This window comes from Sus scrofa, chromosome X (genome assembly GCF_054392235.1).
Source record: "Sus scrofa isolate SSC_HxYL_T2T_F1_AM1 chromosome X, Sscrofa_HxYL_maternal_Yorkshire_Landrace_v2.0, whole genome shotgun sequence".
Lineage (NCBI taxonomy): Eukaryota > Metazoa > Chordata > Mammalia > Artiodactyla > Suidae > Sus > Sus scrofa.
In genome coordinates, this window is record NC_139401.1 from 39,377,683 (window position 1) to 39,648,572 (window position 270,890).

Below are 270,890 nucleotides of genomic sequence, written 5' to 3' on the forward strand. Positions count from 1 at the left end.
GCATGTGAAGAGACAGGATCATTTCAGGGCCCTCGTTTGTTTGTTTTTTTAAGATACACAATGATTTGACATTGCTTTTGGTTTATGATTCCGTAAATTCTAAAGTCAGATCGATATATTCTAAGAGCATTCAGAGATGTGAAGCTTTCATCCCTTTCCTTGGCTCCTCCAGATGCATCGAATGCTTGTCCTCCATGTTTCACCACCTAGGGTGGCTGATGTGGCTATAGCTGCCACAACCACATTGCAGCCAGGAGGGAAGACAGGACCGAGGGTGTGCCCTTGACCTTTAGAGACACCTTCAGAAGAACATTTCTGCTCTGCACCCTTAGTGAGCAGTATGAGTGAATCTGTACCTAGGAGGCCACTGCAGCCAGTATGATGTCACTTCTCTCCTCAGATCTTATCTCCTCTACACCCAGTGGGATACGGTCTCTACCTGTGTGCCCTCTGTCCCCACGGTGGGCGGGGAGGGGGGCTTCTACACCTGTGGCACCTGCTCTTCACCCCCAGGGAGTTGAGTTCCCCGACTTCTGGAATGTCCCAGGCCAAGGGCAGCTCATCACTATCCTGGGTGCATTGCAGGATAGGACTTCAAATCAGATTCTAACCGCCCTGAAATCCTCCCGTCTGCTTAGATTAACAGTGACCATAAATTGCCCTAAAAGTTATCTATAGGGGACTGACCATCAACACCACTTACATAAAACAAAACAAAAACAAAAACAAAAACAAAAAAAACCATTCGTGACCATAGTAATGTTTTAGGAATACATAGGACACGAGGTACTTCAATTGCCTCCTTTCCTCAACAGGTTTATTGCCTTTTAAGAAAATTTTTGTAAAATATAAATACAAAGGCAGAGAATTTACTTACAAAGTTAAAACACAGATTTCAAACATAAACACACAATTCAGAAAATTTTAGTTTTATGTACAATTTCAAGCAACCTCAACATATTATGTTAGTTTTCAATATTTTACAGGGTACAGAAAAAAATAGCTCAAAGTCTTCTTTAAATAAGAGCATAAAATGTTTAAACATATAAACAATCCGGTTTGATGCGTGAAAACTAATTTCACAGCTTTTAAATTAGGATATAAAAGTTTCATACAATTAGTTGTTGTGTGTGGATATGGTTTGAATTTATATTACATACTGCTGGATTATATCCAGTAGCATCTACCTGGCCCGAGCAGGTACTCTGTAAACAAAACATAAAGTTACGACATTGCCAAGTGCCTTCACCGAATTCACTCCCCCAAACCAACCACACGGTTCTGACCACACTCTATAAACAGTCGCGGCCTCTGTCATCAGAGCTTTGTACGAAATTAAGTCAAAGTGTGGAGCTCCTTTTCCTCATTTTTTTTTCCTTAAAAAAGAAAAGAAACAAATGTTCCGAGTAAAAACAAACATATCCCAAAGCATGTGTGCATTGAAAAGTAAAGAAACATTATAACAACTTCATAAAAACTGACTTAAAAGTTTAAAAAGAAAAAAACATGTTTCTAAGTCCTTCCGACTGGAGTCATTTCTCTTATATAAAGAAGAGATATTTTCATATGTAATAGTGTCCTTTCTTTACAGAAATAGTTGTATTATGACACATATGCACAGGGATTAACACTATGACACACTGTACACGGCGGGCCCGGCCAGCTCACCAGCAGTCCTGTGGGTTCATGTCGTTGGGCTGGATCCACTCCAGGGTTGAGCCCAGCAGAGTCTGAAGCTCGTTTGTGAACTCCACCAGGTCTAAGAGCTCCTTGCTTTCAGGGTTAAAGGCTTCCAGGTCTTTGGAGCAAGAGAATAAGAGGCTTGCTGACACTTGCCGGTAGAACTCGGCCTCCGCGATGGTGACAATCTCCATGTTTGGGAAATTGCAGCGGAATATGCGGGAGGACATTTTCAGTCTCTTTAGCACGTCTGAAAGCAACAGCCAGTTCCGAGGCCTGCACGAGAGAAGGGACAGCGGTTCGAGTTTCTGGCCAAGGTAAAAGTGCTTCTTCAACGCCCCACTACCCGTCTCCTGGTGCCAACAAGGGCCAGTTACTTCCGCTCTGATGGATCTATTTCCATTTCTAGCGGCGGCGACTCTGGACTCCTCTGGGCGCACTGAGCGTCCACCTAGTGAGGCTTCACCAATGTACTGTTTGTTTGTTTTGTCCTTTGAGGGCCGCACCCGCGGCCTGTGCAAGTCCCCAGGCTAAGGGTGCAACCAGAGCCGCCCCTGCCTACGCCACAGCCACACCGGATCCTTAACCCACCGAGCGACCCGGGATTGAACCCACGTCCTCATGGATGCTAGTCAGGTTCATTTCCGCTGAACCGCCACGGGAACTCCGAGGATCAGCCGATTTAGACAAAAGCGGGAGCCACCGTTCTGAACGAGGCGCCCCAGCGCCGCCCGGGGCTGATGGAATCGTGCCCGGGAAAGGCTTGCTCAACGCCACCCTGCCCAGGACCCACGCGGCGGGAGGTGTCGGCACTGCCGGCCCCCCCGCAGAACTTTCCTTTCCCTTCCCACACCTGCAGCCCCCCCTCAAGCCTCTGGGAGGAACGCTTTCGAGAAGCAAGGCCCTGTCCCCCTCGGCCCTGTCGCGCTTTACGACTTCTATGACTGACAGAACGTCACCGTGAAGGGGACACGTTCACAGCCTCGGAGCCTCGTTGAGCGCCCGGGTCAACACACAGCCCAACAGGGTCTCCTGTCCTGTTTACTCTGAAGGACTGGTCGCAGGGGCACAGGGGCCCGACCACGGGGCCGAGACTGGATCGAACCAAATCTGACGACACGCAAGATCCCAGGGGCCATAAAATGCTGTCCCCAATCTTACAGAGGGTGCATCAGTACCGGCCAGTGGACCTCACGGGCCCTGGAAGGACCCCTACGCGGCCCTTTGGGGCGGCCGCTGAGGAGGGACCCTTCTCTGACAGTTTAGTGACCCAGTGTGTAATTCCAGCCACTGACTTCGTCCTTTGGGCTCTGGGGGCCTGTTCTGACGAGGGCAGTCATACCGTGCCAGGTACCCCCACCTTTTCTAGAAAGGTGGGAGACTGGTGGACACCTGGTGAGGAATTCACTCCCCCGCCCCCTCACCTGCCAAAGGGACTTTCTAACCCCTGTCACCCCAAGAGCGGCTTGGCTGCTTCTCAACCACACCGCGACCCCGCTCACCCCTGAGCGACGGACACCTGGACGTTGTAACACGGTAAGAGGGGGCTCTCTGCGAACTCAAACTCGAACATGTCGCTGTAGGTCTCATCGTCTTCGTCCTGGTCCTCGGGGCCCGGGGGGTTTGCTAAAACATCGTATCCACTTTCATCATCTGGTTCTGACAGAGGCCAAACGAGAGAGAGGGCAAGGGTGAGCCGGAGCCAGCTTCCAGCTGTTCCCCCCAAAGGACCCCTGAAAAATCCCTTCCCCACGGGCCCCGCTTCCGGCGCCCTCACTGCCAGCCCTCGGCCCCACCAAGAGGAACGGTCTGTCACGCAGGCACGTCCCGCTGGACTGAAACAACGCTGCTGCTCACCACACACAGAGCTGCCGTAGAACTCCCAGGAGCCAGTGGGGTCATCGTCGTCGCGACCCTGCAGGTCATTTAAATAATCTGGAGCGAGGGCGAGAAACGAGAGAACACCTGCTGGTGAGAATCCAATGCTGGCGGAGCTCGGGAACATCAGGCACATCTCACGCTGGGGCTGGCATGTCACCTGCCCGACAAGGCCCTCTGCACGCATCTCCAAGGATGGGGCTAAAACCTACAGACGCGCTCACCCGCCCTCCCGAGGGACAGCCCCCCTCGCCGCCCTGGCCTGCGAGTCAAAAGCAAGCCTGGCAAGCCCAGAATTTTCCAGCCTCTCCTGCAAAACTAAAGTATGCATCTCCTTCCTTGAGAGACTAACTTCGCTGCTTTTCACAGGAGGTGTGACACCCGGGAGACCGGGGCCGGGGGCCAATTCTGGGGCTGCAGGTGTGTGACGCCGCCACCTAGGTGCCCGAATAAGACCGTTTCCTCGACTCCGTCGTACCTGTTAAGAACTTTTCCATGAGTTCGCTGTGGGTCATTTTCATGATGGTTCTACCTGAGTACGTAGCCAAAGTGGGGTCAGCACCATAGGAGAGGAGCAAACGGACAATTTCCAAGTGATCGTTCTCGACGGCGTCGTGGAGGGGCCTAGGAGAGGCACAGGGGTCAAACCTGTGTACACGATGCCTTGCCTCGCCAGACGGAGCGGCAAACCCGGGTGTGCACACGCCAAGCCTCGCAGGTGCCATAGTTCACCAGGGAGGTAGGTGCCTGTCGGTCACTGCCAGGCACTCTGACTGGCCAGTGATCAAGGGGTTAATCACTCTATTGGGGTTTTTTGGGCACGTTCCAGGGCCGCACTCACGGGATATGGAGGTTCCCAGGCTACGAGTCCAATCAGAGCTACAGCTGTCGGCCTACACCACAGCCACAGCCACAGCCGCATCGGATCTGAGCCGCGTCTGCGACCTACCCCACAGCTCACGGCAGCGCCGGATCCTGAACCCCACTGAGTGAGGCCAGGGATCCGACAGCAATCTCATGCTCCTAGTCAGATTCGTTGCGGCAACGGGAACTCCTAGTCACTCTATTGTGACTTCAACACTTTCTTTAGTTAATGCTTTTCAGGGCAGCTGAAGGGACTATCTCAGGTCTAGTTCTCAAATGCAACTTTTTTTTTTTTTCTTTTTTAGGGTCACACCTGCGGCATAGGGAATTTCCTAGGCCGGGGGTCGAATCGGAGCTGCAGCTGCCAGCCTACGCCACAGCTCACAGCGACGCCAGGTCCTTAACCCACTGAGCCACAACAGGAACTCCCTGCAAATCTACCTTAATCCAGGACCTAAGGAGGAACTCAAGCCAGGATGAAACCGTTTCCAATGAACTTTAAATAGTGACAGGCTGTAAGAAGGCAACTTAATCGGGGTGGGCGGGGGGGGGGGGGAAATCCTAGCATCACATAAAAGTAACTGTCATAGCATGTTAAAAAAAAAAAAAAAAAAAGTGAGGTTCCTAAAAGAAACTAAGGGCCAAGTGGAACCTCTCCTGAAACTTGATCAATGATCAACCCTCTGGGGCAGAAGCAGTCACCGGGGCGAGTTCTCAGGAGGGTACAGAGTTCGCCTGTCTGTGTCCGCCAGGGTCGGGAACACTGCCCGCAGTCCCATCTGGAGAGAATGCCATTGGGAAACCATGAACCACCAAATATCTTTCAGTTTTGTTAGTTTTATGACTGTCAGGAAAGCCCTCGTGCCCCGCCGCCCTGTAGCATCCTCAGCACACAACCAGGAAGACACTGGGGCTGACTCAGACCTGGGCCTCTGGCCAATAAACTGAGGTCAAGGGCAGAGTGAAGGCCAGGCCTGGGGATGTGGGCGGACACGGTGGCTCCTACGGAGCCAGTGGCCATTGGCCCTGTCTGTACTCCTGGGACTTTCAACTCGTATAAACACTCTGTGATCTAACAGATGCTGGTGAAGAGTCCAGGGTCTTAAAAGGCAACACCCCTGATTATTCCTACAAGTTCAACCCTTTCGGGGACTCCTGTCCAGGAGAGTATTATAGAGTTTTAAAGGTCTACGTAAATTTGCCAGAAAGATCTGTTCAATTCCAGTCTAGAGGACTCTGCCATCAAGGGGCTGACCTGGCGTTCACTCCCCATCTTTCCTTCTGGGGCTTCCCATGCACTCTGAGAACCACCCCCTGTGCCCAGCAGGGCCAGGCCGAGGGCAAGACCCACCACTGACCTGGTTCCGTCCTGGGCACTGCAGTTGACATCAGCGCCATATTCAAGGAGGTGTCGGACTATGTTGAGCCATCCCCTAGCACAGGCCTCGTGCAGGGCACAGTAACCCGCGTTGTCGCGATGGTTCACATCACAAATCTTGTTCTCCAGGCAGTATAAGACCACCTCCTGTGGGGAGAGGGGAGGGGACGCCATCAGACCAGCACACAGTGACCCTTGAAAAGGCGACTTTTGCATAGCTCGGCAACGCCCACTTTCAAAGGCACATATCCTTGGATCCAAGAGCCCAAGTATGTGTGGCGCAGGCAGGAGGCGGGTGTCTTGGTGAGGGGCAAGGGTGTGTGTGAAGGGCTCGGTGATGTAGAGAGCGTCGTCTGGGGCTCCGCTGCCCCACCGGCCTGGCCCTCGGCAAGTTACCCTTGAACTTCTCGAAGCTTCCATGGGGTGGCGGAGAGCATGCATTCAGATAGTGACAAACGCCCTCAGCCCAGGGGCTGGTGTGGCCAGTACAGAGGAACTGCAGCCGCTAACATCTTAGATGACACATCGCTGAGTACAGAGCACTCACTGGATGAGTCTGCTCGGCAGTGAATGACGGCACAAGTTTAGATAAAAGTGCGGAAGACCGATGCTTAAAGAGATAGCAAATCGCCAGCCAACATTCCTTACCCCCCATCCCCCCAGTAAGAGCCCAAATCAGATCCTGGGCCTCAAAATGCTACTGTTTGCATGTTAGGTAGAGTTCAAGAGAAGCCCTTTCTTTCTTTCCTTCCTTTCTTTTTTGTTTTTTAGGGCCACACCCACGGCATACGGAGGTTCCCAGGCTAGGGGTCTAAATGGAGCTACAGCTGCCAGCCTACACCACAGCCACAGCAATGCCAGATCCGAGCCCGTGTCTGCGAACAACACCGCAGCTCATGGTCACGCCGGATCCTGAACCCACTGAGCTACGCCAAGGATCGAACTCTGCATCCTCAAGGATCCTAGTCAGGTTCGTTACCGCTGAGCCACAGTGGGAACTCCAGAAGCTCGCTCTATTCATATGCATCCTCAAGGAAGGACACAGATGCCTCAAATAACCCCATCCTCTATTTTGCCTCCCTCCCCCCCACTGAGGGTAGTAGAATCAATCGAATATTTTCATATTTGCTCAAGCGAATGCCAGGGATCTGCTACACCACCTACCGTGACCTACACGTTTCAAGAACCAAATAAAACAGTCGCCCTTCCCCCTCTCCCAGAAGGTATTCTGTGTCAACAGTCTGCATCAGAATCACTGTTATTCATCTTACTTCTTTGGCGTGTTAAAATATTAATATGAACGGTTCCCAGTAAGCAGAGCCATAATTTATTCAATGTTTTATTACCTTGATTAAGAAAGTTTTCAAACATAGAGAGCCATTTGCCATCAGAAGACATGTTATGCTGTTTCTCTCCGAGGCATGCCCAGCGGAGAGCTGTCAGGCTCTGCAGAGCCTGGGGGTGGCCCAACACATGGTCCACTTGGTGGTGGCGGGCGGGGGGGGTCACATAGGCTTCCTGTGACAATTTTTTTTTTTTGCTTTTTAGGGCCGTACCTGCGGCACATGGAAGTTCCCAGGCTAGGGGTCTAATCAGAGCTGTAGCCGCCGGCCTTCGCCAGAGCCACAGCAACGTGGGATCCAAGCCATGTCTGGGACCTACACCACAGCCCACGGCAATGCCGGATCCTTAACCCACTTTTCTATGAATTGAATAAATCATGTGCCTAGTTGGATTCATTTTCGCTGGGCCACAACAGGATCTCCACCTTGTGACAAGTCTTAAGGGTCATTCTAACCACCCCCTAGACATGAGATGGCTACTGGGAAACCTTTTATGCACTGTGGGGGAAATGCCCATCAAAGGTGACCATTCATTGGGGGCCGACTAGAACATTCTATTTGTTCACCCTATCAACTAATGCGGCATGCTGGTAAACCTGGCCATCAGTGCCCTGTTCCTTCAGGCCCCCGCGGCAGCGCCCTTCCAAAGCAAGAGGAGGAAGAGAGGAGGCACGTCCCCAATGCCTTTCTTCCTGCAGATCCTAACCTGCCAGAAAGCCCACAAGCCTCTGGGCTCCCAGGCCACCTGCCCTGCGCCCTGGTATCCAGGATACCGCATGAAGCTGCTGCTCTTTCAGCAGGCCCTCACGAGCCGGACTCGAGTGGACGCTGCCAGCTAATGAGTTGTGTGCCCCAGCCAGGGTGAGGCCCCGTCACGTGGCTCTGGGATCAGGTCTGAACGCCACCAACTGCTATGCACGGATCAATCGACCGAGGCCCCAGCGGCCCGCCTGGTGTCCTACCGAGCCAGCGTTTATTTGCTCTGACAATTCTGGCCTTCCCCTTCATCGCCACGAGGGCTGATTCGAGGGCACGGAGAAATGAAAGGCCGTCAAAGCTGACGGCTAAGTCAACTCGTCCTGGAAGATGGCAGCCTAGCCGTCCTACCTCAACCCGTGCTGTGACCGCTATTTACACAGTGAGGATGTCTTTTGTCCTCCCCCAGGAACCCAGGAAGTATCAGGAGGGCAAGGCAGTACTGTTTTCATGCGACACGTGGGGAGGCCCAGAGAGGTTAGACCCCCAAGTTCAATTAACACGAAGTACCAGACCTTGAACTCAGGTCGTTGGTCCCTGGTCAGCCGGGCAGATTCGAAAGGGCCAAGACGGCCCCAGCTAGAGGGATGGCATGCACCTGTGACGAGCACTCCTCAGGCCTTCTCTGCTGGGTCACGTGGGCTTAACTGCACCCTCCTAGCTGGGAGGGGGGGATGGCCTCCACACGGATGGCAACCGCTGTCACCAGCAGTTAGAAAGGTTACGGGACCGGGCAGGTCTGTCCACCTAACACATTTCTTGGTTTCTCTTCTCTGCTGGAGAGGGGAGTGATGGCAGGGTAGCCCGCCCGGTTCCCAAACAAAATCAAACTGTTGTTGCTGGATGACTCTCTGTCAAGCGGCTATAAGCCGAGTGCCATTAACCACAAAATATAACCATAAAGGCCATAAACCCGACATTGTTAATTAATTAAATGCCTCATTAACTTTTTAAAAAACATGATTTATTCAATTCATAGAAAATTTAACCATCCCACTACACGCACAAGCATGTGGTTGCACACGGGCGTTTTAGCGCGAGAAGCAGAAGCCTTTCTAACCCGGAGGGAAAGCTCTGGGGTCTCTGGCCACGCAAGTGATCTGAAGCCAGAGCGTTTCTCCCCCTCCAGAACCAGATGAACACGACCTAAAGCTCAGCCAGCCTTTCCGCTGCACATGGTGACTTTAGAGCTGAGCAGAAAATAACAGCGGTGAAGACCAAACTTCAGGAAAACCCTCCCAAACGGTGCGTTCAAGCCACACCTCTATTGGGTAAAGCAAACTGTCCTTCAATTTTAAAAGGTTTAAACTGCCACATCTCCCAACTGGGCCTTCATCCCAACATTTAAAACTCTGCCTGAGGAAATCCCAGCAAGTTGGGTTCCAAGTGGAAAGCGTTCATCTAGTAGTCAAAACGCCCAGCCTCAAAAACCCGTGATCAGTGCAATTTACAGACTGAAATTTACATTTGAAGGGGGAAAAAAAAAGTCTGCCTAAAAACATTCCCAGGTGGCCTCGAGAAGTATGGATCAAGTGGCCCTTGGTCCTGGCCTCAGATCCACCAAACCCGGAATGGAAACGTCCTTGGAGGACCAGCGAGGGTCTTCTTGAGGGCTCTGGTCCCAAAGGGAGACTGCTGGAAATGATGCCAAGTTCAAAGGTGGGGCTAGGAGCCCTGCTCTCCACAGCAGGTGCCAGCAGGCCGCCACCGCCCGCCCCCCCCCCCCGCCCCGCCCACGCTCCTCTCATCTCCAGCGTTTGCTGGAAGCAGGGGTCTATTTTCTCAACCACAAGGCCTGGCGTGTGTGGGGGGGGGCGTGCACTTAGTGCCACGTGCAACATCTACCCCGTCCTCCCAGGTGCTGCTGCTCTCAGCTCTTGGGAAACCCGCTGGGTGTCCCTTGCATTTCATCTGCAAATAACTGCCCTGACTACCAGAAAGTTCTCTCTAGCTTATCGAAGAGATCTGAGATGTGTAGACGCAAACAACGGCTCGTTCGACCAACAACCGAAAACACTCCCCAAACGAAGCAAAGCCCTGGTCCTTCCAACTTCCCTCCCACGGTCATGCCTTGGGGGGGCAGGCTCAGGGCACAACGGCCCCGGGGGGGCCCCGGGGCATGGAGCTGGCTGGAGGTGTGGGAGCCAGGGCTTCAGGCCAGCATGAGTCCTGCCACCCGGGTGCTCGTCCACACCTCCACACTCAGCCTGCTGAGCCACATTTTACTGTCACCATTCAACTCCCAGAGGGCTGATGCCAGCATAAAAAAATGCCTTTGCCCTGTGGGCTATTACATCACAATTTCAACTGACAAGTGCGGTGGGGGAGCTGCACAGGGCAGAGGGAGTCATCTATCTCGCGGAGGTTTTGAACTGTAAAAGGGCAATTCCAATGCGAGCCGGTCTTGGTGGGGAGCGCGGTGGGGGAGGGGGAGGCTTTGGAGCCAGACTGCCGCGATCGCTACCTGCACCAATCTCAGTGGACCCCCCTGCGGCTCAGGCCCAGTTTCCTCCTCTGACAGTGGGCTAGTGCTGGTTACATGAAGAGGTTACAAGGGCGAAGGAGTTCCTGTGGATGTGGCGGGCTTAGAAAGATAGGGGCCATCTTTCTATCTGCATTGCTCTAGCAACACCGGCTATCCTCATCATCGGCCGTGCTGGGTCGGGATAGGGCGGTGGGGACCGCGAGTTCTGTCCAAAGCTGTCCCCCGCCCCCGCCATCAGCCCAGGGTCCCCTACCCACTCAGAAAGAGACTGCTCAGGTCTGCCCCACCCCCACCCTGCACAACTTCCCGCCAGGCCGCTGCCCCACAGGGGCCACACTTGGTGGCAAACAGCGCAGGCAACCCCCAGTGGAGCTAGCAGCTTCTCTCCCCCTTGCTAGTCGGAATCCAAATGGGCTCATTAAAAAATTCCCCCAGTCGCCAAGCCCTGGGTTAGGCCAGATTTTACATCGGAGACAGGAGAGGCAGACTGGAGGCTGCGGAAGCGGCCTACCTGCCTGAACGCCACCCGAACATCAGAGGCTGTTCTCTGCACACCGCGACTGAACAAGCCACGAAAGAGCTGGCAGTGCGAACGGGACGAAACGTCTTGCTGGAGCACCCGGCCCAGCCCCCCACGTGGAGGGGCCAGGCTTGGACACCCCCGCATCAAAGAGGGGGGATCCGGAATCCAGGGCAGCCACGAGGATGCTTACCTCGTAGCCCAGCCGGGCGGCCCGCTGCAGGAGGGTCTCGCCTGCGTTCTTATTGACAATGAGTCTCCGCGCTTCGGGTGGCATCGGGCGCGACTGGGTGGTCTCTGGAGGCGAGCTGGAGCATGGCAGCTGTGAGGACTGGGAAGCTGGGAGCAATTGCTGCAAACGGTCCACGGGCTTCTGGTCCTGCTTGGCTGGTGACAGGTCATAGTCTGAACTGGGCTCCGGCCGCTTTCGGAATCTCCGGACGGTCACCTATCATGAAGGCAGGAGGCGCACACGTTCCAGGCTGTCCTTCGGCCACCCGCCGCTCCCCCTGCTCTTTTAGGGGGGGGAGGGAGGGGTGGCATTTTTTTCTACTTGGAAACTTCCCCACCACCCAGGAGACAGGTCCCAGGACGGGGCAGTGACATTTAGGGGAGGAGTTCAGCAAAAGGAAAGCTTTGTCCCTAGAAGCGGAGAAGCAGGCAGGCGGGATATGCTGGCACAGGCTGGGGGGGGGGGGGGGCGGGGGCGGGTGCCAGGGGCAAGAGGTACCTTGCCATCAGTATTCTCCACGTAGTAGTCCCCTGTCAGCGGCAAGCCCCGCCTGGGCTCCTGAGGGATCAAATGCTTGGTTTTGCACAGTCGCTTCCCGGATGGTTTCTCGCTGTTGTCGGTGTATTTCTGCAGCTGGGAGGTAGCCTGGCAATCCTCTTCTTCGTCCGTGCACAGCACATCTGTCTTCTGGCTTTCTTTAATTTTCTGCTGTTTGGCAGGCAGCCTCGAGGCTGGCGTGCAGCTTGGCTGAGTCTGCTTTTTGCCGCTTGCATTGGTGGATGAAAGGCTCTTCATGGGCGGAGAACCGGAGAACACAGGCAAGCCTAAATCGAGGGGGGCGGGGGGAGGCGGGGGGAGAAGAAGCAGGCGTTACACGGTTGTAGCCGGTGTGGAAAGAAAAGCCCATTGTTAGCACTGATCACTGGAGCGGCTTCAGTTTTTAAAGATATACCAATTATGTTTTCAAGGCATTAATATTTTAATTATCCTACATTCAAACGGCAAATAGGTTAACCCACGAAATGCCAAATGGCAAGTTGCTTCAAAGGGCCCGGACGAGAGGGAGGGGGGCAGAAGCCAGCCGTTCCTGCTCTCCCGCTCCCACCCATGAGGGGACCTGGGGCCCCGGGGACAGCCTGAGGCTGGAATGAGGGTGCTGGCAAGTCACCCAAGACTTCCCCTTCCTGCCCAGTCATAGGCTGGGTGCGGAGCAAGCCCAGGAAGTTGAGCTCCGTCTGCACTGTGCATTCCAGAAGGAAGTGCGGAGGCTGAAAAGGACCTCACGAGACAACTCCCCCTCCACTTGCCACAGCCCAAGCTACTCAGGCAACTTCCAGGGCCCTTTCCCCCAGAGGGCGCGTGAGCCCCCTACCCCCCAGGAGAGGCCCCCCGTGTTACCTTGCTCATTGTCACTGGATTTCAGGGACTCCTCCAACCAGCTTCTGTTGCCTTTGGCCTCTGCCCTTTTCCTGCCAGGCTTCTCTTCAGAGATGTTATTGCCCTGGGCGGTGACCTCAGGCTGAACTGCCTGGGTCACTTCCTTCCTGCCTTGCCGGCCAGGTTTGCTCTCTGCTGCCGACACCTGCTGCTCCCACCGTTCTCTAAGGTGCAGCAAGTGGCGTTGTTTTTTGGGATGGAGCCCTGTTAATTCAATGCACACCTTCAGGTTGGTCAGCTCACTATAATGTGGGTCTTCTAAGTGGTTAGAGGAACTGTTTGTCATTTCCCTCTCAGGCCAGTCATCTAATGGAAAAATAACTACAAATTAATCAAAAAGCCCCCTGGGGGGGGGAACAAACTCTCTTACACATCACTAATGGGGGTGGGGGAGGGGAGGGGGGTGGTCACTGTCTCTGCTGGAGCTGGTCACCAAGTCTCGGGAGGGGGTCTATGAGTCTTTGGCCATCGTTGGGCTGGAGCTCCTGCACCTGGCTGCGGGGGCGGGGAGATGGGAGCAGCTTCCCCCAGGGCTCCAGGGTGGGACTGGAACCCTCCGCTGCTCGGACCCAGGACTTCCCAAGTGCCCTGTGGGGCCCCGAAGCCGAGCCGAGCTCACCTTTGGAGACCCGTCTCCGCTTGGCTTTCAGCAGAGGGTCTTCTGGGAGCTCTTCCACAGGGGTCTCAGGGTGGCTGCTGTCACCTGAGACCTTGCGCTTTCTGTCCATCCGGAGGGTGGGGCTGTGCGGCGTGTCCGGGGCCGCCTGGTCGGCGGGGGGCTCGCTCGCGGGCTGCCTGTCCACGAAGTACTTTTCCACGGGAAGATCTTTGTCATCGGGGGCTTCGAAGGGGTCGTGTTTGCTACCAGCACTATACTCGCCTGTGGGGGCAGAGAGCGCGGGAAAGGAAGGCACAAGGGTCACCAGGAGCAGGCAGGTGACCCCCAAGGCCCAAGGTGATCTGCTACCAACAGACCCTCCTTTGCGGCCGGGGGCCTCCCACGTTGGAAGCACAAAACCCTCAGAGAGCCCACGTCCCGCAGGAAGGACGGCCGAAGGCAGGCAGCGAAGGGAGCGGCGAGTAAGGCGTCAGGCGGGCACGCTCCCAACTTCTCCCCTCGTCCCCGTTCACAGCCGGGGCGGGGGAGAATCAGGGTGAGGCAGCAAGCTCGCCCCCCTGGAAGCACGTCACGCGAGAACTCCCTGGCCACCCCCTCCCAGCCGGTCAACTTTGATGGTACTGTGGTCCCCGTCCCGGGCCAGATCCCACCAAGCCAGGGCTGAGCTCAAAATCTCTATGAAAAGAGTTGCTGAGGGCATTATTTTGAAATAAAGAAGGGCTGATGTAAAAAGAGCCCAAAGAGCCCCCAAATGCCACCTACACGGAGGAGAGTGCCACTGTCCGCTCGGGTCAGCAGGGCAGGGAGGGGGAAGGAAGAGGGTAGGCAGGGGAGCTGGGAGACTAAGGGGAGGAGCCTGGCAAAGCCAACGGCAAGGCTTCTTCCCTGGTGTGCACACAAGGGGCAGGGGGGAGGAACTCAACCTGATGGCTACAAGTCCCCCTGTCTGCTTTCCGCACCTGTGGGGCGGGGGGGGGGGGGGGGGGGCAGAGCCCTGTAACGGGGCGGGGGGGGGGCTCCTATTTCCTGTCTAGGAAGAAGGCACACCCACGGGAATGCCAGTCACCCCACCTGGCACTCCTCCAAGCCTTCCTTCCCACGCAAGCATCTAAGGACATTCCGAAGACGGGCCCGCCCCCTTCATCAGGTGCTAAACTGCTCACGCCACAGCTCTGCCTGGGGCTGCTTCTACTCCCTGGGGGCTTTTCCTCCAAAGCATCCTCACGCCTCACTTTGTTCTAGTCTAAGAAAATAGCTTGGACTGCTTTGCTGGTCACGTTTTTTCCCAGCACACGAACAATTCCAGAATGATCGCTATGAGGTTCACGGTTAAGGTGTTTCCCTAAGACAAGCCTGCCCTTTACCCGGGGCTCTGAGTTTGTGTTTTTCAGTAACACCAGCCCGTTTTCCTGGGTGGAAGCATGAGCACACAGCCCTCACGTGCTGGTCCCCAGTCCACTTCAAATATCACTCTCACGTCCGCCCAGTTGGCTGATCCCCTGATCAGCCTTTCTTGGGGGCATTCCCAGCATTTGATGGCAGTCAGTCTGGGGATGAACTTCAGCCTGGCCTTGGCCAGCCTGTGCTCTCAATGGCAGAAGGAATCCATTCACCCTTTCTCCAAGGGCATCCCAAGGTGGGACAGATCCCTGTCTACTAGTGCCAAGGAATGGTGGGATCGCCCCAACCCCGCAGGGCTCTGCTCTCATGGCAGCAAACCCTTGGCTTGGGCTTACGGGTGGCGCAGCCCAGGCAACCCCAGGCCCAGTGAAGAGGGCGAGCTGGGACTCTCACTCTGGCTGCCCTTAACCCCTCTGGCAGGCACGGCGCCGCTTTACAACTTGGCCCCCTTCAGCTGTCAAGCCTCCTGGGGGCGGGGGCACTTTATAAACACGGGCCAGGCTCAGCACAGGGAGAGACTGGAGAAACCAAAGGACGCCAAGACTTTCAGGCCAGCTTGAATTTCAGCCCCGAAATGTATGACATGCTAAGAGGTGAGCCCTCTTGGCTACACCACTGGACTGCTCTGGTCCAATCCACGTTCCTAGAAGCGACGTGGGAGGGGATCCGAGTAAAAATGTAAAGGCTATCCCAAGCACCGCCATGTCCGATGTTCAAGTTCATTTTTACAGTGTGTCCTCCCTCCCCCACTTGAGGCCCCAGCCCAGTGGTTTGAAAGCAGAGGTAACCCAGTAATGTCAGCAATGCCTTCCGGGTCCCGATCAGGACAGACTGGGCAGTGTGGGCCCTGCCCGGGATGAGCTGCCACCTCCGCCCACACCTGAGATGTCCCCAGTCGTATTTCTTTTTTTTTTTTTGGCTGTGCCCACGGCACGAGGAAATTTCCGGGCCAGGGATCCAACCTGTGCCACAGCAGTGACAACACCGGCCCCTTCACCACTAGGCCGCCAGGCAACTCCCCAATCACATTAAAAGAACCTGCCCACCCCCAGTGTTTGTGATTCTACTTCCCACATGTTACATTCCGACTGACCCTGTATCTCTAAGAGTCTCAATCCCTCTCAAGAGGCACCTTGCTCAGGGGGGGTTTCCGCCTGAATTTTCACCCTCATGGCAAACTTCCCAACAGTGAAATTAGTTTATATCGCACCCACCCGACCCTTTGCCACAGAAGGCCGGCATCTTGTGCCTTTAGAAAACCACCTGGAAGAACTGCGGTGACTGCCTCGGGTGCTGGCAAGCAGGGACGGACGAGGGAGCCTCTCCCCTCTGCTTGTGGAAGAGCAAGAGCAGCCCTACCAGAAACGACCCTTCCCATCTGGTCAAAGCACCACGCAAGGGCCTGCCATTCCCGCTCAGCGGGGGCTTGTCCTGCCCTTCCTTTCCGATGGTCCCCTCCGGCTTGTCCTCAGGGACCCCATGGTGTAATGTCAGAGATTCCTCATACTGAATTATCAGGAATCCTCCACTGTTCAAGTCGGAGGTTCACCGAACTCACCCGCCCGCAAAGAGCTTAGCTGCTTTCTTCCCCATTAACTAGGTCCGTCCACCCCCTTCTCCAACCCCCAAGCTTTTTAGGGCAAAGATCCCAATTCCCCCGAGTCAGGTCCCCGTCCCTCCCTTTCAGGGCTTTACACTGGGGTGACCTTATCAGGCCAGTAAGAATCCTGAAGGACACCCGCCCTGACTGCCCAAGAGACCCACGGCCACCAGCCATGGGGGTAGAGACTCTGCGTTACCTGGAGCTTCTCAATGACTCTGTTCTAACCACGAGCCACAGGATCATTCTTGAGGGCAAAGGGGATGGGGAGACACATTAGATACACAGGGATCCTTCAATCCCACTGCTACTTTCGGCCCTTCTAAAAGCCAGAAGCCATGCGCCCTTGGTCGTCCCCCAGTCTAAGCAGAGGTGAAGGTGGCTGTATTGTTTGAGGTTCAACACTTGCTCTCTGCTGCATGATCATGTGACTTACAGCACATATATCCCATAACTCATCATAGTTATGCCATAGCATCACCTCACAGAAGCATCACCATAGCAACATTTAGAAGTCACCGTGGCAACAGAGCACACCCTCCCGCCACTGTTGAGCTATGCCCAGTGAGACTTCAACAAAGTGGGTGGGTTCTGAGGGGTTGGAGGGCGCCCCCAAGACCGAAATGCCCAGCTCTGCAGGTTAACTATGGCACCTCCAGTAAAGGCTAACCTCGTTAAAACTTACACCCTCTACAGAAGCGGCACAGGCAATCTCGGTTCCAAATGAAAGTAGTTTACAAACATGTAGGAGCTTAGCCGCAAAAGTTTCCTGAGCTAAGAAGTTTCATGAAGCCCCTTGACTGAGGTTTCCTCTAGTTCCTGGCCAGGCATTGCCACTGAGTCTGTCCAGCCACGTGGCTGGTGAGGGAGATGGTCATGCCAGGTTCGAGAAGAAAGGGACCCAATGCCTCCTTGTCCCACCCCATCTTCAAATGCCACTGAGCGTCCCTAGTAATGAACTTCCAAGTTTGAAGTTATCTCCTAACTCTTTAGTGAGATTTCAAAATAAAAATTTAACTCAACCACCCCTATGTTCATAAAGAAGAAATGAAAATCCTGACTCTTGCGTTTTCAAGTTAACTCACTTTTCTTAAGCAAGTCCCCCACCCCCGGCCCCTTTTTGGTCTTTTTTAGGGCCGCACCTGTGGCATGTGGAGGTTCCCAGGCTAGGGGTCCAATCGGAGCTGCAGCTGCCGGTCTACACCACAGCCACAGCCGCGCGGGATCAGAGCTGTGTCTGCGACCTACACCACCAGCTCATGGCAATGCCAGATCCTTAACCCACTGAGCGAGGCCAGGGATCAAACCTGCAACCACATGGTTCCTAGTCGGATTCGTTTCCATTGTGCCATGATGGGAACTCCCTTAAACAAGCCCGCTGCAAAAAGATGCACCCATGCCAGGGCAACCGAGGCTGTTCATACAGCACCCACGGACTTATATGCTCCTGGTGCCTCCAGGGGTAGAGGGCTGTCTCAGAAGGAGGAAGACATCCTGTACCCTCTTCGTGGCTTCTGCCTGCCCTAAATCCTCTCCCCAGCTCCCATGTGCTCACGGCTCGGCTCTTGGCCACACTGACACCCGTGAGAAGAACCTGAGCCCACAAGGGCTCAAGACACCACGGTCCAGGGACAGGAAGGCCTATCAATTTCCATCTAAACGGACGGAACACCTGCCGCGCCCTGGATGAGGAGGCGGCAGTAAGCACAATGGTTCCTGGAGGGAACCCTTCTTGACCAAGTCTCCAGAAATCTGGCCATGGTGACCCATCTCCTTCACTGACCCAATCTTTCAAAAGGGGTCCCCACCTTCCCCAACCTTTCTCCTGTCCTCCTTTGGTGGTGATTCATGGCTCAGTGGGCCGTGTCCTGAGTGCTTCAGGAAGGGACCCGTCAGTCTGAGCTGGGGGGTGGGGTGGGGGTGGGAGTAGTGGGGGGAGGGGGCTTCCTGGATCATCTGGGGCTCAGGCCCCGCTCCCCATCAGCCACACTGAGTTCTCATCTCTCGGTTGGGCACAGACGTCTCTGGGAAGGCGGCTGGGGTGAGCTCACTGAGATGTGAAGGGCAGCGGCGGCCACCCCGGGTCTGGCCACGTTACCGGAAAGAAGGGCAAGAAGCCTCATCACCGTCCACCCAGAACAAAGAGGGCTTCTCTCTCGAAGGCAACCCCCTTCCTCTGAGAAGCGCCATCCCGTGAACTTGGCCTTCCCTGCTTCTGCCAGATCTCTCGGAGAAAGGCCCCCACGAGCAGGAATTATGAGGCAACTCAGGAGCAGAGCTGCGCGTGGCTGTGAGCACCCACAAGGAGGGAGGGAGGCTTTCTAGTAGCTTCACTCAAGAGCAGCCCGGACCTTCCATGTCCCCATCCTGATCGCCGCCCCCGGGAGGAGGGGGGGGGAATCATTTACCTCAGGCGCCCGCCTAGGGTAAGGCTGCCACTGTCGAGCGACAGAAACGCCCTTCCATGGGACCAACGGAGAACCAGTCCCAGTGTGGCTCCCCCAGAACCCCCCGGGCCACAGGCCTGTCCGACCCCAGAGACGAGCTGTGCTCGAAGCCCACTCTCCCTGACCACAGATCTTCCCAGAATGCAGCAGGCGCCCACAGCCCAAGTGCGCAGGGAAACCAAGCCTCCAGCAGCCGAGCGCACAGCCCTCTCAGAAGCGCCCACCGTCTCGGATGGTCCCTGGCTCGGGACTTTGCACCCACTGCACCCTCCTCCTCCTCCTCCTCCTCGACGCTCTAATTCACCATCACCCTGATGAGGTGTCCGGAGCCCCGAGTGGGCTGCGGGCCACAAGCGTTTCAGAAAACAGGAGAAAGACCTGCTCCCCTTGCTGCCGACACAAATCATCAGCCCAGGAAGTCTCGGGAGCAAATCCCAAGGTCAACCACGGTGGGGGAGCAGCCGCCGGGATGGCGGCGGCGTGTGGCTTGAGCAAAGCGCTGGCTTCCTCGCCCATGTGGCCTCTCACACACAAAACACACCCTCTGTCTGGTGGGAAGAACGCCCTCGTTTATCCCACGCCCCGGGAGCGTGTTGTCAACTCCTAACGATGGCAAACAAGCCTGCCACGGAAAATAATTATGCTCATCTTTCTGGTGCCTTCATCAGCCTTCATCCCATGTTAACGAACGAAAAACGGCTGCCTTTGCAAGAAACACGTACTCTCCGTTCCCCGCCAGAGGACACGGTCACCATGGAGGGCCGGTCCGGCTCTGGCTGGAAGGGTCATTTCACTGCTACCAAAAACCCATGTGGGTACCTGCTGCGCTCGAGGTCTCGCACTGCCATTCGCGCGGCTCCGTTGTATGAGACGGTTACTCACTACAGGAGCAGCCTTCCTCTGGAAAAGGAGCTGCGTCCCAGGACATAATCCTTCATAGGTGCCTCACTCCTGGATGCCGCAAGGGCCAAAAGGGCCATCGGCCCCCGCTGCACGGCTGAAGGAGGGCGCCGGACGGCCGGCTTCTCTGAACAGCCACCACCTGGCTGTCGGGCCTCGGGCCATCGGAGGTGTACTGCCCCCTCCTCCTCCTCCTCTCACCTCCCTCGGTGCGGGGAGCAGAACCACCCCGTCCCCACGGCCCGAGTACCCACAAGCAAGCGGCCTGGGTTCACTTACATCTCTCGCTGTCGTTCTGGTCAGCAATGGCCTCCTCCAGGGCGACCGACTTTGGCTTTTTGTCCTGACTTCCTTTCAACCTCTCCCAGTCAGCGGGGCTGAATTTGCACACCTCGGAGTCTTTGGTTGCGGGGTGGCCGCCTTCTCGTTCTTTCATCTCCAACTCGGAGAAGCGCATCATTGCACGCTAGAAAGAGAACGGAGACGGAAAAAAAAAAAAGAACACACCTTACCATCAAAGCTATTTCATGGGCCTTACCTTAAAGGAAAGTATTTGCAAAGAAAAATTTGCCCAAAACCAACCACAATTTATGATACAACCGAGATATTTTAAAATTTAACGATAAAAATGTAAGAGTGTCTATATGTGAGTAGTCACTTTACGAATAAAGCCGTATGTATGTAGAGATATGTGCGGCGTGTATGTATAGCCATACATACACCGTGGCATAGAGACAGACATTCTCTTTTGAAGGTAAATAAAACAAAACAAAAACAACGCAAAGAAAGCAAAACAAAAACACAACAGAAAAGAAAACAAATGCACAATGAATAAAAGACGACCATGGCCCACAAACTTCCCTTTGTATATTTGGAAATGAAATTTAACTCAAAAGGTTTATGTAAGATTCTAGTAATAAAAATTTGAAGAACTGACCTCACAGTAAGCAGCGGGTAGACATAAAATACTGTCCTCTTGTAATCCTTCCATCTATGTAATTAAAATGGGCACTCAATGGATCATTTAGATAACTTCATCCATTTTTATAAGCATAAACCAATTTTTTTTCTTAACATTGCAAAACAATTTGGCTTTATTTATCTTTTAATTAAAAGTAAAATATCTTAAGGAAACTCCTATACAACAACTATCATTTGCTAGCAAGTTAAATACATACTCTATTCCTTTAAGCGAGTTTCTCTCTCTCTCTCTCTCTCTCTCTCTCTCTCTTTTTGGTGAAAAAAAATTGCACGAATCCCACAGACACGCGGCTGCCACACACCTCCACCAAGTATCACGTAAGGCATCCTAAGCAGCGCTTTTAGGTATATTTGTTAACGTACAGTAACGGCAGAGAAATCAAAGCAACTGATAGGTAAACGTCATGCAGTCTTTTAGTCATCCTTCGTGATAATTCAAACTTCCGTTATCAGCAAGAGTGACGCTCTCTTAAAAAAATCTACGAGAATAACTTAAAGCATCCACTTATGTTCCCTTACTGGACGCATTTCAAACATTTCAATTACCATAAGGTTCGTTAACCAAATCTGCCAGGTGCTCTGCCCTATCACACCCCGCCCTCCTCCCACCCCAGTCCTCTTCACACGTTTAAAATAAAATTAAAAAAAAAAAAAAAAAACCAAAACAACAACAAAAAAAAAACAACTGACAACTGGTCAAGTTCCTGGAACGCGGGTGGGGGCCGCTCACCTGCAATGCCCGCTGCTCCCGGCTGAGCTGACTGGAGTCTGCGTACAGTTCGGTGGTGACACACTTGAACCGGTCGCCCACGTAACCCGCAGAGTTGGCGATTCTCTTTGCCAGCTTAGATGGCTTCGGTTTCAGAACTTTGCCATCGTTGGACTCTGCCTCGTCAGCTCCATCTTTGGTATAGGCTGGGGTGACGTCCACACTCGGTGGGGCACCGCCCACGCAAAACGGTTTGGGATCCTCTTGCGTTTTCCCGAAAGTGACAGCAGGGCCGTCGCTCCCCAGGGTTGGCTCCAGGAATGACGTCGAGACCGGCATGGCCAGGTTCTCCTTGTTGGTTCCTGCTGGCACATTCTCCTTGCTTATGTTGAAGGGCGACTGGCCCGGAGCCTGTTTGAAGATGTAGGGGTCGCTGAAGTCACTGATGCGCCCCAGCTCCTCCCTCAGGGAGATGAAATCGCGGTGTGGCTGCAGGGCCGGGTCAGCCGGGGGCTTGCTGGGCTCGGCGCTCTGGCCCACGCTCTCAGCCGTGAAGCCGGGCTTGGACCCGCTGGCGTCGGTTTTCGCCTCTGGCGGCTCTTCCCGAAGGAGGTCGACGTAGACGAGCTTGTCGCTCTTGACGACGGGTTTCCCCTGATTCCAGCTGGGGCTGGGCTTGAGGTTCTTCTCGGCGGGGACTTCCGGATGTAACTTGGTGCCGCTCGCTTCCAGCATCTCGGAAAACCGGTTCCGGAGGGCGGGGTCCTCGTAGCGGGCCCTCTCGTGGGACCGGGACCTCCTCTCGGGCTTCTCCTCTTTAGTGATCTCTATGGGCGTGTGAGGTAGCAACATGGGATGCACCATGCCCAACCCCAGCGCGTCCTGGTAGGTCACGAACTCCGGCCGGCCCGTGGGCAGCCCGTAGGGCAGCCCAGGCTTTGGGGTGAGGTGCCCGGGAAAGAGACTGCCGTTGGGCAACAACACTGGGTGAGGGTAGACGGGGCCTTTGCTGTGTAGGGAGAGGGGGCTTATAGCAATGCCCTCAGGCGCTGGGTAAGGGAGGTAACTCCGGGGGTAGGGGATCGGTGGGGACCTGAACGCCTCGTTTGGAGATAGAAATATGGAGCTTGGCGGGAGGCCGTTCTCGTTGGCTTTGAAGCTCGGCTCCGGGTTGCTGGCTTTGGCGCCCTTGCTGCCAGTGCCGCCGCCGCCACCACCGCTGCCGCCGCCACCGCTGCCGCTGCCGCCGTGCTTGGCAGGCGTGGTCGGGGGCTGGCCCACGTGCTGGATGACAGACGGCATGGTGTCCACGGAGCTCCTGCTGCTGGCCTTGCTGCCGTCCGCATTGGCATTGGGGGCTGGTGACGCGGAGGCCGGGCGGCCGGCGCTCGACACCGACGCCGACACGTTGGTGACCACAGTGTCTGCGGCACCCATGCGGGGACACGAAGAACTGCGCTGCTGCGGGATGGCCCAGTCCAAGGCCTTGTTTTTCAGTGGCAGGCCCTTGCCGCCGTTCTCTTCGTTAGGACTTGGCCCGGGCACCACCCAGGACGAGGGAGCCGTGCTGATGATCTCGGATCTGTAGAGAGCACAGCCGTTCCCCGGAGGAGAGAGAGTTTCTTTCGGAATCTCACTCCCGGGGAGCACGAGGCCACTTGCAGCTCTGCTGTGAACCAGGACCGTGGGGGCCAGCTTTTTCATGTGGTCAGCTTTGGAAGCGTCGACATCCACCACTTTAGAAGACAAGTCCAGCGGCTTGTCCGTGACGTCTTTGGTAACCGTCTGCTTCTCCAACAGGGGCGGCGAGCTGCCATCTTTTCGGTCTTGACCCGCTGTTTTCCGGGTGTGCCCGGGAACCGGCTGGGCGCTTTCGGCTCCTTCGGGAGCCTTCGGGTACTTGCTGCTGCTGCAGAGCCGGGCCGCAGGGAACTCGCTGCTGACCGTCATGTATGGCTTCGACAGGGCGACGGAGGGCGAGGTGGAGATCCTGGCGTAGTGCTTGTGGAATTCGGAGTAGGTGTCTGCGGCGGGCTGGGAGGGCAGGTGGACTCGGGGCGAAGGCCGAGGCGAGGGGGGCAACAGGAGGGCCGTGTCCCCCGGCAGGCCGCTGGTGACCGCCTTGGCGGAGGGCACCCTAGGCTGCTTACTGTTCTGGATGTGGGGATACGCGTGGGAATCGACCGGGGTGCCGGCACTGACGCCCATCTTCCAGGGCAGGCTCTTGTCTGCACAGTGGACCAGAGGTGGGATGGCGGGGGAGGCCGAAGGCGTCGAGAGCCTCATGGGCGAAGCCAGGGACGAGGGGATGTGGGGGCTGACGTAGTGAGGTGGCGGCAGGTAGAGAAATCGCTCCCCGTTGGTGCAGACCGGAGAATACAGCGGCTGGGCCAGGCCGTAGGACTGCTGAGGTAGCAAGGCCTTGTACATGTTCAGGGAATACTTATTTGGCGAGTCAAGGAAAGGGTAGATGGCTGGCGTGGCACCCTCCATGTAGGGATTGACCCAGGGCAGCCGCAGGTAACTAGCACCATTGATGTTGAGAGGGCTCTGTTTGTCGCTGGCAGGCCTGTCCAAGCCCAGCGCTTCTGCCGTGGGGACAGCGCTTTTTTGTATTCCGGGTGGCGTTTTGTAAATAGCACTGAAGCCATTCGGGGGTTTTCCGGAGACAGCGGAGGCCTCCACTGCCTCAGGGGTCGTGGGTTTGAACTGCATCTCTGGGTTTCTTTCGGCAGAAAACCCCAGCCCGCCGAGAGTGGTCGTGGCAGCCTCCCGACCTTTCTCTGAGCCCAGTCCACACAAGCTAGAATAGACGATGTTTCCGGGGACACGCAGCCCTTCCCGGATCAGGCCGGTGCGGTCCATGCTCAGCGCTGCCAGGCCATCGATCCGATGGGCCGTGGTCGCATCCACCTTTTGAGGGAGAAGAACATGGGTGTTACCAAGGAGAAGCCCAGACCCGAGAGAAACCGCAGACTAGCTCAGTAGGGCACCCGCCTCAACATCTGAGCAGAAAAAGTTAAAAAAAAGAAAGGCTTGGAGTTCCCATTATGGCTCAGTGGGTTAAGAACCCAACTAGTATCCACGAGGATTCGGGTTCGATCCCTGGCCCCGCTCAGTGGATTAAGGATCCGGCGTGGCCGTGAGCTGTGGTGTAGGTCGTAGGCATGGCTCCGATTCACGACCCCTAGAGCCTGGGAAGCTCCATATGCTGCGAGGGCAGCCCTCGAAAAAGAAGGAAAAAAAGAAGGGTCTGTGGCCTCCCAACCCCCACATCCATTACCCCTCCACTGCCTGTCTTCTCACCTTTGCTCAACTAGTATTCTGAAAGCACCGAAAACGTGGATTCCTTTAGATTTGAGGCCCCTGCATTAATTCAGTCATCCATTAACTCTGGAAAATCCACCGTCTCAGCAGAAATTCTTTGCTGCCACTGAGGCGACACCAACTCCCACTACTCTCAGCACCACCCTCTCGGGGGACAGAACTGACACTCGCCCTCCCGGGGGCCTGTCTGGTGGGGGCAGGGCGGTGCTCACTGTGTCTTCCCGGATGTTGGGAGGCATTATTTAACAACAGAAAACAATTTTCAAGGGGACAGGGAGGAACAGAGGAGGTGAGCTGTCTCATTTCTAAATCAATAAAGAGGCCATGGGTCAAACTGTCGTAGTGTCTTTTGACTTCCTCTCCCCGGTGTCTGGAGCCAGCTCTGTTTCTTATTTCACTGGGCAGGTAAACCCTAAGGGGTCTGCTTGGAAGCTGGAAATGCATCCACCGGGGAGCACTGATGTGGCAACGTAGCCGCATAGAAGAAAGGGCGGCACGTATTCTCTCTCCCCCCCCCGCCGTCGCCAGGGGACGAGGACATGAACGGCCAAGAAAAGGGAGCCAGGAAGAAATTGGGTGAGGCCTCATCTTGTGGCCTAGGCTTTCTACTCAGCCTGGCCCTTGAAACACTCCGCCCCACCCCAAAAGGCCCTTTAATGGTATGCAGATGAATGCACGATTGATTACAGATCACTGATATTCAGATAGCACATCAACAGAAGCCATTAATCTCTTACCACGTTGTGGTTCAAGGGATTTTCTTCCCTTAGTTCCAGTCTGGCCTTTGAAGCGTCACCATCATTTACGGGAATTTTCCTATTTAAAAGGACACATCAACTTCATGAAAGCATTCCTCACTTAACCCATCTTTCACAGACTGCTCCAGAACAGACCAGTTTCTAATAACTCCATTTTTCCAATTGCCCTTAAAAAAAACCAAAAACCAAAAAACAACCCACCTCCTCCCCAGTGGCCCATATTGACAGTTGTCCCTGAAAGGCGATTCAACTGGACCGTGAACAACAAAGGAAAGACAGGGTTAACAGCGCAAGTTCCCGGGTGGTGCAGTGGGTTAAGGATCTGGCTTTGTCACTGCTGTGGCTCGGGTGGCAACTACAGCATGTGTTCCATCCCTGGCCCAGGAAGTTCCACGTGCGGTTCCAGGTGTGGCCCCAAAACCAAAAACAAAACCAGGGCAACCAGGATGGGAGATCACTGACAAACACATCCCTGAGTTGGGTAAGCCAGAAATTCGGCACGAGCCCTTCTCCTTCCCGATCTTCTCTAGGGAGGATGGACAGGGCCGTCTGGGCTCTGCTGTCCTACCAGACCCTTATAGGCTGTACCTGAAGACAGACATCAAGTAGTACAATGGCGAAAGCCAAACGGGGGACCTCGAGGCAGGGGTCTGCGGGCTGGCCTCATCAATCCCTCTGGGTTACCCATGGAGACAGGCTTTCAAAACTTTTCCCCAAACAAAGTTAGGCACCATGTCCTATGGAAACTGGTTTCCATGGTGATGATGAAGCCATATTTGACTGCCTTTATCAAAATGATGGGGGATACACACTAATATCATACAAATGTCAGCTGCTCCAGGCTCCAGGGGAAGCCGCACATCTGTGCCAGGCTGCTGCGGCTGCCCTGGGACTTGTTATCAGAGAGCATCGATAAAGAAAGTGCCTGGTGCCAACTTCCAAATCCCCAGGATAAAACCGCTGACAAGCAGCAGAGGAAAGTTTCATCATTACCCCAAAGAGCAGCTTCAATTATCTACTGCTTAGCTGCCTCTACCCCACACTCCAAAACTACTGATTAGGAAGCCTAACAGAGCTGTCGGCTGACTGAGACCCGGAGCCAATGGCCTTGCCGAACCGGCGGCAGAGGACACAGAGGAACCCTGGGCTTACAGGAAGTGAAGGGTGGCTATCCCCCATTTATTACTGAGCAAACTATTTGTTTTAAAAGCACATCGAATGCCGATCCACCTGGGCCCACACTCCTGACATTTAGAGTTAAAGCAGCATATAGACTGGGATTAATTCGCCTTCATAAATATGAAATAATAAATTAAGGACGAAAGTGCACTGAAAGGCCGCTTTAGGGGCTAATCTCTTAAAGGGCGGCAATGCTTCGCTGAGCCGGGGTGCCTGTTAAAACTGTAAATCAAGGGCCGCCAGCTAGGCGGGAGCTCTCCCCCCTGCCCCCGCCCCCCAGGGTTCACTCTGGCTTCGAGGAGGCGGCGAGGGGGGGCTCTGCTGGGGACCCGCCCTCTCCCCAGGCCCCAGCCAGCCAGGCGCATTCACCTGTCCTCGCTGATCCCACACATGCGGACCCTCTCGCTGTTCATCCAGCTGTGAACGTTCCCATACAGGGGGGTTGCTGAAAGCATGTCGTCTTCTTGGTTGGCAGCTTTTCTTCTTCAAGCGTCTAGTCTGCTTAGAAAAAAAAAAAAAAAAAAAAAAAATCCCAGGAGGTTGAATAAAAAAGCCAAACGAGGAAAGGAGAGAAACCCTCCTTCTAGGCAGCTCACACAGAACGCAGCCCCTGCTCCACGTCTGCACGGCCGGCCAGTTGGCCGGCTGGGAGCAGAGGAAGGCACCTGACCCAGAGGTTCAAGGAGGGAGATGGAACTTCGCTGGCACGAGACAATGGGGACGACACTGGGGGGACGGGGAGAGGGTTCCAGCGCCACAGGCCACTCCATCCCGGGCACAGCACCCATCACCCATCACCCCCCACCCCCGCCCCAGGCCTGCAGTCCTCCCTTCCCTTGCCCAGCCTTTTCAGAACACACTGGGACTGGAAGCAGATGGTGCTGGATCCCAGGGAGCCCCACACGGATTCTTCTTAAGGCTGGAAGCACCGGGGACAGGAGGGTGGCATACAAGGCACACGGCAGTCCCGTGTGGCGGCCCAAACTACGACTCAGCTCCAGGGACTCAGCTCCAGGGCTGGATTTCCGGGGCTGTGGTGTGTGCGACCTAACAAATCGAGGGTTAAAAGGCAGTGGGCTGGTGAGCCACCCCACCCGAGCTCTAGATTAGATTAAGCCCCAAACCCGGGTGGTTTTGCCTGGGTGGTTTGGCCTGGGAGCTACCGAGGGAGGTGGCTGAGTAATTCAATGACGCCCGCTCGCTGGGGACAAGAAATCATTAGCGAGCGCAGAAGTCTTAGCAGCCCGGGCTGCTGGGCTGCGAGCCGCTGGCACGCGGGCAACGGGCAAAAGCCACCCATTTTCCAGCAAGCAGGAGAAGGAGGGGGGGGAGGCTGCCGAGGCAGAAGGGAGAACCCCGCCGCCCCCCCCACCTTCTCTGCCCACCACCCCCACCCACATCACATTCTAGTTTGCTGCATGAGTGAAGGGTCAGGACAAGCTGCATTTTATTAACAGGATTATCACGGCGCGTGATTTATCCTCGTGCAGGATTTTAATTGCTCTTTGGAGGTTGAGCCGTTTCTTTTGACTGCGCTTCAGCCCATATCCTGCTGTTAAATGCTGGGTTAATAAGTAGGGGAGCCTTTAATGCCTGGGACCGATGGCCCCCGGCTATTCCCCTGATCGCTGGCGGACTCCCTTGTCCAGGGGCCCGGCCACGGCCTCTTTACATGGGACCCAATCCCCGCGTGCGAAACCTCTGGTGTGCAGATCATTGGGGGAACTTTCCTTTCTCTTCCCTCACACACCCACCCACACAGTTTCCGAAAGCCCAAATGTTCCCTAAGTCGACACATTTCCTTTGTTAGCAGTAAAAAATATGCAAATGCTTGCTTTTACACTTTAGCAAACGGAGCTGACTGCCAGGTCGGTTGGGTGGAAGCCACCGGGTCCGGGGACTCTTTTTGCTGAGCGTGACTAGGGGTGGGGGTGGGGGTAGGGGTGGGGGGTGGGGGAGCACCTGGGAGACCTGAATCCCAGAGCCAGGCCACCCTTCGGCACTTCTTTGTCCTAACGCGGGCTTTTGTCCACCGGCACCCCCCATCGGCCCCTATACATAGAACACCGTCTGTTAATCAAGAGGCCACACTCGCAGACACACGGCGCATACTTGGAGCTCAACAATGAGGCTAGAGGAGAGGCAGAGGCACATATCGCTCGGGTCGTGTCCGGCCTGGTGGCATTCTGAAGAAGCTCTCTCTAGGAAGTGTCCCTTTCTTCAGACAGATCAGGGCATTTCCAATGAGCTGGCCACTGTGCCGCAAAAAGACGGGTTCGGGTGTCAAGGAAGGTTCTGTGGGGGCTCAGGGGCTGTCCTTCCGTGTTCAGGATGTACACATCAGGTCGGGAGGCGGCCACCGCCAGCACTGTGGGGCTGACCAGAGGGCAGAGTCAACAGAGCGACGCCTCCCTAACTCCGACCGCCCCTTCGAACAAAAACAAGTTGTCCAGGGAGGCCTCATCTAGAAGGCAGAGCAAAAGGGCAGGAGTGCCCCACGTCATCCCAGAGTCCGGGGCCATGAGGAAGTTGGGACGTTTCACCCCAAGCCAAAGGGTCACCCCCATCGAACCCCTAAGAAAAGGATGAGGGAAGAAGTGTGTGCCCTCAGAACCCCAATCTTCTGGGGGTCCCCAATCTTCTGGGGCCCAGTCTTCAAACCTCAAACAAGCTGCTTCCCAGAAGCCTCCTCTAGTTGTCACCTTGGGGCAAGGACCTCTGAGCATCTGACTGAGGAGGTAGGAAGGCCGCCACCCAAGCACCCTCCTGGGCCCTCTCCCCACCAGAAAGGCCGGCAGCTCCCTGCCCTTGAAAGGGCTTTTCTCTCAAAAGGGTGGCCAGGACTTAGTGGACGAGTGAAGGCAGTTTAGAGACACCTAGGACCACAGGGTGCTTTCAAAGCCTGTCCCCTCCTCCAGGGCTTGTCCGATAGGGATTTCAATATTAATGCTGTGCAGAAAAATGACACCCGGGGTCAGAATGAAGTGTTCTTTCGTGCGCAGGCTCGGATGGAGGGTTTGAGGCCCAGAGCCTGGTTGGGTATCGTGTGGGTGGGGGCAAGGGACAGGGCCGGCCGTGACCAAGCAAGGCGGGGGGGGGCGAGGCAGCGTTGGATCCTGCTGACTGCACACACCCACACCCACACCCACACACACATACACACACTCTTATAATCTTTAGCTGCCCCATGAACTTTTTGTGAACTGTTTAAAAGTGGAGGTCTGTTGAACAAACAGCGGCGCCACTGCCAGCCATAATTTCATTGCAACGAGCTAAAGACTTTTAACTCTTCAGGTTCCTGGCCAAGATGGTGCTGAGCGGAAAGGGCCGAGGGGCCAGGGCCCTGCCTGGCAGGAGGCCCTTCTCCAGAGGGACAGCCCAAACCCCGGGGCAGAGGCCATACCGCTTACACCCCACTATCATCAAAGAATGGGGACCCCCCCCACCTCTCCTGGATGTCAGACGAACTAAGGGGATCTTGGGGGTCAGGCACACAGAGGCGGTCATACAGCCACACTCACCCCACCCACCCCGCGGGTGAAATCGTTCACTGTTTGGCTGGGGAAGTAGCTCGGGTCTTTTTTGACCTCCAAGGGAAAGTTCTTCAAAAGTGACTCCCTGACCCCTGGCTGTGGGTCACGGTGAAGAGGGCAAATGACGTGATGTAGATGACAAACAGAGCAGGCGCTCTGCTGCTCTGTGCAAGAGGCTCGGCTGCCCTTCTTTCTCCTCCACACCCCCCACCTTTTCCTCCACGCGCAGGCGAGGCTTCTGCAAGTGCCAAGATGTGTGAAGTCAGTCATGAAAGGCACTTTACAAGCACCAACCTGTTTCCAAGTGCGAGCTGCTAAGCTACACCTTCGCTCTGGGTTTTAACCCTTTTTTCCGGTAGCGGAGAGAAGCGGACAAGGATGCGGGCTGGGGATGAAGAGGGAAGGTGGCCGAGAGAAGGGGTCGGCTGGGGAGATGGAGGAAGTGTCTGGTTTCTGAAGAACAGATCGGGAATCGTGGAGGCCGCCCGCTGAACACCCAGTTCTGGGAGAGACCTGCCTTGCAAAACGCGGACACCCGGAACGGGGCTCCCGTTTTCGGTCAGGCCGGAACTGCAAGCGCAGGAGAGCCTGGGTCTCCCTCGACAGACCTGGGCAGTCAGCTGCTCTGGAAGCCAAGAGTTATGATCAGCATCCGAGCTTGGCCAGGACACTGGGGAGAAGAGCCTGATTGGCAGAAAGAGGTCAGAGGGACCAAGATTAGGAGCTGTCACCTCAACCCGGGCATCCCTGACAGGGGGCACCTTGGCCCTCTGGGAAAAGACACGAGGGGGCACTCAGGCCCCGAGCTGCCCCCACCACCGTTCTGCCACCTCCTGCCATTATGGCCTGAGGGAAAGGGGAGATCTTTTTTTATTTAAGGGCGAGTTCTCTTGGCAGACTACAAATAGGTTGCGAAGGAAGGAGCAGTGGCCACGAGAGGCTGGCCTGCGTGCAGGGACGGGAGGCAGCACCAGGCCACTCTTGGCACCTCTCCTTTCTCTCCACCCCAGCCCCTCCTGGCACCGGGTCACTTTCCGCTGCCTCCGCCCTTGAGGGGGCGGATGGATGGCTTCAAGTCTGCGCAGCCCGCTTGTCGAGCGGCACTGTCAAAATGGAAAGCAGCACCACCAGACCATCCCGACTCCAGGCAAACACTACCGAACGCTGCCCTCCCTAGGGCTCCCCCCTGCCCACCAGGCACTTATCCAGTTAGCGGCCAAGAAGGCTGGGATGGCCTTTGGGGAGCTTCTGGCTCAGCACGCAGAGCGGGCATCAGAGATCCTAGCCAGGGTGCCCCCGGGGGCCAGGGTCCTCTGAAGGCGGGGGACCTCTTGGGGGAAGGGGTCTCCCTCACCGCATAGCTGGGTCTCCGTGGAGGACGTGCGAGAACGTGCTGCCACAGCCTCCCAGCTCTCACCCTCATCCACGGCGTATCTCTGGGCAGGTGGCCGAACCTCTTCAACCTTGGTCCCCTCATCTGTAAATATTTGGCACCGCATTTTCCAGAGGATTAAACTGCACTATGGACTTGAGTTCTGCCTGGCAATCGCTGTGCAGGCCCCGTCTAACTCCATTAAACGGCTTCTGACTCCTCTGAACACACTGTAACAAACAAACCGAGAACAGCGGCAGAGTTTCTTTGTGGCACTGGGAAGGCTGAGGCAGGAGCACAGTGGGGGCCAGGGAGGGGTGACCTTCAGCCAAGTGTGTGGCTTTCATGGAAGCCCAAAGCTCACCACCTGGGAGCCCTTCCTGGGGCTGTTCCAGACACAGGCTGAGTCCGGCACAGGCACTTCCCTACTGGTGTCAAGGAAGGGAGGAGTGAAGAAGTTCCTATTTTAGGACGGGGGTGGGGTGGGGGGGGGAAGTGTCCAGGTGTGCAGGGCATGGGGGCAGATCCTCCTGAGATGCTTTTCCCGGTGTTGTGTGTGTGGGGGGGAACGGACGGACACGACAGACTCCAAGGCTGCCCCCCAGGTTCGGGGTGGGGCTGAAAGAGGTCAGCTAGCTGGGTCCTCCAGTCCAGCATGGGTGCTGAAGCGCGCGGGGCTGGGCGGGGTGTGTGTGTGTGTGTGTGTGTGTGTGTGTGTGTGTGACCCAGGCTGCCCAGGCGCTATTGCTTGGCACACTTCTCCAAGTCTTGGCCATCGCTTCCCCGGGTGTCCCCACCCACGCCCCAAGTTTTGCATTAGTAACAGACAGAGCTGCGGAGCAGGAGTGGAAGGGAGGGTGTGAGAGCAGAGGAAATTCGCGCCGCTGGCCCTGACCTTTCGAGCAACCAGAACCTTCCCAGCCTCCTCCCAGGGCGCCGGGATAGAGCAAGCGAGCCACTCTGGTCGGTTTGGTCGGTTGGTCGGGAGTGAACTTGGCCGGAGGCGGTTGAGTGGGGGAGGGGGCCTCAGACCTGAGCGAGATCGGTTGGCAACAAAGGGATTTCTCTGCCACCACACACACCCGTGCGTCTACCGGCTCTTCCGCGAGGTCCCTGCGTGGGCCGCCCCGCCCCCGCGCGCGCGCGCACGCAGCCCCGCCCCCGCCGCGCGCCCCCGCCACACCTTCCAGGAACTCCAGCTCGCCATCCTCGACCCCGGTTCACCCCTCCCGCGACTCCTCTGGGCTCCCTCTTCCCGGGCGCTCGCCACTGTATCTGACAAAAAGCAACTTTGGGTGGGCGCCGGGAGAACCCAGGACGTGGGGCCAGAGCCCACCAGGGGAATGAGCAGACCCTAGACACCCCTCCCCGCCACCGTCCTGGGCTCCCTTCAGCCCAGCTGGGGTGTTGCTCTCTCCGTGGACGTCTCCCCAGCCACAGATGTAAGCCAAGTGTAGCCAACTGTAAAAGGGGGCTGGAGGCTGGGGGCTTGGGGAGGGGGAGGCACGAGCAAGGATGGACCGGGAGAGCTGCTGCCAAGAGAGGGCGGCCCGCCTGGTACCCCCCCCACCTTCCCACAGGCAGAGCCACGCCTCCCCCCAGGTCAGGGACCAACCTCAGACACTTCCCCTTCTCCCCTGTCGCCATGCCTCGGCTTTTTGTTCCTTTCACTTTCTTTCACGCTTGTGCCACACACAACCACGTGTGTATGCAAGAGGGGGGGCCCCATTTGGAAGCTGGTGTCCCTCAACAGGAGGCACCCCAGGATAGGAAACCTAGGCTGAATGCAATTCATCACCCCACTCTTCGTCTCTTCCCTGCCCTCCCCCGCTTGGGCCTGGTCCCTGCAGGGCTGGGTTCCCACTTGCAGTCTACACAACCTGGGGGCAAAACCAGAATAAACGATCCATATACCACAAACTCTAGAGGGAGGTGTCACTGCGCTGCAGTCTCCACCAGGGCTTTGTAGGAATAAAGAGCACTTGCTGCACGCCCCCCTCCCCCCGCCCCCCACAAGGAACAAGCTATACCATAAGGCTATTAACAGCAACCATCAGTACACACAGGAAGCACAAAGGAAGTTTTTACAAATGAGAGATGCCTAAAACACAGGGTCCTGCAATCTGCTGATTGTGTGCTGCCTGGGAGTCCTGGGAAGGTTGGGGATGAGGGTCAGGGGAGGACAGGGGCTCCCACTTTCTTTACAAGGAACAATAGGAACCCCATGTCTGCTACTCAGCCTTGGAACTGGGAACACCCCAAACAAAGCTGTGAGAAAACTGCGGTAGACATGGGGGCCCGTGAATTTTTGTAGCTGTTCAGAGCTTAATTACTCCTCCTTGATCCGTGGGACTAGACACGACACCGCCAAGGTTAAAATGCCCCGAACAGCGCCGAGCAGATGTGAGCGAGCTGGCAGACGCGCAAATGAGGCCTGCCTCGGAGCACGATAACAAGTGACTAATACATTGCATATCGTTGAAAGAAAATTATTTTTCTCTAATTTGCATTTGCTTGGGAAAAAAAAAAAAAAGCCAACCAGAGTCCCTCCTCACAAGCACAAGTCTAATCCTGGAAATACAGCCCGGCTGCTTTAAGAGAGCTGGAAGGAGGGAAAGACTGCCAGTGTTTTGGCGTTGCAGGCTTGTTTATCTTTCCGCCTTTCCTCCAAGGCGAAACTCGTTTTGCAAGCAACATTCCTACAGAAAATGGCACACGTCATAAAAAGAGACCAATTTATAGAACTGGCACCGAAGTTCATGTATCATTCCAGAAGCATCTCCCAGCTCCCCACTAGGGAACCCAACTAGATGCAGAAGTCCACATTAAAACTCAGAATGGGTAGACCTGGGCAGTTGGGGTGGGAGTGGGGGGGATGGACTCGAATTTGCAGACATCCTGCAGGCTGTACACCCAGGAGCCAAAGTCACATTGAAGGGCAGGATACAGAATGAAGTCAACTCTAAATGATCCTCCAAAGCCCCAGGGTCGGGGCTGGAGGGCTTCAACCTTGAGATGGGGGGGGGGGGGTTGCAGCCAGCTTGCCCCAGGACAGACCAGGGGCTGGCCCATCTCCCTGGCCATCCTGAGCCCGCCTGCTTGGGCCCGCCAGCCATGCATCTCCGGGACCTGCCTAGCAAGGGCTTGCAGCCACCCACCAACTGTTCTCCCTCCCACCCTGGCGCCTCCCCGCAGTGCCTGGCAGAGGACCAGGAACTCAGAGAAGGCCTGTGGCTGTGGGCATCTAGTTGGATTAAGTCACAGAGTGGGTGGCGCTGCGGGCAGACCTCAAGACAGCACCGTTGGTCCTGCAGCTGAAGGTAAGTGAGGCTAGGGCGGGAAGGCAAAGGGAGGTGGGTATGGAAAGCCAGCCCGCGCCCCTCCCCCGCTTCGGGTCCGAACCTACGCCGTCGGGTTTCCAATCCAGGAAGCAGGGCCGCGCGCACAGAACACAGCGGTCGCCTGGCTCTCGAACTTGTCTGAATAACAGGGCCGTTTCAGAGGAAGAACAACGGCCTTCAGAGGCTCTGCAATTTCCAGAAAGCCTTCAGTTAATAATACATTCTTTCCAACGAGCTTGCTTTAGGGCTGAAAGTTATTTGCCCAAATCTTAACAACCCGATCACAAGCCACGGAGGACCCAGGTCCGGAGCTCCCGGCCAAACTCCTCCAGACAGTTGACACTCATGACCCTGTGGGCCTCCGCCTGCCACCTCTGCCTCAGAGTTCCCTAAACCACAACACACCAGCCAGCACCCGCGTCCAGCTGATGCCGGGAGCCATAAAGATGTGTGTCGCGGGGTGGGGGTGCTGCCGAGAGCTGGCGGCCTCGCGGTCGAGGACGCCCCGGCCAGAAAGTGGCGGCCACCTCGGCAGCTCTCCGCGGGCCTGCATAGTGCGCGCTTTGTGTGAGCGCCGAGGAGGCACAGCGCTGCTCGTGCACCAACAGCTGTCACATTATTTGCACTCGCTGTAAACAGCCTTCACATTCCCCCCTTACCACATAGTTAAAGCCAGACTAACAATCCACAGTTAGAGATCAAACCAACAACAGCAGCATTGTGTCTGCCTTCGCTGCCTTCGCACCAAGCCCGGCAGCTGGCAGGTTTCTCCGGAACAAGGGACCCCCCCCTCCTCCCCCCACCCCTCCAGGCTCCAGCCAAGGCTGGCCAAGGCAGCAGTGCGTGTGTCGCTGCTGATTGTTAAAGCAAGAGAACACAGCCATTTCGCGCAGAGGCTTCAGGGCGCTTCGGCAGCTCTCTCCCAGAGTTTCCCCCTCCCCTGGCCGGGTGGGAGCCCCGGGGCCGGCAGCCCCCCTCCCCCATTTCCTCGGCCGGGAAGGCAGGTTGTCCAGGAGCCTCGGGGGGCGCGCGGGGGGGGGGGTTTGCTCTGCCTGGCAAAGCCTGGGCCGGCCTGCCCTGGGCTTCCTCCCAGCCCGCTCTGCCAGGTCCCAGGGGCCAGGCAGCTCGTCACTTTCGGCGGCCCCACGCCTCCCGGGTTTCGGAAAATTGTCCGACTCCCAGAATCCTTACTGGTCGCCCCACTGATCAAAATGTCTCCTTTATGATTTTTGGTTAAGTCGAACATTTCCATAATCGTCATTATTAGCGCAAATTACACGCCTAATCGGTCCTTAAATAGATTTTAATTAAATAATCATACAAGGCTCATTTTATGACTTAAGAAAGGCATTACTTTTCGTTATAAACTTTCCACCAGGCTATAGAATAACGCCAGCAGACAAATACTTATTCTTTGAAGAGCACCAAGAACGGATGGGCAGAGCATCGTGAGAGCGGACCCTGCTTCACACCTTCTGGAATCGAAGCGGAGCCTAGACAGGCCACCTCGGCACAACTTGCTCCTGGGAAGGGAGAGGGGCCTTCTTCCTCCAAGGCCCGGCTCTCGTCTTTTCTTGGGGGCCAGGAGAAAGAAACCCCGAATGCTCCTTTTCCTTGCCCGTCTGAAGAGACCTCGCCAGAGACCACTCCTCATCGCCCCCATCTGTTTTCCACCCCTCGGTCGGCCGAGAGCCCTGGTGGAAAGCAGGCAGGCTGTGCTCGTTAAACGCTGTGTAAAATGCTGTTAATAAAATAATAAATACAAAGGATGGAGGCTGCTGGTTCCATGGGTGTTTTGACTGGAAATGCCTTGGCACTTGTCATGTGTTTATGGGAGGGCAGACAACTCTAGGATTTACATAGTTTGGACATTTCTGTACTTCATTTATTCTTTCCTAAATGACGTAGGCCTAGAGCTATTTCAAGTTTGCATTTGTACAGAACTGTTAAATGCCTAAGAGTTTCTCCAATTAAACCAAGTTTTAAATCAGACCCATGGCTGGAACGCACTCTCTGACTCCTCTCACTCCACCCAGCCCTCACTCGGGCCTCTGGGGCTGGAGAAAACAAACAGACCCTTACCGACAATCCCCCGGCTGTGCTCGCCCCACCTTCACCCCCCCACACACACTCCAGGGGCACCTAGGGCAAAGGTTAAGGTGTCTTCAGATTACAGGCAGGGCCCTGGCTACACACACTGGAAATCACTGCAGTTGGGCACATCCTGGCCAGAGTCTAACCTCTAAAATAGTGAGCTAAGACGGGGGGAAACTGCTGGCCTGGTAAAACCCACTGTTCACAAAACAATGTCAGCAAAGGCTGGAAGGCATTCTTTAGAGAGGGACCAGGGATTCATGCCTACTGAAGCTCTTTCAGCACAAAGGCTTTTAGGGGAAGAAGGGAAAAGGGGGGGGGTGGAGGAGAGAAAGGGAGGGCTCCTGTTTCAGAGCCGGCATCCCCAGAGAGTCAAGAACCAAGTGTAGCTTCAATCAAACGCTGACTTCCCCTCTGGGAGTCGAATAGGAAACCTGATCACAGTAGCTTACTACCGGCCTGGATCCATACAGGTCTGGTTTTCTTCTCATGCTAGTAATTTTTTTAAATACGTATCGATATAAAAGAAGCAATCCCTGGCAGACTTTATTGAAAACCACACTGAGACCTCATAACATCCGGACTTAATCCCTATCAAACAAACCACAGCACCTCTGGCCTCTGCAGCAGGCCAGACCCTCTCACCTCTTCCCACCAGGTCTCTCCCCTCCAGCCGCTGCTGTTTCCTCCCCCGAAAGAGCGAGGAGAGGACTTGCCAAAGAGCACCTAGAAACGGGTTCTGGAATCAATTCCTAACCATATAAATGATCCCACTTAGGGGGAGGAAAAAAAAAAAGATCCAAGCCTTTTCATATGGAATCCTTTAAAACCCAGAAGGCAAAGAACTGTAACAAAGGGAAAGAGGAACCCACGGAGGCAGACCCCAGGAGTATCCTCAGGAATCCCCTTGGAGGGGAACTTAACCTGCACGTCGGTCCCCAGACACGAGCCTAAGCAGGTCTGGGGGCGGGGGTCCTCAGAGGGTCTCCGGGGCAGCAGGGAAAGGAGGAGCAACCGAGAGGAACCTGACCAGTCATTCAAAGCAATTACGAATCCTCGGGGCCTACTATGTGCCAAGTATTCTTCTTTGATCCTAAAGGTGGGTAATTATTCCCAGTCTTACAAATGAAGAAACTTACTGAGGCTCAGAGGCCATAAATAACTTGCCCCCAAGGTCACACAGCTAGTAAAAAAAAAAAAAAAAAAAAAGGGCCATGGTCAAACTCAGTCCTGGAGTTTCGGAGAGGAGCCAATTATTGGTCAGATTGTGCCATTCGGAATCCCCGAGAAGTTCGGGAGGCTTCCTTAGCTCTTGTAGTCACGTGCAGGGTAAAAGGAGAGCGGTTAACGCCTTTGGAGCTCGTCCACAAGGAGCCTGGAACCCAGTCAGTTTCTCCTGGACCCAGGAACTCTTGGTCCACACAAAGTCTTTCAAGATTTCCGACACCCTACACATCTCCCTGCACCGAAACACCCTGGTGTGAGGCCAGGGATCCCAATGAGGCTCTACTTTCCCTTCCTCCAGGAGCCCAGATTGGGCCAGGGTAGGTGGGTGCTGCTCTTAGGTCTCTGCAAAAAGTGCTGATTCCTGAAACCAGAACTAGGCTTGCCACCCCAGTTTTGCCACATACAGCAATAAATAAAATTACCTAGAGAGTGCAAAAGCCCTTTGGAAAGAGCACCTACGCCTTATCTTTCCTAAGACTCCGAACGAAAAACCCAGAGACCAAAGTGGGCTGGGGGAGGAAATAGAGATGGAAGCGGCTTGCAAGACGCCGGACCCTCCTGGACCCTCAGGGGTCCGGCGGAAAAGCCAAGTCTCAAGACAAGTTGGGGGCTGGGAGAGCTCTCCTTTCCCTCCTCCCCTTCTCTCAGGCAGCGCTCAAAACCTTCTCCCAGCCCCATCCCCAATTTCCTGGTCTGCCCCAGGCTTTCAGATGCTCCGGGAACTACCCACACCCCGAAGTCACAGGCTCCACACCCAGGGCCATCTCCAATTCGGCTGGCTGGGAAGGGGAACGGGCAGGAGCCCGGGACACTCAGCCGCCCAAGCGGGCTTCCCAGCCTCAGGCGGGTGGCTCCTCCAAAGGCCGAGGCTCCGGATGTGTGAAATGGCTCCGGGAGCGCCTGGGGCGGGCAAGGGCCTGGGCTGCAGAAGGGATCCGGGCGATGGCGGCGCCGGGTCCTCACCCGGCCAGCCAGCCGAACACGCCCCGGCGGCCCGGCCGCCCCTGGCTCCCAGCCAGTGGCTTTCTCTCTTTTTTAAACTTTCCGGCCTTGGCGATCACCGCCGATCCGGGCAAGGTTTCCAGCCCCCGCCTTCCCTCCCCACCGCAAGCTCCGTGCAGGCCCTTCCAACCTCTGGGGAGGCGCCCTCCGTCCTCCTCCTCCCACCCCGGCCGCCTGCCACCGGGCACTGAGAGTCCGTGGCCCCGACACCCCCCCCCCCCGCGCGCGCGCGCGCACACACACACACACACACACACACACACACAGAGACACAGGCCACCTGGAGCGAGCCGCTTCCCGAACTGATCGCCGTCCGGCCGAGTCTGGGGCTGCTGCTCCTCCGGGGAGGAACTCCCGCAGCCCCCAACTGTCCAGGCCTGCCCGTCGGGCGCACGCAGAAACACCCCCCCTACTCACGCTCTCTCCGAAGACTTGCCGTGGGGGGCGGGGGGGAGAGGGGTTAAGGTCTATTTTATTTTTTTTCTTAAAACTTAACCCTTCAGTTGCAAGAGGTTTTGGTGTCCTTGACACTATTGCGAGCGATCGGGTAGAACAATAGAAATGGGGGGGTGCCGGAAATGGTGCAGGAAGACCCCTATAACCCTATAAACCTCTCCTCCCTCTTGCAGTTACTATTAGCATTAAAAGACCCCGGTGCCTTCAATGCAATAGTGCCACTTTATAACTTTGTCCCGCTGGGTCCCCATACCCTAAACAGCCCCCCCATTTTGAAATCACCAAGGCAAAGATCGCTCCCAAACGTGTGACCTCCCAAAGCTCTCACCTGCTCAGCCTCTGGCACCCCGACCTGACTCACCCCCATCCCCCCCCAGTAGTTCCTCTGGTTTGCACCTAGACAATAAATTTAGTTTAATTTAGCTTCCGGTCTTTAATTTTAGCAGGTCTCCTTTTTGCATGCAAATCAATATGGCAATTACCATCTAAAAGCTCGCCCAGCCCCGGGTCAATGTAAATTGATCATTGTCCGCCTTCCACAAAATAACACCGGGAGTCTGTGGTGCATAATGAGATTATACTGGAAACTGTCTTTTAGATCACAAATTATATTTTATGCTGTCAGGATCTTCTCCTAGCGGACTTCCCTGCTAGTCTAATCACGGGCGCCGAGCCCCTGGGTGCTGACGGGCTGGGGTTGGCCTGTCCCTGGGTGCCGAGGGGGATGGTTGGTCTGGAGGACATGGCTCTATGAAATAATCCAAAGAGCAGACCCCCACCCCCTTCCCATCTGCGAGACCCTGGATTGAGGGCAGGTGTGGATGAGCCTGCACTGGGAAAGGGGCCTTCTACAGAGACGTTGCGGAAAAGCATCGCTCACTGAGTCCCATCCAACAAACACGGCTATCCCTTCCGGAAAAACGCATTGGGGGCAACCAGCGAAAGCCGTCGGGCTGTGCTGGAGGTTGGTGGATGTCCCCAGCCCAAGTGCTGGGGGCGAAGGCGGCTTGGCCATCGAAGGGGTGGCCTGAGGAGGCCATCCACGCCTGCCCCGGCTGCCTCTCCACCCGGCCGCTGCCACCTAGGCCCCGGCAGCGCAGCCAGCCTTGCAAACAGACGGAATCCCGCCGGCCGTACACTCTGGTGAAGCAGCCGGGGTCAGCCGAGGCTTCCCCTCCCCAGACTGGCTGGGCCCGTGAACGGTGTGAGCAGGCGAGGAGGCCTCCGAGCCAGGAGCAGGAGAAGGTCCTTTCTCGCCGACAGCACAGCTCTCCCGCCCCTCGGCGGCCCCCGGGGCACGGGTGTGACCCCGGAGCCTAACAAAGGGCCTACAGAGCTCCTTTCGGCCTCGGGCTGGCGGGGGAGGGGTGGGGCCGGCGGGGAGCGGAGAAGGCTCGGGCCCCGGTGGACCCGCCGCACAGGGCCTGGTCGGCCGGGTCCAGTGCCCTCGAGGAAACCACCGAGGTGATGTTGTCAGGGCCTCCCGGGCGCTCCCAAGGACCATCCTGGGGTTCAAGCGGCTCGGCAGCCGACCAGCCTCCTGCCCAGCCCCGCGGCCCGGCCCTGCCCCGCCCGACCCTGCGAGGGCTCCACCCGAGTGCGGTCTTCCCAATAAAAGCTGGAATTCCCGGCTGGGCTCAGACAAAGAGGGACCGCGGCAAATCAACGCCGCGGGCAAACCAAACCCTAGTCCCGTTTACGTGCGCGTCTGGGGTCACAGAGGCGCCTGCTAATCCACCTAACTGCAGGCCGTCCCCGCATGGTCTCCTCCAAGCAAAAAAGAACAGAAAGCGAGCACACCTCCCCCTGATTCCGCCCAGAGGCCGAACTTCGCACTTCTTTCCGTCTTTATCAGTTTACTAGGCCCTGTGCCACCTTAGCAAACAGGACGGAGAGGGCGCAGCAGCGTCCTTTCCTCCCGATCCAGGGTGGAAAGCTCCTCTTTTTCCTCCACCATCCATCCTCCCAAGGTCAAGAACTCCAAATCTCTAAGCAATCCTCCTACCTACTGAAGATATACCCTCTTCGCCCCTCGAGGCAGGAAGAAACTAACCAGAAGTGATCTTAGGAACTGAGGGCCAACCACCCTCAGCTAGGTGTCTTTGTCCTCAGTTTCCCTCTAGCCAAAGACAGACGCGTCCCCTGTGAGTGAGTGTGCGAACGTGGTGGCGTGGCCCACGCTTGCGTGCCCCCGTCTTCTCACTAGGCAGGAGAGTCTCCGTCAGGCATTGAGGAGTTTTTGTCATTCAGCCTGTGTATCTAAGCATGGACGCATACATATGAATGCTTTTTGTGTTTCCAAGTGACCCTCTTCACACCTTTAAATGGGCTTTTGTCTCTGGAGCGAACTTACAGAAATTCTGCCCCAGTTTCTAGCTCACCAAAAGTCTGGGATTTTCTCCTACAATCTCGCTCTAGGTCTCAGTATTTGCATTATCCATGTTTACATTCCTCTCGGCCAGTTCTTTATCTCTTCTGTATCTCTTGTTCCATGTGGGCATCAGAGCCCGTGTCTTGATTTGTCTCAGCACATGTCATTCAGGCGCACATCTTAATCTGTGCATTCCTGTCTAACACACACACACCTCCCTACGACTTGCATTCTTGCTTTGCCTATGTGGCTCATTCCCAGGCCAGCCCTATATGGGTTTGCAGTTTAAATGTAACTAGAGGCTCCCCTACGACTACAAACCCTAAAAGGGAGAGAAAGGGGAAGGAGAGAGCAGTGTGAGTAATCGTTTATTTATATATAGGGTAACCTACCCACCAATTCCAACCTCTGGAAAGAACTAAACCAGCGTCTGAGAGCTGTATGAAATTTGTAGACCGATTCAAATGTTGACCCCGTCCACGTATGGGTCTACGCACGCTGGGTCTTGTACGCATCACTGTCCAGCTCCTGTTTGGAGGCTATCTCCCTGCACACATCTGATTCAAACTCTCCACAAGTTCATGGTTAAAGGTGTGTCTGTCTACACAGACAACTTCGCTCTCTCCCGATGCAAACCTGGACACACTGGCCTGCCTTTTCAGGCTTGGGTCTTTCCTCTGCAGCAGTCTCAGTCAGAGGCCCCAGTCGACTAAAGCTCTGAGCAGACCTTCCCATACCCGACAGCTGGGGATACTGAGGTCTTCCTCTGCATCTCCCAAACTCCGTCTTAGGTCAGGGTGCCCACTGTGTGTTCACACCTCCCCCACGGAGAAGTACCAGATCAAATTAGATCATTTAGCAGCTGCATTAGGTTAGTCGAAGAATCGAGCCCATTGCACCAGGATGCGAGCGTGCATACACTGAGCAGAGAAAGGAAAACCCTGGGAGGCCCAGACTCCCGCCCCCTCCACCCTGGGGGCTACTTTGCCTCCAGGAATTTCTAGTAGGCGCCCCACCCCCACCGCACGCCTTACACTCTCCCCTTCGCCTTTAAAGGGTTAAGAGAAACCCTCGCAGCCTTCCCTCCACCCAGGTCGCTGGGCCCGCAGGCTGGCTCGCCCACTCGCGGCTCACGGGAGTCTGCCGCCGCCTCCGCGGCCCGCCCCCCCCTCCCGTCCTTCAGCCGGGAGGGAGCCTGCATGCCTGTCTAGACCGATCTATCACAGGCACACCAACAACACCCGCGAGAGCGCCGAGACCCTGCCCAGGTCCCCCTGCCCGCACGGTTCCCGGCGGACCGAACCCTGGAGCGTGACCGCGCCTGCGGGGTGGGGGCGGGAGCCTGCCGGCGCGGGCCGCCCCGAGCGCTCCGCGGGTCCGCCCCGGCCCCGGCCCCCAGCGCTCCCGCCAGCCCGGCTGCCGGGGCACAGTCACAGCTCTGCGCGCTGGGCAGTCCTATTTTTATCTTGTCTAATCCCAAACTGGGCGGGGAGCACAGGCGTCGTGCTTAGAGAACAAGAGATAGGCGAGGGAGGCGGGGAGGAGCAGCCAGGCAGCGACGCGAGCGGGAGCGAGTTAAAGACACAGTCGAGGCGACCGAGAGCAGGAAGAAAGAGCGGGCTGCGCGGGCCTCGAGACGCCGCACGCAACGCGCCGCCCGGCGAAGTTACACTCGCATCCCCGCCGCCCCCCGCCGCCGGTCCCTCCCCACTTCCCAGCGGCGCTCTCCGCAGCCCGGGCCGCCGGGCCCCGGCCAGTGCGGGAGGCAGAGGCCCGGCCGGCCCTGCAAAGGGCTGGAGAGAATCGCTAATGAGCTGTGCGGCCCATTGATCCGGAGAGCACTTCCTAATTAACTCTCAGTCACCTACTGGTGACAGCGCCTCAGAGGACAGCGCTGGGGCCGTCCGAGCCCCAGCCTCGACCTGCCCGCCGAGAGCCTGGCGCCCTAACTCCGCGCGCTCCCTTCTACCCCAGGCAATCCCGGTGAGTGGCAGCGTAAACCCGCACACTTAAGGCCAGCCTCGGATTAAACCTGGACGGCATATTAATCAGCGCCGCCTCCTCCCCTTCCTGCACGCGGTGAAATCATGCCCAAAATAAACACGAAAACCAACACGGCAAAGCCAGACCAGATAACAAATCGGGGGTGGAGTGGGAAGGGTCGAGAAGCAAACGTATTCTCCAAGTCTCCACGTACAGAAGTCTCGGAGGCCGACAATTAAAATGCCTTCCACACAAGCAATTCTGTTGGCAAAACCGAATCCACCACCTCGTAAGGATTGATTTCGGCCCGAGGTGTCCGTTTCCAGTGCCACAGGAAGTGTCAGATGGCTAGAAATACCCGTCTGTCTACGTTTACCACCCACCAGCTTCTGGGGTGGGCCATTTCCTCCTTGTTTTTATTCCCAGGCCATTTTAAGGATTTTTCTCCAAGAGGCTACCCCTAGGACCAAATGCCACTACCCCTCCTCTGGCCTTCTCTCAAAAAAAGAAGAAAAAAAAAAAACCTGTTAAAAACTGAGTTGTCTAGTCTAGACACAGGAGGCTAGTTTCTTTTTAAGGTTTGTTTTTAAATACACATAACCCTCCCCCCTCCTTCGCTCTTCCATTCTCCCAACCCCCACCCTTCAGACGCCGGCAGCGCGCGCCCTCGCGCGCGGGCACTCACAGCCTCTAGCTGGAGATCGCGGACTTTCTGGAAAAGATTCATTAACAGCAAATTAAGCCTCGCCCGGCCTCGGCCTACACGCGGCCAGACTCAGCCGTCTCAGGGACCCGGGGACGTGCCCACCCGAGAGTGCAGACGGCGGAAAGCCCGCCGGGACCACGCGTGCCTCTAGCCGCCCTACTCCGCACCCGGCGCCCCAGGGTTTGCTTGGTAAACAGCAGGCGCACGTCGCCGCCGCCCCGAGCCCCCGAGTTGGCGGAGGCTCTGCAGCGCAGCCGCCCGCCTGCTCCCGGAGCGGGCTCCGCGGCGCGGCGGCGCCTCGCCCGAGGATCGCGCCCGGGTGCGCAAGTTCCTCTTCGCCCTCAGCCTCTGTGCCGCACGCCCTGAGTGGGACCAACTTCCTCCGGCCGCAGACTCTCACACGCCCTACAGGGCTCCCCACCCGACTCTCCGCTGCCCAGAAGAGGACCCAGGTCTCGCCCCCCCCCCCCGCGGCGCCCTCGCCCTCCCTTCCCGCCGCCGCCTCCGCACTTGCACGATCTACCCCCACCCCTGGAGGCTCACAACTTAAAACCAACCCGGCGACATCGTGGGGCGGGGGTCGCAGGTTAAAATTTTAAAAGAACATTTACAAAACAAAGCGTCTGACCTGGCGGGCGAGCGGACGGGCCGAGTCGGAACCCCTCGTTCCGCTTGATTTCCTAGTAGTTTTTTTTTTTTTTTTTTAATCCACGTGATTCGCGCTTTGGGGCAAGCCAAAAAAAAAAAAAAAAAAAAAAAAACCGGGACTCCCCTCCCGAGTTGCGCGGCGGCGGCGGCGGCGGCGGCGGCAGGTCGAGCTCCGCTCGGCCCGGGGCGCCCGCCACACACACCCTCGCGCACGCACACGCCGTCGTTCCACTAGCAGGAACAAGCGGCCCCCGGAGAGGCGAGACGAGGCGGCGGCGGCTGGGGGTTTTTACAGTTCTTTCCCGAGTCGAAAAAGAAAGCAGACGGGAACCCGCCGCCCTCCCCTTCCTGCTCGCGAGCTAACGCCGAGCCGAGCTTCCCAGCTTCCAGCCCAGCTCCCCCCCCACCCCGCCCTCCCGCGCCCTACTCCCGGCGCTCAGCGACGACCGCGCTCCCGCGCACACAGGCACATACACTGGCTGCAAACTTCCACTCCGCGAACTCCTCGCTCTCTTACCAGCCCCCCGGGAGGCAGCAGGCCCCCCGCCGCGCCCCTCCCTCCCCGGAGCCCACGCGGGGCCGCTTAGGTTGGCTGCATTTTTAATAACTTATAACTAGGAAATAAAAACGAAAGCGAGCAAAGCAGCCAAAGGGAAGCGCGAGGCGCAGCTTCGCAGGGTAGCGAGAGTCCAAGGAGCCACCGCCGCGGGCGGGGGCCCCGAGGGAGGGGGCCGACTGCAGCCCCGCTGCCCGCACGCCCGACAGCCCGCGCAACCTCCCCGGGGAAAGGTGTTCCGGGCACTGACCTGAAATCCCCTGCCGGGGAGTACGCAGGGAGCCTGCGATCTGGCGCTTTGAAGTTTCTCCCCGGAGCAGAGTCGAGACGACGAGGAGGAGCGAGGGGCGGTTGGGTGTTTAGGGAGGGGTTGCGGGGTTGGAGGAAAGTGGGGTGACGACGTAGGCGACAGAAGGAGCCGGGCTGGGGAAGCGCGGCGAGCAGCAAAGTTTGCCGTCTCCGGCTGCCCGCAGCCCGCTCGCGGCGCCGCGCTCGCTCGCCTCCCTCGCCGTCTGCTGCCAGCCGGCTGCCCTCGGGGTCGGCCCCGCCGAGGGGTGGGCTCTGGGCCGGGTGGGGGCGGGGCGGGGCGGGCTCAAAGCCTCCGGGCAGGTGGCGACAGCCCCGCGCGATCCTCCGGGCTCCGGCGGCTGGGCCGGGCTCGGCCGGGCTCAGCAGCTCCCGCGCCGCCGCTGCTGCCGCCCGCGCTCGGGCAGGAGCCCCAGCGCCATGTTGACGGATCGCCGCGAGCGCCCGCTCGGGCTGAGTGTGTGAGGGTGAGTGAGTGTGTGTGTGTGTGTGTGTGTGTGAGAGAGAGAGAGAGAGAGCGAGAGAGAGAGAGTGTGTTGGCCAAGTCGTCCCTGCGCGGCGACAGCGCGGCTTGGGCTCCCCGCCCGGCGGCTCGCGGGCTCCCCCTCCGCCGCCGCCTGCCTCGCTCCCGCTCTCGGTCGCAGTCTGGGCTTCGGCGCGTCTCCCCCGCAGCCGCCGAGCTCGGCCCGCGTTCAGCGAGGAGCGAAGCTCTGCCTCACCTTGCCGCTGGGAGCCCAGGCTCCGTCTGCCGCCGCACGCCGCGATCCCAACGCGTCCCCCCTCCGCGGTTCCCTCCTCTTCCTCCTCCCCCTCCCTCCGCCCTCCCGCCCGCCCTCCCTTCCTCCCTCCCTCCCAGCAGCCGCCTCCCCTCCCCCCGCAGGCGCAGCGCTCGGGCGACAGCCGCCCGCCCGCCGCCGCCTCCAGCTCTCGCAAGTTTGAGCTCCCCCAGCCTCCGCTCGCCCTCCGCTGCGGCGCCTCGGCGGTGGGGTTTCGGAGGGGTGATTCCCAGGAAAGGTTTACCCTAGTTTCCCCAGCTGTCAACGATTCCCGGCGCGTTTCGCCTCTCTGGGTCGGAACCCTGGACCACTTGGGTGGCGCCCCCCTCGCCCCTTGCCCTCCCCTCCCCCGCTCGGACCGAGTTGGCTGCGCACACCCCGCCCGGGCGCGCGTCCTGGACGAGCCAGAGACCGACTCGGGCGGTGGCGGCGGCGCGGGCGGCCCCCTGATCCCGAGCCGAGGGGATGGGGGCGGCTCTCCCAGCCGCGCGCCGAGACTCCCCTCGCTACCCAGAAGGCCAGTGGAGGACCGCAATTACCATAAAGCGCCTCGCACTCCGCTCAGCCAAAGCTGTCAAACCCCAGCGGCAGCCGCCGCTGCCTCCTCTCGCCGCCAGCGCTGCGCTCTCCCAGTCGCGCGTCCCCTCCGAGACCGAGCAGAGCCTGGCGAGTGCGCGTCGGTGCCCATCCTCACACCGGGCCGCCCCTTCCTCCTGGAGGAGCGCTTTCTCATGTCGGTGTCAGGAGCTACCTGAAAACACTATCCTGGGCAACGGTGGCCGTTGCGCCCGAACTCCGCGCCCGAGTTCCCCGGACATTTCAATTGTGTGGGAATTGTTTGGAGAGGCGGGGGATGGAGGCGGCAGCCCGTGGGGCATCAGGAGGCGGCGGTGGGGGCGGCAAGGGAGCGGAGATCCGCCAGAATTTTTCCCTGTTCTCGGGCATTTCACAGTATGCATCTCAGATGGAGGGTCTGTCCTGGCCCCTCACCCCTGCCTCGGGAGATTATCTCCCGCGTTTTATTTTCCTTGGCAGGGAGCAACTTTTGGCTTACACCGTTCGCCCCATAAATTTCCACTCGGTAACGTCGTGCTGATCTGTGCTCGGCGGCGGCGTACAGCCTGCGCCCGCAGCAGTTCAATTCAATTGACACGTATTGAGCTTCTCCAGCGCACCCGGCGCGGCGCTGGGCGCGGGGGTAGGGTGGGGGCAGGCCGGGGGGAGGGGGAAGCGGAGAGGCGAGGTTCCGGCCTCCCCGGAGCGCAAAGCCTCTGGGGCGAGCCGAGAAGACCCCGTTCTTCTGGCGGACGGGAAGAGGTGGGAGTGGGGGAGGGGTGTTGCGGCCTAACCGCACCCAGACCGCGGGGCCCGGACAACACGGCAAAAGGTGACCCCACTCGGTTGCTGGATAGGGTCTTTTTATGCTGAGGGGGGCGCGGTGGGGGGAGTCTCTTTCTGCCTAAGGACAAGATGGTGCAGGCTCGATGAGAACATCAATCCGAAATGGAGGTGGCTTGTAAATCCACACGGAAAGTTTTAAAATATCCTGGAGTGTCTCCATGCCAAAAATAATCAAAAGCATCTCAAGTTGATTACCAAGTCAAGGTCAAGGCCAAAATCGGCTCTAGCTAGCAGATTCCTTTAAAAAATTAGACTTAATGCTGACTGCGGGACTGGTGCTGGGTGCGATTTTATTTATTCTGTTTTAGTTCTCAGTACATAGTTATAAAAACAGCCCTTTTCAAAGCAGAAGTGAAACATCTCTACCGTTTGAAACCCGAAACTTCGGGCAGAATTAAATCTTCATGCTCCAGAGCTGCTTATAACAACTGATGCAAAAGACAGGCGGGCAAGTGCCCCTGCGAGCAGTCCCCAGCCCTGCTGGGCCTCTATGGCTTCCAGGACCCGCGCCTGCCTAATGGAATGTACGCCTTTTTCTTCCCAGTCTTCCTGGAGGTGGATGTCTCTGAAAGCTAACCCACACATTTTTTTAATCTCCGGTAACAAGCAGAAAGACACCTGGACTATTATGCTGTAAAGCTATTTTTTATAAAGACATTTTAGGGCCAGACATTAAAAGTTATTAGACTGAACGCATGCGAGTTACAGACACAGCTGGAGAAAAGGCCTCTGGTTGTGTGTTGTAGCAACATTCTTTTTGAAGCGACTCCTTTTATTCAAAACAAGTCTAAAATAACCGGGAAGGTTGAAGTTGGGTATTTGTGGAGACACTCTCTGAACGCAGTTCCAAGCGAGGAGGCTGCTGTGCCACTGTGGGCCGCGCGGGAGAGCTGGCCTGGGCGAGTGCGGAGCTGTGCCAGGCTCTTCCGGCTCAGTTAGGCCGCCGCAGAGACCCTGGCCCCATGCCCAGCCACCTTCTCTCCCCTTCCCAGGCCTCCCCAACTCTTCCCCCCCACCCCCCCAGGCACGGGCTTTTGCCGGAGTTAAGAGTTGCATGTAACCATCCAGAACTTTCGGAAAATCCAGGAACCAAGTGAAAACACGGAGCCTGCTGCCTCTCCGGGTCCTGTGGCCTCCCGGGGCTGCTGACAAAGGGGCCTGTTTGTCTAACTTTAAAAGTCCTAGAGTTAAAATGAATTGGGGAGGAGGGCGGTGCTGTAAATTCGAAGGGGCCTACAGGAGGGCTGACTGTGGGAGAAATTTGATGCTGGAGACAAACAGACCAGTAAATTCGCCTTTGACGTAATTTGCAGCATTCACACACACACACACACACACACACACACACACACACACACACCCCCTTTCAAGGAGTCTTGCCTCTTTGGTATCCTGGTGCAGGGCTGGGGGGATTAAAGGGTTTCTCTTCCATCTCCGAGGGATATATTTTCCAACTCTGTGGGATTTAAAAAATATCTTATTAAGGGAGTCCTAAGAGGCCCGAATGTGTGCTGGGAAGAGGGGAGGGGCGGTTCATGACTCCCTGGGAATTAAAATGGGAATTTTTCCCCGAGGTGTTCTAAGGCGGAGGAGATGTAGGGAGTTTACACCTATTGGTCCAGTTAGTTGGAATTGTTCCAGGGAGAAGTAGGAAGCCCTCGAATGGCAGTTCCACCTTGTGTCCCTACTCAGGAAGGGGCTCCGGAAGCTGGGGACACCTCAGAGCCTGCAGCACGTGCAGGCCTTCTCCTGCGCCCTCCTCCCTTGCCCTTCTGTGCGTCCCCCAGGAGCTGACCTGGGGGTCGGGCCGCTACACTCCACACTCAGCAAGGGGAGGATTTCAATGCAAGCAGAGGTGGAGGCGGCAGAGAGAGCCTGCATGCGAGGGCAAGGACGGGGAGGCCGCCCAGACGGCAGGACAGAAAGGCAGGCGAGGTGCTTCGGAAAGGCTGAGCTGCAGGCTCACCCCTCTCCCACCTTCCTCTTGTCCCCTGGCTCAGGTCTCCCAGTTGTAACCTGGGGCTCCCTGGCTCTCTTCTGCAAAGGATTCTATCCAGCCTCTGCAACGGAATCAGCAGGTTGGCGCTTCTTCGGGGAGCAGGCCTGGAGGCCGGTCACCCTTTTCTGGTGGGGTTGACATTGTAGGCCTGTCAGGTCCCCTTCCACACCCTCAACCACTGCCCAGGCCTAGGGGAAAGGCCATGCATTCCCTGGTGAGGGTCTTACCTGGTATTTGGGAGACCCGGGACCCCAACATGATGTGCGGGGTTCGACTGTGACATATGTGCGGAACTAAATCATAAAGCTCCGTAGCCACCACCCCCTCCCCCCGGCGCCCCCATGGTGCTCTTCAGAGGCTGTTCTCACAGCTCTGATGCCAGTTACTGGAATAGGTGGGATTTGGGTGATTAGAGAGAATGTATTTTTACTTTACATTGTGTGAGCTAGCCTGTTGATGCTGGGGGTTTTTTGTTTTTGTGTTTTTTAGGGTGTTTGTTTTTTAGGGCCACACCCATGGCATATGGAGGTTCCCAGGCTAGGGGTCGAATCAGAACCGTAGCTGCAGGCCTACACCACAGCCCCAGCAAAGCAGGATCTGAGCCGAGTCTGTGACCTACACCACAGCTCATGGCAACACTGGATCCTTCACCCACTGAGCAAGGCCGGGAATCGAACCCGCAACCTCGTGGTTCCTAGTCGGATTCATTTCTGCTGCACCACAACGGGAACTCCTGATGCTGCTAACTGTTTTTAAAAACACACCAATACTCACACTAACAGTCTTCCCTGGTCACTTTGGAAAAGAACTCTAGGCTTACCCAGTGGCACTCAGGGATCCACCGGCCCATCCCCCAAGCACAAGGCATCCTTGTCCCAGGGATTTCAGTTGTCTGGAAACATCTAAAGGTAGCTGTTTTCCCTGGCGGGAGACTGCTAGACTTAGGGGTCGCCGGGTTGAAGATGGCTGCTCTTTCTGCCTCGTCTTTGAAGGGTCATTGAGCCTTGGTGGGAGGAGGGTCCAGAAGGCAGGCCTAACGTGGTAGTGGTAACAACCTCTCAGAATTTCTGGTCTGGGCTCCATCTGATCTCAAGCTCTGATCAGGCACTGTGGCTGACACAGAGGGGTGTCAGCTGAATGAGCATAAATACTGGCGGCTTGGGGACTCTTCCCTCTTGAGCCCCAACCTGGCTCCAATTTAAGAGCCCTCAAAGCCCCGGCGGCTGGGCTGGATGCTCCCGCAAATAAACTCGGACCACGTCCTGCTTATTTAGCCAGGCTGGCTGCAGCTCGCATTTTACCAGGCCGTGGGCAGTGAGTGGGTCCTGTGGGGAGCGGGATGGAGAACACCAAGGCCCGGCCGGCCCCAGGCATTTTGTATCCAGCTCCCCTTCCGGGCGGCCGGGCGGCTGCGGGACCCCTGCAGACACACACCCTTCGGGACTGGAGGGATCTGGAAGGCTCCGCCAGCTCCTTGCTGGTGGGGGGGGGGGGGGAAGCAAGAAGGGAGTATGGCCCAGCAGATGCAAACGCGACGCTGATCTGTCCCTAAAAATCTCTGAGGCCCCCACGAAGTCGGGCGCGGAGACGAGTGGTGCTGGGCGGTTGCCTCGGCAAGGTCAGCCAGGGGCAAAGCTTGAGGCTAGCGCCGGGCTGGAGATTCCAAACGGCCTAATCCGAGGCACACGCCCCCCCCCCACCTCCTCCTCCCACCCCCCGCCCCGGCTGGCTCCCATTCCCCCTCCGGGGCCACTCTGCTCTGCCTTCTTCCCCATCCCCCCTCATCCCCGCGTCCCCAGCACGTTAGCAGCCGCGCAGCCCCCGGCCGCGAGTGCGGGGGTGGGGCGGGGGGCGCAGGGTGGTTTGTGTTGCGAGGCTTGACAGAACCTTCTGTGTGCGGCGGAGGGAGGAGGCTAATGCATAATGCACAGCGCCTGGAAGCCCGGCCATTAGCGGCCTGTCGGTGACACAGACAAACGACTGAGAGGGAGGAGATCCAGCTCGCTCTGGAGTTTAAATATACCAGCGTGGAGGGGAAACGCCATGATTTAAAAGTGTGTGTTTGCAGACACTCGCATATATTTTAATGATTTCCAGCAGGCCATGGGTCCCAGCCTTGCATCCCCCTCCCCAAAAGAGGGACATGTACAGAGGAGGGGGGCTGATGAAGGCAGCGTGAAAGGCCTCAGCCAGAGACCCACCGCCAGCTTTTGAGGGACGCAGGGGAGGAGAGGTTGGGAAATGCAGCTCGGAGAAAGAGAGGCCTAGGGAAGCCACACAACCCAAGGCTATCCCCAGATTTTTTTTTTTTTTTTAATCTGGTCATTGATCTTTCCACCCCGGACTGGACCTTCTGTGTTGTACTAGAAAGGCCTGGGGGAAAGAATAAACCCTGGTAGCCTGGCTTCCCCCACCCCACCCCACCCCACCCCAGTGCGCCCACATTTTTGAATCGTCCCTTTCCACTGACAATCCAGAGACCTCCTTCCTCCCCGTTTAACACACCAGTGTTTTTTAGCAATTAAGGCGAGAAGGGGGTGGGGATAAAGATAAGCCAATTTTTTTTTCCGCCATGCAAGTGTGAAAGATAAGATAACGCTAAGCTGAGGCAAAGCGGCTGCTTACAACCTCCCCTCAGCGATCTTGATCGGTCACTTCTTATCTCGCAAAAATGCTCCTTTCGAAAACTGCATCAAAAAAAAAAAAAAGAAAGAAAAGAAAAAGGCTGAAGGAAAGCATTTTCATTTGGAAGTGACATTTAAAACCCACCTCCTCTACACCAGCAAACCCCTCCCCATCCGTGGGGCTCCCCAGTAAAAGTAGCACCTCCACTACAGGGTTTCAGGCTTTCTTGTGGAGGAGGGGGGCAGGATTACTAGTGTAATTAGGCCGAATAAAGGCGGGGATGCTAGAGTTCCTGTCGTGGCTCAGTGGTTAACGGATCTGACTAGCATCCAGGAGGAGGCAGGTTCGATCCCGAGCCTCGCTCAGTGGGTTAAGGATCCGGCGTTGCCGTGAGCTGTGGTGTAGGTGGCAGACGCGGCTCGATCCAGCTGCTGTGGCTGTGGTGTAGGCCGGCGGCTACAGCTCGGATTAGATCCTTGGCCTGGGAACGTCCATATGCCGCGGGTGTGGCTCTAAAAAGCAAAAAATAGTAAAAATATAATAAAAAGCAGGGATGCGTGATGAGGGTTGATCCTGCATCCAACCGCAAGCTGGCATCTGGGTTTTCCTTCCCCGAGTTCCTGATCCGTGTTTGTGTTTCTCCACCTCGCTGGTGTGTTGAAACTAAACAGGTAGTTATATTTGAGAGGATCACATAACTATGGCAACACGAAGTTGCTGTTAATGCAAAATAATAAGAAACTCTGCTGATTCTTACGGGCCCCTTTATAAAGGAAGGAAAAGGCGTCACATGCGCCCCGGAACCCGAGAACTCTCAGGCGAACCGGACTCTCGGGGAGTCATAAAATCCTTTTCTCCGAACAAAAATCTCGAAGGGGTTTCCGGAAGACTTTGTATTTGTTGAGGGAGCTTTCGGTATTGAACTCCAGGCCCGCAGGGCGGCCTGTAAATTCCCCCTAGCCCAGCCGCTGGCCCCGGATCGCACCCATCAAGGCGGGCGGCCCAGGCCGAGTTGATGAGACTCTGCGCCCACCTCCGGCTTAGAGCTCCCCCCACCCCCCCATCCCGGATTCGCACCTCGGCTCAGGGCGCACCCCGAGTCTGCCCCCTCCGGTCTAGGCTGCACGACCTAAAGCCCGGGGCCAGCCGCGGCCGGATAGTCCCCGGGGAGCCGAAACCGCCGAGCGGGGAAACCCCTCCTCTCGCCCTTCCCCGAAAAGCCTGGCCGCGGCGTAGGCGCCGAGCGAGCGGGCATCCGCTGACAGCCGGGCCTCACGTAAGGCCCACACGCGTCCCATTAGTCAGCCTGAGTTCCCCTCGGGCGAGCCGTCTGGCGCGGCCCCAAGGCCAGGCGCGGGCGGGGAGGGGCTGCGGGGCCGCGGCGAGCTGGGAGCGGGGCGGGGGCGCGGGCTCTGCGGGGCCCGGCCGGGCTCGGTTCCGCGTTCCTGGGACCGCGGGTAAGCTGAGCCGGCCGCTCCCTGGCTGGCGCCGAGGCGCCGAGCTGCGCTTCACGTGCCCGCCATATCAGCCGCGGCGGCGGCGGCGGCGGCGGCGAGGAGCGGGGGCAGGGAGGCGCGCCGCAGCTCCTGCGGGGTCTCGGGCCCCCACCTCCCCCCCCCTCCCCGCGGGGAGAGGGGGGAGCGGGTCGGGACCACCCCGCAGCCTCCATCCCCGCGCCAGCCGAGAGCGGCGCTGCCAGACACCGAGAGGCTCGTAGGGCGCCGCTCCGAAAGCTGCGCGGCGGCGGTAACCAGGGGAGGGTGCTCCTCGCGGCCGCCCCGGGAACTTCCCAGCCGCCCCGCCGCCGCGGCCGCCGCAGTCACCGGGACCGGAAGCCCTTGCGCCGCCCCAAGTGGCCTCCGCTGCCCCCCCCCCCCGCCCCGCGCCCCGGGCTGCTCCAGACGAGGGCTGGCCGCGCGTCACCTCGATCCCTCCAGGTCCCAGGCGGCCGCCCTCGTCCTGGGGCATCCCCATTTAAGCCCGGAGGACCCTTTTCGCGGTCCAGCGAGACCTCCCTCTATTACCGCCATCAGCGCGGCTCCCCCCGCAGCTGGGACGGGAGGGGCGCGGAGCCGCCACTCCGGCCGGGCAGGAACACCTGCTCCCGGGCCCTGCAGCTGGGCGCGTGGTGCCGGGAGAGACTGCCTACTGTTGTGTGCAGAGATCGCGGAGCAGAAAATGGGGCTCCGACGCTCAGGGCCAGGCGCAGCCGCGCCTCGGTCGCCCCCATCTCCCACCCTCTCTGTACGATCAAGCCCGAAGCTTGGGGACTCAGGTCTCCCCGAGGGTCGAAGGGCTGCCACCCCTGGGGTCCGGCTTCTGCCTGGTCTTAAGAGGTGGTTCGCAAGACAGATGGGGCAAAACCTGTTTTGGGAGCCTGCCCGGTGTCCGCCCCCGCTCTCCAAACCAGACACACTCATCTCCCCTTGGCCCCCACTCTAGCCTCCGGCGGGGGACGAGAGTAGGTCATGGCGGCACCGGTACGGGGTTCGGACTTTGCCACTCCGCGTGGGGAGGGCTACTGGACCCTCCCCATCTCCTCCGTGCCCCGAGGAGGTCGGGCGGCCGAGATGACCTGCGCTGCTGGCCCGGCCTCACTCCCCCCTCCCCCGTCCCGCCCTCCCCGGCGCTCCTGGCCCTGGGCCCGGCCGGGGAAGGCGTTGTTTTGCCAGCGGGAGCCGAGCGAGTGCGCAGAGAAAAGCCTCCCTGCTCTAATGAGAGTGCACACAGCGCTGCAGCGAGGAGGATGATTACCCGGCGGGCGGGGGGGCGCGGGCCCGGGCCGCGGGCGGCGTGTGCGGCGGCCCCGCGGGCCCGGAGTCCCCGCCTGTCTGGCTGCTAATCGCACGCTTTCTGCTGTTAGGGAGGCAGGCGGGAGCCGGCGGCCGAGCCCAGCTCCGGCGACTCGGCGGGTGACACGGAAACATGGCGCAGCGCCCCTCCCCCGCCCGCCCTCCCCGCGCTCCCGCCTCCCGCCTCGCACTTCCTCCCGCCCGCGCGGCTTTTGCAGTTCTAATGCTCTGCTGTCCGCCCGGCACCATTACGCTAGCAGCCGCTTCTCGGCCGCCCCGCGCGTCTCTTTCCCCTTTGTTTTCGGGGTCTATAGAAAACGTTTGCTTTTGTCCCGAGCTCTCGTGAAACCAAACTTGTGGTGGCAACGGAAGGCGGTGCGGGCGGGGGAGGGGCCCGGGGATTTTGGCAACAGCCGACCAGAGCGTGGTGGAAACTTCTCTCGCTGGGTTCCCCGCCACCCCGCCTTCCACCCTCCACCCTCCACCCTCCCCTCAAACACAGGCCAGTCGGCCTGCCGAAGCTTCCCCCCCTTCTCCCCCGAGAGGCCTCAGCGCTCCAGGAAGGAGGTCTGGGTTAGAGGCACTGTGGTGACCAGGGGTGAAGCGCCTAGGGTGCGTGTCTGTGGGCCTCTAGGTTTTGGTACTCGGTGACGCCGCTCCTTGAAGCCCTGCCCGACTTGCTTCTCCCTCCCTTTGGTCATTCGGGGCTTTGTATCAGCCTGTGGAGAAGGAAAGGGAGGGAAGAGAAGAGAGTGGTTCACGTGTGTGGGTTTTATACGAAGGGTTTGTTGGAATCGCTCACCTCCAACTGTATAGCCTCCTTTATAGGGTGAAAAGGCGGAACGTGGGCCCCAGGGGGGGGAAGGGTCAGAAATCTAGGCCTGGAAGCTGGATCCTACTCTACTGGTCGGCTCAGCTACACTCAGTCCCGCAAGCAGGGTGGGGGGACCCTGCAGAGTGGGGGCAGGCCGAGAGAGCCAGGTCCCTCGATGCAGGAGATGCCAAACCTCCCTCCCACGGGTGAGAGCGCAGGTCCCCCTGGCGCGCTCCCCAGCCCAGAGCGCACGCCATGGCTCCGCAATGGAGCTGCTCAGGCGGCAATTTTTTAAGCCTGCAATTAAGCGAGGCGTCGCCGTGTCCTCTGCTAGTGTCGATCCTGTCAGTCGCACATGGCCTTGGTGCTTCGGTCCGAGGCCCCGCGATTAGTCACAGGCTCGCTTCGCTCCTTTCCCTAATCCGCCTCTGCAGGCAGCCTGGGGACGCGGCCGACTTGGCGGGGCTGGCAGAGAGCCACTGTGCGCGGGGCGGGCCGCCTGGCCAGTACCAGCCCCGCTGCGCCCAAGCCGGCGCGGGCCCCGGGGTGCTGGCTTGGGACTTCCTCCCCCTTCGCAGCCCCCAGGCTGGGGCGACGGCGCCCCTCCTCCTCTCGCCCCACTCCCGGGCCTGCGAGATCTATTTGTGTGGTGTCATTTGCATAAAAATAGGACAAGTGTTTCAGTGCGTTCGAACGCGGGAGGCGAAATCCTTATTGATGTGTCTGTGTGGAGCCCTCGGTTGTCGGAGCGGTTTGATTTAGGGTGTTTGTGTTGCCTTCTGCGAGAAATGAGAGGAAATCCTGCGCAACGCCTAGAGCGGCCGGCGCCCTACAGAGCATCCCCCTCTGCACGGCCTGGAACGGTCCACCGCCTGGACCCCGGCGAGCCGAGTCCACAGCGAGCAGGTTGAGGGCCAGGCGGGCGACCCATTATGACTCATAAAACCGGGCGGCCTAATCACCAGCTGCCAACCCGTTTACGTGTGGCGCTTCCCAATGCTCCCTTCGCCGGGCCCGGGCCTCCAGCAGGTTCGCCCTGGACAAGGCTAGAGCCGCTCAGTGGGGGCTAATCGAGTGGCCGCCCGTTCCCGTCGGCAGCTCGGCTTCCCTTCCCGGGCGAACCCCGCTCTCCCGGCCTTTGCGCTGCTCGCCAGCAACTCCTCAGCTTCGACAAATAGCTGGGAGGGCGCCGGCCGCGCGGAGCCAGTAAATCAATCATTAACTCCCCGGCGAGGCCTGGCCAGGGGAGGGAGCGGCGGCCAGAGCCGAGTCTGCGGGGCGAGCGCGAGGCCCCCACCCTGGGTCGGGAACCGTCCACGCTCCAGGGGACAGGGTGCGTGAAAGTGGGTCCCCTCAGGGCCTCAAGAGCCCCTCCAGAAGCCTCCGCCTGCCGGGCCTTTCAAGCCCGCACCTCGCCTCGCCTGGCAGGTCGGGTTACTGTGCGGCCCCCGGGCAGGCTGGAACATTAACGAGCCGCCCCGGGCCTCGGGGCCTGCTCTCCCCAGGAGAGCCTGCCGCACTTGGGCAGGCTTCTCTGATCCGGTCGGGCTCCTCCAGACTCCGGCTTGCCAAGCCAAACCGATCGCGCCCCTGTCGACTAGTCTCCCTACGGCGCCCTCCCCACGGAGCACACCGTGGGGCGGCACGCAGGGGGTTAAAAGCTCCGGTTCGCACTGGCTCCTCGGCAGCGCTGAGGAAACGCTGATCAAAGTGCTTACGGGGAAAGAAACACACACGCGCGCTCGGGCCTGGGTAGAAGAAGGGCGACTGGAGAGACGGCGAGGGAGCCGCCTGCTTCGACCCGCTTCCCACACTCCTGGGAGCGCGGCGGCGGCCCGCGCGATTCTCTCCTCGGAGCTCGGCGCGGCGGGGCCGGGAGGACGGCAGGGAGGGGGAGGAACAAGGGGGCGGGAGGCGAGCCCGGGCTGCGCGCCAAGAGGCCCGGAGCCGCAGATTAGTCACTGCTCGGCTGGGCGCTCACGGGTGCGCCCGGGAACCGGGAGGGCAGGCGTCGGCCCCGCTCCGCCGGGCTCCCGGGGGGCTCGGCGCCGCGGCGCGGGTGCCCCCGCCCCCACCCCCGCGCACGCCCGGCGCGCCTGGATGGACTCCCGGGGGCTCGCGCTGCGGAGATCCACTTGTCAGTTCAAGGGCAGGACAGAAACTCTGCAAGCGGAGTCTTGCGAACAGGAAATTTCTCATTGACAAGGTGCTGCCCCTCCCCCACGCCGGGCTTCAAAACAAAACAAAAACCCGGCGCGAGCGACCAAGGCACCCAGCCTGGGCCCGCCGCGGCCTGCGCTGCTCCGCCGCTTCGGCGACCCCCGCGGGTCGGCCCCGGCCAGGAGAGTGGAGAGCTCGCCGAGCCCCGGGCCCCGAGCGCTGGCGGCCGCCAACAAACAGGCCTGGAAGGCGGGCTGGGCTCGGGCCCCGCCGAGGGCTCCCAGCTGCCACCTCCGGGGCCCGGGCAGGGGCGGCCGCGGAGACCGGGAGGCTCCGCGCCTTCTCGGCTTCTGAGCCTGGCCGAACGCCTTTCGCGAAGCCGGGGGCCGCCGGGTCAGCGGCTCCCCGGAGGCGCGTGGGGGGCGGGGAGGCCGCGCGGCGCCGCCGACTCGGTGAATCCCGCTGCGGGGACCCGGGAGGGCGGCGAGCTCGGCCTGGCAAAGTTCCTGTAGAAACTCCATGTTTAGCAACTCCGGCGGCGTTGCGGGAGGAGGGGGAGAGGAGGGCGCGCGGGGTGTGCCGGGGCGGCCGGCACCCGCCTTTCACTCCGGGGGAGGGAGTCCGGCGCCCCCCCCCCAGCCCAAGGCGAAGTCTGGGGGGCGGGGACGGCCGGGTCCCGGGCGCGTTCTTTTGTGTCTGCCCCTCTCTTTCCTCCACATTCTGAAAGGAAATGTCTAAACCCGTTTCATTTATTGCATGCAGCCAGAAGAAGAAGGCTTCCTTTTTAGGGACCCTGATATTCAGGGTAATTTCGTATTTGACACATGTAAATACTTAGTACTCTCAGGTAAGGTCAAATTATTTATCATCTTAATTTATATTTCAATAGGCCTACAATTTAGAGGCGCGAAATGCCTCCTTATGAATCATTATGGTCTATTAGGGGAAGTAATGTATAAACAGCACTATTTGGGAGGGAATCACTTATGTTGACATTTAAATGGCTCTTCAATAGTTAAAAAGAGAGAGAGAGAGACATTCGAGTGCCTTTGATTAAATATACAATTTACACGACCATCAGCAAAGCCATCAGGAATATAAATTCTTCTTGGGATTTTTATTTATTTATTCCCGCTTTTTAAAAAAGCCTTCTAGGGCAGGCATGCCATTTAATCCCTATGGGAAAACCCACAAATTTCAGGCAAAATATCATTTTCCTCTCCCCCAGCTAATGGTTTATCAGAAACCCAGGGAATCACTGGAAATGTGAGCAAACTCCACCAGCAGGCACCCCAGTGGGATGTTTGTAGATCTTTGTACCTCAGTAACAGAATCAACCACTTTCTAGCAATGTTGCAACTGATTTGGGCAACATAGTAGCTTCCCTGCTGGAGTGGAACCTTCCTGAAGGCCTGTGCCTATCCATTCAACCTGCTGTTCCCATAGCACTCAGCACAGGGCCTCGTACCATTTTAAGACATCCTCCTACACCTGCTAAAATATCACTGGCAGAGGCTCTTCCTGGCTGCCTCCCTCCCCCACCCCCATGCACTCTTTATTGAATTACCCTGTTCTATTCATTCCCTTGAAGCATCTCCCGTCTTTAGAATGCCCTTCCTTGACCCTACCTCTCCTTCTCCAGCTCCCTATTTATCTGTTCTCCAGCACAGCTGTACTTCTCAAAAGAGGCGTCTACATCCATGTAGTATTTCCATTTCCTTACCTTGTCTGCACTCTAAAAATCAGTTTTGTTTTGTTTTGTTTTGTTTTTAAAGGGCCGTACCTGCGGCATAGGGAGGTTCCCAGGCTAGGGGTCGAATCAGAGCTGTAGCTGCCAGCCTACACCACAGCCACAGCAACGCAGGACCGAGCCGCGTCTGCCACCTACACCACAGCTCACGGCAACGCCGGATCCTTAACCCACTGAGCGAGGCCAGGGATGGAACCTGCGTCCTCATGGAATCTGCTAGTCAGATTCCCTTCCCCTGAGCCACAACGGGAACTCCAAAATCAGCTAGTTTTGATATCCTTCTAAGATACGGGGATAAACTGCAGCTTTGTTTGTAACAGCGGAAGGTTAGAAACCACCTAAATGTCCAGCAGTGATAGGTATGGTCCAGGCATACAACAGGAATCTTCTGTAGCTATTTAAAACTAAAGAAGAACTGCTTTGTAGCATTGATGAGGAAAAAGCCCTAAAGTCTACTGTTACTGAAAAACAACACACCGGATGTAGAGCATGTTACAATTTGAGTATGTTACAGTTTGTGTAAAAAACAAGTAGGGGGGATACAGACACATATTTGTAGGTGCATGAAACATTTCAACTCTGCTGGGGAGCACCCCCCCCCACACTTTATCTTCAGAAATGGAAACACACCACAGCACAAGTCCTTCCTTACTTCACCTATGAAACTGCTACATCTTACTGATCACTTTCTGTTTCAGCACTTGGAGATGGGCTCTGTCTTTGCCAAGGCTCCTGGAACTGCACTATATAGATACAGCATTTAGGAGTCCCCACCATGGCTCAGTGGTAACGAACCCGACTAATATCCATGAGGACTGGGGTTCGATCCCTGGCTTTGCTCAGTGCGTTAGGGATCTGGCACTGCTGTGGCTGTGGTGCAGGCTGGCAGCTGCAGCTCTAGTTCAATCCCTAGACTGGGAACTTCCATATGCCATGGGTGCAGCCCTAAAAAAGACAAAAAAAAAAAAAAAAAAAAAAAAAAAAAAAAAAGAGTTCCTGGCGTGGCGTAGCGGAAACAAATCCAACTAGGAACCATGAGGTTGCAGGTTCGATCCCTGGCCTCGCTCAGTGGATTAAGGACCCGGTGTTGCCGTGAGCTGTGGTGTAGGTGGCAGACGCGGCTCAGATCCTGCATTGTTGTGGCTGTGGTGTAGGCCGGCGGCTGCAGCTCTGATTGGACCCCTAGCCTGGGAACGTCCATATGCCGTGGGTTTGGCCATAAAAAAATAAAAAAAAAAAAAAAAGATACACCATTGATCACACTCTTCAATCCACACTCTTCAGCATCCACCCTCCCCTGGCTATTTTGCAGAAAGGACTCAAGATCACCTTCACCTCCTTGTTGCTGGAGAAGGGGGTGGGGCGTGGGGGTTCAGGCCTTCCTAAGCCTTGGAAGCACTAGACACCCGCCCCTGACCACACCCTTCTTGAACGGCTCTTGGGGTCCCAGATGTCACACACACATGGTTTTCATCCTGCCTCTGAGCCTCTTTCTGGACTCTATCTTCTCCAAGCTCTGCTAGTTGCCTGGGGCCTGGATCCCCCCTCCCCCTACCCCCACCCCCACCCCCAGCTCATCCAGGCCTGTGGCTTTAAGTACCACCTACTTGCTGATGACCCTTGAAGTGGGTTTTCCAGTGCCAGCCCCCATATCAAACTGCAGACCTGACATCTCGGTTTGGCAGCCTGCGACCAGCTTCATGATCGCAGTGGCTAATGTGTGCAGAGCGTTGGCCCCACTCTTCTAAGGGCTTTATGTAAATTAAGTATTAATCTTTACAACTACCCTCTGAGGCAGGTAGATTATTATGCACTTTTTTTTTTTTTTTTTTTTTTTTGTCTTTTTGTCCTTTTCAGGGCCGCACCTGCGGCATATGGAGGTTCCCAGGCTAGGGGTCGAATCGGAGCTACAGCTGCCGGCCTACACCACAGCCCCAGCCACACAGGATCCAAGCCGCGTCTGCGACCTACACCACAGTTCACGGCAATGCCGGATCCTTCACCCACTGAGCGAGGCCAGGGGTCGAACCCGACACCTCAGGGTTCCTAGTCGGATTCGTTTCCAATTATGCACATTTTACAGATGAGGAAGCTCAGGCAGAGAGGTCGCAGCACATTCCCCAAGTCACTGGGAAAATGGTGCCGCTCAGATTCAAACCCAGGTAAATCCGATCTCAGACGACGCACTCTTCACCACTCTGCTCCTTAGCATGCCTAGAACTGAATTCTTTTTAAAAATATCAGTTAATCTACAGCTGTTCTGGGGGGGCATTTACTAAATGTCAGGCCCTGTAATAGGAACTGGGGAGACAGGGGTAAGCAAGACAAACCATCCCTTAAAAAAGGGACCAGCTCAGAGTTCCCTTTGAGGCTTAGCAATTAACGAACCTGACTAGTATCCGTGAGGACAAGGGTCCGATCCCTGGCCTCGCTCAGTGGGTTAAGGATCTGGTGTTGCTGGGGCTGTGGTGTAGGCCGGCATCACAGCTCCGATTTGACCCCTAGCCTGGGAACCTCCATATGCCGCGGATGCGGCCCTAAAAAGACCAAAAAAAGGGACCAGCTCTTCCCTTGGAACCTGCCCTTGGTCCCAGCTCCCTTCTTTATCACAGAAAATGCCTCAGCCACTGAAGTGCTTAAAGCAGAACCCGGGGGATGGGAGGGAAGGGGCCATCCAGACCTGTTCGCTTCCTCTCCCACCTGCTGGCAAGACTGAATCTACTCCCAAAAGTTCTATCTAGTGAGTCTGCTCTTCCCACTCTCCCAAATCTGCCTGGACCAGGGCACCACCTTCTTGCCTGGATCAGCATACAGGTTTATTAGTCCCGCTAGTCTCTGGGCTGCCACTCTCAGCCCCTCCAACCCATCCTCCAAGTGGCAGCTACAAAGGTTTTTTGGTTTGTTTGTTTTTTGTCTCTTTGCCTTTTCTAGGGCTGCACCCGCAGCATATGGAGGTTTCCAGGCTAGCGGTTGAATCGGAGCTGTAGCTGCCGGCCTACACCACAGCCACAGCCAACTTGGGATCCGAGCTGAGTCTGCGACCTACACCACAGCTCACGGCAACGCTGGATCCTTAACCCACTGAGCAAGGCCAGGAATCGAACCTGCAACCTCATGGTTCCTAGTTGGATTCGTTAACCACTGAACCACGACGGGAACTCCTACAAAGGTCTTTTGATTAAAAAAAAAAAAAGTTGCATATCACAACCCCAGTAGTTTCCACTGCACTTGGGACAAAACCCAAACTCTTGGAGTTCCCTGGTGGCTCAGTGGGTTGAGGATCTGGTGTTGTCACTACTGTGGCGAGGGTTCAATCCCTGGCCCCAGAACATCCACATGCCACAGTCGTGGCCAAAAAACCAAAACCAAACAAACAAAAACAAAACCCCAAACTCTTTAACAAGGCTTATCATCCCTGCCACCTCGTGGCTTGCCACTGTCTACCTCACCCTTTGACGGCCAGCACACAGGCTGTTGGTGGCCCCATAATAGGCTTTGAGTGTTCCTCCCTGGACTGTCATCTCCCCAAGACCATATGCTCTGTAAGGACAGGACCCACCATCACCGTATACGAAGTTGGTGTTGTATAAACGTGATGTGCTCGTGATGTTGTTCAAGATACACTCGTGGCACAGTGTCTGGCACATATAGATACATAAATAAATAAATCAATCAAACTTGATAGGAGTTCCCGCTGTGGCACAATGGAATTGGCAGCATCTCAGGAGCCCCGGGACGTAGGTTCGATCCCCAGCCCGGCACACTGGGTAAAGGATCTGGCATTGCCGCAGCTGTAGCTTAGGTGGCAACTGTGGCTCAGATCTGATCCCTGGCCCGGGAACTCCATAAGTCTCTGGGCAGCCAAAAAAAAAAAGGAAAAAAGAAAAAAAAAAACTTGATAAATAGTAAATGAATCGCTGCATGCCTAATACATTTTTGTGAACTCTGATCAATAGTCTGTATCACAGCCAGAGGAGACACGAGTTCAAGAGGGCAAGACAATGGTGGGCAAATGCTTCAGGAAAAGGGGGGAGGCACGGGCTTGCACAGAGTGGCTCTGTAGTTCTGGGGACAATCGAGATGGAAGAATGACACGGGAGGAGTCGTTATCCCCCGTTGCGGCTCAGGACCGAGTGGGATGCAAGGATACAGGTCCTTGTCAGAGAAGACAGGGTTCCTGGGTGCGCTGGCTGGGGGCGGGGCTCCGTCGTCCTCTCCTTGCTAAGGGCCACCAAATGTCAGCCCCAGGAGGTGAGAGAGGGATCGCCTAGCCACGAGCAGGATAGAGCCCACACCAGAAGCTCCTTCCTTTGCCTACTGCCAACCACTCGGTCCTGACTTGGTGGCAAAAGATCGAGACCTCCGTTCTTCTCGAGATCCTGAGACTCCGCAAGAGTGACCTTGGGCAGGTGGAGTTCTTCCCTCAATTCCACACCATGTGACTCTGAAAAGTAACTGTTATTTTGATGCCTTTGATAGCAAAGCCAGTCCTTTTAAAGGATGAATAATTCTTCCACAATAAAAATAGCTACTGCTTACTGAGGCCCTTGCTGCTTTCAGTTACTTTATTAGGGACACTTCCCAGTTACCACACGTAAGCCCCCCCCAAAAAAAAAAATAATCCAATGGCCAGGTATTACGATTCACATTTTACAGCTGAGGAAACAAGCTCACAATTGCTCTCCCCAAATAGACAGCTAATCTAGCTGAGTTTGGCAACAGAGATTCTAGCCGACTCCAAACCCGGGCTCTTTCCGGTAAAGTATATTGTCTCCCACGCATAGGCACGGTCCCCCCAAATCTTAAACTCTTTCTGGGATCAGATCCTACATAGCTTCTCCAATCCTGTCCTTCTGGGGTCATCTTGACAGGTCGCCAACTGCAATCACTATCATAAAAGGAGTCTGTTTCTTTCTAGGACCAGCAGGTCTCAGCTGCTTGGTTCACCATGGGAACCTAAGAATGCATCCCCTGAATGCAGAGTTGCCTTCCTCCCAGGTAAGCGTTGCAAACGTGTGGGGCCAAGTTCAAGGGAAGGACTTCCTCCGCGGAACAAGTAGATGGTCTAGGTCTGCATGGAAAGTTTCTGTGCCTTCACCGGCACTCCGTGATGGCTCAGCATCTGGCCAGATCACAAACCACCTTGCCCTTCCGACTTCTGGGCCATGTTTCCCCCAGCTTTGGGCTTTGAGGAAGATTCCTCCGCTTTTACCATGAGGAGAGCTACAACAGGCAAGAGAGGGCTTTGGAAGAACCTACTGTACAGCCCTTCTGAAGCGCCTGAGTTTGGGAAAGAGGAGGGCCACTAGCCCTTTTCAGCTCTTGGAAGAAGCTAGGATTTATTAAGGGCTCGCTATTCACCAGGCACAGTTCTGGTCATTTTATATGCGTAACTAATCTCATTTCATACCGAAAATCACCCCAAAGTGAAGGTACTGTTATTACCCCCATTTCACAGATGAGGAAACTGAGGCTTGCCTCCTTGCCTGGACACTCAGCACCCGATTCCTAGAGCCTAAACTTTGATCCAAACAGCCTTTCTGACTCTCCAGGCGCCCGTGGTCAATGTCATTACTCTGCCTAGTTCCACAGGCACGTCGCAGTGGGTGCTTTATTCAGATCTAATGGAAATGGTCTTTGCTGTACCCCGGCATGCCAAAGAGATGCCCTCCCCCCGAGGGCACAACAGGTGGGACTGTGTCCCCTAGGTCCCTCTGAGATGCCACTTGTGTTCCGGAGCTTCCCAAGACGCAGGCGGTTCAGGGCGAGCGGAAGCCCTGGGGTGATCCCCCGGACCGAGTGGGGGGACCCCTGCCCGGCTCTCCTTGACAAAGCACGCTGGTCAGTCGATGGATGCCCTCAATGCCAGTGGCTGCGCAGGGACCTTCCTGACCTGCTCGCTGGCACAGAGAGCGCGGAGGAGGAAAGATCAATCTCCAAGATAATTTAGGTTCTGTCTTTCTTCAAACCAGCCTCTGTCCTCTGCTCTGGCTCTGACGACGGTGATTAATGTAATGTGCCACCGACTTTTTCCTCTGTCCGGCTTCTCCCTGGCTCTGGGGTTTATTTTACAGCCATTGCCAGAGTTTCTCCTCAGCGGAGAGTAAATACTCTGAGATTGGAGCACAGCCCTTGGTGTTACTCAGACGGCGTCCCAGGCGGCAGGTGGCACCGGGCCATTCCTGGAAGAGGTGACGCCACTGTTTAGGGTTCAATGCTAACCCACCACCTCCACCAACGGAAGCCTAATCTCTTAATTATTCTGAAAATACCAAAACTAAAGATTGCAGGGAAGGCAATTAATAGGATTCGTACGGTCTAGTCCTCATTTGTAATTATATATTATTATTTTTCTCCCTACTTTGTTCCCATAATGATTTAAGGCTGCTTCCAAGGATACACAAAACCCAGCAAAGATAAATAGAAGACGTGGAACGTGAATTATAATGTCAGGCCCGCTCACAACCTCTGCGCCCCGCTCCACATAATAGGCCCGAATTCATAACGCCGTTCAAAAATGAGGTAATTCTGCTCTTTTGGTGGCAACACTGGGCTCTTTGTAAAGCAGGGGGTGGAACGCGGTCATGAACGGACCGGGGAGGGCACGAGAGATCCCTTCGCTAAGGCGGCTCCCTCGGCGTGTGACCTTGGGCAAGTCACTCTCCCTCTGTGGACTGTGGGTTCTGAGGTCCTCAAATGTCTCCGCCCATCCCTGAGGCCTCCTCGGGCCCCCCTGCCCCCCGAGTCGTCACCTTCGTGCAGGCAGACGCTAACACTGCCCGGCTGGCATGAGGCCCCCTCGGAAGTGGTATTAGAGACATGGGTTTCCAGGAACCTCTCTCTCTCTCTCTCTCTCTCTCTCTCTCTCACACACACACACACACACACACACACACACACACACACACACACGCCTTCCCAGCCCCTGGGACACTAGAACTTGCCTCCTCCTCCAAGGCAAGGAGCCCCTTCCAATCTTTAGCTAAGGAGACACTTCCAGGAGCGCGGCAGCCTGGAGGGTGGCCTTCCAGAGGCAAGGAGTCCCACAGGCCAGACCTGCTCTCTTGCCCTCCCTGGGGTGTGAGCCACTCTGCTCCCTCCTCTTGCAGTTCAAGTCCCTCTGAGAACCCGGCCCTCTAGATCCAGTCTCAGCTCCACTCCCTCGTAACCCCCACTGCCCCTCTGCTCATCCCTTGCAGCAACGAACACGATGCTTAGCATGTCCTTTGCACGAAACACCCCGTGTAGTCCTCTCCTCCACCCAAAGTCTCCATCACGCCTCTCCTGCCTCTGTGAGCGCTTTTCCAAGTGTTTCTGGAAGGATTCCACAGGCCAGAGGGGCTCTGGAGGCGCAGCTCTCCTCACTAGGCCTCCAGCTTGAGATGTTGGGAGGAGCAGTTTTAAAATGTGAGCCCACCTCAAAAGAACATGCACAATAAGATTCGATTTACATCAAGGTTTTTTTGTTTTGTTTTGTTTTTGAGGGCCGAATCTGCGGCATATGGAGGTTCCCAGGCTAGGGGTCGAATTGGGGCTGCTGCTATCAGCCTACACCACAGCCACAGCAACGCCAGATCCGAGCCTCCTCTGCGACCTACACCCCAGCTCACGGCAAGGCCGGATCCTTAACCCACTGAGCAAGGGCAGGGACCGAACCTGCAACCTCTTGGTTCCTAGTCGGATTCGTTAACCACTGCGCCATGATGGGAACTCCTACATCAAGTTTTAAAGCCAGTCTAAGGTGTCAGAAGTCAGGGTAGGGACTGTGGAGGAAGGGGGATAAGGGGGAGGGGCATGCCCCTTGGGGGGCACAACAGGGACTTCTGGGGGATGGGCTGGAAATAGGTGGTATCTTGATCTGGATGCCAGCTACAGGGGTGTGCCCAGCTTGTAAAGATTCATCAAGTTGTATATTTAGGATTTATACACGTGTCTGTGTGCTGCACTTCAGTAGAATCCTAACAAAATAAAAAATACAAAAAAAAAAATTGCAGTTCCATGGTGGCTCAGTGGGTGAAGGCTATGGCATTGTCACTGCTGTGGCTCTGGCCCCAGAATTTCTGCATACCACAGGTGTGGCCAAAAATAATCAGCTCCCACTGTGGTGCAATGGGATCGACGGTACCTCTAGAGCGCTGGGACCCTGGGACACAGGTTCAATCCCTGGTCTGGCACGGTGGGTTAAGTTCCAGCGTTGCCACAGCTGGGGTGTAGGTTGCAACTGTGGCTCAGATCTGATCCCTGGCCTGGGAGCTCCATATGCCACAGGGCGGCCAAAACAAGGAAAAAAAAATTTGTATATATATAAAAGAGGAGTTCCTGAGGTAGTGCAGGGGGTTAAGAATCTGACTTTAGGAGTTCCCGTCGTGGCGCAGTGGTTAACGAATCCGACTAGGAACCATGAGGTTGCGGGTTCGGTCCTTGCCCTTGCTCAGTGGGTTAACGATCCGGCGTTGCCGTGAGCTGGGGTGTAGGTTGCAGACGCGGCTCGGATCCCGCGTTGCTGTGGCTCTGGCGTAGGCCGGTGGCTACAGCTCCGATTAGACCCCTAGCCTGGGAACCTCCATATGCTGCGGGAGCGGCCCAAGAAATAGCAAAAAGACCAAAAAAAAAAAAAAAAAAAAAATTCTGACTTTAGCAGGTCAGGTCATTTCGAGGGCGTGGGTTTGATCCCCGGCCCAGATCATTGGATTAAAGGATCCAGCATTGCCACAGCTGCAGCATAGTTTGCAGATGCATCTCAGATTCAATCCCTGGCCCAGGATAGGTCATGGGTGTGGCTATTTAAAAAAAAAAAAAAGTAAAGAAACTGAGGAAGAATAAGGCTTATAATTGAATGCAAGCTCTGGGCAGGAGACCTGGCTACAGGAGAGTGGGGGTCCCCAAGTGGAGTGTGGGTGGGAGGGGAGGGCAGTAAGGTTGTTCTAGAGACAGCCAGGAATCACCGTTTAAAATCACAGGAACAGAGGAATTTCCGTTGTGGTATAGCAGAAATGAATCGGACTAGGAACCATGAGGTTGTGGGTTCGATCCCTGGCCTCGCTCAGTGGGTTAAGGATCCAGCGCTGACGTGAGCTCTGTTGTTGCAGATGCGGCTCAGATCCCTTGTTGCTGTGGCTGTGGCGTAGGCCGGCACCCGCAGCTCCAATTCAACCCCTAGTCTGGGAACTTCCAGATGCTGGTGTGGCCCTAAAAAGCAAAAAAAATTTAAAAATTAAAAAAAAAAAATCGCAGAAACAAACTTTCTGCTCCACCATAGAAGTGAGTCGAGAAAACGATGCACCAGGCAGATGAGTCATGTTTGGGGTGAGAATTGACAGTGCAGCTTCACCGGAGCAGAAAGTAGGCAGCATTAGCAGGTGTCCACTCCCCTTGATCCCGCCTTTCCTGCCACCTTCCTCTCCTCTGCAGGAACTTCCTTCCATCCAAACCGAACTTTCCATTGTCCCCTAAACAGGTGAGCCTTTCCCCATTGTTGCCCATGAATGGTCTCCTCCACGAACCTTTCCCCCTTCCTTCCTCTTAACCCCGCTTCTTCTCCCTGGTCCCCACCAACCACCTGGTCATAACAGCCAGCTAGGCCCAGAATGCTGTCCAGGGACCTGAGAGTCACCTCTGACTGCCCCGACCACCTCACCCCTCTAACCTGACCCATCTCCAAATCCCGCTTTCTTTCCACCTCGAGTCAACCGTTCCCTCGACATCCAGAGCCTGCCTCGCACAATCTCTTGCCTAAGTCCTGGCAGTGACCTCCTGACTGGTCCCCCTCCCCACTCCTGCCCTTCTGCCATCCATTTCCAGCACAGCAGCCAACAGCAACGACCATCCCCACACATACTGACTGCTATTGGGCACCAGGTAACCTTCTGGGCACTCAGCACACTCTGGGGAGCAAAGTGGATGCCGGTCCTGAGGTGCTTCTATTCCAGCAGGAGGGAGATGGATGATAGACAATGAATTCCTCCGACACTAGAGTGATACTCACCATGGAAAGAAAAGTGGGAGCAGGGAAGGGCCAGCGGGAGGGCGGGGGCGGGGAGAAGGTTGCAGGATTCAGGGGTAGCTAGGGGAACCCTCTTTGAGAAGGTGAGATGTGAGCAAAGACTCAAAGGAGGTGAGGCAGTGAGCCAAGAGGATTTCCAGAGGTAGAGAGTTGCAGGTGGAGGCAGAGCCAGTGCAAAGGCCCTGTGGCAGGAGAGTGCCACGTGTAAGGAACAACCAGGATTCCAGGGTGGCCAGAGTGTAAAGCAGGAGGATGGTACCCCCACAGCTTTCACTATCAAGATGAAGAGGAAAACCCTTGGCCAGCCCGCCAGGCCCGGCCCTTCAGATCTTTGCTCTAGGCTTCTGTTTCCAGCCCCTTCCCACATCTGGGCTGTCCCGGGAGCCTGCCCGGATCCACCTTCTCTCCACCCCCCTTTGCTAGTCATCGAGCGCTCTGCCCACACAGCATTTCCTCCAAGACACGTTCCCCCAGCGGGGTTAGGCCCCCAGCTTCAGCCTCTCAAAGCACCCGGCCTTCCCCGACACCGCAGGCCTCATCAGTTCATGGCGATCTCTCATGAGGTCTGTAATTAGTTCACTCGGTTCATCGCATCTCGGACAGGTGTTTACTCTGTGCCAAGCACTGTCCTGGGTGCCAGGGCACCGTGGAGGACAGGACTGACAGGGTCCCTGTCCTAAGGGAGACGGACCATAAACACAAAGCAAATAGGGAAGGTAACTTCAGACGATGAGACGTGCTGCAGATGAAACAGGGCGGCATGGCTCCAAGGGGCAAGGACGGCCAGGGAGGCTTCATCTGAGGCCTGACTTCTGAGCTGGGGGTGGAGGGCGGTGGGCCGATCTATGGGGACGGGGGGCGCTCCAGGCAGCTGAAGGCCAAGTGCACAGGTGCAGCGAATTACGCCTGCCCTTGAACTATTGGAGCAGGAGAAGGATGGCCTGGGTGGCTGGAGCCGAAGGGGCCCGTTTCTCCAGCTAGAAGGGCCATCCCACAAGGCCCAAGACCCCTTGTGTTTCCTCTGTGGCTGCCTCCTCTGGGGCTCGCTCACTTCTCCCCTACGCCCAAACCTCAGAACCTTCGCTTGAGCTCTTTAGATGGTTGGCTCGGGGCCAGGCAACCCCTTGAAATGGTGCAAAAATGGTGGCCTCCGTGCCTGTGTCCATTTTCCTGGGGGCGCGTGCATCCAAGTCCAGAGGCTCTGAGACCTGACCCTCAACAACATTTATGAAACAGTGACTCGAACCCCTGGCTTTGCAGCGGCAGATGCGCAAACTGAGGTTTAGAGGACAGCATCCCCGGCTTCCCGTCAGGCCGCCAGATGCCAGGCCATGCGATCCACCCGATCTGTCCGTGAGAAGCCAGGGTGGGCCCTTTCCCGGGCACTTGCAGCCTCACAGCCTCAAGCGACTGGCTCCCCGGCGGCCCCTTCCTTTTGGTTGTTCTTGCTTTAATCTCCCCCCTCCTCAGATTATGCAGTCCTGAGTGCAAGATGAGCTTGTTGGAATTTTTTTTTTAAGAACATTCCTTTCTTTGTTCCTGTTTTTATGGCCACACCCGCGGCATATGGACGTTCCCAGGCTAGGAGTCGAATCGGAGCTGCAGCTGCCAGCCACAGCCCCACCAGCGCCAAAGCACACCTGCAACCTACACCACAGCTTGCCGCAACGCCAGATCCTTAACCCACTGAGTGAGGCCAGGGATCGAACCTGCATCCTCATGGATACGAGTCGGCTTTCTTAACCCGCTGAGCCGCAGCGGGAACTCCTCTCCCTCTCTCTCTCTCTTTTTTCCTTTTAATTGGCCACCCGGAGGCAAGTGGAGTTCCCTGACCAGGGAATCAGATCCAAGTCACAGTTGCGAGCTACACTGCCGCTGTGGCAACACCAGGTCCTTAACCCGCTGCCCTGGGCCAGGGATCAAACCTGCGTCCCAGCGCTCCCAAGATGCCGCCGATGCCATTGCACACTTCCAACTGAGGGGCCCCATGAGCACCACCAGCTACCCAGTCAGCTCCTTCCTCTTCCACCCAAAGGACCACGGAAGCCACCACGTGGGGCGTTAACTGGCTTGTGGTCAGGCCTGTGGCTGGATATTCTCAGCAGCCTTCGGCCGGCTCTCCCCAGAATCGCAACTCCCCTGTCACCAAGGCTTAGATCCCTCCCGGCCAGGGCAGGGAAGCTCTCTGTTTCCAAGCAGACAGGTCAGAGCCCGAAGCGAAGTGAAGTGTGCTTGCTTCTGAGGCCCACAGCCCAGCCGTCACACTTGGCCAGCCGCTGCCCACGGTTGCCGGGGCCTGACGAGCAGCCGGGCTGTCGGGAGAAGGTGTTCTGACAGCAGAAGCGCTCAGCTCGGCAGGAGCTCTTGGCCACAGCCGAGCGGTTAGTGCGGTTGACCTCTCTCCTGGGCCCAGGGGCCACTCTGAGGCTGGGGACTCTCAGACACTGGCTGATCCTCCTTTCCCCAGGTCGAAGGCGTCCACTGCGGGTCAAACAACTCTTATTCACTTATTTATTTATTTAGCTGTGCCCGAGACCTGTGGAAGTTCCCGGGCCAGGGATCAAACCCTTGTCACAGCAGCAACCAGAGCCACAACAGTGGAAACTCTGGTCCTTAACTTGCTGAGCCAGCAGGGTACTCTAAGCAGCAATCTTTAAAAAAAAAGGGGGGGGGGAGGTCCTGGGGATCAGAAATCCCCATTTTTGGCTCTTTCCTGAAATTCCTCAGTGAAGTCCCCTTCTGGATGAACCCAGGACTCCCACTCTAGAGGGGACCTCACATCGGGCCTGCCCGCTCCCAAGCTGTGTGGGCAGTGGTGGGGTGGGGATGGGGCAGGGTGAGAGGGGGACTTGGGGACCCTCCAGCAGGGCAGCGTGCACGGGGAGGGCAGCGGAGAGTCAGGAGCGGAGCTCCCGTCACGTAAGCGCCGGGGTGTGTGTGTGCGTGGGTGTGAGTGTGAAGGTTTCTGCACGTTTACCCTCCGTTCGCGGGGGGTGTTCAGAAGCAGAACTCAGGGCACCTTCCTGCAGGATTGCTGCTCTGGCCACGGCTGGTGGCTTTGTCAGCCTTTTCTGGTGGCTGCCACCACCTCCTCGTCCCTGAGCTGCGCCGTGTGCTCCATCGGAGCTGCAAATAATCCAGGACTTGCCCTCTCCCAAGGCCGCACCCTTTCTCCCGGGTTGCTTCCACACGTTCTCATTTCTCTTGGCGTGGCTGGGGCTGCACATGCGGCTGTTGTCTTCACTTGTCTGGCTCCTGAAGTGCAGGGGCGCAGCCAGGGAGGAGAGGCGGCCTGAGGCGCAGGACAGCTCCCCTGGTGTGTGTGGGTCGGGGGAGGGGAGTCGGGGTGGGGGGAGGCAGAGATGCTTCCTCGACCCCAGCATCACTGCTCCACAGCAGATAAAATTCAGGTTCACTCTCAGAACCCCGGGTCTGTGAGGGTGCCCCGGGGTGAGCAAGGGCAGCTGCGGAATGGATTTAGAGGGAGGCCAGGGGCCTCGGAGGAGAGAGTGAGCAGCAGATCAACCACACTTTAATAAAGAAGAAGGAGGAGGAGAGAGAAGACGGGCAAGAGGAAGTGGAAGAAAAAGAAAAACACAGAAAAAGTAAGGTGACAGTTTCTTTTCTTTTGTCTTTTTAGGGCCGCACTCTCGGCATATGGAGGTTCCCAGGCTAGGGGTCGAATCAGAGCTGTAGCCACCAGCCTACACCACAGCTCACTGCAACGCTGGATCCTTAACCCATGGAGCGAGGCCAGGGATCTCGTGTCCTCACGGATGTTAGTTGGGTTTGTCACTGCTGAGCCACAAGGGGAACTCCGGGCAATAACTTCTTTAAAAGCGGGGGGGGGGGGGGCACCAGAGAAGCTGACAGGAAAACATTCCAAACCCCCACTGGGCTCTTGGTGACTTTGGGATTTGAGGACTGGGGGAATTGTTGAGCTGGGGGTTAAGGGGGCGATGACGATTCTGTAATCAGCTCTGTTTACAGAAGCTTATTAACCACCCCCTGTGTATGTCAGCATTATGGGAAGGAGACTGCCCTGAGAAAGACAAGTATCAGGCCAGATTTAAGATGAAGGGGTTGGTGTGGGGAGGGGATGGGGCTTGGGGTGCTAAAGGCAAGTGGGGCCAGCCTGGCTTGTCCTGTCCTGGGAGGCTGCCACACCATCCACTCAAGGCCAGGGGAGCCAGTGACACAGGCGCGTGAGGTCCCTGGCACCTGCTGTGCTCCCGGCAGGGATGCATGAGGGACAGCGGCCCTGGGGAAGATACATGTTTGCTGAAGAGAACGAGTCTGGAGGGTTTAAGCGCCTGGAGTTGGCGTTTTTCCTCACTAACCTCACATGGGCAGGTAATAAAGACAGCAGAGAAAGAAATACTGGCAGCTGGCATGTTTGAGCACTCACTGCGGTCGGGCACTGTAAGGTCTCGTGCAGTAGACGAAAGATGGCCACAACGTCTTTGTAACTCCTCCCACTGAAAGGGTGTGTTATGGGCTGAATTGTGTCCCCCCCCTCCACATTTAGTGATCCCAACCTGTAGTGGTTCAGAATGTGACTGTGTTAGGAGTTAGGGTCTTTTTTTTTTTTTTGCCACACCCGTGGCATATGGAAGTTCCCGGGCCAGGGACTGAATCCCAGCCACCACTGTGACCTATGCTGCAGCTGTGGCAATGCTAGATCCTTAACCCGCTGTGCTGGGGATTGAACCTGTGCCTCCACAGCAACCTGAGCTGCTGCAGTTGGATTCTTAACCCATTGTGCCACAGCAGGAACTGCTAGAATTAGGGTCTTTAAAGAGGTAATTAAGTTAAAACATGTCATCATTAAAAACGAGGTCACGCGGGTGGCCCCTAATCCAAACTGACTGGTCCTTATAAGAAGAGGAGATATGGGAGTTCCCTGTGGCTCAGCGGTTCAGACCCTGACATAGTGTCTGTGAGGTTGGGGGTTCGATCCCTGGCCCCGCTCCGTGGGTTAAGGATCCCACGTTGCCGCAAGGTTGCAGATGCGGCTCGGATCCTGAGTTGCTGTGGCTGTGGTGTAGGCCGGCAACTGCAGCTCTGATTTGACCCCTAGCCTAGGAACTTGCATATACCGCAGGTGTGGCAAAAGAAGAGGAGAGATGGACACAGACACACACAGAGGGAAGACCACTGAAGCCATAGTTAGAAGGTGGCCACCTACGAGCCAAGGAGACAGGCCTTAGAAGAATCCACCCTGCCAACCCTTGAGCTTAGATTTCCAGCCTCCCCAACTGTGAGGCAGTACATTTCGGTGGTTTCAGGCACTGCAGTGCTTTGTTATGGCAGCCCTAGCAGACTAACACAGGTTGGAAGCTATGTCCCCTCTCTAGAGGCTGGGCTGGCCTGGTGACTCGCTCTAACCAAAAGAATGCAGCAGAAGTGAGACTACGTGACTTCTGAGGCAAGGCCTTAAGAGACCTGCTTCATCCTCTGAGGCAGTACTGAAAATGCCACATAAGGAGGCCAGGCTTGTGTATTAAAGGACTCAAGGTGACAGGGTAAAGAGCTACCATTCACCCCTCAGCTGAGAGCAGGCAGTAACTGGCAGACTGTGCACGAGGCCGTCTTGGGTCTCCCCTGAGGTGAGTGAGCTGCGTGAATGAGCCCAGCCAACCCACTCGACAGTGAGGAAGAAGAAACTGTTATCTTAAGCCATTACATTTTGGGGTTTGTTACCCAGCAGTAACTGACCAATACATCTCATTGAGACATCCTGTAGAAAGGTTTCCATCCAAAAGTTTAAGGAGAATGTTCTCGTAAGGATTGGGCAAAGCCCTCCATTAAATGGGAAAAACCTTTATCTGAAACTCTTCACTCAGCTACCTCTGGGTTGACCCCGCACTGTGTCTGCACCTGCTGTTTCTAATTCGGGGGGCACAGCATGGGGTACCTCTGAGGAAGTCAAGGAGGCAGGCAGAGCTTTCTCTGAGTTATCAAGGGAGGGGAAAGATCTCCATTCTTTAGCCACCGACAACAATCGGCTGCCTACCCAGGTCAAATCCCCGATGTCGTTTAACCAAACAGCTTCTGGATACGCAGCCATAGAATCACTCTGGAAATAGCCACCATTTATTAAGCACCTATTAAGTGCTAGGTGCATACTTAATGCATTCCCATAATGGAAGTATGGTCAAAACAAGTCACTAACCACAGTTGCTACCCTCTCGTTGCCGAGGAAACTGAGTCTCAGGGAGGTTAAGGAGCTCTCCTGAAGTCACAAAGCTGATGCCCCGGACCTGCATATGGGTGGTGTTTCCTCTCTCCCCCCCCACCCTACCCCCACCCCCAGGCTTGATGCTTAAGGAGAGTGAGGGTTTTTCCCTGACTGAATAGAAATAGGAGGAACCGGAGTTCCCGTCGTGGCGCAGTGGTTAACGAATCCGACTAGGAACCGTGAGGTTGCGGGTTCGGTCCCTGCCCCTGCTCAGTGGGTTAACGATCCGGCGTTGCCGTGAGCTGTGGTGTAGGTTGCAGACATGGCTCGGATCCCGCGTTGCTGTGGCTCTGGCGTAGGCCGGTGGCAACAGCTCCGATTCGACCCCTAGCCTGGGAACCTCCATATGCCGCGGGAGCGGCCCAAAGAAATAGCAAAAAGACAAAAAAAAAAAAAAAAAAAAAAAAAAAAAAAAAAAAAAAAAAAAAAAAAAAAAAAAAAGAAATAGGAGGAACCAGTCTATAAGGAGGAGGCGGGCCAGGCTTGTAAGGGAGAAGCAGGGTGGAGCCATCTGGAAAAGCCCCAGGGAGCAGGCGAGGCAGTCCAGGGCAGTCTGGACGCGGAGGAGCTGGGAGGCCTTGGGGTTGTGGGGGCGGGGAGCTCTCCTTACTTGGGGGGCAGGAAGGGGCTTCGGGAACACACCCCCATAGCAGGCGGCCTGCCACCACCCTCCCTTGGGGCTCCTGCTGGAAGACTCCACCCCCCTGGGGCAAGGCCCCAGGCTCCCCTCACTCCTAACCCCCGGGGCGCCTGGGGTGGGGAGGGCTGCCAAGTCCTTAATCTGCACCCCTTCATTTTTGCCTCATGGCAACACTTCAAAGTGGGCACCTCACTCTCCCCGTTGTACAGATGGGGAAACAGAGGCCTGGAGCCGTGAGAAGATGAGCAGCCTGCAGCATGACCTCCCCTGGCCTCTGAGACCTGCCCGGCTGCGGACTCCTGACTACTCACACCCGTGTGTCATTCACTGGGGCACGTGGTGTGTGTCCACCCATCTGCTCTCCTTGGCTGGCATCACGGGGGCCTGTGGGCCGTTTCCCGCCCTCAGCACAGTGTCGGCCACATAGGAGGAGCCTAAGGATGTGAGCTCTGGTGGCTAAACTGTGGCCGGGCTTGGCAGCTCCGAGCGGGCTCTGAACAGCACGGTGGCCCGATGTGAGGCGAGTGGTGCTGATGAGGGAGCTGAGGGAGCCCCAGAAGGAAAAAGCAAGCAGCCCAGAGGGAGCAGCGCCCGAAGACCACCCAACACAGGCCCCACTGCGACAGGGATCAAGGGTCAGTCACCTTCCCAACCAACAGTTCATCGGAGCAGACGCATGACGGCCCCTCCCTCTCCTGTCCGGCCTTCCCAGGGGAGCCTGGGGGACAGATCTTAGACACTCTGGCACCAACGGGAGCCCAGCCTCCCTTTTCATGGTGACTTATCCAGAGGCACCCTTGTTTTGTTTGTTTGTTTGTTTGGGATAAAAGACACACATTCCTGGGTTTTGTTTGTTTGCTTGTTTCTTAGGACAGAGGCACCCTTGAATGCAGCTCTGGAAAGCAAGCCACCCCCCACTTTCCCCTGGGACCCGAGGGTCTTCCTTGGACTTCTCAGCTCCCCGCCTCTCTCCAGAACTGGGGTGAGGCAAGCCAGGGCAGAGACGGGGACCCACTTCTGAACAGGAGGAGGGAGAACCACACCCACAAGAGCCCCTCTCTGCCTGCCTTCTACTCAGCTGCTGTCCCAACACAGACGGGCCTCCCCAGGGCCCCGCACCAGGGCATTCATTTGTCCTGAAGACATGGTGTCCTCAGCTGGGCATTCCCTTCGGGAGCCCAAGAAGCTGCCAGTTGAGCCCAGGCACGGGGTCAGGGCTGATACGGGGTCTCTGGGAACCACGGGAGACCTTGTGTACCCAACACCCACCAGTGGGGAACCGCAAAGGGCCCCGCTGCTGCCCTGAACGGACCGTCCCAAGGGTCTGAAAGTGACTAGAAACCGAGAAAGACCGTCCCTTCGCTCCATCCAGACAGCCCCGTAGACACGAAAAAATGCAACTGGAAATCTGGCACCTGGCACCGACTGCGCCATGGGAGCTCCTGGGCCTCAAACCAGAAGAGGAATTCACCTTTGTCCGCAGGTGTTCAAAGGCGTCGTCTCACGGAATCCTTATCACACCTCCACGAGATACCGAGGCAGCCGTACACACGTGTGTGGGTTATTTGACGCTCTTCCCACCAAGGGGTGGGGAAGTGCGGGTGGGCTCAGGACCGCTTTGAACACCACAGGAGTGATGCTGTGAGACTTTGAAGACCGAGTCAGAAAAAGGCCAGGCGGCTTCCTCCTGGCCCTCTTGGGGCATCTATTCTGAGATGAGTCAAAAAGAAGGCAACGGCCATGGCTGGGTAGATGCCCCGGTTGACAGCACAGCTGAGCTCCCAGACAATGGAGACAGTCCCCTGACAGCCCTGTGGGCGCGCCGTCCTGGACCTCCTTCAGATGGCTGCAGGCCAGGTTGATTTGGACGGTAACTCCCGACGAGAACCACTCAGCTGAGCCCCTTCCCAGAATCGGGACCAAAATAAAACAGATTTGCGAGAGGTGAGGTAATTTGTTGATAAATGACCAACACACCTGGGGTCACTGGCTGTACCAAAGCCAGACCCGCAGTGAGGTTCTTACTTCAAAGAAGGGGGGGTGGAGGAACTGGTCTATCGTCACACACCCAGTAAGTGGAAGAGTGAAGACTTCAAACTTGGAGTTCCCATCAGGGCTCAGTGCTTAACGAACCTGACCAGTATCCATGAGGACGCAAGTTCGATCCCTGGCCTCACTCAGTGGGTTAAAGATCCGGCGTGGCCGTGAGCTGCGGTGTAGGTTGCAGACTCGGCTCGGATCCCGCGTGGCTGTGGCTGTGGGGTAGGTCGGTGGCTACAGCTCCGATGAGACCCCTAGCCTGGGAACCCCCATGTGCCGCAGGTGCGGCCCTAAAAAGACAAAAACAGAGACTCAAACTCTGTGTCTCCAAATCCAAAACGTTTTATCGCAGCCCTTCGTCACCGTGTCCCCGACCGTGTCTCACTTCCTAGAAGAGGACATTCTGTACAGAAGCAACTCATCTTCAAATCTCGAGGTGCGGCAGCGGTGGCCGTGGTGAGGGTTAAAGCTAGAGATGCCAGGCCCCACCACAGGCCTTGTGAGTCAGGCCAGGCCCCCTGCATTCACTGCCGACACTCCAGGGGACACTGGGGCAGTCAGTGGGTCAACCAACCAGTGGGCCCCGCGGCTCGGCCAGGTTCTCATAGACAATTAAGAGGGGGCCAGCAAGCTTTTCTTCCAAACATACTCAGGGTCAGGAAATCACTCGCCCGTACGTGCTCATCTGATGAAATCGAGACTTTCTTGATCCTATCAAGTGAGAAGTCTTTTCCAGCCCCACACGCCTAAGAGACAGAGCCTAACGGGCGTGTTAGCAATCAATAAGCGTGTCATGGGCAAATGGTGTGTGAGAACACCTTGCAAGACAGGCTGGGCCTTGCCCTCTAAGGACGTACAGCTGAGCTGTGGAGATAAGGCGTAACGGAGCAGAGATTCCCCTTGTGGCTCCTTGGCGTACAAACCCGACTAGGATCCATGAGGATGAGGGATCCCCGGCGTCGCTCAGTGGGTTAAGGATCGGGCGTTGCCCTGAGCTGTGGTGTAGTCGCAGATGCAGCTCGGATCCCGCGTGGCTGTGGCTGTGGCTGTGGTGTAGGCCGGCGGCTACAGCTCCGATTCGACCCCTAGCCTGGGAACCTCCATGTGCCGCAGGTGCAGCCATGCAAAGAAAAAAAAAGAAAAAGATGTAACCGAGCAACCAGAGGATCCGTTTTATGGCTGTGACAATAGACACAAAGGCCACTGGGAGCATTGCACTGAAATGTAGTCTGGGAGGGCTCCGTGGAGGAGGTGTGCCTGGAGCTGGGTGAACAAGATTACTCCAGGTCGGGGGCCCAGGGACTGAGGCTCCCTCAGAGGGCAGAGCGGCTAGGAGGGCCTGGCGGGGGGGGGGGGGGGCAGAGGGAAGCCTGGGCAGCCTGGTGGGTGTGCTCATGGTGTATGGAAGGCAGTGTAGAGCGGGACCAGATTGGTGGTGGTTGGGGGCAGGGGGACAGGTTTGAGGCTTGATACAGATTTTTATTTTCTGTTTCCAAAAGGCTATCTGTCATTAATGACCAAGGACCACATTTCAGCTTTTCCTGACAAGTAAGAAAACCACACACTTTTTTTTTTTTTTTTTTTTTTTGCCATGCCTGTGGCATGTGGAAGTTCCCAGGCCAGGGATGGAACTGGGGCCATAGCAGCAACCCAAGCCACTGCAGGGACACTGCTAGATCCCTAACCTGCTGTGCCACAAGGGAACTCCCCAAACCACGTGCCTGTATTTCCCAGGGCATCGGCTAACATTTTCCCCAGGATGATTTTACAGGAGACACTTGGGAGAATTTTCAAGGGAGAAGAATGCTTTGTTTCTGCCCTGTAGGAGCCTGAAATCTCACAGGGTCCACCAGAAAATTCCACGTGCTGACGGGAAGTCTCCCACTCAGCTATGGGCCTACAAACTGGCAGGACCACTTTGGAAAACTTTCGGCACTTTAAAGCCGAACACAGGCCCAGCGACTCAGCTTGTGGGTAGGCAGACACCCAGCAGAACTTGTGTCCATCTGTTCAGCAGAGGGCATGTACATAAGTGTTCACAGCAGCGCGGTTAGAAATAGCCCCGGGAGTTCCTGCTGTGGTGAAGTTGGTTAATGACCTGACTTACATCTGCGGCATTGCTGTTTGATCCCCAGAACGGCGCTGTGGGTTAAGGATCTGGCTGTGGCAAAGGTTGCAACTGCAGTTCAGTCTTTGTGACTGGGGAACTTCCTTCTACATGCCACGGGTGCGCCCAAAAAAAAAGGCGGCCGGGGGCCGGGGGGGGGAGTTCCCGTTGTGGCTCAGCAGAAATGAATCTGATTAGCATCCATGGGGACGCAGGTTCGATCCCTGGCCTTGCTCAGTGGGTTAAGGATCTGGCGTTGCCATGAGCTGTGTTGGAGGTTGCAGGTGCAGCTCAGATTCCGTGTTGCTGTGGCTGTGGTAGAGGCTACAGCTACAATTCGACCCCTAGCCTAGGAACCTCCATATGCCACAGGTGCAGCCCTAAAAAAGACCAAAAAAAAAAAAAAAAAAAGCCCCAAAGCCAAACTTCCTCAATGCCCATCGACAGTAGAACAGTAGAGAAATAAAAGGTGGTATATTCCCACAGTGGAATACTACACAGCCAAGAGAAGGAATGAACCACCCAGCACACAGTATGGATGGTTCTAAGGAAAATGTGGAGCAAAAGGAGCCAAACACACAAAAAGCTCATACTGTAGATTCTGTTTCTACAAAGTACCAAATCAGGCTACACCAGTCATGCTACTGGAAGTTAGGTTAGCAGTCATCTCTGGGGCTATAGAACTTGGAAGGGGGCACGATATGATGCCTGGCGTGCAGCTCATGTTTCCGGATCTGGGCGTGTTCATCACGCCTGATGCTAGTGATAGGTGTGCTTTTCTGTACAGCTCTTTTGTGTCCATAAAAAGTAAATTGTCATCGTCGTCGTCGTCGTCATTATCTAACGGGGAATGAAGGCAGAAGGCACAGAAGGGCCTCTGGGACAGAGCGGTGAAGAGATTTACAATGAGAGTGACAAAGAAACAAAGCTGAGGGATGTGGCAAGTTCAAGACGGACCCGGTTAAATCAAGCCAAGTTGGCAGCGAAATCAGAGACCAAGCTGCAGGTTCAGGACCGCCCGACACACTCCATGGTGGCGGCTGGTCTAAGAGGCGGTTACATCCCGCTGCTCCCCCTTCCGGATCTGGGCTGGGATGTGAGAGAAGATGCATCACCTCACACACCTTTGGAGACAGGAGGCGGAATTTCCCCCAACGAAGTGATGGTCTGAACCCTCCTAGGGACCCCCCACTCAAGGTCTGTCCCAACGCTCCATCCTCTCCGCTTACATGATGGAAAATCTTGATGCCGCCGCCCTGAATGTTTCTACGGTGGATTCCTTTGATTGGAATCACTTTGGACAAAGGCGATTAGACTCCATTAGCTGTCGGAATCAATTGAACAGTGAGCTTTCCTTCCTAAAGGGAAGGGCCAGGTTCCAGTACTTGGCTGAAGGCAGAGCCCTGGAGGAATTCACTGAAGGGAGGCCCGGTTTTAAACAGCATCACTTTATGCAGAGACATTAGGCATCTCTCCCACATTATTCAAGGGTGGCATGAGAAAGGCAGGGCAGGACCGGGCAGGGGGGAGGAGCGCTAAGAAAGAGCTGGAATCTTCAACCTACTTCCAGATACAATCAATGTACAAAGCCATGTCCTTGGACAGCCAGTGGGACCCGCTGAATGTTCCTGACCTTCCTGGGTCTTACTCCAGATCGATGGCACTCCAAGACATGCTCCGAGGCCAGCAAGAACCACTGCTGGGTCTGGGGTCTTCTCTGGTCTTTCCCGCTCCCCCCCCCACCCCCGCCCCATCCTTGCCTGAGGCCCAGGCAGGAAGACGGGTGTCCATCATGGCCACCCTCTCTCTCAGCCTTGCAGTGGCCTGCGGTCCATCTCCCCAGGCCTCCTGAGGTTGGCAGCCGTGATCCAGAGCCCTCTGGCCCCATAACGAACCACCTCGGGGATGCTAACATGTAATTATTACATGGATTTCTTTCATCTGAAACAGAAGATTCCAGCGAAGACAGTTATATCGTTTCATATATGTATTTGTATATATAAATGTCACAGCTAGAGATACACGGTTTTGGTTTGAACCATCTGTTTCACATTGCATGACTATTCCCAAATCTTCGCCCGCCCTGTGTCCACGCCATTTGCCATGTGACTTTATTCATCGTTCGAGAGGTGGAGGGGACCTCTCCATCCCATCCCTGTCAGGTCCCTACTGTCCTTTGGCCAATGGCATGAAAGCAGAAAGGACAGGGTACGAGTGTCGAGACTAGGACTTGTGTCATAGCGTTTCTACTCTACCCGTGTGCACTTCTGCTGTCACCATGAGACCATGTCCCAGGGAGCCCGCTTGTCCCCAGCAGAGCGGACCCAAACCCACACGTGGACTCAAGCCCAGTTGGGCGTCTAGAACAGCGAACCACAGGTGATCTACAGACAGGGATGGGAGAAATGAATGCTACTAAGTGTGGCGGGTAGTAGTTTGTTATACGGCATTACCATGGTATGTGCTGACCGATACACCACTTTATTCCATCATCCCAAGACCCGTAAAACACAATCTACCATCTAAAAACACACTCCATCCCTCTCTCTCCCCTTATCATTTTTAATTCTTTATCACAACCTGAAATGTTATACACATATATAGATATTTTCTTTGCTCATGTATTTATTCTCTTTTTCTCTCCAGTAAAACAAAGTTTTGAGTTAATTTAGTCACGTCCATGGCACGTGGACATTTCCAGGCCGGGGATCAAACCCACACCACAGCAGTAACCAGAGCCACAGCAGTGATAACCCCAGGTCCTCAACCCACTGAGCCACCGGGGAACTCCCCAGACGAAGTTTTACGATGGCCAAGATACTGTTTTGTTCCCTACCAGAAAAGCCCAAAGCCCTGGTAGGGGCATGGTGGGTGTTAAATAATTACATGCGGAATGGATGTCTCTTATCTAATTTATGTTCCTCTGCACAACTCAACAACTTGATGACAGGCGAAGCTGAGGAAGAAGAAAACATTTTGTGGAGAAGAAAAAATGCTAACAGGAGACCTCGGTATATTGTCCTGAGGAAGGATGAGTGATTTTTCTTTTTTTTTTTTTTTTCCCTAAGGAGCCATTCCTGGTGGCTAGGGCCCTCAGAAGCCACAGCAGATCTCCAGAACTATGACAAGTCAGCAGGTGGCCTGGCCAGTGCCACCCAATGTAACCGGGATGCAGCTAAATGTCTGTAACCCGTCTCAGGGGCTGTCCTCAGCCTTAGGAGGTTTCTGTGTGTCAGTTCACTGGGGGGAACTTCAAAGGGACTGATGTGGCTTCCAAGAGCCGTCAGAACGTTTGACTCCCTGGCACTGTGCCAGCATCACACGTTAATTAAATTATATGGCAGAAACACCACAATGTCAAGGTCAGATATTACAGCCGTCAAAGCCTAACATTAGGCGCAGTATTTTATAGCACAGAGCAAAGTATACCTTTAAACAAATTTCTTTATCTTTCCTATGTCCTCTCTTGCCTCCGGCTCTTTAGTCATCCACCATTCGACGGTGCCCACATGAAGACCCTCTCTGGCTTGTCAGATGGTCAGACGGGGGTGGGGGGAGTGGGTGAGGGGGGGTTTCTGGGGTCACACCCACTTGCTCCATCTGATCCTCCACTCAGGCCCAAAATGGGCATTTGTGAGCCAGGAACTCCCTGAGGGAGAAGGATGTATTCCTCCTGGCTTTGGCCCGAAAGTAAATGCTGGTTCTTCCTTTGAAGATGGTTCTATCTGCAGGACAACAACTCACCAGGCTAGAAAGTGGGGAGGGAAAAAAAAAAAAAAGACCTTCCCTCCAAATGTCTTTTTCATAAGCACAGCTAGAGGAGTTCCCACTGTGGCTCAGCAGGTTAAGAACCCGACATAAGTGTCCGTGAGGATGTGGATTCCATCCCTGGCCTCGCTCATTGGGTTAAGACTCCGGCGTGGCTGTGGCTGTGGTGTAGGCCAGCAACTGTAGCTCCGATTCCACCCCTAGCCCCGAACTTCCATATGCCGCAGGTGCGGCCTTAAAAAGAAAATAATATAATAATAAAAATAAGCAGGGCTAGAAACTCTCCCTGAGCGTGGAAACTGTCCATAGGAAGTCCCCGGCTCTGAGCTGAGCTGAGCAAGGGCAGTTCTCTCAGGCGGAGGATTAGGAGGCCACATTCCGGGGTTCCTCCGGCCTCCCTTGGTTACCGGTGACAACTGGGAGGCCATGAACTTGGGGCCAAATGACTCACGTGCAGTCGCCGAAGCCAAGTTGATACCGAATGTGTTTGTCTCCCCAGTACCTATTAAGCACCTCTACATGCCAGGCACTATTCTACATGCTTTGTCTCCATCAATGGACTTGATTCTGCCCACATTAGGAAATCTGTTGTTTTGTCACTCTCCATTCTAGAGACGGGGTCAAAGTGTAGGCGGGGACAGTAACTGCCTAAGGCCACGCAGCCCCGTCGAGTGGCAGAGCCAGGTTTGAAAGGAAGTGGGGCAGTCTGGCTGCACCCTCCCAGCTACTATGTAGTCTTGGCTATTGAAACCAACAAGCCTCCCACGAACTAGGCGCACTGATAGGGTGCTGGGGGCTGTGGAGGCAGGACCTCGTACACGCAATGTCTCCACTAGGGCCAAGTATTCCTAGGTAACATTTTTGGGTAAAGTTAAATGAATTCAGATCTTTGAAAGGGTTTTGAAGTCTTTCCAAGGGTAGGCGTGTTGAATGAATAGAGCACGTTTGAAAACCTGCCTGCCTATATGGATGTTCATTGTGGTGTTCTTTCCATTTTTTTTCTGTGGGGTTGGGATATTTTTTTCAAAATAAAATTTAAAAAAAAAATTTTTTTTTAAAAAGACATAGCCATGGAGCTCCCTGGCAGCTCAGCAGGTTAAGGAGCCAGTGTTGTCCCTGCTGTGGCACGTGTTCAGTCGCTGGCCAGGGGACTTCTGCATGCCACAGGCATGGCAAAAAAAAAAAAAAGAAAAAAAAAAAGAAAGCAAAAGCAAAAGCAAAAGCAAAAGCATTAGCTTTAATAGACGATCTTGGGATGGGTAAACAAGAAACTCGGAGCAGTGATTGCCCGCAGAGAGGCAAACTGGGTGTCTAAGGAGCGGAGTGGGGCAGGAGAGGTGCCCCCTTGATGTCCTTAGAATTTTGTGCCACAGGCTGGTGTTACCCACAGCATCTGCTGCTAACACGACATCCTTTGGGCAGAACCTGGGGGAAGAAAACCCAGAACTCCCGGTTCCCAAGTCCCCGTCCAGCAGGCGGCTGCGCATGTCGGGGAGTCACTGGTTATCCAGCTGTAAGTGGAAAGGGGACAGAAACACTCCGTCCCCCCTTTGGCTTGAAAAAAGTCAGCTTGAGGAGGAAATTCGAGGGGAACTGTCTCTCCCGGCCTTAGTGTGAGCACAGAGGCTTTCAGCCGCGTGAGGCTGATGTCTCTCCGGGAGACTGTCAGTTCTCGGAGGAGGGGCCCCGGGGCCTGGGGGCCTGGGGCGTCCCCTGATCACCCCTCAACAGCTGCAAGCACGGGGCCCCGTAGACCAGAGGGGCTCTAAGGGATGCTCGTTGAATGAATGTCACCTGCGGTCAAGGGCTACCTGGCCCGATGCTCTCCCTGTGATATGTGTGGCCACCTCTTGGGGCCTGGATGTCACACGTGTCAGTGTCTCCCCAGCCTGGACACGCACAGAACCGGATGAGATTTTTACGCTGCACAGGGGTAAACAGGGACCGAGTGTTCACAACGGCCCAACTTGGCGCTGAAGCGATCCGTCGGGGGACTTGCCCAGCCCTCACCCCCACCCCGCCAGACCTGCCAGGCCGCCCCGAGGGGCTGGTCCACTGGCAACCCCCTTACTCTTGGCGAGCTCCGGAGCTCACCACCCAGACGGGGAGAGGGCAGAATGAGGGGGCTGCTAAGGGGCAGCAGCGGTTTCCTGGGGTTCGGACTGGGTGTGGGGGTGTGCCCTGGCCTGGGGGGCGATGCGGGCTTGAACGGTGGGCTGGACGGGGCGGGCTGCCAGCTCTGGCTGGCCCACAGCCAGGAAGTCTGACTGAACTTGGGCCAGCCCTGTTGGCCCACAGACTGTAAGCTGAACGGCTCCAGCGCTCCCTGGCCTTTGTCTTCGCTTCCCCACCGCTCTCCCTTAGTGTTTAGGAATGTGCTTTGAAGGTTCCAGCGTGTTTCGCCTCGGCTTAGGGAAACCCAGAGCAGAGGCTGGGCCGAGGCCAGATGGCTGCAGGGAGGGCACCTGTGATCACACTGTGGGCGCCCCCGGGGGCAGGTGGAATCCGGGGAGGGGGGGACAGCGGGGGAGGGACTGCAGTCAGCCCCCCCCCGCCCCCCCGCCCCCCTGGGGTCTCTGCTGGGAGACTCCAGTTTCCAGAGCTAGACCTTGGAGAGTCTCAGGTTTGTTTTGTTAAGGGCAGCGGTATTCCCTTACCAGCTCCCCCAGAGAGCCTACATTTGTCCAGCAGCTTTGGGGGGGTGGGTAAGCTACACTCTTGTATTTGTCCGGGGCCAGGGAGAGCGCAGCAAACAGGGCTCCAGCTAGAAAAGGTGCCTCGTGGATTCGCATGAGACTCACTTTCCTGGCCTGCCTTGGGAAACAGGGTCAGCCCCTCCAGGGCTGAGTGAAGGGCCCGGGCCAGATGGCCTCTCTTGCATCTCCAGCTCCGGAGTGAGTGTCTCACGTCCAGGCTGTGCTCCCCCCCCCGCCCCGTAAACCTAGCTGTGGGCTGTGTTTCCCAGGGGGGCCCGCCCGCCATCCTTTAGGGCCTGTACTACCCCCTACTCACCCGCTCATGCCTGCTCATGAAGGCCCAGCCTACATGTAATTTGCACACAGCAAGTGTTTAATAACTGCTAAATGACACAAATACCAGGCCCCTTCCCGGACCAAAAGCACCCTGGGTCTCTCACTAACCAGAAGTCGCTCTCCTCCTTTGATTCCCAAAGCACGGAGCTCTGGGTCTTTTGCCACTGATGTGTCACCCTGAGCTAGCACTGTCACCCTCTGAATGGATTTTCTTAGCAGGACGAAAGAGGGGCTCAATCAAAACCCCCCAGCAGCCCTTGCTCTCTGAGATCTGCACACACACTCCCGTGTGCCTGGCTGTCGATTTAAGCCCAGGTGGGACTACTTCCCATCTCTTCCCGAGCTCAGGTCTTTTTTTTAAAGGCCGTACCCGTGGCATATGGAGGTTCCCAGGCTAAGGGTCGAATCGGAGCTACAGCTGCCGGCCTACACCACAGCTGCAGCCATAGCCACAGCCATGCAGGATCTGAGCTGCATCTGCGACCTACACCACAGCTCACAGCAACGCCGGATCCTTAACCCACTGAGCGCCGCCAGGGATCAAACCCGCAACCTCATGGTTCCTAGTCAGATTCGTTTCCGCTGCGCCACAACGGGAACTCCCCAAGCTCAGGTCTTGGTGGGGTCCCTGGCCTTCGGCCAAGGATGCTTCCCCTGCTTTTCCACAGTCCATTTAGCTTCACTACACATGCCTGGTCCTTGGGCTCCTCACACGTCTGCTCCTTTCTGTCCGCACAGCCATTTATACAGCTCCAGCTCCGGCGTGCGACGGGGCCGTGGCACATGAGCAATAACTCCAATGCCACAAGGGCACCCGAGTCATTTTTCTGCAGCTAGCACTGTCTGTTTGGAGCCATGGAAGACCTCCCTCCTGCCTGGTGCTGACACAGGCCCTGTTTAGTTATGTGAGGGCTCTGGATTTTTTTTTTTTTTTTCCCTTCCTCATTTCCATTTCTCCTTGATTTCAGCACAAGAGTTAAATGTGCGCTCCGAGGCTCTGCTGAGGATAAACAGAAAGTGTGATCAGAGGGATTCCTTCCTGTCTCTCAGAAGATTCACTTTCTCTGCCCAGGTAATGACCACTCCCCCCCCCCCCGCCCCTTCCTCTCAGCCTCCATATATTTAGTGTATGTTGCCCTGGATAGAGTTTAATTAGGCACCAACGCACCCGGGGGCAAGGACCAAGGACCCCTCTCAGGTTGAGCAAATGGGGCCCAGCGCTGGTGCAGGAACCTGCAGCCAGGCTCCCCCCCAACCCCCACCCCCCGGGCTGATAAGTGATGGGCTGCCAGCAGGTAGAGGAGGCTGTCCGTTCTCAGCTAATGATCGCCTTAGGCGCCAAGTGATGGAAAATCCAGGCGGGCCGGCGAGCTGCAGGGCGCAGCCAGGGACAATTGTATGGACCAGTTTAACAGGGCTGGGGGGAGGGATGGCAGAGGGAATGCCGTGTGTGTGTGTGTGTGTGTGTGTGTGTGTGTGTGTGTGTGTGTGTGTCCGTCCCCTGGTCTCTTTTCTGTTCCCTCCCTGCTGCCTTCTCCTCGTTCTTGCTCTCGCTTTCGGTTTTCTGTTCTGTTTCTAGCCCACGCGAGTTGAAATTAGAAAGGTCTTTGCATTCATTTATTTGTTTTAATAAAGACAGCATTTTTAAGCGGCATATTTGCAGCAATTGAGTGCGAAACTAAACACCAAGCCAACTAAATGTGTTAGGGGGAAATGAAAAGTCAGTTTACAAGAAACATATAATTAACACGTTCTCTGACTTTCCCTAAGCCTTTGTCTGGCTGAGGACAAGACAGAGGAATCATCATCAACTTTAATAAAATGAAGGACGGCATCGAGGCAGAAGGGGGACGCAAAAGTTTGGAGTGGGAGACAATCCTCGCGAGGGGATCCTTGGGTTATGATAAATAGGTTTCAAAAATGCATCTTTTGTTGCCTTATTTTTCGTCAACAGCCATTTTCTCCCGCTAACTACAAAGGCTCCAGAAGGCTCTAGTTTGTATTGTACCTGTTAACAGCGACTGAAGCTGAGACCTGGAGGGGGGAGGGGGAGGTGGTACAAGGAACCGGCAGGAGATGCGTGGGAGTTTCCGGAGGCTGATCTACCCAGGCTAATGGAAATTACTATTGCACAACATCAGAGCCTTCACGTGGCCTGACTTCCAATAAACGGTTCCCCTCCTCACCCCTTGGAGAAAGTGAAATAAGACATTAGACTTTCAATAATCTCATATGGTGATGATCAATCAAAACCCAGAGGAGAAGGCCAATTTATAGAAATTGTATCTGCTTCACTGGGCTGCTGGAACCAGGGAGCTGATAAGAACACTGGGTTCGCCTTTGATGTATTGAAGTTGCCCCCAAATGACAAATGCCAAAAAAAACCAAACCAAACCAAAACAAAAAAACCCACAAAAAACCCACCACTGCCTGTACACATGGGGGCTTTTCAAGGGAGAGGGTGCTCGCGAGAGGCCGGAACGAGGCAGCTCACTATTGCGAAGCACATGTAGAGGCCACATAAAAAAGACTTATTTTTATTATCTTGTGGCTATTTTAAGTCTGCGTTTCCATCCTTCCTGTTTGTATTATCGCCAATGAAGTTTATTTGGTGAATTAACTTTTAATGGATCCTCTACTTTGTTCTTCAAAGTTGGCTTCTAGAACTTGGGCCTTTTTAGCCAGGACCCCTCTGCCTTTGTGACCAGCTCCCCCCCCCCCCCAATCCCAATCCTGGAGGTGAAGGGCTCAGCCTCTGTTAACTCCTTGCCTGCTGGTGTCTTTTCTCTGTAGCTACTAATCACCTCCTTTTGATCATTGCCAAGTTCTCAGGTTGAAGGAAGGAGAAAGGACCTCTTGACCATTCTGGCTGGCTTTCCACATGAGCCTGAAAATGTCTACAAATTTGAAACATCTGCCGGGCTGCTTTGGTCTGATTGCTAAAATATGCCGACCTCAAGCCCCCTCCCCCCCGCCCCTTTTAATCTGTTTCATATTCACAAATTAAGCATTTAGTCTGGGTAATAAATCAGGGCGGTTTACGAGGCTCACACGAGACAAACAAGCGAGTAGGGCGCAACACAAGCCCCTGGAAGCGGCGTGCGCGGAGCTGCCAGGAGTCGGGAGCTCCACGCGCTCGAACGCGGAGAGCAGCCCTGGCGCGCCCTGACACGCCGCCAGCACCCACACTTTGGCCGGTCCCAGCGCGGGCGGAGCGGAGGGGTGCAGGAGAGCAGCCCCAGCCCAGGTCCACACCCCTGCAACCTTCTGCGCGAACCCGCGGCGCCCGGCCCGCCCCGGCTCTGGGCAACTCGGCGCCCCCGCCCCGCCAGGGAGGGGCTACTGGCAAAGGCGACAGCCACAAGCGGCACACACCCTGTGGTGGGCCCATTAGGCTTCTCCCAGCCGAGAAGCCGAGAAGGCTGGATGCCCCCTCCCCCACCTCTTCCATCCGGCTGGGCTCGGCCTGAGAGATCCCAGGCCCATACTCGCGAGCCATAGGAAGGGTTCCCCTCCACATCCACGTGTGACCTCCACTAAGCCTGGGCGCTAGGCACAACTCCCCCCGCCCCATCTCTCCGCGTTGCCTCCTCCCAGGCTTCGGTCCCAGCAGCCACAAAGCTACTTTCAGATTCGGGGGGTGGCTGCGGGGGAAGGGCTCTTCTTTAGAGTGGATCGAGGCTTAAGAGAGGCACCGGGAGGGGACCGAAGGCACAAACAAGGCCCAGGGCCCCGCTGCAGAGACCCCTGTCCGGGCTTTAGGGACCACCTAAACTCAGGGGCCTTCGACCTGTGCCCTTCCCGCCCTCCCCTGTGCATCAGCGAGAAGCGGACCAGGACCGGGGGTCTTGAGCCAGTCCCAGTGTAGGACCTCGGGAGACCCTGAAGGGGAAAGTGGCTCCAGGTCACCCCGTCCGAGCCTGTTCTCTGTGGCCGTGCCACGCTCAAGTTCCCTATCGACTGGCGTTCTCGACGCTGTCGTGGGACGCGGCCGCAGGGGCGAAGGGCGGGAAATCGGGAAGCCGGAACCTGCAGCCCACCCCAGACCAGGGCGGGGGAGGTATAGGAACAATTCCCCCATCTCGCAACGCAGTACACCCTTCGCCCTTCCTCTCTTCTCCTAGCACACATTCCGACTGCGAAAGCCATTACCGCCGGCGCGCGAGAGACTTTTTAAATATTTACAGCCCGCTCTCCGCACGGTAGCCTGATCCATCTTGTGGGCGCGGAGGCGGGGCGCGGGGCTCCGCTCCGGGGAAGGTGCGGAGCCGGGGCGGGGGGAGGGGGGGCGCCAGCCGCCTCCCCCCCGCGGCCACCGGAGCTCCCCATCTAGCTCCCCCCGCCGGGTGGGGAGGGGGCTGGAGACTGCGCGCAGCGCGCCCGGGGCCCTGCCGGGGCCTGAGCAGGCGGGGGGCAGCGTCCGGGAGGAGGGAGGGCTGGGAGGCTGATTTAAAGGTTCTCACCGGGAAGCGAGCGAGGCACAGACCTGAGAGCCGCCGCGCGGTGAAATCCGAGGAGCTCTCTTGGCGAGGAGGGGCTGTCAGAGGCCATTTATCTCTCGCCAGAGTGGAGGCTCGGCTCCCACACCGCCCGCGAGTAACAATGGCAGCGATCAGCAGCTCTGCACGCGCTTCAGTGCATGAATGGATTGCGGAAGATGCCTGCGCTCCTCTCCTCTCTGGCGGCTCTAGGAGCGCCCCCTCCCCGCCCGCCGCCCCCGCCCCGCCAGCCTCCTCCAGCCAGAGAGCGCGCGGTGCGCCTCGGGGTTCGCGAGTCCGGCCCTGCGGCGCGGTCACTCTCACCCCCGACCCCTCGCCGCCCTCTCCCCTGCCGCCGTTCCCAGGGCCTTGGCACCTTGCCACCGAGTGTCATTAGGGGCTGAAACTTGACACAAGCCTTCCCGACGCAGACACCCCCGCCAGCCCCCTTCCTCCTTCGCTCCCCTCGCGGCAAGTTTACTTTCAAGGAGTTGGACGGCGTTTCCGCCTCAAAAGGCCGGCAGTGTGCGGGCCCCAGGGGGAAGGGCGGGATCGGAAGGATGTCCTCACCTGCCCCGCGGCCTAGGGTGTTCGCAGGCCCCCGGCTGGCCCCCAGCCCGAGCGCCCGAGGCCCGCGGCCCCGCCTCCCCCTTTGTGGCGGCTAACCCACCAAGACTGCCTGCGATCTGCACAGGCACACGCACTCCGGGCACCCCTACCCGGACCCACACGTCCAGCCACCTTTCGGGCCAGCGACACAGCCGTGTACTCAAATTCTCAGAGGCTCGAGAATTTGGAGAACGCCACAGACGGCGCGAGGTCGGTCGCAGAAGTGGTCTCCTTTAACTCTGCAAAGCAGGTCTCATAAAAGTGCCCCTCCAGTTGCTGCCTGGGGCTGAGAGCAATGGGGAGCGAAGTAAGGGATACTCTGAGCCCTCTTGGGTTTGCTTTGGGGGAGCCAAACCAGAACCTCGGGATGGGATGTTTCGGTCTTGGAGGTTGCCCAGACTCGGATGCCGCAGCCTGGGGCGGGGGAGGGGGCGCCAGGGGTGGGCGCGCGCAGCGATCCAAAGGCAGTGCCAAGTAGCCCGAGAGAGGTGGCCGAAGTGAGCCCGGGTTGAGGGTTGAGGGTTACGGCCACACACGTGCGCAAACAGCGAGGCAGCGTAAAAGCTGAGACGCACTCGGAGAGGCAAAGCGCGACTGGCCGACCCAGGAGATTGGCGAGGGCAGGCGAGAAGCTGGCAGCGAGACAAAGCGAGAGGAGAGAGCCAGGGAGGCTCAGCCGCAGACCCGGAAACGCAGGCAGCAGCAGACGCCCGAGCCCCGACGCGGAGGCGTGCGCAGCCAGGCCCTGCCTGGCATCCCCCGGTTTGCGCGCCCAGGGACGCTGACGCCGACTCCTGGCGGGGCCTACTGCCAGAGCTTTACTCGGTTGGGCCTGAGCGGCCTCGGCGAGTCAGCTTGGGGCCTTCCCAGCACATGGTGGGATCCATGGAGTGGGCTTAACTGATAGGGACCCCTCTGGTCTCCGGCCCCTCCCTGAGCCTCGGATAAAGGTATGGGCTGGAGGAACTCGGCACTTTCTCAGGACCAGAGGACAGCCCTCGTGTCTCCACCCTGAGGGCCTCTGGCGACTGTTTATCTGACTTGGAGGCGCTGGAAGGCCGCCACCCTCGACCGAATTGACATTCCAGCTTCCCCATCGCAAGACCCTGACAGCAGAGCCCACGCCCTGACTTTGCAACGATCAGGACTCAAGACTGGACGCCCCGCAAGGAGGAACAGTGTCCTGTGAGATGAGGTCCCCAGCCTCCAGTTCTCCGCCTCTGGCTCCCTCCCACCACCCACACCGGGCCCAGCCGCTCCAGCCCACCGGGCCAGCAGCGCCCCCTACTCACTGATACTCCCCCTCCCCCAGCTTCTGCCCCGCTGGCTCCGCAGCCCCGGGCAGCAGCCGCAGCCGCCGCGGAGCGCGCCTCTCCTCCCTGGAATGAAGCTGAGCGCTTTGCTGCGGCTGTTGGCTTTGCGGCACATTCGCTGTACCAACCCCCACCACACACACACACACACACACACACACACACACACACACACACACACGAGTCGTTCTCGCCCTTCCTGTCTCCCTGCTGGGCGTCCTCGAAATCTGCCTAGCCTGAGTGCAGAGCCCGGGCAGAGCTGGAGCCTGGGAGACCCAGCAGACGTGGCCAAGGGAGAGGACGAGAGGGTCCGTAGTGGAGGAGGGGGCGCATGCCTGAAAGAAAAAGAAGCCAGCCTGGAGCCACAGCCTGCAGGCGAGGGGGAGTATAAAGCGAAGGCCAGCGCTAATCCCTCCGCCTGCCTATGTGGGGCCTGACAGTTTACAAAAGCCTTTCCCCTGAATATTATCTCATTTGCACCAGCCTCACCACCAGGCTGTGAGGGAGGTAGGGCAGATAGCATTACCCCCAGCGGCAGAGGCGGGAGATGGGGCCCAGAGAGGTTAAGAGAGGTCTGCAGCAAGGTCGCAGAGCTGAGTGGTGGGGGAGGCCCCAGGCCCGGGGTTTCCTGCTCCCAAGTTCACTTTCCTGTTCAATAGCTCCCTGTGGGTGTGTGGGTGTGTGTGTGTGTGTCTGGGGGAATATCTGTGCGGAGGGGAAGGGGGCTGGCTGGACAGGAATGAACAGTCCAGTTAGGGAAGTCCAGGAAGGAAGGACACAGCCCCACACCTCTTCCTCTACCCAGGTCTCACCCAACAGCCCCCGCTTTGCTCTTTCCGTAGCAGCCGGCGAGCCGGCCCCCAGCCCGCCTGCGCCTGCCCGGGGGTGAGCTGTCGGTGCCTGGCTGTGCCTTCAGCAGCAGCTATTCCAGAGGTCTCGTATCTTTGGGAGGCCCCGCTCTGCTTGTCTGCTCAGCTCTCCTCTCTGCCTGTCATCCCCGCCCCCAGCCTCGGCTGCAGGATGCCTTGCGTCCAACTGTGGTTTCCGGGCAATAAAACAACTATTAAAGTCTCAGGCACGGCTGGTGATTTGCATCACATCCTCTCGTGCATGGATTCAATATTTAATACACAATATTGAATACGGATATTAAAAATCAATAGCTGAGGACCCCTGGGGAGGCGGCACAGTGAGATCCTGCTTTGGGAACACAACCAGATCCTCTAAAAAGACGGGAACGGCAAGTTCAGCCAAGCTGAGCCCAGCGCCAGGGGAAGTGAGGGGCAGTGGCTGCCTCTTGGCTTCCTGATACGCTTAACTCACCATCCCTAAGTCAAGCTAGGGATGGCCGAAGGAATGCTGTGCCCCCAGGCTTTACTAGCTGGGAAGTGGGGCGGGAGGGTTTGTTTCCAAGCAAGCTACCAGGTGGACAGAGCCACCCTTTTTGTTGCCATTTGCACTTCGGTTTGGTTCTGGGCGGCGTCCTGTGGGCCAGCACTCCACACCTCCCACCATGAGGCTCCTTCCCAGGGCCTCGTGACATCCATCACCATAGGCCCCATGGGGAGCTTTTGGCATAAGCTTTCAGGGGAGATGGACTGGGAATTCCAATGGCTCAGAATATTCTTTGCACAGTTAAAGAAGTGTGAATGCCTGGTACTAGCCTGGACACCACCAGCCTTCAAGACAGAAACCCTCCACCTTGTGACTTGCCAAAGGGCCTGGAGATGGTTGGGTGGTGACAGGCAAGGGGACGGCGAGGAGAAAGAGGCTGGGACGTTGAAGGACCCCCGCTCCAGAACCAGAGAATCCAGATTGTCTGTTAAACAGCCAGAAGAGAGAGCTGCCGGGACGCATAATTATCTTTTCGGCCCGAAGAGGAACACACAAATTACTCTCTTCTTTATCAAAACACAGAAACACGCTTTCCCTTACACAGAAACAAGGTTCTCACAGACTGATAGGGAAGGGGTGAAGAATAAACATTTTTGAGAGGATTCCTTTTTTTCCCACTACAGAAAGAGGAGAAAAACTAACACTGGGAGACACACTTAGGTTATCTGATTGGAAAGGCCTGGAGATTTTTAGATGCCACAAAGAACTAGGTGAACTTGACTTACTGAAGTGCCATTTTAGGCCCCAACTTATAGCACGAGTCTTATAGAGTCCCCTTTTATCATAGCCTAAATCAATATGGATTGAGTTGGAAATCTTGCTCTGGTTATAAATAGAGAGGACAGACACCTCAGGAAAACCCCAAAGTGGCAATTTGGGTAAAAGTTAGAAGGGAAGGAAAGAAGTGTTAGAAAATGACAGTTAATGAGCCAGTGGCCTGGCCTCTTTGTTCCCTAACAGTTGTCAGAGAAACCATCAAAGGGAGGGAACAGGGGCCCTTCTCAGAACCGGCACAGGAAAAAGCTGACGCTCTCTGGCTGCTACAGAGCCCCTCGGTGGTAGCTCACAGACCCGGCCCCCTGGGAGATTGCCTGTGTGTATTTATTCGTTTCCGGGCTGGGGGCGGTGGTGGGGGTGCAGCCACTGACAACATTGGGCCCTGGGCCTGTGACACCCTCTAGCAAAAGTTGTACCCAGAGGAAAAGGCGTCCTCAGGCAGATGTCGGATATACAGCAACTGCTCCAGCACCGTCTTTAGGCACTACCGGGGCTCTGGGCCTCCTCCAGACCCAAAGAGACCTGATAGTTTGCGGACCCCACAGATTGCACCTAGCAGGAACTCGTGAGGTGTGTATGAGAGAGCCAGCCAAGGGAGAAGGCTGGGGGGACCCAAGGGCCCAGGAGGGCCTCCCGATACAAGCTTAGAGCTGAGCCCGCTGGGAGGAGATGCACTGCCAGAACCCACTGAGGCCGACACCTCCCCGCTGGACCCACCTGGTCCTCCCAATCACGATGGGAAGTGGCCTTGTCCCCTTGCGCTAGACCCAAGGTGTAGGGGACCTCTGCGCCATGGCATGAAGAGCCTACACATCAAGTCCCACATTTGGAGATTTGGGGGCAGGAGGGGGTGGTATCCACCGGCCTCCAACGCTCCACCCTTCCGAACGCTTTCCTGGAATCAACTGAAGCTGCTAGCGGAGTTGTTCCTGAAGCCCCTCTAGGATGTCACCACCTCCTGGTACAGGACAGCGGGGACGATGGCTCTCTGCTGATAGGATCCCCTGGATAGTAGCTACACTCACCAAAACACGGGGCTTCGGATTCTGGCCCGAAGCCTCCCAGTTCCCATGAGACTCTATCTCCCCTCCCATGCCCCACAGAAACACACCCCCAAAGTGCCGGGGTGAACCCCGAGCTTGAGGCCAGGGTCAGTGGAGGGACGGCCCCCACCACCAACAAGTTGCCCGTAGAGATAACAGCTGTGGGAGGGGGAGGGGAGCCGCAAGCAGCCACGACTGAACGGTCGCGATCTAGAAAATTCAACAAGAGGCCGCCGCGGTGGCGGCGGCGGCGGCGGCTCCAATTAGCTGAGCCAACTGGGAAGGCAGAGAGCGAGGCGGCGGCCCCGCCGATCGTGCCCGGGGCGAGCAGGCGGGCGGGGGCGCGGGGGCCTCGGAGCTGCCCGGGCGGCCCTCGCCCGGCCCCTCCCGCGGGCTCTCGGAGCGCGCCTGGTGTTTACACACTGTCCTTCCGACACGGGATCAAGTTTCAGACCGCGCTGGAGGCGCCGGGGGCCGGCCACAGGCCCAGGAGAGGGGAAGAACTGGAGCGGGATCTAAGGCTGCGCTGCGCGGACAAGGCTTAGCGCGCGTGGGCACAGCTAGTGCAGTGGTCCCCTCGGGGGTGGGGTTGAGGGGAAGCCCATCGGGCAGGGTGGGCAGGGGCAGCTGTCCCGGAGGGAGAAGCATCTCCGAGTTGCAAGAGTGGTGTGCTGTGCTCGCTCCGGCGGGAGAACTTACCCCTGGCGGGGGAAAGGGCTGCCCAGAACCCTGGCGCAAAACCTGCTCTGAGCGCCCCTAGTGAGCTCTTCACTCCCCCCCGCCCCCCCCCCGCGCCCCGGATCCTTTGATACACCACGGGATTCAGACCATTGTTGGAGAGGAGGGGGTGACGGTCTGTGGGCTAGAAAGAGCAACGAGCGATCGGAGACTTCGAGCTTCCCCGCGCGCCCTGGCCCCGGGGCTGCCGAGGCCTCGGGCCGAGTGCCGGAGGGCTCGCGGCTCCGCGCCTCCTCTGAGCTGGCAGCCCGCGGGTGCCCCACGCTGTCAGGCGGCAGCGGCTGAGCTTCCAGCAGCACGGGCACACTGTAAACAGCTGCGTGCGCGCCCTCCCCGCCCGGGCTGGGAACCTCACCCAAACACCCTGTCGCCTTCTCTCCGGCTCCCGGCAGAGGCTGAGGGGGGTGGGGTGGGGCGGCGCGGGGGGCGAGGCCTTTGAAGCCCAGCCTGGGGAGAGAGGGCCCCCACCCCACGCCCGGGGCCCGGGAGCGAGCGTTCTGAACCTGCAGGGGTGCGGGGTGCTGCGGGGAGGGGAAGGAGTCAGCGCCTGCCCCCTCCCCACTGAATGTCTGCTTTGTTCCGGAAAACAAGGGAAGCATTAGGCTGCTGCCCCCGGGGAAACACAAAACTTCTTTTTGAATCTCGGGAAGGGCGGTTGACTGCGCTACGGGGCTCCTAAGACAGACCGAGGAGGGGAAAAGCTGAGAGGGCGGGCAGAGACAGGGCGACTCCGGAGGGAGGACGACCGACGGAGTTGCGGGGGGGCGGGGGAGCCACTCAGGGTGACCGGGCGGGAGACCCGGGAACCCGACTCGGCGCGAAGGTGCCGCGCGAGTTCCAGCGAGCAGCCGCCCGGCCAAGTGGCGCCGGCCCAGCCCGCGGCCGTGCCAGCTTCCTGCCCTGCCCAGGACCGCGGAGCAGTCGGGGACGCCGCCGCAGGCTGACCCGGAATCGCAGAAGGACAGCGGGGGTGGGGGCGCAAAGCTACAAGTAAACCCCTACTAGAACTTTCTGCACTGCCCCCCCCCCACTAAAGTGAGCCCGGACCCCAGGCCTGTGGGGCGTCGGCTCCGGGCTTTCAGTCTTGGAGGAAAGAGGGGGCAAAGGCCCAGGGAGCTCCCCTGAGCGGAAGATGGGGGGGACAGTCTGAAGTGTCTTTGGTCTCATTTGATGACCGCTAATCCGATCGGCTCCCAGACCCGCTGTGCCTTTGCGAGAGGGCGGGTCACTTCTGCCCTGGCCGGTGCGAGCGGGCGAGGGGACAAGCGAAAGCAGACACAGAGCTCGCTCGCTCGCTCTCCAGCTCCCTGTCCTCCCCGGCTACTACCCCTCACTTGGCCCTTCCCCGCACCTAAGGAAGGGGAGGGCACCCAAGCTCTGCCCCACCCTCCTTGGGGCGCTCCCCTCCGCCTCGGAAGCTCAGACCGACAGCGAGGGTTTTCCCCCTTTCCCTTGGGCTCGCTGGGTTTCCAACTTCCTTTAAACCTCCCTCCTCGCTCCGAAAAGCCCCGAGGAAAGGAGCCGAGAGGAAGCACGCCGCTAGTGTGCGAAATGAAGACCATGTGTGAGGACGGCGGCATCAGAGTGCAGCCGCCGCGGGCTGGGGGTGGGGTGGGGTGGCGAAGGCCCCCGCGCGGCCAGAGGCTTGGGGCGGCAGCAGCCAGCGCCTCAGCTCGGCGTTGGGGATGCGGAGACGCAGCGAGAAGCATCGAAGAGGCTGGGCTGGCCTCGTGGCGGGAGGCAGGGAGGGGGGGTGCAGGGGCGCGGAAGGGGGGCTGCCGCGCCATGGGGGGTGGGGGGCGGGGACGCAGCCCCGGCTTCCTGGGCCGCAGCTGCGACCGAGGGCGCAAGAGCAGATCATGCTCGGCGGCGGCGGCGGCGGCGGCGGCGGCGGCGGCGGCTCGGGCCCGCCGCGCTCGCAGCTGAGAATCAACAAAGGGAGGCGGCGGGCGAGCGGGGGAGGGGCGCCTCCGAGCGTTCGCTGGCTGCTGTGGAATAATAAAAAATAATTAATAATGATAATAAGAGAAAAATCCCCGGGCTTTCATGGCTCTGGGTTTCCGTGTGGCTGCAGCGGGAAGCGCGCTGTCCTTGAGGCGGCCTCTCTCGCCTGGTCTGCCCGCCCCTCCCCCTCCCTCGCCCCCTCCCCTCCCCGGGAACCGGGAAGAGAAAGGTCTGCAGCTGACAAATATTATCCATTCTCCCCATCGATCGCGGAGTGTACAGATGTGAGCGCTTGATGTGCCCGCGGAGCGGCGGATCCTCCCTGCTCGCTCGCTCTCGCCCAGGCTCCGCTCGCCGCCCCCCTCCTCCCCCTTTGTTCTCCTCCCCTTTCCCTCTCTTTAAATAGATTTCAGGGCGCTGCCTGTTGGAGAGCAGCTGGCGATCTCTCCCGAGAGAGGGAGCGAGCGCAGCCCGAGGTGCCCTGTCACCAGCCTCCCCTCCCCCACCTCGCTTACCCAGTGCGGGCCCACCCTCCACCTTTCTCCAGTTCCCAAAACAGAAAACACCGGGAACACCCACGTCCACTGCACCGAGAGTCTCTCCGAGCTCTTGGACTCCTCGCGCTGTCCCCTGTGTCCGTGTCTGTGTGCGGGAGAGGGAGGGGGCGCAGGGAGGGGGCTCGGAGACTTGCCGGAAGAGCCGAGGGTCGGGATCTTTCCTCGGCAGCAGCAGGGACGCAGCCCCGGTCACGCTGAGAGGGGACAGTTTACCCATTAGGGAAAGTCGGCGGAGGCGGCCCTTTTATTCCTCTTTTGCAGATGGCAGATTAAGCCAGCAGCGTCCGGTCTCAAAGGGGCCGGCCGCTCGGCTAAGGGTTAACCCGTCGGCCGGTAATCGCGGACACACGCGCGCGCGCGCGCACACACACACACACACACACACACACACACACACAGAGTCACACACACGCGCGCGCGGCGCGCCCTCCCCGCCCGCCGGAGCGCCCGCCACAGCCCGCAGTGCGCCCGGGGCTGGAAGGAGGGGGGACTCGGGGGGGAGGGGCGGGGCGGGCTTAACCAGGCCGCTCGACTGAGCCGAGGCCACCTCGCCGTCTGTCACTTAAATGATTGTCCTCCGCTCCGCTCGGTGCGGTCAGTACGGGCTGTTAACAGGCAGTTGCAATCAGTTTCCGAAAGGTCAGCCAAGGTCCTCCGGCTCTCGCAGACGGAAGGCATTACGAAACCGCTTTTGTATCTGCAGGCACTTTAGAAAAAGAGGCGAGGAGGGGCGCACCGCAGCGCGGCGATGCTGCGAGCCCCGGGAGAGGGGCGGGGGCCGTGGGGCGGGGGAGCTCGGCCCGCCCCCCACCATGGCCTGGACCGGGCGGCGGGGAAACCACACGGGGAGTGACCCAGACCCTCTTGGTTACGATGGGGAAGCCGGAAGGAAGAGGGGGGGCAGGCGGCAAGAGAAGGAGGAATGGGAGGAAGTGGGAGAGGCGTCCTGGCCCCCCTCCTCGCCCGGCCTTCGGCCCACACCAGGACCCGGACGGGGGCTGGCGGCCCTGGGTGCTGGAAGACCCCACTCGGACTCTCAGGTCCTCCTGTCTCTGGAAAGTGGGGCGGGGAGGGAATGAGAGACCCTCGCAGAGCAAGCAAGTCCCCGCGCGGTGTCTGAAGACGCTGCTGCTGCCGCCGCTAGAAGTCGTCCATCAGCAACCAGTCCAACCTGCCAGTGATAATGTGCGATCAACACCAAATCACCCCCGCCAGGCGCGATCCATCATCGCTGCGCGCCGCGGGGCCGCGTGAGGCTCACTCGGGGCTTGGGCGGGGGGGCGGGGGTGCGGAACAGAAGGCTGTCGCCCTGCGCACTTGGGCTCTCGGCGCACCTAGCTGCCCCTCCCGGAGGTCTGCACCCGGCGTTCATAACTCTCCAAGTTCCCCAGCCGCAAAGCACAGACACGGTGGCTCCGAGTTCCTCGCGCAGGTCACTTAGGAGCCAGCACGCCCTACTATCCCGGTCACACCCTACAAAGCCGTCCCTTCCTCGGATCTGCCCTGCCCGTCCCCTCCCCCTCCTTCGAGAAAGCCTGGCTGGCGGGAAATTAATATTTAATATCGTGAAATTGATTAAAGGGCTGGAAGCCGGCAATGGGGTGGGGGGAAGGGTAGGGGCGTAATTAAAGATCTGAGAGTCGTGGCCGCTCCTCGTGTGCTGCAGCCGCACAGGGCCTTTGTGAGGCCGTGGCGGAGCTGCGCTGGGCTGAGCCCAGCAGTCTCGGGGCGGTGGCCGGTGCTGCCCAGGATCCCGCCGGCGCCCGAGGGCGGAGGGCAGAGGCCGCTCTGCCGGGCGGGCTGTCCCGGAGGTAGCGAGTTAACCTTAGCGCACCTGAGGCTGCGCAGAGAGCCGCCTTCCCTTGCCTGCCAGTATCATAGGCTCATCTCGGCCGCAGGAGACTGAGGGTCGGGTGCTGCAGCTTTTCACTGCTAGTTCAGTGCAGAAGCTCCTTACTCGCCTAGGGGCTCTGGAAGGTGCATCCCCCTTGCAACTCCAAGGTCCCCAGCGCAGCCTCGCCCGGGCCCCATCGCAAGCCTCTCATGCATCCCTTCGAGAGAAGGGGAGTCAGGCAGGCTCCTCCAGTTCTGTAATTGGGGGATCCGCAGGCCGAGGCTGCTCAGAGCTCCCGTTGGTTCTCTCTCGTCCAGGCCCCACCCCGGGCTGCTCACACTTGGGGCAGCTTAACTCGTTCAGCTGCACTGCAGATGGGGCCTGCCGCTCGAGGCGGCGGTCTCCAGGGAGTCGTCACCGAACCAGCTCGGCCGGCCGCCTGTCGCACCATTTATGGTTACTGCGCCTCCCGGAAAGGGCACGGGGGGCTGGACAGGGCTGCGGGTGGGTGCGCCCAGGCCACTCAAGCTGGCGCTACTAGAGGAATTCGGATAGCAGTAACCCGTTGGCGCGGCTACCGTTCAGAAATCAGATAGTTGGCTCCTCGGCAGGATGACCCCCAGCTTGTGCAGGCCTGACTCCAAAGGACCGCTTTGAAGTTTTGCTCGTATACAATTTTTTTTTTTTTTTTTGTGAAGCCATTTGTCTGAAAAGTACCAACAAGTGTGCCGAGGGGAGGAAAAAAACCACACACAAACACAACAAGCGGCATCCTTGGCCCTAATCAGTTAGGGGAGGGCAGGAGGCCCCACCAGGCACCAGGCCCTCTAGAAGGAAGGTCAGGACCAGGGAGGATTAGGCCCAGTCTTGGGTTTATTGCTGTACTTGAACAAAGCACCGGGGGCTGCCTAAACTGAGGCAAGAGAGAGGTAATTAATAGAGGAGCTGAAGAAGCAAAGAAAGGCTGGTGTGGCTGCTGCCTGGGTGGGTGGAGAAGCAGAAGTGCTTCTCCATGAGAATAACAAGCTGGTGCAAACGTTATGCAGAATGACTTTATTTCACCAAAACAAAACCAAAAAGTTCACATTCAGCTTCTCACGCTGAGCTGATAAGCCACATGCAAACTTTGGATGGAACCTTGAACCAGTGGGAGGTGTCAGCCCGCAGTTTACACAGGGCAATGGGAAGCTTTTCCGAGTACTTCTCCCATTCCTACCTTTGTGATTCTACCTGCATCAGCTACTCCCTAGAGTGGCCTTTCTGACCTCCCAACCTGAGCCCGAGGCGAGATCACTCAGAATGCACCGCATTCATCAATGCCATTTCTGGTAAATTGGACCTCAGGTTTTGGAGTGTCCTAAGAGGGAGGCAGCCTACACAGTGCGCATACCGATGTCACAGCAAATGTGATGGGCGGCACACATTCTGTAGCCTTTCCTAGATAATATTATGGACTTCCCAACCAGATGCACCCGAGTTTCCAAGACATTCTGGATTTCTAGAGCTCTGGGCCCTGCATCTTAACAGGGCACGCCCCGCGACCTGCAGTCACGGGTATTGCGTGTGCAGCTGTGCACCAAACGTGTCCCACGGCTTGCCCGCGAGCTGCCGGGGTGGGAGGAAATGGCCTGGGTGTGAGGCCCGCGCCGGGTGCTGCCCATTGGTTCTCTGTCCACCGTTTCTAGACCGGCAGCCGTCCTTCGCGCAGCCCTCATCTCAGCCAGGGCCAGCCCGCCAACCCGAGGCAGGGGGAGTTGGGCGACAGCGCATCCCTTCAGGGCCCGTCCAGGTAGGGCGCCGGGAAGGGAGCCTGTCTGGGGAAGGGGCAGGCCTGGGTCCCCGGGGGTCCCGTGGGCCCCGGAGGAGCGGCCTTCCCGCTGGGGGCCCCGGCCACGCACGCCGGCTCCCGGGGGCTGCGCCCGCCTCTCCCCCGGGCGCGGGCTGCACGCCGGCCGCCATCTTGGCGCGGGCGGCGCTGCCCCCGGCGGTGGGACCGCAGAGCCGCAGGCCGGCCCGAGGCGGCCTCGCGGGCCTTCCCGGCGCCCCTCGGCGCAGCGGGTCACGGCTGACCCCTGGCCCGGGGCGGCCGTGCCTGGTCAAAGCGCGGCCCGTAGTCGCCCCTGGCCGCTAGGCCGGCGCGGATTTGAATCCCTGGAAACGACCTCGTGTTCCCGGGCTCCTGCAACGGGCCACGCGTTGTCACCGCTCCCGCGCCCAGCGGCCCAGCGGCCTGTCACGCAGCTGGGAGTTTGGGCTGCTGTCCTCCCCGGGGGCGAGGCCCGCGGCACTGCCCCCGCCGCCGTTCGGGGGTCTCTGAGTCGCTTTGGGGGGCAGGAGAGGATGTTAAAGTTACCCCTCTTTAAGGGAAGTGGATTGGAGAAGACTGTACTTAGCCCCTGTGCCACATGCGTTCATGGAGAGCTTGCGAAGGGCAAGGCACTGGGTTAGGTCCTAGGGGAATCCAAAAGGACAGAAGTGATTTTTTAAAAAAGACACCCTTGGCCCTCAAGTAATTTACAATCTAGGTGGGAAGACAGACTTATAAATGACTAACTCAACACAAATAAAAGGCAACGTGGAATGAATGTAAACAAAGAGCTCGAATCCTGCAGTAAGTGGTCTGGGGAAAGGCCAATTAATTATTTTAAAAATAACCCTTACTTCTAAAAATGTAGAATCAATTCGGGGAGGGGAGGATAAGAATTTGCCAACACGGAATAGTTCCAGGGTTCCAGGGAATAACAGTCATCACTTCTGAAAGGTTGATGTTTAGGAAAAACGGCGAAAGTTTATTTAAACTAAGCGAAATACCAAGATTCAGGAACTTTGGATTCATTTCTCAGCTCCTGACATAAGTGGGGTGGTAGAGATGCAATTTTCCATCCAAACACAATACCACCACCTCCCCTCTCCCCACCTTTGGAGCCAGTAAAACTCCCATCACACTTCATAAAAAGAAGGGTTTTAGAAAATAAAACTAAATGGGAGATTAGAAACTTCTAAAAAGGTTTCAGACTTCAAAATGGGAATAATAGTTCCCGTCATGGCTCAGTGGTTAACAAACCCGACTAGCATCCATGAGAATGCGGGTTCGATCCCTGGCCTCCCTCAGTGGGTTAAGGATCCGGCGTTGCCATGAGCTGTGGTCTAGGTGGCAGATGCGGCTCAGATCCTGCATTGCTGCGGCTGTGGTATAGGCCACCACAGTTCCAACTGGACCCCTAGCCTGGGAACCTCCATATGCCGTGGGAGCGGCCCTAAAAAGACAAAAAAAAAGGGGGGGGGTAATAAAAAAAAAAAAAACCCACACAAAACAAAAAAGATGAGCCTGTTTGCAGATGGTCTCCAAGATGTGAACGTGGAGAAAACTGTCCCGAGCTGATTCGTTCAGAGATTGCAGAGTGTGGGAAAATTAGTCATAGGTCAAAGAAAATTAAGCAAATTAAAAAAATGAGGCAATTATTAACTCCAGGGGGAAAAAAAATTGACAAGAAAGGAAATGTAATCACTGAAGCTCATTTGCCTCAGCAATAAACAATACATATGTGGTCACAAAGTAAACACTGGGTATGAATTTAATAAGAAATTATGATACTGTTCCATTGTGAGAGGGGGGGATGGGGAAATATGATGCCGAGAACTCAAATCCTCCTCTACCATACCAGGAGGCCAGCACACGATGTTATTATGGATTCTTTAGGAGGAAGCCACTCTCTGTATTACTTCGAAATATGATGGCATCTACCAGAAGAAACAGGCAGGACAGGGGCGGGGGGGGGGGGTGGTTATCCACAGGGGATTGCTATTTTGTATCAAGTCTTTACCTACTAGTTGGCTTCATAAACTTCCGGCAAATGGTCCTTTGTGAAAAATACACATTCAGGTCTTAAAAGTAAAAGCGCACACAGATTTAGAATAAAACTCTGAGAACCCCCCAAACAGTCACAACGAGGTGACTAATGTCCTTTGAAACTATCTCCCTTCAACACAGTCAGCTCCAATTACCCAAAGTGTGGAAAGAAACAGGGAGGGAGGCCAATGCATTTGGCGCTGCTGGCCTGTACGTTCCTAATTATAAGGGAAGAGTGATCAGCGCAATCTGCCGTCTTCAGGAGAGACGCCCTTTAGAGCTTTACTGTGAAAATACCTTCCCAAGTATTAATGGAATTCCAAACACCAATACCGTCTGCTATAGAAATGAACTAGAGTCGGAGTTCCCTTCGTGGCACAGTGGAAACAGATCCGACTAGGAACCATGAGGTTGCGGGTTCGATCCCAGGCCTTGGTCAGAGGGTTAAGGATCTGGCGTGGCCGTGAGCTGTGGTGTAGGTTGCAGATGCGGCTCGGATCCCGAGTTGCTCTGGCTGTGGCATCGGCCAGTGGCTACAGCTCTGATTGGACCCCTAGCCTGGGAACCTCCATGTGCCACGGGCGCGGCCCTAAAAAGCAAAAAAAAAGAAAAAAAGAAATTAACTAGAGTAAGCTTTTGGGGGAGGGCTAATTGAGAAGGCTTCCAAAGACTTTCCTCTGGGAGCCTACTGCTGGCACCAGAAACTTCCCTCTTTGGAGTTAACTTTGACTAGGAATTGCTTTCTCCAAAGACCCTCTACTCTTAAATGCAAATTGTCTTGGTCCATTACACGTCAGTGTGAATTTAAGTTCACAGGTAACCTGTTAGGATGTCCAACTCTATTGCACCATGTGTTAGGGCCTTGCACTCAAACACACATAAAGGCCCGCAGTTAACAACACCCCCGAAAGGCTTCACATTCAAAACCAAAGAAAACATTCCCCTCCCAACACAAAAAAGCCCACCTTGCTGGCTAAATAAGACTGATAGGTAGGATGACACCCCTGTCTTTTTTTTTTTTTTTTTTAAATTTCAAATCAAGCCGAGGAGGGACCCAGTAAGTCAGTAATTTGTGAACACTGGACCCTGTGGAAGAGAAGGGACACAACAAAGGGCCAGTAAACCTGCTGGGTCAACACTGGCCTGGTCTGCAGCCTGAGGCTGGTCTACTCTGCTTCCAAGATGCCCTTTTGACCCCCGTCCTGCCCTGTGTCACCATCTCTTTTCTTCTTGATCAGGGAGAAAATCTGTTTCTCCTCTGCCCCGAAAACAGACCTGCCACTAGCCTACTTGGTGACTTTGTGAGCCCTGAAGAAAGGTGCCTCTGGGCCTGAATTCCAGTCCTCATGCCCTGTCTCAGTGGGAATCTTTGTGCAGTGCACAAACTACACAACCTGATGTGGCGGCCCTGTGCCAGAAGCCAGCTTCTTTCGGGGGCCACCTTGAATGTTGCTCCTTCTGACCCACAGGGTTCCTGCTGCATCTGGATTTCTTTGGCTTCCAGCCACAGCCAGACCAGCTTTTCAGCCCTGCAGACTTGAATCACCTGAAGAGGGGCTGGGGTGAACCAGGTACATCCTGGGAGGTTGGGGGTGAGGTCAGGAAAGGGGTGGGTACATCGGAGTTCACCCAGGAGTTCTCCAGTAAATCTGGGACTTTGATATTAATTGAGATCTAAAAACGTGAGCATCCTGCCCCAAAGCCTTGCTTTGAAAAAAAAAAAAAAAAAAAAAAAAAAACCCTCATGAGCAAAAAGGAAAGCAGGCCAGAAGGTGTACATGCCTTTTGGAATCGCAAAAAACGGGAAAAGGATTAGCTTTCCGATTTAGGGAAGGTGTGTCACATTAAGGGAGCCAGAGAAAAGAATAACGGCCAATTCCGCAGCAAAACAAAATCGTGTTTTTCCACTACGTTTCTATCTGTCTCCGAGTGGAGCCACAATGAAATAGCAGATCAAATAGCAGATCAAAGGCAGAGGCAAATACAATTATGTTGCCTGTGAAACCCCTAGCATGAAATTAGAAGTCAAACTCTCCATTCAGGGGTGAGAGACAAGGATAATGGGAACCTGGGGCCCTGGAGATGTACCCGCGCCTTTCAGCCACCACACTGTCCATGCTGGATGTTTAAAACCACACCTGGGGGGAGGGGACAAATATTAAGTATTAGAGTGATTTATTATTCAGGTATTCGTCTTTTCCACACTGACGTTAGCAAATGCACGAGCTGCATTCCCGGCTCTGGACCACGGAAAGCTAATCTGTACGTCGGGGGGGAAAATAGGTGACCGGCAAGCAAAGAGTGAAACAAGCAAGCGGTGAAGGGTTAACCCGGATCCCCCAAGATGGCGGCTGAAGGACGGTGGCGGGTGGCCGGCGGCGGGTGGCAGGTGGTGGGCGGCGGGTGGCCCCGTCCTGCCGCTCACCTGCCTCCCCTTCCTACGCCCACGAGCCCAGAACCCCACCGATCCCACCCACCAACTCTTCCTCAGTCCTTCCCGCACTTCACGTGCGCGCGGAGAGAGCTGTCCTTTGATGCCGTCTCTTTTTCATAAAATCCATATTTGCTTTATGGCTCGATTTCTTTTACCCTGGCCTAATTTTAGCTCTCCGCCTCCCCCTCGCCCCCCACAGAATGTATGCAGCCTCTTGAGGGTACAAGCTCCTATTATAACGTAGACTCTTCTGTTTAGAGCCAGTGCTAATTAAGCTTAGTCCTCAAGAGTACCCGGCATGGCTTTCTTTTTTCCCCCCTCCAGTGACTCTAAGTTCTTTGACACCCCTCGCAGTGAGGGGTAGGGTCTGGGTTCCCTCGGCCTCTTGAATCTGGGTGGGCCTGTGTCTCATCGTAGGCTGTGGACTATGGGAGAAATGACACCGCACGATTCCCGAGGGTGGCCTGGAAGAGGTAACACTGGCGAGCTTGGTTTTGGAGCCTTGAGCTGCAGCTCTTTAACTTCAGGTCCTACTCCCCTTAAGCCACCATACTCTGAGGAAGCCCAAGCCCCATGGGGTCCCTAAACCTGTGCTGTGGAACACATCTGAGGTCCCAGTCAGCAGCGGGACAGGTCGGGAAGGCGGCCTCTGGGTGCTTCCAGCCCCCAGTGGCTGAGTCTTTCCCCCAAATGCTGAACCCGCCGAATCCACGCGCAGCATTCAATTGCTTCTGCACTGGCCCCCTTGCAGCTGGCAACCTCTGATCCTCCCTTCCATGCTAGTAAGTAGGGCCGGTCAGTTTTATAACATGTGGCTAAATCCATAGAAGGCGGCGAGCTGGATTAAGACCAGAAGTGTGGGAGTTCCCGTTGTGGCTCAGTGGTAAGGAACCCGACTAGGCTCCGTGAGGAAGCAGGTTCAATCCCTGGCCTCGCTCAGTGGGTTAAGGATCCGGTGTGGCCGTGAGCTGTGGTGTAGGTTGCAGATGCGGCTCGGATCCGGCGTTGCTGTGGCTGTGGTGTAGGCAGGCAGCTGTAGCTGTAACTCCTAGTCTGGGAACCTCCCTATGCTGCAGGTGCGGGCCTAAAAAGCAAAATAATATTAAAAATAAAAACTAAAAACAGAAGTGTGGAGGGCAGGACATCTTTCATTATGACCCAGATCCTCTACCTTGGATGATACAACATCTCGTTCTTTCTAGAATCCCTGGAGGATGGACAGTAACCTGCCTTCTCCAATCTGATCTCACATTTCCCCTAAAGGACCTGGTTGAAAGGACCCAATTTGTTGTTCCTTCCTGACCTACAAGGGAGCCAGTTCACTGGGCAGGAGAGAAGGACCACACATTTCTACCTCTACCAGGGCATCTTTTTTTTTTTTTTTTTTTTTTTTTTTGCCACACCCAAGGATGCATAAGTTCCTGGGCCAGGGATGGAACCCTCACCACAGCAGTGACAACACCAGATCCTTAACCCACTGAGCCACCAGGGAACTCCTCTACCGGGCTAGCTTTGCTCTTTCTTTTTTCCTCCCCTCCCTTTTTTCACTCTTTCCTTCTCCTTCCCAACATTTTTCTTGCCTCTTCTTCTTCTTTTGTCTTTTTGCCTTTTCTAGGGCTGCACCCACAGCATATGGAGGTTCCCAGGCTAGGGGTCTAATCGGAGCTGTAGCCACTGGCCTACACCACAGCTCATGGCAACGCCGGATCCTTAACCCACTGAGCAAGGGCAGGGATCGAACCCGCAACCTCATGGTTCCTAGTCAGATTCGTTAGCCACTGTGCCATGATGGGAACTCCTCTCGCCTCTTCTTTAAGTTTCTCAGGTAGGGGATGACGGGGGCGGGGGGGAATGGAAGGAGGGTCCACTTCATTTTCTTCCCAATTCCTCCACAAATCCCACTTCTCATTCCCTGACCCTCAAGTGGATGTGTCACAGGCCACATGAATGCAACACTGAGTCACCTTTGCTAGGCCTCCCCCACAGGATCGCTCAGCAGTGCCCTTGGCCTCTCCCACCCCCCCTTTCTCCTTCCCTGAGGCAGATCCTCCCAGTCTCCTGCTGCCAGGGCCCCCCACTGACCCTAACCCACGGCCTGCCCTCCTGGGGAAGTGCTGAGCTGGGGGGTGCAAGACATCTGGCCTGGGGAGGGGAAGATGGGGGGCCAGGTCCTAACCCCTTCCCTGCCCCCAACGCGCACACGTGCGCGCACACACACACACACACACACACACACACACGTAATAAGCTTAGCAGCCAAGGAGCAGGAAAAAAGAACAAGCCGCCTGCGAAGTGGAGAAAAACAGGCCAAATTGTGTGGGGGGTGGGGGGTGAGAGGTGGGGAACGACTGAAAAAGCCAGAATGGGCCAAGCTCAAGCCGCAAAGGGAAGTAGGCCACACCCTCCCTGCCCTGCCAAATGCCAAGGGGTGAACTTGTCAAAGATGAAATACAGCCATGAAACAGGAGCAGAGGTCAAGCCCAAGGGCCAGTTCTCCCCCAGACCACAGAAAGCCAGTACCAGCTGGGATTATCTGCCAGCCACTCATCTCAAGTGGCCTGGCCCTCAGGGCACAGGCTGGGCTCAGCCACAATTCAACCCTGCAGAGGAGCTAGCGCCCGAGAGCCTGGGACCTGCCCCTTGCCCCGAGCCTGAGTCCAAAGGCTGGCACGGTTCCCCAGCTCACAGCTTTGGGGCTCCCTGCCAGCTGGACAGTGGGGTCCTGCGGCTCTAATTCACCAGGCTACTGGAACACAGAGCTTTAGAGACAATTCTCTCTGCTGACCCAAATCCCAGGCCAGTGAGATCTGTGCCCAGCGAGGGCCTTGCATGAACCTTCCTTCCTGTGCTTCAAAGGATATCAGCTCAAACCCTCCATCACCCCTTCAAGAACAAGGGCACACCGTTTATATTCATATCTTTTTATTACCTTCTTGGTGCTTTACCTGCAGTTACTTCACCAAATCTTTCCCCAACCTGCTGAGGGGGCATTCTCATGCCCTTTTCCTAAAGAAACTGAGGCTCAGAAAGTTTACGCTACGGGCAGAGCTCCCACCATTTTTTTTTTTTTTTTTTTTTTTGCTTTTTAGGGCCACATTCCCGGCATATGGGGGTTGCCAGGCTAGGGGTCCCACTGGAGCTGTAGCCACCGGCCTACGCCACAGCCACACCGGATCCTTAACCTACTGAGCGAGGCCAGGGATCGAACCCACAACCTCATGGTTCCTAGTCGGATTCGTTCCCACTGCACCACCATGGGAACTCTTCTTTTGGCTTTTTTCTTTCTAGGGCCAAGCCCATGGCATACAGAAGTTCCCAGGCTATGGGTCCAATCGGAGCTGTAGCCGATGGCCTACATCACAGCCACAGCAACACGGGATGCGCGAGCCGCATCTATGACCTACCCTGCAGCTCACTGCAACGCTGAATCCTTAACCCACTGAGCGAGGCCAGGGATCAAACCCGTGTCCTCATGGATGCTAGTCAGGTTCGTTACTGCTGAGCCACGATAGGAACTCCCCATCGTAAGCCCAGATGTGTCTTGCTCCAGAGCTTTCCCCACACCTGTGATCTCCCAAACATTTTGATCAGTATTTTGTGCCAACCTGCGCCAGGCTTGTGAAGATACACGACAGTCTCTGCTCTTGGGGAGTTTGTAGTCTAGTAGGGGAGACAGAAACACTACAATAAGGTAGAATGGGGCTCTGAATGTGGGATGGTTCAAGTACTGGGGACCCTTCTGAATGTCTTGATCTTTACCTCACCTCTACTTTCTTAGATCCTCTGGTTTCTTTTCACAAGGCCACTCTGCTGTTTGTTCTATGGCTGCACCCGCAGCATATGGAAACTCCCAGGCCAGGGACTGAATCTGAGCCAAAGTTGTGACCCCAGCCTTAGCTGCAGCAAGGCAATGCTGGATCCTTTAACCCATTGTGCTGGCCTGGGGATCGAACCCACACCTCCGTGGTGACCCAAGCTTATGCAGCCAGATTTTTTTTTTTTTTTGCTTTTTAAGGCTGCACTTGCGGCATATGGAGGTTCCCAGGCTAGGGGTCCAATAGGAGCTATGGCTGCTGGCCTACACCACAGCCACAGCAACACGGGATCCCAGCCTCGTCTGCGACCTACACCACAGCTCATGGCAACGCCGGATCCTTAACCCACTGAGCGAGGCCAGGGATCAAACTGGGATCCTCACCGATACTAGCTGGATTCATTTGCGCTGCACCACGACGGGAACTCCCAGCAGCCAGGTTCTTAACCCACTGCACCGTGGTGGGAACTCCAAGGTCACTCCTCTTATCCTTCCTTAGGTACTAGCCACTGGCTTCCCTTCTAAGCCTGATTCTTTTCTCCTATCAACCTCCTATCAACAGGATGGCAGGGATCCTGGCATCCTACTTGCCCGGAGAGGGCTGCCTTGGTTCAGCAGATGTCCTTGGCCTCTGGGGCCCCTCTGGGAGAAGCTAGACCCTGCAGCCCCAGGCTTCTTCAGTTGGGACATGGGCACAGGGGCCTGGACACTGAGCAGGCTGGTAGGCCCTAGCAAGGCTTTTATTGAAGCCTGTTAAAGGGCTTCGGGCTTCCTCTGATGAAAGGCGCTTAAGTGCATCTGGTTTTGATTACAGGGGAGGAGAAAGCCAGGCGGTCTCTCGGGGGTTGGACCAGTCATCTGGCTCTGCCTTCCTCCAGGCGGAGCAGACTGCTGGTGAGGCCAGGAGGCCAGGTGTGGGGGGCAGGCAGGAAGCAGAGCCGTACAAAACCCTCCAACTCTCCGAGGCTCCTGACCCCAGCCCCTGGCTCTACCAGGCGGGGCTCCCAGAAACAGCATGGTGCTCAGAGATGTCAGGCTCCTTTGAGAAAGTCAAGTTTAGAGTGACTGCTGCCCACAACAGCTCTTCACTGGTTTCCAGCTCCTCATCTCCCCAATATCCCCCTAAGAACCCCTGACCCTCCAACAGCCTTCCTGCCTGTTCTCCCTAAGGCAAAGTTGAAATAGGCGTCTGCCTCGAGGGTTTCCGCAAGTGATGAAAACTAAGGAAATGCAGACTTTTAAAAGTTAAAAAACCCTTCATGTTTTCTTTCTCCTTCTTGACCAGCCAGTATCGTTCCCTATAAAGCAGACATCGTTAAGGCGTCCACGTCACTGTAACTGACAACTCCGCTGAATTAGAGGGAGAGATCAGTATTAAAGTAAGGTGGCTGTCCTGGGCTGTCACCAGGGAGTCCCAAGCCACTCTGTGCCCTGCACCTGTCCCTGCGGGGGATTTCACCGTGGGCACCCAAAGCTCTTGGGGGATGGGCTGGGTTAAACACAGCACGCGGTTGGAGAAACGAAAATCCATTTTCTTATTCCCGCCCTGATTTAATCCTGCTGCGTGTTATTATTGTCGAGTCTCTTCGCACCAGCGTTTCTAAAAAGAAAACCCGTGGGTCTGCGCGGCCCTTCGCCGCCTGCTCGGCTTTTATTGTGCACGCAGCCTGCTCTGTCTGCGTGGATCCAGCACGTCGTGTCGTGACCGCCTCGCAGGCGCGCACGGACACCCTCAGATTGGCATTTTGATAAGAGCTGGGCGCATTGTCTCAGCTGCGAGACACACACAACACGCACACAATGCAGGGCTACAGACCCCTGGCCAACCCTCCTCGCAACCCGTAATTAGAGATGACCTTTGCGAAAGGCAATTAAAATATGGTAATGATCGATGTGCTCGCCCCTTTTCAAAGAGGAAAATACACAGGTGTCGGCTTCGGGAGGCTCCACCTGGCCCGGTCAGGAGGCCTCCTCCGGCTTATGAATGAACTCTTTTTCTCCCGGGAAGCTTCGATTCTCTGCTACCTTCGCGAGCGCTGGCTCCCCTCCTCCCCTCCCCTCCCCCACCAGTGCTCAGGCAGCCAGGAGCCTGCTGGCGGCGGCGGGGCTTTGTCATCGGAACGCACACACAGACACGCACACGCGCGCACCCGGCCACCACGGGACCGCGGCGGCCGCTGCGCCTTGTCCTTCCTCGCTGCGCTCCCCTCCCCGCCCCCTCTTTTTAAGAGCTGCTCCAGATCCTTTCTTCTGTCTTTTATGTGTGCGGTCCTTTTAATCCAGGAGCTCGGGAAGCGGTTTAGGGGGCCTCCCGCGGGGCGCAGGACGGCAGGGCTCAGGTCGCGCGCGGAGAGGACGCGTGGGCAGCTGGGCTTTGTTCTGCCCCTTGCCGGGGTCCCGGGGCGGAAAAGCCTCTGCGGCGCTGGGGCCCACCGGTGCATCGGCGGGCTAACACCAGCACCTCCCCACCCCCCACCAAAACTGGAACGTGAAATCCTCTCCGGAGGTCACTCCGCACTTGGTCCGGGTGGGGCGCATCGCCCTGGGGAGGGTCTCCTGGTCCACAAGTGGCTCTCCCCCTACAGACAAATGTGCAGCGTCATTATGGTGGCTCCTGTTGCTCGAGGCCCCTGGGGTGCTCCCTGGGCCGGACGAGAGAAGGGCCCAGGGGCTGGGGCTCCCCGGGGAGCTGCCCGGAGGAGACGCCGCGTCGGTCCCTCCGGCCTCTGCCGGCTGCCTTCCCGGACCGCGAGCACAGAGCCAGGGCGGCCTCTCGCCTTTCATTACCGGGCCTACGAAAGCAGCAGCCCAGGCAAATATGTAGCTATTAAAATTAATCGCCCTGCGTTGTCAGCTGAACATAATGCAAATTATTTATGGGCTGTCTGCGCAATATTTATCATCGTGCAGGCTCCAGGCGCTTCGTGCCTCCCGGCCTCCCCCGCCCGCCCCGGCCCACTCAGGGCGAAGCTGCGAGCAGGCTGCAGCGGCCAGGGGGCTCTGGGCACCCAAATGGGGTTCCAAGGGCGAGGCCGCGCACTAGCCTGCCTTACGTTACAGGTTGAGAGCCTCACTTTGGTGTCTGGCACGCATTCCACATTTGTTGGAGGCCTACTACGTGCAAAATTAGGAGGTCTGCGAAATTAGGAGTAAAAGAGGGAAAAAAAAAAACATTTGAAGAAATTGGAACCAAGAAGACAAGCTCGGGCTGGAGGGGCATTGCAGTTGGAGGCTCCTCGGCTGCCCAAGTGGATTTTCGGTGGCCCAAGCCTGTTCTCCAACTCGCAAAACCCTTGTTTGTGGAAGCTGGAAACGCACACAGCGAAACCCAGAGCATCGGAGGTGCCCGACGGATTCGAGTACAATACCGTCGACTGGAACAGGAATTCAGTGTCCTTAAAACTTGTTTGCAGATCGCAGATAACAGATTAACTGCTAATTGTCGAAATCAGCCAACCATTTAGTTTATCACTGCTGGGGGCCCCTTGGTATTCGCTGCACTTTTTATATGTAAAAACTGCCTTGGTACCTCCTAAACGGCTTTTGTGTGGCTTTTGTTTCTCTTTCAAATACGGTGTTTTAAAAAACAGCAGCAACAGCCACCCCACCCCCTCTCCAACCAAGCCTTCTCTCTCGCTTTCTCTCTTTTTTTTAAACAACAACAACAACAACCCAGGATGAGAAATAATCTATAGGACAATCCCCCCCTACTGGTCGGTGCTGGCGTTAGGGCTTTTTACGCAGATCGAGTCGCCCTGGGCTGCAGAGGTAAACAGGCTTTCTGCACCGTTGCTAAATGAATCACGAGGGGAAGAACGGAGACTGTGGGGCGGGGGAGGCCTTGGGATCCGGGCTGGGTGCCAACGGAGGGGAGGGCGCAGCTTGAGGGGTAGTGGGGTGGAGGCAAGTAGACCCTGCCCGGAGGCCTCGGGGCCAGGGAGGGGAGAGAAAGGTCGGTGGGCGGTCCAGCCAGAGGCCCCCGCTTGCAATCTGCGAGGCGGAGTGAAAGCGCAGCCTGGGCCTCTATCCCCCGCGCGCCTGGGCGCCACCTGGGGCCGGTCACGCTGCGTGAGTCCATCTGCGGGGAAGGAGGTCACCCGGCGACCCCTCCCACACACAGTTTTAGCAGCTCTGAGCCTTCGGGATGGAGAGGCTGGCCTAGGTCTTTCTTCTGATGTTCATTTTAAGCAAATTATTGCCCTTGGTCACTGTCCCCACCCTAAACGCCAACGTCACCTCACACTTAGCTAATCAAGCCCCAGCCAGGGCCTACTTCCGGGGTCCTGGGGGGTGGTGGCGGTGGCCTGGCTATCTATAGCATCTGCTCTCCAGACAAACAGAAGGATACAGAGCCAGAAAGCTTATATTCTTCATCCGGTTTTCTTCTTAAAATGTGATTTGACTCAATTTAGAGGTGTTTTTTTTTTTTCCATTTAGCCCCCACTTTTGACAGGGATTTTTTTCTTAGAACATTCTAAAGACTCTCCCATTCCCTCCAAAACTGAATTTCCAGTGATGTAAAAAGAAGGATGTTCAAAGCCTTAAATTGCTTTTGGAGTCCCTTTATCTGTACATTCCTGGATGGATCTGAGGAAAGGCTGGTTTTCACTTTTTTTTTTTTAATCAGCAAATCACGGTGTTTCCTAAGGTGAGCGAGATTGAACAGTAGTCACAGTGACTCCAAGGGGGTCATGCCCCATTTACAAAGGGCTTGAAGACTTTGGTTCTCAGAATCCCACCTGAGAGGGGCAGGGTGAGTGTGGCTGCTCCCATTTACGGATGAGGAGACTCACACCCCCACCCCGACTCCTCAACAAGTTTCAGGAATCTTGTCTTCCTCGGGGCCAGAAGCCAGCTGAAACCTGCCGCCTCCTGCCTGGGTCCACCCTTCTCCAGATCAATGCCATTTCGTAAATGCTGCATCCTTTGCTGAGATGGATCTACTGGGACCCCAGTCCCCCTCCGGGGCTGAAGCAGCCCCGACCGCCCACATTTTAGGCAGCTCTTTCCACAGCCTGCAAACCGCACGGATCCTCTCCAACAACTGTCTGTTTACTCACTTCCCTCCACTCTAGGCCCGGGAGGACAATTTTAAAGTGTTTCTGCAGACAGACCCTCTGGCTGCGCCGGAAGTGTTTTATGGACCTGTGAGCCCAGTTAATCCCAGGAGGGGCGGCAGGATTAGTCCCTGGTGTGGGTGGGGGATTCCTGTATTAAGGGTTAATCCTCACGGGCGAGGAGACGGGGGTCAGCTGGCTTTGGCAATGTGTGCTCCCCCCATTAAACTCTGAGATCTGGACCGAGGTGGATGGAAACTGAGGCATGGGGGGGAGTCCCCCAAAGCCTCGATCTTCTCGAGGCAGGGTGTTTGGGGCTGGAGGGCAGTCTGCATAGAGGCACCCTGGGAGACCAGTTCGGGCATCCAAGGAGCTTGGAAAGCACTGTGGTGTGCTCCCCCCACCCCAGGTTTTATTCCTCCAGCCCTGTGGAAAGGAGGAGAGCCATAACCCGGGGAGGGAGCCGGAAAGAAACACTTAATCACCGGCGTCTCGCTGCTCGTCACGCGAAGATGGCAGCGGCTCCCCTGGGTTTCAAGGTTCCGGGAAAGGCGTGTGTTCTGCCTTGAGGCAAGCCGGCTGCTGCGCTCCCTCCCTCAGCTCAGCGGCCAGGCTGGGCTCGCGGGCTGCCACCAGGCCAGCCTGGCCCTCTGCGGGCCTTGGCGGTGGCGAGGGCAGCGGGGCCCATGGGTCTTCTCGAGTGAGAAGTAAAGGCTGGAGGAGGTGAGATGGGGAGCTGATCGTCCAGCGCCGCCTCGGACCAACTCCCCCCCCCCCCAGCCACACTCTGGCCCGGGCACTCCCGCTGTCAAGCTTCAGCCAATACAAGACATGCAGGATAGACTCCTACCAGCGGGGTGGCCGGAGAACCAGCCGGCCTTCGTGCACAGGGGATTTATCGCCACTCCCATCTAGGCATAGGCCCCACTCTCCGGTCCTCCCCTCTGACCCCCAGGCCATCATGAAACACCTAGCTCACAGGTCTCTCCCGCCTGCTGCCACCACCTCCCGGGGAGGGGGGCAGTGGGGGATCCTTGGATCCTGGCTGCACGCCCCAGGGCACCACCGTATGCCTGGACCCTGGGGAGAAGCAGAACAACGCGCAGCCGTTCCACCTCGACACTTCCCAGGGGCAGCACACGACCGCCACGGGTTCCCAGGCACCAGAGCCTGGGAGGAGGAAGGGGAGACTGAGGAGGAAGGGGAGACAGAGGCCCGGGAAGCTGGCTGCGCGCTTGAGACCCTCTGTGTATGTGCGTGTGCGTGTGTGTGTGCGCGCGCGCGCGGGGGGCGGGGGGAGAAGGGATGAGTGTTTGAGGGAAGCAGCAGGGTGAGTGCGAACAACCCGGAACCAGCCCTCCCAATCAGGACTTGCTTATCTGGCCTCTCCAGCCCCCGGCCGTGAGGTTCCGTGCCCAGGGCTGGCAGCCCGAGTGGAGGGGAGCCCGGAGCTGCAGGAGGCGCAGCTCCTCCGTGGGAGGAGGCCGGGGGCGCGCCCGGAGCCTAGGCACCCGGCTTGACCCAGCCACCCCGGCAGGCGGTCGTTTTAGCGTCGCTTCTTGGGACCACTGACTCTCGACGATAAGGAGTTCCTCCGCAATCGGCTGTCCCCAGGCCCCAGTCACCTCCGGCGGACGTGACCACCGGATGCTATGTGGCGAGGTGGGGCGGGAGGCCTTTGCACTGCCTTCCCTGGCCCCTTCGCGGCCGCGGAGCCACAATAACGTGCTTCTGTACGACGCTCCGGAACTTTCCTTTGCAAAATAAGGGCTAAATGTTGGGTTTCTCATCTTTTCCCATAACGTTTTGGAAGGTGGGGGTCCAACACCCCCCAAACAGCTCGCCTTCCCTACACAACACTGGAGAGGCAGCGCAGCCCTCCCTTCCTCCCTCCCTCCCGTGGCTGCAATCCTGGTCCTGGCCCAAACTGTGCCGCCAAGCCACTTCACAGTTCTGGCCTCAGCATCCTCATCTGTAAAACATGCCAAGAATAGTGTCTAGCTCACAGGGTTGTTTTGATTTTTTTTTTTTTGTCTTTTTAGGGCCACACCCACGGTACAGGGGTGCAGGCTAGGGCTCCTATCAGACCTGCAGCCGTTGGCCTACACCACAGCCAATAGCAATGCAGAATCCTTAACCCCCAGAGCAGGGCCAGGGATCGAACCCACACCCTTATGGATACTAGCTGGGTTCGTAGGGCTGAGACACAACGGGGAACTCCCACAGGATTGTTTTGAGAATGTTAGGAGTTAATAAAGTGCCTAGAAGTCTGCCAGGCATACAGTGCTACAGTGTTTGTTGTTAGGATTTGGTACCCTCCTATCAGGATGAAGTTGCTGAAGGCCTATAGAGGATTTGGGCAGGGTGGAAAGGGCATTCGGTTCACAGAAAAAGTTAAGAAGGCAAAATGGGCTTGAATGTTTTCGACTAGACTTTCCCTTAAGGCCTGTGCGTGTGGTGGGGGTGGAAGGGGGAACTGTGCTTTAATGGTGCTCATTTAGACTGGATTAATGGGAAGCTCCTACCAGGGCTCAGGCACCATTACCCACCCTCTCCCTGAGGCTTTGGGTGAACAGCACCGGTTTAGAGGCCATCCAGTAGACTCTTCCAGGCCACCCTTTCTGATGGCTCAAGGCCACCTCCTATAAATCAGTTCTTGGAGGCACCGGGCAAAAGCCACATCCTCTGGGGATGTAAGTTAGCCAGTGTAAGTTAACACTGGTCCAGGGCTGGCATGCGGCAGGCCCCAGTCCCTGGGCTGCTGGTGGGTCTCATTTTAGGGACACCCAAATGCACCACTATTTATGGTGCATTTAAAGGCTAAATAGAATCAGATTTATAATTTCAGAAAGCTCGAAATGGGGTCTCCTAGGTTATGGGTAGGAGGGGGGGCAAAGAAGGGCCTGGAGGCAGCCTCGGAGCCACTCACTCCCTGCCTGGCCGCTCCCAGGTCACTCATACTTCATTAGGTGGGACAGCCTTTTCCTTTTCAAAGACAACGCAAATGGCCTTTCCCTTACGTGGCGGCCGGCGTTCGCCTCGCCTCATCGCTGAAAAGTGCTGGCCGTGCGCTCTCGCTCTTAGAGTTGATCCTTATCGGAACTGTGCGTGCCAAGCTGCCAGCCCCGCAAAAAGACAAAGACGCGGGCGCCTCCGGGGGCTTCCCCTTCACAGCCTGCGGCTCCCAAGCCGCTGCCCCGGCCAGCCTCCGGAACAAACCCGGAGCCCGAAGTCAGAATTCCAGTTCTCGAGCGCCACCCGGAGCGTTCACATTTCCCCTCCTGGGAGGCGGCGTGGTGCGCGGGTAAGAGCCCGAGGGCGGCGATGGCAGACGGGGTTGGGGGGGGGGCCCTCTCCGCACCCAGCTGCACGTACGCAGAAAAAGAAAAAGGAAGAGAAAAACGTGGGCTTATAAAAGCTAAAACCCAGGACCATCCACTATGAAGTGCAAACAACCCCCGGCAGGAGTTTGTAAGGAGCAAGAAATCCCCCAAATAGAAACTACAACTAAAATAAATCTCCGTTTAGAATTATAGTAGAAGTCCTCGAAGGTGGAGTGCAGAGGGGACCGCGCCTTCTTAGGACACACACGGGCACTGCCAAGATACATCATGCTCAGCCCAGCACCTCCTCACACACGTTTAATATCAAGCAGACAGCGGGGGTTTCATTTACGGATCAGCCAGTTCTCACAGTATTTATAACTGACTCAACGTGTACTTGATTTTTTTTTTTTAAAGATTAATCTTGCTTGAAAGATACATGGACAACCTGTATTTAGATGGGCTAAGTTCCCGCAGCTGTCTGCCCACATCTGTCTGGTCTCTCTAAGAATCCACGTTTTCTAGACCGGGAAGGGGCAGGCGGCCCTCGTGGCTCCTCCTTTCGGCGGTTTCCTGGCGAGGCGCCCATCCTCCCCAAGCACCGGGAACGGAGGCGGCCGCATTAATACTCGCGGGCAGCCTGCTCTGACCTATACTGTCATTTTTTCCATCGGTCAGAAGCGGGTGGTGTGGGGGGGTTCTCCTCCAAGGGGCTCTGCACGGATCATTGGGTTTTCCCCGGCGAACTTAACACCGAGGCAAAAGGGGCAGATGGAAACCAGGCCTTGGCTGGCCGGGCGCGCGTAAGCGCCGCACTCGGCAGCTCGACGAAAAGCCAGGGCTGGATTTCCGCGGCCCGGGCCCGGCGGCCTCCCCGCGCCGGCGCGATCCTCTCTCCCTCGGGCTGAGCAAACGTGCTCGCCTAATTCCGCCCTGGAGACAGCAGCTGTGAAGCGAGGGGGGTGGGGTGGAAGAACCCGCAACTTTCCCAACAGAAAGTGTATGCGCACAGGAGAGGTGAAGGCCCACCCGATTCTGTGCACGTACCGACACAGCATCTAATCAGTGTCACTGCCAGGAATACGCTTCCGCGGCGGGCGACACCCCGGCCCCCGGCAACCTGCAGGAGGGAGGGGGGATGCAAATGGCGTCTCGCGTCGTCCCAGACTCTGCACCGCTCCCGCTGGCGCGACTCGGAGCAGACGTCGCAGCGGGCCAAGCCCCGTCACTCTGGGGACACGAACACGCTGGCAGCCCGCGCCCCTCTCCTGCGACCTGGTCGCGGGAAAGGGAACTAGCAACTACTCCCCGTTCTGAGGTCATTCCCCCCCTGCCCCCACCTCCGGAAGAGCCGCCCTTCTCCGTTGGCGGGGCGGGGTGGGGGAGGGACGGGGGACGGGGACGGACGACTTTGCGGGGCCACGGCTCCGCGCCTTTCCCGCGTGGCGTCGGAGAGGAGCGTGGGAGGGTTTCCCGTCCAAGGCCTGGCCACACTCTCCACTTTTCCAGGCCTCGGACTTGAACCTCGTGGACTATGGAGCAGAGGAGGACACTTCTTCGGGCCCCTCTGGGGAGGAGGGGTACCGAAGTCAGGCATTCTCAAGGGCTCCGGCGAATGGCCAAGTTTGTGTCCTTTCCCTCCCACGCTGGAGTAGCGCTCGCCACTTTGGGGAAGCGTGAGACTCCTCATCCCCGGCCACGAGGCCATCCCTGTCTTCAAGGTGGGGCCGATGGTCTCTCTTCAGCACCCTCTCCCGCTCTGCGGCTCCTGCACGGCTCCTACAGTCCGGGGAGGCCCCCAGAGACGGCCCGCGCCTTCTCTCGCCCGCTCTTCCGGGGGGGGGGGAGGCGCGTGGGTCGTGTGCCCTACGACTCCAGCCCGCAGCCTCCGCGGAGCCGCCTCGGCAGCCCTCCCCGCCCGGAGTCGCCCTGCGGGATGCAGCCTCCCCCACGCGTAATGAGGCACCCCTGGGACGCAGGCAGGGATGGCGGTTCCGGTCGTTCCGGGATTTGCGTGCAAGAAGAAAACAAGGCCGGCGACTACAGGAGCGGCGCCTCCATTCTTGAGGTTCAGACGCCCGCGCGGTCTCCGCGTCGGTCCCGCTATCGCCACTCCTGTCTGGGGGGCCCGCTTCTGTACCCCCCCGCCACCCCCCAGGAATCCCTCGTCCCGCCCGCGCCGCACCACGCGGAGCTCCGAGCACGCCGGCTCCCACCCCAGCCCCTCCATAACTCGCGCGCCTTCCTCGCCCCGGGCTCGGGCGCCACTCGCTCTCAGCGCCCGGAGTACGCCGGTTCCACCCTCGGCTGCGAAAGCCGCCGCCCCGTGCCACCCCCGCCCGGCCCGGCCCTTGTCCCAGCCCGGCTCCCCCGCCAGCTGCGCCGCCACCGCCGCACGTGACCCGCCCCCGTCGCGGCTTCCGCTGAGCTGCCTGTTCCGGAGCACAAACAATTTCTGCTCTGACGCGGGGTCTCTCGGGCCCCGGCGTCCTCTCCTCCCTGCCTCCCCCCCTTCCGGGTACGAGAACTCAAAACAACTCGCTGACCTTCGGGCCGACCAGCTCTGGCTTCCACCGACTCCGGCATTCCGTTCAAACCTTGCAGCGGCAGCTTCTAAGATTTCACTCCGCGCTGGGCTGGGGGGAGGGAGGGATTTATCCGGGAGGGGATGTCTCAGATCGAAAGAGCCACTTCACGCTCCTTCCTCTCCTCCGAAGTGAGTTTTTAGACTATCCGGAGGCCCTGGGGAAAGCCGCGCGCGAAGAAAGCCCCCCCCACCCCAACACACACACACACACACACACACACACACACACACACACACGCCGCCTTGACTAGCGCCTGACCTGATTTCCAGGGCCACAGCCTAGCGGCAGAGGGTCTAGCCAGCCTCGGGTCTGGCTGGCCTCGGAAATACTCTAAGCAGTGGATCAGAGCTCGGGTGAGGTGGGGGGATTGTGCTAAACAGTAATAGTAGCTCCCACTTCGGCGCTGTGCTGAGTACTTTACAAGCCCTCCTGCTTTACAGATCAGGAAACTGAGGCATCGAGAAAGCTCAGTTAAATGACTCTGTGAGAGTACTCCAGCTAGTAAGTGACTTGGAATATGAACCTGGGTCTCCCAGAGCCCCGGGCGGTTTAAACATTATGCTAGTTCTCACCTTGGAGTAAAAAGTACAGGCCCAGCTACAAAACGTAGTGTTTGCTTCCAGGCTATATATTTTCCATGTTGCATGGTGACTGGCACATAGTAGGCACCTAATAACTATTGGTGAAGTGAGTATCTGAATAAACGATAGACGGAATCACTGACGGTAAGTGGTTTTAGAGAAAACAGCCCCGAGCACTGTTCCTTCTAAGAGGACTGTTACACCTTAATAAATTCTCTAGCTGTTTTTTGACTGTTTGCAGATAACAGGAAACTCTTATTCAAAAATATATTAACCTCCCACCCCTACCCCCCAGCCAATCAGCCCGGCAGCATTTGAACTTGCTGGGGCACATAGCCAAAGCAGCTTTTACTTGGTCTCAGCCATTTCCCCCCCACACACACACACCTGTTCCTTCTCTGTAGGCTTCTGCTCGGGGTCAGGCAGCCTGGAACTGCATTTGAAATGATTCTGAACATATAACAGGAAAGGAGTGTACACCCACCAAACAAGGTTCAGTGGCTTCCCTTCCACAGGCTGCCGGTGGTGGTGGTGGCGGCGGCGGTGGCGGCGGTGGTGGTGGCGGCGTGGGGGCGGGGAGCGTGACTTCCAGCTCAGTGGCTATTTTTTAACTTACAGACCACGTAAGGAACACTGTGATCGGTGCATCTGTGCGGCTCACTCCGGAGTCCCAGCCCTCACCAGCTGCGTGGTGACATCTCTTGGAAGGCATTATCTACCTTAACCCACGATTCTGAGATGCTGGGCAGGGGGACTGCCTTTGCCATCTGGAGAGCCGCTACCTGTCCTGCTCCTTCCGGTGGCCCGAGAGAGGGTGCGATTTTAAAAAATTCATATATGCAGGTAATCCAATAGAATGCACTTGTATACCGTATCGTTATCTCTTCCCCACCCCGCCACCCCGTTTTCTAAACCAAACCAGTTGTCCCTTCTGTGTCACTGATCAGGCAGCCTTGACACGAGGACAAGTTTCATTTCAGGTTACCTGAAAGTAAACTTTCTCCTTTCCAGTTTGATTCCTCCAGCATCTGTTGAACGCCTCTGTGGCGTCAGTGGCTCTATGAGGCAGAAGGTACGGCTAGTCTGTTTCTGATTATCGATACAGTCCTCCCGCCCGCTCTCCGCCCGCCTCCCTCCCTCCCTCCTTTGTCTTTCTCTCTGACAGTTGTCTATTTTGGCTCGGGTTCCCATGATGATTACCCAAGGAACGAAAGCGTTTATTTCCTCAGTAACAACCCGATCTTGATTAGAAGGCTGGGGTTTCGGCCGCCTCTTTTCCAGTCTGGTCTGGAGTGACCAACAGGACCCTGTGACCTCAGCTCGTGGCCAGCCCAGGTTGGAAGCATCAAATGATTTCCAAGGTGGCTACAGGCCTCAGTCCCACGTGGCCAGATCGTAGCTGAGCACAATCTTGCTGAAACTCACTTACCCCTCGTGCGGGGTGGCGGGGGGCCGGCGGTGGGGGGGACTGGTGACAAGTGACGCTGAGCCGGAGGTTCAGGATGCTAATTTGATTTATTATCTGTGTACAGCCCGGGGAGGAGAAAAGGCTCATAAAAGTGTTCTAGGCTGGTCATTCTGAATGTGAGCATTTATTTATCTGCAAAGCTGCCGAATGTCCCTGCAGGAAGTCGCGGGCGCAGCAACCCCTGACTGCACAGACAAAAGTCTCCCCTTTACACAGGGCTGCTTTTATTGTTTCCAACAGCTTTGTGCCTTCCCTGGGGGAAGAGAAGAGTCACAGAGCGAGTTTTCTTCCTCTTTTCTCACGCTGCAGAGGAAGTGATGTTGTGGAAACAGTGGCATTAACTTGGCCTGCAAACCACATCAGAGCCAGAACTGGGGAAGTTTGGAGCAGGGTGGCATGCCTCTGGCTCTCCTCCTCCAGGTCCCCCCCTCCCCCGCCGCCCAAAGCCAGCCTGGGCTCGAGCATGGGGATGGCGGGGTGCTCACAGGTGGCACAAAGCAGGAGAAGCCATACTTGGGTATGAATCAGTCCCTGGGTACAAGGGGCTCCCTGGGGATGCATGCTCCTGATCAATTAGGAGTAAAGCCCCCAAAGGACTTCTGGAGCCTCTTCATTCATTCTGCAGTCGTTTATTGGACCACACTTAGGGGTTACGCACTCTGTGCCAGGGATTGCGCTAGGCCGGGCTATGCCATGGCAATGCCTTCACAGAGCTTCCATTCTACTCCGCACACAAAAGGTACCGGGGTCCCACCATCAAATCCATCCTCCCTCCTTTTTTTAAAATTTTTTTTTCAGGGGGGAGCGGCACCCGTGGCATATGGAGGTTCCCAGGCTAGGGGTCCAATTGGAGCTGCAGCTGCTGGCCTCCACCACGGCCACAGCAACGCCAGATCCGAGCCGCATCTGCGACCTACACCACAGCTCACGGCCATGGCCATGCCGGATCCTTAACCCACTGAGCGAGGCCAGGGGTTGAACTTGCATCCTCTTGGATACTAGTTGGGTTCATTATAGCTGAGCCATAGCAGGAGCTCCGGTCCTCCCACCTTAGTGCCTATCCTGTCCTCTTCCTCATCTGACTGTTTCGATTCAGATCCTGGAGGACTCCTCATGGGACCTGGAACCCACCTCCTGCATCTGCTCATGCCACCGTGCATTGCTTTCAGTCCTTTAAGAAAGGGAGAGACAGGGCGAGATAAGGACACCCCTGCCCAGCTGACTCAGCCTCCTTTTTTTTTTGAAATGTCAAATTATTTATTTATCTTTTTAATGATTTTTATTTTTTTCCCATTATAACTGGTTTCCAGTGTCCTGTCAATTTTCTACTCTGACTCAGCCTCCTTTATAAAGATTTCTTGGAAGTCCCATCCAGTGATTTCTCCTTATGTCTCATTGGCCGCCTCTTGCTGCAAGGGAGGCAGAAGAAGGTTACCTTTTAGCTTGAGTCCATTGCTTCCCCAGGTTACAAAGGAAGAAGGGGATGGTGGAGCTCCCGCTATGGCTCAGAGGGCTAAGAACTCGACATAGTTTCCATGAGGCTGCAGGTTCGATCCCCGGCCTCGCTCTCAGTGGGTTAAGGATCTGACGTTGCCATAAGCTGCGGTGAGAGCTGCAGATGTGGCTCGGATCCAGCATTGCCGCGGCTGTGGTGGAGGCTGGCAGCTGCAGCTCCAATTTGACCCCTGGCCCGGGAACTTTCATATTTCCATATGCCACAGGCGCGGCCATAAAAAAGGAAAACAAGGGGGAGGTGGGCAGCCAGCCACCTCTGCTCATATACTCGCAAAGTATGTGACAGGCAGTATGACAACACTTAGTAGGTGGTAGGAGAGTCCTGGAAGGACCTTTTGGGGTCTGTTCCCAGTTCGCATCCCGGTTCTTTGGGAGCTGCTCTCTATCTGCCCCCAGCAAGGTTGGGATGCCAGCAGTTTCTATGTCACTATAGGTACAGGTGGAGCCTGCCTCTAGCTGAGCCAGTTCTGTTCCTTTTTTCTTTTTTCCTCTTGGAACGGGGGATTGGGAGAGAGAAAACTGATCAGTCAGGGCTGGCTGCATGGCATCTGACCAGTTTAGTCACGTGGCCCTGTGCTCAGAAGGGGCCCACGCTTGGGGTTTAATGCTCTGCAGTCACCATCTTGATATTTGGAATATTATTGTTATTATTATTAATTGTTTTTGGCCTGGCCGGGGATCAGATCCAAGTCACCATTGCAACCTAAGCGGCAGCTGTGTCCACATCATATTCTTAACTGGGCCGGGGATCGAACCTGCATCTTGGTGCTGCAGAGACGCCATCGATCCTGTTGCACCGCAGCAGGAGCTCCCGGAATAGTATTTCAAACTTGTGTTGGGTAAGCGATGGGACGGTGCAGAATGAACCAGGGGCTTGGCGCCTCAGCTCGCACACCATCCCGCCTCCTGCCCCCTCCTGGCTTACCCCCCTGAGATGGGTTCTCAGATGCCGCACTCTCCACCTCCTGGTGCTCCCGGCCCTGCCTGGCCTCCTGCCGCCACACTCTGCCCCGGGCACGGGCCTGGAAAGGTCAGGGTCAGGTGAGCCTCACAGCACCGTGGGGGTGGGCAGAGTGGCAGCCTTTCCTTCCCGGGCCGGCAGGGCCTCAGCTCATTTGGCTGGACCCTTGGCAGGTCCCTCTCCTCCACGGGGATGCAGGCACTGAATGTGTCCCAGCAGGGAGGCTGTGGTCCCTCGGAGGCCACCGACTGCCTTGGGTTGATGCCGTGGGCCAGTGGGAAGGAGAGACGGGCTTCCCCGTTCCTGGCTGGGGCCTTGCGTTTTACTTTTGTTCTGGGCCCCACAAATTATGTAGGCGGCCTTGACTGACCTCCGGGCCATTGTGTTGGAGCCTGTGGATGCCAGGCCAAGGAAAGCCAGTCTGCAGAGAATAATAATTTTTTCAAAAATGCCGTAAATAACAGAGTGCCTTCAGAAACACGGGGCCCCAGAGAGGGCAAAACTGGTTCCTGAAGAGGGTCCAGTGCCTGGGACCTGCCCCCCGGGGGGCCTGGCTGTACTTTTTGCTCCTGAGTTCTCATCAATTCCCTTCTGTTCCTTGCGCTACTGTGAATGGATTTCCCTGATTGCCAACTAAAAGCGCCCCAACCAAGACAAAAAAAAAAAAGCTTGGTTTGCCATTCATACCCTTGGGTTTTAGTCCCAACTTTGGCTGGGTGATAGTGGGTGAGTTAGTTTTTCTCTCTGAGCCTTTGTTTCTTCAACCTTCAAAAAGATGGCTGGAGTTTCCGTTGTGATGCAGGGGGTTAAGAATCTCACTGCAGTGGCTCAGGTCACTGTGGAAGTTCAGGTTCGATCCCCAGCCCAGTGCAGTGGGTTAAAGGATCGGGTGTTGCTACAGTGTAGGTCATAGCTATGGCTCGGATTCAATCCCAGGCCCAGTAACTTCCATATGCTGAGAATTATCTGCTATACTCCTTCTTGTTAATAGAAGGACCTAAGAAACAAGGTCATGCAGGGAATTTTGAGTAAAACCACGTCCTTCTCTGGCTTTTCTCAGTACTTAAATACTGCACATTCGAATCTGGTTAACGCAAATGCTTAGAATAGGGTCAAACAGGTAGCTGTCACAGGTTTGAGCACTGGACAGGTTGCTTAGCGTATTTCCATGACTGAAGAGTAACTAAGCCCATAAGGTAGATATTTCAGTTATCGATTGCTGCACAACGAACAGCCCAAAGTGTACAGTTTGAAATAATAACCATGTTACGGAGTTCTCGTCGTGGCTCAGTGGTTAACTAATCTGACTAAGAACCATGAGGTTGCGGGTTCGATCCCTGGCCTTGCTCAGTGGGTTAAGGATCCAGCATTGCCGTGAGCTGTGTTGTAGGTCTCAGATGCGGCTCAGATCCCGCGTTGCTGTGGCTCTGGCGTAGACCCGCAGCTACAGCTCCAATTCGCCCCCTAGCCTGGGGACCTCCATGTGCCGCGGGAGTGGCCCAAGAAATGGCAAAAAGACAAAAAATAATAATAATAACCATGTTACTAAGTGTCTTTATTTTGTGGGCCAGGAATTGGGACAGGACTGGTATGGATGAGTCTTCTCCTCCACGTGGGGTCACCTAGGGGCTCTCGGTGGTACTCAGGTGGTGGATGTGCTGGTCTGGAGGGTCCAGGTTGGCTTCATGCACAAGTGTGGTGCTTTGGTGGGGATGGAGGAGGCTGGACTCAGCTGGGACTGTAGATTGTGGTTCCTATCATGGTTCCTCTCCAGCATGGTGCTCTTAGGGTAGTAGCATGTTTTCCATGGTGGCTCAACTTAAAAAAAACCAAGATTGAATCTAGAAAGCCTCTTCTGACTTAGGCTTGGACTTCATGCAGTATCACGTCTGCTGGTTCCCCTAGTCCTGCTTCAAAACCAGCCACTTGGGCTCTTAAACTTGCAAAAACCCCTCAAATTCCTATGAGGGAGTTACTGTAATTGCCTCTATTCCTACGTGAGAAAATTTAATTAAATTGCCCAGAATCACAGCTAGAAAATGGTACAGCTGGAATTTGAACCCAGGTATGTCAAATGCCAAAGAAGTAAGTCATTTTACTGCTTACAGTTTAAGTAACTTTCCCAGGGTCACCCAGAGAAAAACAGAAACACAATACCCATTCATAGTAAAAACAAACAAACAAACAAACAAAAAAACGCTTGGCAAACAGTAGAGAATGGAAATCCCTTCATCTGATAAAGAGTGTACACAAACTAAACTTCTAACAAACATTGAATTAAATGATAAAATACTAAAAACTCACCCCCCCCCCCCCCGAGATCAGGAACTAGACAGGATATCTGCTATCACTCTTTCTACTTATTCTTCTGGAGATCATAGCCAGTGCAATAAAGCAAGAAAAAGAAAGAAAAAACATCCAGATTGGAGAGAAAGAAATGAAACTGTCATTATTCACAGATGACATGATTGTGTGCATAGAAAATCCAAAAGAACCTACAATCCAACTATTAGAAGTCATAAGAGAATTCAGCAAGGTCACGGAATTTAATGTAAGGTCCGGTCAGGATTCAATAAGAAGTTTATATAAGATACTAAACCCTTATTTATTCAGTCCTCACAACCACCTCTCTTTGGCCTGTGGCCCTGGGGACACTTCCTCTTTGGCATTCCCTTTACCCTGGTTTCCTTGACACAATCTTCCTCTGTGTGTCATCCTCCTCTTCCAATGTCTGCTCCTGCAATTTCAGCTGTGCTCAAAGTTTGATCCACAAGCAGTGCTGAGGGAAGCACAGCTCCCTCGCGTTCTGGGTGGGCGGCACCTCCCATGGTTGTCCAACACCCTTATCATTTCCTTCCTGATCTAGACCTTGGTTCTCCCACCTCTGTTTTTCCTCCCAGTTTTTTTCGGTTGTGGTAAAATACACATAAAATAAAACTGTCTTAACCATTGTAAGTATATAGTTCAATGGCGTTAAGTACATTCAGGTTTCAAAACCATCACTACCATCCTCTTGCCTCGGTCTTGCTCCCTTTGCTTCCACCCGTCATACATGCCCTGAGGGTGACCTTCCTAAAATGCACACCTGATCTCACCATCTCTTCCCTCTTTAAATTCTTCCAAGATCTGAGACAGCTTTGTCAAGATCCGCATCCTCTGCCCGGTATAATAGCCCTTCACGGCTATCATAATAGCCATCACGGCTCTTGCTTCCATGCCTGTTTTAATTTGGGTACCTCTCAAAGCTGACCTTGAGCCAAAGATTTGGGGGCATGAGAGAGGTGATCCCAGGAAGCACAGTGAGGGAGTGAGAATAAAGACAGGGAAGAGAGGAAGGCCAATGAAGGGTTCATAAGTGAGTAGGTTACTGATATGGGCAAACTGGGCTCAATCCTGCCGGTGCCCTCTGGGATCCTCTGTAGCACACCCGTCAGAACTGCCCCAGGGAGGGGTGCGGAAGCTGGTATTTGTATCCACCAACTCCCATCCAGTGGCGTGCTGGTAAACCAGCTTTCTGGGAGAACAAAGGAAGTTCCAGTTTGAAGTGTTTGCCAATTGCCAAGGTGTAAATGTTCCCACTGTGGCTGATTTGAAGCTAGCAATGGCTTAACAAATGGCTTGCAGATTTTCAAAATATGGTTCCAGAGCTGGTACCATTGCTGCAGCACACCCCTGCTCTCATTCTGCATCAGTTGAGGCTTATTTCTGGGAAGCTCAGCACTTAGGTAGGCTCTGCCTGCCTGTGTGCTGGACAGCTTCGGAGGCCCTGAAAACATCCTCTGCTTGGAGTTTCAGGAAGTCCTCGCTGTAGTTGGGAAATCTGTTCAGGTGCCTCGTGGCTTGGGTGGAGGGACACGGGTGGGGCACCGACAGAGCTTGCAGTAAGGTCTTTGCAAGGCTCTTGCCCCCTGCTTGGAACGCCTGCTGCTTCATAGCCCTCACCCACCACCCCCAGCCAGTGAGCTTCTGTTCATCCTTTCATACTCAGCTGCGGTGTCACCACCTCTGTGAAGCGCTCCCTGTGTTCCCACACACTGTCCTTGTGGATTGCCACCTGCCTTTCTCCCTCACTGCACTGCAAGGTGCCCTATTAGTTTCCGTAACCGCGGTGGTTAGCCCAGTGCCTGGCACAAACTTAGGGACTTGGTAAATAGATAACTTGCCCCACCCTACCCTGGCACCTAGTGATGACTGAGTCAAATCAACACTCTCCCCTGTTCTCCCTCCCCTATTTGTATATCCGCTGCTCCGTCCATCAGTTGGTCTCTCTCCAGCTTTATTGCTTCTTCCCGTCCACTTCCAGAGAGGACTTGAGGCAACAAGCAGGTGCTTCCTTTCCCATGAAGGTGTGAGCGACCATATTTTCTGAAGCAACAACCAGGACACGTGATCGGACACATGTTCCAACACATGGTCTGACAATGGGACAGAATATTTTAAATCACCACCGTCTCGGAAAATCTGGTGCTGTGTAGAAAAGAGCCAGGAGCCACGGCCTCGTAATGCACACCCAGAGCAGGCAGGAGTTCTGTTTTAAAGACCTCTGCGATTCTAAGAGCGGCGTGTGAAGATAGCTGAAGAGAGAAGCTGATTTCCGTGGCACTCTAGCTGGAAAAATTGGTGGCGGAGACAAGCGCTCATTAAGACCATATGCTGTATTTCTAATCGATGGCTCTTAGAAGTAATTCCCCGACAATTCATTCATTTTTACTGCCTCCCCTTCAGGGGCAGGAAGAACAGTGCTGTGAGCCCGCGTTTATAGATGAGGGTATTTAGAAACAGAGAGGTTCAATGGCTTAGCCCCAGTCACAGAGTGAATCAGAGACACCGCCAGCCTCGAATCCAGAATTCCAACTTGAGCTTCTGTGCCAAGATCCCTCGGGGCACATTTCCTCTCTAATTTGCATAAATCATCAACATTTTTTTCCAAGCTTGTGCTGAGAAAGCCCCTTTTCAAACAGCGGAAACTCCCTTTGCCTTCTGTCGCCTTAGTTTTATTTTATGAACCAAATTCTTTTACTTCAACACGTAGCCTTGCTGTTTTCCCTTCCGTGGAGCCCTTTGCAAAAGAGGTCGTGACCTTTGCTTATAGGTGCAATGGACACGGGGTGGGCCTACCTGAAATAAGACCGTTGATCCGGAGACCGTATAACGTGTAATTTCAAGTCATGTTCAAAATCCCATGCAGTTGATTACAGACCTTGGATCCTGGCAGGTTATCGGGAACATAAGAATGGATAAATGATGCTACCGGTGTTTGGACCCTGTTGGGTGTAAGACGTGCCTCCAACCTTGGGAGCAGATTCCTAGGATTAGAAATAAGAAACTGGACGTACCAGGGCCATGTGAGCTTTGAGAAATTTCAGTTTGGAAATATGCAGGGAGTCATACCTGACATGGAAGGTATGTGAACTTGGGCTTCTAATCACCAGCATAATTACATAATTACTCGCAATCCTCTCACATATTTAAGAAATTCTTAGCTTATGACCTCATCCGTCTGATGGTCCTTAGGTGGCTCCAGTATTGAGGTTTCTGGGCAGGAATTGCACTTCCTGGAATCCCAGGTCAGCACTTAGCGCACTGCTGACACTCACGAAATAGTAATAATCCGCTTGAAAGTAAAAACAGATGCGACGTGTTTGGAAAAAACGTCTCCTGCCTGTCAAGTACGTTAGATAATCAAAATAATTGATGGCTCGTCTCTTTAACCATTAGAAAAAAAAAAAAGAGTTATATCTATTCGAAATCTTTGGGAAAATAAAATTCAGCACAGAGGAGAGGCTTTTTGTCTGCATGGCATAGTAATTTACTTTATGACTTATCACATTAGTCAGCTATTGCTGCAATAATGCCGTGTAACAAAAAGTTTGAAGCACACTCAAATTCGTTGCTTAAAATGTTTATTTCCTGTTCATCGGGGGGCGGGAACTGGGGTTCTGTTGATCTCAGTTGCATCTGGCCACACCCTTTAGCTTGGGTCCAGGCCTCCTCTACCTGTCTCCTTCTCCTCCTGGGCCCGGCAGCTTCCTGGGGCGTCCTAATCTCGTGGCAGATCACCGGAGAGCAAAAAGCAGGCCAAACAGCGTGAGCACATGTACAACCTTTGCTGGCTGTATGTCTGTTCACATTCCATTGGCTAAAGCAAGTCACAGGGTCAAGCCCAAGGTCAATAGGGTCAGGGAGCACAACAGCCCAAGGGGGTGTGGGGAGTAAGTATTTGCTGAGCAATGCTCTAGTCTCTCAGTCATCATCCCTGAAAGCCTGTGTTATGGACTGAACAGTGTCTCCCCCTCCCCAAATTCATATGTTGCAGCCTGATCCCCTATACCTCAGAATGTACCCTTTAAAGGGGTGACTAAATTAAAATGAGGCCATTAGGAGTTCCCGCCGTGGCGCAGTGGTTAATGAATCTGACTAGGAACCCTGAGGTTGTGGGTTTGATCCCTGGCCTCGTTCAGTGGGTTAAGGATCTGGCGTTGCCGTGAGCTGTGGTGTAGGTCGCACATGCGGCTCGGATCCCGAGTTGTTGTGGCTGTGGTGTAGATCAGTGGCTACAGCTCCAATTCAACCGCTAGCCTGGGAACCTCCATATGCTGCGGGTGCGGCCCTAGAAAAGACAAAAAGACAAAAAAAACGACAAGAAAAATCAAATGAGGCCATTAAAGGGTGCCCTAATCCAAACTCACTGGTGTCTTTTTTTTTTTTTTTACCTTTATAAGAGAAGAAAAATTTGACCCAGAGGAAAGGCCATGTGAGAAGGTCGTTGTCTGCAAGCCAAGGAGAGAGACCTCAGAAGAAACCAAACCTGCTGACACCGTGACTTTGGGCCACCAGCTTCCAGAACAGTGAGACAATAAATTTCTGTTTTTTAAGGAGTTCCTGCTGTGGCGCAGTGGGTTAAGAATCCCACTGCAGGGAGTTCCCGTCGTGGCGCAGTGGTTAACGAATCCGACTAGGAACCAAGAGGTTTCGGGTTCGGTCCCTGCCCTTGCTCCGTGGGTTAACGATCCAGCGTTGCCGTGAGCTGTGGTGTAGGTTGCAGACGCGGCTCGGATCTCACGTTGCTGTAGCTCCGGCGTAGGCCGGAGGCTACAGCTCCGATCTGACCCCTAGCCTGGGAACCTCCACATGCCGTGGGAGTGGCCCAAGAAATAGCAAAAAGACAAAAAAAAAAAAAAAAAAAAAAAAAAAAGAATCCCACTGCAGCCACTTGGGTCACTGCAGAGCCACAGGTTGGGTCCCCGGCCCAGCACAGTGGGTTAAAGGATCCAGCGTTGTCACAGCTATGGCATAAGTCAGAGTCGTGCCCAGGAACTTCCATACACTGTGGGCACAGCCAAAAAAAAAAAAAAAAATATTTGGAGTTCCCGTTGTGGCGCAGAGGAGACAAATCCAACTAGGAACCATGAGGTTTCGGGTTCCATCCCTGGCCTCACTCAGTGGGTTAAGGATCTGGCATTGTCCTGAGCTGTGGTGTAGGTCGCAGACACAGCTCGGATCTGGCGTGGCTGTGGCTGTGGTGTAGACCGGCAGCTACATCTCCGATTTGACCGCTAGCCCGGGAACCTCCATGTGCAGTGGGTGCGGCCCTAAAAAGCAAAAAAAAAAAAAAAAAAAAAATTCTGTTGTTTAAGCCACCCAGTCTGTGGAATTCTGTTACAGCAACCCGAGGAGACTAATACAGCCTGTTACCCTGCGCGGGTGACTCAGAACCATGTCTTACTCATTGTGTTGTTCCCCTCCCCGTACTTAGCACATGACCATGTGTACATATTTATGTATATTTGATGAATGAATGAAATCTTCTCTCAGTTTCAAAAGTCAGTAATTATTTTTTCAGCCAGACTCATGGTTGCAAGCATTAGAAACGCATTTAAAGTGTTTTTGTTTTTTTTTTGTTTGTTTTGTTTTTTTCATTCTGCGGCCTATGGAAGTTCCCAGGCCAAGGATCAGATCTGAACCGAAGTTGCAACCGACACCACCGCTGCTGGACCGGGCCAGGATTGAACCTGCATCCTGGCGCTGCAGAGATGCTGCCGATCCTGTTGCACCATGGCGAGAACTCCCCCATGGAAAGTTTTTTAAGCAAAAAGGAAATCTTTGGGGTCAGATGACTGGGGTAGCTTCTAACAACTGCAGAGTGATTCCAGGCACCAGGGCCTCACCTGCGAGGTCCTCGTATCACACTCTCTCGCTGAGGCCCTTGGCCTGGTTTGTGCAGAGAAAACGACCACTAAGAGAATGCCAGAGTCTCTTTGCCCAAAAAAAGGACATCTCCCATCGCAGATGCTCGCTTTGCAATGTGACTTTGGCGTTCCTCACGGTGGGAGCCGGGGTCTATGTTTTCTGCATTTGAATCTGGGTGGACCCGTGACTATAGTGGAACTGGCCCTACATGACTTCCAAGGCTGGGTCACGAAGGACGACACAGTTGCGGCCTGGTTTGCTGGCACATTGCCTTTGGAGTCCTGAGCTGAGCTGCCCAGGCAGGAGCCCGAGGCTGCCATGCTGTCCCATGAAAGTGTTCTGACCTAGAGCCCCAGCTGAAGGCCCATTGAGCAGCCAGCATCAACCACCTCATATGAGTGAAGCTGCCTCCACGGACTCTGGTCCCCTGCTATTGAGTTCTCCCTGTAGAGGCCCCAGGTATTGGGGAGCAGGGACACGTCCTCCCCAGTGCGCCCTGTCAGAATTCCTGCCCTGCAGAATCTGCGCGCATGATAAAATGGTAGTTTTAGGCTCCGCTTTGAGATAATTTGTTCCATAGCAATAGTCGGTGGAATAAAAAATCCAGGATTACCTGCTTATAGCTACCCTCCTCCCTCCCTTCCTTCCTTTCTCTTCTTTTCTTTCTTTCTTCCTTCCTTTCTCTTCTTTTCTTTCTTTCTTTCTTTCTTTCTCTCTCTCTCTCTCTCTCTCTCTCTCTCTCTCTCTCTCTCTCTTTCCTCATTTTGGCCACACTGGTAGCATGTGGAAATTCCCAGGCCCCTTCAATAACAACACCAGGTCCTTAACCTGCTGTGCCACAAGGGAACTCCTAGCTACCCCTCTTTAGAAAATTCTAATTGGCCAGGCTTGGGTCACATGCCTGCCCGTTGAGCCAACTGCTCTGTCCAGGAGCAAGTAGAGTAGCTCTGGCCTAGTTTCTCTGTTCACTCCAGGGGGTAGGCTGGGAGGTCATCATAGCCACACATCAGAAGCTCAGGGCTAGAGTCCTTCACCAAAGGCGGTGGGGGTGGTATCAGAAGAAGGTGTATGAGAATGTGGTCTGGGAAGGTTGAACTAATTGTTCCAGTCTGTCACCTTTATGTCAGTTGGTAACTTCGTTGTTGTCGCTGGAGGTTTAAGATCACTTCCTTTGAAAGAAGACTGCAGACCAGGCTCCGTTAATCATAAGCTGTGTGCCTTTGAGCAAGTTTCTTTGCCACTCTGAGCCTGAGGATATTTTTTCTATTCCGCTGGTAAGTTAAGAGTGTGTTAGAAACACTTTTCATTTCAGTCAAAATGTACACTGGGGAGTTCCCATCGTGGCTCAGCGGTTAATGAACCTGACTAGGAACCATGAGGACTCGGGTTCGATCCCTGGCCTCGCTCAGTGGGTTACGGATCCGGTGTTGCCATGAGCAGACACTATTGTGACATCAATAGTGTCTGCCTTGAGGAGCAAACCTAAGGAAGAAGCCTGTGCCCCAGGTTTGACACACAGGCGGCCGTGTAGGTTGCAGATGCGGCTCAGATCCCGCGTTGCTGTGGCTGTGGTGTAGGCCAGTGGCTACAGCTCCGATTGGACCCCTAGCCTGGGAACCTCCAGATGCCGTGGGTGCGGCCCTAGAAAGACAAAAAAACCAAAACCAAAACCAAAAAACCAATGTGCATCGGGTCAGTCATCACATGAAGGCAGGGACTTCAATGGGCTGCTGAAGTGTCCACATTGCTGTCTGCACTAATTTCCACATGGCTTCCATCTTCCCTTTTCCACCCCCCAATACGCACACATACACACCAGTCACATATGATGTGCACACACACACGCATTAAGTATGTATTTTTCATATATTCCAAAAATAATCAAACTTCTCTTGTGTCCTGAAAGCCAGTAATATGTTTGCAGCCTACAAATATTCCTTAGGTCAATACTTCTCTATCAGAGATCGGCGAAATTTTTCTGTAATGAGCCAGAGAAGAAAAATTTCAGGTTTTGCGGGGCCAGACGGTTTCTGTTGCAACTACTGAACTCTGCCCTTCAAGCCAAAGCAGCCACGGACAGAAGAGAAGCAAATGGGTGTGGCTGGCTTCCAGTAAAACTTTATTTACAAAAAGAAGTCAGGTTTGATACACAGGCGGCTGTTTGCTATAAAGTCTCTAGCAACACTGTCCAATAGAAACATCATGCAGGCTGCACATGGAGCTGCAGAGAGAGGAGATGTCTCCCCAGTATCACTTCCCAGCCTGCAGCAGCATCAGCTCCCCAACGGCAGGAGAAGCTCTCCAGGCAGAGCCTCAAAGATATGCGGATGCTGGAGGAAGGAAGTTGTCAGAGTACAGTGAACTGTCTTCCACAGCTGCCCACGGAGCCAGGCAGGCCAAGGCGACAAAGAACGTGACAGCAATAGTGTCTGCCTTGAGGAGCAAACCTAAGGAAGAAGCCTGTGCCCCAGAAGGTAGAATAGTGAAATGAGGGAGGGGGACTAAGGCATCGGAGATATTACAGTGCTGCTGGATCAAGGCTCTCCTGAAGCTGCTTCTAACGCTGACCTTTAAGGTTAGGCAAGCCAATACATCCTCCAAGCAGTACGCAAGCCGTTTGCACGGGGGTTTCTATGTCTTGTAATAGAAAGCAGTTTTTACTACTCTAGGAATTAAACAGGTTATTTATCTCAGCAGTTCCTTGGATGCTGAGATATTACTATGATATTACTATAATTACTATGATAATTGAGATTGGCAGAGGTATGGAGATTCTTATTTACGCGTTCCTCAGCCCCTCGATATTTGATAGGAAACTGCTTTCACACTCCTGCACCTCAAACAACAAAAGGAACATAACTTTTTTTTTCCTTGGCCGTGCTGCAACATGTGGAAGTTCCCAGGCCAGGGAACAAACCTGTGCCACAGCAGTGACAACGCTACATCCTTATCCTGCTGAGCTACCAGGGAACTCCACAATTTTTTGTTTAACCTATATCAGTAGTAAAATAGGACTTAAGAAACACCCAGAGCAGTTTGGGTAGGATCTCTTTCTGGGATGTGCATGGTCTAGTCTGTTGGCTGAAGCAAAGTGTAAACAGAAACCACACCTTCATTAAAGAAGATGTGGGAGTTCCCTTGTGGTGCATCAGGTTAAGGATAGGATCCAGCACTGTCACTGCATTGATTGGGTTGCTGCTGGAGTGCAGGTTTGATCCCTGGCCAGGGAACTTCCACATGCCAAGGGTGCGGCCAAAAACAAAGAGATTAAAAAATGTGTACACACACACACACACACACACACACACACACACACACACACACACACAGAGGAATATTATTCAGCCATAAAAAGGAAGTATTGTCATTTGTGACGACATGGATGGACCTTGAGGGCATTGTGCTAAGATAAGTCAGAGAAAGACAAATACCATATGCTCTCACTTATATAAGGGATCTGAAAAGAACAAAACAGGAGTTCCTATTGTTACTCAGCGGGTTAAGAACCCAACATGGTGTCTGTGAGGATGCAGGTTCGATCTCTGGCCTCGCTCAGTGGGTTAAGGATCCAGCATTGCTGCAAGCTGTGGCTTGGGTTGAAGATGTGGCTCGGATCTGGCGTTGCTGTGGCTGTGGTGTAGGCCGGCAGCTGTAGCTCCAGTTCGACCCCCGGCCTGGGAACCTCCATATGCCGTGGTGCAGCCCTAAAAAAATAAAAATAAAGATAAAGGACGGTCAGCCAGACCTGGTCAGGACTTCCAGACCTGGACTCTATCATTCTGACTTCTTACCGCTTGAGACACATCAGTACCTCTGCCGTGAAGCCGCCACGGTGTTGTGTTTCTGTTGAGGACAGCTGACCGCAGTGCTGTGCCCTAGAGAATGACATAAGCCTCTTTGCTTTTACCAGGAAGTCCCTTTGCCACCTTCCCAAGGGTCATGGGCATATGCTCGACTTCAGAAGGCCTAAACTGTGGCTGGGGCTACAGCGCCAAGTCGGGACGGGTGAGGTGGGTAGAGGAGAGCTAAATGGCCGTAGGAGGACCTCTCCAAGCGTATTTTAAAAAATCTGCAGGGAATCCAGGGGAGATCACACAGGATTGGCTGGTCAGTTGGGAGCCAGTTCCTGCCCTTCCCTGATAGAGACTACTGGTGAGTGAAAGTGTCCAGATTCCAATTCCAAGTTCATGGAGGGAGAGGGGTTCCTCCCTCCTCCCCCAACTAGCAGTGCTGGGTGGGACACCAGCTGGATGTCCTATAGTTCAACTCCGTTCTGTTACTGTTCACCCATAGACAGCGTCAGCTCCCACAGTGAGGGACTCAGTTCCACAGGACTGCCCCTCCCCGCCCAGATGCCGGTCACAGGTGCAGGTTGTCACCTGTACGTCTGACCTAATGGCTTTATCTTTTTTTTTTTTTTGTCTTTTTAGGGCCGCACCCGCGGCATATGGAGGTTCCCAGGCTAGGGGTCAAATCAGAGCTACAGCTGCTGGCCTACACCACAGCCACAGCCATACCAAATCCAAGCTGTGTCTGTGACCTACACCACAGCTCACGGCAATGCTGGATCCTCAACCCAGTGAGCGGGGCCAGGGATTGAACCCGCAACCTCATGGTTCCTAGTTGGTTTTGTTAACCGCTGTGCCACGACAGGAACTCCCCTAATGGCTTTATCTTATTTTAATTTTTTGGCTGTGCTGGCAGCATTTGGAAATTCCCAGGCCAGGGAACGAACCAACGACACAGCAGCGACCTGAGCCACAGCAGTGTCAACACTGGATCCTTAACCTGCTGAGCCACAAGGGAACTCTTCTAATGGCTTTAAACCAGAGGTTCCTACGACGCCCTCCCTAGGTTGGATTAAGTTGAGCAGCTCACAGAACTCAGGGAGACATTTTACTTACCAGATCCCTGGTTTATTATAAAAGGATTTGACTCAGGAACAGCCAGGTGGCAGAGACATGCAGGGCAAGGTGTGGGAAGGGGCGCCCCGCTCCCATGCCCGCCCTGGGCTCACCAGGCTCCCCGCATCGCCACGTGCTCACCAAGCCCGAAGCTCTCCGTCCTTTGGGGTGTTTACGGAGGCGTCGTTACCTGGGCCGGAGCGATGAAGTCATTGGCCCCTGGCAGCTGATTCAGGCTCCAGCCCCTCTCCCCTCCCAGGAGGTCAGAGGGTGGGAATGAAAGTTCCTACCCTCTAATCACAGGGTTGGTTCCTGTGGTGACCAGCTCCCATCCTTAATGAGGTGTCCAAAAATCACCTCATTAACATAACACGACACCTGGCTCACTCTTGGCGCTTGGGAAATTCTGAGGGTTTTAAGAGCTCTGCGCCAGAAATGGATGAAGAACAAATCTCTTTCTCTTTTTCTTTTTGTCTTTTTCTAGGGTCGCACCCGCAGCATATGGAGGTTCCCAGGCTAGGGGTCGAATAGGAGCCGTAGCCGCCGGCCTCCACCACAGCCACAGCCATAGCAACACGGGATCCGAGCCGCGTCTGTGACCTACACCACAGCTCACGGCAATGCCGGATCTTAACCCATAGAGCAAGGCCAGGGATCGAACCTGCGTCCTCGTGGATGCTAGTCAGGTTCCTAAACCACTGAACCACGACAGGAACTCCTCTGTTTCTTATTGTAAACCGTGCTATCACAGTGCATCTCTCTTGGACTCTGGCAGAGGAGAAAGAGCCATCAGAGGCTAAACAACGATCCCAAGCATCACAGTGTTGGAAACACCTCCCGTTTCTCTGGGACCCCTGTGCTCATTGACCTTTGTCCCCTGTGAAAAAAGTCCTTTCATTTTACCCCCATGATCTCAGGCACCCCCATCATTCTCTCCACTTTTTGCTTGGTAGTTCATAGCATTTAAAAAACAACCATCAGGGAGTTCCCGTCATGGCTCAGTGGTTAATGAATCCAACTAGGAACCATGAGGTTGCGGGTTCGATCCCTGGCCTCGCTCACTGGGTTGAGGATCCAGCGTTGCCCTGAGCTGTGGTGTAGGTCGCAGACTCGGCTCGGATCTGGTGTTGCTGTGGCTGTGGCGTAGGCCGGCAGCTGTAGCTCCGATTTGACCCCTAGCCTGGGAACCTCCATGTGCCGGGGGTGTGGCCCTAAAGAGCAAAAAAAAAAAAAAAAACCCCAAAACCCATCACAACAAATTTCCTCTTCTCCTGCCTCTCCAGAAGGACACCTAAGTGCTAGCATTATTTTCCACTTTTAATCACAGCTTGACAGACATGGAAAGTCAAGTCATGCAATAGCTTTTGTGTTTTGTCCTCTTTTCACTATTTTGGAAAAAAGAAATCGCTCAATGGATAAAATGTGGGTTTACACCAAACCCCAAACATCACGAGCGTTAATGGCAACCATGTGTGAGTCCGGAGACTGTGCACCTACTTTGCTGAAGGAAGGAAAAACACGGCGCTGTTCAGCTTGTGCGCAAAGTGAGCTCAAGAGTTCCAAAGCCTTGTTTGGGGACAGATAGCTGTTTCGGGGATCTCGAAGTTAAAAAAAAAAAGATCTACTGTCAAAACTTAAGATTACCACGGGCATATTTGCAGCAAGATTGCCTTCCGCAGACTCTTGAGTCATAAAACATCTGTCTCAAACTGGAAGGCTGGGGATGCCTGCAGGCACATCTGGCCTAGCCTGCCGCCTTCTGCCTGGATTGTCCACAAAAACCTCCGGACCCGCCATGTGGCCCTCTGTGCAGAGGCCAAGAAGCGAGGATGCAAACAGGTGTGGCTGCCTGCAGCTTGGTCAGGAATGCCCCTCCACCCAGAACGGAGCTGGCGTGGGGCTTCCCCCAACCATGAACCTTTTCCCTTCCCTCCCGTTGCCAGAAACCTCAGGTGGCCTGGCCTGATGGAGGAATGAACTTAGGAGAGATCCCCCTTGGTTCCAGGACTCCTGACGGGACACCACTGAAATCATGATTTCCTACTGGGATGGTCAGTGCAGCCTTCGTCTGAGTCTGTGTGAATGTAGCGTCTGCGCCGGAGCTAGAATCAGAGCTATGGCGGGAAGCATCCAGCGCCTGATTGTAAAGTAGGTAGGAATTTTTGCTTGAGCACAGAGTCTGGTGTGCAGAGACTAATGCTCTTTATTTTCCTTTCTCTCTCTCTCTCTTTTTGCAACCTCTAAGCTTTTATTAACGTGAGTTTTTTAAAAAAAAGAGAAAAAAAAAAAAAGCCCGTGAGTTTTTAAAAAAAAGCATCCTTACGAGGGTGGAGGGTGGGGGTGGGTAAAGGAGGGAGGGCAGGGCAGGGGGAAGGAATTCTGCTTTATTGGTAATAAAGCTCCAGAATTAACTGGAATTACCTTGGCCCTTGAGCTCTTGTTTCCACTGATGGTGGAAACCATCCGCGTGCCAATCCAACCCAGCTCAGCACGTCCTGATTAAAGGCAGTCCCTCTCGGGGTCAATGCGACTCTCCCTCCTCCTCTCCTCCTCCTCCCCCCCTTCTCCCAGGGTTAATCAAGGGCTGACCCCCGGTCCTGGCCTATGGGGCCCGAACGCCACCGCTGGTACTCGCCGACTTCTGCTCACCATCGGGTTATCCGTCTCCAGCTGTATACCAAGCCACTGCCAAACTTAAAGCAAGCACAATATTTATTTTTCCGGTAAAAGCTGTGATTTGAACAGGGCTTGGCAGGCACAGCTATTTGGTGTCAGCTCAAAGGCTGGGGGTGGCATCACTCCAAGGCCTCCTCGGACAGTTGATGCGCTGCCTGGGACCTCATCTGGGGCTGTCAGCTGGAACACCTACCCATGGCCTCTGCCTGTGGTCTGGGCTTCCTCCCAGCATAGCAGCTGGGTTCTACGGGTAAATGAAGAGAAGGGACGGGGAAGGGTGTGCCCGTTTGCCTTTCAAGCCTGAGGCCTCAAAAATCATGTGGTATCACGTTGTCATATTTCGTTTTTCAAGGTGGTCCCAAAGGCCGGCCAGACTTCAAGAGGAGGAGAGGATGACTCCACCTCTTTTTTTAGAAACAGCTTTTAATGTTTTTGTCTTTTTAGGGCCGCACCCATGGTAAATGGAGGTTCCCAGGCTAGGAGTCCAATCAGAGCTGCAGCCACTGACCTACACCACAGCCACAGCAACTCGTGATCCAAGCCGAGACTGCGACCTACACCCCAGCTCATGGCAACGCTGGATCCTTAACCCACTGAGCGAGGCCAGGGATCGAACCTGCAACCTCATGGTTCCTAGTCAGATTCGTTAACCACTGCGCCATGACGGGAACTCCAGGACTTTACCTCTTGAGGGGGCAAATGGCATGTACTAGAGGAGTATGTGAATTCAAATATGTTGTAGAGGCCACTTTCAAAATAGTCAGCTGCCCCCTCTTGTCTCCATGCATTTGCTGCTGACCTTCTTCGAGCTGCCACAGTCTCTGGTTCATTAAGTCCACCCTGGTTCCCTCATCACTGCTCAGAAGCCTCTGGGTGCTGCAGCCTCAACAGCCACGTCTGTGCCCATGTTGGGGACGGGAACATTCTTTTAGCTCTAGTTCTTTCTTTCTGCTGTATGGCAAAGCAATTCAGTTATATCTATACATTTTTTTTTTTTTTGGGCCACACCAGATCTGAGCCGCGTCTGCGACCTACACCACAGCACACGGCAACACCAGGTCCTTAACCCACGGAGCGAGGCCAGGGATCAAAGCCACATCCTCACAGGGGCAACTTGTATGTACGGTGAAAGATCTGAGAGCTCCCTCGCCTGGCTCCCTTCACAGCTGGAGGCAGCCACGTGACCCACTGCCAGCTATGGGCTCATCCGCCGAAGTCTCATGGAAGGTTTCTTGGAAAGCTTTCACTTCTTTATAAAAGGAACAGATATTTTTGGGGCTGGCACACCTCCCCTGCCTTCCTGCCTTGACCATGAACATGCTCTTAGAGCTGCAGCAGCCGTCAAGGCCAGAAGGAAAGGCCAAGAGAATCCCAGAAACGCTGTCCCTGCTGTATTGAGCCGCCCGGCTCCCATCTTTAGACACCTAATTCTAGACTTCTCCTTTTGTGAGGAAAATCGCCTTCGGGTTTGTTGATGATGCCGTTCATGGAGTGCTGGATTTCTTGCACCCTAATGCAGTCTTTTTTGTTTTTTCTTCTTTTTAGGACCGCATGTGTGGCATATGGACGTTCCCGGGCTAGGGGTTGAATCAGAGCTGCACCTGCCGGCCACAGCCACAGCCGAAGCCATGCGGGATCCGAACTGCATCTGCAACCTATGCTGAAACTTTCAGCCATGCAGGATCCTTAATCCAGAGTGAGGCCAGGGATCGAACCTGCATCCTTACAGACACTATGCTGTGTTCCTAACTCGCTGAGCCACAATGGGAAATCCTCTAACGCAGTCGTACCTTGATACAATTGCTCAGGGTGCCCAGGTCGGTGGGGGCTGCACCCTCCCAGTCCTGTTCTTGCCCCTCCCTGAATTCCGCAGCTTCACCCAAGCAGGATGGACAAGGCCCCTTCAGGGACTCCTCCGACTTAAAGATGAAGGAATGCATGAGGCCTCCGAGACCACAGGCCCGTCTTTAACCTACGTCACTCACCTTCCAGCCTCTGTCGCCTTCTTTCTCGCTTCGGACTTACACAGAGGACAAGCTCTGAAGGAAGAGGGTCAGAATCTGTCCAGTTTTTTTTGGGGGGGGACAGCTCTCTGCTTCCCCTGTGATTTACATTTCTTCTTCATCTTCTGTCTCGTTTTGTCTTAGAAAGCAAGCCTATGAAGGAGTTCCCGTCGTGGCGCAGTGGTTAACGAATCCGACTAGGAACCATGAGGTTGCGGGTTCAATCCCTGGCCTCGCTCAGTGGGTTAATGATCCGGCGTTGCCATGAGCTGTGGCGTAGGTCGCAGACGTGGCTCGGATCCCGCGTGGCTGTGGCAGGTGGTGTAGGCTGGCAGCCGTAGCTCCGATTCAGTCCCTAGCCTGGGAACTTCCATATGCCGCAGGTGCGGCCCTAAGAAGCAAAAAAAAAAAAAAAAAAAGCAAGCCTGTGAAGACCAGGCTTATGGTTTCTTTTGACTGAATTATATGCCATCATTAACTGGTACCTACCGAGACCCTGCATGGTTCTGGGCTGGGAAAAGTAAAGGAGACGGAAGGCCTGTCCTGACCTAAAACAGGACACAGTCTCGTTGCGGAGGCACATGGAACAGCCCAAGAGGGCCTGTGGTTTGAAGGTCACGGACATATATATTCTGGAATGGATGATCTGCGTCAAGCAAAGTACTTAACCTGTCTGTGCCTCAGTTTCTCCCTCCATAAAATGGAGAGAATCATCGTGCTTAAGCCGTGGGCTCACCGGTGCAGATGAAGTGAATTAGTCTTGACGGTGGTGATGCGCGTTACCTGCTCGTTCTGCGTCTCCACCGTGGCCACTGCGTCTCAGTGCCTTGCCCATCCGAAGCCGAAGGAGTTGGGTTTTCTTCCCCCAACACCTACTTACGAGGATTCGGGACACACGAGGCGCTGTGCGAGGTGCTGGAGGTACAGTGGCGAACTAGACAGATGAGGTACTTGCCCTCATGGTCTGCCAGGGGCACGGACATAAAAGTCGTCGCTGAGTTTCCATTGTGGTTCAGCAGGTTAAGAACCGCACTAGTATCCATGAGCATTTGGGTACCATCCCTGGCCTCGCTCAGTGGGTTAAGGATCGGGCGTTGCTGTGAGCCGTGGTGTGTGTCGCAGACGTGGCTCGGATCCCACGTGGTTGTGGCTGTGGTGTAGGCTGGGAGCTGTAGATCCGATTCAACCCCTAGCCTGGGAACTTCCATATGCCGCAGGTGCGGCCCTAAATTGAAAAAAAAAAAAAAGTCATTACACCTGTGACAAATAATGGTTCCAGGCAGAGGACCCAGCCCAGGTCCAGGCCCTGGGATGGGCTGTTGAAGCCCGGGGGGTGGGGGCAGATGGAAGTGGAGGCTGGGACAGAGTCCACACCTTGTGAGCCTGGGAGGTTCGGTCGGTGTAGGCTGATGATCAAGGTCAAATATCAGTGATTGAGGCCAAACTGGTGAGGAATTCTGGCACCTGGGCACAAGGTGGGATGTATGAGAACCACACCCCTGGCCTCCTTCTGACCTCGCCCCCTGCTCATCAGCAGCGCGGAGGGATGGGGAGGCCGGTGGGAGGGGGGGGGCGCGGGAGCCAGGCGCCCCTCGGGAGCCAGGGGACGGTCTCCCTCTGCAGGCAACAGTTCTGATCTAGCCGCGTAGGAAGATTAGCAATGGAAGATTAATTTCTCCTTGTCATTTCCCCAGGGGCCTTAAGCAATCTCGGGAGCAATTTTCCTCGCCTAGAACACCGCCTTCGGGAAGCTGGCAGGGTCGGCTGCGGTGCGGCTCTGGGTGAAGGACAGCCCTCGAGTCCCAGCTTCGGAGCTGGGTGGCCAGCCAGAGAGAAACGTGCCCGCTGAGCAGTCATCGCCGTCCTGTAATGGACACTGAACAAAAGAAAGGAAGGCATAAGCATCGCTTTGCGGGCTTTCCATTTGGCTAAGGAGCGTGAAGGGCGCCCGCAAGGAAACGGAGCTTCCGGCCGCACTGTCTGCCCGGAGCCGGGCCGTCTTTTGTTTCCAAAGAGACTTCTTTTCACTGTCTCGGCTCTGTCTGGAGGGCCGGATGCCGAATCCAAGGCGGTGGTTTTTCCAGCCGAAGAGAAGGGAGATGGCAGGGCTGCCTTGTGCTGGAGCTGGAGACCCGACCGCACCCCCGCGGGGGCGGGGGCGGGGGCGGGGGGCGTCTGAGGTCCGACCTTAGGGAGGACTTCTGCCCGAAGGATAATCTTCACCCTGGATTTTTTTTTCTTTTTTTCTTTTTAGCGCCGCACCTGCCGCATATGGAAGTTCCCTGTCTAGGGGCGGAATCGGAGCTGCAGCTACCCTGGCCACAGCCAGGGCAACACCGGATCCTTAAGCCACTGAGCAGGGCCAGGGATCAAACCACATCCTCATGGATACCAGGCGGGTTGTTGCAGCTGAGCCACAATGGGAATTCTTTCACCCTGGATTTTGATCAGAGGCTTTTCAATGAAACGCAGAAAACCATCGTTTGGGATGCATTCGAAGAAGCTTAGGTTGGAGGGTGTAGGAATGGTGTGAAGAATGGATCAGGGTGTGTCCCATTACAGGGTTGAGTTTCCTGGCTGCCACATGTCCCTCAGCTACACCCCATGCTTGGCCATTCATTCCCTCATGGAATCTTTATTGGGCATTGATTGTGTTTCAAATAGGGCTCCATTAGTGTGATGTTGGATGTGGTATTAATCTCTCAGACTCCATTGTTTCATCCCTAAAATGGGTTTGATAAGGTCTTCCTCACAGGTAGATGGACAGCAGTGCGATAACACATGTAAGGCAGCCAGTTTTCATGGCCATTGCTTCAGACAGTGTGTCTTCAGCTGCAGGGCTTTTCTTTTCTCTTTGTTTTGTCTTTTTAGGGCCGCACCCACGGCATATGGAGGTTCCCAAGCTAGGAGGCCAATCAGAGCTGTAGCCGCCACAGCCATAGCAATGCCAGAGCCAAGCCACGTCTGCAATCTACACCACAGCTCCCGGCAACGCCGGATCTCTCTCTTTTTGTTGTTGTTTTTTGTTTGTTTTTGTCTTTTTGCCTTTTCTGGGGCCGCTCCCGCGGCATATGGAGGGTCCCAGGCTAAGGGTTGAATCAGAGCTGTAGCCACCAGCCTACGCCAGAGCCACAGCAACAGCAGGATCCGAGCCTTGTCTGCAACCTACACCACAGCTCATGGCAACGCCAGATCATTAACCCATTGAGCGAGGCCAGGGATCGAACCCGCATCCTCATGGATACTAGTCGGGTTTGTTAACTGCGGAGCCACAATGGGAACTCCTTCAGCGGCAAGATATTGAAGACCCGGCTAAAAGTGGCTTTAGAAAATGGTACTGTATCTCACGAGAGCTCCCGAGACAGGCTCATTCCCAAGGAGTGGGGGTGCCTAGCATCTCTGTTCCATTGTCCTTGGCTTGTTGGAGGTGACACTCCTCACGGTCTAAAGACCACTGGAGCAATTCCAGACATCACATGTTCAGTTGAAAGAAACTGACACCTCCTTCCCTGTGGGGAGTGGATTTTACTGCGGTCCCATTGTCTAGGACTGGGTCACACGGCCCTGCTCCACCAGTCACTGGTAGGGAATAGGAGGCCGTCGCGGCTGGCTTAGATCAAGCATAATTCACTCCCTTACGACTGGGAGGGGCGTCCCATTTCCTGATCACACTGGAGGGTGAACAAGAGAACAAAATTGGGGCTTGGCTGTGGAGGAAGGTGCGGGGAACTCGAGGGCGTAGAAGGAGAGAACAGTTCCTTGGGTAACAGTTCCTGCCCTTAGTTTTGGCCACAGTTCTCTACCAGCTTATTTACTCTCCTATTCTTGAAGGTGTGTTGTATTTCTATGAATAGAGTGTATAACCCCTTGCTGGCAGGAACCTGCTGATTTTTCTATTCTCCAGCCCCAGGCATATAGTAGGCACTTTAAAAACATTTGTTATTGCAGTTCCCTTGTGGCGCAGCAGGCTAAGGATCCCAGCAGCAGCTGGGGTTGCTGCTGTGGCGCGGATTTGATCCCTGGCCTGGGAACTTCCATATGCCGGGGGCGTGGCAAAAATTTTGTTTTTGATAATAATGACACATGTAAATGATAGCAAGCATCACGAAGCAGTAAAATTTGAACAGCTTTTTTTTTTTTTGAGAACGGTAAGGGACTTTAGGAACAATTTTCGAAGTGGTTCTTCAAGCATTACTCTGAAATTCATTATGAGATCAAGAAGGAGATACTACAGAGAACTAGAAGTATGTTGTCTGGTGAGAGCTAGTCAGGAGAAAAAATTACCCAACATACACCCAAGGGAATAGATAGACACATACAGACTTTTTTTTGGTGGGGGGGTCTACTTTCGCTTCCTGCTTCCCCAACATAATCCACACCAAGGGCCCCCCCGCCCCATACGAGAGCATTTTTACAGTTGGGTTGACCGAACAAATCGAGAGTGGCACTCAGTGGCTGGAAGGGTTAATCAAGGAACAGCAGTTTCTATTTGCATCTCCATCTTATCAGCCAGAACTGCATTTAAAAATTAAACCCCTGAATCAAGCATTTGAAGAAACTGCCTGGGCTTCAACTCCGGCAGCATTTTTTTTCTCACGCGTTCTCTCCTTTTAGCAGCTGAGACCTTGCAGGCCCGTCTTCCGCCTTGGAGCCCAGAAGTGGGGGGAGGGGGTGATAAACCCTCTGTTGTCTGGCACAGCTACGGGGATTGTTAAAAGCCTGTTTATTCTGTGTTCTCTCTGGAACCGAGCGAGCGGTTGTAATTATGTGCATTGCTGGAGTTCCAGGTCTTTCCTCCAGAGGACCTTCCCCCCTAAAGTTGCTGACGTCTGGCCCTTACTGAATTTCAGGAGGCAAGTGATCCAGAGGAAACCGAAACCTCTGCCAGTTCTCAGGATGACCAATTCACCAAACCAGTGAGAAGGAACATGGCAATGCCCACATCTAGCTTTGGACTTCCATCTGCATTCTTCCAGCAGTTGGCATGGAGAACCTATGACATCGGCCAGGCTGGTCGTTCCTTAGTCACTAGGCTTTGCAAGGTTCTAAGTTGTATTTATTGAGCTACATGGACTGTGCCTCTGACTCAGAGGGAAGGTAGGCCAGCTTATACACTGGCATGGGGAACGAATTATTTCCTGTTCCGAACAAGCTGAAAGATCCCCATGGCAGAGGCCTTTCATTGTCCCTAAATAGCTCTTTCCCCCATTATTTATAAATAATGGAATTTTAGCTGGGCACATAGCCTCCTGGAGAAACAAGAAATTTCTCCAGCTTCCTTTGTAACTAGGTGTGGCCGTGTGACTAAGTTCTGGTCAGTGGAATGTAAATGGAAGTCTTGCATGCAACTTCTGGGAAGTGGGAAGTGTCCTTAAAAGGAGTGGTCTTTCCCTGTTCCTTCTTACCTTTGCTTGGAATCTAGTCGTGATGGCTGGGGCTCAGGCAGCCATTTTGGACTGTGAGGTAGCATAGACGGATCAAGTGTACCCAGATAGCAGAAACGTGGGTCCTTGAATGCCATATCACGTCTGTGCACATTATGGATGGGCTTTTTACCCCTAGCATGTTCCTACCCAAAAACGTGGTCTTGGACTACCAGAACCAGGATCATGGGATCTTGTTAGAAAAGCAAATTCTCAGGCCTTATCCCCAACCTACTGAATAAGAAATTCTGGGGGTGGGGCCCAGCCCTCTGTGTTTTCAGAGACCTGGGGGTGATTCTGATGCGCTTTATAATTTAAGACGTGTCCTAGGCTATCAAGGTATTTTCCTATTTTTCCCTCTTAAGGTATGTTCATTGATTTTCTCCCATAATCTATTAAGAAAAAGTATTTAGAACTAGGACACCCAGTGTTCCCTTGGTCTTTCTTCTATTTCCCCCCACCAAATTTAAGAGGCGCTTTTATCAACATCAATAAAATTATGAAAATACATGAATTATGTATGAGCGAGGGCAGGACTCTTTACAGCAGAAAATTTAGGCCAAGCAAGAGCAAAACTGGTCTCACAAGCTAAAAACGTCCAAGGATAAACAAGTTGGAGTTCCGGAGGACAGTGCAATAGTTAGTTGCAGGTGTTAACTGACTGGGCCATGGGGCCACAATAATGGGGTCAAACATTATCGTAGCTGTGTCTTCGGGGTGATGTCGGATGAGAGAAACATGTGAGTTGGCGGACTGCGCACAGCAGATTGCCCTCGCTAATGTGCGTGGGCCTCGTCCGATCAGTTGAAGGCCTGAAGAGAGCAGAAGGGCTGACCCTCCTGGGAGTAAGGGGGGGACCTGTGTCGGACTGCCTTCCAGCTGGGACATCTGTTTTTTCCTGCCTTTGAACTCAGACGGAAACATCAGCGTTCCCTGGGTTTTGAACCTGAAGACGTTCAGACTGGAGCTATAACATCAGCTCTCCCGGGGTCTCCAGTTTGGTGACTGAGGATCTTGGGACTTAGCAGCTTCTATAATCATGTGAGCCAATTCCTTAAACTAAACCTCTGTCTCTGTCTTTCTGTGCGTGCGGTGTGTGTGTGTGTGTGTGCGTGCGCGTGCTATACATTTGGGGGGTACAAATGTATCTTCCTATACATTTGTGGGGGGGAGGGACACAATTTAGTGCATAATGAAGTTCTTCTGTATATACAGTGTTTTCGTTTTTCTTTTATTTGGTCTTTTTGCCTTTTCTAGGGCCGCTCCTGCGGCATATGGAGGTTCCCAGGCTAGGGGTCAAATTGGAGCTGTAGCCGCCGGCCTACACCACAGCCACAGCAACACCAGATCCAAGCAGTGTCTGCCACCTACACCACAGCCTTCGGCAACGCCAGATCCTTAACCCACTGAGCAAGGCCAGGGATCGAACCCGCAACCTCATGGTTCCTAGTCGGATTCGTTAACCACTGTGCCACCAAGGGAACTCCTATACAGTGGTTTAAAATTTTTTTTTTTTTTTTTGCTTTTTTAAGGCTGCACCTGTGGAATATGGAAGTTCCTAGGCTAGGGGCTGAATCAGAGCTACACCTGCCGGCCGACGTCACAGCCACAGCATCATGGGATCCAAGCCGAGTCTGCGACCTACACCACAGCTCATGACAATGCTGGATCCTTAACCCACTGAGCGGGGCCAGGGATCGAACCTGCATCCTTGTGGATACTAGTCACATTCATTTCTGCTGTACCACAACAGGAACTCCCTAGATAGTGTGTTTTAGATTAATACTGTAAAAGAGGCAGGTTTACATTTGAAATGTGCTAATGAAGGGTGCACACCTCAATTAGTTAGCATTTGAAAAACCTGAATCAGAAATCCATACTCCAGGAGTTCCCACTGTGGTGCAACCTGATCAGCAGCATCTCTGGGGCACTGGGATGCAGGTTCAGTCCCCGGCCCAGCCAGGCACAGTGGGGTTAAGAATCCAGTACTGCTGCAGCTGTGCAGCACAGGTCGCAGCTGTGGCTTGGATCTGATCCCTGGCCCTGGAACTCCATATGCCACAGGCAGCCAAAAATAAAAACAGAAGAAGGCTACACTCCAGGCAGCACATTGGCTTTCTAAATCTGTACCACAGGAGTTCCCGCTGTGGTTCATGGGATACTGAGGATCCATGAGGATGCAAGTTCAATCCCTGGCCTCACTCAGTGGGTTAAGGATCCGACGTTGCCTTGAGCTGTGGTGTAGGTCACAGGCATGGCTGGGATCCCACGTGGCTGTGGCTGTGGTGCAGGCCGGCAGCTGCAGCTCTCATTCAACCTCTAGCCCGGGAACTGCCATATGCCACAGGTGTGGCCCTAAAAAAACCAACTATACCACCGGGCTCACCAATTAGCATTATAAATGTTAGAAATCAGTTTTTATTGACAAAATAAGCCATGCTCAAGACATGAGGATGGGCTAGAAATATTGTAGGCGCAACTTTGCTGCTGCCTGAATGAAGTCTATGCACCTGAGCTGCCCAGACGGGGAATGCCCTGGGGCGTGACATTCCAGGCCACAGACTTGGTTTATTCCTGTGGCCTGCCACCTAACAGAGGACATTGTGCTTGTTTTAACTGGAGGGTTAGTTGAATCCTGCCTCTTATATATTGTCACTTCTGTATGCAGCGTCCCTTTTAGCCAAGGTACTTGTTGGTGTGCCTAAGGGCAGAGATCTGGCATAACTGTTTTCTTGTGCCTGCTAGTAATAAATGTTTTTATGTGTGATTTCTGATTCTGTTGGAGGCTGGCTCTAATTTTTTTTTGAAAAAATGGTGGTTAACAGAACACCTGGTAATGAGGCTGTGCGAGATGGGACTGATAGCCTTTTTTTTTTTTTGTCTTTTTAGGGCCACGCCCGTGACATATGGAGATTCCCAGACTAGGAGTCGAATCGGAGCCGTAGTCACCAGCCTACACCACAGCCATGCCAGATCCGAGCCGCATCTGCAAACTACACCATGGTTCATGGCAATGCCAGATCCTTAACCCACAGAGTGAGGCCAGGGATGGAACCTGCGTCTTCATTGGATGCTAGTCAGATTCGTTTCCACTAAGCCACGACGGGAACTCCGGGCCAATAGCCTTTAATTTGCTCTAGACTGGGGTCTTAACCTGAGGTTCAAAGAGAGAATTCACAGAGTCTGTGAATTTGATGGCGGGAAAAGAGACATCTCCGTTTTCACTAGCCTTGAACTAAAATTTAGCATTTCCTTCAATTATACAAGTAGGCAACAAACCTCAGTAGGATTAGCAGGTATCTTAAATTATCACATATGCTCATCAACACTATGAAATGATGGTTGTTATTAGATTCACCACAAGATCTTATTACTTAATGATTTACTAAGGAAGCCCATACAGGGAGTTCCCGTTGTGGCGCAGGGGAAACGAATCCGACTAGGAACCATGAGGTTGCCTGTTCGATCCCTGGCCTCGCTCAGCGGATTAAGGATCCGGCGTTGCTGTGAGCAGTGGTATAGGTCACAGCCACAGCTTGGATCTGGTGTGGCTGTGGCCGTGGTATAGGCTGGCAGCTACAGCTCCGATTCGACCCCTAGCCTGGGAACCTGCACATGCTGCGGGTACAGCCCTAAAAAGACAAGACAAAAAAAAAAAAAAAGAAGAAGCCCATGCATACACATTTATATCACAGATTTGTTCCAAAAAATTTGCTCATGATTTCAACCTCGTTGGTTTCCTTTGTAGTCTGATGTATTTATTTATGGGTAAGAACCTCTGTTCTGGAGGCTTCTGACATTCACCAGATAGTCCCAATATCCAATATATACTCAAGGCCACGCTTGTCATTAAGATGGCAGTGATTGGAAACTCATGTTTCAAATTGTCTCTTGATAGTTTCAATTGGGGGGCCGACTTCAGCTCAGATCTGATTAGATTATGGCTGTTTTTGCCTCATGATGTGGCTGACAAAGGGCTCATACTAGGAGAAACATCTGCTCTGCCTCCATCTAGTTCGAGCATGCTTGTATTATTAGTATTATTTTTAACACATGGTTTCTTTGCAGGAATCTTTTTAAGCCCTATGGCTCATTTGGGAGTTAAGTTAAAACTAGGTCATATGATCAGTAAATCCACATCACTAGGCACCTGTAAGCTGCAGTGAGTCACAATATGCGGATGGTGGAGGAGGGGGCAGGCCTCCTGTTCGTCTCCTGAAGCCATGTGAGTGCCACCCGTGACCGCGAAGGTTCACAGCCGTACTGGCCAGGTAAGGGCATTCTCCCACATGGCAATCTGCATGGTAAACATAGACTAGTCACACTGATTCTAATCTACAAACAAAAAGAAATTAATTGCCATTAATATTTACATGATGACTTGGTGTATTTTTTTATCCTAAAAAAACACAAGCGAGAAATTAAAGCTGTCACCGCACCCCAGTGGAGTGTAAAGGCCGTGACTCTCAAGTATTAGGCCTTTGGCATTAGCATTTGAGGGGCAGTCATATGACGCAGGAAATTCACGTGGCATTTCCAAAGCCCCTAAATCGTATTCATCCCTACATGCATTTCGTTCATTGACCCATTCACTCAACTAGTGTCTATTAGGCAGGACTCCATGCCGGATGGTGCTGGGTGCTCAGATTCAAAGATGAATAATCTATATTTTCCACCCTCCCTTGGCCACAGTCCCAGGGGAGCTGGCCAGTGGCTGGTCCTGGGACGCTAGGAGAAGGGTACCTATGTGAGTGGGTGGGTGGGTGGGGGGTTAGGGGCCCAGGGACCAGACAGGGGTGCTGCTGGCCTTTGATGGGCTCAGTCTGGAAGGGACCTCTGGTCTGGGGAGAGGAGATGTGGGGGTGGGATGGGGAATTTGGAGAGGGTCTGCCAAACTCCCAGAAGGAGCTCACAGGGCGTGCTGTGGGGCAGTTGTGGCACGTGGGCACATGAGTGAGTGAGTGAGTGACAGGCAGCAGGGCGGGGGCCCAGGCCCGGTCCATGGGGGCTTGTCCTCCTTTGGTGATTCTTTTTTTTTTTTTTTTTGGCCCACCCCGAGGTATATGGAGTTCCCCGGGGCCAGGGATCAGATCCGAGCCACAGCTGCTACCCGAGCCGCAGCTGCAGCAACACGGGATCCCTAACCCACTGTGCTGGGCTGGGGATCCAACCTGCGTGTGCCAGTGCTCCCAAGACGCCGCCACCGCCGCCACCTCCTCGGATCCCGTTGTGCCACAGTGGGAGCTCCCCTTTGGAGATTCTTGATTATATCATGAAGCGATGGGATGGATATTTGGGTGCCTTTTTGGCGGAGGGTGGGGGACCATAGGTAAAGAACCTGTTATTTATTTCGACGTGTTGAGATATTTTCCCTTCCTGATTAATGCTGTGTTTTATGCCACTTAAGTTGTGGAATGAGACTGTGATAACCTAACGTGAATCACTAAAGGCGGCCAAGTCCACCGAAGGGAAATGGTGTGACCCACCTGGGTTCTTGACCTCTTTGATCAATGGAAATTGACAAGAGGCCAAAGGAGGAATTCAGGCAAGACTTTATTGGGACTCGGGCTGCAGCACAAGGAAACGAAAACATGGGTCCTTGCTTGTGACCTGAGGGCCCAGTGTGCGCGCATGCACTGTCCCTTAAATGGGGTGAGGGTAGGGATTTGGTCCAGGGATCCCGAGGGGTGGCCTGGGTGGTCTGCTCACCCCCTTGGTGGTGCTGTGTGCAGGAGGCCTGCACTTTATGTGCCCTGCTTTTGCTCTCCGTACCTCAGAAGCGGCAGTTGGGTTTTTGGTGTTTTTCCACGTCATTGGTCGTAATTTGCCCCAACTGCGCATGCTGGTCCCTTATCTGTGTGTCTGTCTTCTGTTGCTCAAGGAGATGTTTGTCCAGGTGCAGGCACTGCAGCAAAGAGTCCCAGGTCCCAGCCTGTCTCAAGGCGGCAGACACCTATGCAGTAGCTCTGGGGTGGAGCTGGGGAGAGAAGGCTTGAACCACTTGCTCTCCATTTTGGTGTCATTTTGACTGTAACTAAACCCCTGAGAGAGAGAGACTACCCAGGTGAAAAAAAAGCCCTGGCCATTAAGCCTATCACGCCGTAGTCCGAGGTAATGGCAAAGTACTTCCCTATAAAAAACGAAAAAGGAATCTGTGTCATCTAATTGTACCCCAGCAAGTTCTCGTTCAATAAAATAACATTGCCAATCACCCGTTTCCCTTCTACACTTGATAGCGCCTGGGCATTTGGAATTTCACCCCAGGGAGACGCTGAGATCATCTGATGATGGAGCGTTTAAACACTGGTGATCCTTTTTCCCTTTTCATTATGGTACAACTGGCCTAGATATTTCTGCCTCCCCAAATATGCATGGGGCTCTGGCTGTCGGCGAAGGAGGGCAGAGGCGGGAGCCAGGGCTTTTCATCTTTGTATGGAAAATTGGAATTCAGGTCAGGCTCTAGTCACTGCGTTTTATTACCACCTTCTGGCCACCTCTGGTTTAAGAAGGTCGCTGCAGCCCCTACGCATTCTCGATTGGCGAGATTTCTCACTTTGGGTCAAGCACCCCAAGGGCCCCTTCCTGGCTTATGGGGAGGCTCCTGAGCAGCTCCTGTCGAGGCTGGTGGGTCCTTGCGCTGGGGGCTCAGCTGTCACCCCGGAGCTTCCTCCTCCTCATGGAAACGCCCTCTGGCTCCCCCTCGGTTGGCCGCCTCAGTTCCCCGGATCCTGTGTTCTCCTCTTTCTTGCTGTTTTTCCAACATTTCGGAGGACCATCTTCTCCGGCTGCTTCCTGAGAAAGGATGCACAGGGGGCAATTGTATGAGACCTTGCCCGTCAGAGACGGTTTTTCCTGTGCTCCCACCGAACGGATCGTTCGGGTGGATATAGGATTCAAAGATGGATCATTTTCTCTTAGAATTCGGAAAGGCATTTTTCCCTTTTCTCCCAAATTCCTGAGTTGCTCTTGAGAGGCCAAAGCCAGAGGGAGTCTCAATCTTTTGTGTATGGTATGTATTTTATCATCTCTTGAAGCCGTAAGGGTCTTTGTCCCCAGTGTCCTGAAATTCGGGATGCCGTGTATTTATTATGCGAGTCTCTCTTCATCCATGGTATCAGGTACTTCTGTGGTCCTTTCCATCCACAAGCTCTTGTCCCTTAGGTCTGGGAAATTTTCTTGAATTATTTCTTTGCTGTTTTCTTCCCATCTGTCTCTCTGCTCTCTTTTTCTCTTACTCCCTTTATTTGGACTTCCGGGGTAATCTTTTAAACATTGTTTTGCTATGTCTCATTTTCTCTTCTCTATTTTCTGGAAAACGTTCCGAACTTTATATTCCAATCCTCTAATAATGTTTTCATTTCTGCTGTCATATTTTAATTTTCCAATAACTCCATTTTTATTCTCTAAAAGTTTCTTTTTATTCCCTGAGTGCTTCTCTTTAATGCTATTAGAGTGATGTCTCTTCTGGGACCTTATTGATAGGTAGATGTGCGTGCGCGCGTGCGTGCATGCCTGTGTGCTCGTGCGCGTGCGTGTGTGTGTGTGTGTGTGTGTGTGTGTGTGTGTGTGTGTGTGTGAAATTTACATTTCTCAGCATAGTTTCTCTTTCCTTCAGTTTGCTTCATCTGTTTTGGTCTTGGTCATTCATGTTAGAGGTTTCCCTTAGATGTTTGGTGATCAGGTTTGTGTACACATTTACAGCAGGGCACTAAAAAGCTGCTGGAAATTTCTGTGTGTGTGGATGTGGCCTGCCAATTGCAGAATTCGCTTTAAAGCAGCAGTTTCAATGCGTGGTCCTCGGGCGAGGGGCAGCAGCATCACCTGGGAACTGGTAAGAAATGCACATTCTTAGGCCTCACTCCTTTTTACTGCATTTGAAACCCTGGCAGTCTGTGTTTTAACAAACCTAGTGATCTGGCTAAGACACTTTTTTTTTTTTTCTTTCCTTTTTAAGGCCGTGCATGTGGCAAATGGAGCTTCCTAGGCCAGGGGTCGAATCGGAGCTGCAGCTGTGACCTCCACCACAGCTCATGGCAACGCCAGATCCTTAATCCACTGAGCAGAGCCAGGGATCGAACCCGTATCCTCAAGGGTACTAGCTGGGTTCTTAACCTGCTGAGCTACAACCAGAACTCCCTGCGTAAGCCTTTTAATTGGCAAATCTCTGATGTCAGGATTCTCTGTCCTTCCTAAAGGGTCCAAGCCTGAATGTCAAGTTTCTGGGAGTTTAGTGGGCAGGGGAGCTTGGGTGGGAGTATAAGGTTCATAGGAGACATATCTAATCTCGCTGTTTTTAACTGGACATCCTATTTTCAACTATGCCTTATATCTCTATCCAAAGACCCTTTTTATCTTTATTTTATTTAAAAAAATTTTATTTTTATTTATTTATTTTTTTATTATTCAAATGAATTTATCACATCTGTAGTTGTATAATGATCATCACAATCTGATTTCACAGGATTTCCATCCCACAGCCCAAGCACATCCCCCCGCCTCCCCAAACTGTCTCCTCTGGAGACCATAAGTTTTTCAATGTCTGTGAGTCAGTATCTGTTCTACAAAGAAGTTCCGTCTGTCCTTTTTTCAGATTCCACATGTCAGTGAAAGCATTTGATGTTGGTGTCTCATTGTATGGCTGACTTCACCTAGCATGATCATTTCTAGGTCCATCCATATTGCTAAAAATGCTGGTATTTCGTTCTTTTTAATGGCTGAGTAATATTCCATTGTGTATGTGTACCATATCTTCTTTATCCACGCCTCTGTCAATGGACATTTAGGTTGTTTCTATGACTTGGCTATTGAAAAGAGTGCTGCAATGAACATCGGAGTACATGTGTCTTTGTGAGTCATGGTTTTCTCTGGGTAGATGCTCAGGAGTGGGATTGCTGGATCAAATGTTAATTCTATGCTTAGTTTTCTGAGGCATCTCCATACTGCTTTCCACAGTGGTTGCACCAATTTACAATCCCACCCACAGTGTACTAGGGTTCCTTTTTCTCCACACCCTCCCCAGCACTTCTTGTTTGTAGACTTTTGGATGATGGCCATTCTGGCTGGTGGAAGGTGGTACCTCAGAGTGGTTTTGATTTGCATTTCTCTAATAATGAGTGATGTTGAACATCTTTTCATGTGTTTCTCGGCCATCTGTATGTCTTCTTTGGAGAACTGTCTGTTTAGATCTTCTGCCCATTTTTGGATGGAGTTGTTTGTTTTTTTGGTATGGAGCGGTAGGAGGTGTTTATAAATTTTGGAGATTGATCCCTTGTCAGTTGATTCATTTGCAAATATGTTCTCCTGTTCTGTGGGTTGTCTTTTTGTGTTGTTTAGGGTTTCCTTTGCTGTGCAGAAACTTTTAAGTTTATTAAATCCCATTTGTTTATTTTTGTTTTTAGTGTCATTACTCTGAGGGGTGGATCTGAGAAGATGTTGCTGTCGTTTATGTCAGAGAGTGTTTGGCCTCTGTTCTCCTCTAAGAGTTTGATAGTGTCTGGTCTTCAATCTAGGTCTTTCATCCATTTGGAGTTTCTTTTTGTGTGTGGTGTTAGGGAGTGTTCTCATTTCATTCTTTTCCACGTGGCTGTCCAGTTTTCCCAGCACCAGTTGTTGAACAGACTGTCTTTTCTCCATTTTAAAGTGAGCGATTCATTGGCGTTAAGTACCTTCACAATGTTGCACAACCAATCCCTGCTATCGAGTTCCAAACATTGTCATCAGCCCCAAATAAAACCCTGCACCCATTAAGCCATTATTCCTGTGCTCCCCTCATCCCAGTCCCTGGCAATCACTAATCTGTCTGAGGCCCTTTGCAAATTAGTTTTTATGCTAAAATACACATAACATAAAATTTGCCATCTTGACCATTTTAAAGTGTCCTGTTCAGGGGCCTTAAGTACATTCACAGAAGTTCCTGGGTGATGTAATGGGTTAAGGATCCATTGTTGCAACAGCTGTGGCACAGGTTGCACCTGTGGCTTGGGTTTGATCCCTGGCCAGGGAACTTCCACCTACTGTGGGTGCTGCCAAAAAAAAAAAGAGTATATTCACGATGTGGTGCACCCATCACCACCATTCATCTCCAGAACTTTTTCAATAGCAATTGCAGTTTCAATAGCAAACTCCTTTGCTATTAAATACCAACCCCCATTCTCTCCTCCTCTCCCAGCCCCTGAAACCACTCAGGCATCTCTATGTCTATTCCAGGGACCTCAGAGAAGTGGCCTCACACAGTATATGTCCTTTTGCGACTGGTTACTTTCACTTAGCATGTCATCAAGCTTCATCCTTGCTGTAGCATGTGTCAGAATGTCATTCCTTTTTAAGGTCAAATAATATTCCATTGTGAGTGTGTATATACCACATTTTGTTTATCCCTTCAACTGCTGATGGACACTTGGGTTGTTTACACATTGTTTGTTTGTTTGTTTTCTGTCTTTCAGGGCCACACCTGTGGCATATGGAGGTTCCCAGGCTAGGGGTCCAATCGGAGCTACAGCCACCGGCCTACACCACAGCCACAGCAACACCGGATCCGAGCCGCGTCTGCAACCCACACCACAGCTCACGGCAACGCCGGATCCTTAACCCACTGAGCGAGTCCAGGGATCAAACCTGCAACCTCATGGTTCCTAGTCGGATTCGTTTCCACTGCGCCACAACAGGAACTCTGCCTTTTTGTTTTTGTTTCGAATCTGTGACCTACGCCACAGCCGTAGCAATGCTGGATCCTTAACTGTGCCACAGCGGGAACTCCTGTTTCCATGTCTTGGCTGTCGTGAATAATGCTGCCATGAACATGGGTGTCTCATATCTGTTTTGAGTCCCTGCTCCTGATCCACTTTTAACATAGTCGTGACAGTACCTTGGGCACAGTTGGGAGCTCCACGATTTCGTTTAATGTCATATCCTGCCTGCCTTTTCCGTCCTGGCACGTGGTCTCTATAATCATCCTTCTCCGTAGCTACATCAGAGTCTGTCTCAGGAACTAGATTTTCCCCAAGAAATGCAGCGCCGGTTTAGACAAGTTCTCACAAGCCTTCCCATCCCGCATCTTTTGAAGGTTTGGAGAGGGATGCATTTGGAAAATTCTCCTGGAGAAGCAGTTTGAGCCTGGACACCCCTGGCCTCGCCTCCTCTGACCTTTCATTCCCCAGCCCCATCAAAGCTTCTGGAAACAAAAGGAGACAACCGTGTCCTGCAAACAGATAACAGCAAGCTGAAAGACAGACAGAGGAGTTTCTCTGAAGTTCTCTACTGAAAATGGGAGGGTGGGGGAAAGGAGGCGGGAGGAAGCTAGAAGCCAAGCAGAAGCGCATTTCGGGGGAGTTTGCATTCAGCCTCGGAGGCGCAGCTGTGAGCCGAGCCAGTGCAAGCTGGGCGCCAGGTCCTTGCTCTCTCCGCCTCCACCCACATCCTTAGCGCGCAGCCCTTGGTACCCTCCGTAGGGCGCTGCATGCCGCTGTCCTGTGCTTGCCTTGGTGCATGTCACCTGCTATAAACAGCACTCATGCCCCCTTCAGAAAAAGAAGCAACAGAGGCAGCAAACAGCTTTCGAGGACTCAGGACCCGCTCCTGACAGCCCTGGGCGCTGGGTAGGGAAAGTGTTTTGTTTGGCTTTGTTTTGTTCACAGAGCCTCCTTTTCCAGCCCAGACCACCTGAACGGCATCACTTGAAGCCACAAAGCAGCTTCATCATGCTGCCTCTTATACAACTTCGAACGAGGCAGGTTGGACTCCTTGTGTTAAAATCCTTTCCCTCCTTGAAGAGCTGAAAGGCACGTCCCTGCTCAGCCTGGTTCTTAAAACCCTCACGCCAAGCATGGAAAATTCTATAAATACCAAATGCAAACCTGGAGTTTAACCTTTAATTATTCTAGCCTCCAGCTCAACCTCCCGAGTCCACCATTTTCTTCTGTACATAGGCTTTCTTGAAAGTCTGTCTGGAGCTTGATCAACATGAATTAAAAAATCTCCTTGGGAAGACATTCAGAGTCACTGGGAAATGAATAGGAATTAGAAAAGTGGGTGTGATCTTCGGAGAAGCGCTCATCTGGCAGCCTGTTTGGCTGCATGGGTGCTGGAGGTTTGCATCACTTTGATTGTCGGAAATCACTGCAGTACCCCCCACCCCGCCCCTAAACAGGTAAAGCCTATATATCAACTCGGTTCCATTTTCTCGCAGGCACTCTCCTGGATGCCTTTGTTCTGAAGACCTCTGTTCTTGCCATCTACTGCTGCATAGTAAACCACTCCGAAATTAGTGGCTTGAAATAACAATCATTTATTTTGCCCACAAATCTGTAGTCTGGGCAAGGCCAGTGGGGACAGCTCGTCTATGCTCCATGCCGAGTCCTCTGGGGGTGACTCCACGGCTCAGGGCTGGACTCACCCAAAGGTTTACTTGTTCACACCTCTAGTGGTGTTGGTGGCTGCAGCTGGAACCTCAACTGGGTTTTCTTGTTGATGTTGTTGTTTTGGTTTTTTTAAATTGTATTGAAGTGTCGTTGATTGGCAATTTTGTGTTAATTTCTCCAATACAGCAAAGCGATCTGGCTATACGTAAATATTCTTTTTCATACTCTTTTCCATTATGGTTTATCCCAGGATATTGACTAGAGTTCCCTGTGCTTATACAGTAGGACTTTGTTGTTTATCCACTTGCCATGAGATAGTTTGCATATGCTAATCCCAAGCTCCCAATTGCGCCCCCCTCCTGCTTGGCAACCACGAGTCTGCTGTCCATGTCTGTGAGACTGTTTCTGTTTCATAGAAATATTGATTTGTGTCGTACCTTAGATGACACATGTCCGTGATGTCATATGGTATTTGTCTGTCTCTGTTTGACTTTATTTCTCTTAGTACGATGTTGCTGCAAATGGCATTCTTTCCTTCCTTTCAGTGGTGAGTAATATTCCATTGCGTATGTGTACCGCATCTTCTTTATCCATTCATCTGTGCATGGACATTTACTTGGTTTCCATGTCTTCGCTATGGTAAATAGTGCTGCTATGGGCGTAGGGATGTATCTGTATTTTCAAAATCGTTTTGTTTGGGTATATGCAGAGATCGTTGGATCACATGGCAACTCTTTAGTTTTTGAAGGAATCTCCATACCGTTCTCCATAGCAGTGGCATCAATTTCCCTTCCCACCAACAGTGCAGGAAGGTTCCCTTTTTTCCACACCCTCTCCAGCATTTCTTGTCCGTAGCCTTTTTAATGATGGCCATTCTGATCAGGGTGAGGTGATAGCTCACTGTAGGTTTGATTTGCATTTCTCTAATAATTAGCAATATTGAGCATCTTTTCATGTGCCTTGGTGTTGTTGACTGTGGCCCCTCCATGTGGCTTCTTGGCTTCCTCACCGCATGGTGGCCGGGCTCGAAGGGTAAGGATCCTAAGGGAACAAGGGCATGACATTTTTAGGACCTAGTCTTGGAAGTTGCATAGCTTCACTTGTGCTGTGTTCTGTTGGCTGAGGCAGTTCTGAAGGCCTGATCAGGTTCAAGGGAAGAGGGTGTAGACCCCACCACGGGAAGTGTTGTCATTGGAGTGCCACTGTCATATTGAAGAAGAGCCTGTCGGACGGGAGATACCGTGGTGGCTATCTTCATCTGCTTGGGCCACCAAAACAAATACCACAGACTGGGTGACTTAAACAACAGACATTTATTTTGTCACAGTCCTGGAGACTGGATGTCCAAGATCAAGGCGCTGGTAGAGCTGGTTTCTCCTAAGGCCTCGCTCCCTGGCTGGCAGGCGGGCCTCATCTCTGTGTCCTCGCATAGTCTCCCCCCGCGTGTACGTGTCCCTGGGGTCTCTTCCTCATCTTGTAAGGACACCAACCCTAGTGGGTTAGGGCCTCACCCTTATGACCTCACTTAACCTCACCCATCTCTTTAAAGGCCCCGTCTCTAAATACAGTCATATTGGCATTTAGGGCTTCAGCATAGTGGTGTGTGTGTGTGTGTGTGTGAGAGAGAGTGTGAGTGAGTGTGACACAATTTAGTCCCTCTTTGGAAAATATAGTGTGCCATAGGCCCATAGATGTTTTCCTTTCTGAGTCTCTCAGGCTAAAATTATCCTTCTCAAGGTAAAAGTGGATGGAAAAGGACAGTGTTGAGGAGTTCCCGTCGTGGCTCAGTGGTTAAGGAATCCGACTAGGAACCGTGAAGTTGCCAGTTCGATCCCTGGCCTCGCTCAATGGGTTAAGGATCCGGCGTTGCCCTGAGCTGTGGTGTAGGTCACAGATACGGCTCAGATCCCGAGTTGCTGTGGCTTGGTGTAGGCCAGCGGCTACAGCTCTGATTAGACCCCTAGTCTGGGAACCTCCATGTGCTGCGGGTGTGGCCCTAAAAAGACAAAAGACAGAAAAAAAAAAAAAATGAAAATGCCAGAGGTTCTGGCTTTTCCTTGCTCTTTCCTGCCGTGTGGGCCCTGCAGAGCCACAGCCACACCAGGCCCACGGCCAGACATAGAGACACAGCTTCTGTGGGCTGCTCCCCCACCTGCCCGTCCCGGCCCCCACTCTGGCAGCTGCCTGCGCCTGGCTGCAGGAGGGCTGGCTGGTGCCACTTCCCCGTCCCCCCAGGGTCGCCTTGGGGCTCTTCCTTTCCCAGACTCTCCCACACCTGGGTCAGCTCTTGTTCCATCATGAAGCCCTCCCTCCCTAAGCCTCATCGCCGTCCATGTCCCTGCTCCAGCCCTGATGAGACAAGCTCCTTGTCCCCTCTGTCCCAGTCTCCTCAAGGTAATGCCCAGGCATGGCTGCCGCCCCCGTGAATGTGATGAGATTCTTTAGGATAGAGAACCACTGCCCGCCCCGCCACCCATAACCCGCACAGTCGCCCCACCCTCACAGCAGTCTGGGGGAGACCCAGGGACTCCTGCACCTGGCTCCCTGCAATGGGTTCTACACTCAGAGGAACGTCAAATGGGGTTCCCCCCCTCCCTGAGGCCTGGCCCACGTCCCTGAGGTAGGACACACCCAGGGGGCACTCTGAGGGACAATACTTGAAGACAAAATGGGGTCAGTGTCATAAGGCAGGGAGAAATGGTGCAGCTCAGGGGTTCGAGGAAGGAAGGTATTTTCTGGAGGGGAGGCAGTGCTCAGCGTTACCTGACGCATTGTGGCATTTTTGTTGGTTTGTTTGTTTGGGCTGTGCCCACAGCAAGCGGAAGTTCCCAGGCCAGGGATGGAACCTGCACCACAGCAGGGACCCGAGCCACAGCAGTGGCAATGCTGCGTCCTTAACCCACTGAGCCGCTAGGGAACTCCAACACTTTGTGGTTTAATCAGAGTCTGCCATAAACCCTGGCTGCCCAGTGACTCTGCCTAGAGAGAAAGTCTGGCTGGGAGTGGGATGTAGCTCCTTGTCTCCAAGCCTGGAATGATGGTGTTGGAATTGGGCCGGGGCAGCAGAACAGGGGAGAGCCTTTGGGCCTGAAGCAGCACCCCCCCGCTCACCGCCCCCGCAGGCACCCTCTCTGTAGCACAGTGTGTCAGCTCCCCACTCTGGAAGGTTCTCCTTAGGCCTGACACTGAGGTGTGTCCTCACTTACCCCATGACATCAGTTTGTCCCCCAGCCTTAGAAACAGCGCGGACACCACCAGCCACTGGAGAGCTGATGGATTCTGCACATTGCATTTCGAGCGGATGGGTCTCGCCCACATTCAGTGACAGCACCCTAATAATTCCTCCATATTCAACACGGGTAACTCACGCAACGAGTTAATAAATCAGTTTGAGGACTTCCCTTCGTGGCTCAGCAGTAACGAACCCGACTAGCAGCCATGAGGACGCAGGTTCGATCCCTGGCCTTGCTCAGTGGGTTAAGCATCCGGCATTGCTGTGAGCTGTGGTGGAGTTTGCAGATGCGGCTTGGATCCCGCGTTGCTGTGGCTGTGGTATAGGCCAGTGGCTACAGCTCTGAGTCGACCCCTAGCCTGGGAACCTCCATATGCTGTGAGTGTGGCCCTAAAAACCAAAAAAAAAAAAAAAAAAAAAAAATCAGCTTGATATGCCGGACTCACTTTTGAATGACTTTCAAGTGGTCTCAACTCAGGTAGTGAAACATTAGCACATTTTGAGTGTATTTACTTACAGTCACATTCATGTGCTCATGTTTTTTTGCTAAGAGCATAAAGCTCTTATAGATATGTAACATATATGTCCATGAAAATCATGTCTCAGATTATCTTCCAAAGTTTGAAAATTTCCTTTTTTTCGTCTTTTTAGGGCCACACCCACAGCATATGGAGGTTCCCAGGCTAGGGGTCGAATCGGAGCTATAGCTACCGGCCTACACCATAGCCACAGCCACGCAGGATCTGAGTTGCGTCTGCGACCTACACCACAGCTCACGGCGACGCCGGATCCTTAACCCAGTGAGTGAGGCCGGGGATCAAACCTGCAACCTCGTGGATCCTAGTCGGGTTCGTTTCCGCTGTGCTATGACAGGAACTCCAGCCTCACCGATTTTGCGATGATTACTTCAGTTAGTGCAGAGATAATATAATGCGTAAATCCACTCAACATGGCACTCAGGCCGTTTACTGAGGTGAAAAATCATGCGAGGAGGATACTGGCCAAGTTAAGGGACTGTCCCCCGTCCCTTCGCATTCCTTGCCTGTCATACTGGATGCCAAGCAGTGACATACAGCCCGTCTGAGGCCCTGAGGTCAATCTGCATGTTGCCTGTTGGCCACTGTAACAGTCCACTCTTGCTGCAATTATGCTGCCAAACAAACACCCCCAAACTCGGCAGCTTACCGGAGGCATTTATGGTTTTTTCTTGCTTCTGGTCCTGCAGGGCTGTGGGGGTTTGATGGATCTTGGCTGGGCTGGGCAATTCCAGGCTGCAGGTTGGCTGGGCTTGTTTCCAGCTTGTAGGTTTTGTGCAGGTCTGGAGCCCAGGCTGATGGGACTGCAGCCACCTAGGACCTGTTCTGAAGTTATGTCAGATGCGCGAGAGGGCAAACCATGCTCCGTACAACACATTTAGAGTCCTGCTCACAAGCCCAGCCTCACTGGCATGAGGGAGAGTGTCCACCCCCCGCAATGGCAGGCACTGCACAGTGACATGGCAAATGGCATTCTATTCCATGCAAGTGACAAATTAGGACCCATAAGTCAAACCACCACAGTGATATAAATAGAAGGTCTACAGTTCTGGTATCTTCTTCCTATCTGTTCTTGGGCTGCTGTAACAAGATACTGTAGACAGGGTGGTGTAAACAGGAGAAATTTATTGTCTCTTTGTTCTGGAGGCTGGAAGTCCAAGATCAAGGTGTGCACAGGGTTGCTTCCTTCTGAGGGTGTGAAAGAAGGATTTGTTCCAGGCCTCTCTCCTTGGCTTGTCATCTCTGGGTATCCGTGTCCAAATTTCCCCTTTCGTCGTCGTCTTTTTTTTTTTTTTTTTTTTTTTGTCTTTTTAGGGCTGCACTCATGGCATATGGAGGTTCCCAGGCTAGGGGTCGAATCAGAGCTGTAGCCGCCAGCCTGCACCACAGCCATGGCAACGCGGGATCCGAGCCACGTCTGTGATGGACACCAGAGTTCCTGGCAATGTTGGATCCTTAACCCACTGAGCGAGGCCAGGGATCGAACCCATGTCCTCATAGTTACTAGTCGGGTTTGTTAACCACTGAGCCATGACGGGAACTCCAGATTTCTCTTCTTTCTAAGGACACTAGCCATATTTTGAGGGCCCACCCTAAAGATCTCATTTGAACTTGATCACCTCTTTAAAGACGCTATCTCCACCTGAGGTCACCTTCTGAGGTTCTGGGGGTTAGGACGTCAACATATGAATTTTGCTGAGCTCCCTTCAACCCATTAACACTACCCCTCAAAGGCTTGTTTTGTGTACCACTTAGGGTGTGTGAGCGGAGGATAAAGGATCCAGACTTTTCAGACCCACCTGCAGTCCCATCAGTAGAAGCCCTGCCCTCTTTTGTTTTTTGTCTCTTTTTCTTTTTTGGATGCCCCACAGCCTGTGGAGTTTCCAGGTTAGGGATCAGATCCAAGCCGCAGTTGTGACCTATGTCACCGCTGCGGCAATGCCAGATCCTTAACCCACTGTGCAGAGCCGGAGACTGAACCTGCGTCCTGGTGCTCCAGAGATGCCACCAATCCCATTGCATCACAACGGGAACTCCAAACCCTGGCCTCTTTGGTCACACCATACCCAAGCCTTACTCTTAAGTTCATCAGTGCATCTCCTGCCTGCTTGCCGAGGGGGCAAAAAAATCTATCCTGTTGTCTCTAAGGTGTCATGGAGGCAAAACCTGGGTGTCAGTCTTACCATCTGTGAAATGAGTACTTTGCCTCCCCCCCTTTTTTTTTCTTTTTCAGGGCCACACCTGCAGCATATGGAGGTTCCCAGGCTAGGGGTCGAATCAGAGCTACAGCTGCCGGCCTACACCACAGCCACAGCCACGCCAGATCCGAGCCATATCTGTGACCTACACCACAGCCCATGGCAAATTCCGGATCCTTAACCCACTGAGCGAGGCCAGGGATCGAACCCGCATCCTCATGGTTCCTAGTCGGGTTCTTAATTGCCGCCCTTTAATGGGTGTTGTGAGGTTGACGGTTTGCCGGAAGAGCCCTGGAGGAACGGGCAGAGTGAATTCCACTGATGAGTCTAGAGAAGAATTCTGCTTTTCTTACTCATGCTCGGGAAGGGGTCTGGGACAAATGATTGCGCTCACACAAGACTGCGTTCCCAAGCACGGGGTGGGAGGGGCCGACATGTACACAGGCAGTAAATATCTTTAACACTTTAGAGGAGCTCCAAAGGAGGCAGTTCTCTCAGCCGACTGCCCTGGGACGCGGGTCTGATTCATTCCCGAGTGATGCGGTCCACATGTGCTCCCTGCAACAGCAGAAGCAAGTGTCCTTTCTGCCCCGTCAGCGTTTTCCATCCTGGCATAAATTAGGTGCACGCTAGCCATTTCATTAAGAAATGATGTCTCTGATGTGACGTGTCGGCTTTCCAGAGGCGGACAGAAAAGCCTGCTTGTGGCTGGGGACAGCCACTTCCCCTCCATTCAGTGACTGCGCCTGTGACACCTGGCCGTTCAGGCGGGGAGACGGTGGCGGGGGGGGGGCAAACAGCCTCACTAGACGCGCCACTGCAGACGACGATGACGACGAGACTGTAGCTGAATGATCAACAGCTTCCTTTCTTCCTCCCCACCCCCACGCCTGGTGCTGGAACATTCCAGACATCTGGAATTATGACTGGTTAAATGCAGTCAAACACAGATTTCTTTTTGTGGAAATATTCTGATCTAAGACCCAGGAGGGCAGGGATATTGGGTAATTGCCATCCGTGCAATAAACATATTATGGAAGTTTATAAACTTGGCCTATCTCTTGGCTGCTTTAGGCTTCTGGTGTGCCTGGGATGGCTTTGATTTTGAAATCACTTAGACGATAGGCAGACTTTCCTTCTCCTCGCGTTTGCAGTACAATCTGATAAACACATCTGTGACAAGTCCTGTTTGGGGTAGTTTGGGGCAGACCGAAAGGATAGAGTACTTTTTACGAAATAAATACCTACATTAGAAAAGCATGTCTGTGACTCGACCAGCGTTGGGAAGAATGGAAAATAGCACGAGATATTCCATGCACACTTTAGCTAATCTCCCTTTTAGACAGAAGAAATTCAAATGAGCCTCTGCCATTAAAACTTTGATTATCAGAAACTTCGTCTTAATCAGAGCTTGCCGTAAACTCTGTGTGCTCAGCTGACTTGTGTATTTAACATTCTTGATATTCTCCGCTGTTCCAATTATCCAAATTTTTTCTTAAACTCAATTTCCCAGGGCCTCGTGGTGTTCAGCTAATCAAGCTTTAACTTTTTTTTTTTTTTTTAAGTGTTTATCTCCCGAGCTCTCTATACACACTGTGTGTGTAGACGCACAGGCACCAGATCGAAGGCGATGTCAGGATGCTTGATGGGTGACCCGAGGCGTGGTATTTGCCCCTGCAGGGGCAACCCACGTCAGGGCCCTGGGGGAACCTCTCCCTGCCTCTTCCCGGTGCCACCCACCCTCCGCGAGACCCGAGTCCCGACCAGAAATACTAGGAGGGCAGAGGGCGCGTTCCGTGGACATATTTTGCTGGCTGCTGGCTTCCCTCTGCCGCCTCCTCAGTGGCTCAGAAAGATTAGCCTTGAGGAATGTGGTCAGCACACCCTGCACGCATAACTCAGCCCGGAACATCCCAGCAGACAATCACAGGAAATGCTGCCTGTCATGACGACGTGCACGCTCACGCATCAGTCCCCAGACACGCCGCACGTCGCAGCGCGCGCACACACACGTGCACACACCCCGCGCCCCCGGACTCACGTTCCCGCCCCCCCCACTCCCTGCACGTGCCCTGCATGCACTTGGGCCCCCACCCCAGTGCTTAGGGGAGAGGATCCACCCCCCACCTCTAAAATCGCTGTGGCTACTTCCCTTCCCATTCTACGTTTGGTCCGCAAGGGTCAAGAATTGTTGAGAAAGTCGATCTTGGCCTCATTCCAAGGGCCGGAAGGGTTGGGGCCAGAGATTGTGTTATTTCAGTTGTGGGAGGGGGAGGCCCGCTACGGCGTGCCTGGGATCCGGCACGATCGCATCCCGCAGCCCGGCCGCCGGGGGCCAAATGTCCACGCAGCAACGTCTGCGCATGCCCACCAAGTCCCACTGCCCTTTGAACCAAGCTCTGTTCTGCCCCTGGAATGTTCTTGTGATCCCCCTGTCTCTGCCTATTGAAATCTTCCCCTTTCCTCAGTGCCTCGCGCGAGCCCCACCTCCCCTGAAGAGGCCAGCTGGAAATGATCTCGCTCATTTCAACTCTTAAAGCCTTTATTTTCTAGAGCACTCACTGCTCCCAAAGTAAACGCTGCTATTGGGCATCTGGGGGGTTTTGTGTGTGCAGGTGAGGGCAGCAACTTTGTCCTCCTCTGCCTCCCGATGCAGCCTAAGTATGATGATTCGCACATAAAAGGCGCTCCACAAATGTTTGTGGATGATGATAAGACCAACAGCCAGCATTAATTGAGCACGTACTGTGGGGCCAGGCACTTACCCAGATGATGCTATTTAGTGTTTTGGGTTTTGATTAAATACATTTTTATATATACAATTTTTTTTGGTCTTTTGTCTTTTTAGGGCCGCACCCACAGCATATGGAGGTTCCCAGGCTAGGGGTCTAATCCAAGCTGTAGCCGCTGGCCTACACCACAGCCACAGCAATGCAGGATCCGAGCTGTGTCTGCAACTTACACGGCAGCTCACGGCCAATGCCGGATCCTCAACCCACTGAGGCCAGGGATTGAACCTGCAACCTCATGGTTCCTAGTCAGATTTGTTTCCACTGCACCATGACGGGAACTCCTATATATACAATAGTTTTGGCTGCGCCCGAGGCACACAGATGTTCCTGGGCCAGGGATCGAACCCGAACCACAGCAGTGACAATGCCGGGTCCTTAACTGTTAGGCCACTGGGGAGTTCCTATATATATTTTAATATATTCGCTTTATAAAAAAATTAAAATGTAATACATGAAGAAGTGAAAGCCTTTCCCATTCCACTCTCTACCCCCCTTATCCCCCCTTATCTTGCTGGAGTTAATCACCCTTAATGGTTTATTCTATCTGACCTTTGTCTAATATTTATATGTGTGTGTAAGATATACGTGTACATAGTTTTAAATAGTTTTAAATATATATACAAGGAATTATACCAGATATACAATAACTGACATTTTAAGTGTCACACAATCTTAAGTTTTTTTTTTTTTAATTTTAGATTTGAGAAAAATTGGGGCTCAGAGAGGTTAACGAGCTTTTTCAAGGTCACACAGGTAGAAAGTGGAACAGCCAGGATTCGAACCTAGACTCTGCTCTTTCAATCTGAATCACTGTGGGATTTTGAAATTGCCTCTGGACTGCCTGTGTCAGAACACCCATGGGGGGCACGGGGCGGCGGGGGGTGGGGGGCTTGTTAAATGTATAGATTTCTACCTGGCTCTGGGTTCTGATTCACTAGGTTCAGGATGAAGCTCTGGGTCCTGCGGGGCAACCGTCACTCACGGTGATTCTGATGTGTGCTGTGTATAAACACGATCCTCTGATGGCAGCCACAGTGGTCTCCTGGCTTGTAATATCACCTACTCAAGCTAGACAGCCAGCCAGGGCTGTAGAGGGCTGAGAGCCCGCCCACACCAGGCTACCTGTCTCCTTGACCCTGCTACTTACAGCTGTTAACTCGAGCAAATGAATGAACCTCTGGGCCTCAGCCTTCTCATCTGAGAAATGGGGCTGGTCAATACTAACAACGCCTCACTCCTCTGGTTGTTGTGAGGATTAAATGAAGGTAACAGATAAAACATTTAGAACAGCACCTGGTCGAGTAACATCTGTACAAGCTGCCGCTGTTGTGAGAACTAAGCTGTTCTGGAAACTTTCCGGGGAGCCCCTTCGGTTTCAGGTTACTGGTTGACAGCAGGATCCCATGTGTGGTTCTCAGTGTGGTTCTCAGACTGGGTCTTTTCCAAGGGCACCTGCGTGAACATCGGGCTTGGATGGGCTTAGAAAGATCCACTTGCATTGAGGCTGTTCCCTCCGTTCTCATGACAGCTGGATCAAGCTGGAAGGACTTCCAGAGAATCCAGCCACCTGGAGAGGCTTTTCCTTGTTGCCACCTCACCTCTCTCCTGCCACTGCTTTAGAGGGCAGCCCTTTGTGGTTGCTCTTGGTGTCCAGCCCGAGGCCTTTTGCATTGACCCCAGCTGAGCAGCGCGTGGCTTCCGCCTTCTCTGGGGAACAGCTCTCCACAGACAGGAGCAGCCTTGCCCAGAGCGGATGGCCTCCCGCGGAGGCAGCCTGCTGTCGTCGTCGTCGTCGGGTGACTGACTGATGTGGGAGATATAAAGGCTCGGCCGGGTCTCAGGTGTGGGAAGGAAGGATTCTGGGCCACTGCCCTCCCCCCTCATCATTCTCCCGGCCCCGCCTCCCCTCTGGGGATCAGGCTGAGGCCAGACTTTGGCCAAATCTCCATCCTGGCTTGGCTGCTTTCCCTGCCCTATTCTGCTTTCCTCCCGCAGTTAAACACTGTCTCCTGAGAGTCCTTCCCTCGGCAACTCACTTGCACAAGAATTCATTTCTAGGAGTTCCTGTTGAGACTCAGGGGGTTAAGAACCCGGCTAGCATCCATGAGGATTTGGGTTCGATCCCTGGCCTCGCTCAGTGGGTTAAGGATCCAGTATTGCTGTGAGCTGTGGTGTAGATCACATATGTGGCTCGGATCTGGTGTGGCTGGGGTGTAGGCTGGCAGCTGTAGCTCTGATTGGACCCCTAGCCTGGGAACCTCCATATGCCGCAGGTGTGGCCCTAAAAAGCAAAAAAAAAAAAAAAAAAAAAAAAAAAAAAACCGTGTCTTGGGCTCTGCTTCCAGGGAACCTGATCTAAGACAGCATGGCCTGTACCCTCGAGATGCACAGAGACTGTTACCAAGACATTCCTGGGTCTCTCTTCCCCCCCAACTTAAGTAATTAGTTCCCTCCTAGGGCCTGTTTTCTAGCCTCTAATCAGAAGTTGGCTGGGGGTGGGGGGTTATGTGTGCAGAGGCGACTGTGACAAAGAGGGAACTGTGGCGTGTGAAGCCGAGAAATGCTACCTGGGAGCCAAGAACAGCAGGAAAGTCCCCCTGGCAGCCCAGTGTTGGGGCGCCTGCTGGAGACGCGCGTTTGCGTCTCCTTTCTGTGCATGTGCGCTGTGAGGTCAGGCGCCCTGAACGCTGACGGAGTATTAGTTCTGCTTGCTGCAGATACACTAAGCTCAGTATAATGAAGGTTGTATACTTGGGAAATACAGAAGAGTTTTTAAACCTGTTTATGTTGTTGTATTGTAGGTTTGGAGGGGCAAGAAGGCTCTGGAAGCTCACACCGGACTGGCCCTGGTCTATTACAGAAACGCTGGCCACTGGGAATGGCTGTCCTGCCCATTGCCTTTGGGTCAAGCACGATGACAAGTATCTGTTTACATTAGAGCCTTTGTGTTTCTTTTATTTACTTATTTTACTCTTTAGGGCCACACCCGAGGCATATGGAGGTTCCTAGGCTGAGGGGTCGAATTGGAACTACAGCTGCCAGCCTACACCACAGCCACAGCCACATGGGATCTGAGCCGTGTCTGCGACCTACACCACAGCTCACAGCAACGCCGGATCCTTCACCCATTGAGCGAGGCCAGGGATCGAACCTGCATCCTCATGGATCCTAGTTGGGTTCTTAACCTGCTGAGCTAACAACAGGAACTCCCAGAGCCTTTGCGTTCCTCTGCAGTGTGGTTCCCTGAACACTGTCTCTCTAGAAACTGTTTGGTAGGCAGGCGATACCGCTGTAATGTTGAACATTTGGTTTTTACCTCCCTTTCTTAGTTCTCTGGATAAATCCATGTGATGTGTGGCCTGTTCATTCCCTTCAGAGGTCAGGGCTGGAAAAGGCCTGGAAAGGGGGTGGCAGATGCAGTTAAGGATGCTTTGACTCAGTAGAAGTTACTTACGATTTTAATACAGAATATGATGCACTAATTAGGGCAAAATATAAAGAAACACAAACACCTGGGGCAAATCTAACAACGTTTATGATGATGATGATGCTGCTGCTGTCCTGCTGCAGATGGAGTTCCCGGGCCAGGAATCATATCAGAGCCACAGTTGCAACCTACGCCACAGCTGTGCCAACGTCTGATCCTTAACCCATTGTACTGGGGCGGGGATCGAACCTGAGTCCTCATGCTGCAGAGATGCTGCCGATCCCATTGTGCAACAGCTGGAACTCCTCTGCATAAATTTTAACTTGCAAATTAATGCTTAGTCATCTTCCATTTTTCTTCTTTAAAAAATAGAAATATGGTTGCTGTACAATATTATATGTTGCAGATGTACAGTATAGTGATTCACAGCTTTTAAAGGCTCTACTCCATTTATAGTTATTTAAAATATTGGCTCTGTTCCCTGTGTTGTACGATATATCCTTGTCGCTTATTTTATACCAAATAGTTTGAACCGCTTATTCCCCTACCCCTATTTTGGCCCCCAAATTGGCTTCAGGAACTTTAATTTACTCCCAACTATGTTTCACTGAATTTTGAAAAATGTCAGACCTGGATAAATCTTCCCAGCTCCCCTCCTAACTGGATGTGTCCATGTGGATGCTCCTCAAATATATAATATTTATATAATCACTCAAATATATAATATGTAAGATATATAAAATATATGTAATAGAATTTCTTTTACATTTTTAAAATTTATTTGTCTTTTTATGGCCATTCCTGCGGTGTATGGAGGTTCCCAGGCTAGTGGTCAAATTGGAGCTGTAGCCGCTGGTCTAAACCACAGCCACAGCAACGACAGATCCGAGCCGCATCTGCAGCCTACGCCACAGCTCATGGCAAGGCCACTGAGTGAAGCCAGGGATCGAAACGGTGTCCTCGTGGATGCTAGTCAGTTTCCTTTTCGCTGAGCCATGATGGAAACTCCCAATTTTCTTTTTTAGAGCAGTTTCAGGAAAGCTGGGCAGATGGGTATAGAGGTCCCATATACAACCCCCAGTTTCCCCTATTATTAATATCTTGCAATTAGAATATTGGTTCAATATTGAGAACTCAGTATTGATACATTATTATTATTTGTCTTTTTTGCCATTTCTCAGGCTGCTCCCACGGCATATGGAGGTTCCCAGGCTAGGGGTCCAATCGGAGCTGTAGCCGCCGGCCTACGCCACAGCCACAGCAATGCGGGATCCGAGCCGCGTCTGTGACCTACACCACAACTGGTGGCAACGCCAGATCCTTAACCCACTGAGCAAGGCCAGGGACCGAACCTGAAACCTCATGGTTCCTAGTTGGATTCGTCAACCACCGCGCCATGACGGGAACTCCGACACATTATTATTAACTTGTCTCCATGGTTTGCATTAGGGTTTCCTCTGTTTTATACATTCTATGGATTTTGACAAATGCGGAATGTCATGTATCCGCCCTTGCGGTATCATACGGCATCGTTTCACTGCCCTAAACAGCCTCCTGCGCCATCTATTCCTCCCTCCCTCTCCCCCACCCCTGGCGACTACTGACCTTTGGGCTGTCTCCGGAGGTGCATCTTTCCCAGAGTGTCAAGTAGTCGGACTCATCTAGCACGTAGCCTTTGCAAGTTGGCTTCTTTCACTTGGTAATTGGCATTTCTGGTTCCTCCACATCTTCCTGTGGCTTTTGCTAGCGCATCTCTCTTTAGCACTGAATCCTGTTCTGTTGTCTGGGTGTACATGCCACCTCCGATACACTAGATGCTGATGGGAGGGCCAGGGAGGGGCGTGGGAAGAATCAGAGAGGATGGAGACTCGAGGAAGGCTCTGCGCATCTCAGCTTTTAACCCGGTGTCCTCTGACCCGGGCTGTAGACAGAGAACCGAGAGGAGGGAAATGACCTGCTCACAGCGTTTCCATCCTTCTTGGCTCAGGACCATCCCTGCCTGGGGCGCCTCTCTGGCCATTAGTTCACAGTAGCTGAGCTCAGTCCGTCTCTCACTCTCAACAAGTGCAAAACTGCAACAAGGAATTGGTGTCTTATTAAATTCCATCTCCAGGCGACAAAACCTCACAAATCTTGTGCTAGACTTTTTGTGTATGTGGAGTATAAAGTTTATTTATTTTTTTGTCTTTTTGCCTTTTCTAGGGCTGCTCCTGAGGCATATGGAGGTTCCCAGGCTAGGGGTCTAATTGGCGCTGTCGCCACCGGCCTACACCAGAGCCACAGCAACACGGGATCCGAGCTGCATCTGCAACCTACACCACAGCTCACGGCAACACCGGATCCTGAACCCACTGAGCAAGGCCAGGGATCTAACCTGAAACCTCGTGGTTCCTAGTCAGATTCGTTAACCACTGAGCCACAACGGGAACTCCTAAAGTTTACTTTAGAAGAGATTTTTTTAATGCTATTTTTAAATTTATTTTTTATTTTTTTGTGGCCACACTTGCAGCATGGGGAAATTCTTGGGCCAGGGATCCAACCTGAGCCACAGCAGTGACAATGCCAGATCCTTGACTGCTAGGCCACCAGGGAACTCCTATACTATTTATATGTGTGTGTGTGTGTGTGTGTGTGTGTGTGTGTATACGAATGGTGAGCTAGGTTTTCATATACCAGGAATTTTTTTTCTTTTGTTTTCTTTCTCTTTTTTTTAACAGCCACTCCAGCAGCATATGAAAATTCCTAGGCTGGGGGTCAAATGGGAGCTGCAGCTGCAGGTCTACACCACAGCCATGGCAACACTGGATCTTAGCCACATCTTCAACCTACGTCGCAGTTTATGGCAATGCTGGATCCTTAACCCACTGAGCAAGGCCAGGAATTGAACCCATCCTCATGGACACTATGTTGGGTTCTTAACCCAATGAGCCACAGTGGGAACTCCAGGAATTTTTTTTTAATTGAAGTACAGTTGGTTTACAGTGTTGGGTTAGTTTCAGGTGTACAGCAAAGCAATTCAGTTAAATATATTAAATATATATATCCTTTTTCATTATAGGTTTTTACAAGTTATTGAATATAGTTCATTGTACTGTATACAGTAGGTCCTTGTTTATCTATTTTGTGTTGAGTGGTGTGTATCTGTTCATCCCAAACTCCCAACCGATCCCTCCCTCCCCCCAGGACATTGCTATTCTAGTCTTCACTCTTCATATTTTTTCTGCATTAAAAAAAAAAATAAGGAGCCCTAAAAATAAATAAATAAATAAATGGCGTTCCTGTCCTGGCTCAGCAGAAACAAATCTGACTGGCATCCATGAGGACGTAGGTTCGATCCCTGGCCTTGCTCAGTGGGTTAAGGATCCGGTGTTGCTGGAGCTGTGGTGTAGGCTGGCAGCTGTAGCTCTGATTCAACCCCTAGTCTGGGAACCTAGGCCACAGGTGCAGCCCTAAAAAGCAAAAAAGCAAAACAAAGGAGCGCTTCATGAATTTGCAGGCCGTCTTTGTGCAGGGGGGCCATGCCAGTCTTCTCTGTGTGATTCCAGTTGTAGCATCTGTGCTGCCGAAACGAGCACTGTAGTCTTTTTTTTTTTCCATTGGGGCAAAATATACATAACAAAATTTGCCATTGTAACCAGTTTGAAGCCCACAGTTCAGTGGCATTAAATACATTGTCATTGTTGTGCCACCATCACTGCCATCCATCTCCGGAACTTTTTCATCTTAACTCAGAATCCATTCAACATGGACGACTCCTTTCCTCCTGGCAACCACCAGCCTCCTTTCTGTCTCTCTGAACCTGACCACCCTAGGGCCCTCATATAAGTGGAATCATAAGGTATTTGTCCCTCTGTGTCCGGCTGCTGTTCGCCACCGTGGCTGTGCCATGTTACACTCCCACCCTCAGGGCACAAAGGTCCAATTTCTTCATGGCCTCACCAATACCTGCTATTTTCTGTTTTTTTTCCTTTTCTTTCTTTCTTTCTTTCTTTCTTTCTTTCTTTCTTTCTTTCTTTCTTTCTTTCTTTCTTTCTTTCTTTCTTTCTTTCTTTTTCTTTCTTTCTTTCTGGGTTTTGACAATAGCCATCCTGACGGGTATGAAGTGGTTTCATCGTGGTTTTGCTTGCTTGCTTTGTAAAATTTTTTATGTCTTTTTAGGGTCGCACCCATAGCATAAGGGAGTTCCCAGGCTAGGGGTTGAATCGGAGCTGCAACCGCTGGCCTACACCACAGCCACGCCAGATCCGAGCCGCATCTGTGACCTACACCACAGCTCATGGCAACGCCGGATCCTCAACCCACTGAGCAAGGCCGGGGATTGAAGTCCTCATGGATGCTAGTCAGATTTGCTACTGCTGAGCCACAGTGGGAACTCTGGTTTTACTTTCTTTAGCTCAACTTCTCTTGTTGGGTAAAGAGTTGAGAGTAATGATTTCCGGGCAGGATATTAACTGTGAGTGGACTGAGCTTCGCCTGTCAAAGGCTAATCTTCTCACCTCTGCCATTTCACCTGTGTCTTCTGGGGCCCGTTGCATAAAATATGCATAAAATGTTAAAATCCCTTCCCCGCACCTCATCTTCCTTCCCCAAGGATTAGTGACGTTACCAATTCATATATAAAAAGTTCTTCTGGATAGTTCAGTGCACACAGATATGCACGTGTTTTAGCTTTTGATAATTTGTTTTTTAAATGGCGAGCAAGTTTAAATACAGGGGACCCAGAGGCATCTCAGCATAAGAGCACTGGGGGGGAGTTCCCGTTGTGGCTTAGCAGTAACGAACCCAACTAGTATCCATGAGGATGCGGGTTCGATCCCTGGCCTTGCTCAGTGAGTTAAGGATCTGGCGTTGCCGTGAGCTGTGGTGTAGGTCACAGATGCGGCTCGGATCTGGCGTGGCTGTGGTGGTTGAAGACATGACTCAGATCCTGTGTTGCTGTGGCTGTGGTGTAGGCTGGCGGCTACAGCTGGGATTAGACCCTAAGCCTGGGAACCTCCATATGCTGCAGGTGCAGCCCTAAAGAGACCAAAAAAAAAAAAAAGAAAAAAGAAAAAGAAAAAAGAGCACTGGGTGCTGGAGACAGGGGTGGGGGCGGTTGTTGGGGGGCAGAGATTTGGGAGTCTTCCTTGTTTCCCTTCCTCCCACCTCTGTTGGAAAGATTTTTGGTTTTGCTTTTGCAACACATTCCAGGGCCTGTTGTCAAGCACACACCAGACTTTCTAGGAAAGCCAAGGCCAAGCCCCGGCTGATTTGGCTGATAAAGATGCAGTGAGCCGCTTTCAGCTTTGGACAGTTTATTACTGACATAAACGGTGAAAGGAAGATTAGCCAGAAGTGCTGGCTCCCTGGGTGTTTGTCTCACCCCCTAAAAGGATGACATCAAAACAAAAGGGGCCGGGAGTTCCCACTATGGCCCAGCAGGTTAAGGACCTGGCATTGCCGCAGCTGTGGAGTAGCTCCCAGCTGTGGCTCAGATTTGCTCCCTGGCCCAGGAACTTCCATATGCCGCAGAGGCGGCCCCCAAAAGTGCGGGGAGCTGGATCCTAGACCAGTAGTATAGAAATATAAAACTAGGCAGTTTTGTATGAGCTCTGTCTTGAGAGGGGCAGGATGAAAGTTTCATCACTCATCAGAACCCAGCAGGAGGTGATGAGAAACGTCTCCTGAAAGCCTCCCAAGGGAGATAGGGAGCTGTTATGGGCTGAATGATATCCCCTCCACCCCCAATTCGTATGTTGAAATCCTGATCCCTGGTGTCTCAGAATGCGACTGGATTTGGCGACCACGCCTGTAACGAGGTAATTATGTTACAGTGAGATCGAATGAGTGGGCCGGAATCCAGGCTGACTGGGTGTCTTTAGGAGGAGAGATTAGGACGGGGGAGAAGTTAGGGTGAAGACTCAGGAAGAAGCCACCATCTCTAAAGCAAGGGGAGAGGCCTGGCACAGAGCCTTCCTTCTTGGCTCTCAGAAGGAACTCGCCCTGCCAGCACCTTGATCTTGGAAGTCCAGCCTCCACGAACTGTGAGCAATTAAATTTCTGTTGGGGAAGCCACCCGGTCTGCAGTGCTGTGCCTGACAGCCTGAGCCAACAATATAGGAGAGGATGAAAGACGGCCTCAGAGCCGTCCCCTCACAGGCCTGCATCTTCTCACCTTCTGCCAAGATGCAGATGCGCTGCGGTTCAGACTTTGCCTGTGTTGCCCACGTGGACACCTGGAAAGTCAGTAGGGCACCACGGTGGAGCTGTTCCTAGGGAAACGCTGGCCTGTCATCTGCTTTGTGGATAATGAGACGCGGTGCTAGCTGCCACCTCCGTGTATTTTAACCTATATGTTCACTCGTATTGCTTTAACTTTAAAATTTCTATTTTAAAAATGGGATCAGGGAGTTCCTGCTGTGGTGCAGTGGAAATGAACCCGACTAATATCCATGAGGAGGTAGGTTTGGTCCCTGGTCCCACTCGGTGGGTTAAGGATCCCGCATTGCCGTGAGCTGTGGTGTAGGTCGCAGATACAGCTCGGATCAGCTGCATACTCTTCCAAGTCATGGTGAAGCATTATATTTTTAAACCATATCATTATTAGTAAACACAGTGGTTGACTACACTAATTTTTTTCTTTTTTAAACCTTTTTGTCTTTTTTGGGCCACACCCGCAGCATATGGAGGTTCCCAGGCTAGAGGTTGAATCAGAGCTGTAGCCGCCAGCCTAGGTCACAGCTCACGGCAACGCCGGAGCCTTAACCCACTGAGCAAGGCTAGGGATCGAACCTTTAACCTCATGGTTCTAGTCGGATTCGTTAACCACTGAGCCACAACAGGAACTCCTATTTTTTTTTTTTTTTCTTTTTGTGGCTGCACCTGTGATATATGGAATTTCCCAGACTAGGGGTCAAATCGGAGCTGAAGCTGCCGGCCTACACCACAGCCACAGCAAACACTGGATCCCAGCCGCATCTGTGACCTATGCCGCAGCTTGCGACAATGCTGGATCCTTAACTCATTGAGTGAGGCCAGGGATGGAACCCACATCCTCGCAGACACTATGTTGGGTTCTTAACCTGCTGAGCCACAATGGGAACTCCAACCACACTACTTTTTAATGTTACAATAAATGGCCTTGGACATGAAGTCTTATTCTTTTTTTTTTTTGGTCTTTTTGCTATTTCTTGGGCCGCTCCTGCGGCATATGGAGGTTCCCAGGCTAGGGGTCCAATCGGAGCTGTAGCCACCGGCCTACACCAGAGCCACAGCAACGGGGGATCCGAGCCGCATCTGCAACCTACACCACGGCTCACGGAAATGCCAGATCCCCAACCCACTGAGCCAGGCCAGGGATTGAACCTGCATCCTCATGGATACTAGTCAGGCTCGTTAACCACTGAGCCACCACGGGCACTTCTTCATGAAGTTTTAAAATGTAATATTGGAGTTCCTGTTTTGGCTCGGTGGGTTAAGAACGTGACAGTGTCTGTGAGGATGCAGGTTCGATCCCCGGCCTCGCTCCGTGGGTTAAGGATCTGGTGCTGCCACAAGCTGCAGTGTAGGTCACAGACGCAGCTCAGATCGGGCCTTGCTGTGGCTGTGGTGTGGGCCAGCAGCTGTAGCTCTGATTCAGCCCCCAGCCTGGGAACCTCTATGTGCTGCAGGTGTGGCCCTAGGAAAAAAAAAAATTATAGTATTTGGTGAAAAGGAGCCAGACACAAAAGAACATGTACTGTATAATTCCATTCATGGAATGTTCAGAAACAGGCAAATCCTGTTAGAAGAGGGGATGGCGGTTACCTTTGGGGGGATTTACTGCCAGAGGGCGAAGGGGCTGCTGGGTGCTGCTGGGTATTCTCTTTCTCCACCTGTGATGGTCGCCTGGGTGTGTTCAGTGACTCAGCCTAGGATTTGCGTTCTTTTCTACATGTATGCGCTACTTCAATACAAATTTACCTACTTTTTTTTGAAAGGTACATGCATTTAACATCATGATTGGAACTGCCAAATGGCCCTCCAAAAAGATCGTGCCAATTTACACGCTCACTAACAACACGCACGCCTTCTCCTTTCCCCACATCCTTGCCAGTGATGCTAGAAAGCTTTTTGATTTTTTGCCAGCGTGATCGCTTTTGAAAAAGGGTATCTTCTCATTTTCATTTGCATTTTCCTAATCACCTGGAGGTTGAGTATCTTTCATGTTTATGGGCCATTTGAATTTCTTTCTCTATGAATTACCTGTTTATACGTTCCCCTATTTTTCCATTGAACTGTTGGTTGGGTTCTTATTGATATAGAATGGATATTAACTTTTTCTTGGATGTGTGGCAAACATGTTCCCCTAGAGCACCTTTTGCTTTTTTGTTTTGTTTATGGCGCATCGCAGACAACTGCTTGCAAGGCAAGCCATGCAAACAAGCGAAGCCGGCTCGGCGGCTGTGGCAGGCTGGGGAGCATGCGGGCTTCTGCGGGGAACCAGTGTGCCAGATCTTCTGATTCTTCAGCAGATGCCGGAAATATGGATTTTTATGGGAGGATTTCCAATTTTAAAATGCTGGCAACTCGTCGAGAAAACTTTAGGCACTAGAAGAGACAGCAATGTTTGGGTGGGTGTGGATCAGCAGGACCCTGGTTCGAAACCCCTGGTTGATGCTCTCTTTCTCTGCAAAGGGCATTTGCGTTGATGTGTCTGCTCATTTTTTCCCTTATGACTTCTGAGTTCTGTGTCATTTAAAAAAATTTTTTTTATCAGTTTAACAGTTTTTTTTTTTTTAACCCTCTAAATCCTTCTCTTTTCAGGCTAGAAAAAAGCTTTTCATGCTTTTATTCAAGTCTCCTTAATGAGAAATAAAGGTGAATACACATTTTCCTGGACTCAGAGAGTAGAGAAGGGCCTGACCTTGGGGACGTGGGTGGCCGGGCCCAGGAGGGGCTAAAACATCAGAATTAGAACTTCTTCTCGTTTTCTCATTTAAGGGCAAGGAGCACCCCCTGACATGGTAGGAGTTCAAGGGAAGAGAATAAAGGGTTTTATTCCGCTATGAAACCAGGGGCCCCTGGGAATACTGAAATTCATACTAGTGTGTAAATGACTTACTTCAAATCCCTTCCAGGGAGCCAGAGCCGGGAGAGAGCAGCTTGGGCACTGCAAGCCTGAAAGTGTAGGAGGATAGAGAGCTCACCTGGAGCCCACTCCTCTCTCTGAGGGAATGTCACCATTCCAAGTTGTGTCTGCCTGCACCACACCTGCCCTGCCCCATGTGCCTCCCGCTCTGGCTGGAGGTACTGTCATCCTTCTGAGCAGAGTTGATGGGAAGTAAAACAAACACCCCCAACCAGCTGGGGCACCCTAATGGCCTTTGATGGTATCACCTGGGCATTTCTCACCCATGCTAATGAGCAGCTTGCTTTGGCCAAGGGTAACGTATGTAGAAACTGCTCTGGGAGTGGAAAAAGTTCTTTTTGGCTCCATATTTAGCAGAACCCAGCAAGGGACAAAACAGGGGATTGCCACCTGAGCACAGGGCATGACTCATCCCTTTTCTGGCACCAGATGACGGAGGTGCTGGGTGTACCCGAGAGTTGGTGCTGATGAGCATGGGTTTATTCCTATAATCACAACTGCATTTATTGAGTGCCCAGTGTATGCCAGGAATTGTGCTGAGCACTGTATAAGCGCCACCTCACCACCTATCATTCACACTCAGCCTGCAAGGTAGGGCTTTTGCTCTAAGTGATGGGGTCCAGTGTGAACCAGGTGGCGTGTGTGAGCCAGGCCTTGGAACTGTACTTCCAGCCCAGGGCTTCCTGCTCTCCCAGGACAGGCAGGGATGGCCCTCCATTCTGGCAACTTGGCCAGCCCAGTCTTGCAATGCCTTGGGCTCGGGGTCTCCAGTCCACAGGAGGACTGGAAGCAGCTCTAGGTACTAACAGGGCAGGCTCCAGGCTCACGGATCCTGCCCCCTTCTGCTAGGCCTCACGGGCCCGGCCCCTTTTGCTTTGGGATTGGGGCCGCTCCTGTTCCATCTCTACCCTGAGTGAAGACTTGGTTGTCCGGAGACACTGCTAATACTCCAGGTGTGAACCAATAATGAAGGTGCTGCATGAGCAGAGTTTTAAGGTGTCACTTTTCCAGGCCACACACATTCATTGAAAAGTGGCACAGGGAGTTCCCCTTGTGGCTCAGCATTAACCAACCCGACTAGTATCCATGAGGATGTGGGTTCAATCCCTGGCCTTGCTCAGTGGGTTAAGGATCCAGCATTGCAGGAGCCGTGGTGTAGGTTGCAGACGTGGCTTGGATCTAGTGTGGCTGTGGCTGTGGCTCCGCTTTGACCCGCTAGCCTGGGAACTTCCATATGCTGCAGGTGTGGCCCTAAAAAGACAAAAGACAAAAAGAAAAAAAAAAAAAAAAAGAAAAGAAAAGCAGCACAGATAATGTAGTTTATTTTCTGATTCTAAAAGCAGTTGTGCCTTTTGTAGAGAAGTTGGAGATAAGGAAAGATACAAAGAAGAAATAAACCTTATCTTACCAGCTGGCGATAATATTATCAACATTTTCAGATAGTTCTTGCCACTCATTTTTGTATACTTATGAAAATATACACATATATATAAAATTTCAAATATATGTAATTTTTAGGCAAAGTTGAGATTATTCTAGCAGTATACTTTTATTATTTTATTTATTTATTTATTTTTATGGCTGCGCCTGCCGCATATGGAAATTCCCAGGCCAGGGATTGAATCTGCGCTGCAGTTGTGACCTACACCACAGCTGTGGCAATACCAGATCCTTTAACCCAGTGCGCCAGGCTGGGGATCGAACCCACATCCCTGCAGCCACCCAAGCTACTGTGGTCAGATTCTTTTTGTGTGTGTGTCTTTTTAGGGCCGCACTGGTGGCATATGGAGGTTCCCAGGCTAGGGGTCGAATCAGAGCTACAGCGGCCGGCCACAGCCACAGCAGTGCAGGAACCGAGCTGCACCTGCGACCTACACCACAGCTCATGGCCACGCTGGATCCTTAACCCACGGAGTGAGGCCAGAGATCGAACCTGCAACCTCATGGATCTCAGTTGGATTCATTTCCACAGCACCACAATGGGAACCCCTGTGGTCAGATTCTTAACACACTGCACCACAGCAGGAACCCCTAGCAATATACTTTAAGATCAGGTGTTTTTGCACCTCGCATGCTGTGTGAGTGGTGCCGAAAAGGACCCGGTGAAGGCCAGATGGGCAAGGGGTGGGAGGAATCGAGGAAAGGGGAGGGCATGGGGATTTTTCAGCTGGGGGTTCCCTAACCCCCCAGGACAAGGTTGTTCCTGGGCCTCTGGGGTGGAGAGTGATGCTGTCAGCTTGGGGTGAGGGCGAAGAAGTGTCCCACTGTCATCCTCTTTGGCATCACTCAGCAGTTCTTAGGCGGATGGGAGCTTCCCAGCAGAGGCTGCTTGGGCCAGCGGGGCCCTCTGCTCGTGCCCCACCCCACTGTGAGCCAGATCCCCGCAGCTGCCCCCTCCCCTGTGGTTTTGTGTGTGTGTGTGTGTGTGTGTGTCAAGGGGGGCTGTCTCTCAGAGGGACCGATGGGCCGGCTTCTGGCTTCTCGAGGCCCTCCAGCGATGGGGGCAGGGCCCTTGTGGCCCGGGTGCTTCCTGCTTCTTGAGAAACAAGCTGCCTTTTGGCTGCGACTGTGATGCCGCTGACTCCCCAATAGCTGTTTTCCTAGAAGTGAAAGTGGATTTGCTCTGAGTTCCGTCGTCCCTTGTGACCCAGGGCTCACTGAGGAAGCAGCGCCAAGGGCACAGGACTGACCACCGAAAGGAGCCCCGCCAACCCGTCCTCAAGGGCACTTGGACTTGATGCTGGCCTTGTGAGTATGCCCCCGTGTCCCTCCTCCAACATCCTGACAGAGACAAAGTTCTTGAAATACAGGAAGGGTTGGTGCCTTCCTAGAAGGTCATTCATTCCCTGGTGCCAGGGAAGTCCTGCTGGGCCGTAGTGATGAGAACGAGGGAGACCTGGGTTGGGGCCCCAGCTCCTTGAGCAAATGACTTAACCCCTCTGAGTTTAGCCTCCTTGCTTGGAAAAGAGGCCTAACAGCGCTTGCTTACTTCACAGAGATAGGTGCTCTGCAGATGAGATGCTGTAAATGACGTACGCGTGGCATCTATGACAGTGCCTGAAACACAGCAGGTGCTCAGTAAATGCTCATCCTAAATTTTCTCATAGCTTTTGGCAACAAATATTATCACCCCATTTTGGCAACAAATATTATAAACTTCCTAGCGTGAGGCTTAGAAAGGTTAATGGTATTTCAGTTATTTATTACAGCGTAACAACCCTCCCAAACTTTAGTGAATGAATGAGAATGTCTCACGATTCTGTGGATGAAGTGGGTGGTTCCTGGGCGGGGAGCTCTCCTGTGACTACAGTCAGTTGGCAGCTAGATTGGGCTGAGAGGTCAAAGAGGACAGCTCCATGCCTGGGGTCTTGGTGCTGGCTGTTAGCTGGGCTGCCTCAGTTCTCTTCCTAGCTCTCACGAGGCTAGCTTGGGCTTTCCCGAGCTTGGCAATTGCCTTCCAGGAGGGAGTGTTCCAAGAGGAAAAGCCTCAGCACGCAAGCACTTGGCAAGCCTTTGCTTTATATCATGCTTGGCAATGTCCTTATGGGCCGGAGAAAGTCAGAGGCCCAAACCCAGAGTCGACGTGGGAGGTACCACGAGGGCACACGTATTGGGAAGCATGGCTTACTGGGGACGCTCATGGAACAGTCTACAAAAAAATAAAGGCTTGTCTAGGGTCCCATGGCTGTTGAATGGCATAGGTGGGATTTGAACCAGGTCTGTCTGACTCCAAAATCCATGCTTCTCCCGCAAAGCATGGCTGAGCCACGTTTGTGCCCCGCCATCACAGTCCGATAGCGAGCTTATTTTCCATCTTGTCCCTAGCTCGCCCCTGCCCTGGCGCTGCACGATGTCCTTGAGTGTCTTCTGCAAAAAGGGGAGAAAAGCAGCCTTCTTCTTCTGGGCCCCTTCTGCTCTTCTCCCCTCCACGCCGACGACAGAGAGCTGTTCCTCCTTCCTTCTGCGTTCTAGCTGGGACAACGATGGCCCTGTCACTCGTGGCCTCTCCCACCACAGCAGCGTCCTGGGTCTGCTGGCCTCAGAGCACACATACCTTTCTGGACCTGGGTTCTATTTCCAGGGTCCCCTTACTCGGAAAGCAGGGGTCAGGGAAACAAAGACAATAGCGCGGAGACAAGGCCAAGTTTACAGCCTATCATCATCTCGGTGGACCTCCACTCTCGGCACTGGCTGGGCCATCCCCTGTGATAGGCCCCCTACCCTCAGCCCTGTCTACACGCAGACAGATGCGGATGTGAGCTGGTCCCGCAGGGATGACTGTGGGAACCCGGCCCCTCCTGGCTTCTGCCTGCCTTGGCTGAATGAGGCCCTGGTCAGTTCTACCCACGGATCTGACCCGAAGGCCCGGCACCCAGCTGAGGAATGCTCTCCAGGCCTTTCCCACTCCCGGTCCATGGTGGCAGTGAGAACTGCTCACCCTCTTATGGCTGGACTCTCACTCTCCCCTCTTCTTCTTCTTTTTTTTAATGGCTGCACTCACGGCATACGGAGGATCCCAGGCTAGGAAATCAGCCTATGCCACACCCACAGCAACACCAGATCTGAGCCACGTCTGTGACCTGCACCACAGGCACAGCAACTCACGATCTGAGCTGCATCTGTAACTTACACCACAGCTCATGGCAACACGGGATCCTTAACCCATTGAGTGAGGCCAGGGATCGAACCTGAGTCCTCATGGATACTAGTCGGGTTCTTAACCCATTGAGTCACAATGGGAACTCCTGTCGCCTCTTCTTCAAGTCCCAAGAGGGTGAGCCATTTGTTCAGCGCCCTATCTTGAGCTGACGGCAAAGCTGAGCCCTTGAACTTGGGATGTTATCTCCAGCCAGTATCTTTTTTTTTTTTTTTGCTTTATTTTAGGGCCGGACCCGCGGCATATGGAAGTTCCCAGGCTAGGGGTCCAATCGGAGCTACAGCTTCCAGCCTACACCACAGCCACAGCAACACGGGATCCTAGCCAAGCCTGCAACATACACCACAGCTCATGGCAATGCTGGATCCTTAACCCACTAGGCAAGACCAGGGATTGAACCCGTATCCTCACGGACATTAGTCGGGTTTGTTATCACTGAACCATGACGGGAACTCCTCCAGCCATTATCTCTTGCAGGAGCCCCAGTGTGCACCCCCCCACTCCCCCGCCAGCCTGCATCCACGGAGTCTGAGCAGGGCCCACAGCTGTTGTGCCTCAGCATGGAGCCAAGAGCTGAAAACAAAACAAAACCTCTGGAGGAAGAAGACATGTTCTCTGGATGCGGAATGGGAGACCTTGGGGAGGTATGCGTGTGCGGGGGAGGCCTCTGACTTGGGCCCAGGCAAAGGTCACGGTCAATGGGAAAGCCCTGGATGGGAGAGAGTCTAAGATGGAGCCCAAGAATGCCATCAAGCAGCTGCCCGGGATGGACGGGGACCCTCCGCCAGATGGGGCCAGTTCTCCTGATGTAAGGCTAACAGGCTGACGTCCTGGGATGCCGAGCTCCCAGGGAGCGGACCGTGATGCCCGAGGGAGCTCCAGTCGCCGGTGTCCTGTGTGGTCTCGCTGAGGGAAGCCAGGCAAAAATCTGGCAACTGAGCTGTAACGGCCAGGCTCTTGGCTCCGAGCAACAGGAAGCAATTCTGGTTTATTTCAGCAGAAAAGGACTTTATCAAAAGGGTCTCGGGGAGGTCACAAAATAACCAGGAGGGCTGGAGGACTGGGTTTGGAAAGCGAGCCAAGCAAAGGAGGCTGCGCCGCTGTCAGGACCACGGCCAAAGTCAGGCCACTCCAGTGAGAGCCCCACCGCCAAGTCCAGGACCCCTCGGCTTACGCTGCCACCTCTGGACATGGATGTGGTCCCTGCCAGCCCAGGAATGGAATGTCATTGCCGTGGTGACTGCCGCCCTCCACCAGAACGGACCTCTGTGCGCCCTGCATCTCTGCATCACCAGCTCCTGACTCTGAGTCTTTGACGGGGCATCTGATTGGCTGAGTGTGAGTCAGGAGCCCACGCGAACTGCAGTGGCAGCCGGGAAAGTGACAAGGTGGCATTTTTCGAATCTCTGGTGGGAGGCAACTAGGATGATGGGGGATTTTTCAAATATGGTAATGGGGTTGGATGTGGGTCCACCTTATACTTACCTCGCATGGAAAAATGTGGAACAGCTGTCCCTAGAGTGTGCCGGCAAACTGTAGTCCTCCAGGGACAGCCTGAGCCTGTCTTCCTGTCCCCCAGGTGCTGATGGAAGTGTGTGTGCGTGTGCGTGTGCGCGCGCGTGCTCGGGTGTAAAGATAGGAACATGTTCCATTCCATGACGTGGGGTCAGGAACCCTGGGTTCGATTCTGAGTCCCCTCTGCCTGTCAACCTTAGACAAGCTGTTCTAAGCCCTGGGTCTCAGTTCCATGTCACAGCCTGCGGCTCAGCCTTTGAACGTGCAGATGTGTGGTAGCTTCTGCTGTGGTCTGAGCCACTGGGCTGAAAGATGCCTCTGCAGCCGCCAAAGCCCCAAATAGAATGAGGCCATTGGTTCCGTGTGACGAATGAGAGCACAGGTTTTGGAGTCAGAGAAGCGGGGGTTTACTGGCCATGTGATCTAGTAACATCTTCCTTAACTTCTCCGAAACTTAGTTTCCTTACCTGCGAAATGGAGTTGAGGTGGCGGGCGCCCAGCCTCCATTCTAATCTGGTCCTATGGTGCCTTCATGTTTGGCAGAGGCTGGGAGCCTAAACACCACAATTCCCAGACACCTTTGCAGCTGGGGCTGCCCATGAGAATTCGGCTCTCATCTAATTAGATTCTCATCTAGATTCACGCACGCTAGAGGCACTTGTGTGAGATTAGGAAGGCAGTAGCGAGGAAGAGACTGCTACTCTGGCTGTTGCTGCTGGAGACACTGAGTGTGTGTGTGTGTGTGTGAGAGAGAGAGAGACAGTCAGACAGACAGACAGAGACAGAGAGAGAACATTCTAGTGTTTGATGGGGGGTTTGAGACGTGTTGTAGTGGCAGTGGCTCCCTGGATGGCAACTGCACTGCTATCTTTTTGAAATCAGCATCTCTGTGGCTGGCCCTCCCTCCCTCTGATGACGGCGGAGGTGGCAGCAATCTTGGCAGCCCAGTTCAGTGGTGTTACGGGAGTCTAGAGCCTGCTCCTCTGGCCCTGCCGATGATGTAAGCACCTAACTTCTTATATTAAATCTCGTCTGGCTTAAAATAGCTGGAGAGGTTTTCCGTTTCCTGCTGCTGAACCCTAACTGCTATAGGAATCACACTCCCCTGCTCACACAGTTGCTGGAATGAGGCGAGATGGCGGGTACTGTAAAGCCCTTTACACCTGTTAGATGTTTTTCAAGGAAGGGTGTCCCTTTCGTCTGGGGAGACTAAAGCCGAGAGAAACCCTTGTGATGAGTCACTCCAAAGCCTATAGGCCCCCAGTCGGTTCTTTTGCCTTGAACTGTTGGGCAGAAGACAGCTTGAAAGAATTCAGGTAATTTGAGTGGGTCACCTGCTCGGAGAGGCCAAAAAGGTTCTCCTGTGGATTCAGGAGGAATCTTGCCTCTTTGCCCACCGTTAGAGCAATGACTGGCCCCGCAGTGGTGCCATGGTGGCTGGGAAAGGTGGCAGGCATCCGGGTGTGAGCCTGAAAAGTCAGCTACTGTGGGACTCTGCCCTACACGTGCCTGGGTTCCCCATTGAACCCACTGGTCTGTGTTAAAGCCCACCGCAATTCCTTACCCCTCCCAGTTAAATCTTTGGCTTTCCAAAACCTCCCCCCTCCTCCCATCACGTTTGAAGGCTCTCCCTTCCTGCGGTGAAGGACATTCTCCGGGCCATGGCACTGGCCCCTATTTGCTGCCACAAAATGAGAGCTCCCTGTGGGGTGAGCGCCCAGGCGGGTGGCCCTGGGGCCATGAAGCCTCGTAGAAGCTGGGCTGGGCTTGGCTGCCAGAACAATCCAGGCTCCACTCCAACCCATCAGGGGGCTTGAGGCTGAGTGGGCAAGATAAACTGTTTCAGTGGTTTTCAGGAGCCCTAATCAATTTCGAGGCAGGGCGAAGCCCTCAGGGACAGATAAAGCCAGCCCTGCGCTCCAAGCCCAGTTGGAGCCGATGTTTGTGTGGTTTGAACTTTTGAGTGGTTTGGGCGAGTCCACCCGGCTTTGCTGGGGTGGTTTACTCTGTTCCCGAACTGCAGTACAGTGAGGCCAACGGCCCTGGACCCCTGGTGAAATTATTATTATACGTATTTTTTAGGGCCGTACCCATGGCACATCGAGGTTCCCAGGCTAGGAGTCGGATTGGAGCTGTTGCTGCCGGCCCACACCACAGCCACAGCAACGCCGATCCGAGCTGCATCTGTGACCTACACCACAGCTCATGGCAACGCCGGATCATTAACCCACTGGGCGAGGTCAGGAATCGAACTTGCAACCTCATGGATACTAGTCAGATTCATTTCTGCTGAGCCACGACGGGAACTCCCTCACCGGTGAACTTATGTAGGTGCCCTGTCGTCTGTCGCTATAGGGTCCTACAGGCTTGGGGAAAAGAGGCTGGGCATGTCCAGGCCATACCCCTGGTTCTCGCCGCCAGTGGCCCAGGGTTTTAGAAACACTCTGTTGCCCAAGGCAGGTGAGGCCCTTGCTTTGAGGAGTGGAGCTGCTGCGGGTTTGCCCCTCTGCTCCTGCTTCTAAGCGAGAAAGCCGAAGCCCGCTTTCAGATTCCACCTTCACCAGGACGCGCTGTCACCGGGGCGGCGCTGAGGAAGCCCAGGACGCTAGGGACACCGCCTGGAGCCTGGGCGCATAGCACCGGTTTTTGTTGGTGTTTTTTTTCCTCCCCTTCCAGCTTGAGGTTTCTCATTTAACCTCTAAGGTGCCAGAAGATCCGGCAGGCCTTTGGCTGGCTCTGAGAGAGTCTAGGCACCCCAGGACCCACGCGTCAGCAGCGTCCTCCATGCGCTAATGTCTGTTGCGCTTGTGTGCGGCAGAGCAAGGCTGCTCAGTGAGGTGGGTGGACCCTGGGCCAGCGGAGACCCATCCGACAGTGCCCTGTCCCCGGGGAAGCCTGTGTCAGCCCGTGGGGACCACAGCAAAATAGAATCAGGAACAGGTGCCGCCTGGGAGGGAAACGCAGGCGCCTGGCATATCTCAGTGACCTTCCTGCCTCTATAGAAGGTGGGGACAGAGAGAGAGGCGAGTGTGGAGGGAGAGAGAGAGAGAGAGGGAAGTGGGAAGAAATTGGTCACGGAGGAGGCTATTTTTATTCTTTGCTACAGCTGCGTGCATTTCTCTGACCAACTAGGCAGAGAAAATCAGACTGGCTCCCGCTGAAACAGGCCTTAAACTTGGGGTTGGGGGACAGAGAAGGGAGCGGGAGGTGCGCAGAAAAGGGGCGCAGAGGAGGAAATCCCTGAGGATCGAGCAAACCACAGCCTCCGGAAGCTGCCACCGCACAGAACGACCCCTGCCATTCCCCCTGCCCCAGAGGCCCCAGGTTTCATCGTGGCTGCCAAAGGTGGGCCATCTTTTCCCTCCTGGGTGTCACCGTGGGCCTGACCCTGTCAAGACTGGGCATTTGTTCATCCCTGTCTTCGGCTCTTGGGTCTTGGAGGAGAGGGCAGGGGGACAGGACCTTTTGGGTGGTGTCAGTTACCCTGGGTAGCCTAGCACCTGGAAAAACTGGCAAATGTCCCCACTAGGAAATCAAGCTTAGGTCGGGGTCAGGGCCTTAGAGATTCTTTTGCAGCCATGACGCACTAAGCCAGCTGTTCCCAAAGTGTGTTCCAAGGATCCCTGTGGTACCCCGGACCTTTGCAGATTGAATTTTCTGGTGGCAAAATGCCACGAGGCTGGCGCTTCTTCATAGACTTCAACCCAAACCGCATATCACAACAGATTGGCTGCCGAAGCAGCTCGGAGAAAGCAGCTGTCTTCTCTGAAGCCAGCTCTTAAAGAGGTTTGCAAGAAATGGAAAACGTTGCCGCTTTGCTCCGTCATTTTTGTTTGTTTGTTTTAGAAAATAGTCTTCTTTCACTAAACGGCGCTGTGATGTTAACACGTGTATGAGTTATCTATTGCTGTGTAACAAATGACCCCGAAACTCGGTGGCTGAAAACCACACACATGCATTCTCTCTCAGTTTCTGTGGGTTAGGAAGCTGGGAACAGCCAGCTTAACTGGGTGCTTCTGACTCAGGGTGTCTCACGAGGCTGGCATCACGGCATGGTCCAGGGCTGCAGCCACCTCAAAGCTCAGCCAAGGAAAGAAAGGCTCCTCCTCTAGGTTCGCCCTCTTGGCTGTTGACGGGCCTCAGTTCCTTGCCTTGTGGCACGGCAGCTGGCTTCCTCTAGAGAGAGGGAAAGAGAGCACCCAAGACAGAAGCCGGAGTCTTTTTATAATCGAACTTTGGGCGTGACCATCCCATCACTCCTGTCCTATTAGAAGTAACTCAAGGGAGTTCCTGTGGTGACGCATCAGAAACGAATCCGACTAGGAATTATGAGGCGGCGGGTTCGATCCCTGGCCTCACGCATTGGGTTAAGGATCTGGCACTGTCATGAGCTGTGGTGTAGGTCACAGGTGCGGCTTGGATCTGGCGTGGCTGTGGCTGTGGTGCAGGTTGGCAGCTGTAGCTCCGATTGGACCCCTAGCCTGGGAACCTTCATATGCTGCGGGTGTGGCCCTAAAAAGCAAAAAAAAAAAAAAAAAAAGTAACTCAATAAGTCCACCCCCCACCCCATTCCAGGGGAGGGAAATACTCAAGGGCGTGGATGACAGAAGGCGGGGATTACTGGCTACCATCTCCAAGGCTGCTTATCACTCGTCTCAAAAGTTCATTATTGTTATTTTTATATCTGGTAACGAACGACTCTTGAAAACCTTTCTGTTTTCATTTTGAATATGGGAAATACTGATAGATGGGTCAATATAAACAATAGCTTTTTGGAGTCCTCAAGAGTAAATTAAAAAGTAAAGGGGTCGCAAGACCTAAACCTTTGGGAACTGCTGAGTGTTATGGTATCTATAGGAGAAGAACAATGGTACCAGGGAGGCCAGTCTACCCACCCATCCATCTCTCCATTCATCCACCCATGCCCCCTGACCTTCCATCCATCTGTCTACCCGTTTACCCATCCATCCCCCCTCAGCCCCCCACCATCCCTTCTTCCTTCCATTTATCCTCCCATCCATCCATCTATCCTTCCATGCTTCCATTTTTCTCTCCATTCATTCTCCTACCCGTGTATCCATCTACCCGCTCCCGTCTCTACCCATACAACCAGAAAAGTTCCAACTCCTGGGGCCAGGGCTGGCGCTTTAACCAGACTGACAGTGACTGCCCTATGGAGCGCGTCACATTTAAATGGATGAAACAATTAACGATGACTTTTGAAATAATAACTTCAGGTTGTGATCATTTGGACTCGAAAGCCTGGAGCCCTGGGAATCTGCTACTCTCCAACTGGCACTATTTGAGGGAGGGTGACATCGTACGTGGCCCAGACTGGGGGTGGGGTGGGCCCAGATGCAGGGGCCAAGGAGCAAAGGATATGTGGCAGCAGGGATCAGATGGACACGAGGCCCTGGTGATCTGATGAGCTGATGTGTCTCTGGTTCTTCATGCCTCGTTAAGCGGTGACTGTGGAACTCAGGGCAGAAGGCCCTTCGGCGGAAGGTGTAACCCATATGGGCTGAGTTCCAATTTCTTGGTTCAAGTTCCCTTTTCTCAATGGAGGGTCTCCTTCTGGAGCTGACGTGACACGCTCTGGCTTTGATTTGGATCCCGAAGACCCCTCCGTGGCTGGTGGTATCCTCTGTAAATCCAGAGATGCCACCATTCGAGAGTCCCCAGAGAAAGTGCTCCGATTCGTGAGAAGGGCCTCCATTTATCACCCTCAGCGACGTGATGTTATCAGCTTGTCACTGGCGCCTAGGAAGTTTGAGCAGGCGGCCTTCTGTCAGAAGGAGGTAGGGAAGGCTGGGGCAGGGAGAAGCGAAAAACCTAGGCTGGACACACAAGGTCGCTGGGTTTGGGAACAGGAGGAGGGGTGGTGGGGGGCTGGGATGGAAAGAGTGTATCACTTTGTTTTGTTTGTCTTTTTTTCCTTTCGGCTGCCCTGCGGCACGTGGAGTTCCCGGGCCAGGGATCAGATCCGAGCTGGCGTTGTGCTGTAAGCTGCAGCTGTGGCAATGCCGGATCTTTAACCCACTGGCCTGGCCCAGGGATCGAACCTGTATCCTGGCGCTCCCAAGACGCCACCGATCCCATTGTGCCACAGCCACAGCAGGAACTCTGGAAAGAGTGTGTAAGTGACCATCTTCTCTATTTCAAAGCCTGGCCTTACAGCCCTGTTCCGGGGTGGGGGGTGGGGGGGTGCTGCTAAGGTAGGAGCCCCCAGCCCCTCTTCCAGCCCTGCTACTAAGCATTTTAAAGTAGAAGCGTGAGAGTTTCCTGGTGGCCTAGTGGTTAAGCATCTGGTGTTGTCACTGATGTGGTGAGGGTTCTAGTCCAGGCCGGGGAACTTTTGTAGGCTGTGGGTGTGGCCAGAAACAAAATCCCCCCCCCTAGCCCCGCCCCGCCCCGCCCCCGCAGTGTGACTTTTGCCTCAGGGAAAACAGCAGCTGAGTCAGTTACACCTGCTCTTGGTAACCACGCCCAGGCCTCTTGGGGACAATATATGTCACGGATACTTTTCTGAGGAAAGAGGGGTGTTGCTTAACGTGCGGCCTCTCCGCGGCCTGGCCCACTTCTTCCAGAGCTGTCTTCTCCGTGACGGTGGCGTCAGGCCTCAGGTTTGAATGTGGGCGATATCTTGGCAAAATGCTAAAACAAGGTAAATATTTGTGTGCGAATCCAACCCCATTTGGCTCTTGAGTCCTGTTCAAGAGAAAACGGGTGTTACCTTTGGTGTCCGGCCTTGGCATGGATGAAATCTCGGTGAATGGATCATTAACCAGCTCAGGTGCCTCTGATATCAGGGGATCTCAAAGCACCATCAGCAATCATCTGGGAACTTCTTAGAAATGCGTATTTGTGAGTTCCCGCTGTGGTGCACTGTGTTAAGAACCTGACAGCAGAGGCTTGGGTTGCTGTGGAGGTGTGGGCTCGATCCCCGGCCAGGTGCAATGGGTTAAAGGATCCAGCATTAGGAGTTCCCATTGTGGCTCAGTGGTTTAGGAACCCAACTAGCCTCCATGAGGACGCAGGTTTGATCCCTGGCCTCGCTCAGTGGGTTAAGGATCTGGCGTTGCTGTGGCTGTGGTGTAGGCTGGCAGCTACAGCTCCGATTCATCCCCTAGCCTGGGAACCTCCTTGTGCCACAGGTGCGGCCTTAAGAAGACAAAACAAAACGAGATCCAGCATTGGTCGTGGCTTGGATTCAATCTCTGGGGGCTGAGGGTGGGGAACTTCCACAGGCCACGGGTATGGAATCTTTGGGGGTGGGGGTGGGGCCTCTGTGTTTTAACAAGCCCTCCAGGTGATTCCGCTGCCCTTTTAGGTTTGAGAGCCACTGCAGCGGTTAACAGACCCAACTAGCGTACATGAGGACACAGGTTCAATCCCTGGCCTCGCTCAGTGGGTTAAGGATCCGGGCTTGCTGTGAGCTGTGGTGTAGGTCCCACATGCGGCTTGGATCCCGAGTTGCTGTGGCTGTGGTGTAGGCTGGCAGCTGTAGCTCCGATTCAACCCCTAGCCTGGAAACCTCCACATGCCCTGGGTGTGTCCCTAAAAAGCCAAAAAAAAAAAAAAAAAAAAAAAAGTTTGAGAGCTGCTGTTTTACGAAGAATTTTTTTTATGGCTATATGGTCTGTAGGTAATTATTTTGTCAAAAACATTTTTCCTTTTTTGACCCAGATAATATTTTCTTTAATCTTAGAGATAAATTACAAGACTGTTGTTCACTGCTCACTATGCTGGATCTTTTTTAAAAAAATTTTTTTTTCAGTTTTTGTCACAATTTATTATGTCACTGTTTACTGCAACCTTTGTAATCTTGTTTTTAATTAAAAATTTTTAATTACAGTTGATTTACAATATTCTGTCAATTTCTGCTGCACAGCAAAGTGACCCAGCCATATACATACATATATGTATATTCATTCTTTTTCTCACATTATCCTCCATCATGTTCCATCACAAGTGATTGGATAGAGTTCCTTGCGCTCCACAGCAGTTACAAAGAACATTTTCCTCATTTAACGGCTGAAGCAAATGAAGATCAGAGGGGCTCAGTCCCTGGACCAGGATCGTGCGGCCCGCGGGGACTCAAGAAACCAGGTCTTTCATGAGAAACCTCTGTTTTCTTCTTCTGTCTTTTCCACTCCCTTCCTTTCCATCCTCAGCCCTCTGCCCCTCTCCCGGAGGTTCTCAACCAGGGCAGCTTTAAAAAAATAACATTGCTGTTAGGGCTCCACCCTAGGAAACTGAATCTCTGGGTATGACTTCAGCATCTGTACCTTTTATTCCCTGCTCGCAGGCAGCCTTACCCAGACGCATGCATTTGCACTAGGGTGTTAGTAACAGGATGTGTTACCTTTCTCAGGGTATCTGCATTTGAAAAAAAAGAACCCAGAACATAAACTAATGAATCGCATAAGCATCCGAGCGACGACGGGAGAGACCAGCTTTTGATCTCCTTTCTCCCACTTGCAGCAGATGTATTGCTCTGGCGTGTCCTGCTAGGAATCTACCCAGTGGTCTTGGCTGAGATGCCGGAATACACTGGCTCTTTTTGAGGGGACTGGGGGGCTAGAAGAACTTTTTTTTAGAAGACTCATTTTTGAATGCCCTTAAGCCATCAACAGAGGGCTGAGTTTCCCAAACCAGGAGCATCCTGTCAGTTCCATTCTAACTAGCCAGCAAACCCAAAAGTATTCCCTACTCCAACTCTTTTTTTTTTTTTTGTCTTCTTTTCAGGGCATCACCCGCCGCATATGGAGAGTCCCAGGCTAGGGGTTGAATCGGAGCTGTAGCCACCGGCCTATACCACAGCCACAGCAACACGGGATCCAAGCCGCGTCTGCGACCTACACCACAGCTCAGGGCAACACCGGATCCTTAACCCACTGAGTGAGGCCGGGGATCGAACCTGTGTGCTCTTGGATGCTAGTCAGTTTCGTTTCTGCTGCGCCACGACGGGAGCTCCCAATTCTTTTTTTCTTAACCATTTAACAATGAATCCTCCCCCGTCAGGCCTTTCCCAGCGCCCATCTGAACCTCCTCAGCCACGGAAATCGAAGTGGTGTGTATCCAAGCTGTAAGTTAGAGTTATTTCTCAGACCCCAATTCAATCAAATCTCCTGAGACCTTGCGCGTGGCTCTTTCTGGGACATGACGAGCTTTCAGTGCTGGCCTCCCCCCTTTTAATTTTTTTTTCATTGTCATCAACCTTTTTTGGTTTTGATTGGAGTATAATTGATGTGCCCTGTTCTACTGTCGGAAACCTTTGATTTTTAAAAACGAGGACAAATAAAAGCCACCCTAAAATGATTTTTATTTTTTTTTTTGGAAGGCAGCTCCATCTCTACCCTGCTTCCTGCACCTGGTGGGGGACGAGTGCTTCTCCGCCCTTCAGGAAACAGCCCACTTGTCAGCAGCTGGGCTCCCGGGAACAAAGGCCTAGGTTCATTACCACGGAATCGACCCTGACACGTTGCACGAGGGCCACCTCCCCCAGAGTTCCTCAATTCACACCCCAAATGAAGCGTAATTGGACCTGGACATCTTTGAAGTCCCCGAGCAGCTTGCCAGCATTTTGAAATGTCCTTGATTTGCATGGTGAAAACCCGGCTGGAGGTGACTTTTTCTTTCCCCTCGTCCCACGGTTTTAAAGACAGTGTGATTTTTAAATGACATTCCGCAGCCAGGAAGAGTTACCATGGAAGAAATAAAAACGCTTCACGCCAGAAAAGAAAAGGCAACTGAAGTCCGGGGATCTCACGAATCTCTCATTTGCCTCTTGGCTCGGGTTTTGTTCTGTGCGGGCCAATGTTCCAGGCTGCGGTTTCCTCTCAGGCTTCTCCCCAGGTCCCTGACCTGGGAGCATGAAAAGGAGCCAGGACCTGGAGCTTCCGAAGGCCAGCAGGTCGCCGTCAGACCTGAAGCCAGAAAACCAGCCCCGCCACCGGCTGGTGAGTTGGTAAGAGGCGGGTGTGTGGGTGCGTGTTGATCGGGGGTCATTTATTTTCCTTTCCTGCTGAGCCAGGGCTGCTCTGCGGAGACCAGGCAAAGTCCTGGGAATCGGCGTGCCCGTGTGCCCTGTGGCGCTAAAGCTGGGTGATTTCCTGCAGCCCTGGGAGAGCCGCTAGCTGGAGTCACGCCTGCGGTCTTGGACATTTGGGCATTTGCGGAGCCCATGAGGAGCTTGGCAATCTGCTGTGCTCTGGGCAGTGGCCTGCTCCTGGTTTGCAGCCCCCACCCCTGATTCTTCTGCTTCTGAAGCTTCCTCAGGGGTAGCCCTCCTCTGAAACGAATGATCCGCTTTCTCCTAGGGCATCGCAGTCCAACACCACTCTCTCTGAGAAGGGAAAGGTCCTCTATCCGTGCTGAAATGTGACTTAGCGCAACTGAGGAAATGAATTTTCAACTTGATGTAAGGTGGGGTTTTTTTGGATTTTTTTTTCTTTTTTCTTTTTACGGCTGCACCTGCGGCACATGGAAGTTCCCAGGCCAGGGGTGGAATTGGGGCTGCAGCTGCCGGCCTACGCCACAGCCACAGCAACGCCAGATCCGAGCCACATCTTCGACCTACGCCGCAGCTTGCAGCAGTGCCCCAGGATCCTTAACCCATTGAGCGAGGTCAGGGATCGAACCTGAATCCTCACAGAGACAGTGTCGGGTCCTTAACCTGCTGAGCCACAGTGGGAACTCCTTTTTTAGATTTTAAAAATTGAAGTATAGTTGATTTACAGTTGATTTGATCGTTTCAGGCATACAGCAAAGCGATTCGCGCAATTTTATTTATTATAAATAGCCGCTTGTGGTTAGTGGCCACTAAATTGGACAGTCCAGGGACACCTGACCAAATAAAACCCCAATGGATGCCTCAGTTTGGGGAGTGTACAGTATTGATTCTCGACTCCCCCAAAAGACCATCAAAAACCCTTCTGGATCAAGCAAATCTTAATTTGTCAGACCTACTTCATTGAGGAAGCGTCCCCCTGCGACAGAGCGCTGGTCATGTCTGCAAGCATGGACACTGGTGAAGGGTATTGATAGCATTTTAGAGGCTGGACTGGGTGATTCTGAAGTTGGGTCTTTCAAGGCGAAAAACTGACTGGGGTTGGGAAGAGTTTATGACAAAGTAGTTTTGGATTGCTGAGCATAGCAAGGCAGAGGGCTTGTAGTAAAGTCTTGATGAGCTAGCTGTTGGTCTTGATAACGAGCTATTTTAGTGGGTTCAGGCTTATCTTCCAGGAGCAAGTATTTCTCAAAGCAAATAGCTCAGTTATTTTTGTTTGTTCTCAGTGTAATTTAAACATGGGGATCAGCAAGCATGCCTGGTCCCAGAATTGTTTAACATAGGGACGGGGAATAACAAATTACCCTCGAATGGAGTGGCTTAAAACAATAAACATTTATTATCTCACAGTTGCTGAAGATTAGGAATTTGGGAGCGGCTGAATTGGGTGGTCCTGGCTTGGGGTCTCTCATGAGGTGGTAGCTGGGATATTGGCTGGGGTCACCAATGTTCTTTAAAGGGTTTACCAGGGCTGGAGGGCCCACTTTCAAGGTGGCTCATTGGCGAAATGGGGTTGGCTGTTGGCTGGAGGGCTCAGCTCCTTGGCATGTGGGCTGCTCCCACGGGGCTGCTTGAGAATCCTCATGGCAGGCTGGCTACCTTCCCCTAGAGCAAGTGATTCAAAAGCAACGCTGGGGGCTCCCGTCGTGGCTCCGTGGAAATGAACCTGACTAGCATCCATGAGGACTTGGGTTTGATTCCTGGCCTCGCTCAGTGGGTTAAGGATCCGGTATTGCTGTGAGCTGTGACATAGGTTGCAGACGAGGCTCGGATCTGATGTGGCTGTGGCTGTGGCTGGCAGCTGTAACTCCGATTCGACCGCTAGCCTGGGAACCTCCATGTGCCGCAGGTGCGGCCCTAAAAGAAAAAAAAAAAAAAAGAGAGAGAGAGAGAGAGAGGCTGATGGGACCCACAGTGTCTTTTATGACCTAACCTCAAAAGTCTTACTTCGTAATTTCCAAGCTATCCTCTTGGTTATACAGGGCAGCCTTGTTCAACATGGGAGGTGAGCATGCAAGGGAGTTAATATCAGGGCTGAGAATCACAGGGAGAGGGAATAAGGTGGTTTCAGTTCTCAGTGGTAAGTGGGGGGCAGTGGTGTAAGGGGGTGCAGAGGTTCCCGGGTTTCGGAGCTGAGACACAACTGCAGCAGGTCTGCATATGTGGGGGGAGAGGGACTCCCCAGCCAACCAGCCTTCCACTTACTTTCTGGCCCGTTGTTCCAGTTCCCATCGCCATGTAACAAATCACTCCCCGAATTTAGCCACTTCAAACAACCATTTTATTATGCTCATAGATGCTATGGGCCAGGAATTCAGACAGAGCACAGTGGGGGATGGCTTGTCTGTACTCGGCAGTGTCTGGGGCCTCAGCTGGGAAGACTCGAAGTCCAGTGATGGTGGTTGGGGGCTGGAGTCATCTGCAGGTTCCATCATTGACATGTCTGGTGCCCGGGCCGGGGGGGACCCAAAGGCTTGGACGGTGGATGGAACACCTACAGGTGGCCTCTCTATGTAGCTTGGGCTTCCTCACAGATCTGAGCCGCAGTTGCGATGTATGCTGCAGCTGTGGCAACACTGAATCCTTTAACCCACTATGTCGGGCCAGGGATCGAACCTGCATCCTGGTGCTGCAGAGATGCCGCCAGTCCTGTTGTGCCACAGCCGGAACTCTTGGTGGGACTTTTTACATGGTGGATCTGGGCTTCAAGTGTGATTGTCCTAGCACATAAGGTAGGAGCTGCATGTTTTATGACTCAGGCTTGGAAGTCATCTGATGACACGTTCGCTGTGCTTTCTTTCTTTCTTTTTTCTTTTTTTGGCTGCTCTGCGTGGCACATGGAGTTCCCAAGCCAGGCATCAAATCTGAGCCACAGTTGCCCACTAGGCTGCAGCTGCAGCAGTGTGGGATCCTTAACCCACTGTGCTTGGGCCGGGGATTGAAGCTGTGTCCCAGTGCTCCCAGAGTGCCGCCGACCCATTGCACCGCAGTGGGAACTCCTCACTGTGCTTTATTGATTGAAGCCGTCAGAAGCCTGCCCAGATTCAAGGGAAAGGGGCACAGACCCAGTCGCTCAGGGAAAGTCAATGTCACATTGTAGAAAAGCAGGTGGGATGGATGACACTGCTACAGGGTGTCTGCCCAAGTCCAAACCGAGTGGGACACCCGAGGAGGAAGAGATGAAGCCGGGGGCGGGGGTCGGTCACACAGGCCTGTAGAACAGTGTCTCAGACTGTGGGGCCCAGAGGGAGCTTTACCACTTACTGACTGGGTGGCCTTGGACAAGTGGTTTATGTCTGAATTGGGAATAAGAAGCCTTTCCTCAGAACCATTGTGGGGAGCGGGTTAGGCGAGGTGTGAGGAGTATGACAGGACGCCTGGCACACTGGGTATTCAACAGATGGGTATTATGTAATATCATATATTAGTAATAAGATATAATGTACTATATATTATCAGTAGTATATATATTATTATAAATCATTAATTGTGTATATTATAATGTAATATTATATATATTTTTTATTTACTTATGCAGCTGAGTCCAATCATCTGTGGCACAGTATTAGCTTTATACTGCAAGGTAGAAAATCCTCCCAAAATGTAGTGGCTTCCAACAACAAAAGTCACTTTTTTCTTTTTTTTCCTTTTTTGTCTTTTGTCTTTTCAGGGCCACACCCTGAAAATATGGAGGTTCCCAGGCTAGGGGTCCAATCGGAGCTACAGCTGCCGGCCTACACCACAGCCACAGCAACACGGGATCCGAGTTGCATTTGCAACGCCGGATCCTTAACCCACTGAGCGTGGCCAGGGATCGAACCCGAAACCTCATGGTTCCTAGTCGGATTTGTTTCCACTGCGCCATGACGGGAACTCCGAAAGTCACTTTTTTTACTCTCTTGGTGTTTCTGGCACAGAAATCCAAACTTGGCTGGGTGGTTATGACCCAGCCTCTCTCAAAAGGTTGCAATCCAAGGTGGCCAAGGCTGCAGTTGAGGCTTAGCTGAGGCCTCAGCATCCGCCTTCAAGGTGGTTCACTCACAGGGCTGGCAAGTTGGCGCCGGCTGCGGCCTGGGGGCCTCAGTGCTCTCCGCAGGGCTGCTTGAGCGTACTCGTGCCCCGGTGGTTGGCATCCCCAGAGCAGGTTTCTCTAGGGGCGGGGAGGGCGGACTCTGTCTTGGTCTCTGCTGTATCTCCAGAGCTCAGCCTAATGCCTGGCTCAGATCACTTTGTGCGGCTTTGAAAGGCTCAGAACTGCCTTGGCTATTCTGCCCCAGTCCTTTCACCTTCTTTCGTGAGGTCTTTTCATGCCTAGGTGGACAGTGGGCTCAAGGTCTCAAAGAGGACCCCAAAGTTGTGGAAGGGAAAATCGGGGAGACACAGTGGCCAAGGCTCAGGGCCAAGCTGCCCCTCCTTACTGGAAACCCTCCTTCTAGAGTTTTTTGTTTTGCTTTTTTAGGGCCACACCTGGGACAAATGGAGGTTCCCAGGCTAGGGACTGAATCAGAGCTACAGCTGCCGGCCACAGCCACAGCCACAGCAACACCAGATCTGAGCCACGTCTATGACCTACACCACAGCCACAGCAATGCCAGATCCGAGCTGTGTCTGCGACCTATGCCACAGCTCACGGCAGCGCCGGATCCTTAACCCCCAGAGTGAGGCCAGGGATCGAACCTGCAACCTCATGGATACTAGTTGGGTTCATAACCTGCTGAGCCACAATGAGAACTCCCATGATATCTTTTTTAAGGTGTCAAAGAGGTGGCAGAGCCGGGCCTGGAACGCAGGTGTCCTAACTCCCAGCTGAGTCTTCTGACAAACTTGCCTGCTTCCTCGTCTCACAGCTCCCTGAACAGCCACTTGTATTGAGTCACGTTTGTAAGTACTTGCAGAGCTCTTCCAGGGCCTCTGTGAAGTGGGTAAGACTGGCCGGCTTTCTGGGGGGCAGGTCCTGGCTGGTGCGTTAGAAGTGTGGGTGTGTGGTGGGGGTGGGACTAGGGGGCGAGGGACAGCGGGATGAGAGCCATCAGTCAGGAAGAGGTCCCTGAAGGCAGGCTGATGGTGCTGGGGCCACATTCAGGAAACCCAGCAGGATGACAGTGACCTTGGGCAAAGACCCATCAAGGTCAGTGCCAAGTCCACAGAGATCTTGCTAATGGGGGTCTTTGCTGTCTCCCTCTTCTGGTGCCAGATGTTCAGGAACTTGACCCTTTTCCTGGTTTTGTCTTATTTCATTACACCCCTCCTCCAACCCTGCCATGTCCCTCTTTTCTGGTTCCCTTTTCCTGGAACGGGTGGCCAGGGTGGTACCACCACCACCCCGGAGGGAGCTCTGAATTCCATGCCTTTAATTCCTTCCCCAGCTCCCTTGCAGCCAGAACACCTAAATGCTTTCTGAGACAAGCTCTCTAAATGATTGGAACTTTCTCCCAAATCAGCACTTTTTCATGCTACATTAGCATTTATTGGCTTGATATTTACATTTGGCAAAGGAGCACCCAGTCCCTGGGTCCCTGGGAGCACACACCGTCAACTGAAACAGACTCTAATTGCCGCTCACAACCCCCCTCCCCCTGCCCCCATCTGCCACCTGCCTTGTCCTCCCCGCTCCCACTCCCGATCCATTAAAAAAAAAAAAAAAAAAAACCTCAAAAGGATTATCTTTGCAGACCAAAAGGTCTGCTGATAAACAGGGGCCCTGCCCAGAGGAGAGAGGGATCCCCGGACAAAAGGCTGATGGGGACAATCTGACTTTGTATTGTAGTAGCGTATATCCATGACAGTTTTTCCATTGGATTCTAATCTCTCTCTCTCTTTTTTTTCTTTTTTTTAAGGGCCACATGTGTGGCATATGGTGGTTCCCAGGCTAGGGGCTGAATCAGAGCTGCAGCTGCCAGCCTACACCACAGCCACAGCAACACAGGATCCCAGCAGCATCTGCGACCTACATCACTGCAATGCCGGATCCTTAACCCACTGAGCAGGGCCAGCGATCCAACCCTCGTCCTCATGGATACTAGTCAGGTTCCTAACCCGCTGAGCCACGATGGGAACTCCGTATTCTGACCCCCCCCCCTTGAAGGCAGAGATCCATTCTTGGAGTTTCTCCACATCCCTTCCCAGGGCGAGGAACCGAGCTAGCCAGCCACAGGTTCTCCACGAACATGTGTCCGCTGTGAAATTCGTCCAAAGTCAGGCCTGCCCTCCCTCTGACGGCGGCCAGGGGTGGGGCCAAAGGCGGGGGTGGGGGAGGTGGAGGGGGTTGGGGTGGGGGGTGGGAAGGTGGGGAGTGGGGGGGTTGGGGTGGGGGGTGGGGAGGTGGGGGTGGAGGGGGTGGGGAGGTGGGGGTGGGGTGCAGGGGGTTGGGGTGGGAAGGTGGGGGGTGGGAAGGTGGGGGTGGAGGGGGGTGGAGGGTTGGGGTGGGGAGGGGGTAGGGGGTTGGGGTGTGGGGGTGGGAAGGTGGGGGTGGAGGGGGTTGGGGTGGGGAGGTGGGGGATGGAAGGGCGGGGGGGGGGATGGAGGGGGTGGGATTAGCCAGGGAATGCCAGGGCAATGGGGGCCACGTGGTAAGAAGGAAAAAGTCTCCCTTACAGATTTGGCGGAGCCCAGCCCTTCGAGGCTGAGGAGGAAGGAAGCTGTGGGGTAACGTGGTTAGAACTCAGCAAAGCCGGCTCCCAAAGCCAGCGCGGTTATGCAACCGGTGTGGGCCTCAGTTTCCTCCAGTAAAACTGGAGTGCTGGCAGCTCCTGCCCACATGGGGGCTGGTTGTGGGGATTAAGGCCGATCAGGCGTGTAACGGCCCGGGACGCTGGGGGCTGACGAGACGGCGGTTCCTGCGCTTTATTCAGAACTGTGGCCTTACGCCTCGTGGAATGGAGCCCTACGTGTACATGGTGTATATTTCTGCTGTGCCCTGGGGGTTTCAAAGGGCGGGCTCTCCCAGCAGCAGCCCCAGAGACGGTGCCACTTGAGGGGACCCGCAACAGCACCCCCTGAGAGGCTGTTAGGAAGGCAGACCCTCAGATGCTCTCCAGACCTGTTGAATCAGAATTTGTACATTGAGATTCCCCTAGGTGGGAGTCCCCGCTGTGGCAGAGTGGGCTGAGAATCCGGCTAGTCTCTGTGGAGGTACCACTTCGATCCCCAGCCCAATGCAGTGGGTTAAGGATCTGGTGTTGCTGCAGCTCTGGCTCGGATTCCATCCCTGGCCGGGGAACTTCCATATGCTTGGGGCGGGGGGCAGTCAGGGGGAGCAGAAAAGAAAAAAAGATTCTCCCAGGTGAGTCATATGCATGTGAAAGTCTGAGGAGCACGTTCGAACCCCCTGTGAAATCTGCAGTGTGGAAACAGCTATCCCATTTTTTTTTTAAAGTTTTTTTGAACTATAGTCGATTTTTTCTTTTTTTAGGGCCACACCCTCGGCATATGGAGGTTCCCAGGCTAGGGGTCCAGTCGGAGCTGTAGCTGCCGACCTACGCCACAGCCACAGCAATGCCAGATCCAAGCTGCATCTTGGACCTACACTGCAGCTCACAGCAATGCCGGATCCTTAACACGTTGCACGAGGCCAGGGATCGAACCTGCATCCTGATGGATCCTAGTCAGACTCGTTATTGCTGAGCCACAGTGGGAACGCTGAAGTATAGTTGATTTACAAAGTTGTGATAATTTCTGCTGTACAACAAAGTGATTCAGTTACACACACACACACACACACACACGTTCTTTTTCAGATTCTTTCCCCACATAGATGATCGCAGAACACTGGGTGGAGTTCTCTGTGCTGTACGGCAGGTCCCCGTTGGCCAGGCATTCCACATACACTCTCCCCACTTTGAGCAAGAAAACTTCCTCCGAGTCAGAGACTTGATACCTTCTTTTGCCCAAGCTCAGAGCTCTCTAGAAGAGGCCTTGTGACTCCTGTGGATCCTGGATCCCTTACCCTACCCTTGGCTGCTCCCTGAAGAACCAGTGTGCCCCAGGGCAGGGTGGAGGTGATCTGGCCAGGGGCCAAGGGCCCATCTACAGCCCCATTGCCACAAGGGGGGCCGGGCCAGCTGCCTGCTGTCAAAGCGCTGAGGAGTATGGGGTCCTGGCCCCGGGGCTTGACTTGGGATGACAAAAAGACCAGAAAAAAAAAAAAAGAAAAAGTTGTGTCAGTTGACGCAAGCATTTCTTTGTTAAAGTGGAATTTTCCAAAGGTGAAAACACTTGACTCTCTGCAACTGAAAAATGACCGCGTCAAAGATTTGATTTAACTCATTCATTAATGAGGGAACCGCCAAGATGTTAAAAACCGGTTCCGGTGAGAACAGGAGCGGCTAGGTATTTATAGGCAATTTAGGAGAAGGCGCTCAGGGTGAGATAGGTGGGTTCGGAATTATTTGCATCTCAACCAGACCAAAAAAAAAAAAAAAAAAAAAAAAAAAAGAAAAACCTGAAAGCTAACCAACCTCTGCCGCTCTGGGATTGTACAAGAGTCCAGTCAATAGGAAATCGATCAAAGGTGCCAGCCCTGCACTGTGCAAAAGAAGCCCCAATAATCTCTTTCGCCTCTTTCCAATTTGGGATAATTTTTTCTGACACTACCCTTGGTGAGTCCTTGAGAGTCCGGAAATTGCTCTTGCCTGAGAATTAGCCTCAGAATGGAATGTGGGTCTTGGAGGGAAAGGAGAAATTAAAGGTGCGCAAGCCCATCTTTGAAAAGATGGGGAGCATGCTTCCCGGGGCCCCTTCCCCTCTGTCCCTTGATGGACCGGCGACCGCTCTCAGGGGGCGTGAGCTGGCGTCGTGCAGGAGACTCTTTGCAGGAAGGACACAGCGCCGCGTGCTCCTGGCTCCCATTCCCTTTAACCTTGGCCACTGCACAGAGGGGGGTGATGTGTCTGCAAACATATGCAGCCGTGTCCAAAATATTTTCCCCTCCTGTATCCTTTTTGCCAATATTGTTCATCTGCGGGTTGACTTCAGACCAAAATAAATCTCCCAGCCCCGGCCACCAGCTAGCTCATTTGACTTGGTAACCAGGGACTAGAAAGCACGGGCCCTCGGCCGGCCAGCCTGTGTTTATTTTGCTTTCTCTCTGCTGCAGTTTCAAAAGCACATTTGGAAGAGTGGCCCCTCTGTGCAGAAGAACAGCCACCGAGAGGAAGAACAGCCAAGATGGATGGGTTGAAAAGGGCCGCGTCTTCCAGCGCCCTCCACATCTGTCTCTCATCTCAGGACTCCGATGGTCCCCACTGGCCTTTTCCATGATGTCTGGAGTTGTCAAATGTGTCGAAAAGCAGAGAGATCCGTGGAGGAAAATCCGGGGAAGATTTTCGCCTGGAAATCTCCTGGGTTCTCGGGGACCTGTCCTAGAGGAAGTGAGTAGGTAGAAGCGTATCCTGTTGGCCCTGGAAGGGATCTTGGAGGACACCTAGCCCAGCCCGGGGAGCTGAAAGGCAGGATCACCTGGTGGTGGGGAGCACCCATGTAGAGCCAGACAGCCCCAGGTTGAAGCACTTCTCCGGCATTTACTAGCTGCGTGGCCTTGGGCAAGTTTGCTAACCTCTGCCTCGGTTTCCTCATCTGTCAAATGGGGCTAGTGATCACTGTCCCGATTACTGTAGCGGGGATGAAGGGAATGGACATACATCGAGCACGAGGAACAACGCAGAGCAGACGGGAAGTGTTTGGTAAGAGGAAGAAATGAGGCTCAGAGAGAAGCAACCTCCCCACGGTCACTCAGGGAGTTGTCAAGCCGAGCTGGACTCGGAGAACAAGAGGAGAGGTTATGACTCTTGGAAATCCTGACTAATAACTGTGTCTTTGCCTGCGTTACATCATCCTCGCTCAACACTTGGAGACGGCCCGAGCGCGGAAGGCAGCCCGGCACATTCTAGTCTAGGCGCGTTGTCGACAGTGGCCCTCCTGGTCATTAGTTTGGGGCTGGCTGGTCTCTGGGGCTCCTGTTGGCACTAAGGTTTTATCATTTGAAATTAGGGTCTGTAGCTTCCATTCAGGTCAAGTCTGTCTTTTCCGCAACATTCTCTTCACTGCCCCCCAACCACCCCCACCACCTCCAGCCATTTCCCTCTGACATTTTGCCCAACTGTATCCTGAGGGCATCAACATCCTTCTTTCCACCTCCCACCCCACCCCCCATTGGCCCCTCTCCCCTCGCCCTCCCTCCCCCACTAGAACAATCATGGGCTTCCACTGGCCCACACCTGAGCCTTCGGATGCCAAGTTTAAGTTGATTAGACATTGTCCTGTAGATACCTTGAAAATAGGGACTTGATTTCTTCCTTGCCATGACCCACTTTAAGAGCCTAACAGAGCGCCCTTGGCAGAGTGGCTTATGCATTATGATTTGTTGACTGGCTCTAGCTCTAAAAGAGTTGGGATATTGGAGAAAATCTTGTCTTATCAAGGCTCCCACTAGTATATTCAGTACAGCTGTCATAGCTGTCCTTTGTTCCAGAGGAAGCCAATATGATCAGACTTCAAAGCTTGATGAAAATGGTATTTTAGAACTCTTAACATTTCAAACTTGAAGATTTCAGCCTGGAACGCAAGAATGTAAGATACTTCCTTTGCTGCCTCCCCCCCCTTCCCTAACCCCATCCCACATTCCTTTTCCCTCAAATGAAAGCCTGAGTCAACTGTTAGGTTGCCACCTGTTGGTGAAATGAGGCATTGCATCCCAGCTCTACAAGTCGTTGTAAATGCCTGGTGGGGAAGTGAATGGAGATTGAAATGGTGGGGAATGAAATTGTAGTCAAGTGGGGCCCAAAGAAATACCTTTTGGATTACATGGATCCTGAGGGAATGGTGAGGGCTAATAGCAGAGGGGAATCCTGGAGTAAGAGAGACACTACTAAGCACTCCAAGGGCTTATAGAGGAAAAGTAAACACTAATTTCTGTAAGACCTAATAATATTTCTAGTGTATTTATAACAAGGCCCCACATACCACTGGGCTGACCACCATTGTAATCCTGCCTTTCTCAGACCTTTGCCTTTAGTCCAAGTTGTTGGAGCCCAAATTAAAACTACATTGATGAGCCAAGAAAAATGAGGTTTCACTATATAATGGGGATGGATAGCATTTTTAAAAAGATGGCTGCAACAGCAACTCACATGTTTTTCTGCCGAGTGACCTGTAACTCCCCCATCAAGTAGAGAGGTGGGTTTCTTTACCCATTTGAACCCAGGTGGGTCATGTGACTGCTTTGACTGATAGAACGAGGTGGAAGTGATGCTGTATGCTTTTTCAGGACGAGGTTACAGAAAGCCTTGAAGCTTCCTGAGCCTACTAGAATGCTCAGTTTAGGGACAGTCCCCTTTGGAACCTAGCCACCATGCTGGGAGAAGCCCAAACGACAATGGACAGGCCACGTTTAAGCACTCCAGTTGAAACCCCAGGTAAGTTCCAACCAGCAGCTGATATTAACTGTCAGCCCCACGTGTGTGCCATTTTGGATGGCCAGCTGGGTGAAGCTGTCAGAGGACTCCAGCCCCAGCCAACACCTGACTGCTGCTGCGTGAGGAACCCAGAGTAACGCCCCCCGCCCCCAGGCCGAGCCCAGTCAACTCTCAAACCTGTGAGAGATAATATGTTCTTGTACTAAAGCCACTAGGTTTGGGGGCAGCATGTGACAATAGGTAACAAGGACAGTAGCGACTGTGGTTAGACACATAAACCATAGGGTGACACACAATTACGTATAGTTTTTCAATCCTGGATGCAGCTTTAGGGCAATGAGTCCCTAACATCAGAGAGCAGTGCTGCTTCAGCTCACATCTGCTGCCTCCGATCAAAACACTCTTGCACTTCCTGAGAGAGAGAGAGAGGCACTTCCTGCCAGGTGTCCCCCTGTGCCCTCATCTGTGTGACTGTGGTGTGCAGTGTCTTTCACACATTCTAGCATGACCCTTGGTGCCTTATTTGCAGGCCAAGGGATAGAACCCCTGGTCTTGCCTCCAGAAGGTTCTGTGGATGGGATTGTGCCATACAGGGTAAGACTCCACCCATATATTTCCTTCTACTCAACTTCAGCGATGGATAATTTACATAAAATAAAATAGACCCATGTAAGGGTACAGATTGATGAGATTTGACAAACGTCACCCGTGTGACCACCACCCACGTAACCACCGCCACAGTCAAAGTCTAAAACATTTTCATCACTCCAGAGTTTCCTTGTGCCCCCTTTGCAGTCAGTCTCCTCCTCCCGCCCCCAGCTCCAGGCGAACACTGATTTGCTTTGCCATTGTAGATCAATGTTTGTCTTTTCTGGTATTTTCCATTAATGGAATCATATAGGATGGATGTACTCTTGTGTGACTGCATACTATTTTGTTCAGCATAATATTTTTGAGGTTCATCCAAGCTGTGCGTACCTTTACTTAATTCCTTTTTATTATCATTTTTATTTTCATTTTATTATGTATTTATTATTCATTTTATTATCATTGTATGGATATGTCACCATCTATTTATTCTCCTGCTGATGGGCATTTGTGTCATTTATATGTGGGGCTATTGTGAATAACAGTGCTATAAGTGTTCCTCTACAAGGATTTGTGGTCATATGTTTTCCTTTCTCCTGGGTAAATATCGAAGAGTGCTAACACAAGCTTATAAGTGTTATATTTAACTTTATAGGAAATTGATATTGTTTTACATGCTCACCAGCAAAGTATGAGAGTTCCGGTTGCTTCATATTCTTATCATCACTCAACATTGTCAGCCTTTTCACTTGTAGCATCTCTGGTGAGTGTAATGTTACTTCATTTGCTCACAAGTTTGTTGGTTGGTTGATTTTTTATGGCTGCACCTGTGGCATATGGAAATTCCTGGGCTAGAGACTGGATCCAAGCTGCGGCTGTGACCTACGCCACAGCTGCAGCAATATAGGATCCTTTAACCCACGGTGCCAGGCTAGGGATGGAATCCGAGCCTCCACAGCCACCCGAGCAGTTGCAGCCAGATTCTGAACTCACTGTGCCACAGTGGGAACTCCTGTCCACAGGTTTTTAACTGTCTCCTCCATTAGGATGTGAGCAGGGACTTGTTTTGTCACTGCTACATCCCCTAGCACCTGGAATGGTGCCAACACCTGGAACAACCTCCAGCCCCTGGAAGAGCATGCAATAAATATTTTTGGAATGATTGAGTTCAAGTCTCCCTGTGTTTTTGTGTATTTATTTAAGATTGATTTTTCTAGGGTGTATCGAGCAAAGAGGATTTATGCACTTTCAGTCATGAACAATATTGCCAAGTTGCTTTGCAAAAAAATGCTGAACCAATTTATCCTCCCACCAATATGTGTTATTGTCAATTGTTTCATTTTTTCTGCCAGTGGAATGGGTTAAAAACGGTATTTCATTTTGGCTTTAATTTTGCATTACTCTTATCATTGGGTGAAATTGAGCATCTTTTCCTATGCTTATGGGCCTCGTATACTTCTGCATCTGTGATTTGCTTTCTTATATTTTGCTTATTTTTTATTGGACTATTTTTTTTCTAAGACACTTTGCTTATCATGGATGGTAATATTTTGCCTGTTATGTGTGTTGCAAACATTTTGTGGAGGGACAGGCAGAACGGTCCAATGATGATTCCTGGAACCCTTTTTTTTTTTGGCCTGCTCAGGCTGAGGACCCCTGCCATCCCCCCTGGTGGGAATGGCTGTGTCTGGATGCAGGTTTGCATTGAGCTGAGGGCTCCCCTTCCTCCAGCGTGAGCGCCTCCAAGTCTTAACTGTTTGTTCCCCGTATGTAAATCCTCTCCAAGCTTACATCATGAAAAGGTAGCCTCCAGAGTGGGGAGGGGCAGGGCGCCCTCCTGGATCATAGCCCACCTTGCGTCCAGAACCCCTGCTCCTTCCTGTGGCCTGATGGGAGCACAGGGTCCTTGTACCTCATCTGGCTGGGCATTCCCTGGAGACATTTCCCAGTCAAACCTGTTTCCTGCCCCTTCCGCATGGCATCGTGGTGTCTGCCTCCTCCACATATCTTCTGCCAGGGCGTCATTTATCTGAGCCCTTGTTCAGGATGGTTTTTTCCATACACAACGTTTTACATCGACATCGTCAAATCCGTCCATCTCTGCCGTGACTTCTGCATCTCATGGCTTGCCTAGGAAGGGTTTCCCTACCCCGGTCGTGAAAAAAAATTAATTTGTGTTATGTATGTGTGCATATATATACACACACACATTCTTTTTCTCACATTATCCTCCAACTCTTCTAGTACTTTCACAGCGGGTTTTTTCTTCTTTTTTCTTTTTTTTTTTTTAGGGCCACACCTGCGGCATATGGAGGTTCCCAGGCTAGGGGTCGAATCGGAGCCACAGCTGCCGGCCTACACCACAGCCACAGCCACACGGGATCCGAGCTGCATCTGCGACCTACACCACAGCTCAGGACAACACCAGATCCTTAACCCACTGAGCAAGGCCAGGGATCGAACCTGCATCCTCATGGATACTAGTCAGAGTCATTTCTGCTGTGCCACAATGGGAACGCCCCCTTTTTTAAAAATTGTTTTCAGCTGCCCCCATGAAATATGGACGTTCCCAGGTCAGGGATCAAATCTGGGCCAGAGCTGCAACCTACACCATAGTAATGCTGGAGCTGAGCCCGAGGCCAAACCAGCATCTCCACAGAGATGAGTCAGATTATTAACCCACTGCACCACAGCGGGAACTCTCAGAGGTTTTAATGTTTGGTTCCTTATTTACCTGGAATACACTTTTGGATGTGGGGATGTCTACCTCCCAGGGGTCAATAGCAGAGTTTTTAATCCTCAGAGCCGCTCTCAGAGCTCAATGTTACTGTGCTGTATTATTATCTGTTGCTGCACAACAAAGTACACCAAAATCTAGTGGCTTAAAACAACCAAAAGCCTTTATTACCTCCCTGTTTCTGTGGGTCAAGAATTTAGAAGACACTTAGCTCTGTGGTCTGGCTCAGGGTTTCTCGTGAGGTTGGAGTCACGATGTCGGCTGGGGCCACACTCATCTGAAGGCTTGACTGGGGCAGAAGGGCCCACTTCCAGGATGGCTCACTTGCATGGATATGAGGCAAGGGGCCTCAGTTCCTCACCCTGTGGACCTCTCCAGAGGGTTCTCCATAAAGTGTCCTCACCACATGGCAGCTGGCTGACCTCAGGTTGATCCATAAGAGAGCAGGGCACAAGCCACAATATCGTTGATAAACGAGCCTCACAAGTCACATTCTGTCATTCCTACAAGCTCCTACTGATCAGGGAAGCAGCATACAAGGGCGTGAATAATGGCAGGTGGGGGTGAGTGGAGGCCCTCTCGGAGGTGAGCTACCGCATGCACCATCCGGCCGACGGTGTTGGCTTGGCGGTTCCCGGCCCCGGGGATGAGGGTCCTGTGGGTCCAAAGTTTACTCGAGATGCGCGATCAAAGTCAGACAACTCCTCTAAACATCTGAAAAGGAAACTGGAAATTCTGGCTAGGAGCATAGGGGTCCCAAAGACTCTTCTGTAATTCTGCTCTTTTAGAATCCAGGAGAAAGACACATTTTTCAGAGGGAATCAGTTGAGGGATGCGGGGGGCCGAGACTTGATTCTGGGGTTTCTGACACACCTTCCATGACCTTCTCTGCTCTCCTGCAAGCACTGGCTGGGTCTCACTATGTGCAGTGGTCGAAGTCCCATCAAGGACACAGGAACCCCTCTAGGTGTCTGGAACGGAGGAGCTTAATGCATAAAATCGTTGACACGTGTGATGGAAAACAGAGCCAGGGTGGCAACAGGGAAGCAAGCAAGGGCAGGAAGCGTCTGTTGCCCCTAAAGCTGGAGGGATGGAGGGAGGATCTGGGTCACTGGCGCCGGGAGGTGGGCTCCGCAGGCAGAACCCCGGGCTGCACTGATTCTGTCCTCTGGGGTCCACAGCCACAGTGGCGCTCCAGGTGCTGCGGCCCAGAGCAAGGAGGAGAAATACCCTGGCTTCTCCCTTCCTCCTGTCCTTCCAGGGCCTTCCATGGATGCCAGGAAACGTGCAGGCAAAGCCCAGCAGAGGAAGGGGAGGGAGGGGGTGGATCTGAGGGCACGAGGCCCGGGGACTGGCACACAGGTGTCAGGCATGTGGCAGATTTTCTTTTCCCAAAATGGCCACCACAATATTTCCGGCTTTACATGTTTTTCTAGAACCACGCCATCCTCTCATCAACAGGCGGAGCCTGGGTCCCCCCTCCTCCATCCTGGGTGGGACTTAGTAATTGCCTCCGCCAATGAAATGAGCCAGAGGTGATATTGATTGACGACCGAGGCTGGGTCATAAAAGGCGATACTGCTTCCACCTGGGAGCTGGCTGCTCTTCCGACGCGGCTGCCGTGCTGGGAGCGAGGCCAAACCAGCCCGAGCAGAGCGTCCACACAGAGAGGCTGGAGGGGAGAGAAACGAAGGCCACAGATGATGACCAACGTTATGCCCCAGGCCCCCAGCCTCGGAGTCTTCCAGCTGCAGGGCCCCGGCGTCACGGAGCAGAGACAAGCCCGTCCCCGCTGTCTGAATTCCTGACCTACAGAATCGGTGGGCATCATTATTTCGTTTTATTTTTATGCCACTACGTCTTGGGGAAGCTCGTTGCACGGTTTATCGCATCAGGGAAAGCTGGGGAGAGGGGCAGAAGGCGTCTGGTTGCTTATTTGGGGCTCACGGTATTATCAGCCTCCTCTCAGAGCTTCTCTTTTGGGGCAGAACCCAAGCCAATAGTTGGAATTGGTTTGAGTGTATGTGGCAGCTGATCTCACAGTCATGCAAAAATTTATTTTTGAGATATTCACTTTGTTGGGTTGGTTTTTTTTTAAGTTTTATCGAAGTATAGTTGATTTACAATGTTGTGATAATTTCTGCTGTACTCCTGCAAATTCTTAAAACTTTGTTTTTGGATCCATTCCCTTGAAGAATTCAGTAAGCTGTTTTTACACATATTTATTGAGGGCCTGAGCTGTGCTAGGCGATGAATAGACACTTGCAAACCAAACAGGCCCAGTCTCTAACTTCAGCCAGAAAACAAATCACCTAATAAGTAAATACACGATTACAAACGGAGATGAATGCCCAGAAAGAAAAATCTCGGATGCTGAGAGCGTGTAATAGAAGGTCTAGATTTTTTTGTCCGGGGCGCGGACGTAAGCTTCTCTTGGGAAGTGAGATTTCTTTCTCTCTCCCCTGACCTCTGCCTTCTCCTCTCTGTTTTCTGAAATGTACTTCTATCTTCCAAGCCATGAAAGGTTTTATATACTTTTAAAAGTTAGCAAAAACGATGGAGTTCCCGTTGTGGCGCGTCGGAAATGAATCTGACAAGCATCCATGAGGATGCGGGTTCAATCCCCGGCCTCACTCAGTGGGTTAAGGATCTGGTGTAGGTCGCAGACGTGGCTCAGATCCAGTGTTGCTGTGGTTGTGGTGTAGGTCAGAAGCAACAGCTCCGATTCAACCCCTAGCCTGGGAACCTCCATATGCCGTGGGCGTGGCCCTAAAAAAAGCAAAAAAAGAAAAAAAAAGTTGGCAAAAATGAGATTTCCTACTGAAAAGGATAGTCAGACACACATACAGTAAAAAACCCTCGCTCATAAGAAACCGGAAGTCATTGGGTTTTGGTATTTTTGCTTTTTGTTTTTGAATGACACGTGCAAACCAAGATTCTTTCCCCTAGAGAGTGCCTGGATGGTGCCAACATGCTGAATTTGTCTTTGAGTTTTAGGAGAGTGACTCTTAGTCCCCAGGAGTCAGGGACTCCAGGCCGACTGGTACGTGTGGCTGGTCTCAGCTTCAGTGTTTTCTCCAGAAGCCCGTGCACTGTGAGAGCTCTGTGGAAAGAGAAGAGGGGGTGCTGCGTGGAGACAGGGGAGCTGCACCAGGGAAGCTTGAGGAGCGGGTGCTGGGCTGCAACCTGGGGGCGAAAATGAGCAGCGGGTCAAGTCTCGGTTACAGCCACTGTGCTGAGAACCTGTCTGTCACTGCACTGAAAGATGGGTGGAGGAGCTCCCACTGTGGCACAGTGGGTTAAGGACCTGGTGTTGTCACAGCTGTGGCTTGGATTCCAACCCTGGCCCGGGAACTTCCATATGCTGTGAGAAATTGATAAACCCCTAGCCAGACTTATCAACCATATGCTGTGAGAGTGGCCGAAAAAGGAAAAAAACAAAGCACCCCCCCAAAAAAAAAACTCCACAAAATACAAAAAAAGAAAGATGGGCAGAAATTGCTATTTCCAGCAGGCTCCATAAGGAATGGGGCAGGTCTGAGACCATTCCCAAGGCTCTTGATTTCCCTGTGACTAGAGAAGGGGGGGGTTCCTCTGGAGAGGGGGCTGGGGTCTTTCCATCTGCTGCCTTTTCACAGGGCTGTCCTGTGGGTGGTGACATCTGGTCCATCGGCACTAAGCTTACACACAGCCTCTTCTACCTGTAGTTCTCCATGGGCTCAAGAGTAGGCATTGTTCCATCTCCTCCATCATGAGTGGTACCCACGCTAGTGCTGCTGCCTGCATCCACCCCGCCTGGTTCAGCAACCCCAGAATATGCTCACTCACGGTCCCTTGTAGGGTGCAGGATGGTCATTAGACAAGCAGCCAGACTCAGAGCCGCAGCCCTGACCCCGATACTGTGAGGGACACCCAGGGCTCGCAGAGCAGGCGGGAGGTATGGATGGGGGGGGGGGGGGCTTGAGGCCATGGCTGCTTTGATGGTGCCGCTTGGGTCCAACTCCGGGGCCTTGCTGCCAGCTCACTCCATCCAGGTCTGCTCCCCGCTCTGATTATTCCCTCCCCCAAGATACCGAGGCTTATAAATGGCTGATCCCTGTGGACCTGCTTGCCCCTAATTTTGTTGGAGGCCAGGGCAGGAAGGCACACAGAGGCCCACATTCCATATCTCCAAATATCCAACAATGAAAATCAAGCCTGTCAGCCTGAAGCTGACGAATGTAACTTCCCTGTGATGGGACAGGCTGGGTGTGAACCTAGAATGCTTGGATTCCGAGGCGTTCCACCCTGAAGCACAGCTGCCTTCTGCCCCTCCCCGTCAGTCACCCTTCCTTTCCCACCAGTGGGGCTCGGTCCCACCCTGGGAGGGGCCTGCTCACCCTCCAGCCCACCCAGTCCAGCGCTGTCCACTTTCTGCCCTCCCCAAACTCCCCCTCCAAACAGCCACCCCCTGGCTGCCTAAGGGGGTGGACAGAGAGTGATGTGTGCCCTTAGGAGATCTGAGCAGTCCCTGGTAGTGAACTTAGGGAATTCTGGGGTCCTAGGATCCCAGAGCATGTCCAGAGGAGAGAAGGGATTCCAGGCGGGTGTCCCGTTGGTCCCGTGAACGCCTTGCCTCCTAGCAGGGGTGTGGCCAGCGCAGGGCCCTCTTGAGCATGGACTCAGGCCAGGGGCCTTGATCACCCAGTCTTAAGGGCACTTCTTAGCCTAAAGAGCAGACCAAGTCCTGCGCAGTAGAACTGCCCTGTGTCCTTTGAGCCGTCACTCATTTCCTTCTCCTTCCTGTGCAGCTAGGAACCTTCCTTGGGGCTAGTCACCTGCCTCACACCCATGTTTCTAAGGGTGATGCTCGAAATATTTGACCCCCGTGTAGGACAGGCAATGACCAATGAGAGCAGATGCTTGCTCAGGGCTGACCTGGGATTCTGGAGACCCTCTACGGGGTTGCTAGGTCATTGGGAGACAGAGGAGGGGTCAGCGCCACAAAGAGGGACATTGAAGATGAGGCTTGGGGAAGAGGCCATTTATCATCAGTAGGGAGACATCTCACCATTTTAACCATGGTGCTGCCGCACTTGCGAATGTGAATTCCGCTTCCTCCTCATCTTCCTAGGATTTTATTAGGGGCAGCATTGTGTGCAGCTCAAAGACTATGTCCCCAGCTTTGCTTGAAGCTTAGAGGTGGCTCATAATGCATCAGGGCAAGTCTTTAAAGGGGTTCATTTAACTGGGAAAAGTCCCCTTTGCCCCTTGCCCTTCTCCTCCTTGCTAAACCTCTTCTGCCTGCAATGAGGATGGCTGGAGTGCCAGCAGCTATCTCGTGACCTTGAGGATGGAAGCCCCATGCCAAAGAAAGTAAAGCAGAAATACAGAAGGAATTCGGGACCCTGATGACTGCAGAGCTTCCACACCAGAACTAGATTGCCCACGACTGGGCTCTTTTTTTATGAGAGGATAAATTTCAAATTTGTGTAAGCCTCCATACAAAGGTATCTGTCATTAGCATTTACATTTGATGGCTACCTCATTGCAATTCTAGTTCTCAAGGCCCATGTCTCCAGGGTCAGGGATGTGGATGAGAAAGGCATCTTCATTGGCATGTGTCTGCCATGGTTTCGATGGGTTTTGTTAGCTTCTCCTTAAAACCATTCGGGCGCCTAGTGTTACTCTCCTCGCTTTGACTGTTGGGAAAACTGGTCTGAGAGGTCACATGGCTTAACTGGTGGCAGAACTGGGACCGAAGCCTGGGTCTTGCGGGCTCCAGAGCCTACACCTTCTCCACCCTATTTCTGTCTCTGCAGAAAGAACTGGGGTCCCTTCCTGCTCACCTCTGGGGACAGTGCCTGGGAGGTCCTCAGAGGCTGGGCACTGTTGAGATGGCCTTTGCAGATCCTACAGCACCTCATTGGCACCCTGGCAACTGCCTGTTCAGAAAAGTAGGGTGTGTGTGTGTGTGTGACAGAAAGGGGTCTTTAAAAATCTTTGTCTTTGGGGAGTTCCTGTTGTGGGTCAGCAGCAGCAAACCTGACTAGTATTCATGAGGATGTGGATTCGATCCCTGGCCTCGATCAGTGGGTTAAGGATCCGGCATGGCCGTGAGCTGTGGTGTAGGCCGGCAGCTACAGCTCCAATTTGCCCCCTAGCCTGGGAACCTCCATATGCCGCAGGTGTGGCCCTATAAAGACACCCCCCCCCAAAAAAAAACCAAACTCCTGTCTTTGGAGTTCCCTCATAGCCTAATGGTTAAAGATCTGGCATTGTCACTGCTGTGGCTCGGGTTCGATCCCTGGCCTAGAAACTTCCACCAGTAAAAAACCAAAAATTTCTACGTTTCCCTGTTGTTACTCTTGAGTTAGAAAAGCCCAGAGAAAATCTCAGTAGGGCTATGAGATGGAGGGTAGGGAGGAGCCGCGAGGCAGGTAGCAAGCAGCTTTCTGCCGTTCAAATTCAGTGAAGGGAAAATGCCTGGGCAGAGGGAGGGCAATGGTGGAGCCATCTCTGAGGCGGGGGCCTCGGAGCGGCCTGCCAAGGAGCTTGGGCTCCACAGGCCTGGAGGCTGCCGTGTCCTCTGCCCAGCACCCTTGTTCCCTCCGATCCCAAAAGCCCAGCTTCTCCCCAAGCTCTAAGGGCAGCCGCAGCAGGAGGACCAGTCTACGAGGCAACGTTATTGTCCCAAAGGTCACTAGTGGACGCTGGTGGTGGCCCCGCGCCTGGTCCTCGTCCCTTCTTGAACTTCTCTGCCTGACACTTCCTTGCCTATCTGGGGACTAGGGATAGAGAACTGTCCAGAAGCCCGAAGCCCTTGCCTTCCTGTAGCTTTGCCTGAGTTCTCCATGACCTGCCTGTCTCTCTGGGGCCTCAAGCCTCTCCTTCCGCCTCCCCTGCTTCTGCCCAGGGCCTTGCAGAGGGGAGGCAGCCTCTGACAGCCCCCAGAGAGAGCTGGCCCCCGAGTCCTGGAGGAAGAGCGAGCATGCGCAGAGCGGGAGCGGAGGCCGTGCGCTCCGAGGGCCTCCCCAGGGCTCGGCCTCCCCGCCCAGCGCCTCCCTGTCCTGACGCCCCTCGGAAAACGTGACCCACCAGGCCCTCCTGACAAGCCCCCCGACGCGCTCCCCCCCTGCGCAGGCTCCCAGGCGGAGGAGATGGAAAACAGAGCCTCCTGAATGTTTAACTTCAGCAGAGATGATAATAACTTTCCCATGGACGCAACTGTATCCTTTCCCTGCGTTCCTGCGGGGATCCCGAACCGCCATACGGTTCTCATTTGCAGCTCGTTCCTGAGGAGGCCTCATTTCCTCGCCACACACCCCTGATGTGGTCAGGGTCTCCCTCCCACAGCCCAGCCGGGGCGAGGGGGCTGCGCGGGCGTCCCTGCGCTTTCCCCTCGTGGCTGCCCCCTCCCCACCCCCGCCCCCCTTTGCCGGCCTGGCCTCCCCGGACCCCTCTCTCTCTCTCTCGGCATCTGCTCTTTCCCTAATCCCCACCCCCCCAAAGCCTCAGGCCTTTGAGTCCCCGCTCCCCATGCCCAGGGGTTGTGATCAGGGCTGGACCACTCCCCCAGGCTGATGTGCCCTTTCCAGAAGCTTCTCCCACTTAGCCTGGTAGGCATGTCCAGTGACTCCAGGGGTCACCCTTAGCCCTGTATCCTATGTGAATGGCGCCTGCTGGAGTAAAAGACAAACGGCTGTGCTTTAGACCCTCAAAGGAGAGCAGGTTCAGAGTCCCTTCCAGCCAGGAAAAGACCCCAACCCCCTCTTGCCAGGCAGCCCTGTCCCCCGAGCGTTTGCCCTCACACATCCATCACCTCTCAAAACTTGGATCTCACAGGAAGCCCAGAGGAGTTGAGAAGAGGAAAGAAAAGAAGGGTGGATTCCCATGTTTGGGGATTTTTTTTTTTTTTTTTTTAAACATACTCACCTTCCTGGCATCCCCCATGCTTCCAAAGCCCCCTGTGGGCGTACGGAGTGGGAGTCTGTTAGCGGCATTTGACAAAATGGACGAGGAAGAGGACCCAGGGAGGCTGAAATGACAAAATTCGGGTGTTGGAGTCAGATCAGGGCCCCTGAGGTCCTGGCTTTGCCCGCGTGGTACCATGCTCGGGGCAGAAGTCACAGAGAGGGAGGAGGCCCTGGCTGGCGGTGAGGCGTGTGGACGTTGGAGCCGGGGGGTCGAGGCGGCAAAGGCTCCGGCCCCACCGTTTGCAAACCGAGAAACCTCGTGTGAGTCAGTGAACCTCTCTGTCCCTCCGTCTCCTCATCTGTCACACAGGGATTATGCTAACGTGGCAATGGGTCGCTTGAAGATCGGTGCCAGGAGCGAAGCAAGGGCTGTGATCACTGCTCTTCTGAGAGGTGCGGGAGGTGAATGAAAGGCCACTTTGAACGTGGCTTCTCCCCCCCTCCCCCGGTCCTCCTCCCCGCAGCACACTCGAAGGCCTCGGGGACAAGTGGGCCCTGTGGACGCTGCTGTTCTGCCTCTGCCTGCGGCCACCACAGAGGTCACGGCCCAGTGGCTTTTACACCCCCCCCCCCCCCGTTGGCAGCTCGCTAGGCCTCAGTCAGCTGGGTCCATCTGGGCTCAGGGACCCCAGGGGTGCCCTCTCGGTTGCCCAAAACGTACCCACAGAACCCCAACTACCCCGGAGAAGCAGGAGCTCGGAGCAGCCCTCAGGAGCCCAGCTTGCCCTCCAAGCCTCGTCCTTCTAGGCGGTTCTGCTGTCTCCAGCCGGACCCACGATAAACAGATGTGAGGAGATCTCAAAGTGCCTTCGATGGGTTCGGGCCGAGGGGGCCCTTTGATCTGCTGCCGGGCCTCAGCACTCACCCCGTCAACCCCACCGCACCCGGCTTTCAGTCCCCCTCTTGGCAAAATGCTGCCTCAGCCCTCCACGCCAGGCCCCGGGGTCTCGCTGGTTGATGAGGCGCCGGGTCCCACCCCGCCTGCAACCCGGACCCAGCCGTTTACTAAGTCACCCGTTGGAAGCTGAAGCCAGCACGCTGTAGCGGGTCTGCAGAACCCGAACGGTTTCATTCTGAGCTTCGGTTGCCAAACTTGAAATTTTGATGATGCTGGCAGTGGGCAGCCTGCCATCGGCCTGTCTCATCAGACGCAGAGCCTGCCTGCTTTCCCAGACCTTGGCCCAGTGAAAGGAGGAATCACCCTGAGTCTTCTTTCTTCTTCCTAGAGTAGACCTTCCTGTGAATGCTTCTTGTGGAGAACTTGTGGAATTTTCCTTAAGACTTGAGAAATGGCTTTGAGGGATTGCGTTATAACGGAGCAAAATCAACCCCGGTCACTGATGGGCGCCTCTTTAGATGTTTTGGCTGCTAGGCCCCCAAACTCAAAAGGAGGTGTGTGCTGAGGTGGCGAGGCCTCCTCAGCGCCTTTGGGGTGCGCTTCAGGACAGGTTCTGGTAGCCACGTCGGGCCGTGGGGCCTCGGCTGGCCTGTTCCTGGGGCTCTTGTTTCAGCCCTGGGCCTCGAGCCCCACCTGAGGAGTTGATGACGTGCAGGCCAACTGGGTGCCTGTGAGGGAAGAACTTCCTCATCAAATGAAAGCAGCTGTGGGGAACATGGAGGACCACTTCTGGAAGAATCTCCAGGAAGGAAGGGGATCCTTATCCTGAATTTTCCTGTGAAGCAGAGGCTCTGGCTGCATTGATGGTTTTACCTCCATGACGGCTGGGCAACTTCTGCTAATCTGAGAGGGCTTGATAACCTAGGTTCATGAACTCACCAAATACTTTTTTTTTTTTGTCTTTTTAGGGCCACACCTGCGGCATACAGAAGTTCCCAGGCTAGGGGTCCAATTGGAGCTACAGCTGCCAACCTACACTCACCACAGCTCACAGCAACACGGGATCCCTAACCCACTGAGCGAGGCCAGGGATTGAACCCGTAACCTCATGGTTCCTAGTCGCATTCGCTAACCACGGAGCCACGACGGGAACGCCTCACCAACTATCTCACAAGTGGCTGCCATGTTCTGGTCTAGGCACTGGGGACATCTTGCTGAACAAAATGGATAAGAGGTTCCACCTGTCAATGGAATTTACATTCTAGGAACGAGGGAAGACAAACAATAAGCTTAACGAGTGAATTATCACATCTCTTAAAAAGGAGAGGAGAACGGGGGCTGGGGGTGTGAGATGCGGTTGGTGGCTGAATTGAATAGGATGGTCAGAGAGGCCTCATCAAAAGGTGACATTGGAGCAAAGGCTCAACGGAGGTGGAGGAGGCCGGGCAGTTATCTGGGGAAAGAGTGTTCTAGCCGGAGGGAACAGCCCGCGCAAAGGTCCTGGGGCAGGATCGCCCGGGACCTTCCATGAGCAGCAAGGAGGCCAGTGTAGCTGGGGCAGAGGGAGGGGGCGAAACGGGGCAGACTCTTGTAGCCTCTCGTACCCAGTGGTCTTGGAGACCATTGTCAAGACCTTGGCTTTTACTATGAGTAAAATGGAGAAGCACTGCAGGGCTTTGAGCAAAGGAGTGACATGATCTGACTTAGGTTTTAAGAGGATCACCTTTTTATTTTTTTTTAATTGTTAATTTTTAAAAATTCAGGTATGGTTGATTTATAGTGTTGTCAATTTCTGCTGTCCAGCATAGTGGCCCAGTCACACATATGTACACAATCTTTTTCTCATGCTATCTTCCATCATGTTCTACCCCCAGAGATTGGATAGAGTTCCCTGGGCTGTACCATAGGACCTCATTGCCTACGCATTCTATTTTTTCTTTTTCTTTTTCGGGCCGCCCCCATGGCACATGGAAGTTCCCAGGCTAAGGGTCAAATCAGAGCTATAGCTGCCAGACTATGCCACAGCCACAGCCACAGCCACGCAGAATATGAGCCGGCTCTGCCGCCTGTACCACAGCTCATGGCAATGCTGGATCCTGAACCCACTGAGCGAGGCCAGGGATTGAACCCGTGTCCTCATGGATCCTAGTCGGGTTTGTTACAGCTGAGCCACAATGGGAACTCCTGCTTATCCATTCTAAACGTAATAGTTTTCATCTACCAACTCCACACTCCCCATTCATCCCATTTCCTCCCTCCTCCCTCAGGATCACCTTTTAAATACAAACTTTCTAAGATTCTCATGCAGGATAAAAAAGGAATAAGCAATATTAAATTTCAATATTGAGTTTCTCATATGTGCTAAGCATTGCGTATCCCAGTTGCTAGGAGTATAGCAGCCTCTTTATTTAAGGAAATTTGTGTGTGTGTGTGTGTGTGGTTTCCTGTTAGGAAACAAATTCAATTACAACCCTAAGGGAAGAAGCACAGAGGTAATAGGAGGCGTCCAGGGAGACCTCCTGAGGAGATGATGGATTTGGGTTCTGAAGGCCGAATAGGAGTTTTCCAGGTTGGGGAAAGGGGAAAAGTCATTTGAGCAAAGGAAACTGGAGAAAGGAATGGAGCCTTGAAAGGGCAGAGAACTATAAGTAATTCAGGGAATGAGTGCGTGTTGTTCTGTTGAACGCTCCAGAGGGAGTGGACAGAGATAAAGTTGAAGAGTGAGGGGCAGAGTGACGGCGAAGCGCCTGCCCCTTCTCCCACGGCGGCTAAAGACGGGCGCTCTGCTCAGGCTTCACACGTCAACAACCAAAGTATCTGGTTTCAAAGATTTCACCTGACCAAGGCTGATAGGTTCTCCGCGCTACGTTTTGTCCCAGTTTGGGTTGGATTTTTTTCCCCCTGTTTTTATGTGTTTAAACCCAACCCCCTTCGCCAACACGAAACGTACAACCAGGATCCATACACAGAAGCCAACACTGCGTGCAAGGAGTTTAGTTGGGAGGTGAAACCAGCAATAGCAGTAAAGGCACAAGAGGGAATGAGGCAGGGAAGCGGGGGAGGGAAGAAGCCCAAGGGAGCCAGACCCAGTCCTGCTGGGGCCTCAGGGAATGCGTAGAATATACCTGAGGGGCGAGGGAGCTGGGGTCCTCCAGTCCCATCAGTCTTCAGCAGAGGGCTGCCCTCTGAGGCTGCGGACTTGACTCTCACAGCCCGCCCTGTAGCCAAGGAAAAAGCCCGGGCAAAGAACTGGAGCTGTGAAAGGTGCCTACCAAAGGCCCACGTGGAGGCCCGCACAGCCTCTGCTGCAATGGTATGTATTTCTTCAACCACCAGCTGTATCACCACTGTGCTGGAGACGCCTTGAGCCTGCCCAAGGCCAAGGCCACCCCTGTGGATGGCGTCAAAGGCAGACCAGGCCAAGGCCCATCCTTGGGTGTTCAGGGTGCCCCCTTGCTGCGGTCCACATGACACAGGCTCTCGGGTAAAGGGACAGCATTTGCCTTTTTGTGTTTGCCGCCTTTCACTAAGCATAATGTCTTCGTGGCTCATCCCTGTCATAGCCTGGGTCGGAATTTCCTTCCTTTTTAAGGCTGAACGATACTCCATGGCGTGGGTAGATGACATTTTGCTTATGGACATTTGGGTTGGCTCCACTCTTTGGTTATTGCGAGTAATGCTGCTTTGCACGTGGATGCGCACGTATCTGTTTGAATCTCTTGCTTGCTTGGGGTCTATACCTAGAAGTGGCGTTGCTGGGTCACGTGGTAATTCTATGTGTAACTTGTTGAGAACCCACCATCCCGTTTTCTGCAGAGGCTGCACCGTTTCCTATTCCCCCCAGCAGCATATGAGCATCTCTTTTAAAGACACTTGGGGGAGTTCCCATTGTGGCCCAGTTAGTTAAGAATCTGACTAGCCTCCGTGAGGATGTGGGTTCGATCCCTGGTTGCAGACGCGGCTCGGATCCCGTGTTGCTGTGGCTGTGGTGTAGGCTGGTGGCTACAGCTTGGATTCGACCCCTAGCCTGGGAACCTTCATATGTCGTGGGTGTGGCCCTAAAAAGACAAAAATAAATAAATAAAAGACCCTTGGGTACAGCTCTTCAGAGCAGCCGGTATGCTGGGGATGGGCTGACCTCCCCCCCCCCCACCCCGCATGGAGGGATTATGGCAGAATCAAGTCACCCAGACTTGCGTGGCCAGGCATTATGACAGTTGAGGGGACCCTTTTGGTCTCTGAATGTTCCAGTTCATTCTACCGTGGCAGCATTGCTTCAGTTGGCCTACGTCCTGGTGCTGGTCAGCTGGAAGGACACGGGCTTGAGTCCTGCCTTTCCTAGGGCTCTGTGACCTCAGACAAAGGACTTCGCCTTCCTGAGCCTTGGCTTCCTTCTCTATTCAAACAAATGGGAAGCGTAATAGGGTGGGGATGGGCGTGCAGGGGCTCGCTTGCTCTCGTGCTCAGCACAGGGCCTGGCACATGCTTTGTGCTGTCATTGGGCGCCACTGTCATCGTGATGTGTTTATGGGGAGTCTGCTGTGGGTGAGCGTCTTGGTGGCAACTTATGCACCTAAAGTCAAGGTTAAGAGTCTGCTTGGTGCCCATTTCTGTGCTAGGATTTGGGGCCAGCGCATGGTGGCCGATGCCATAATACACTGTCCTGGCTCCCCTTCAAGAAAGCACTTGCTGGAATTCCCTTCCTGGCTCAGCGGTTAACAAACCCGACTAGGATCCATGAGGATGCGCGTTTGATCCTTGGCCTCGATCAGTGGGTTAAGGATCTGGTGTTGCTGTGAGCCGTGGTCATAGACGTGGTTCAGATCTTACATTGCTGTGGCGGAGGCCGGCAGCTGTAGCTCTGATTCGACCCCTAGCCTGGGAACCTCCATATGCCAAGGATTTGGACCTAAAAAGCCAAAAAAAAAAAAAAAAAAAAAAAAAAAAAAAAAAAGCACTTGCTATGCTGGTTTGTGGGATGCTTTCAAGGGACCCCTCCAGCTGTCAGCACCTTCAGGGGCTACCTCAGCTGCAGAGAGTGCCCAGGTCAAAGTCATGCCCTTCTGGTGACCTTTTAAAGAGGGGATATAAAGGTCTAGTCACCTCGGCCTGCCTCTGGACAACTGTGTGGAGGGCTGAATAATGCTCCCAACCTCCCAAGGTGTCTATGTCCTAGTTCCGGGACTCTGTGAGTAAGTTTGTCACCTCATATGGCAAAAGGGACTTTGCAGATGTGATTAAAGGAAGGATCTTGCCCTGGAGAGATTATCCGAGATTATCCAGGTGGACCCAATGTAATTACAACAGGCCTTAGAACGGGGGGCAGGAGGACCAGAGTCACAGAAGATGATGCGATGATGGAAGCCAGGTCAGAGTGATGTGCCTGCTGGCTCTGAGGTTGGAGGTAGGGCCCCGGGCCAAGGGTGAAACCTCCAGAAGGAACGCAGTCCATTGCCACCATGATTTTGGATTTCTTTCTTTTTTTTTTTGTCTTTTTAGGGCCGCACCCGTGGCATATGGAGGTTCCCAGCCTAGGGGTCAAATTGGAGCTGCAGCTGCCGGCCTACACCACAGCCACAGCAATGCCAGATCCTTAACCCACTGAGCGAGGCCAGGGATCGAACCCGCAACCTCATGGTTCCTAGTCGGATTCGTTAAGCACTGAGCCATGACGGGAACTCTGATTTTGGATTTCTGATCTCTCGAACCATAAGAGAATACATGCGCGGTGGTGTAAGGCAGCACGTTGGTGGCAATTTGCTCCAGCAGCAATAGGAAACTCATCCAGCTCTGAAGGTGGGTCCAGTTCCAGTGCTCCCGGGGTGGGGGTGGGGGTGGGGCTCTGGAAGCTGCTGCCAGGCCTCCCTCTGCCCCATCCTGCTCTCCCCACTCCCTTCTGCAGAGGATGATGCCATAGGCTCTCCCTAATAAACATCCTGCATCTCGAACTCCATCTCAGAGTCTGCTTCTGGGAAACCTGAGCTTCCACAGCTTAGATATATATTATACACACACACACACACACACACATATGTATTTATCATGGACAATTTCAAACAGAAAAGTAGCGAGAATAATCTGGCAAAATCTCATCGCCCAGCTTGGATAATCACCAACTCATAGCCAATCGTATCTGACCTGCACAGGAATGGTGGTTTGAAGGTAGAAGCATAGCTCTGACCCTGGAGACCCTCCTGGTCCCAGTGGGGACTTCGGATGGTGCAGACAGCTCTGAGGCCAACAGAATGCCAGGCAGCGGTCCCCACGTCAGTGAGTGTGGGGCTAGGGGCGCAGAGAAGCAGCCTTGGAGAAAGGCAAGAAGAGGGCCGGCCAGAGCTGGCAGGGCGTGTCCTAGGTCATGGGCACACTGGCCTAAAGTGTCCTGGGTCCAGGCAGGAAGCAGGGGACGTGTGAAGGGACAGTGGCAGGCAGCACTTGCGTAGACATCACCTGACTTTGTGTTACACTCCACTTTTTTCCTTTCTTTGTTTTTACAGCCGCACCCATGGCATATGGAGGTTCCCAGGCTAGGGGTCCAATTGGAGCTACAGCTGCCGGCCTACACCACAGCCCCAGCAACTCAGGATCCGAGGCATGTCAGCGACCTACACTGCAGATCATGCCAATGCTGGATCCTGAACCCACTGAGCCAGACCAGGGGCTGAACCCACACCCTGATGGATACTATGTCGGGTTCTTAACCCACTGAGCCATGACAGGAACTCCTCCATTGTCTTTCTAATCTTTTTTTTCTTCTTCTTTTTTTTTTTTTTTTAAATAGGCCTCCATCTCATTCAACATGACTTAATAATAACAATGCGAGAATAGTGCCAGGTGCTGAGCCAAGTACTTCACGCGGTCCTCTCGCAGTCTGGAGGCCAGACTGAAATCAGGGTGTTGGCCAGGTTGCGCTCAAAGGCTCTAGGGAAGGACCTTTTCTTGCCTCTTCTCAGCGCCCCAGGCATTCCTTGGCTTGTGGCCACATCCTTCCAATCTCTGCTTCCGTTTTCACGTGGCCTTCTTTCCTCTCCACGTGCTCTTCTCTGTGTGTCTCTTATCAGGACATTTGTCCTTGGATCCAAGGTCTGCTTGGATAATCCAAGACTATCTCAAGATCTTTATTTTTTAATTTTTTTGTAATTTTTTTTCCGTTATAGCTGGTTTACAGTGTTTTGTCGATTTTCTACTGTACAGCAAGGTAACCCAGTCACACATACACACATACATTCTTTTTCTCTCATTATCCTGCTCCATCATAAGTGACTAGATGTAGTTCCCAGGGCTCTACAGCAGGATCGCATTGCATGTCCATTCCAAAGGCAATAGTCTACATATATTAACCCCAAATTCCCAGTCCATTCCCCTCCCTCCCCCTCCCCCTGGCGACCACAAGTCTGTTCTCCATGTCCATGAGTTTCTTAAGATCTTTATTTATTTATTTTTTATCTTTTGTCCTTCTAGGGCTGCACCTGCGGCATATGGAGGTTCCCAAGCTAGGGGTCTCATCAGAGCTGTAGCCACCAGGCCTACGCCAGAGCCATACCAGATCCGAGCCACATCTGCGAACTACACCCCAGCTCGCGGCAACGCCGGATCCTTCACCCGCTGTGACCACAAGCTCTTTCCTGCTCTTCCCATGGAAAGGCGGGCTCACTGCCCCTCACCTTGAATCGGGGTGGGCTTGTGACTCGCTTGTCACCGAAAGAATGTGGCATGACTTCCAGTAGTACTTCCCCAAAGGTGATGCAGAGTCTGCCTTTTTTGCGGAAGCATTTGCTTTTGGAGCCCTGAGCTGCCAGGTGAACCATCTGACGGCCCTGAGGCTGCCATGCTGGGAGGAAGCCCAGGCCACGTGAAGAGGCCCCACGCATTGGTGTCCTGACCAGTAGCTCCAGCTGAGACCCGCCAGCCAGGGGCCCCTGCCTCCAGACGATTCCAGCCCCCAGCCATCCTGTCACCCTCAGCCGTGAAGTCTTCCCAGCTGAGGCCCCAGAAACCATGGAGCAGAGACAAGCTCTCCCTGCTAGCCCATCTGAATTCCTGACCCCCAGAATCTGAGGATAATAAAACGGCCGTTTTATGCCACTATGTTTTGAGGTTTTGGGTTTTTTTTTTTTTTTTTTTTTTTTTTTAGGACCACACCCACGGCATATGGAGGTTCCCAGGCTAGGGGTCTAATCGGAGCTGTAGCCACCAGCCTACACCACAGCCACAGCAATGCAAGATCCGAGCCTTGTCTGTGACCTACACCACAGCTCATGGCAAGGCTGGATCCTGAACCCACTGAGCGAGGCCAGGGATCGAACCTCCAACCTCATGGTTCCTAGTCGGATTCGCCTCCACTGCGCCACGACAGGAAATCCTATGCCACTAGGTTTTGGGATGGTTTGTCACATAGCAATAGTGACCAGGACACCCTTCCTTGTCTAGAGAAAGCCCCACGTTGGAGGTGAGCAGTTCCTGAGAAATAGGTCTGATTGGGAGAGAAACAAAGAAAATATATCCTGTCTGAGCACGCGCCCCTGTCCCAATTCCCGGTGGTTCTGGGATGGATGAGAAATGGGAAAGGGGGGAGGGACAGAAAATGGAAACAGGTCCTTTGAGCACGAGAAACCACCTCTCCCCCAAACCCATTCACAGGAAGAGCAGTAGGGCCTGAGGCTGCAGTCAGGCCTCCCTCCAGCCCCTGCCAGACCAAGGCTCCTGAAGGTGGGCTCCAGCGGAGCCCAGCAGGAGTCACAACTTCTCATGCGAGTGCGGCTGGCAGCAGGCACCCCCCTCCCACCCCCCATATCCCTCTCCAGGCCCTGACCACCCTACCCCAAGGGGATGATGGCCCCTCTAGGTCTGCATGGCCAAGGCGTGGGGGTGGGGGGTGGGGGTCTGCCTGCAGCCCCAGCTGCCAATTATAGCACAGGCCCATTCATTTGCTGGATTGGATCTTGGGATTTTGTCATTTGCTATGCGGAGGTTTTCTTTCCGACTAATTTGTTTACCAGGTTTAATTCTTCAATCATGTTTTCATTTTAAGAGATTTCAGGGTAATTATGAACTTTGAATAAATCCATCTGAGGCACCAAAGTGCGCTCAGCTCGGCTCCACTCTGCCAGGGCCAGCCCCGCCGCCGTTGCTAGACTAGAGATTTGGTGTCAATAGGACCTTTCCCGCCCACCCCCACGCCAGCGCCTGCAATTGAAAACAGCTGGGCTTCTAGGAGCCAAGGTCAGGATTTGAGAACAAGCCACAGCTGAAAACCACACTGGAGCTGGGGAGAGAGGGAATCAGGCTGGGGTGTGAGTGAGGCTTCAGAACCTGTGAGAGTCTGGCTCCTCTCCACCCGCCTGGCCCAGGCTGCTCCCCCAGGCATCTGGCAGAGGGACCCGTGGCCCGGGCTACCCCGGCACTGCCAGCTGAGCGTCGGAGCAGGGTACAGTGATGCCTGGGAGAGGACCAGTCTCAGGGGCCGGAGGTTCGGGCTCTTGTTACAGCTACATAGCCCCTCAGCAGTGGGGCCATAGGCAACGTTTCTGAGTCCTCAGGAGTAAAACAGAAATAGATTGAGGGTGACGATGACAATTCCTCTTCCCTCCACTTTGCAGGCTTGTCACAAAACGGTGCATGGGGTGGCATTTTGTAAGCTGTATCACTTGGCACAGTTGTGAGGGGGTGGTGTTGCGGAATGAAGTCTCTTGGCCATGTCAGCAGGGTCACACCAGCAGGCTGGGGTGCTGTGACACTTGAACAACAGATATAAAGGCAGGAAATGCCATCAGGCCCTGAGATGTCTTGACTCCATCACCATTTCTCAACCAGCGTGTCCGGCTCCTGGGTGTGTTGGGATGCTCTCTATGGATTGTGTGAGCCTATGAATTCTGACTCTCAATCCCAGCTCCGGCCTCAGCACCTTATCAACGCCACACAGGAGGGCTGCGTGTGTCCCGCATCTTATCTAGAGTTGCCTAATTTGCATATCCATACCAAACCTGCAGCCAGCCCCTGGGTGGTAATCACAACTAGGATCAATGGATTAGGCTTAGCTAATTTACATGCAGCCAATCAAAGCCAAGGTATGAACAGCAAAGCCATTGGGGGAACCAATCACATGAAAGGAATTCTCCAGCGCTGAGTGCAAGCCCCTGAGCTTCCCTGGCTGGATGGCTCCGCTACCACTGTAGGGGAGAGGCCTTGGGGGGATTCAGGACTTGCTCTGACTAGGATCCGGTGTTGGATCCCATTCACTATGACAGCATAGGTGGCCAAGGGCGAGGGGAAGCGAGTGGCCATACTGTCACAGCTTGGGTTCTCTTGGAAGTAAGACTGAAACAAAGATTCAAGGCTAGGAGCACAAGCCAGGGAGTACAGGTGTGCAGGGAGAAAGCTTATAAAGGATGTACGAGCCAGCCAGGTACCTCTGTGGGCAACTGTTATGGGCTAAATTGTGTTCCCTTCAAATTCAGATGCTGAAGTCCTAACATCGTGCGTGCCCCCCGCCCCCACTCTGGGACCTCTGAATGTGACTGTATTTAGAGATGGGGTTTTTAACGAGGTGATTAAAGTAAAATGAGCTTGGAGTTCCCATCGTGGCTCAGTGGTTAACGAATCCGGCTAGGAGCCATGAGGTTGAGGGTTCGATCCCTGGCCTTGCTCAGTGGGTGAAGGATCTGGTGTTGCCGTGAGCTGTGGTGTAGGTTGCAGGTGGCAACTCAGATCCCGAGTTGCTGTGGCTATGGCGTAGGCCGGTGGCTACAGCTCTGATTCGACCCCTAGCCTGGGAACCTCCATATGCCACAGGAGCGGCCCAAGAAAATGGCAAAAAGACCAAAAAAATAAAGTAGAATGAGCTTATTAGGATAAGCCTTGATCTAATCTGACTGGTAGCCGTAAGACACAGACACAGAGGGATGACCTATAAGAAGCTGGGACCCGCATCAGTCATTCATTGGGGGCTATTTCCAGGGGGGCACTGATTCCCACACCCCCTAGTCTGCCTGAGGGCAGGCAGAGCAGCTTCACTGATCAATAGAAACCTCCAGGGTGAAGAAACTCAGGGATTGCCACCCTTTGAAAGTTCAGCCTGGGAGTTCCCTGGTGGCCTAGCAGGTTAAGGATCTGGCATTGTCACTGCTGGGATGTGGGTTTGTGGGTTCGATAGTTGATGAATCATGGACTATCTTAGGGCCCTGCCTAGGCGCTAAGCTACCATGGCCTTTCACCTCTGCCCCAAAGGAATATGTGTGTATGTGGCATGTATGTTCATAGGAAGGTATAGATAGAGTAAATATATATATGTATATATCTTTCTAGGGCTGCACCTGTGGCATATGGAGGTTCCCAGGCTAGGGGTCCATTCAGAGCTGTAGCCTCCAGCCTACACCAAACTCATAGCACTCAGGATCCGAGCTGCATCTGCAACCTATACCACAGCTCACGGCAATGCCGGATCCTTAACGCACTGAGTGAGGCCAGGGATCGAATCCGCAACCTCATGGTTTGGATTCGTTTCTGCTGTGCCATGATGGGAACTTCTAGATAGAATAAATATTTTTATATTGGATTATCCCGTGTAATGTTGTCTGGCCCTGTAATAAGTACAATTTGCAAAGGTCACCTCTGGTTAGTTTCCACGCCAAAGGCCAGTGGGGGTGAGTGGAACATGTTAACACAGTTCGCTATGGCTTTGGGCCCTTGTACTTTTGGTGGCCTCCCTGGCAAGACTGGAAGCACATCGGCGCCTCTTGCTAATTGTAGACTCGTGTCCTGGGCTTAGCTAGGGTGAGGGTGCTTTGAGGCAGGCCTCTTGGTTTCAAGCAACTGAAACTAACATTACCCACCTTCAGCAGAATAGCAGCTTCTGGAAGGTGTGAGGTAGTCCACCTGCTTGAGAGACAACAACAGGACTCATAGCCAAGGACATTCTGGTAGGTGTGTGTGTGTGGTGGGGTGACCTGCCAGCAACCCCGTCCCCACCACTCTCTGTAGGGCAGTGTCATTGCTAGACCCTTGTGGTTGCCATCGTGGTGTTATTGTCCCTGCCTCTATATGACATTCCCTTGAGATTCACTTGGGGCTCTCTGGGCCTCTCTCTCTCTCTGAGAGGCCTCTCCTCACGGCCTTGTCAATGGCAGCTCAGGATGGTGGCTTTCTGACACATCAGCCCAGGGCTTCCAAGAAAGGGAACCAGATGGAAGCTGTAGCCTCTTTTATGACCTGGTGTTGGAAATCACGCAGCATCACTTCAGCCACATTCTGTTTGTCCCACGGGAGTCTGAAAAGCCAGTCCATGTGCCAGAGAAGGGATTAGACTCCACCCTCTGCTGAGAGAAGTGTCAGAATCTGGCGGGCTAGGAGGTGGCAAAGAGTCACTTGGCTTGACAGTTTGACTGGACCAACACATTTTTCCTTCTCCATTTTCTAATTCGGCGGCTTGTTTCCCACGTTGCAGGCTTGGCTCAAACTCTAGGCCACACGGAACTAACTAACGTGTTTGTACCTCGTGGGCGGGACCCACTGACTCCAGTTAATCCTGCTTCCTCATTATGCCAGGAGAGCTCATTCTGACTGAAATTTGACTATTGGTTTTTAATTTTGGTGCCATTTTTCATGCTGATGGCTCTTCTGGCTGACAGTGAATTACCCTGGGTGCAAATTAAATACAATAGAATTGCTAATCAGGCCATTAGAATACGCTGACAGGAGGAAATCTACGAGTTGTCAGACCTGGGTGGGCTCTCCCCTTGCCTTTGGGACAGAATTCACTTGACTTTGAATGGACCTGGGCACCGGATGGGTTCAAATATTCGAAACGGACACCTGCAGGCAGCTGGAGGGACCGCGCAATTGGCTGCAAGTCCTGCAGTCCTACACTGGTTGGGCTGGCCCTCTTGGCTGGAAAAATCTTGTCCTGTAAGTACACCTGTTCCTGGGGATGGCGGTCTAGGGCTCCGTACACTCTTCTCATGCAAGGAAATGTCGAGATTTAATTCTCCACCTCCAGGCCCACAAAGAAGGCGCCACATATCTGCCACAATGAACAATGTTTTCAGATTTCTAAATTTAGACAGAAGGTAAGCACGCACTGGTGGGTTTCCTCTTCTGATTCGGAATAAAGAAAGACTTATCTGTTGAAGACTTCACATCACACTACTGGACCCAGTTTCTTTGTTTTGTTTTTTGCTTTTTTTTTTTTTTAATCCCGGCAAAACTGACTGAGAGGAAATAGATTCAGGAGCAGCCTCCCAGGATTGCAATGCTTGATGGGGAATAGCGGTTCTGGAAACCAAGAGATGTGAGACCTTCAGAGAAGATCGAATGTGGTCTTCAAGGGTGGACACGCAAAACCTGGGCGCAGTGATGGTGTGTGGGGAGGTGAGATGTGCTGGAGATTATTTACAAGTGAGAGGGAGACCCGGCTGCATCAATAACAGCTAACGCTTAGTGGACCCTGCCTGGCATATCTGGCCGCTTGAAATGCATTGAACCTTCACAACAGCCCTCTGCAGTGTGGGTTGGGATCATTGCCCCCACATAATGGATCGCAATCTTGAGGTTAGGTGACTTTCCCAAGGTTGCCCCACAAAATCATACTGAATCCAATGTTATCAGATTGGGCTCAGCTGCCTGAGACTGGCTTAACCAAGAAAGACAGTCTTTCTTAGAAGAACAAAGTTTACAAGTTCTCTGATGGCCTAATGGTTAAGGACTTGGTGTTGTCACTGCTGTGACTCAGGTTTGATCCCTGGTCCGGGAACTTCCACATGCCATGGCATGGCCAAAAGAAGAATTTATGAAAAAACAACACAAAGCCAGGGAGTTCCCGTCGTGGCTCAGCAGAAACAAACCCTACTAGTATCCATGAGGAAGTGGCTGTGATCCCTGGCCTTGATCACTGGGTTAAGGATCTGGAGTTGCTTTGAGCTGTGGTGTAGGTTGCAGACGTGGCTGGGATCCTGCGTTGCTGTGGCAGTGGTATAGGCCAGCAGCTATAGCTCCGATTCAACCCCTAGCCTGGAAACCTCCACATGCCTCGGGTGCAGCCCTAAAAAACCAAAAAACCTCCCCCTGAAACAACAATAAAGTTTAGAGGTAAGCAGTCTAACTCTGGCACGGCCACTCCATAATCATTAGCCCCCCAAATTCCTTCTATCTCGTGACTCCATCATTTCCAACATATGGTCTCTGCCTTGGGTGGCTGCATAAAATACACACCAGTTAAATCCGAATTTTAGATAAACAATACTTTTTCAGTATAAGTGTGTCTTACGCCATATTAAGTAATTCAATGAAATAGTACAATTACTTAAAACTTAAATGTAAATGAAGTACAGGTAAGATATTTTTACTGGCTCCATCTGACCGCATGGTTCAAGACGGCAGCTCATGCCCCAGGCTTTAGGACCACACTTCGGCAGCAGGAGCGGGGAGGCTTAAAGAACGGCCTTCCTCCCTTTAAGGACACTTCGCGGAGTCAGTCCCCAAACTTCTGCTCGCCTCACGTTGGCCACACATGGCTTTTACTCTGGGCAGCCGTGGGCCCAGCTGATGATCAGAAAAATGGCTATCGGGGTGCTGGGGACAGGGCTCGGATCGTTGGTGTCAGAAAATAGACACACGAACACGGGGAGATGGCGGCAAGGCTCTTCTGCAGAAAGAGAAGTGCTCTTTGGCGGGTGCTCGAAGAGCGCGTGCCAAGAAGCAAAGACCCTCCCCTATTTATCGCTAACGCAGGTGATGGACCTGTCCCCTTCCCATGGGTCAGGTCAGGGCGCACAGTCTTCCCGGTTGGCTAATTTGAAACAAACTGTTACTGGGAGAAGAGGGAAGGTGGGGAGGGGGTCACAGGAAGGCGTTTCAGCTGAACCCGGAGCACCATGGGGTACCCATGAATCCCTTTGATGGAAGAGACATTGTTACTTTCCACAGGGGTCACCTTGGCGTCTGCCGCAGCTGGGACTTAAGTCAGAATGGCTTTCGAGTCTTGGGGCTTCGTCACCCTGAGGTCCTGCGTCTTCTCTGTGTCAGGAAAGAAAGGCTGCGTGTTTCTTGCCCGGCCCTCCTCCGGTCCTTTGCCACAATTCTGGGGGCCCCGCCCCTGACTTCTCTGTGCTTTCGCTGCTCACAGGCAGCACTCGCATCTCTCCAGGGGTGTCCCCTCGGCTACCGGAGCCACTCGGTCCACACCTGGGAACTGGGCTGGCGTCTCGCCAATGACTCACTGTGCAGGACTCGGCCAGCCCAGCTCCCCTGCCTAGAGTCACGGGAGGAAAGACTAACGCGGCATTTACACTCCAGAGCCCGGGCGGCCAGGCTGAGTGCACGCCCTTTCTCAGCTGCTTTTCCCTTTCTTGTCCTGCTGCCCCCCCCCCCCCCTTAATCGGTCTCCCCTGGAAGCACTGCCTTCATAAATCACTTGCACACAAATCCTTGTCGCAGTGTCTTCGTGGCCGAAGAGAGGGGTTTACCCTGGAAAATATAAATAGGAAGTGGGCCAGCACTTTTGAAGACAAAGCAATTCTGTTGTCACGCGCCCCTCTGTGATGAAGAGGCCAGGGTGACTTGCAAAGCCCTTGAGTTTGATTTAGGTCACACCCCAGCCTTACTGGCAAAACCTGAGCTGTGACAACTTATCCAAGGCTGGACATTTCATATTTATCCTTTTCCTTCAAGCTTTTTTGGGGGTGGGGGGAATGTGTGTTCCTCAGGGTTTGGTTGGGAAAACAGCACTTTGTGCTTCAAATAGGAGGGGATTTAATACTGGAGATCAGGTGCTTACAAAACCACTGGGAGAGCTGGGGAGTTCCCGTCATGGCGCAGTGGTTAACGAATCCGACTAGGAACCATGAGGTTGCGGGTTCGGTCCCTGACCTTGCTCAGTGGGTTAAGGATCCGGCGTTGCCGTGAGCTGTGGTGTAGGTCGCAGACGCGGCTCGGATCCCGCGTTGCTGTGGCTCTGGCGTAGGCCGGCGGCTGCAGCCCCGATCAGACCCCTAGCCTGGGAACCTCCATATGCCGCGGGAGTGGCCCAAAGAAATAGCAAAAAGACAAAAACAAAAACAAAAAAAAAAACCACTGGGAGAGCTGGAAGAGCAAAGGTTCAGGAAAGCTGACACCCTCCTGCTCCGGTTCCTCCAAATTTCCGGGGCCTCAGTGAGTGCAGTGCCTTGCATGCTGGCCCGCAGGATCGAGGGCGGGGATTCTCAGAGACACGCCTGGGGGTTGCCGTGAAAATCTCCACTCGCTGTACCCTGTGTGCCTGCCTGCTGCGGCTGGCGAAATGACAATTACGGCTTCTTGCCTCGCTTTAGCCTTCCAAGTCTTGGGCGAATACCGCCGCTCGTGGTTACAGTCCGCCCCGCTATCTGAACCTTTCGTAAGTCGAGATGGCATAAAGCAACGGAGCAAGTACCTTAAGACACATCTTGCAGACAGATGTGCCAAATCAATGGCGATAAAGTGCAGATGCTCCCGGACACAGGTGAAAGCTCTGGTGGCTTGAGGCTGGGATGCTGAGTGGCCTTCCCAGGGAAGGAGCTTGGTGGGGCCCCTCTTGCCGCCTGGGGTGCGCTCTGCCTCTGTAATGACTCACTGCAAGACAAGCTCTGAAGGCTCTTTTCACTTTTCATCTTCTTCTTGTAAAAGCGAAAATCCTCTTTGCATTTCTTTGGGTTAGCCAAAACAGGCAGTACTGCGGGTCTTGGGTAAAACCAAAGTAGCGGAAAGCGAACTTGAGAAAATGGAGGCATACCTGTGTTTGTGGAGTCCCGATTTGCAAATGTGCCTACTCGCCAAAATTTGTTTGTAACCTCAAAACCAGTCCTCGTGGCACATTCACCATCATTCACGGGCTTGAACAGAGGGGTGGAAAACTTGAGTCACCCAACACACCCATTCCCAGCTGAGGCTGGACATGGTGACATGCTTCGTTTTTGTTTTGGCTCTCATTCTGTAAATGTGTGTCTTTTTTGCTGTTCTGTTTAGTGCTGGTTTTTTTTTGTTTGTTTGTTTTTTTTTTTTTTTTTTTTTTTAACAATTTGGAGCTTTTTGTTGGTTACTCTGCTGTTTAAGATAGCCCCCAAGTGTAGGGCCGAAGAGGCTGTGATGAGACATTTGAGTGGCAGATAAGCCTCATTCATTTTTGGAAAATTCTCGGCCATTATTTCTTCAGATATTTCTCCTGCCTCGTTCTCTCTTCTTCTGGGATTCCAACTGCATACACGTTAGACCGATATTCTCGCACAGTATTGTGATGCTCTGTTCTCTTTTATTCCCCCTACAACGTTTTGCTCTCTGCATTTCAGATCGGGTAATTTCCATTGATCTAGCTTCAAATTTGCTGATTCTTTCCTCAGCTGTGTCAAGTCTCCTACTGAGCCATTAAAGGCCCAGCGGTGTTCTTCCTTTTCAGCACTTCCTTTTGATGCTCCTAGTTTCAGACCCCTGATTTATGCATGTATAACCCAACCAAGGCCCCAGGATTTAGGTGGTGGAATTCAAGAAGAAATTCTCCATGTCTGGGAGACTAGCTTATAAGCAGTGGTAAATGGTGTAAATGACCCATCAAACTTGATGTATTTCCCCCCCCCCCCCCCCCCCCCGTTATCGACTGAATTATGTCCTCCCCAACTTCATATGTTGAAACCCCTCCAGTGTAACTGTATTTGGAGACAGGGCCTTCGAAGGGGTAATTAAGTTTAAATGAGGTGTAAGGATGGAGCCCTAATCCAACCTGACTGGAGTCCTTAGAAGAGGAAGAGATACCGGTGATACGTGAGCACAGAGCTAAGGATTCTGGTCACCAATTATAATGGATGGGCCTCCCCCCCCCCCCCCCACCAAACAGTTCTCCAACACCAGCTGGGTGTCCTACAAATCCAAGTCAATTCTGACTCTATCTGCCTGGAGTAGCGTCAGCTCCCACAGGCTAAGGGGTCAATCCTGCAAGACTGCCCCCCACCCCCCATTTTAGACTCCCGTTCAGGAGCCCCGGTTAGCACCTGTGCTTCTGACTGACAGGCCACAGATTGAAGGTTCCAGCGACCCCCTCCTTGGGTTCAATGAAATTACTAGAGCAGCTCCCAGAGCTCAGACGACCAGTTTATTACAAAGGATATTAAAGGACACAAATCAACAGCCAGATGAAGAGATACACAGGGCGAGCTCCTGAACAAAAGAGCTTCTGTCCTCGTGGACTTTGGGGCCCAGCACGGCGGCAAGTGGCAGCGTTCCGATTGACCAACCTGAGAGCTCTCCAAATCCCATCCGTTTGGGTTTTTACGGAGGCTTCATTACAGAGGCGCTATGGATTCAATGATTGGCCACTGGAAATCTAGAACTCTCTAGCCTGCTCCTCTTCCCGGAAGTTGGGGGAAGGGGAGGGGCTGAAAGTTGCAACCCTCCAATCACATGGTTGCGTCCCCTGGCAACCAGCCCTCATCCTCAGGTTACCTGGGTGTTGTCCAAAAATCACCTCATTAACATCATAAAAGATACTTTTATGGCTCTCAACTTAGAAAACTCCAATAGTTTCAGGAGCGCTGTGCCAGAAACAGGGATGAAGACCAAATATGTATTATTTTAAATCATAATCTCACAAGGGGAAAGGCCAAGCGCAGACACAGCAAGGAGGTGGTAAGCCAAGGAGAAAGGCCTCTGGAGAAACCAACCCTGCCAGCTTCTTGATCTTGGACTTCCAGGCTCCAGAATTGCGAGATAATTAATTTCTATTGTGTAAGCCACCCAGTCTGTGGTATTTTCTTTTGTTCTTTTTTTTAAATTTCACTTTTTATTGTTATTTCCCCAATAACAATTTTTTTTTCCTACTGTACAGCAAGGGGACCCAGTTACACATATGTGTATACCTTCTTGTTTCTCCCATTATCATGCTCCATCATAAGTGACCAGCCATAGTTTGTGGTATTTTCTTCAGGCAACTCACGTAGACTGGCGCACCCCCGATTACAGGTCCGGTAGGTTTTTTAAAATGGCTCCCAGAGAATCGTGTCTCCCAGCGTTCACTCCCCTTTGCAAGGTATCTTTAGCTCCTTCCATCAAAAGGTGGAATTACCAGGCCTCAAGGGGACTCATAGCTTTTGTTTTTGCTTGGGGAGGGATTTCCAGCTATGATGTCAAGCCCAGGCTATCCTGCTGGAGAGCAAAACCACGTGGAGGAAAACGAAGCCCCCGGCCATATTAGTGACTCTGGCCAATGCCATCAGAAGACAGAGGCCCTAGTGGGCTCCCAGCCATTCGAGCCACCCCAACCAAGCCATCGGTCGTGCGGCTCTGGGGGCACTCCAGCCCCAGCCAACATCATGTAGAACAGAGATGAATCATACCCCCGCTTCCCGCCCCAAATTCCTGACCCACAGAATTGTGAGAAACAAAATGGTAGTTATTTTAAGCTACTAAGTGTTGGGGTGGTTAGCTAGCAGTAGCTAGCTAATAAACAGAGAACTCTAGGTACCCCATAATGTTCCTTCTCCTTTTTGTCCTCATTAAAAAAACCAACAACCCCCCCCCCCCATTTTCCAGCTAGATAGAGGGCCATCTGAAATGGAAATGATATCTCTCAACTTTGCTTGCAGCTCGACACAGCCATAGGCTTAAGTTCTGGCCAATAGGAGACACATAGCAAGGGCGTATACAGCTTCCAGGTAATATCTGTCTTTGAGGCCTGGACCTTAGCAATACGTCAGAGTGACTGGAGATGCCATTGCCATTGGAGACACGAAAACACCTTGCCCCCCTGACCATCTTTGCTTCCTCCCTTGCCTGAATGAGATATGGGTTGCTTTGGTGCCTGTTAGGGAAAAAAAAAGTAAGAGCTGCAGCAACCAAAACAGTGTGCTTGAGGCAAGGTGCGAGGATCAAAACGTCAAGGGAGGAAAAAGGAGCTAAAAAGGATACAGTGTGAGGAAGTGGAGAAAGGGGAACCCTCGTGCATAGTTGGTGGGAATGCAGCCACCATGGAGAACAGTACGGACGTCCCTCAAAAAATAAAAAATACAACTACCATACGATCCATCAATTCCACTTCTGGATATTCATCTGAAAAAAAAAATGAAAACACTCATTTGGAAATTTATACGCAATCCTATCTTCACTGCAGCCTAAGGGTCCACTGATGGATGAGTGGATACAGAAACTGTTTTGTATATGTATACACACACACACACACACACACACACACATAAAATGGAATATTACCCAACCATTAAAAGACGGAAATCTTGCCATTTGCAACAACATGGATGGACCCCGATGCTAAATGAAATAAGTCAGAGAAAGACAAACACCGTATAATCTCACTTACACGTGGAATCTAAAAACAAGCAAACAAAACCCCCCTCAAGCTGACAGATAAAAAGAGCGGATTGGTGGTTGCCAGGAGTGGGGGGCGGGAGGGGTGGGTGAAATGGGTGAAGGGGGTCAAAGGTACAAACTTCTGGTTATAAAATAAATCCTAGGATGTGACGTAAGCATGGGGACTACAATTAATAATACTGCATCGTATATGCAAAGGTTGCTAATGGAGTAGATCTTAAAAGACCTCATCATAAGAAAAAAAATGTTTCGTAACTACGTTTGGGGATGGATGTTACCTAGACTTATCGTAGTGATTATTTTGCCATGTATACAAATTTTGAATCAGTATATTGTACACCTGAAACTAACATAATGTTATATATCAATTATACCTCAATTTTAACATTTCTGTAAAAAAAAATGGGAAATCCGGGAGTTCCCATTGTGGCTCAGCGGTTAACGAATCTGACTAGCATCCATGAAGACGCAGGTTTGATCCCTGGTCTTGCTCAGCAGGTTAAGGATCTAGCGTTGCTGTGAGCTATGGTGTAGGTCGTAGACACGGCTTGGATCCCTCGTCACTGTGGCTGTGATGTAGGCTGGCAGCTGCAGCTCCAATTGGACCCCTAGCCTGGGAACCTCCCTATGCCGCAAGTGTGGCCCCAAAAAGCCAAAAAAAAAAAAGGGGGGGAGGGGGCAAATCCAATTGGAAAGACTGCCTTTAAACTGCTAGCAATCTGCCTTGAAAAATAAGTTGTGGTGAATCTTCTCATTGAAAATGGATTTAAATCAAGATTTGGGGCCCGGGATGTTTTCAGGGTAAGAACACAGACCTGGTACTTGCATCTTAATTACCCACTCGGCCTTTATGCTTGTGATCTCACCATGGAAGAACTTACAGAGTCTCCTTGTTAAATCCTGGTCCGAGTAAAAAGTCCTTCTAGGTGTGGTAGAAAGTTCAGAGGTATCATACGATTAAAACTCTGGATGGAAGAAACCTGTGACTGGTCTAGATGCCTCTCCAGGGCTCCTCATCCTGTTTGCCACTGAGACTGGTGCATTCTTCATCTCTTGATTCTATTGCTTTCTCTTTCCCCACGGCCACATCCCTGTTTTCAGCCTTTGTAATTTCTCTCCCGGGCTCTCTGCCCCCTGCCCTCAGTCCTGTCCTCTCAAATCCATTCTCTGACCTGCAGCCACAGTGGTTTCTCCAGAAAGTATGTCAGATTCATGATATACTTGTGCTGAAAACCCTAGCAAGTCTCCCCAGTCCTTCCACAGAGGTAGAAAGCCTCATTCAGGCTCCGTGTGATCTAGCACCCCTTCTCTCCCTGCCTCCTCCCTCTGTTCCTCTTCTTTCACATGCTGGCTCTGCTCTAGACACACTGGATGACTTGAAAACTCCTCAAGCAGCCCAGCTGTCAAAGCCTCAGGAGCTCTTTCTCGGCTCCTTTTTCTAGGCCAACGCTTTGCTGCCTTTAAAGACACAGTTTATATGTTAGGCCACCTCCTTAAGGAGGCATCTCAGATTAGGGCCTTCTTCTTTGTGTTCCAAGCATGCCTCTGTCATTGCATTTGTCAGGCTGTTTTCTGAGGGCCAGTCTTCCCCTCGGGACTGTGAAGTGCTTGATGCCAGTGGAGTGCCCAGGGCAAGTGCTCCCTGTGCTGTCCTCTCATCCTCTTAGCAACGGCCGTTTCTGTGCCCAGCAGCACAGGGCAGGCTGAAAGGACCAGGGACTGACAATGGCTCCTGAGCACAGCTCTCAACCAGTGAACAATGGGAGTTGGTGTATAAAGACCACAATTCCCTTGCCCCTTGGGTGGGATAACTCCGAGGCGTGTGCTCTGCTCCGTTACCCTGAGTTTTCCCTGTGGGCATGGGCTCTGGCTGCCCACAGGGGTAGCCAGCAAAGCCCACCCTTCACTGACTGACTTCCCTTCCCTGTCTCACTTTTGCTGTTCCCTGAACCTCCCAAGTGAATTGTTAGCTAGTACTCACCTCTTACCATGGGATCTGTGTCTGGGGGGATACAAGCCAGAGAGGTACCTCGTCGTATTTGCATATCTTTCCACAGCACCTAGCTTAATCCCTTGCACAGGGTATGTTGTTGATAATAACTTGTCGACTGGCTGACGATCCGTCTAAATGCGTAACAGAATCAATTAATGGTTGCAAGGATCCCTCTTGTGGTATTATCCTCCATCCCCTTTTTTTTTTTTTTTTTTTTGTCTTTTTGCCTTTTCTAGGGCTGCTCCCGCGGCATATGGAGGTTCCCAGGCTAGGGGTCCAATCAGAGCTGCAGCCACCTGCCTACACCAGAGCCACAGCTACGCAGGATCTGAGCCACGTCTGCGACCTACACCACAGCTCATGGCAATGTCAGATCCTTAACCCACTGAGCAAGGCCAGAGATCGAACCCGCAACCCGGATTCGTTAACCACGGCGCCACGATGGGAACTCCCCCCATCCCTCTTGGGGTAGACACAGAGATGGGTGCCCAGGTCCCCCTTCAAGGAGGTGCTTTTTGCCCAGCCCTGGGTGTGCCATGAGCAGACAGCCCCTAGCTGTCTCCATACAGAAAGCCACCTTCTGTAGGTCACACCCCTCCCAGGCAGCCCGCACCTGGTGACAGCGTACAATGGTCTGCCAGTAGAAAGTATAAAAGGGCTACGATGATGTGACCATTTCCACCTATGGCAGGAAAACTCCGGCGGGGCTCTGAGGCTTTGTGGGGCCACTGCCGTGGCTCAGCTTTCCCTCTGCCCTATCCTGCCTCCCTCTACTTTTCATGAGAAAAAGCCATCTCACCACCTGCTTCCAGAGAGCCCAACCCAAGACCTTCTCTCCCATCCATTCTGTGCCTTAGTCCCCTGGATTCCCTCGCTGTCACCTCCAGACTGCACTCTTCTGACCCCACCCTACTGTTGATACTATTGCCCGCTCCCTCCTCCTAGGAATAGTAATAATACCTGGATAAGGCTTGGCGGTCTACAAACTCTCTCTGCAGATGACATCAGCTTTTGTCCTTACAGTAAGCTGGCGGTGGGGGTGGGGGTAGAGTAGGGGGTAGGAGTTTTTATATCCATTTTTTTTTTTTTTTGTCTTTTTGTCTTTTGTTGTTGTTGCTATTTCTTGGGCCGCTCCCGTGGCATATGGAGGTTCCCAGGCTAGGGGTTGAATCGGAGCTGTAGCCACCGGCCTATGCCAGAGCCACAGCAACGCGGGATCCGAGCCGCGTCTGCAACCTACACCACAGCTCACGGCAACGCCAGATCGCTAACCCACTGAGCAAGGCCAGGGATCGAACCCGCAACCTCATGGTTCCTAGTCGGATTCATTAACCACTGCGCCACGACGGGAACTCCTATATCCATTTTTCAGATGAGGACCCTGACATTTAGCAAAATACAGGGACTTGCCCAAGGTCATGTGGCTTCCAGTCGGAAGCTGGAGCTCAGAAGCCACCGGCAAGCACAGGGAACGGCAGCAAGCCATGTCCCTCTGGGTGGGTCTGGCAATGTCTGCTCTGGGACCTATCTGGTATTTGGGTTCAGATCCCCGTTGCTTCTTTCCTGGAAGAGTAACGGCCTGCAGTACCTGAAGCTGAGTTCATATGTGAGGTTTGCTCTGGAGTTATCTGTGCAGGGAAAATAGTTGAGGGGAGAGGCCAAGAAAGAGGTCGAGGAGGGTTGGCTTGGAGGTGGGGGGTGGTTGCTGGTGGGGGGACTCCCTGCTTGCAGACGATGAAGATGCCGCTGCCCTGCTGGATGAGGGAGGGCGCTGCAGGGCGGGGCCTGGGGGAGGCAACCTGTCAGGACTCGTACCTGGGGGCGTCCCTTCTGCTGGGGGCCACCTGGTGCAGGGGGCCGGGTGCCAGGGGGTGTCAGGGCGGGAGATGTCCAGCTGGAATTTGAGAGTGCCTCCCTCGCTCGACACAGGGAGGCTTGACACAGGGGCTTCAGAAGAGCTGCGCTGAATAAATGAGTTGAGAACAAAGGCTGTTCACGTCTCATCAGCTCGTGCTCCCTGCAGGCACTGGATGGCCGCCTGGGGAGGGGAACAAAAGAGGCCCCAGTCCCTGGGGACAGACAAGGATGAATGGGTGGCTAAGATGGGAGAAGAAGCCAGGGCTCCATTTCAGATGAAGTCCTGTGGGTGCATTCAGCCTGGCGCTGGGGCTCCGAGTGTGAGTCACGCCTCAGGGCGGTCCCACCTGTGTGCATGGCCCTCCTTTACCCCGCAGTCATCGGCAGGGCCTCCCTGCCCTTGGAAGAGAGACATTCCCAGCCATTTTCAGTTCTCCCGAATACAGCTGCTCCAGGAGTTGCTGTTGTGGCGCAGCAGAAAGGATTCCAACTCGTATCCATGACGTTGCGGGTTCCGTCCCTGGCCTCGTTTGGGGACCCGGCATTGCCGGGGGCTGTGGTGTAGGTCGCAGACCTGGCTCAGATCCCATGGGGCTGTGGCGTTGGCAGGCTGGCAGCTGCAGCTCTGATTCCACCCCTAGCCTGGGAACTTCCACATGCCGAAGAGGTGCTCCAGGAGCTCAAGGGCAGGTCCTCTAAAGAACAAACAGGTGCTGTTTATTGGCAGTAAAAGCTCACTGAAGCCCAGGGCTGCTGGAAAGAGTACAGAAGTATGGGGGGGGGGGGGGGGGAAGCCAGTGGCAACATTGACATTGGCAACAATGACTCTTCATAAAGCACAAGCAATTTTGGTGTTCCTGTCCTGGCTCAGCTGAACGGAAACGAATCTGACTAGGAACCATGAGGTTGCCGGTTCGATCCCTGGCCTCATTCAGTGGGTTAAGGATCCGGCGTTGCTGTGAGCTGTGTTGTAGGTCGCAGGCGCGGCTCGGATCCCGTGTTGCTGTGACTCTGGCGTAGGCCAGTGTCCACAGCTCCGATTCAATCCCTGGCCTGGGAACCTCCATATGCCACAGGTGCGGCCCTAAAAAGACCAAAAACAAAACAAAACAAAACAAAACAAAAACCAAAAAAACAAAAAAACAAAAAAAACAAGAAAAAAAGAAAAGAAGGACAAGCTGTTTTCCTGCCCGATCTCCCATTCTTGAGTATGAGAGCCCAAGACCTTCTATTCCATGCATTCTGTGCCTTAGGCACCTTGATTCCCTGGCCGCGGTCATCTCTGTGCCTCCCTGGCCATTGCTAGAGTCATCTTTGCTCTTGCTGTGAGCTCCGCAGGGGCACCTTGGTATCCATCAGCACAAGGCCTGGTACACCAACCCGCCCAAATCACTGTTGCCAAAGGAGCGGAAGATAGAATGTTTTGTCCCACAAAACCCAAACCACCACTGGGGGCGGTGGAGGCGGAGGCGGGGGGCTGGAGACTGAACCATGGCTCTCTGGGAACAAGGCAATAGTCAAGGCCTGGACTAGGGTCTTAGGCCACTCTGGAATGATCGTTTGGATCATTGGGGCCGGTTGGGCAGCCTCTCAGCCACCAACTCATTCCCTTGAATGAATGATGCCTTCTGAGGATGTCAACTTTGTGTCTGTGGACGGGGTGGAGGGTTGAGCAAAGGTGACTCCCAGCTTCCCCCAGAAGAGCCCAGATGGTTCTGAGCTTAGAGAAGAGTGAGAGCAAAGAGAAGCAGGCTATCTGGAGGAAGGAGACTTTTGGTTAAGCGAGAAGTATCCAGACAGAGCTGATTCAGCTGAAAATAGCCAGAAGAGGACTCTGATGGGTCCACTTAGCCCTGCTGTGGCCCTAGCCTGGGCACTTCTTTTTTTCTTAACACTTTATTTTATTTTATTGTTATTATTATTAGCTTGTCTTTTTAGGGCCACACCATCGACATACGGAGGTTCCCAGGCTAGGGGTGGAATTGGAGCTGCAGCTGCCGGCCTCCACCACAGCCACAGCAACACAGGATCTGAACCGCACCTGCGACCGACACCACAGCTCACAGCAACGCCAGATCCTTCACCCATATGAGCGAGGTCAGGAATCGAACCTGTGTCTTCATGGATACGAGTCAGGTTTGTTACCTCTGAGCCACGACAGGAACTCCTGGGCACTTCTTATTCTTTTAAACTTGTGGTATCTTATTCTTTTCGGCCTGATTGTTACTCTCCTTCATAAGCAAGAGGGCTCAGGGGACTGACTCGTAGTCATTAAAATCACTGGAGACTGGTATAAAAAACCTGGAAAGTCATTATTAATTTACGGTGAGAAATCTAGTCACTTACGCATTTATTTATTCCGTCACTATCTGAGTGCTGACCTACGTCAGTTTGGTCATGCCTAACCCTAAAGTTCTTTCTGGAAAAGGTAACATAGCCTTCAGGCAGGAGACAAAAACTACAGTGGTTATTTGAATAGAGAATTTAACATAGAGAAGTGTTAGCTAGACACAGGCATACCTGTTTCATTGCACTTTGCTTTATTGCATTTTTTACGCATTGAAGGTTTATGGCAACCCTGCATCAAGCAAGTCTATTGGCACCATTTTTCTAACAACGTCTGCTCACTTTGTGTCTCTGTGTCACATTTTGATAATTCTTGCACTATTTCCAAGTTTTTACTATTACTGTATTTGTCATGGTGATCTATGAGCAGTGATTTTTTTTTTTTTTTTTTTGCCTTTTCTGGGGCCGCTCCCACGGCATATGGAGGTTCCCAGGCTAGGGGTCGAATCAGAGCTATAGCTGCCGGCCTACACCACAGCCACAGCCACATGGGATCCGAGCCGAGTCTGCAGCCTACACCACAGCTCACGGCAAGGCCAGATCCTTAACCCACTGAGCGAGGCCAGGGATGGAACCCGCAACCTCAAGGTTCCTAGTGGGATTCGTTAACCACTGAGCCACGACAGGAACTCCAGTTTGTTTCTTTTGTTTGTTTTTCGTTTTTAGGGCCGCACCTGTGGCATATGGAGGTTCCCAGGCTAGGGGTCAAATTGGAGCTGCAGCTGCCGGCCTACACCACAGCCACAGCAATACTGGATCCGAGCCACATTTGCGACCTACACCGTAGCTTGATGGCAATGCTGGATCCTTCTTAACTCACTGAGCAAGGCCAGGGATCAAACCTGCATCCTCATGGATACTAGTCGGATTCTTAACCCGCTGAGCCACAACAGAAACTCCCAGTGATGAGTGATCTTTGATGTTGGTGCTACCACTTGCTGAAGGCTAGGAAGATGGTTAGCATTTTTGAGCAGTAAAGCACTTCTCAATTAAAATATACACATTATTTAGACATAATGCTATCCTACATTTAATAGACTATGGTATAGTATAAATATAACTTTTAGATGCACTGGGAAACCAAAAACTTCATGTGACTCACTTGATTGTGATATTCACTTTATCGCAGTGGTCTGAAACCCAAGCTGCAATATTTCCACGGTCTGCCTATATAAGGAATTATTAACTAGTTACCAAAGAACCAAAAAGGGAACACTAAGGCATCATGGAGGTTGTAATTTCAGGCGGTAACTACCACTGCTGGGGAAACAAAGGAACAAGTTGGAATTCTTAGAACCTAGAAGCTTGGAGTGGGGCTCACGTGGGGCTGAAATTCAGATGCTTGAGGAAGGGGCACCTCTGGCTGGTGATGGTATCTGAGCTCAGAGGAGGCACCACACTGAGGTCGGACCCAGATTCCTGAGGGGGGCATGCTGCTTTTGATGTCTCTGAGCTCAGAAAGGCAATCCGGGGGAGCTAGGACCCAGACCTCGGAGGAGGGGATGCTGGCTGGTTCTGCGGCTGTCGGAAAAAGCTGCAAATTGGGTTCAGCTGCTGCTACAGGAAGGCACTGCTCCTGGCAGAGTGAAGAAGTGTGGGCGATGCTGCTCACAGGATCAGGAAGTGAACAGGAAGCCAGCAGACGCCCAAAGGAAGAAACGCATCCCTTCCTGGTCCTCTAGCCTAGAGCGGTAACCTCTAGCACCTCCTACGGGCAGAGCCTAAAAAGGAGCTTCTGGCAACGCAGAAATGTCTGCAGAGCCCCAGCGCTAGCATGATGGGTTTGGAGCTGACACAAAATCTTGAAGACTGGCCCATCTGCAGAAAGTTTGAGGTTGAGTGCGGGTGAGCAAACTCTTGCCCCATAGCCTCACTACCAGTTCACACAAGGCAAGACTCTGACCACACGTCACATGTAGGAGAAAATGTCCCAATAAAAATGTAGAAAGGAGAGACCCCGGCCATGATGACTAAGCAAAGTCAAGCCAACTGTCCCAACCACCCCTCCCCCACACATCTGCTGCTGTCAATTTGTTTCTGCATCGACTACCTTGCCTGACGTCAGTCCGGTCCAACGAGCCAAGCAGGGACCCGGAAGACGTAGCCCATAAAAGCCTTGGGAAACCCTTCTTCCGGGCTCAGACTCTGGAGAGCGATCTCCCCCGAGCCCGCCGGCGTCATAAACCTGAGTTCTCCACCTCTCCGAGGGCTCGCTTGGTTTCTCGCCGGGTAAAAGAGCTGATCTACTGCAGCCACAGAGCTGCTGGAGCTGGTACACGACAGCCACAGGGCTGTCGCCAGAGCTGATACGCTGCAGTGCAGGGCTGCTGGGTAGCTGCCGTAACAACACACCCGGAGACTTTTATTAAACATGCATTCATTAGCAACCAGGCACAAAAAAGTCCCTGCAGCCTGTTCTCTAGGCTCGAGAAGTCCCAGTTTGCAGCCCCCTCTTGGCATGAAACATCCACTCAAGGCCGATGCAACATTCCAGAAGCATCAGGGAACCAGGAATTCTCTAAAACTAAAGGCTGGATCAAGCCTCAGGCACCATCTCTAAGGTGCAGGCTACGGCTTTATTAGATTCTGAAGACCTCTTCCCGTTTCCACCCAAAGGTAGGTTCCTTTAGGAAACTAAAGGGAGTTTAAGGTACTAGTTGACTAGCTTAATTTACTAGTTGAGTTTCCTTTAGGTGGAAACTACCTCAAACGTGTGTAAGCAACTCCACAGATCCCCAATCCTTTCAAAGTCACCAACAGGAGCCGCTTTCTAGCATTTGTCAGGCTGATTAACAAGCCACCCGTTTCCTCAGTGAAAACTTGTTTCTGACTTTTCCTTTGCTAATTAGCAAAGCCTCAGGTCTGGGTGAGGCCCTTGTGATCCCATCTTAGGATGTGGCCTTTCTGATGCAAAGCTAGCTGATGAGATGGAGAGGGGATTTCGGACGAGGGCGAAAGGCCACCTCCAGAATTGAAGTTTTAACCAACACAGACATACTCAGGTGGAAGGATTTCAAAAATAAGATGCAGACATCACAGCAAGTTCTGTTAGTAGCGAGAGCCTCCAGGCGCCAACCAGATGTAGATTGGAGGGGCCCATGACCTTCTCCTCAGGTTCCATTAATTTGCTAGAGGAACGCAAAGAACTCAAATATTTTACTTACCAGATCCCTGGTTTATTATAAAAGGATTTGACTCAGGAACAGCCAGGTGGCAGAGACACGTAGGGCAAGGTGTGGGAAGGGGCGCCCCGCTCCCATGCCCGCCCTGGGCTCACCAGGCTCCCCGCATCGCCACGTGCTCACCAAGCCCGAAGCTCTCCGTCCTTTGGGGTGTTTACGGAGGCGTCGTTACCTGGGCCGGAGCGATGAAGTCATTGGCCCCTGGAGGCTGAACTCAATCACCAGCTTCCTTCCCCTCCCTTGAGAGGGGCTGGCGGGGGGTGGGGGGGGTGGGTCTTAAAGTTGCAACCTCCTCATCACCTGGTGGGTTCTTTCCGCGACCAGCTCCCATCCTTAGGTTACCTAAGGGCTTTCCAAAAGTCACCGTGTTAACATCACAAAAGGCAGCTTTCTAGTCCTCTTCTCAGGAAATTCCAGGCTTTTAGGAGCTTTGAGCCAGAAACTGCGAAGATCTAGTTTATACGAGAAATATATATCTGGATCATCTGAATGACCACATGTATCTACTTTTTTAAAATATTATGAAGTGACTATCTTCTCATGCTTATTTAATATTATTTAATGTTCGAGGAGACTCTACTCCACCAATGCTTTCAGATAGTCATCATAATTGTTCCTTGTTGAGCCTTCCAAAATCTATTTCTAAATTTATACGCAAATTCAGATATATTCTTTTTTAAAAAAATTCCGCTTATTTAAATTCAAATAAAACCAAGATATGTATTTCTTAGAAATCACAGTATCGAAGGTTCTTAACCCAAAGGATTGGGATCCAGTTGTAATTTTTCCCCTCTGATGTGCCAGTGTTTTTTTCATCCCCACACAGATCGCCTTGGCTCTGACAGGAGGAACTTGAAAACAGAAATGTCTTTTTGTTGTTGTTGTTTTTTGGTTTATTTTTGTCTTTTTAGGGCCGCACCCCGTAGCACTTGGAGGTTCCCAGGCTAGGGGTTGAATCCGAGCTGTTGCCGCCGGCCTACACCACAGCCATGGCCAAGCGGGATCCGAGCTGCGTCTGCGACCTACATCACAGCTCACAACAATGCCTTAATCCACTGAGCAGGGCCAGGAACCCACTGAGCAGGGCCAGGGGGTCGAACCCGCAACCTCATGGTTCCCAGTTGGATTCGTTTCCGCTGCTCCATGATGGGAATTCCAAAAACAGAATTCTCTTATTGAGAATTTATTTGAACTTGGTTTCTTAAAGTAGAACATACATCCATAGACGTTTTTAATCATAAATAATTTGGTGAATTTCCAAACGAGAAAACACCAGAAGCCCTCCCTTGGCTACGTAGCATAGATTAGTTTTGCTTCTGTTCTGTATGGTTTCTTGCTTTGTGCTTCAAACAAGTGGAATCATACTTTGTGTTCTCCCTTGTGTCTGGCATTCTTCACTCCATCGTATGTTTGTAGAATTCATCCATGTCGTTGCATCTAATTGCCGTTTGTTCATTCCTGCTGCTGTGTGGTATTGCATGACGTAATTATTCATTCCACGGCTGGCGGGCATTTGGGGAGTTTCCAGTTTGGGGTCCTAAGGGATAGTGTGGCTACGAAAATTCTTGCAAACATCTTTGGGAGAACTTCTGTCTGCATTTCTACCAGGCCGTAGGTTATGCACATGTTCACCTTTGGTATTTTCTGCCGGTTTTCCAGAGTGATTGTACCGCTTTACACTCCCACAGAATGATTTGAGGGTTCTGGGTACTCCACACCTTGGTTAATGCTTGTTATTTTCCATCTCGTTTTCATCTTAGCCACTCCGGTGGGCATATGCTCATATCTCATTGTAGTTTTAAATGCGATCTCCCTAATGTTTAATGAAGTTGAGTGCCTTTAGATAGTTTATTGCCACTTGAATATCTTTTTGGAAGTGTCTGCTCCGGACTTTTGCCCATTTCTCTTTTGTGTTATTTATGTCTTTTTGTCATTAATTTGTGAATGTTCTTTATTTAGTCTAGAAATGAATCTTTTTTCTCATATATGTCCTGGCAATATCCCCTCTCCCTTGGTAGGTTGCCTTTTAGTTTTTTTAAGTTCAAATAGTTCGACAGTCCTTTCTGGGTTCTCTTAAAGCCATCTTTACCCACACCAAGCCATGAAGGCGTTTTTCTCAAAAAGCATTATTATTTTAGCTTTCAAGCTCAGATCTGCAATTCTTCTGAAATTTATTTATATGAGTGGTGTGGGATAGGGATTCAGATTCTTTTCCCCCCCATTTAGATATAAAAATAACGCAATACCATTTATTTAAAAGGCTATCCCCCCACCCCGTCACTGCACCCAAGAGTCGCATTGTCATAAATCCCTTGACCTAAAATGTATGTCCGCTTTTGGGTTTTCTATTCTCTTCCATTGATCAGTTTATCCTTGTGCTAGTATCTCACTGCATTTCCCAGAGCGGGCTTGTATATTGATTTATTTTTATTACAGTTTATAGTTCCTAGTTATTTCTGGGAGTAAAGGACGGTTACTAATTTCCGTAGGTTGATTTTCTAGCTGGAAATCTTATGTATACAGATCTCCCAACAGAGTTAAGAGTATGTTGATTGTATTTTTATTTATAGATAGATGATGATACCACCTGCAAATAGCAGTCTAATCTTTTTCCTTCCAAAAATAATACTTTGGCGATGGTTAATTTTATGTGTCAAGTTGGCTAGACTATGGTGCTAGTTGTTTTTTTTTGTTGTTGTTGTTGTTGTTGTTGAAAACAAAGCTGTGAGAGTATTTTTTTTAAGCTACGATTAACGCCGAAATCAGTAAACTTAGGGTAGAGCAGAGTAATGTGGGTGGGCCATATCTAATCAGTCGAAGGCTTTGAGAGAAAAAAGATTGACATTCCCAAGGAAGGGAGAATTCTTCTTCCAGAGTGTCTTTGGACTTGAACTGCAACATAAACTCTTCCTTGGGTCTACAGGCTGCCAACCTACCCAGCAGATTTCAGACTATCTAGCTTCCACAATTGCATGAGCCAAATTTCTTAAAATAAATCTCTATCCCTATCTCCCTCTCTCTTTCTCTCTCTCTCTCTCTCTCTCTCTCTCCATTCTATTGGTTCCTAGACTAATATAACCTCTTAATAATTTTCATTTTCTAACATTGGTCAGGACATTCATGCTTTTTTTTTCTTTTTGCCTTTTCTAGGGCTGCTCCTGCGGCATATGGAGGTTCCCAGGCTGGGGGTCTACTCGGAGATGTAGCCGCTGGCCTACACCACAGCCAGAGCAACGCCAGATCCAAGCCATGTCTGTGACCTACACCACAGCTCACAGCAACGCCGGATCCTTAACCCACTGAGCAAGGCCAGGGATCGAACCTGCGTCCTCATGGCTCCTAGTCAGATTTGTTAACCACTGTGCCACGACAGGAACTCCAGGACATTTATGCTTAAACATTAGCAGTGATGAGGACGTCCTTGTCTCATTCACAGTCTTAAAAAGTATGTGTCTGGAGTTTGTCCATTGAATATATTTACTGTCGGTTTTGATATATAATCTTTATCAAAATTTCTTTTTTCTTTTTCTTTTTTTGGAGCTTTTTGTCTTTTCTAGGGCCACATCCACGGCACATGGAGGTTCCCAGGCCAGGGGTTGAATTGGAGCTGTTGCTGCCAGCCTATGCCACAGCCACAGCCACACCAGATCTGAGCCCCATCTGCGACCTACACCACAGCTCATGGCAACGTCAGATCCTTAACCCACAGAGCGAGGCCAGGGATTGAGCCCACAACCTCATGGTTCCTAGTCAGGTTCATTAATCCCTGAGCCACAATGGGAACTCCTCAAAATTTCTTTATATTCCTAGTTTGCTAGGTTTACCGAATTGAATCTTAGTTGAATTTCTGGGATAAATTCTTATTATGATGGATTTAAAAAACCTCTGTTGAATTCAGTTAGTTAATAGTTTGTCCAGGATTTATACATCTATATACATAAATGAAAAAAGGCTTATAAGTACTTTCTTAAAATTTTGTCACTAACTAGTTTTGGAACTAAGATTATATTGGCCTCAGGAGTTCCCACTGTGGCACAGTGGAAACAGATCCAACTAGTATCCACGAGGATCCAGGTTTGGTCTCTGGCCTCACTCACTGGGTTGGGGATTGGTTTTGCCATGAGCTGTGGTGTAGGTCGCAGACACAACTCAGATCCCGTGTTGCTGTGGCTGTGGCATAGGCTGGCAGCTGTAGCTCTGATTCAACCCCTAGCTTGGGAACTTCCATATGCTGCGGGTGTGGCCCCAAAAAAACCAAAAAATTAAAAAAAAATACTGGCCTCATAAAATGAGCTGGACATCTTTCACTCCTTTTCTAACCCCTGAAACAATTTCCATAAAATAGAAATTGTTTCTTAAAAAATGTCATAGGACTCACCTATAAACCCACCAGGGCCTGCAGTTTGGGGGCGGGGATGTCTTTGAGCACCATTTCAATCACTTCTGACTTGTCGGACTGGAATGAGTCATTTTCTTCTTGGATAAAATTTGACATTTTATATATTTCTAGGACTTTATTTCATCTTTATTTTCAATATTAGTGCAGAGTTATTCACAATGCTTTTCTCTTTTCAATAATCACTTTTGTGTCTGTAGTTCTTTCTTTCATTCTGTATTTTATTCACATCTTTCCCCCTTTATTTTTAAAAATGCTTGCCAGAGGTCTATCTTTGAAAAAGTCTTTTCACAGAATCAGCTCTTGACTTTTAAAATAATGCTTTTTGCTGCTGTTCTGTTTCACAGAGTCCTGCCAGGATTGAGCCAAGAATTTGCAGTTGTTTTCAATAAGAGCTGAACATGCAAGCAGAAGGTCAACCCCAGGTTCAATGTATCAATAATTGGTACCTACATCTGTCACAACATAGTCTCACCTAAGCTGCAATTATTCTAGAAAGATGGTCAAATTGTTACCTTGGCCACAGTACATACATCAGGGAACTGGTCACAGGAAAACATGAGATTCGAGTCTAATATTGGAATGACAGCACTGTTGATGATACATGCCCGGACTTTCCAGGACTTGTGGTCCAGTCAGCAAATGCGCCTCCTTTTCCTGGAGAAGGCCAAGAAATCCTGGCCAAGAATTGTGCAGGACTAATCCAGAGACAGGACTTTTTGACCGTGGTGGGCTCCTTTGCAGAGTCACTTGATATGCTCCTTGTTCTACCTCAGACCCCTACTCTCGCATGTTTGGATCTTCCGTGGGCGATTTATAGCCTGGGCATTACAAGTCACTTATCTCTGGTAATGGGGCTGCTTCGCCTCGGTTGAGTATAGAGGATTTATGGACAGGGATTTTATCCCACCGCGGCCATCCTCCCCCATTCCCGCAGATAAGTGGGCAGATGATAAAGCTGGTACAGTGTGCTAAGGATGCTCTAAAGTTGATTACTGGAAAGAGGAGCCATAAGACATGCCAGGCTTCTCACTGCCCCAAATGTCACACACTATTCAACTTTTACAGCCAGTCCTGCTGAAATACCATGGGACCATCCATCAAGAATGGTCTCCGCTGTCTCTACACAGATAAATAAGTATGATGTCTGAATGCCATTCTGTCTGTAACTATATTTCACTTCTTTTTATCCTATGAGTGAGTCTTTGCAAAGACTTGTGGGGTTAAGCCAAGGGTGGGGTCTGTTGCTGGAATAATTAATGACAGGACGCTCAGAGAGCAGTTAGGTCAGTGTGGAATTGTCCATTTGATCAATGGTAAAATTTCCCTCCCAGTTATAACTTGAGAAGACAGACCAATAGAAATGTCTCCTTGGGAGTCCCTGGTGTTGATTTTTCAGACTCGTGAGGATTCCTCAAAGCGGGAAGGATGGAAACAGTAACTTCTCAGTCACTGCAACTATACCCATTGTTTTACTTGGGTAATGTCCAAGAGTACTACTGTAAGACAGTTTGTCACTGTCCAGATTTCCTTGGCAATCATCCTGGGATCAAGATTTGCATGCTTCTTTTCTTTTTTCTTTTCTTTTTTTGGCTGCACTCATGGCATGTGGAAGTTCTGGGGCAAGGGATCGAACCCATGCTGCAGCAATGACAAGCTTATTGAGCAGGGCTTTCAGGATCTACACCTGAGGGGCATGAGGGCTGCAGAATTGAGCAGAGGAAATTAACTGTGATGGGGTTGCAGGCAAGGCCCAGCAGATCCCATGGGGAGCTCTGCAGCTGGGATGGCCCTTCATAATTATCCTAATTTGTGATGAGGGGGCCAGGACTTTTTGCTTCCACACTGAGCAGTTGTTGAATGTGGGCTTGTCCCTGGGAAGGGAACACGGGGTCGATATCTTCAGCTGAAGGCCGTCTCCAGCGAAAGAAAGCTGATAGCCGTCAGCTACCTACACGCCCAGGGGCAGAGGGAATGAGCGCTTCCCTCCTGAAGTGGGGCATTTGGGCAGTGCGCCACAGCGCCCGCTACAGCCCACCCCGTGTGCCACTCAGATCCACCTGCTTCATAGAATCAACTTGGGGAGCAGCTCGTCCAAGATTCAGGTGGGCTTCATTTCCTGGAAAAACTTAGCAGAAGATCAGCGGGATGAGCCACAGAGCCAGCTCCTGCATCTGGCCTCAAGGCCTCAACAGATTCTTACTGTCTCCCTTCTCCACGCCCATTCTACCTTCTCTTCACACTTTGAGAGCAACTCTGTCCGTTTAGGTGACTTACCTGGGAACATGACGCAGAGTCTCATCCCTGAGGGGTCTGAGGCCTGGTCACTATGCCCTTTTTAGGCCAGGGTTGCTACAGTTCTCAATTTCCTTGCAAAACTGGCCAAGGAATGGCCAAGAAGTGCCCAAGAGTATCATCTGAATGCCAAATATAATCCTCTCTCTCTCTGTTGTGTTACACAACCTTACCTCCTCTTGATGATTAAGGCCAATTAAATCTACCAGGAAAGTGACTCTTTTTGTCACCTGCTTTCCTGTATGTCTCTACTTTTTTTTTACTCTTCTAATACTGCTTTCTTTCATATCAAATGGATATTTTCTAGTGTACCACTGAAAGTCCCCTTGTCATTTCTTACAGTATGTATTTTTGTTATTTTTCTTAGCAATTGCTCTAGGGATGACAATTAACATGTTAAATTTATATCAATCTAGTACAATGAATGCCAACTTAATTTCAATAGTATACAAAAACGTTTTTCCTAGAGAATTCTGTTTCCTCTTATATTGTTATTGTCACAAACTACATAGTTATATACATTATGTGCCCATCAATATAGATTTATCATTATTATGCAGATGTCTTTTTTGGCTATGCCTGTGACATGTGGAAGTTCCAGGGCCAGGGATCAAACCCGCGCCACAGCAGCAACCCAAGCCACTGCAGTGACAAGCTTCATCCTTAACCTACTGTGCCACAAGAGAACTCTTATACAGATATCTTTTAAATCAGATAGGATAAAGAAAAGTTACAAATAGAAAATACATGAATAAACAACAAGATCTTATAGTGTAGCACAGGGAACTTTATTCAATATCCTGTAATAAACCATAATGGAAAAGAATATGTGTATGTGTGTATATATAATAAATATACGTACACACACATACACGTATGTATGTATGTATAACTGAGAAAAAAGAAAACACATTAATACTCATTGTTAATTTATATAGTTAGCTTTACTAGTATTATTTCTTTTGTGTGGATTTGAGTTAGTGTCCTTTCATTTCAAACTGAAGGACTCCCTTTAGCATTTCTTGTAGGACAGGTCTGCTAGGGACAAAACCTGCTAGTGACAAACTTAGAAATAATATACTAGTATTATTTCTTTTGTGTGGATTCAAGTTACTGTTAGTGTCCTTTTCATTTCAAAGGACTCCCTTTAACATTTCTTGTAGGACAGGTCTGCTAAGGACAAACACACTCAGCTTTTGTTTATCAGGGACTATCTTAATTTCCCCTTCATTAAAAACTATATCAATTATTTTTATTCTTTTCCACAAGAATTTATTTTGGAAGAAATTTAAAGCACTAATTTTTGAGGTTAAACTCCATTTGTAAGAGAACACAGAATTCAAATAGTCTTGGAATGCTCTCTGGTTTTTTGATGGATAATTTTGCTGGCTATAGAGTTCTTGGTTGGTGGTGTTTTTTGGTTTTTTTTTTCTTTTTTCCCCTTACAGCACTTTTAATGTGCCATCTCACTGCCTCTGGCTTCCATGATATCTAATGAGAAATTAGCTATTGATCTATATCTTAGTCCATTTGGGCTGCTATAACAGAATACCATAGATTGGGCAGCTTATAAACAACAGAACTTTATTTCTCAGTTCTGGAGCCTGGGAAGTCCAAGGTCAAGGTGTCAGTGGATTCGGTATTCAGTGAGGACCTACTCCCTGCTTCAGTGTCAGATGTCTTTTCACTGTTTCCACTCGTGGTAGAAGGTGTGAGGGAGCTCTTTGGGGCTTTAAATAAGGGCACTAATGCTATTCATTTGGGTTCCACTCTTATGCCCTAAACACTTCCCCAAGCCCCATCTCCTAATACCATTACCTTGGGGGCTAGGATTACAACATACGAGTTTTAGGGGGTCAAAAGCACTCAGACCACAATAAGATTATTGAAGGTTTTTTGTACACGATGAGTTGTTTCTCTCTTGCAGCTTTCAAAAACTCTCTCTTTGGCTCACAACAATTTGACTATAATGGATCTATGTGTGGATATCTTTAAGTTTATTCTATTTGGATTTTGTTTTGTTACTTGGATGTATATATTATTTTTTTTTCATCAAATTTGGGAAGTTTGAGCATTATTTCTCCAAATATTTTTTTCTGCCTGTTTCTCTATTTCCTTTCCTTCTTGGACTTCCATTATGCATGTGTTAGTATGCTATATGATGTTCCAAAGTTGTCTTAGGCCTTGCTGATTTTTATTCATTCTATTTTCTTTCTGTTCCTCAGACTAGGCAATCTGAATTGACACATTTTTAAAGTTTGCTGGTTCTTTCTTCCACCTGCGTGAATCTGCTGTTAAGCCTCTTAGTAAATTTTCATTTTAGTTACTGTGCTTGTCAACTCCAGATTTTTTATTTGGTTCCCTTTTATGATTTATATCTCCTTATTGATGTTCTTTTTTCAGAGGTGAAACATTATTCTCACAGTATCATTTCGTTCTTTGGATAGATTTAAAATAGCTTACTTAAAATCTTTAATAAGTCCAATGTCTGGGCTTCCTTAGGAACCATCTTTATTATTTCTTTTTTTTTCTATGTATGGATTATACTTTCTTGTTTCTTGGCATGCCTCATACATTTTTTGTTGAATACTGAATGTTTTTTCTATTTCAATGTGGCAACTCTGGATATTAGATTTTCTCCTTCCCCCACAACAAAAAGCAAGAACTTTTTGTTGCTGCTTGTTGTAGTAGTAGTAGTAGTTTGTTTTTTACAAACTTTTCTGAACTAATTTCGTAAGGTCTGTATTCTTTGTAGTGTGTGGCCACTAAAGTCTCCATTCCATTAGCTTAGCTGTCAACTGGAATTGGAGAAAGATTTCTTTAAATTCCTAGAACCAAGAAACCTATAAAAGGAAAAAGAGCTCTGTGTATATGTTGGGGAAAACCTTCAACACTCAGCCAGGTAGTTTATAACTCTGCTCTAGCCTTCACTTCCTGCTTACACAGAGCCTGAAGGCTGGCTAGAGATCAGAGGCTAGGGCCTTCTTAGGTCTTTCCTGAGTGTGCATACAGCCCTGGGCCTTATAGATGTGGCCTTCTAGATTCCCAGGAATATGTCAGAACTTTTCAAAGCTCTTACTCCCAAAGCACCTCATTACTCAGCTTTTTCCTCCCAAGCTTTTTAGTTTATTGTTTGTTTGCCATAACTGTTATCTACTGCCCCAGACAGCAGTGACTAACATAGCTGCCAATAAATGTTTTCAACAAATGCCTCTGGTAGTCATCTCAACACTGGGAGAGTTTGAATTAGATGAGATAAAGGCAAGCCCTTTGAGCTGGTCCTCCAGGAAGCCATCAGAGAGGTCAAAATAAACAACTGCAATTCTTTGTAAGGTCCATTCTTCTCCCTTCAGTACCAGTACTAGTACTGGGGATGTGGGGTTGTTATCATGAAGGACCAGGGTTAGTTAAATTGTCACAAAGCTCGCTGTTTCTATTGAGATTCAACCTGGTTTTCGTTTTTGTTTGTTTGTTTGTTTTTTGTGTTTTTTGTGGTTTTTTTTTTTTTTTGTCTTTTGTCTTTTTAGGGCCACAACCGTGGCATATGGAGGTTCCCAGGTTGGGGGTCCAATCAGAGCTGTAGCCACCGGCTTACGCTACAGCCACAGCAACACCAGACCTGAGCCACGTCTGCAACCTACACCACAGATCACAGCAACGCCGGATCCTTGACGCACTGAGTGAGGCCAGGGATTGAACCCGCAACCTCATGGTTCCTAGTTGGATTCGTTTCTGCTGCGCCACAATGGGAAATCCAACCAACCTGGTTTGCTTGATTAAGCATTCCCTTCATTGCTGCAGCATGTTAGTTACTTTCCAGAGTTCAGGAACCGTTGATTATGACTGTTTTTGCTGTTTTTTTCCATTGCTTTTATGGCAGGATAGTCTTTTAGCATTGCTTACTTTGCCATTTGTTGGCTGGCATTAACCTTTAATATGGAGATGTGGGCCACTTCTGAAGGCCAAGAGGGTTTTAGGGGTATGTGGCAAGTTAAGATTTTTTGATTGCATTGATCCAAATGTCCCTATTTTATATCTCAGGATACCACTCCTTCCCAATCAGGGCCATGATCTTGGTACAGAAGACCTGCTGGAGTTGAGAATTTTACTTTCTCTAGAGCTCTGCTACTCTTATAATTAAGAGTACAACCTGGGCCTGGCTCTCAGTTTGTTTCTACCCAATGGCTGCAGGAGATGAGTCTCTCTCCATGCATTTGGGGTGGGATATGGATGGAAGGGAATTCACTGGCCTTGTACAGTGTCTCAAGCATTTAAGAGGTACAGGGAAAATAATAATTGTAAAGACTATGGAATTGGAATCATATGTCTGGGAGCAATTGATGCATGGAAAACAAACAGTAAAAAGTTGTAAATGACAAATCACCAAATAAAACCGAAACGTAAAAGCTATAGAGCCTCTATAGTAATTCTAATAAATACAATAATACTAAAAACTACTAAATTAATCTGAACGAAGTCACAAAAGAAGAGAAAAAGAAATATAGAAATTGTAGGACAAATACAATGTATATATTCACCAAAGGAAAGCAGACATGACTATATTCTCAAAGAAATAAGCTTTATGGAAAAAACATTACTAGATATAAAAATACTTCATAAACATTTTTAAAATGTTTGATTCACCAAGAAGATACTGATTTTAAATGTGTATGCTCCTAATAAGAAAGCCTCCAAATAAAGCGAAGTATAATTACAAAGGGAAAGCCCAATTCTTGATCATAGTGGGAGATTTTAACATACTTCTCTTAGCAGCTGATAGTACAAGCAGACAAAAATATCAGTACATATATAGAACACTTGTACAACAACTCAATTACAAACATGACCTGGGAGACATATAAAGAACAATGTGCAACTATAGAAACAACTATAGAAAATAGCATCTTTATCAACTCTAATAAAACAATTACAAAAATTAACTAGACTGGTCCGTAAGGCAAGTTTCAACACATTTTAAGAAATGGAGCACCTTCTCTGGCCACAGTGTTTATAAGCTAGACCTCAGTAAGAAAAAGATAACTTAAAATCCTCACGTTTGGCTTAAGAAGTTCCCGTCGTGGCTCAGTGGTTAGCGAATCTGACTAGGAACCATGAGGTTGCGGGTTCGATCCCTGGCCTTGCTCAGTGGGTTAAGGATCCGGCATTGCTGTGAGCTGGGGTGTGGGGGGCAGACGCGGCTCAGATCCTGTGTTGCTGTGGTTGTGGGGTAGGCCAGTGGCTGTAGCTCAGATTGGACCCCTAGCCTGGGAACCTCCATATGCTGCAGGAGAGGCCCTAGAAAAGGCAAAAAGAAAAAAAGAAAAAGAAATATACTTCTAAATGACCAAATAAGACATTACAATGGAAAGAGAACCTTTTGAACAGAATGATAATGAAAATGCTACATACCAAAACTTGTGAAACAGAGCTAAAGCTGTACTAAAGCTAAGAAATGTAGACCCTTATATATATATGTTAATAAAGGAGAAAGCCTGAAAATGAATGAGCTAAGCACCCATGTCAAGAAGGCAGAAAAAGAACAGCAGATTTAAACCTAAGAGAGTAGAAAAATGAAATATTAAAGATGAGAGCAGAAATCAATGAAATAAAAAGTAAAGATATAATAGAGAGGTTCAACAAAACCCAAAGCCAGTCCTCTGAAAAGATTAATGAAATTGATACATCTATGTCAAGGTTGACCGAGAAAAAAATGAGAAAAGACATAAATTATCAATATCAGGAATGGGGAAAAAAGGCTCACTATAGATCCTTTAGATATTACAAAGATAATAAAAGGATACTATGAACAATTTTGTGCCAATAAAATAAAAATTTTAGGTGAAATGGACAATTGCTAGAAACATAAGACATGTCAAAAGGATACAAGAAAAAAATAGAAAAACCGAATTTTTTTATAACTAATGAACGGACTGAGTCTTTTAAAACTTTCCCATACCTCCCACCCCCCCACCCCACCCCCACAAACTCCAAACCTAGATGCCTTTCAGAAGTCTACCAAACACTTAGAGAATAATACCAATATTATAACACTCTTCCAGATAGTAGAAAAAGACAGACCATTCCTATACTCTTTTGGTAAAGCCCACCTTACCTAAATAATAAAACACAACAAGAACATGATTTAAAAAAAAAATTTTAGGCTTATCTTTCTTAAGAACATAGATGCAAACTATCCTAACCAAATGTTAGGAAACTAAGTCTGGCAATAAAACATGGGATGGGGGAAGAATCATATACCTTTACCACAGGAGATTTAATTCAGAAATGCAGAATTATTTTGATAACAGAACATTGGCCAATAGAATTTATCACATTAACAGAAAAAGGAAAAGCAATCACACCATCTACTTCATAAATGAAGAAAAAATTATAAAATGTAACATTCATTTACTGAAAAGAACACTTAGCACACTTTCTTATTCTGAAAAACAGTGTTTACAAAAACTTTACAGCAAAAATTTTGCTTAGTGGCGAAATGTAGAAAGCTTTCCTTTGAGATCAGGAAAAGGATAATTTTCCCTATAATGGTTCTAGCCGTTGCAGCAAAGCAAGAACAATAAAAGGTATAAGAACTAGAAAAGAAGAAAGCAAACTGTAATTATATGTAGATAATGTTACTGGGTACATAGAGTAGGAAATCCAAAATATTTACAGATAAATTAATAGCAAATCGTGGAGTTCCTGTTGTGGCTCAGTGGTAAACGAATCCAACTAGGAACCATGAGGTTACAGGTTCAATCCCTGGCCTCGCTCAGTGGGTTAAGGATCCAGCATTGCCTGAGTTGTGGTGTGGGTCACAGATGCGGCTCGGATCTTGAGTTGCTGTGGCTGTGGTGGAGGCTGGCAGCTGTAGCTCCGATTCCACCCCTAGCCTGGGAACCTCCATATGCCTTGGGTGCAGACCTAGAAAAGACAAAAAAAAAAAAACAAACGAACAAAAAAATTAGCAAATTGCTATGTACAAGGGCAATATAAAAAAATCAATTGTACTTATATATACTAGCAAAAATTTGATGCCATTAGCACCACAATAGCATCAAAAAGGTCAAACACCTAAGGAAAAAAAATTTTAAGGTGGATGAGGTGTCCTGTAGAAAACTATTAAATATTACTGAGAGAAACTAAAAAGGAAAAAACTAAAGAAATACATTATGTTCCAGAACTAGACAGTTCAATGTTATAGAGACAGAAGTACTCCCCAAATTAATCTTCATATTCAGTGAAATTATAATCAAAGTCCCAACAGGTATTTTTGCATGCTTTGTGGACCTTAAAAAATTGGTACTAAAACTTTATGGAAATTCAAGGGGCCAGGAAGAGCTGTGACATGCTTGAAAAGTGAGAAGGTTTGTTCTATTGCATATCAAAACTTTTTATAGGAGTTCCTGTTGTGGCTCAGTGGGTTAAGAACCCAACCAGTATCTATGAGGATGCGGGTTTGATCCCTGGCCTTGCTCAGTGGGTTAAGGATCCCGCGTTGCTGTGAGCTGTGGTGTAGGTCGCAGACACGGCTCAGATCCCATGTGGCTGTGGCTGTGGCTGTGGCCGGCAGCTGTAGCTCCGACTGGACCCCGAGCCTGGGAACCTCCATATGCCACAGGTGTGGCCCTAAAAAGCAAAAAAAAAAAAAAAAAAAAAAAAAAAAAAGAATGCCTTAGTGTTGGAATCATATAGTATATGACATTTTCAGATTGGCATCTTGCACTTAGTAATATGGGTTTAGGATTCCTCCATGTCTTTTCACTGCTTGCTGCTTCGTTTCTTATTGGGCTGCATATGAGTCCATTATTGGGATGTACCCGTTTATCCATTCATCTCCCGAAGGCCATCTTGGTTGTTTCCAGCGTTTTGGCAATTATGAGTAAAGCTGCTCTAAACATTTATGTACAGGGTTTTCTGTGGACATAAGTTTTTCAAGTCCTTTGAGTAAATACCACGAGTGCAATTGCTGGATCGTATGGTAAGAGTACGTTCGCTTTTGTAAGAAATTGCCAAACTGTGTTTCAAAGTGGCTGTACCATTTTACATTCCCACTAGCGATGAATGAGAGTTCCTGCTGCTCCACATCCTTGCCAGCACTTGGTGTTATCAGTGTTCTGGATTCTGGCCATTCTAATGGGTGTATAGTGGTATCTTGTTGTTTTAATTTGCATTTTCATGGTGACATATGATGTGGAGCATCTTTTCATATGCTTATTTGCCATCTGTCTGTCGCTGGTGAGATGTCTGTTAAAGCCTTTGGCCCGTTTTTTAATCTGGCTGTTTATTTTCTTATTATTGAGTTTTGAGTTCGTTGCATATTTTGGATAACAGTTCTTTATCAGATGTGTTTTTTGTAAATATTTTCTCCCAGTCTGCAGCTTGCCTTGTCATTCTCTTGACATTGTCTTTTGCGGAGCAGAAGTCTGTGATGGGAGTGAAGTCCAGCTTATCAATTCTTTCTTTCATGAATTGTGCCCTTGCTATATCTAAAACGGAATCGTTAAACCCTCCCGTCACCCCAAACAGAAACTCCATACCTATTAGGCACTGATTCTCTATTCTCCCCTCCGCTCAGCCCCGAGAGCCTCTATTCTACTTTCCGTCTCTATGAATTTGCCTATTCTAGACCATGTCATACAAGTAGAGCCGTACAATATTTGTCCTTTTGTGCCTGCCTTATTTCACTTAGCATAGTGTTTTCGAGATTTATCCATATCGTAGGAGGTATCAGCATTTCATTCCTGGTGACTCAGTAGGTTAAGAATCTGGTGGTGTCACTGCAGTGGGACAGTTCCCTGCGATGGCATGAGTTCAGCCCCTGGTCCCAGAACTTTTGCATGCTGCAAGTGCAGCCAAAAACAAAAGAAATTCATTTATATGACTGAATTATATTACATTATTCATCCATTCATCTGTCAGTGGACACCAACGTTTCCAACTTTTGGTTATGGCGAGTATGTGCAATGAATATGGTAGGACAATGTCAGCATACTCTATTTGAGTCCTTGCTTTTATGTATTTGTTTATTATTTATTGGCCATGCCACGGCATGTGGAAGTTCCCAGGCCAGGGATTTAACCCGCACCACAGCAGCAACCTGAGCTGCTATGGTGACAACGTCAGTTCCTTAACCCACTGTGCCACCAGGGAACTCCTAACCCTATTGATTTTGTATGGATTCCTTAGGATTTTTTTTTCTTTTTGTGGCCGCACCTGCGGCATATGGAAGTTCCCAGGCTAGGGGGTGCAATCGGAGCTGCAGCTGAGGTTGACGCCACAGCCACAGCAACACCAGATCTGACCCAGATCTGTGACCTACACTGCAGCTTTCGGCAACACCAGATTCTTAGCCCACTGAGCAAGG

General features: G+C 53.0%; 2 protein-coding genes, 3 long non-coding RNA genes and 1 other non-coding gene across 28 annotated transcripts; 3 read left to right on the forward strand and 3 right to left on the reverse strand.

Annotated features, from left to right (window-relative positions):
* Positions 1-795: 795 nt before the first annotated feature.
* Positions 796-124,137, reverse strand: BCOR (BCL6 corepressor). Of its 10 annotated transcripts, none has more exons than XM_013986057.3 (15): positions 123,950-124,137; positions 26,864-26,992; positions 25,295-25,373; positions 21,252-24,143; positions 20,478-20,531; positions 19,820-20,006; positions 13,193-13,453; positions 12,535-12,879; positions 11,635-11,960; positions 11,098-11,352; positions 5,781-5,947; positions 4,037-4,182; positions 3,538-3,615; positions 3,183-3,339; positions 796-1,956 (listed from the first exon to the last, which is right to left on the reverse strand). In XM_013986057.3, the coding sequence occupies exons 2-15, from the start codon at positions 26,947-26,949 to the stop codon at positions 1,665-1,667; spliced, it is 5,325 nt and encodes a 1,774-aa protein (XP_013841511.1). In that variant the 5' UTR covers positions 26,950-26,992; positions 123,950-124,137; the 3' UTR covers positions 796-1,664. The 10 variants fall into 10 exon arrangements, with proteins under 10 accessions (XP_013841511.1, XP_084863824.1, XP_084863823.1 ...); XM_085007698.1 differs by lacking the exon at positions 123,950-124,137 and adding an exon at positions 92,724-92,896; XM_085007697.1 differs by lacking the exon at positions 123,950-124,137 and adding an exon at positions 92,701-92,896.
* Positions 120,106-140,429, forward strand: LOC106506945 (uncharacterized). Of its 9 annotated transcripts, none has more exons than XM_085007839.1 (5): positions 120,106-123,921; positions 124,977-125,064; positions 125,191-125,415; positions 135,239-135,364; positions 136,454-138,611. In XM_085007839.1, the coding sequence occupies exon 1, from the start codon at positions 122,938-122,940 to the stop codon at positions 123,802-123,804; it is 867 nt and encodes a 288-aa protein (XP_084863965.1). In that variant the 5' UTR covers positions 120,106-122,937; the 3' UTR covers positions 123,805-123,921; positions 124,977-125,064; positions 125,191-125,415; positions 135,239-135,364; positions 136,454-138,611. The 9 variants fall into 9 exon arrangements, 7 of the variants coding, with proteins under 7 accessions (XP_084863965.1, XP_020935259.2, XP_084863967.1 ...); XM_021079600.2 differs by having other exon boundaries at positions 120,106-123,471; XM_085007841.1 differs by lacking the exon at positions 124,977-125,064 and adding an exon at positions 133,732-133,919 and having other exon boundaries at positions 120,106-123,471.
* A 7,554-nt stretch (positions 140,430-147,983) lies between these two features.
* LOC146394554 (uncharacterized) lies at positions 147,984-154,479 on the forward strand. The gene is made up of 2 exons (XR_014835351.1): positions 147,984-152,992; positions 153,958-154,479. It is a non-coding gene; the product is annotated as an uncharacterized LOC146394554 (long non-coding RNA).
* Positions 154,480-155,848: 1,369 nt separating this feature from the next.
* Positions 155,849-212,667, forward strand: LOC110257747 (uncharacterized). 6 transcript variants are annotated; one of them, XR_014835361.1, is made up of 8 exons: positions 155,849-155,983; positions 188,014-188,110; positions 190,497-191,407; positions 200,559-200,622; positions 200,878-201,504; positions 201,857-201,962; positions 206,360-206,487; positions 210,701-212,667. It is a non-coding gene; the product is annotated as an uncharacterized LOC110257747 (long non-coding RNA). The 6 variants fall into 6 exon arrangements; XR_014835364.1 differs by lacking the exon at positions 155,849-155,983 and having other exon boundaries at positions 187,995-188,110; positions 189,188-191,407; positions 200,878-201,496; XR_014835363.1 differs by lacking the exons at positions 155,849-155,983; positions 200,559-200,622 and having other exon boundaries at positions 187,902-188,110; positions 200,878-201,496.
* On the reverse strand, positions 179,720-179,828 carry LOC146394555 (U6 spliceosomal RNA). The gene has a single exon (XR_014835976.1). It is a non-coding gene; the product is annotated as a U6 spliceosomal RNA (small nuclear RNA).
* A 3,813-nt stretch (positions 212,668-216,480) lies between the features above and the next one.
* LOC100512449 (uncharacterized) lies at positions 216,481-229,650 on the reverse strand. The gene is made up of 4 exons (XR_116407.5): positions 229,591-229,650; positions 228,261-228,591; positions 224,257-224,359; positions 216,481-218,014 (listed from the first exon to the last, which is right to left on the reverse strand). It is a non-coding gene; the product is annotated as an uncharacterized LOC100512449 (long non-coding RNA).
* Positions 229,651-270,890: the final 41,240 nt, after the last annotated feature.

Excerpts from the sequence above, each read along its gene's own strand:
- BCOR (XM_013986057.3), bottom strand. The coding sequence starts at position 26,949 with ATGCTTTCAGCAACCCCCCTGTATGGGAACGTTCACAGCTGGATGAAC. Across the intron at positions 25,374-26,863 it reads TGTGGGATCAGCGAGGACAG|GAAAATTCCCGTAAATGATG; the intron begins GTGAATGCGCCT and ends CCTTTTAAATAG. Across the intron at positions 3,340-3,537 it reads CTACGGCAGCTCTGTGTGTG|AACCAGATGATGAAAGTGGA; the intron begins GTGAGCAGCAGC and ends GGCCTCTGTCAG.
- LOC106506945 (XM_085007839.1), top strand. The coding sequence starts at position 122,938 with ATGGAGCAGAGGAGGACACTTCTTCGGGCCCCTCTGGGGAGGAGGGGT.